This window comes from Chionomys nivalis, chromosome 7 (assembly GCF_950005125.1).
Source record: "Chionomys nivalis chromosome 7, mChiNiv1.1, whole genome shotgun sequence".
Lineage (NCBI taxonomy): Eukaryota > Metazoa > Chordata > Mammalia > Rodentia > Cricetidae > Chionomys > Chionomys nivalis.
This window is the reverse complement of record NC_080092.1, coordinates 43230398-43512827: the sequence shown is the minus strand read 5'-3', so window position 1 is coordinate 43512827 and position 282430 is coordinate 43230398. Positions and strand designations below refer to the sequence as shown.

Genomic DNA, 282430 nt, shown 5'->3' with positions numbered 1-282430 from the left:
ATGTCTGTTATTTGGTAGAAATTTAGGCTGTGCCTGTCATTTTTGTGTCTGCCACTGTTGTGTGCATTCATGGCTGAATTTCTCTGTGGACATCAGGTTTCCTTTCTTTTGGCTGTATACCTAGGAACTGCTTGCCAACCTGTTGATCATGTTTAACTTTTTTTTTTTTTTTTTTGGTTTTTCGAGACAGGGTTTCTCTGTGGCTTTGGTGCCTGTCCTGGAACTAGCTCTGTAGACCAGGCTGGTCTCGAACTCACAGAGATCCGCCTGCCTCTGCCTCCTGAGTGCTGGGATTAAAGGCGTGCTCCACCATCGCCCGGCTTGCATCACTTCTTTAAAAACAACAACAACAAAAAAAAAAAAACAAAACCCACAAAACTCACTTGCAGGCTTGTTAACCCCAGAGACCAGAAGAGGGCATCAGACTCCCTGGAACTAGAGTTAGCAGATGATTGTGAACTGCCATGTAGATGCTGGGAACAAAACCCAGGTCTTCTTGAAGACAGCAAGGCACCAGCTGTTCCATTCTGTATCAGCAATACATGAGGGCTCCAATCTCTCCAAAATTAAACTTTCTTAAAAATCCAGCCATTTTGTGGGTGTGAATGGCCTTTCGCTGTGGTTGTGTTTCTCCAGTGACTAGTACTGTCAGGTAGTGTCTGTGCCAGGCTCTTTGTATCTGCTGCTTAGAGAAATGTCTATTCACACCTTTTGCCAATTTTTAATTGGTTGTTCGGCTTTTGTTATCAAGTTGAATGATACCAGACTCTCACCAAAGAGACAGTGTTTAAATACTGTCTCATCCCGGGAGTTCTTTTTTCTGTCTTGATAAGTGTCCTTTGGTGTACAAAAAGTTTAATTTAATGAAGTCCAGTTTATATTTTCATTTGTTGTTTGGTATTTGATGTAATGTCAAAGAATCTTGTTTTCTTTCATTTCTTGAAGCCACCTTTTAGTTTTCAGATATTCTTAATTCCTTGGTTAAAGTTATCCCCATATGTTTTATTGCTTGAATACTTATACATGCAAGATTGCTTTTTCTCCCTTATTTGTGTGTGTGTGTGTGTGAGAGAGAGAGAGAGAGAGAGAGAGAGAGAGAAAGATGTGCATATGTATATTGTTTCCCCTTTATTTTGTAGATATATGTGATATGTGTATATATGAGAAAGAGAGAGAGAGAGAGAGAGAGAGAGAGAGAGAGAGAGAGAGAGAGAGAGAGCGCATGTTTCTGTGTTCATGTAGAGCCCAAAGGTTAACATTCAAAGTTTTCCTCATTTGCTCTCCATATTATGTATTAAGTTGGGGTATCTCTCACTTGAACCAGAGCTCACCAGTACAGATAGTCTAGCCAGCTAGCTTGGTCCAGGAAATCCCTGTCTTTACCTTCCAATTGCTGGAATTACACATGGGCTGCCACACCCACCTAATGTTTATGTGAGTTCTAGGGACCTGAATTCCAGTTCTCATGTTTGCCACTTACACAGCAAGTGTTTTAACTGCTGAGCCATATCCACAGCCTGGGGTTTGTAATTCAACTTTGGAATAGTCACTGCTCACCATCAGAAGAAGAAACACCAGGCTCTCTGCGTGGATTTATCCCTTTTATTGTCACTTTGATAAAATACATGACAGAGGCAACTTAAGGGTGGGAAGGTTTGGTTTTGGTTTACAGTGTCAGCGAGTTCATTGTACAATGTAGGGAATGCATGGTGGGGTGAGTCTTAATCAGTGGCATCAGGTTGTGACAGTTCGCATAGCTGCAGCCTGGGAAGCAGAAAGTACTAGACTGTAATCAGGGTTGGGTATAGCCCTTACAGGTCTGCTCCTGCTAACATATTTCTTTCAGCCAGGCCTCACTTTCCAAATGTTCCACCAGCTTCAATGTGCCACAGCTAGGGACCAGTCATTCAAACCACAAGCCTATGAGGGACAATTGAGATTTGAACTGGAACCCTGCAGATGGCAGAGTCCTGTGCTAGCTTGGGCTGTGCTTCAGGATTTCTTGGGGTGTTCTGTAACAGAGACGCACCATCTGTTAGAGGTGTTTCAGGACTCCCCTCTGATCCGGATGCCTTTTGTTCTTTCCTTGGCTCACATACCCAACGTAATCCTGGGCAGCAATGGTGCATGGGATGTCCTTGACTTGTTCCTTTTTTTAGGCAATATTAATTGGGCTTCATGCTACCTGGGAATTTTATAGTCCACCATCAATTGAGGGAGTTCCTTTCCCTCCTAAGTATTGGGAATTTTTCATAAAACATTAATTTGTTTTTGTTTTTTAAGACAAGATTTCTCTGTGTATCCCTGGCTGTCCTGGAACTCTTATCTGTAGACCAGGCTGGCTTCAAATTCAGAGATCAACCTGCCTCTGCTTCCTGAGTGCTGGGATTAAAGGTGTGCGCCACCATGACCTGTGACATTAACTACTTAAAACCTTTTAAGTCTTTGTTCTACCTTTGAGCATAGGCACTGAGGTGTGTGTTTCATTCTAACCAGTGCTGATTCCTAAAGAAAAGCCCCCAATCACAGTTGTTGGTGACGTCGGAGGAAGGATTGCCATCATTGTGGTACGTAGTTCTCTTTTATTGTTACCATCGTCACTCTGTTGTCTTACTTGTAATTGTGTGCATAAAGACTATGGGGGCGGTGTGGCCAGGTAAGTATCACGTTGGTTGCTGCTTTGTGCTGTATGTTAATTTGGGCCCCAAACAGAAAAATGGTAATAGTTGAAGGAAAAACACAGGAACCAGGCAGTGGTGCACACCTTTAATCCCACACTCAGGAACCAGGCAGTGGTGGTGCACACCTTTAATCCCACACTCAGGAACCAGGCAGTGGTGCACACCTTTAATCCCACACTCAGGAACCAGGCAGTGGTGGTGCACACCTTTAATCCCACACTCAGGAACCAGGCAGTGGTGCACACCTTTAATCCCACACTCAGGAACCAGGCAGTGGTGCACACCTTTAATCCCACACTCAGGAACCAGGCAGTGGTGCACACCTTTAATCCCACACTCAGGAAGCAAAGGCAAGAGGATCTCTATGAGGCCAGCCTGCTCTACAGAGCAAGTCCCAGGATGAACAGAGCTATACAGAGAAACCTTGTGTTGGAAAACCAAAGGGTGGGGGGGGGTAAATAGACAGTCTGTATAGTTACCTGAATATGGCACAGCTGTTTATTTCCATAATTTGAGAGTTGTTATTTTTATGGGTAAAGTAAGGGACCAAGTTGATTAACATTTTAAACACAGATGGGCAGTAAGGGTTGTAGTTCATTAAGGACTTGGTTTTGATACCTAACCCAAAATTCAAACATTATTTTATACACACATATAAATGGTAGACTGAAGAATGGATCAGACACCTGCAGCTCACTGCTCCCTGAGTAGAGAGTGTGGGACCAGGGGCCAAGAGCATTCCTAGGCTTTTCCTGGTCTCTTCTCTCCCCAGAGCTCCCATTCATGACATTCCTGAACTTTACAGTATATCAAGGGTACTATTCCTAAGTGTGAAAGGCCTGACACTGGGCTGGAGAGGCCGCTCCGTGGTTAGTACACTTGCTCTTCCTACAGGGGACCCGGGTTCATTTCCCAGCACCCACATGGCAGCGCACAGTTGTCTGTAACTCTAGTTCCAGGGGATCCAAAACACACAGGCAAAACACTCATATACATTTTTTTTTTAAAATGGAAGCTTGCGTGTTCCTATAAATAGCGTGTGTGTTCACATGATGACTTGGTCCATCCTGTGGTTGACTATGTGGTTAGTGGTACTTCAGTCTTCGCTGCTGAATGTTGTGCTATGTTACAACACAGCAGATGCATCTGTTCTCTGCATTGAACAGCTTTCTTTTTTTCCTTATGTTTATCTGGGAGTATATGTATGTAGACATATGTGCATGTGAAGGTTAAAGAGCAGTTTGTGGGAGTCACTTATCCCCTGCCACCATATGGGTCTCGAGGATCACACTTGGTGTCAGGCTCGTTTGCAGTTGAGTCACCTGCTGGCCCATCTCCCTGGTTTCCAGACAGTTTTTTCTAATTCCCAATAACATTGCTTTGAGCATCCTTGCATCCATTTCCTGGTGCGTCATCCAAGAGCTTTTAGTGGGGATGACTGGAGTCACTGGGTTTGAAAGTGCTATAACAGGCTCCTACACCCCATCACTGGTGCCTTGTACTTTTTCCTGTTGTTTAGTGGTTTTGTTTGTACCCTTTTCAGGTACATCTCCCATATGTCATCCCAAGGTTGTTTCATGGACACAAAGGTAGTGGTGGAAGGTGCAGATCGAGCATGGCAGCTGTCATAGCAAATCTGTTTTTCTTTTTTCTCTAGTACTAAGGGTTGAACCTATGGCTCTGTTTGTGCTAGACAAATGTCTAGCATTGAACTATATCCCCAGCCCTGTTTATTCTGGAGCAGAGTTGCTGAGGCTGGCCTTGAACTAGTTCTTCATTTCAGTCAGGACTCTGGCTCATAGTCTTCCTGCCTCAGCCTTTCTAGAAGCTGGAATTACAAGTTTGTACTGTAAGCCTCAACTCGCTGTGCTTTTTTAAAGATTTATTATGTATACAGAGTGTTCTGTCTGCATGTGTGCCTACAGACCAGAAGAGGGTGCCAGCTCTTATTATAGATGGTTGTGAGCCACCATGTGGTTGCTGGGAATTGAACTCAGGACCTCTGGAAGAATAGTCAGTGCTCTTAACCTCTGAGCCATCTCTCCAGCCTTGTGCTTTTAAAAAACAAACAAGGACCAGCCGAGGTAGCTCGGCAAGTAAAGCCTGATGGCCTGAGTCCAATCCCTAGAGCATGTGCAGTTGTTGAAAGGCAGAACTGATGACCATAGGTTGTTCTCCAACTTCCACGTGCATGCCATGGCATGTGTACTCATACGTTCACACATGCTCACATGCACACTATCAATAAATGGTTCAAAGTGCTTACCTCATGACATGAACACCATAAAACCAGGTCATACATTTTTAACCTCAGTGCTTCTGTGGGGAGTGGCAGGCAAAGACAGAATTCCCTCCCAGAAGCTCCTGAGTCAGCATATGTACCAACAAATAGAGACCCTGTCTCAGACAAAGTGGAAAGTGGATAACAACAGTACCTGGGGCTTTCACAAGTCCTCTGACTTGCACAAAAGCTGCCGGCATTCAAATACATGGAACATATTCACATATGCACAAACCCCAAATTTAAAAACCGGCACTTTATTTTGAGGTAATTATAGGTTCACAAAAAGAATGAAAACCTGTCCTGTAGGCTCTTGACCATGCTTCCTCCATATGCTGGCTAGTTTTTATGTCCTCTTAACACAGGCTAGAGTCATTTTGGAAGAGGAAACCTCAGCTGAGAAAATGCTTCTACTACACTGGTCTGTGTGCAAGCCTGTGGTGCATTTTCTTAATTGGTGATTTATGGGGGCCGATTGTGGGTAGTTCCATCCCTGTGCTGGTGGTCCTAGGTTCTATAAAAAAGCAGGCTGAGCAAGCAGTAAGCACAGTAAGCAGCACCCCTCCGTGGCCTCTGCACCAGATCCAGCCTCCAAGTTCCTGCCTTGACTCCCTTGCTGATGGACTATGTTGTGAAACTGTAAGCTGAAATAAACCCTTTTCTCCCCTAGTTGCTTTGGTCATGATGTTCATCACAGCAGTAGACACCCTTGCTAAGACTCTGCATCTTGCTCAACAGTGGTTGAGTAATAGGTGCATGCTACGGCATGTGCTCCCACCCAGTGTACACACAAATACAGGAGCAAATCCACAAAAAATGTAATACAAAAGAACTGTTAAGCTAGCTGACATCCATTATACTCTTAAAAAATGTTTTTTCTAAAGACAGGTCTTTCTACATAGTCTTGACTGTCCTGAAACTCACTCTGTAGACCAGACTGGCTTTGAACATATTTTAATCTCTGACCTCTACATATGTGATACGGTACTCATGCACCCATACATATATACAAATAAGTAAATATACTTGAGTTTTTCAGAGAAATTGCTTAGCTGGACACAGTGGTGTGGGCTTGTATGTACTCCCAGCTAAGGTGGGAGAATCACTTGAGCACAGGCCTTTGGAACACCCTGAACCACATAAGACCCCAAGTCAGACAAACCCACCATGTCACGTTTTCCCATACAGAGAGTAAGAAAGTATAAGAAAGTGCTTGGGGAAGCCTTTAAAGTAAGTAGTTCCATTACTCAGAGTTGAAAGCATCCAAAAAAAAGCTTTCCTGTGTATTTCAAAGTCATCCCACAGACCTCCCCACCTCCCAGGGCCTTGAGTGTGCCAGGAGCTCCCTGGCAAGTGGCAGGTGCTGTGGGGGAGGTGACTTGTGTGAGAAGCCTAGAAGGGCTGTGGGGGTGCAGGCGCAGGAACATTCTGTCGAGACTGAACCGTAGGTGCCCTGACTCTTCTTTCTTCTTCCTGCTTGTCCAGCCTGTCTTTACAAGTGTTGATGTGCCTTTTGCTCCATCTTTGATTTGACAGGATGACATCATTGACGATGTGGACAGTTTTCTTGCTGCAGCAGAGACCCTGAAGGAAAGAGGAGCATATAAGATCTTTGTGATGGCAACTCACGGCTTGTTATCCTCTGATGCCCCCCGGCTAATTGAAGAGTCTGCCATTGATGAGGTAGTAGTGCTGGCCGTCACTGGGCCGCCTGGGTACTGACTGCCTGAATCCTTAACAGAGAGAAAAAGTACTAGCTCATTCTCAGTAAGAAGAGAAGATGCAAACCAATAGGGTAGCTTGTGACTTTAATCTCAGCATTGGAGAGGCTGAGACAGGAGGCTTGCCATGAGTTCTATATCAGTCTGGGCTACAGAATGAGATCATGTCTCAAAAAAAAAAAAAAAATTAAAAACGGGGGTTGGGGGGTAGATGAAAAGTTGATTGTGTTTGCATTTTATTTACTGTGGTGCTTTCCCATTTGAATGAGGTATGACCTGATTCAGTTATGACTTACAGTGATGTTTAGAGTGCTCCAGTTGTGTGCTGGGCACGCAGCTGACTTAAGAAGAAACATCCCCTATGAGCTCTTATTGCACATGCCTTCTTAGTTACCGTTGCTTTATTTCTCTGTGGATTTGCCCATGTGCCCATTTCACACTGGTCGTCTGTGACTAGACATAGTGTTTTCAACATGTACTAAGTCTCCATGCCTGAAAAATGCCCTGCAGTGGGCTGTGCTACATGCTATCTCTTCCTAAGTCGTTGGAAGCTTGGTTTGTTTACATCTTTTAGAATTAATCTGTATCTGTTTTGTATGTCGTGCATGTGAATGTGGGTGCTCGTGTAGTCAGAGGACACCTTTCAGGAGTCAGGTCTCCCCACAGTTGGGAAGGAGAGAACAGGAGTTCCCGTTTCTCCACATTTTTCCCAACATTTGTCGGCATCATATGGGCTGAATCTGCACTGATAGGAATGAGATCATCAGATCTTGAAGCTTGAGCAGCTTTGCCCTAATGGAAGCAGGAGCTGTGGGAAAGAGCAGGTCCTGGACACGGTAAACCTCAGACGCTGTGGGGGATGACAGGCCCCCCAGCAGGGTGAACTGCAGATGAAGCCATGACATTGGCTAGATTTGCTCTGTTTTCCAGGTTTGGCTTTGTTCTATTCTGTTCTGTTCTGTTGAAGTACTGGGGCTGAACCCAGACCTTCACACACCAAGCATACACTCTGCCATGAGTCACACCCCAGCCCTGAAGCTGCTTGGCGTCTGATGCTCTGTTTCTTGTGACTCACAGGTGGTGGTCACCAACACCATCCCACATGAAATCCAGAAGCTCCAGTGCCCCAAGATCAAAACCGTGGACATCAGCATGACCCTCTCAGAAGCCATCCGCCGCATTCACAACGGAGAGTCCATGTCCTACCTGTTCAGAAACATAGGCTTGGATGACTGAACATTGCTCCCGTGGCAGAACTCCCACTGGTCACATGGGAAGCCCAGCGTGCATGCTGGGAGGGCCCTTGCCTGGCCAGGTACTCCTTCCCTCTCCTCACATTCTCCTGAGTGATTCCTGTGATGGGACAAGGACCAACTTTTTAATGTCAGTTTAGGTTTTTGTGAGTTTGGGGGTAATTTTTATAACAGAAAGATCTCTTCTGAAATAAAATAAGTTAAAACCTGATGATTTTTAGTGTAACCAAAAAAGATAACACTTGATGAGGTTTTTAAGCTCAGTCTTTTTTTAAAGTTGCTTGATCCAAGTGTTCAAAAAAGTTAAATAAAATGACCTGCTGTCTACTATCTATAGTCAAAAAACTACTGTTGGTTCCAGTGACATTTTTAGAAATGCTTTTATAATGGGCATATAGCATATGTGGCTATTTATTCTCTGCAACAAAGAAAAAATAAAAACCTCATGTTTGTATTTTAAGCCTCTGTATGTGGGCAGTCAGTTTTCTGTATCTGGAATAGACAGCCACTGAAGACCTGAGTCACTCACAGCTTCTGAACTGTGCTCATAGCTCTGTCTGGTGATGCAGTTCTGGCTCTTATAGGTCCTCAGAAGCCTGCAAATTCTTGACACAGAGGTGGGGCTCACAGCTTCATCAATGTAACTCTGTTTTCTAATTCAGAGTCCAGCCAATCCTCAGACCAAGATGTAAAATATTATTTTAAGGTGTGCTACTTTTATTGATGCTCTGGAACATTTGTTTAATAATGCAAAGATGTGTTTGATTAAATAAAATTCACCTGCTGACAGGTAGTAGGTAGGAGCCAGGTGGAAGGGAAGAGGGGCAAGGAGAAGCACCAGGGCTTTTGGACAGACGAGAAGGTGAGGCTATGAGCTCCTTGCAGAATTCCTCAGGCTGCTGCCCTCATGGCCTAACCACTGCTGATAGCCATGGAGCTGCAGTTTATGATTCAGACAGCTGTGGATTAAAAGACAGCAACAAGTTAAAAAAAAAAAAAAGAGGGAGAACAATTGGCACCCAATGTGGGGCACCAAAATGTTGTGTGATGTTTTATTCTTGGCTTTTTTTGGGGGGCACCACCCAGCTCCCAAATAAATCACACACGGAGGCTATTATTAGTAATGCCTGGAGTTGGCTGGGGTTGTTTCTTGCCCACTGTTCTTAAATTATTCCAACTACTTTTTGCCTCTGGGCTTTTTCCTTTTCTTACTTGTGTATCTCATTCTTTCACTCTTCCTCCGTGGCTGGACCCTGACATCCTCCCCCCTTGTTCTCTTGTTGTTCCTCCTCTTCCTTGTTTCTCCTACTCTCTGCCTTCCACCCCTCCTGTCCTTGCTCCTGCCTCACTATTGGCCGTTCAGCTCTTTATTGGACCATCAAGTGTTTTAGACAGGCAAAGAATCCCAGCTTCACAGAGTTAAACAAAAGCAACACATCTTTGCGTCATTAAACAAATGTTCCACAGCATAAACAAAAGTAACACACCTGAAACTAATACTCCCCAACACAAGATTCAGTAACTCATGCTGGGTGAGAGGCTCTGTGGGTGGGGCTTGTCTGTGTCAAGGATTTAGGATTCAAGAGTTTCAAGTTGAGTTTTTTTTTAAAGATTTGTTTTTATTTTTGTATGTATGACTGTTTTACTGCATGTATGTGTGTACACGACATACATGCCTGGTGTAGAGATCCAAAGAGGGCATTGGATCCCCTAAAACTGGAGTTAACAGGTGTTTGTGAGCAGCCAGCACGTGAGTGCTGTCACCCAGCCCTGAAGTTTATAATGCTGTCCATCTTCGTTACAGTGTGGAGCGGGCCTACACCAGAGTGTTGATGCCCATCTCATTTTACTAAGGAAAAACAGGCATCCCATCCCGAGGTTTAAAACCCAGTTTGATAACAATGCTTTTGCCTTTTGATCCGGGAAGGAAGGAGTCCCAGTCTCACAGATAGGAGGCTTGGGGCCTGTCTCCCTGACAGCTACTGGAAGAGCTTTGGGAACACCGTGTCACCACATGAGAGAACTGGTGTGTGGTCGGGAGCTCAGTCCTGGCTCCAACTGTGAATGTCCTCTGTCCTGTGGCTTTTCTCCTGCTCCTTTATAGACAGCAGTGGAGGAAGTAAGTGGCATTTCACTGGGAACAAGGGCAGCGCTTTCTAGTGCTCCTGGGTGTCTAGGTCCCTGCTGGCACTTTGGCCTTCACCTTTGTCCGACAAGGGAGGATGGGTCACTGTGGTTGCTGCTTGAGGGGAGTGTGCTTTCCAGCACTTGCAATGGGCCGCTGTGGCCAATGCAGCGGCTTCCTGGGTTGCTGTGGCCAATGCGGCTTCAGGCCTGGTCCTCTAGGTGTCATCAGCGAGGCAGACATATTTACAGAAGAGAAGCAAGTAAAGGAAGATGAGTAATGGAAGCAGTTGAGGTGGGAGGACCCACAGCTTACACTCTGGTGTAAGCCCGCTCCACTGGGAAAGCCCAGAGCATGAAGAAGCTATCCCAGAGGAGTCAGAATAGGGAGGGTATGCAGGTGCCCATGCTCAGGCATACGTGAAGCCCAGTGCTTACTGCTGCTAGAGCAGACAGGTCCTGGAGGGGCCTGTGTTCATGGTTGGAAAGGGCCATGGTGCTGAGGACCACAGGAGTGCCAGGAAGGAGGACACAACTAGATCAAGCCTCACCCCACTTCTCCCTTCTCAGCAAACCTGCAATGGGTTTGAAATTTCAGAGTTTCCCAGACTTGCTCAGCCAGAGACACCTTAAGCATACTGTAGTCAGAGATGATGTGCACTTGAATCCTAATTCCATAACAAAAAAGACTAGGCTGGGCGTGGTGGCACAGACTTGTCAGCGAGGCACCCAGGAGTTTGAGGCTGGAGTGTTGAGAGTTAAAGGCCAGACCTGCGGAGGATGGTCTGGGAGTGGGAGGTTAGTTTCTAATTTATACTGACCGTAATGCCATCTCTTGACAAATGTGTTTAAAATAAAGTATTTGCAGCATCAAGAACACAAGGTATTACTGAGCGCCATGGGTAAGAGAAAACACCAGTTCAGCCACCACTGTGCAGGAGAGGTCACCGTTTGGCTCGCAGTTTCTTCTTTGCTCCAAGTCCCCACCTCCATGCCCAGTCAAGCTAGTGGGAGGGTGGGACCCCTAAAGAATCCTGAGAATACCTCCATGGGTGGAAAGTAACTCTCCAGTTGGCTGCTGAGGCCAGGAAACAACATAGATTTGTTGACTTCTGTGGGGTGCACTGGGCAGATCCACTCTGTTCAGCTATATTTTTTGTTTCCAAAATGGTTTCCAAGCACCCCACCTTTTCGGCCCATGGCCCAGCCCGCTTGCTGGTGGCCTCAGTGGAGGCTGCAGCCTCATTCCGGGGTACATATCTGTCAGTGGTGTCAGTCCATCCAGGCCCAGATAGTGGTGCCCTGCGCTTCCTCTCTGCCCTGGCTGGACCCTATGGAACCCACCTGGAGCTCTATAGCTGTCAGGGTGAATAAAGGCGTGGCCCGTGGGTAGGGCCTGCTGTTTTGACTTAACACACTGAGCCATCTCTCTCGTCCCTGGTCCTCAGCCTGGGGACCTGTGACCTGTGGTTTTCTAGTTGATTCACTCTGTCTTCTCTGGCCCGCTGCTTCCTGGTTCCTTCCAGTGCTGGGATTTCTCCCTTCATAAAGATAGGACAGTGACTTCCTAGTAGACTTCTCATATCGTGGCTCCAGGCCCAAGTCTGACCAGGAAAAGGCCTCTGGCCTGATTTCTCCCAGCTCTGCCCTTTGTTAGGCTCTGGCTGCCTGCTATTACTCCTGTTACACACTGAGCAACCTGACAGCTCACTGTAGCTCTTCTCAGTGTGAACAAATGCACTCCAGATGATTCATAAGTGGAACCCAGTATGGAAATACCTCCCAGGTTCTACGCGGGTCCTAGTTCGACCCCGCTAGACTCTAGGGCCTAGAGCGTCTCCCCTGCTGCCAGCCCTTTCACCCCCAGGCACCCCTAACCCCCTAATGGCAGTTAAGGATTCCTCTCTGAGGGAGGAGTGAGGCAGTGGTTAAGCCCCCCTTAGGCTCATGGTAGCTGGAAGCTAGTCAGTACAAACGGAACACCCCTTGAATGGACAAGCAGCTCTCCAGCTGGATTCAGAAGCATACGGCAGGTGGTTTCCTTAGTGGGTCGATCCACTATGTGTTTACAGACGACCAGTCCCAGCCAGCAAGATGGCCCAGTGGGTACAGGTGCTTGCTGCTAAAGCTGAGTTTGATCCCTGGCCCCCACGTGACAGAACAAACTTCCACAAATTGTCCTCTAACCTCTGCATTTTGACATGACCTCAGTCTCCGTCCAATTCACACCATGAGATCTGTAAAATACCAACGGCTCTGAATGTTAATTATCCACCACTCACGGTCCGCCAGATAAGTACACCACAGATGCACCTGCTTTGCCCACACATGCGGGAGAGCTGGGAGTGTACCCAGCAGTCCTTCCTGGCCTCGCTGTTTGCTCGTCTGCCTTGATCTGAATCTGAACTTTGTTGAGCAGCCAACTGCCGACTTAGCCTTTGGATGGTAATTCGTATTTATACTTAAATGTTCAGAGAAAAGTTGCTAACTTCTGTGATAAGTGTAATAGAAATTACTAACCTTATTGACCGCCTCCATATGCCAGACGCTAACCTTATCACACTCCCTGTCTGAGGTACAGGGAAGCTGGCGCAGAGGAGTGGAGGGCTTTGACATCCAGCATTAACCCAACACCCGCAGGGCCTACATATGCATGAAAACGGTCCTGAAGCTGTTCTGGTCAGAGCAAGGTGCTGGCAACCCCAGCAACTTAGGCTGTGCCCCCACCTGCAATAGGACAGTTAGAAAAACAGGAGGGAAGATGTTCAACATGGCCACATTGGGAAGAGGAGCCAAGAGGTCCAGTGAGACCCCTCCACCCAGTCCATCTGCAGGCACACACATCTCAGCAGCTCAGGTCCTTCCTCCAAGGTGGCCTGACAAACTGTTAGTCTTTCAAGACAACTTTCCAGCCCAGGCTTCAGCCTTTCCCTTCTCTCGTGGGAGATTCCTGGGAAACTGCAGTTTCTTGGGGGGCCATTGTCTCAATAGTCTGATAGGTATGGGGTGTCTGATGGGTCAGGGAAGCCCCAGAGGCTCCCAAACAATACAAGCTCTTGCTTTCCACCTGAGTTTGATAGTAAGATACTGTTGTGAAGTCACCAACCACACGGCTACAGAACCCAGAAATAGGCTGGCACTGGGCTGGAAGCGCCCTCCCTGCTGGCCTAGCTTTTGTAGCAGCAGAAGGTGCCACCGAGGAAGAGGTAATGGTTCCAGGGGAGGGTGTCCGTCTCCTAAGTGGGTTTCCCACTGGTAAACTGCCCATGTACCGACTGATAGCCTATCACCCCCACTCCTGCAAGCAGGCCCACCTAAATTTAGCGGGACACACAAGACATGGACATTGGAGGGAGGTTTCTTGGGAAGAACGGGAGCTTTAGGGGGAGAGGAGGCAGAGAATGGTGGTAGTGGAGGTGACAGTGACTAGGCACCATACCCATGTGGTGGTGTGAGTGAGAGCGGCCCTCATAGACTCGTGGATCTAAATGCATGGTCCCCAGTTGGTGGAACTGTTCAGGACTGATTAGGACACAGGACGTACCACTTTGTTGGAGGAAGTGTGTCACTGGGGGCACAAAAACCCATGCCAGGCCCTGTTAGTGCCCGTAGCTCAGATGCAAGCTCTCAGCTGCTGGTCCTTCTGTGCCTGATGCTGCATTCCCTGCCATGGTGGTCATGGAGTCTGGAACTGTGAATCCCAAATCAAATGCTTTTTCTTAACAAATCTTTTTTTTTAATAATTTATTTTTATTTTATATGCATTGGGATTTTGTCATGGATGTCCAGTGCCCTGGAACTGGAGTTACAGACAGTTGTGAGCTGCTATGTGGTGCTGGGAATTGAACCTGGGTCCTCTGGAAGAACAGTCAGTGCTCTTAACCACTGGAGTCATCTCTCCAGCCCTTCAAATGCTTTCTTTTATGAGTTGCCTTGGTCATGGTATTTTCATGGCAGTAGAAAACCAAGGCAACATGTATGAAGCAATCAAAAATAAATTCATAGATAATCACTGGTAACTTAATAACCTAAAAGTGTTTGTTAACAGAAATAGTCAGAGCTGGTGAGATGGCTTGGTGGGCAAAAGCACTTGCCAGGTATCTTAGGAGGTTTTCTTTTGCTGTAAAAAGACACCATGACCACAGCAAGTCTTATAAAGGAAAACATTTAACTGGGGGGAACTCATAGTTCAGAGGTTTAGTCCATTATAGACATGGGGAAACATGGTTGCATGCAGGCAGGCATGCTGCAGAAGGAGCGGAGAGTCCTACAGTTTTATCTGCAAGCAACAGGAAGTGGTCTGTCTCACTGAGAGTAGCTTGAGCATATATGAGACTCAAAGTTACCTCCACAATGATATGCTTCCTCCAACAAGACCGTACCTCCTAAAAGTGCCATTCCCTTTGGGGGTCGTTTTCTTTCAAATCACCACACCAGGCAAACCTAATGACCTGGATTTGATTCCTAGAACTCATGCAAAGGTGGAAGGAGATAATCAGCTCCACAGAGTTGTCCTCTGACCTCCCTCCACACCCCATCATATATACATATGCAATAATAATAAATCTTAGCCCAACAAGATTAGCCTGGCCCCTCAGATACAGACCCCACACAGATAGCATGTGACATAAGTAGCAGCCCCTCAGCTGTTATAGGTGACTTCCTGCCAGCCCTCCCCACCACAGTTCCTCCCCTTTCAACTGGACCGATGTATTGAATACACACTCTCCGGCTTTTCCTACCTCCCTGGGAAATTCGCTCAGAGCATGCACATCATCACCAGCCTGCTGTCCTGTATTCCATACAGCACATAACTGAGTCTGTAACACTCTTTTTTTTTTTTTTTTTTTTTTTTTTTTTTTTTGGTTTTTCGAGACAGGGTTTCTCTGTGGCTTTGGAGCCTGTCCTGGAACTAGCTCTTATAGACCAGGCTGGTCTCGAACTCACAGAGATCCGCCTGCCTCTGCCTCCCGAGTGCTGGCTCTTATGTGAAACATCTCCCTGGAAAAAGGGAGTGCTGTCTCCAGACAATCTTTACAGGGTCTCTCTGTGACCCTCGCTGGCCTGGAGCTCGCTTTGTGGACCAGGATAGCCTCAAATTCACACAGATCCTGCCTCTGGCTTCCAGCTCACAAGGGCTGGGATTAAGGCTTGTGCCACCATGCATAAATTCAAAAGTTGTGTTGACATCCTTACTGGGCAGACCTAACAAGCTCGGCTTGGCCACTCATCTCCAGTGTGCTAATTAGGCAGAGAAAGCAGAGAAAGTGGCCACACCGGGAGGAAGGACAAAAGATCTGTGACACTTCCTGGCCCAAGTCCATTTCCCAGAGGGTTTAGGTTTAAAAAGACAGTGAGAGATACGCATAGCTAAATAATCCTGGTCGAGGTGTGGTCGTGTCCATCACCGCCCCATTGTCTGGGCTGTGATGAGCTGTCAGAGTGGTGTGTCTCTCCTCTTCTGTTTGGCACCAGGCTACAGTCTTTACTCAGCATGAGACTCCTTGGGAAATTCCAGGGTGCAGCGTTACAACAGGTCCCTTTGTTCACATCTACACTGAAAGCCCATGATGGTCCACAACAGGCCGTGGAGGAAACCTGGGTGGGCAGACAGTTGGGTCCTTTGCTTTTGGTTTCTGTGTGACCCGCAGTGGGCTCCTTAATGTCTCTGTCTTGGGTAATTGATGCTGTGGTTTGAATGTGAAATGTCCCCGTAGGCTCATGTGATAGCCACCTTGGGAGGCTGTAGAATCTTAAAGAGGTGAGGCCTGGCTAGAGGACACTGCTTGCTGTCTACCAACACAGTGTGACCAGCCTTGGACTGCCAGCCGAAGCTAGAGGTGCCATGCCTCTGCCACCATGAGTCTAACCTGAAATAGGTCCTTCCTCTGAGTTCTTTTTTGTCAGGTGTCTTAATTACAGTTCTGTTGCCGTGAAGAGATACCATGACCACAGCAACTCATAAAGGAAAAACATTTAATTGGGTGGCTTGCGTTTTCAGAGGTTTAGTTCATTATCATCACGGTGTAACATGGTGGCACGTGGGCAGACATGGTGCTGGAGAAGGAGCTGGGAGTCCTACATCTTGCAGGCAACAGGAAGTGGTCTGTGACACTGGGCGAAGCTTAAGCAAAAGAGACCTTAGAGCCCACCCCCATGGTGACACACTTCTTCCAACAAGTCCTACTCTAACCAAACCGCACCTCCTAATAGTGCCACTCCCTATGATGTTATGGGGGTCAGTTACATTCAAACCACCACATCAGGTTTTTTGTTCCAGTGACATCCATCAGAGAGTTGGGAGTGTTGATGTAGACAGTGCCTGAGCGCAGTGAGCACTCAGTATTAGTGATGGTGACCAGGACAACAGGGACCTGAACTGGCCGCTGGGGTTCCTACTGAGCCCATGAAGCTCTGGAGAAGAGGCAGGGATGATGGGGCTGGATTGTTCAGTGGGGTGTTTGAGGGGAACTGTCAAGTGGCTGCCTGGACTTTCGTCCCCAAAAGCTCAGCCTCAGGACTGGCAAACCAGGACTGGGAAGGGAATCCAAGCAAGAAGGGTCACCAAGAGGCTATGGGCCCAGCAGATGAGGGTGATGCACACAGGTGGGCAGTGGCAGCTAGGAAGTGTCACCGTCTGGGTTCATCTCCACCGCCTGTCATCAAGCCCTCACAAGACTCTCCTTGGGCTTCTCAGAAGTTAAAACCAGCCTGAACCTGCTCCCAGAGCAGCTCCCGCATGACTGAGGGTTCCCAGCCAGGCCAAGGCAAAGGCTGCAGTCTCAAAAAGCGCTCAAGCTGTGTTGAAGCATGGAGAGTGGAGACTCTACCCCGTGTCTCCCTTCTCCTGTTGAAGCACGGAGAGTGGAGACTCTCTTTACCCTGTGTCTCCCTTCTCCTGTTGAAGTATGGAGAGTGGAGACTCTTTACCCTGTGTCTCCCTTCTCCTGTTGAAGCATGGAGAGTGGAGACTCTCTTTACCCTGTGTCTCCCTTCTCATACAAGCTTGCTTTGAGTTCTAAACATCTCTGCAGTTCAGATATGTAAGCTTTGTGCATCCTAAGATCTCTCTAACATCTATCTGTTGTCTTCTAACACCTATCATCTGCCTATCTATTAGTTACTAATCTATCCATCTATCCACCTATCATCTCTCATCTACCTATCTATAACCTATTAATTATTAATCTGTCAATATACCATCCATTTTCATCTATCTGTCATCTATCCATTATCAATCATCTGTCTGTCTGTCTATATCCATCTAACATCCACTTGTCTGACAGAATTCATACCAGATGCTGCTCAGGCCAAGCTCACCTGCAGCAGCCTCTTTGTTCTGGAAATGTCAGGCCTCTCCAGAGCCTTCTGTGACTCCCTAGAAGACCCCTCAGGTGCTCTGATTTCTGGGGAGTAACAGGAGCCTGGTCTCACATCACCGGGGGACTTCACAGACCTCAGGTTTCCAGGCTGTAGGATATCGGAGGGCTACAGATGGCAGCCCATCCCTCACACTAGCATAAATAATACTCCTCAACAGGTGTGCCCCCCTCCTCATTTTCCACTTACAGAGTCACTTCTTGGCAATCCAGGGCCTCTCTCTCCCTCCTCTGCCACCCACAAGGGAATCAGAAACAGCCTGACTACATGAAACATCCCCTTCTTGAGACCTGTACTTGTGAGCCTGAAGTCTCCTCAGAGCCCCTGCCACGCAGCTATCACTGGCCTGTATCATTGTGATGTTAATAACACTAATAAATCTCTAACCCACCTCAGTGTCCACCTCAGTGCCTCTGTCTATTGTCATCCACCTCTGCCATTTACTTTTTACCATCCAGAGCCACCATCTTCCATTCTGCTGCATGAAGCCAGCCACCTTGCCTTTCCCCTTCCCCTGCCCAATGTGGCATCCCCAGGCTGGAGGTCCCATTGTGCCCACATCTTGTCTGGGAGACTGTGGAGGGCATTCCCAGAGTTCTGCTGTTGTGTCTGGCCTTGCATTGGTCACTGTGTGACTGTCCCCTGTGGATAGAGGGGGCAGTTGGTAGTGAAATAAACTATAGACCCATAGATGTCGCACGGCACAGCCCTGCACTTAGCTTACCAGCTGTTCAGAGCATATGGGACTCATTAGTGCAGGGTGTCCAGCTCTTTCCTTTACTATCATGGCAGGAAGCGTGGCAGCAAGCAGAACACTCGAGTAGCTAAGAGCTACATTCTGATCCTCAAACAGAGGGAGAAAGACTGGGCCTGGCGTGGGCTTTTGAAACCTCAAAGTCCACCCCCAGTGACACATTTCCTCCAACAAGGTTACACCTCCTAATCGAGCCTTTCAAATAGTGCCTCCCCCTAGTGACTAAGCATCAGATATATAAACTTATGGGGGACATTCTTTTTGTTTGTTTTTTGAGACAGGATTTCTTTGTGTAGCCCTGGCTGTCCTGGAACTCACTTTGTAGACCAGGCTGGCCTTCAATTCACAGAGATCCCCCTGAGTGCTGAGATTAAAGGCATGGGCCACCACCGCCTGACATAGGGGCCATTCTCATTCAAACAACCGCACTCAATAAACCTCGATGTTACCCAGTGGGTCTTCAGACTGCTACATGTTGTACAAGTTCTAATTGGTGTCAATAATAACAACCCGGAGTCAGATATTGGGGTAAATGCTGAACCATTAGAGAGGAAAAGGAGCAAACAGCCAACTCTCACCTTGCTAACTCCTCAGCTGAAGAAGGGCTGAACTCCTGTCTCCTCCTGCCTTATATTCCTCTCTCCACCCAGCCATATTACTTCCAGTCTATCTATAGAGACCTCCAGACCTCTATGGTTAATTAGTGGCTAGCTCCACCCTCTGATCTTCAGACAAGCTTTATTTGTTAGAGTACAAACAAGATACCAGCACAGCTACGAGTGAGTATTTGGTTCCCAGACACTGCTGACAGTCACTTGCAGGCAAGCGTAGTGAGGACAGAGCCCTTTAAGCCTGCTGAAGCCTGTGCTCACTTTCCTGTCTTGCTCTTGTCCCGCACAGAAGAGTTAACCTTTAGTCTCTGCTCAGGGTTGCCAAGTAGCAGGCGGGGTGGGATTGTAGGCCAGTGTGTTCCCGGTGGCGGTCACCTACTCATTAACACTTCTGGAAGGGTACAGTTAAACTCCAAACACTTCACAGAACACGAGCCAGGCTGCTGAATGAAGCGTGAGGCGACTGTGACCTGCTGAGCACTGATGACACTGGCGAAGCGGTGGAGGTCTTGGTGGAGTTACAGCGAACCTAGAACCACCACTGCCAGGATGCAGAGACCCAGGTCTCAGTCTGCAGGAGAACCTAGCTCTGCCCCTTGAATGATGGGGACAGACAACTTAGCCTTCAGTTCTGTTTCCTTGGCTAGACTGGGATATCACCTACCACCTAAGGTGGCTTTCATCATGACATGGGAGCAACTGCAGAATGGCAAGGGGTCCTTGGTATTTGACAGCTATTGGCCCAGGCCGGAGTGGTGGGTAAATGGGTGGCCAAGTGGACAGACAGGTCAGGCCTGTCTTGCTTGCTAGAAAAACAGGAGAAATAATGGCTGCAGGACTTAGGGCCTGGCATTGTCAGGAGCCACCATCTTGAGTTCAGCTCAGACTACTGACTCTAGGGATATAATCTGTCCCTCGGGGAGATGTCCCCAGAGGCAAGGCAGCCACCCCACTGCCCCATGCTTCCTGCATAAATTAAGTCTAGCTAAAGCCAAACCGGGGCATTGGCATTTCCTTCTGAGCCGGTCCACTTTTGTTCTCTCTCAACCCACTCGGCGTTTAAGAAGTTCCTTCCCCTGCCCTCACTTGTCCCAGATCACCCCAGTTTCTGCCCTCTGGGATTCACTTGCCGCTGGGGGGCAAAGAGGCTTATATCTGCACACACCTCTGCACGCGGCCACATCGTGGGCTGGAGATGCCACTTTCTCGCTTGGTTTAATGATCAATTAATTCTGCTCAGAAAGCCCTTCGTGACCTTGCTTCTCTTCAGTCCCTGAGCTCAGAGTGGTATTTGCTGCAGGATGGCAGCTGACAACTCCACCGGGGACTTCCATGCTCCAGGGACCCCGCTGAGTGTCACGGACATCATTGTCATTGCTGTGTATTTTGCCTTGAATGTGGCCGTGGGCATATGGGTAAGAACCTGCAGTAGCCCACTGGGCTCTCGCCGTTGAACTGGGGCCAGCACATCCCTGGGTGTCTGCACGGGTTTTATTTGGTGGCTTGCTGCCTGAGCACTAGAATTGTGAGTCTCTAGCTATGCTCAAAGTCCTGGTGCAGAAGCCAGAGGCAGGAGGGTGTTTGGGGCCTGGAAGCTCCTGAGCTTAGTTTCCCCCCCCCCCCACAATGTGACAGGCAGATGATTCAATCCAGCAACAGATCCACCAACACTGCTATGTCGATGCCAGGCCCTTTCCTGTGCCCCATCCCCACTCCAGCCCCCTGGAAGGCAGAACTTGTGGGTGGATAAGAAGTCAAAGCAAAGGGTTTTAGATTTACCCAGCGGTCCACAGAGTGGGCATGGGCTGTCCCTGGTGTCATCATGGCGCCAGTCTTCAAGGTACTCATAAATGGGAGGGAGTGTAACAAGTCAGCTGTGCCCCAGCTCCCTGTGCCATGGTCAGGGCAATTCCTCGCCTCGGCCTTGGAGCCCTGAGGTTCTCCATAGGAGAATCATTATCCTTTCTTTCCTTCTATGACTCCTGGCCAAGATAAGAGCCTGGGGATGGGAGACTGGTCATGCTCACTCAGTATTGTAGGCTGGTGACAGTGCCTACTCTACAGCGTGACAGCTACCAGTGAGGCCGGTGGAAGACATCACTCCACCGCCACCATTGGAGCTATAGGAGACGCAGTGCCAGCAGGACTACAGTGGTTAGTGATGCTGGACAGTGTTGAGGGCGACAATGGTAGTGATAGCAATGGGGAGGTTTTAAAGGTGGTAATGGTGAGGATAATAATGATGATAATGGTGGTGGTAATGGTTATGGTGGTAATGGTTATGGTAGTAATGGTGATGATAATAATGGTGATGATAATGGTAATGGTGAAGATAATAATGGTGATAATGGTGGTGGTATTGATGGTGGTGGTAATGGTGATGATGATAATAATGGTGGTAATAGTCATGATAATGATGGTGACTGTGATAATGGTTACGGTGGTATAAATACTCCACAGACTTGCCTATAGGTCAGTCTGGTGGTTGCATTTCCTCAATTAAGAGTCTCTCTTCCCAGATATGTGTAGTTGACAAAAACCAACCAGTGCAGTGGTGATGGTGGTTGTGGTGGTGGTGGTGATGGTGATGACAATAATGATGGTAATAAAGATGGTGGTAATGAGGATGGTGGTGGTGATGGTGATGACAATAATGATAATAATGATGATGTAATGGCAATGGTGGTGCTAATAATGGTGGTAATGGTGATGATAATGATGGTGGTAATGATGATGGTGGAGGTAATGATAATGGTGGTAATGGTGATGATAATGATGGTGGTAATGATGATGGTGGCGATAATGATAATGGCGGTAATGGTGATGATAATAATGATGTAATGGTGATGGTGGTGGTAATAATGGTGGTAATGGTGATGATAATGATGGTGGTAATGATGATGGTAGAGGTAATGGTGATGATAATAATATGGTGATGGTGGTAATGATAGTGGTGGTTGTCTTAGTTGGGGTTCCTATTGTTCTGATAAAACACCCTTACCAAAAGCAACGTGAGAGAAAAGGGTTTATTTCATCATATAGCTCTCAAGCCATAACCTAACCCTGAGGGAAGTCAGGGCAGGGACCTGGAGGCAAGAGCTGATGCTGCAGAGACTATGGAGGGTGCTGCTGACTGACTTGATTCCCATGCTTGCTCAGCTTCCTTTCTTATAGATTCCAGGACCACCAGTCCAGGGTGGCCCCACCCACATGGGCTGGGCCCTCCAGCATCAGCCACTAATTAAGAAAATGCTCCACAGGCTCACCTACAGGCCAGTCTAATGGATGCATCTCCTCAGTTGAGATTCCCTCTCCAGATATGGTGTAGCCGACAAAACCAATCAGTGCAATGGTGGTGGTGGTGGTGGTGGTGATGGTGGTGATGGTGGTGGTGGTGATGGTGGTGATAGTGGTGATGGTGATGAAGGTGGTGGTGACGGTGATGGTGGTGGTGAAGGTGGTGGTGATAGTGGTGATGGTAGTGGTGGTTATGGTGGTGGTGGTGATGGTGGTGAAGGTGGTGGTGATGGTGGTGGTAGTGATGGTGGTGATGGTGGCGATGGGGTGGTGGTGATGGTGATGGTGGTGGTGATGGGGTGGTGGTGGTAGAGACAGCACTAACATAATCAATTATATCAAATACTGAACGACAAATGGCTATCGACAGAGCAAGGTTCTTCTCTTACCCAGTTCTGCTCATTTTTGTACTTCTCGGGTCCTGTTTTGGTTTGGTCTTGTTTGGTTTTAATTTTATTTTATTTTATGCATATGGATGTCTTGCTTGCATGTATGTCTGTGCATCATGTGCATGCCTGGTTGGTGCCCATGGAGGCCAGAAGTGAATCAGATCCTCTGAAACTGGAGTTACGGATGGTTGTGACCAATCATGTGGCTGCTGCTCTTCAGGAAGAGCACTCAATGCTCCTAACCACTGAACCATCTCTCCAGCCCCACGGTGCGTGCATGTGTGTGTGTGTGCGTGTGTGTGCTCTTAACCACTGAACCATCTTTCCAGCCCCATAGTGTGTGTGTGTGTGTGCTCCTAACCACTGAACCATCTCTCCAGCCCCACAGTGCGTGCGTGTGTGCATGTGCACACGCATATGTTTGCATGTGTGTGTTTTACAAGGTGCTGTTTTAACAATCCTGCTTATCTCTGGTGCCATTTTTCCGACTGCATGCTCTCACTCTCCCTGTTGCAGTTTGCTAATTGGCACAACTTCCTTATCAGCATTATACCTTCCATGTTGATCTGTAACCTTTGATATTACCAAGGTAACCATCTGGGTGTGCCGCGTCCATATAGACAGGGAACTTATACTCCTATTGTTCCTCTGCCTGAGGTTCCTGGTGTCTCTCCTCCCCTCAGGCCTCCCTATGTCCCCAGATAGGTCCCCAAATGAGGCTAATTAGTAACCTGCCATGCCCCGTAAGTGTTCAAGTGAACCGAAGGGTTGCCGTTCCTTCCCTCCAAATCAAAAGCTAGAAATGATTAAACTCTGCGGTGGGGAGGAGACTGTAGCTCCTAGGAAAGGCTCCTGAAGGAGAGAGCTGGTGTGACTCCAGTGAGCTGGGGAACAGCAAGGAAATCAGCCTCCTTCTGACCAATCAAAGCACGCAGCACCGCCTTCATCTCGCCCTGCCCAGGCCACCTCCAGCCCCAGCGACTACCCTCAGCAGCGTCCTAGCAACAGTGCACAGGACTCTGGGCAGCCAGCCCCTCCTTCAAGCCCACCAGTTCCTGGCATCACCATGGGCTCTGTGCCTGCCACCCAAGCAGAGAGAAATCCACAACGGTGCCCACAGTCTCTGTGCTTAGGCTTGTGGGCCAAGGACTGTAGAGGCTGAGAGGCCTGGGTGAAGGCGTCCAACACTGGTTACAGGGAACAGATTCCCTAGCAGCCTCTTGGATTTGGTTCATGAAGTCCAGTCCCGGCTAATGGGCACACATCTTGGTGCTGTTCTGAGTCACACTTGTGGTCTCTGTCCTTTCTAAAAGCTTCCGGCACTTGTGTGTAGCCGTGCACTGAGCATCACTTAAATGAGTAAAAACGTCAGGCAGGGGAGATGGCCCGATGGTGAAGCAAGTGCTATGTGAGCGTGAGGGTCTGGGTCCAAAATCCCAGGACGCATTTAAGCACGCACCTGTGAGACCAATGCTTCTATGACAAGGAGACGGGAGGCGAGCAGGAGAATTCCAGAAACTCACAGGACAGCTAACTGGTTATGCAATGCTGCACAGCAAGAGACCCTGTCTTAAACAAAGTGGGAGATGAGGATTGACATCAGAGGTTATCCTCTGACCTTCATACATGCACCACGGCACATGCGCACGCACGCACGCACGCACGCACACACAATAATACAAACGAGATGCGTGAGACACTGAATCTCCGGCAGCAGGTCTGGACAGTGAGTTTAGACCAGAGTTCCAAGGGATGATAACTGCATGTAATTCTGATGCTGAAGGTTTGATGACGGGGGAACTGTTAAATAACCGAGTGACAAAGACCATTGTTTTAGAGAACAGTAGTTCCCAGCAGGCCAGACCGACAGGGTTGGAGAGATGGCTCAGTGGTTAGGAGCACTTGATGCTCCTCCAGGGGACCAGGGTTCAATTCCCAGCCACATGGTGCTTCACGAGCATCTGTTCCAGAAGATCGCATACCATCTTCTGGCCGCCAAAGGCTCCAGGTATGCATGGGGTGCACAGACATACATGCAGGCGAAACTCTCATACATATAAAATAAAAATAGAAGTCCTAAAAAAAAAAAAAAGAAAAGAAAAGATGGAATCAGTCACACTACAGTTTGACCTCCTCAGTGTGAGAGTAGCTGCTCCGCCGGACCCTCCAAGACAGCAGGATGGAAGAGGCACCGCTGCCTGCCTGCCTGTGTCAATAGGGATAAACAACACAGTGTCCCCTGCAGCAGAGAGCTAAAGTAAGCCAAGGACCCCATGCCTCTGTTTTTCTGCCCTGCCTCCATTCTCTGCCTCCCGAGGATAGTTACTTTGGAGCTGGCAGGCCACTTAGAATGTTCGTTGCCTTTTTAGCCTGTCTATAAAACCATCCCCTCCTGCTTGACCAATAGAAATGATCATTCTGTCTTAGGAGAGAAATCACAACCAAATTTGAAACAGAAAATAAACCAGGCGCACGATAATTGTGCCTCTTTTGCTGGCTGAATAATATTCCACTGTACGGAACACCTCGTTTTGTTTACTCATCAGTAGGTGGACTTTGAGTTGTTTCCACTTGGGGCTATTTTGAATAATGCTACCAAGAACATTCTATGTGCCTCTGTGTAGACATGGTCTCACTTCTCTGAGGGTCACATGGCATTGCTCTGCTCAGAGTATAGAGGAGCTGCCCCGGGTTCCGGGGGAGGCAGCAGCTTCTGATGTTTGTTGCAGTTTGTTGCAGTTCCTTCCCTTTGCTGTTCTTGCAGTCTGCATGTCGAGCCAGCAGGAACACAGTGAGTGGCTACTTCCTGGCAGGCCGGGACATGGCTTGGTGGCCGGTGAGTTCACCTCTCCTCTGTCCACAGGCAATCTGCATCCCCGAGGTCACTTTCTGTGCCCCCTTCAAGGTCCCTGTTTAAGACCAGCTCAATGGAATAGGCCTGGGCTGGAGGAGACTCCCAAGTCAGCTGTGTAGGGACAAACTGCTCGAAGTTTTCTAAAGGGCTTTGGAGTCTGAAAACTCTATTTCTTAGCCTGTGGGTGCCCCAACTTGCACCCCTAAGCCTGGGTTCTTCATGTGTGAAGAGGGAGTGCCCTCCTTTCCCCCTTGGACTGTCAGGTTGGGGGAGGTATTTCTGGGTCAGGTGGGGCTGAGGTCATGGGCTCACAGTGATCACTTTTCTTCCCTCTGCAGATCGGAGCCTCGCTCTTTGCAAGCAGTGAGGGCTCTGGCCTCTTCATCGGACTGGCAGGCTCAGGTGCTGCTGGTGGCCTGGCTGTGGCCGGTTTCGAATGGAATGTGAGCCTCAGAGGATGGGCACCTCCTGCGGGAGGGTCAGGGCGGAGGACACAGTCACACTGACTGGCCCTTGGATATGGTGGCTCCCAGCAGTGTGGATCAGCCAGGGTCTGCCAGGCTGCAGGACACAGCATGCCAGGACAAATGTAGACACAGACACGTTGGGTGACCCCACTGACCAGAGAGGCCCATAGAAGGGAGAAGTGTCAGCTTCTTATAGCAAAGCAGGAGGGGCTGGGGCAGCCTCAGCACCACCAGGCTCTATCACATCTGACTGTGTGCCAGGGTAGGGCTCTCGGGAGCTGTGCCCACAGCCCTTTCCTGCCTCTGTTCCCACAGGCCACCTATGTGCTTTTGGCGCTGGCATGGGTGTTTGTACCCATCTACATATCTTCAGAGGTGAGTCTTCCTGGGGCCTTGGCAGAGGCTGGACCCTCACCAAGTTAGCAGGGGCTGGACCCTCACCAAGTTAGCAGGGGCAGGCAGGACCTCTGAGACATCATGTCACAGGGCTGGGTTTACTGACATCTCTGTCGAGCAATTACAGCTGGTCCCTTTGGCCCTTACTGTCACACGCAACTGGCCCACCATGGCCAGCACACTGCCTATCGGGGCTGCTGCTCCAGGCAGCCCCTTGGTAATACGTACACCTGTCTGCATTATCTGAGACCCTCCTGTCCCCAGCCTCAGTCCTGAATTCGCTGAGTCTGCAATTCCTTTTCTGGAAGCTTCTGTGCTTTCTAGGTGCAGGGCTTGGCCTGGGGCGGATGCGCCCCGGAATGGAGCTGGTTCTCCCCGATACTCATGTTGTAAGAGAACACTTAGCCCTCATCCCTTCTGCCTACCCAGATTGTCACCTTGCCTGAGTACATCCAGAAGCGCTTCGGTGGCCAGCGCATACGCATGTATCTATCCGTCCTGTCCCTGCTGCTGTCTGTCTTCACCAAGATATCGGTGAGCTGCCCCAGCCTGCTTCTGCATGGGAACATCCAGGGTCTAGGAATGCATGGTGCATGGGAGGAGCCTCAGAGACTAGCTTCTCTGGCAGCCGAGGGCCAGGGAGAGGCAGCATCTCCCAAGTCTGGGACAGCTGCTCCTGATGCCCAGTTAGGGAAGGGTGAGGGATGAGATCTGAGCTATTCAAAGTAAGCCAGGAACTGGGTGGTCGTGGTGCACACCTTTAATCCCAGCACTCGGGAGGCAGAGGGCAGGTGGATCTCTGTGAGTTCGAGGCCAGCTTGGTCTACAGAGCGAGTTCAAGAGCTGTTAGACAGAGAAACCCAGGGGACTGAGCCAGGATTCACCACTAGAGGGAGCCAAAGGCCTCATGGTGCCTGCCAGTTCCAGCTTCTAAGCCTTCTCTTAGGACCTCGCCCTGGAAATAGCGAAAGCAGGAACCCCATTTTCAGTGACAGAATAGGAGGAACTCAGGGCCTGTCTGGGGCAAGCACCTGGTCTTACAGATAGGGAACTTGAGGTTGGAAGGAAGGTCAGTGGTTTTGTGGTAGGCCCATTAACAGTTCCTCAGGATTGCCTTGCTCTAGCAGCTGCAGGCTCCTGAGAGGAGCTTGGACAGGAGTCAGTGACCAGGGAGCTGGCCTAGCCTAGTCTGCTGCCTCCTGTGGGGAGCACAGCCAGTTCTCAGGATCCGGAGAGGTGGATGCTGTTTCCCATGACCTCAGCAACGTCCTGCCACAGTCTTTTCTAGGTGTTCCCAGAGAATCAGGATGGCTTATCTCCTCTCTCTCTCTCTCTCTTTCTCTCTCTCTCTCTCTCTCTCTCTCTCTCTCTCTCTCTCTCTCTCTCTCTCTCTCTCTCTCTCTCTCTCTCTCTCTCTCTCTCTCTCTCTCCTCTCTCTCGGGATTCCTTTGCAATCTGGAGGGACCTGGCCTTGAGTTTGACTGCCCCTCTCCCACTCTTCCTCTTACCCCCACCCCCTTCCTCCCAAAACTCACCTCCTAGAAGTCAGGCAGAAGGCCTGATCCTGGCCTGCCCAGGGCCCACTCTACTGTGTGTGTGTAGTCGGGGGGTGGGGATGGAAGCATACACAAGGCAATCCTGGGGCTCCAGTAAGGAAGAGGTGTGATAGTCAGGGAGGATGCCAAGGAAAGAGATGGTGGCGGGGTCTGAGGCACACTGGCGGACTCTAACAATCATAGAAACAGTCAAGTGTCATGTCACATCTGGTTCTGGGACAGACAGACTGCTCTGGAGGGGACAGGAGACTGTGGCCTTAGGCTGTGGGAGGTCAAAGAGCCCCAAAACTGGCGGGGTATCCACAGCCGCTAACAGGACAGCTCTGCAGAATCACTCAGCTGAGCTGGGGGAGAAGGAAAAGGGAAATGGATGGAATCTTGGGGTGCTTCCTTCCCCATCAAAGGCTTCACACTGGGAGACTCCAAGTGGGCCACTGGGCAAGACTTCAGAGGACAGAAGGAACACGGGAGGGGCCTCAGAGACAAGCTCAGCAGCAGCTGGTGAGTCCTTCAAGGTTGTGGTGACTGGGCCAAGGTCAGCTAATCTCCAGGTTTCTGTCAGAACCACAACAGCCAGGATGTGGCTTCAGACTCTGCCTTGTGGGTGACTCCGAGTTACCACCTGTAAATGGGGAGCAGTCACGTCAAGGCCTTGCCTCAGCACCAGGCCGGACTGCCTGCTGAGGTTGAGGGGAAGCGGGAGGAGGCACTAATTGCTGCGCTTCGTTTGGGAGAGGCTGGGCCCGCCCTGGGTCTTGGCTTCAAGTATGGAGCTATTTGAAGTGCGTGGGCCACAGTAGGCCCAGACACAGAGCCCAGGAACGCCCTGCCTGTCTGTACAGCTTGTCCAGGCAGAGGTCACAGGGCCCTCCCGCTGCTATTGTTCAGACAGGAGCTCCAGCAGGCAGAAGATCTACCATGGCCGGTATGGAAAATCACAGCCGGTGCTCAGAGCCAAGAGTCCAAGCGCAGTTCCATCACTGTGGGGCTCTGGAAAACAGGGGAGAGAAGCATGACACCACACGCCCCTCAATAAAGGCTAACCAGGGCTCACAAGGAGAGCCATCATGGCTCACAAGGAGATCCGTCACACCACATCACCTCTCCCCCCCCCCCCAGCCGCACACCGCACATCAGCCATATTGGCCTCCATGCACTTGCACAAACACCAGGCAAGCCTCTGAGTTTCTGCCTCAGGGCCTCTGCCCTCGCTATGGTCCTCCATCACACGCTCTTCCCTGGGGATGCACGCTGCGCCTTTGCCTCTCTGGACTCGCAAATCTCTCCTCTTTCACCCCGCCCCTGCACGTCTAACCCCTTTATTCTCTCTCCCTCTTTCTTCAGACCTGCAACATTTTCTGGGATTATGAATTAACTGACTTAGAAAGTCATAGCTGAGGGTAGTGACTCATCGCTGTCATCCTAACATCTGAGAGGCTGAGGCAGGAGGATTGCTATGAAGTCAAGGCAAGCCTTGGTTACAGAGTAAGACCCTCTCTCAATAAATCAACCAAGAGAGAGTATATCCTCACCAGGCAGTGGTGGCACATGCATTTAATCTCAGCACTCAGGAGGCAGAAGCAGGCAGATCTTTGTGAGTTTGAGACCATCCTGGTCTATGGAGTGAGCTCCTGGACAGCTGGAACCCTGTCTCAAAATAAATAAATAAGGGAAAAAAGAAAGGAGGGGAGGGAGGGAGGAAGGAAGAAAACAGAAAGGAAGGAAGGAAGGAAGGAAGAAAGAAACAGCCAGAGCCTGGAACAGCCAGAGCCTGGAAGCCCAGCCCCTGCCCAGCAGTTATGGGCACTCTGTTATTCTCCTTGCATAAGGCAAGGACAGGCAAGGCTGCAGGGCTGTCAAGGGGCAGGAAGGGAAAATGGGGTTGGCATTTGGAAAGAGTCCTCAGTGGCAGGGGTACTGAGAGGCAGAGTGTGGCAAAGACAAGCAGGTCCTCTTCTGAGCCACCTCCCCGCCACCTGAGACAGCACCCACAAAATGGGCAAGGCCCTAGATCGGGAACATGAGTGACCCCTGGAGGGGTCCCAGGAATTCTGTGCAGCTCCTCAGAGGAATGAGCACAAGAGAAGTGGGGCGGGATGGCAGGCAGAGGGCACAGACCCTGGTCTCCATCAGCTCCTAGGTCGCAGCAGGAAGGGCCCATTCCCATCGGTGCTGAGTTCAGTACTGATCTCCTTGGGGAACCCCAGAAGCCTGAAGGCCCAGGGTCCTGCAGCTAAAAAGATGGCCTCGTCTTCTTCCTGGGACCATGTGACCTTAAGCAAGGCAACTGCTGTCCAACGTTGGCAACTATCTGTTAGGGGCTTGTGAGCATTATGGGAGCCATGGACTATGTGACACTCAGGATGGTGCCTGGCACACAAACATGTATCCCTTATCAAGGCATGCCAGGCTTTCTGGAACAACAGGGCTTTGAGAACCAGCTGGGTACCAGGGCAGGCAAAGAGCTCTTATAGAGAGCTTGACAGGAGTGGCAGTGCTGCTGAGGAAGAGGTGGGGAGGGGAGGCCTGTGGTGAGGTGAGTGTGGGCCAGTCAGAACCCACTGCAGCAGCAACAGCAACAGCAGCAGCAGCGGCGGCGGAGGCCTGGTTTGTTTCAGGCCTGAGGGTAGTCCTTTCTTTAGGACGAGGAGGCCCAGTGCTGTCCTTTGGGCAGTGTCTCTGGGTTTTGCCATGACAGACAAATTCCTGCACTCTCTTGGCCTCCATATCCCATGTCTTTGGGGAATTAGGTGAGACTCTGTGGGTTCCCCCATATCATCAATAAAAGGCAGCACAAAGGACAGGAAGTCCCAGGGAGGGTCCCCATCTTCTGCACCTTTAATGCCAGGCTAGTGGGCTAAGGTATGGAAGGCTGAGTGTGGCTGGAAACAAGTCTGTTTCACACCTGATGCCCTACTTTAACAGCTAAGGACCACAATGACCCAGGAGAAGGTGACCTGCTCAAAAGGCACAAAAGACTGGGCCACCTAGGACAGCCCCAGGTCCCCACAGCAATTAGCTTCTATTGGTACAAGGTGGAAGCCTAGGCTGGGCAGGAGGTGTTCAGGCAGGCCTCGCCAGTGCAGTCTCTCTTGGGACTGTAGAGCTCTTCCTGGATGATGAGCAGGGCTTTTACCCCATAGCTCTGTGCTGTCGGCCTCCCCAACACTGTTCAGCTGTTCTGGTGGAAGGCAGGGAGGGCACCGTGGATGAGTTGTGGGTCAGATGGACAGCCTAGAAGATGAGAAGCAGAGAGCAGACAGTCCCAGGCCCAGGAAGCTAAAATCCTAGAGGTAGCGTGGTGCTGGGAGTGAGTGCTGGATAACAGCCAGGAAGGGGACTCCTGGAATAGCTGGCTGTCCTGAGGTCTCCTAGCCCCCCTCTTACTCCTGGTGAAGCCTCAGCTGGCAATGCCAGGTGCAGATGCCTAGCAGGAAGCTGGCTTTGAGAAGTCTCCCCCTCCCTGAGCCTCAGCCTCTTCAGCCACACGAAGCAATGTCTTTTGTCCTCAAGCTGGAGGCTGATCTCTGCACTGTCTTTGCCCAGACCAGTCTGCTCCCCCGACACACACGCCCAAAGCCAGGTGCCCAAATGAAGGCTTCAGCAGTCACCTGAAAACACCACATTAGTTTCCAGATGGGGAGATCTCTCAAATGCAGGAAGGAGACAGTAGGGAGAGCTGGGGGGGTGGCATAAGAATAAGAGGCTATGGTGCCAGTGCTGTGTGTAGACGGGTTTGTTACACAGCAGGGCAGAGGTTGAGATGAGAGGCACGGATGGGAGGAGGAGTGCATGGGAAAGGTTTGGGGAGAGATATAGAGAAGGTGTTTTTGCAAGGGGTGTTAAGGAATAGGGTCATTGAATTGAATTCCCCTCCGACATCCTGTACCATCCCTGGGGCCTAGATTCTAGAGTCCAGAGCCGGGCTGGCTGCTCTAACAGCCAGGCCCTGAGGAGCTCAAAGGGTCTGGGGCCCATATCTCCTGGGCCTCAGGAAGGCTGGGCTTTGCACCAACTTGATCCATACAACTGGGGGCTAGGGTGACCCATGGCCTTGCACCTTCTTAGGGACCTATTGGTCCTGAAGGCTGACCTTGAGCTGCCCTCCCATGGCTCACACACAACACAGAAGGGCAGGTTTGGAAACAAAGTGGACAGGGCAGAGCCCATTCTTCTAGTCCTGGTACTCCCACAGTTGGTGGAAGGAAGGGCCTTCCCCAGGCTGCCTGTCCAGCCAAGCCCTGGGACCAGCCTTTGACACACCTGTCTTCAGGCCAGTCCCCCTGAAGAGCAACAGAACTGCCTTCTGCATGACTTCCAGCTACTTCAGAGGCAATTAGTTTGAGTCTCTGGGGGAGTTCCTCTTGGATGCCTCCTTGTCACAGTCCTTTATGGAATTGGGGGGACAAAGCTCTTTCATATCCCCCTGGGTAGCGGCCGAATTCAATGACAACACACTATCTGGTGGGCTCTGGCCACTTTGAATTTTATTGTGACAGTAACATTCGCCATACAACTGAACATGACACACAGCTGTCCACAGCCAGTTCTCTCTCCCACCCTCCAGCTGCCCCACCAGGTGATAAACAGCTTGTGTGGGGTGTCTCTATTCCTCTCCCCTGGGACACCTATACTTAACAATGGCTGAGGCCGAGTAACAACGCCAGTGTCTCTGAGCCCTGTATCTCACTACAATGTCTGACTTGTGCCCAACTCTCTTTCCCCAGATTGACCTGTATGCAGGAGCCCTGTTTGTTCACATCTGCCTGGGCTGGAATTTCTACCTGTCCACCATCCTCACCCTTGCCATCACGGCCGTGTACACCATCGCAGGTACCGTTCCTGAAAGCCCACCAGGAACAAGGAGCCAGGGATACATGCAGGGGAACCTTCCCACAGCATGGGGGGGCCCTGGGAGTGGCCAGTGATGCTGGTCAGACAGACTCTCCTGGCTCAGGGATGGGACACTTATCCAGTAACCTTGTTTCCGGCAGGGGGCCTGGCCACTGTGATATACACAGATGCCCTGCAGACGGTCATCATGGTGGTGGGCGCTATCATTCTGGCAGTCAAAGGTGAGGTCTGGGGGCTGGGCAAGGGTGGGCTGTCCCAGCACCCTGGAGTTCTTTAGGTTAAGCCACAGTGGATCTGCCCTACTACTGGCCTCCTTGGCTGGTAGGCTCTGCTTCCTCCTGCCTATGGGGCGCAGTGGTGAGGCGCTGCCGAGGCTCCCTCAGGGCTAGGCAGGCCTCACAGCAGGCAGCCACGCAGGCATACAATTAGCAGACCACAAAGCAGCTGAGGTGTTTCAGCCAGCGCTTAAAGTCATGTGCAGAGTCCTGGGAGGTGCTGTCTCCCGTCAGACAAAAGCCTGCAGGGAGGGAGGTATGCTGGACAGGTAACACTAGTCTAGAAATAGACAAGTGAGTTCTACTGATCCCCTGGAAGGGAAAGAGCTGGGAGGAAAGATAGGTCCTAAGGTGGGTGGTTTTAAAGGTGAAACCTCAGCTCAGGGTCTGAGACCCTGTGGCAGAGGCTACCCCTGGGCCTCCTCACAGAGATTTCTGGTAAAACAGACCCTGGCCTACCTAGGCTCCTAGCCCCACACTTCGCTGGGAAAGGGAGCCTGGGGCGATGCCAGAAGCTGTCCTACGTCCAGGTATGCTCCTCCCAGGGTAACAGCCTCCATCTCCAGAATCTCCTGCAGGCGAGGGGTCTCATGGCCATGCACAGGCTGGACGAGAGGGCAGTGACTATGGACACTGTTAGGCCAGGGCTTGGCCTTGCACCACCCAACCCTGAGGTAGATAAGACAAGTCCTGGACTCAGAGGAAAGACCCTTGGCCTGAGCCCTACCTGCTAGGCTGACCATGAGGCGCAGAGGAGCCTCTGCCTCCCTTCTCTGTGTCTTGGAAGGAAGGGGCCACATGCCAGCAGCGTCTCAGCTTTGCTGAAGTCATAGCCTACAGAAGCCCAGGTCATGGCTTCAATACCAGATGACTCAAACACCAAGAAAACTTCTTCCACCTCCTCGAAGGGCCAGTCCAAAGACTGGCAGAGAACCCCGGCCTGAGGCCAGCAGTCTTCCGGAGACTAGCCATGACTCCTGCTGGCCAACAGGACACTGTGGGCCCATGTGCAAAATGCTCATGTAATAGTTATATTTTAAATACAAATAAAATACTCTATTTCACCTTTTTTTCTTTTTTTAAACCTCAACCCTTCCTAGAGCAGGCAAGGTGAGGTAGGGACTCCAGTGATGCATGAAGTTATCTGTGAGATGAGGGTAGTAGGAGCCAGGGAGTCAGGGCCACCCAAAACCAACCCATCTGTACCCAACCCTCCAGCTTTCAACCAGATCGGTGGTTACGAGCAGCTGGAGGCAGCATATGCCCAGGCCATCCCCTCCAGGACCATCCCCAACACCACCTGCCACCTGCCGCGAGCAGACGCCATGCACATGTTCCGGGACCCTTCCACAGGAGACCTCCCGTGGACTGGGATGACCTTTGGTCTGACCATCATGGCCACCTGGTACTGGTGCACTGACCAGGTGAGCACCAACATTGCCCATCCCCCACCTGCTACCCTCTGGGGTGGGGTTGGGGTACAGTTCAGCTGCTAGGGTTCCTTATGGTCTCGGGCCCTGCGCTTAGAGTCCGACGGGGCCCACTGGCTGCCACCTGCCCTGGCCTTCAGGTGCTTTGACTGGGACAATTTTGAGTATGGGATTCCAAAGGGACTTGGATGTTCCTCAGTGGCCGTGAGGTCTGCTCGGAGGCGAGTGTTTCGGGTCGGCCTTGGACTCCCAGGATCTGGTAGCATTCGGGGTGCTGGGCCACTCTTGGGCTGCCAGTGGTGGGGGCCTGCTGTGGCTGGGCTTGCTTTCTTGGGAGAGCTCTGGGTGCCATCAGCAGCAGGCCGGTAACGGGGAGGCCCCGGGGTCCTTGAGGCAGTGCCCCCATGTCGGTGGAAGTGCTGGCCCTGGAGAGACAAAGGAGAGTGAGGTCTGGATGACATGGCAGAGGGGCAGAAGGACTCCGGTTGCATAGACCAGGCAGAGCCTGGCCTGCCTTTGCCACTCACCAGAGGGTTAACTACTTTTTCGTGCCTCAGTTTTCTCATCTGTACTATGGATGATTCTTCCCTTTGTGGTTTGTGCCCCCAGACCATCCATCTGCAAATAGGGTTAGATTACGGAGGGAGGGGCCAGAGGGGGTTGGTGGTGACAGTGCCTCCGTGTGAGCCTGCGTTTCTGATGAGAACTGAGGCAATTCTGACCTCTCCTGATTTTGAGCTCTGACGAGCCATTTCACTTCTCTGGACATAGGGACCTGTCCTGAAGGCTGTGGCAGCCATAGAGAAGTGGAGCAGGGGAGGGTCCTGGGATGGGCATAGGTCCACTGACCATTGGTGTCTAGAGTCCCACTCAAACTAAGCCCCCCATAGGATAAGTCAACCAGGCTACGGCTGGCAGCTAGGAGGGCTGTGACCGTTTACACAGAGTATCTTATGCACACACACCTGCCTCCCTGTGGGTCCCTCAGGGCCAGCCCCACTCACGGGCTGAATATCAAGGCCAGACACACCTGATGCACACCAAATGGAGAAACAGTTCACACAGATTTCCAGTGTGGGAACTCACACGGGCAGCCAGGGGACAGAGACACTGGGAGGCTAGGCCTTCGTTTCCCTTTAGTAACCGGTTGCTCTCCAGCAGGGCTGCTCTCCTGTGGGACCCCACATGCCTGAGGTTCCCACCTGGCCTTTACCTCCTGCCCAGGCCTTTCAGGTGGCTTGAAGCAGGCGGTACACTTTTCCTTTGAGGACTGATGGCCAACCCCAGAGGGAGTAGAGAGGCCCCTAATCCCTGCCATCTCTTGTTTCCCCTGACCAGGCAGGCCGGGCCCAGCCATACATCTCTGGGTAGAATGTCATTCGAAAGCATTTCCCATGAAGGCCAATGAGTCAGCATCTATCCTGCCCTCGTGGCTAGATGAGGGCAGATATGGAGCCCAAAAGGCCTAGAGAGGGTCACCAGGGATACAGAGGATGGTTCCTGCTAACCCAAGGTGGTCACATCACCAGTCATGCCTCCCTGGCCTCACCTTGGACTGGGTCTACTCCAGGATGCCAGGCCTTGGTATCCCAGACCCTGGGTCCCAGATGGCCCTCAGTGGCCTTGAGGGTCTGAATGAACTCTATCCTGCATGCTACAGGTCCACCCACAGTAGGTGACCATTTTGTAACCAATAGTGGGCTGGGCGTGGTAGCACACGCCTTTAAACTCACTGCTTGAGAGGCAGAGGCAGGCGGATCTTCTGTGAGTTCAAGGCCAGCCTGGTCTTTGTAGGAGTTCCTGGTCAACTAGGGTGACACAGTGAGACCCTGTCTTAAAAAAAACAGGAAGCAGGGCAATAGCAAATGAAGCACAGGCTCTGCCACACCACTGCCACTGCCCCTCCCAGGCTGTACTGTCCCTCATATGAAGCAGAAGGCTGCACAGAGGGAACACATCCTGCAGTCCTATAATCGCAGGCAGCTCCTGGATTTCTGCACCAGCAGCATCCTCTACCACAGCCATGGCTATGAAAGCAGTTAAGAACTTCAGGAAGTTTCTGGAGGCATCACAATCCCTGACTTCAAACTCTACTACAGAGCTACAGTACTGAAAACAGTCTGGTATTGGCATAAGAACACACAGGAGGACCAATGGAACCGAATAGAAGACCCGCATATCAATCCACACATCTTCCAACACCCGATCTTTGATAAAGAAGCAAAAAATATCAAATGGAAAAAAGAAAGCATATTTAACAAGTGATGCTGGCATAACTGGATATCAACATGTAGAAGAATGAAAATAGACCCATATCTATCACCATGCACAAAACTCAAGTCCAAATGGATCAAAGACCTCAACATAAAGCCAGCCACACTGAACCTCATAGAAGAGAAAGTGGGAAGTACACTTGAGCGCATTGGCACAGAGAATCACTTCCTAAATATAACCCCAGCAGCACAGACACTGAGAGAAACAATTAATAAATGGGACCTCCTGAAACTGAAAAGCTTCTCTAAAGCAAAGGACACAGTCAACAAGACAAAACAACAGCCTACAGAATGGGAAAAGATCCTCACTAACCCCACATCAGACAGAGGTCTGATCTCCAAAATATACAAAGAACTCAAGAAATTGGACACCAAAAGATCACATAATCCAATTTAAAAAAAAATGGAGTACAGACCTAAACAGAGCACTCTCAACAGAGGAATCTAAAATGGTTGACAGACATTTAAGGAAATGTTCAACTTCCTTAGTCATCAGAGAAATGCAAATCAAAACAACTCTGAAATTCCGTCTTATACCTGTCAGTATGGCCAAGATCAAAAACACTGATGGAACTTATGCTGGAGAGGTTGTGGGGAAAAGGGAACACTCCTGCATTGCTGGTGGGAACGCAAGCTGGTACAACCCTTTGGATGTCAGTGTGACGATTTCTCAGAAAATTAGGACCTTCCTCAAGACCCAGTAATACCACTTCTGGGTATATATCCAAAGGATGCTCAATTGTTCCACAAGGACATTTGCTCAACTATGTTCACAGAAGCTTTGTTTGTCATAGCCAGAACCTGGAAACAACCTAAATGCCCCTCAATTGAAGAATGGATAAGGAAAACGTGGTACATTTACACAATGGAGTACTACACAGCAGAAAAAAAATAACATTTTGAATTTTGCAGGAAAATGGATGGAGCTAGAAAACATTATTTTGAGTGAGGTAACCCAGACACAGAAAGACAATTTATCACATGTACTCACTCATAGGTGGTTTTTAAACATAAAGCAAAGAAAGTCAGCCTACAAACCACAATCCCAGAGAACTTAGACAACAATGCAGATGCTAAAAGAGACTTACATAGCTCTAATCTACATGGGAAGTAGAAAGTATAAAAAGACAAGATGTCCTCAGTAAATTGGGAGCATGGGGACCTTGGGGGAGGGTTGAAGGGGGAGGGGAGAGGCAGGGAGGGGAGCAGAGAAAAATGTAGAGCTCAATAAATATCAATAAAAATGTATATAAAAAAAGAACTTCAGGAAGTGCATAGCAGCCCAGGGTCCTAGAGAACCAGGCCCACCAAAGCGACCAGCTTCATCCTCGAAGCCATACTCGGCTAGGAGGCAGTTCCCATGTTCAGAGGTCAGGATGGTGAAGTGGCCAAGCCAGCGATGGGAGTGCAGGCCTCCCCAAAAGGAATGAATAAGCTGGGTAGTGGGGAGCACCCCGGACTGCTCCAATTTCGCGACAGCATCTGTCACAGTGCCAGCTGCTCAGGCTCAAATGTATCCTGCCAATCAAAGAGGAGCACACGCTACAGGCTCAGGGAAATGGGGGCTTCTCTCTCCTGACAGCTGGAATTTCAGGTCAGCGGAGGGCGAGGCTCCGTCAGGGCCTCCCTGAAACACCCCCACTGTACAGATAGGAATCAGGCCTGCAGGGAGACAGTGGGAGAAGAGGGACAGGGCCTGCTGCCCTGCACTGAGGGGTCAGTGTTAGCAGCCACACATGGGAAGGAAGCGAAGATGACAGCTTCTTCCTAGCTGTGAGTCACAGGCGCGGACACCGACAACACAGGAAAAGCACATTTCAGAGTTACACTCGTCCAAGCCTTCGAGCAAGCTGTGCCACCAGAACTCCCGCTCTAAACAATGACCCACACATGCCACAGTGCTGGCCCCACAAGCTGCCCAGAGCCCTGTGAACACTCCCAACCTCCTGCTTTTTCAGATCAAATTCAGATGTGCTCACATATGCCTTCATCCTATTTGGGAGACTGAGCCGGGGGGACTGTTGAGAGTTCAAGGACAGCACAGGCTACGGTGAAGTCCTAGTCATCCTGAGCTAGAGAAGACACTGTCTCAAAAACAGAAGGAAAAGAGGGGGAAAAGTTCTGACGAGCAGCCCACCCCCATTCTGCAGATCCAGAAACTGAGGCCGTCAGGATTTACCTAAGGATTGATCTGGCAACCATCATTACTACTGAGGTGCAAGCTTTCCCTCAGCCTAGGTCTAGGGCTCTGCCCCGTCATGTAGTCAATGCCAATTTCTGCTCCCAGGATTTATGTGAATGTCTGTTGTTTATGAGGGTCCAGGAGGTGGGGGGTCTTGGAGTCCAACACACCTGGGCCCCCTTTGGCTCTGACAGACACCAGGGGACCCATTTTGCCCTGCTGGATGGACAGGGAGACAGGTGAGTGCTCCTGTGCCGACACTCTGGCTGCTCATCTCAGGTGAGTCCAGGGGAAATCACACTGCGTCTACCGGTGTCACCTTACAAGGTCCACCAAGGAGTTGCTGACACAGTATCCCCGAGGCTGAGCCTCATTTCTTCCCCCTGTGCCCCAGGTCATCGTGCAACGGTCCCTGTCTGCCCGGAACCTGAACCATGCCAAAGCAGGCTCCATCCTAGCCAGTTACCTGAAGATGCTGCCCATGGGCCTGATGATCATGCCAGGCATGATCAGCCGAGCACTGTTCCCAGGTAGGATGGGCTCTGCGGCCACACCTTCAGTGGCAGGGCACCCAAGGCTCTAAAGATTTAGTCTACAAAAGCCACTAGGTGACAGAAGAGGGATCTGCTGGTTGCCCAACAAGGAAGAGGGAGGGACTTGTCCTTAGGAGCACAAAATAATCTACAGGAAGGTAGTTTAGATAAAGTCCAGAAGAGGAGTATTTCTGACTGTGTGACCCTGTAAGTATAAAGAAACATCTGTGACCACCCATGAGCCTTGTCTACAAACTAGGGACTGTACCTTCTACCTGGGAGGATGCATCAGACCCTGTGACTCTGAGTATGTGGAAATGTGTGCTTTTTAAAGTTGTTTTGGAGAAGATTCTAGGACTGAGAGAACCCAGCATAATAATGGCCAGCCACACGGCCCTGTGTGCCTCCACTTTTCCCCATTCATCATCTTTCTGTAACAGGGGTGTCATTGGAGCCAGGGACCCAATGGCCCAGGGCATGGGCATTTTGGGATCTTGGGGTGATTGCAGAAGACCTAGGGATGAGGGATCAGACTCACCTGAGCCTGCTTGTCCATAGGGCGCTGTGGTTGCATTCTTGATGTATCTACATCTTCTCTGCCCCGACCCTGGGCCCACAGGGGGCTGCCACTCAGGGGACCACTAAAGGTCCCTCGGGTTACATGAGGAGCACTCAGCTGTCGTCGGGGTGGGTGGCCTGGCCCATTGGCCATCTGCTCTGAGTGACGCCTCTGGAGAGGTACTGACCGCTCCCTCACTTCAAAGTACTCGTCTGACATGGACGAGGCCACTGAGGGCCGCCGGTGGCCAGGGCCAGAGCTGCCTGAGAGACTGTCCTGGTCGCTGAGGGTCACGTAGTCATCATCATCTTCCTCCTCCTCCGCATCCAGCCCATTGGGGAGTCCTGTCTCTAGGCCATCAGGGTCATCCTGGGTCACAGATAACTGTTGCTGTAGTGAGGCCTGGCTCTGGCGGGTTGTCATGGGTAGCCTGGGGTCTATCCCATTTGGGGGTGTCTCCTTTTTTGGGGTTTCTAGGGCCCAGCCAATATCACTACCATCCTGGACAAGAATATTTGCCACAGGAACTGTCCGGGGCTTAGGTACAGGGGCCTGTGGTTCAGGGTTCTCCTGAGGGAAGCCATTCTCAGCTGGGACCACACCCTGGGAGTCCCTGGGTGCTGGGGGAGGACAGGGGTCTGGGCAGGGACGGGCCTCCTGGCTCTGCTTCCATAGCTGGTGCTGGGTGCTGGCATGGGCCGTGTCACGGATCTTGATCCGGTTCATTTGGTTGGGCTGAGGGTTCCAGATGTTGGGATCAATAATGTTGATGTAGCCCAGGATGTCACTGCCAGGCTCTGGGTCCGGCTCCACCCACGTGGGCAAGTACTCAAACATGTTGGCCCTCTCCAGGTTGAGCAGCCCCGGGTGGACAGGTGGTAACAGTTCAGAGAGGTCCCCTGGGCGTTCAGCAACTGTGGGGCCCTGAAGCCCTGGGGACTTTGCAACCTCCTGTTTCTCAGAGGAAGTCTTGGCAATCTCATCCACACTCTTGGCCTTGACCAGTGCATACTTGGGGTTGACAAGCTTCTTGGCCATGGTGCCCGTGGGTACCAAGGGCACCACCGATGGTAGCACAATGGGATCTGGCTCTGGCTCCTTCTCCATGGGTATGTCCTTGAGGCTGACGCCTTGAGACATGAGGTACAGCTCCTGAAACTGCCGGTCAAACATCTCTACCACCTGACCAGACAGCACAGAGATCACATTCCGGTCCGTCCTTGCTGCTGACCATGTGAAGCTACAACATAAAGGCAAGGTAGGAAGTCAGGCACAGAATACACGTGTCTCCATGACGCCCTAGTACCCTGATTTAGTGAGAGTCCCTGGCCCCTGAGACAGGGGACATCTACAGTGTATACTCCAGCTGGGGTCTGTCAGACTGGCCACTGGGCCCTAGCATAACAACCTAAGTGGCACTGGGGTTGGGGCACAGCTGGGGAGCTCAAACCTAAGTCTGGGAGCCTATGTCTAGCTCTTCCCCAGCAAATTCCTGGGACTCGACTGGACTCATGAAGGCAGCATGAGGATGTCCACTGCAGCCTCAAGTAGCAAGAACTACCCAGCACAGTGGCCATCACTGATGTCTTTGCTGTCATCAATCCCAGAGTTACTGTGTCAAATCTGCCCTGCTTCATGATGATGCAGAACTGGCTCTGTCCTTGAAGATAGCTCTCAGAATGACTTCCAAGAGGGCTTGGGCAAATTCACCGTGACCTAGCCCACCCTACCCTTGGGCCAGTGACTGTGTGGGATGGAACAACAGCCTGCTTGGACAAAAGTCTTCCCTGCCTGTCTCTAGAGACTGTGGGTGGACCCAGGCCTGCACACAGCTCAGCAGTTTTGGGAGCAATGAACTGGAATAACCAGCATGTCACATGCAGGGATTAAGGGCAGAAACCAACTGGGATCCGGAGGCAGCTCCTCCCCACGTCCCAGAGGAGAATCACCTGTAGGAGCCACACACAGCCCGATCTCCATCCACAAACATGAACTTCTGGGCCAGGACACCCTTGAACTTGGTGGCTGACCGTGTGAAGAACTCTGTTCCCCCGCTGCTGCGTACCCTGAGATTCTGTTGGGAGACAGGGAGGCAGAATTAGATAACTAGAGGCGCTGCTTTCACAGGTGGAGGCGGCAGAGTGCCCGGAGCCTGGAGACAGTTGTGGGGAGTCAAGACCCGGAGTGAGGCGCAAGGTGTGGAGGGCAGTCTATCTGAACTGCTGGGCCAGGCACGGGCAATGGTGAAGCCGCTGCTGAATGCTGTGGGCCAGCATGTTCTCAGCGTGTCCCTAAGAGCATCCACACAGTAGCATGGGGCAAGATGAGACCTCGGTGGCAAGAACAATCTGGGAAATGCTGTTGTCCAGGGTGCTGTAGGGTCTTGAGTGGGAGGGTTAACTTTTAGAAAGGTCCTATGGACAGCTGGGTGGCGGGTGAGGGAGGGGAGTGGAAGCGGGCAGGGGCCACCCTAAGGACCCTGGGTCTTATACTCTGACACATCCACGGCCTTCTAGAATGACTGACCATGGGCGTCTTCCCCACCCTTGACATTCCATGTCACATCTGCTGGACTCCCTTACAGGCACTCGGAGAAAACTCTCTCTGGAGATGGCACGAGGCCTGGCTCCAGAGATGGTCTCATAAATGGTCATCTTCAGTCCCTATCACATGGCCTGGTTTAGAGCCAGCAGGGGAAGAGCCTGAGAGCCCAAAGGAGTTCACAGAGGCCCAGGGAGGACAGTCCTGACCAAAGAGAAAGTGGAACCAAAACTGCTGGCCTTTCCTTGGTCCTGAATACATAAAGGGCCTTTCTCTCTAGTATAGCATCTCCAGAACCATCCAGGACCTGGGTGCTACAAGAGCCAATGCTGGTACAGGTGGCCAGAGGTGAGGAAAACCTGACTGAAATCTAAGCATAAAGGGACTGCTGAGGCTACGGAGTAGAGCAACACGTAAGGGACCTAGGGCCCATCTGGCCTCCCAGAGCTTTCTGACTGGTCTACTTACATGCCTCCTGTGACGGAAGTCTCACTCCTGTCAGAGCTCTGGATTCAGACAATGGTTGGTGACAAAGTCTTTGTCAGACTCCACCGTGACTCGCCTGTCTGTTGGCTCACCCACTCAGCGGTTCCAGGTTATTAACTGCCCACATGTTCCTTTATTCACCGACCCCTGCTGAGGCCCCCAGTGCCAGACAAAGATGACAGCGACAAGGATGCTACTGTGGAGGTGGCAGTGAGGCAGATGAGTCAAAACAAGCACCTGGAGTGCCCAGAAGCAGAGGAGTGAATGGAGGCAGGGGCTGGGAGGCTCCTGGGAAAGGATGACGTGGGGCAAGGTAGGAGGGCAAGCACACCAGGGGAGGGATGCAGAGGCTGGGCAGTGGAAGAGCAGGCTGTCTGCACAGCTGGACTCGATTCTGGTGAAAGAGGCCCCACCTGCTTCTGCTGTGGGCAGCAGGAGCCGTGTACAGCTAAACCCGAATGGCAATGGGCATACGGAGGCAGAGAACAGGGAGGCTGGGGCATACAAGGGAGGTGGTCTGAGTGAGGGTGCCACCCACGGCAGTCTCCCGTCTAGTGCTTCCTATTCCCAGACTCCCATGGTGGCCCAGAGCACCATCCATAGAAGTCGACAGGGGTGGTCCCTGGGTGGGTCCCTAAATGATGTCCACCCAGCTGTGGGGCGAACAATTGTCGTCTTGTTGGGCCAGACACAGAAGGCAGATAAGCTGTTTGCAGGGCCAAGCTTACTCTGGCCCCGCCTGCCCACAGGCCTGCCCACAGCCAGCTCAGCAGGAAGCTGGCCAGGGCCCAGGACAATTAGTACTCGTGACTTTGTACCTAACACGCTGCACACTCAGGGACCAGAGGTTGGAACAAAGATCTTAGAGGCCTTCCCTGTCACCTGTGCCAACCACAGCCCAGCCCTGTGGCATCCTGTGGTCTCACTGTCCAACACTCTGTGTGCTGGGGCCATGGGCTCCACATAGGCAACCAGCCGGCACACTTCTCTTGCTGGTGTCTCTCTACTCAGAAAGTCATTACCTACATTTTGGGGTAACTCAGCCATGTGAGAGGCAGGCCTGGTTGTGTCACTCACCTGTTGTGTGATTCTAAGCAAGCCTCTGGCCCTCTCTGGGCTACCATTTCCCTGCCCGCATAGTGGAGATTGGCACTGAACCCATCGGCTCATCCACCACTGGGGCTGGGCAGCAGGCAGGGGCTTGCATCAGGCCCCCCGCCCTCTGCCTCCTGTTCCTGGTAGCCTCGCCCCACGGGCCTGGCCCAGATGAGGTAATGTCTCAGGTGTCTGGGCTCGCGTGAGCAGAGGTGGAGGAACCCACAAAGCTGCATTGTCTCAGGTCCTGGGGTGCCCCTAGTTGGGTACGGGCAGGTGGGGTGGAGGGTCCCGAGACTCTTTCAGACCTCCGTAAGGCACAGTGGAGTTGGGTGAAGCAGGGCAGGAGCAGAGATGAGTCAGGTTACTCTGGCCCAAAGTGCTTGTGGAGGACACAGGTTTACTATGTTGGTCTCCATTAAGCTGGCCTGGGCATTCTAGAATTCTAGTCTATGTGACTCCAGACATGGTGCCAGACACTGACTGGGCCTCTCCATGCCTCAGCTCCCTCACCTGCAGCATGCATCTAACTACCAGGGCCACCTGCAGCTTGAGGGCTTAGTGACCTGTAGGGAGTTGTAGAAGGGACTGAGTTCTCACCGGGACACACTGGGGTGCAAACTTGGCAGCAATCTGTGATAGCCTGGACTTTTCAGGGACACCAGAACTGTCAGACCCACTTGGTGGCTAGTCTAGAGGACTCAGCAAGGGAGGCCATGAATCGTCATCTTTCGATAGGATGTAGCAGATCACACTCCAGACCTTGGCAGGGTAAAGGCATCGGTCAGCCATACCTGGACCAGAGGAGGTGCAAGATGAGCTGGGGTGGGAGGCAGAGCTGTAGTTTACCCAGGTACAGACCTCTTATCTTGATCCGTGGACAGACGTGATATTCAACAGGAAGTCCCTTGTGATCTGGGGCTTAGACACATGTGAGCTTACCCAGCTCCAAGCCCTGGTGTTAGTGCTCTTGGTTGGTTCTTCCTCTAGAATGACTGACATGGTGGCTAAGTCACTGTTGGGCTGTGCTAACACTGATGCTTAATAACAGCCCTGCCTCTACCTACTTAGTGCCAACAGTACCTGATTCATGACCAGCCCAGTGAGGTGAGCCCCTTTGCTCAGATGCAAGCACTGGCATATATCCTTACCTGTCGGTGGCCCAGACCCAACCATAGGCGGTAGAACATGAGCTTACTCAAGAAGGGACAGGGGATGGGGTCCAGCCCACCTCCCCCTCTACTTGCCCCAATAATCCCAGCTGGAGCCTGGCAGGACACAGCTTGAGCCTCTCCTGTCCTTCTTTGGCCTTCTGGGCCCAGTCATGTATCCTCGCCATGTGCCTTCCCACGGCTGTCAGATGGCTGGTGTTTCCTCGCTTGTTGGCTGTGCAGTCAGCTCAGGTGGCTGCTGGTTTTTCCAGTTTGCCTGCACAGGTCAAGGAGCTTTCATATTGCTAGGTCTTTCACAGCTCTGGCCTGGCTCCCACTGGCTCATGGGTACCTCTCGGCACTAGGGTCACCCCCATATATAACCTAGTCACTGCCCTTGTCCTGTGACCCTGGGAAGTGATAAGGTCAAAAGGCTGGGTACTATTTTCAAGGCCCATTTCCCATGTGTGATGCAGGGGTTCATTTCCTTACTGCCTACGGGGCCAGCAGACTGTGGTGCCTGGAGCAGCTGGGACCCACACTTTGGAAGAGGCTATGTATGTCAGTCCCCTCCATATGGGGACTGAGAACAGGGTCAGCTGTGGCACTAACAACCACTGGCAAGAGAGGTGGCTCCTACCAGACTACTGTTTTGAGAAAATTAGTGTCGCTTGGCACTCAGAACAGATCTGAGGGGCGTTAGGAGCTTCGTCCCTCACCACACACAGCCAATGGATCCTCCATCTCACTCTGCCCACCACGGTCTCCTGCACTCTGCACAACAGCCTTGCTGGAGGGAAGGCATGAAGATGGGCCCATTTTCCACATGAGCAATGGAGGCCAGAACCAGTAACTACCTGACAGGGCATTTGGGGTCTTCCCAATCTGGTGCCTGATACCCCATGGTCAAAAATGTGACCCCAGCAGGGATACCTATAACTTGGGCCTACTGACTCTGGGGCAGGTTGGAGCAGAGTTGGGACAAGGCAGTGGGTGGCTGAGAGCAGCGTATGGTTTTCCAGTACAGGAAGTGCTACCGAAACAGGCCCATACCTAACCAGCCCACGGCAGGGAAGTTGTCCAGGAAGGCAGACTCTCCACACAGTGACACCTGGCAGGGCTGTGCCCAGAGGAACCTCTGACCACTTACTCAGGGCTATGGTGAGGCTGTTACAGTTGAGATAGGGTTATTGCTTGCCCATGACAATGTCTGCCTCCTAGGATCATGCCCTTTAGACCTGGTCACCTTCCCAGAGAGAAAGCCGAGAGAGTGGGACAGGACAGGCTACTGAATCCAGCAAGCTGCCCTCCTGCCCTGACGGTCCTGGGACAGCTGAAGGCTAATACTGGGATGGAGCAGACACCCATGGACCCTGTCCTGACCCTAGGCTGGCAGCCGCACACTTACGCAGCCTTAGTGTCTCTCAGTTACTCTCCTCTGGGAGCCAAGTCCCACAGTGGTCAGTGAGCAGAGAGTCAGTGTGGGCAGCACCAAAGAATTCTGGGAGACAGGTATGCACTCTCCTTGTCAAGCCAATTCCTTACTGATTTTTAGGCACGAGCCATACCTCCCCCTAGACCTCAGTTTCCCTATCTTTCTTGTGGGAGACTAGTCTGACCAGCTACAAGTGTCTGGGTTCAGATAACCCCATAAAGCCACAGGCAGAGCCTTATAACTATAAGGCCAAGTCCCACTGCTTCCCATGTCCTGAAGTTCAGAAAACACCAGACTGAGGAGCCATCAAGAATTCTCTACTAAGAGCCCTCAGGCACTGTGGAGCCGGGATGCCAAGCAGTCAGCCTGGGTGAGGACACCCCTTGGTACCTACAGGTCCCAACCCATTGTCTGCCTCTATTACCAGAGTGTGGGTCGAGTGGCATACATGCAAAGCACCGCCAGAGTGTGGCAAATGCATGGAGTGGGGACCTTCCTGGAGCTCTGGAGCTGCCACCCGCCCACAGCGCAGCCAAGTCCCAAGTCACCTTTTTCTGAACTTCCACACAATGGCTCTTTCTGGCATGAGCTGTCTGCTACCCCAGAGCCATTTCTAGATGCTAATTACATACCAGGCAGGTGTGAGGCTTGGGGTCAACCTACCTGGAGACCACATGAAGAAGTTCCTAAAATTAGAGACCGGTAGCACAGCAGAGAACTCACACCCACTTAAAAGGCTCTGTAGGGGGCCTTGACAAATGTTGACAAATTACAGGTTCCAAGCCCTGCCACTGTCACCAGCCCTGTGTGATGACCATCTGGAACCTGCATTCCAATCACAGGCCTCCAGCCTGGGGCACCTGGCCTTCATCTCTAGTTTATTGGCAGTGACATCAGGCAGCTGCTTTTACTGCTTCATCTGCAAAATGGGAATGACAGGTCCATGCCACTTGGGTTGTCAACGGGCTTAAATAAGCTAAACTATGGAAAGTGCCAGGACACTCACGCTATGAGAGCACCAGCTGCTGCTGCAGACCTGTCTATACTCGTGGCTCCATGCTGTACATAGGTGCTGCAACAGTCGAGCAAGCCACGAAATGCTAGGGGTCTCCGTGGGAGAGCCTGGCAACACTGATTTATCTACCCGTCAGAACAATGAACTCCTAGAGCTAGCGTGGTAGGCAACAAGATCTCAGACAGCAAAGCGAAGCTGAGAATCCAGGCATTGGCTTTCTCTCTCCCAACTCTGTTCCACTGTGCGTCTTTGCCCCAAAGATCTATTCTACTCTGGTTAGGCATCTCAAGTCCATGCCAGCCCTGACCCAGCACAGAGGTGTCTGAGCCAGATCCTAATGCCAGACAGTGGAACTGATGAGATCAATTTAGGGTTAGCACAGTGAAAGATTTCTTGGGGGGTTAGCGCTCTCAAGGTGAGGTATGAGCTGCCTGTGGAGGCCGTGAGCACACACCTGTCACCAGAGGTATGTAGGCAGACCAGACGGGAGACCTACGTGGAATGGGTAGCACAGGACCTGGCAGGCGCTCTGGCAGCTGGGTGAAGGCAGTAGAGCTGTGTTTATCTTATCTGACTGTTGGAGGTAGTGAATATCTTATCCCTCAGGGCATTCAAGTTGTGTGACCACCTGGCAGAAAGGCGCAGGGCGACTAAACTCTGGTATAAGGCACTGTCTTGTTGGCTGACTGAATGACTTCTGCCCTCGGTTGCACAACCAAGGCAAGACAGCTCACCTTGAGGTGTCCCAGGTGCATGCGGGCCCGCTCACACATGTGCAAGAAGTACTTGACGTTACTCTCATCCACAATGATGTACACAGCCACCTTCCTCTTGAAGCCAGCATCCAGCAGGTCCTTGAAGATATCCACATCAGTGAACATGTCCATGACCACAGCTATCACCTGAGCATGGGAAGAGAGTGTGGTTTACCCGCAGAGCAATGGGAACAACCGCCCTGCTGCTCCCAAGACACACGCCTGTGAAAACCCTGGCTCCAGTACTCCTCAAGGTGGATGGTGCAGGGAGGAGTGCAGACATGTCGGCAGGGTGCAGGAGGGTTGATGACCTAAGAGCAGGGGCAAGGTCTATGTTACAGTTCCACGTGTTCAGACTGGTCCTCCGGGCCTCCTTCATCAACAAGGTTGGGAGTCACTGATTGGTGCTGCCACCAAGCAAGGTCCAGGGAGGCCCTGAGCGTAGCCAGGGTCTCAGCTCAAGAACCTGTATTGGTGCCCTCCTGGGTAAGATTCACAATCAGCTACACATGCCCCTTTCCAATTCCTGGAGACAAACCAGATGTGGCCACAATGGGAAAGAGGTCAGCAGGTGGCATGGCCACTAATTTGAAACCCAATCCCGGGTTGCTGTGAACTTCAGCGGGATGCCTACCTGGATCACTGGATCAGATAGCACCCACATCAGCATGTGCTCTTCTTTTTTTTTAAAAAAAAATATTTATTTATTTATTTATTTATTTATTTATTTATTTATTTATTATATTATGCGTACAGCATTCCTTCCATGTGTGCCCACAAGCCAGAAGGGGGCACCAGGTCTCATTATAGATGGCTGTGAACCACCATGTGGTTGCTGGGAATTGAACTCAGGACCTCTGGAAGAGCAGTCAGTGCTCTTAACCACTGAGCCATCTCTCCAGCCCCAGCATGTGCTCTTCTTGTCACGTGCCAGCACCTACGTCCACTACAAGTGATCTCCACGCTCCTGAACTTGACTAAGGGTGGAACTCCAGAGGTCAAAGCATATCTACACCTGGCCGGCCCAGGCAACCACCTGCCTCAGTTTCCCACGAACCATAGGGCTGGAGCAGAACTCACAGTGCGGACCTGGTCCCCAGTAGAGCACGCTAATAGTTAGACCAGGGATGTTCCCAGCTCAGCTGCCAGCTCCCTGTGCTGCCCCTTCCCTTCTGGCTGACACACCTGGAGAACTGGGACAGAGGGGCTGGAAGCCACACAGAACTATTGGGGGCTAAGCTCATGAGCACAGCCAGCATCTTCCTTCAGTGAGATCAGTACACGCAGGGTGACAAAAGGCCACCTGGAACCTGCTGGGGACACGTCTGCACGCCCACAGTGAGCTCGCTAGGCTAGCCGCTGCAGGCCCATCTGGGCTCCTCCCAAGTCTCTGGCCCTGCTGATGCCTGCTGCTCATCTGGCACAAAAGTCCAAACTCCTCAGCAGGAGGAAGTTCTAGGCCTGCCCTGCAGTGACCTTGCAGAGTGGCCCTAAGTCAAACCCTTAAACAACTCCGGGCTCTTGTTTTCTCATCAGCAAAATAGGCTGCATTCATGAGAAGCAAGCACACTTGGGGCGATGCCTGTCAAAGACCCCAACCCAAGGGGGTCCTCAGGGATGCCCACATGCTGCCTTCTCCCCAGGCAGCCTTGCCTGCGATAGCCCCACTCCAACCTCTCAGGAACAGCAAGGTGAGATACCAGCACATAGCTGGGCAAACTGAGGCCGGTGAAGTCACGAGCCAAGCTGAAGCAGAGTAAATGCTACCCACTCCCAGATGTGCAGGGCTGTTGTCTGACCCTGTGGTCTCCAAGGCCTGAGAGTGCTTATCTGCTCAGAATGAAGGGGAAAAGGAGGCCAAGCCCTAGGGCGATCCCTGGATCTCCAGAGGAGAGCTACTCACCATGTCTTAGGGGCTGTCTAGTGGTAGAGCGGGCACAGGGCTACCCTGGCAGGGTAAGCTAGAGGACAATGTCAGCACTAGATGAGGAAGCACTTTCCTTTGCCGAGTGGGAGAAGTGAGATGAGACAGAGGACCTGAGAGCTTCTGCCCACCATGTGCTTATGTGCTTGCCAAAAGTCAGAGGCTGCTAGAAGAATCGACTCTATATGGCAGTATATATATATATATGGGGGGGGGGGAGGCTGCTGCTGCAGGGACCTCCTTGCCTAAGATCCCAAAGGCTGTAAGCCACTCTACCCATGATGCCCCCTTGGTTAGAGCACTCCTGAGAAGGCAAACAGCTTCATGTACTGCCCTGGAAAGAGGCCTGACCTGGCTGGCACACCGTGCCCTGGAGGTTCTCCAGCCCACTGCACCCCAGATCTGTCACGGCTGGTTTCAAGCTGTGGGCACCACAGCAGATTGAGATGTGCCCCAGCAGGACAGGGGACCTGATCCAGGAATCACAGGTTGCCAAGATGGACTTGTTGGGACCTATGCCCCAAGGTGGATTTCTGACAGGGTCCCATGGCTGGCTGGTCCTCTTTAGGTGTTGGATTCTATGCCTAGGATGGTGAAAGGAAGACTAATTAACTATCAGCTAATGCTGGAAGGGAGGACTGCCTGGTGCTCCTGGGATCTGAGGTGATGCTGGGGGAGGGGAGGACTGCCTGGTGCTCCTGGGATCTGAGGTGATGCTAGAGGGGAGGACTGCCTGGTGCTCCTGGGATCCGAAGTGATGTTGGAAGGGAGGACTGCCTGGTGCTCCTGGGATCCGGACTGTCTGGTGCTCCTGGGATCTGAGGTGATGCTGGAGGGGAGGACTGTCTGGTGTTCCTGGGATCTGAAGTGATGGAAGGGAGGACTGCCTGGTGCTCCTGGGATCTGAACTGATGCTGGAAGGGAGGACTGCCTGGTGCTTCTGGGATCTGAACTGATGCTGGAAGGGAGGACTGCCTGGTGCTCCTGGGATCTGAAGTGATGCTGGAAGGGAGGACTGCCTGGTGCTCCTGAGATCTGAGGTGATGCTGGGGGAGGGGAAGACTGCCTGGTGCTCCTGGGATCTGAGGTGATGCTGAGGGGGGACTTCCTGGTATTCCTGGGATCTGAGGTGATGCTGGGGAGGGGGACTGCCTGGTGTTCCTGGGATCTGAGGTGATGCTGGAAGGGAGGACTGCCTGGTGCTCCTGAGATCTGAGGTGATGCTGGGGGAGGGGAGGACTGCCTGGTATTCCTGGGATCTGAGGTGATGCTGGGGGGAGGGACTTCCTGGTATTCCTGGGATCTGAGGTGATGCTGGGGAGGGGGACTGCCTGGTGTTCCTGGGATCTGAGGTGATGCTGGGGGAGGACCATCTGGTGCTCCTGGGATCTGAGGTGATGCTGGGGGGAGGACTGCCTGGTGTTCCTGGGATCTGAGGTGATGTTGGAGGGGAGGACTGTCTGCTGCTCCTGGGATCTGAGGTGATGTTGGAGGGGAGGACTGTCTGGTGCTCCTGGGATCTGAGGTGATGCTGGAGGGGAGGACTATCTGGTGTTCCTGGGATCTGAGGTGATGTTGGAGGGGAGGACTATCTGGTGTTCCTGGGATCTGAGGTGATGTTGGAGGGGAGGACTGTCTGGTGTTCCTGGGATCTGAGGTGATGCCGGAGGGGAGGGCTGCCTGGTGCTCCTGAGATCTGAGGTGATGCTGGAAACAGGTGCTCACAGTGCTGTTATGTGAGGTAACACTAGGAGAAGGCTTCTTGTCACCGCCCAGAAATCTCACATCTTGGTCTGTCCATGGTCAGGCCACAAAGGTTCCCTGAGAAATCTTGGGACATGTTAGGATATACTGGCTTTGTAGATGGCAACATGGAGGCAGTCAGTGACAGAAGCTGAAACAAGTATGCCCTGCCTTGCACCCCTCCTCCCAGCCTGGGATGTCTGGGGTTCGCAGTTCCTGACACCAGCACCATTACCTCTAGGGTCCTTACAAATGCAGCAACCAGCAGTTTTCCCTCCCATTCACAGGAGAGGACACGGAAGCACTGTGCCTCAAGACCACCTAGTTACCTGTTTGGATGCGTAGCTCATCTGTGACACTGTGAGCTTATCAAGGGTGTCCTGTTCTGACTGGGCAGTTCTCAGGGAGTTTCCATCTATCAGAGAGACAGGCAGTGTGGTCCCAGAGCTTCTGCAGCATCCGAGGCCTGGTACTAGCCATCTCATGTCTTAGGTCCCCCAGTTCCCACATCTATGAAATGGGATGGTGGACCAGCTATCAAAGCCTGTCCTTTCCTTGCTGGCACCTGCCCACAGCCCAGCGGGGTCTGCATGGGCTGGCTGGAGCATCCTGCCAAGTCAACAGGGTCTGTGAAAGGACATTTTGGTAGCTGCTCTTCAAAGAATCTCATAGGCTCCAGCCTCGCCAGGTGCTGACACCAGCCCAGAGCTCCCAATACCCACAGCCGCTTCTTCCAGGCCCCTTGTGTCTCTAAGTCTCACCCAGTAGAGCAGTGTCCTCATGAGACAGTGGATGGACAGGTTTCCCCACAAGTGCCAGAGAGGAAGGGCAGGTGGGGCAACTGGCTGGTCTGAACATAATTGAAAACTACCGGGGTACTGGCCCAGCTTCTGACACACCTCTCCTGAGAATCCTGGTTCCTCTCCCCCAAAACATTCAGCCTTGAGCATTGATACATGCTGTCTCCAAGGCCATTTGCTGATTTTGCCCACATCTGGAGAGCTGTTCAGGGCCCCTCAAGCAGTCAGCTGGCAGTGGGATAGCTCACTCATGGAAGGAAACATCAAGTCTGGGAGGAGCCCCTAAGGGGCAGCTACAGTAATAGATGATCCTCATACAGGACCATGGGAAGCTCCTGTCTCCCAAGCTAGGGCAGAGGTTATCCTGATACATGGGGCCTGTGGACAGGCCACAAAAGGATGCTGCCTAGGTAGTGAGCAAGGAAGTCTTGAACCAAGTACGGACAAACCTCTGCCAAAGAGCCACATGTAAACAGCCTAGCTCCCTGTTCCAGTGCTCGTCAGTATAGCAGGCAAGCAGCACGGATGGCAGCATCTGTATTCCAGAAGTGGTAAAGCTGTCAGGGCTTGGTGTGCTCAGTGGGCCGATGGGCCTGCTTCTATCCTAAAGTCTATTCTGCACCGTTCCTATCAAGGTTTAGGTATGCTGAGGACTGGGTTCCACCCACAGCCTACACCCCACCCCCCAAAAAGTGTCTGATTCTAAGAAACTTCACTGCGTTCTACAGCAAAGCTCTAAAGTACTTTTTAAAAATACACACCAGAGCCTACAACAGAAAATCCACTGTTTCTGATATTCAATAGAGAATTACAATACAGACAAAGAAATGGGAAAACAAGACTCACTGAAGGGGCGGGGTGAGGCAGAGTGACCTTTAATTCCAGCACTCAGGAGGCTGAGGCAGGCAGATCTCTGTAAAGATTGAGAACAGCCTCATCTACAGAGTGAGTTCCAAGACAACCAGAACTATGGAGAGACCCTGCCAAAATAAATAAAGGTACAGAAGAATAAAAAAAAAAAAAAAACCTAACACAAAATGAAAATGTATACTGGGTGGCATGAATAGTAGGTCAGATATCATGGAAGACACAGCAGCACCAAGTACCCCGATGTCACACAGAGAAAGACTGAAGAAACAGCATGCTGTCAGCACCCCTGGCTAGCTTCAAGGACTTTGACAGACAGCTGGAGCCTCAGCTCACTGCAGGGGTGGAGTGGGAGTGGGAGAGCGATGAGAAACACACGTGACCAAATAACTACTCAACTGTACTTCTTCACTTGATAAAAATGGAAGTGCACAGACTCAGTGACGCACACAGAAGAGACGGGAGGAAAACTGCTAAAGCACAGAAAACCAATCACTCAAAACCAGCAAGATGGGAGCTAAAGAAAAGCCAGAAGGAAAACAGATCATTGCATATGGAGGAACTGAGCCAAGCCGACATCCTACCAGTCAGCAAGAAGAGGCAGCGCACGAAGTCTTTTGAGCGCCAAATGAAAACAAACCGTCCAACTAGAAGTAGATGATGAGGGAAAATAACTTTCAAAACCGAAGCTAACATAAGGACGGACGCACAAAGCCTCAAGATTTCGTTCCTGGCAGGCCGTGCACTGCAGCAATCACCCCCCTGTGTAGATAAGAAACTGAGGCTGGGGACTGCAGCCAACTCCATGGTGGGAGCCCAGACGTTCCCTCTCTCCATCAATGAAGAGGATGGAGACGGAAGAACGGTTTTCCTGCCCTATCTTGTGTTCTAGTAGTGCAGCGGAACTCTTCTTGGAGTGGAGAGGTCTGAGCCAAGCCACAGGACGAATAAATAGCAGGTCACCAGCATTCACATGTAGGGAACCAGAGAGTGTTGCACTTCCCAGAGACGCAGTGACAGCCCAGGGTCGCATTCTCCCACTGTCAGAATCATGTATCTTTCCTAGCTCTGACTCCATGCCACCATCTCCCAGAGCCCACCTTATCCTGAAATACACCTGCCTCAACCTGTCCAGTCCTGCCCTGCCCTGCCTTGCCTTCCTGGGTCCTTTCCCACTTCAAGACTCAGTTTCTCTACCTGCTACAGTGCTATGAAGATAGGATGGACCTCCAAGTACCCCCCTCTCCAGACCGGAAGCCAGCTGCTGCTTGGGAACATGCCACCTATTAGAAGGAAGACTCATTAAAACCAATTAGAGGAGGGCTGCGGCCAGCAAGTCACAGACAAGAAGCCATGCTGGTCACTCCACAAGCTCTGTTCAGGGGCTCCCTGCACCCCAGGAAGACCAGGCTTCTCTCCATCCCTGGGGCTCAGTGAGGCTGGAAATAGGGCTGTAGAGCCATGGAGGTGACATTGACAAGACTGCCCTGAGTGGCTCTTGGTGAATATGAAGATAGAGGGAGTGAAGGAAGAGACCTGGCTGCACTGGGCACAGCACGGCACCACCTCCCATGGGACCACAACACGCTGAGGGACAACTCATGCTCTCCTGTGGTCATTTAAACCTCACCTAGACTTTGACAAGCAAGTGTCAGTCTTACTGAGATTGACCCAGGGCAAAAGTGAAGAACTCTCAGGAGTTGCCAGAGACAAGACAGAACTGGGCTTGGACCTGAGCCTGCCTGACACTGAAGCCACTGATGGTCCTCCCCACCATCCCACATGGCATGTACCCTGGAAGGTACCAGCCTATTTGGGGTCTGTCCAGTGGGGTCAGCTGTGAACCCTAGTAGTGGTCAAGTGGCAGGCAATCTAGGGCCTCTCTCAGTTCATGGGGTGACCTTCAGTTTCACCATGGAACCCAGTCCAGGCCCAGCCATACCAAAGACCCAAAGCTCCATTCCACTCTGTGCTTTGGTCTCATCTGTGATGTAAGCAGGCGGCAGGGTCCCATTGGAATAGCAGAAGGGCTCCTTCCGGGCAGAGCACATCTCAACTCTCCATTAAGATGCAGGTACCTGCCGTGGGGTGGGGAGCCTTGGAGAAGTCTGGAGCCAACACCTGGGATTATGCTATCTGATGGCTCCCACCCCAAAAGGTGCGGCCTGGCCCAAGGCGGGAGCTGCCACAGCAGGCAGAAGGCAGCTCCTGGCCCATAGAAGCCTCTGTGTTGGGGGCTATTTTGGTGCAGTCATGTGCCACCGAATAAATAGGACACATCCTGAGGCATACACTGTCAGATGCTGTCTGCAGACGTAGGTATGCTCACAAACTTGGACAGAAGGGCAACACTAGATGGCATTCGTGCCCTTACAATACTGTGGAAGGCACGCAGGCCAACGCTGACTGAACCTTTACGATGTGGTGTGCAGCTAGCCTGTGGTGCTGAGGGATATGGTCTCCAGGGGGGCTGGGCATAGCTGTGGCTCCGCATTTCAGCCTTCCTCTACCTCTGGCAGCCCAGTGTCTAGGGCTCAGGAGCCTGTGAACATGCTTTCACTGCCCCGAGCCAAGCAGCTCGGGAACAGGGCCTACAGCCCAGATCCTCCAGTCCACAGTTCTGAGCCACCAAACCTTGGGTTCCTTCTGGGGACAATGGAGACAACACCTACTTTATGGAGCTGCGGCAAGGACTACACAGAGCAGGTAAAGTGCCTGTCAGCACTTGGCATATAGTTGGTATTTAATAAATGCCTCATTAAGCTGCCTTTATTCTCCTGGAGCCAAAATGCAGGCCAGGACTCCAGAGTGTGAAGGCAGGGACCTGACAGGAAGATGTGAGGTCAATCGGGCATCATGGAACTTGGTTCCACTTTTTTCCTGCTGTGTGGCCCTGGGCAGGAACACAACTTCTCTGGACCTCCACACTTAAGCCCTGGCTGGAAGACATAAATCTGGGCCTAGCTGAGGGCCAGCTCCTACACCTCAGCTTCCTTCTGTGTCCTCCACAGTAACTTGGAAAAGCTCTAACTCACGATGTCCCTGGACTGGTAAGGGGATCTAGGAGTCAGTCCTTGTTGGGGTGGGCGCTGGGATCTACTGGAAAATCCTGAGGCCCAACCCCCCCCCCCAGGCCTCACCCTCTGGAGGCCACACTTGTTCTCATCCCTCCCAGGCGTGATGCTACAGGCCTCTGGTATGCGGTTGGAGCCCAGGGGAGGTTCCTCCCAGCCTAAGGGTGGAAGAGGGGTGAGGGAAGGTAGGCAGGGGCTGCCTCAGAGGGGAGCTCACTGCCAATGGACAGCAGAGCATATAAGCTCACAGACACACAGCCAAAAGAGCATGATGTGGGGGACCCCACTGTTCTCTGTTCCCTGTTCCAGATGAGTTTAGGTCCTGCAGGTGACGGCAGGACTAAGGGGACCCTCCAGTCTTCAATGCCTGTACCCACTTCACAGACAGAGTGATCGGGGGTGAGGGAGGAGCCGGGGCTGGTCCAGTCTCATAGGGAGGCAGCACCAGGGTCTGCTCCCACACTCCAGGCCCTTCCTAGATCAAACCATTTCGGTCTTCAGGGAAGGGAGGATGCAGCAGAGTAATCCTGACAGGAACATGGCCACTCAGGTGGCTGAGGTGGCGTGAGCTGAGTGTGTGCTGTGTCATTTCCTTGCCCCAGGGTCTGTCAGTTGTGCTGACTACTGGCAGGGTGACTCAATGCCAGCAGCCATGCTGCAGAAGTCCCCATGGAAAAGGGCTAGTCAGCATCCCAACCTCCATCCCAACCCTAGGAGGCTGGGGTTTCCCTAGCACTGGCATAGGGTGAAAAGGGGAGGTGGGCAAGAGGTGACTCATGGCAACAGATAAGATAGAAGCATTCCTAGAGGGAGGAGCAAGGAGAGGGCGGGCAAAGCGCTCCGTCAGCACTCACTGGCGTCTGGGCCTGCCCCAGGAGGCTGGGAAGCAGCAGTTAGGAGGTAAAGACTCAGGCCACCTAGGTCAGCTGCCTCTCTCAGGTCCTGCTGGCCACTGTTCTACCAGGCCAGGCTAGGTTCTGGAGTACAACAGGACTAAGTGACCTTGGACAGAGACGCCCAACCAGTCTGGCCTCAGTTTCTACCGTGTGAAAAAAGAGGCAGATAGCACAGCACTACCTGAGATTATAAAGTGCTCACACTCCGCTGAAGCTATTATTACAGCCTCCCCACGTATTGTGTGGGCCACAGAGCAGAGGTGGAGGAACAGGGACGCACACGGGCCCACAAGGGAGAGGCCTGGCTCAAAACTGCACAGCAGGGCTGTGAACAAATCCTTGATCTCTGTAAGATGAGCAAGGCCGCTGTCAATTCTCAGGACCCTCAGGGACTCCTGCTATGGGGAACAGGCTCCAAGTGTAGGGAATTGAGGGCAATGCCTCTCCTTGATAGGCAGTAGGAGGTCACCCACTACAGTGCCACAGAAATGGGGCTCACTAGGATCAATGTCTTCCTGGCTCTCACCCTCGACAGGTGTCAATAACCTTGGAGAAGTGGGACAGGATGAATATGAAGCTATAGGTTTGTAGGGATAGAGACATCTCTGTTGTGGTCACAAGGATGTGGACAGAAAACCCTAAGGGTACAATTTGGCCCCAGGCACCCCTATCTGCCCCTATCACTGGCTGGCTCTATGTCATTCTGTCTGTAAGATTAGAGCCTGTGGCTGTTCCCAGGCCAAGCTGGAAAGGGCAGCTGCCTCCTACCTGCCGTGAGAGCGCTGGCACAGTAGGTCGGGCTCCATTCAGGGTCTTTATTCCTCCTCTCAAGGGACTGGAGTCACAAGTGGGAGTCACCCCAGGCCCTTTTAGGGGCAACAGATTCCCAACTATTGCCAGGTGTCCAGAGGATTATCCAGTCCTTCCTCATTCCCGCCACCCAATACTCCACCATCACAATGGCCAGAGAGGCGGTTTGTGCCTACAGAGTAGAAACCCTCAGCTAGTGGTGCTATGGACAGAGAGCCTCCAGCTGCTGGAAAACAGCCAGACCACCGGCTACTGACCCACTTCTGGTCTCTCTGCCCAGGAGCTCCCCAGGCCCTGTCAGCCAGGACAGTCTCCAGAGTGAGCATCTGGCCTTGTACGCTGACTGCTCCATTCTGGACCAGAACAGTGAAGCGGGTCTGACCCAGCCAGGAACCCTCTCACTGCTACCAGACTTGCTCCAGACAGAACACAGTTTGCAATGCCTTAACCTGTCCAATCAGGCACGCCTCCACTCACAGTCCCCGCCACCCAGTTATGGTTTGGCTGTGTGGTCAAGCCGTGTACACTGTTTCTCAAGATGTGTGTCAGTGTGTCAGTGTGGCGCAGCCACCCATAGCCAGGGCACTGTACAGCCCAGTGGTGTCAGGCAATCCAGATGAGGCCTGAGAAGTCTCCCGATGACACGCCACAACCCAAGCAGACACTGTCACCTCTCCCACAGGTGAGAACTCGTGGAACCCCATTCATTCAGACACCCTGGACTGGACAGCAGCTGCTCCTGCCCCTCGTAAAAGGGCTCAGTGAAGCCGAGCAGCTGGCGGCCAGACACTCAGCACAGCTAGGAGGAAGCAGGCAGATTTTCTCGGGACCCCAGACCAGTCTCTCCCGTAGACCCCTTCTAGCAAGCTCATGTGTGTGTGTGAACTTCTATCTTCTAACAGATCTGAGGCGAGGCAAGGGAGAGTGGGTGAGAGAGAAAGCCCAGAGTCCTCCCACCCCACTCCTGCAATGCATTCGAGGGGTTCAGAAACCCTTCAGCCGGACACAGACGCCCTTTGAGCCCAGTGCCACCTGCTAGAGATGGGCATTCGGCTGCCGCCCGCAGGAAGTGGCAACCAAGAGGTCAGTCAGCGGTCCCCCGAGCCGTCGGGGTTCCCATGCATGCTGGGTGAACCGGGTCCCGCCTTGGCGCCTCACCTTCTGCGCCTGGCTGATCATCTTGCGCACCACTTCCTTGATGTGCGGCTGTCCGTCGATGGGTGGCTGCATGTAGACGCTGGCCCGGGTGACACCCCTGTAGGCGATGGTGTCAGGCCAGCCCAGGTCCAGCTGCGGGATGGAGCGGTCCGACTTCTGGGGCCAGTACTCCAGCGAGGGCTGCGGCTCGGCCGTGGCTGGGGGTCCTCCCGCCGCGCTGGCATCCTCGCTGGCATCCGCGCCGCCGTTGTCCTGGGGCTCGGGGCGGCGGCCCGAGCCCCGCGGGTCCTCGGAGCCCGGGTCGTACACCTCGATGGCCTCCACGATGCGCGCGAGCTCCAGCTCCGACAGAAAGTCGCGGATGTTCTCGCGCTTCAGCACCTCGTAGAAGGCATCGCGACCGCGGGCCACCAGGGCCTCCAGGGCCAGACGCTGCTCCTCGCTGTAGAAGAACTCGGGCTTCGACTCGCTGGAGCGCCAGTTCACGTGGTTGTCGTCCAGACACTGCACCTGGGAGAAGGCCATGACGGCCCTCGCTGTGGGAACGCCGCCCGACGGGCACCGCGCTCTCAAGCTTCACGGCCGCAGCGCCTCTGCGAACCGCACCTGGGGGAACCAGCAGAAGACCGGGGACCGGGTCAGAGGGCGGGTGTGGGCGGGGGAGAGCGGCATGGGCGGGGCGAGGTCGTGGGGGCGGGGCTGGTGGGCGGGGCGTGGGAAGGGAGCCGACTGTCCAGGGCCGAGGTTCGCCTCTTGGGATCCGCCTGAGGTTCGCGGAGCCCTGGGAATAAGCTGGGGCTGCCGAGGAACCCCGCCCCAGTCTGGAGTAAGAGCAGGGGCGCCAAGTCCGATCTGGGCTTCGGGAAGGGAGGCTCGCAAACCCGGAGGCCTGCCCGAAGGAGGGAATCGCTTACCGGGCAGGTGCGCCGTGCAGAGCTGGCGACCCCAGGAACCACAGGCGCTGGTAGTGGCAGCGGGCTGGACGGCCGGTGACTAAGGGCGGTCCCTCCCAGGCCCTCCGCCCTCACCTGGGGTCACGTGCGGCCCTGAGGGCGGGGCCGGAAGCTGATTCATCTCCCACAGACAGAGCAAGGCTGGACAGTTTGCTGCCTCCGGCCGCACAGAAACCTTCCTCCTCCCCCAGTTTTGCTGGCGATCCTGATTCAGCCCTGGCCCAGTTTTGTCTTCTCGCAGGTGGGATGCTCAGCTGTCCAATTGAGGAGAGAGAGTTGGTTCATGGACTGAAACCCCTCTCCCTCCAACTGCTTCCACACTTCTGATGTCCGCAGAGCTGACATACTCACCTGTCATGACCTGGAGCACAGCATGTGCCTAAACCCTGCGGCAGGGAAGGGTGAACAGGACCAGGCTGTGCTCAGACCCAGCTCTTGGCTAAGTGTCCCCCAGCAATGGAGAGCGTTGGGTTCACATCTGAGGGCAGGGTGTCAGGTGCAAATTGGCAAAACTCAATAAACCCTGCAGACAAAAGGCTCCTTCCCTGGAGCTTTTAGCTGCAGGGCACCAGGTCAATCCTGCCTTGTCTTCCCAACCATCCACCAGCTCTTGGCCAGGATGGAGCTGGTTTGAATCCCAATGGACCCTGGACTTGTCTGACTGAGATGTCTCATAGCATCCTTGTACCCCTCCAGACACATCGCCACTGCCCGTTAGCCTGGAAGCCCTCCTTGCCCTGCATCTGCTGCCCCTCAAGTCTAGTTAGTACACAGGGTCTCATCGTTGATCCCCAGACCCAAGCCCTCCACCCCAACCTTTGGGCCCTCATCCATATCAGGACTTATACCTGTGAACACTGGGTTTTGTTGGTTTGGTTTGGTTTGGTTTGGTTGTTTTTCGAGACAGGGTTTCTCTGTGAAGCTTTGGAGCCTGTCCTGGAACTAGCTCTTGTAGACCAGGCTGGCCTCGAACTCACAGAGATCCACCTGTCTCTGCCTCCCAAGTGCTGGGATTAAAGGCGTGCGCCACCACCGCCAGCAGAACATTGTGTTTCCACACCTGCTCCTTTCCATACCTTTCCCCTCTAGCCTACCTGAATCACCCCTCCCCTTCCATTCCCAAGGAGCCGAGAGAGGCAGGGGTGTGCGTCTTGGACTCCCAGCAAAACTGTACTGGTTCTCAGTTTGTCCTCCCGTTCTTACCACTGTAGAGTTCCTGGTTTCGTTGAGGAACCTGGCCTCCAGGCTGGAAGGCTCTTTATCTGCCTCACTCACAGTCAAGTCACAAGAAGTTGTAAAGAGTGAACAGGGAAGTTGTGGGTACCTTTCACCACTTCCCACAGTGGTGTATTATGACATAACTGTCTCAGCCAGAAGAGTCTCTGGTGCATCCACAAAACTGCATCAGATCTCATTAGTACTGTGTGTGCATATGAGTGTGTGTGTGTGTGTTGGGAGGGTATACAGTGTTGTCATATGTATAGATTTGTGTAACAGTCGTTACCATCAAGATGTACAAGGCAGTGCACATTGACAGCCCCAGGACTTGGGATGCTGGGGCAGGAGGATTGCAGGCTTGTGCCAGCCTGGAATAGCAGAACTGTACCAATGCAGAGACCTCACTCATTAGAATTAGGCATCCAGGTTCCCACCCTAACCCTGGCTGCCATGCTCTCTCTCCTGGTCCTGTGAAGATGACAGTGTCATTAGCAAACTTCCAGGGTGCAGCCTAGAGCTCTGGGCCATCTTCTCGCCCCACCAACAAGGCGAACACACGCTCATCCATTTGCGTAATTGTATAGTATTTTGGTGTGGTTATTACTTATTATTTATTTATTTATTTATAATTTATTCATTTTGCAGTGGCAGGGATGGAGCCTAGCCTTTCATGCAAGCACTCTACAGCTCAATAGGCTTTTTTTCTTCTTCTGAGACAGGGTTTCTCTGCAGCCCTAGCTGTCCTGGAACTAGCTCTGTAGAACAGGCTGCCTTGAACTCACAGAGATCCACCTGCCTCTGCCTCCCAAATGCTGAGATTAAAGGTGTGTGCCACCACTGCTTGGCCTCAGTGGTCCTACTATGCTATAAACTGTACTCGTGATGACTTTTGTTGATGTCTCAATTAGGGTTCCTACTGCTCTGATGAAACACCATGACCAACAGCAACATGGGGAGGAAAGGGTTTATTTTCCTTATACTTCCAGGAAGCAGTCCATGCTCCAGGAAAGTCAGGGCAGGAACTCAAGGCAAGAATCTGGAACTGAGCCGGGCGGTGGTGGCGCACGCCTTTAATCCCAGCACTCGGGAGGCAGAGGCAGGCGGATCTCTGTGAGTTCGAGGCCAGCCTGGTCTACAAAGGGAGTTCCAGGACAGGCTCCAAAGCTACGGAGAAACCCTGTCTCGAAAAATCCAAAAAAAAAAAAAAAAAAAAAAAAGAATCTGGAACTGAAGCAGAGGCCGTGGGAAAGTGCTGTGTACTGTCTTGCTCTCCAGGGCTTTCTCAGTCCTGCTCTCTTTCAGAACCCAAGCCCACCAGCCCAGGATGGTACCACCCACACTGACTGAGCCCGCCCTCATCAATCACTATTTAAGAAAATGCCATGCAGGCTTACCTACAGCCTGACCTCCTCACATGGTTCTGACTTAAGTCAAGTTGGCATAAAACTAGCCAGGGCAGCCATTGAACGTCTCAGGTGTTCGTTTGCCGTGTGTATGTTCTCAGTGGGGTTCTGCTCATAGCTTTTCCTATTTCTTGATAGATTCCTCTCTGTTGCTGAGTGTCTAGCACTCTTTATGTACTGTAGATACAGTCTTTGGCATGTGGAGGGTGTGTGGTCTCTTCCAGTCTGCAGTGTGTCTCTCTGTCCTCTTCACAGGTATCACACCGAGCAGAAGTTGTGCGTTTTGATAGTGTCACTTCATCGGTTTTGCCCGTCACGGATCATGCTTTTGGTGTAATATCACTTTTGACCTACTCCCCAAAGCTCAATCACTGGTTAATAGTCCGCATTAAAATCCATGATCCATTTTGAGCTAAGTTTACATAAGGTTTGATGGTTGAGTTGAGGTTAAGTTTTTGTCCTGTACAAGAGGAAACAACCTTAGAGACATTAAAGGATCACTCTGCATCATACAGCAAAGGTCTGGGGAAAACGGTTTCCAACTGGGGCCGACATGCCTGTTTCCAGCACTTACTAGCCAAACAGCCTCTGAGCTGTCTCCCAGAGATGGGCGAATGTGCCCACTGGAATGTCGTGAGGATCTTAACTGCCCTTGAGGCAGTGTGCCTGGCAGCTCCCTTAGGAGAGGGCCATTCAGTTGGTCAACAAACTTGGCCAGTATTTGCCATATGTTGGCTGTGCTAGGCATGACTGAAACCCAGGAGTCTCCCAGGGACCCCACAACCTTGGTGGGGAGCAGGGCTGACAGAAGTTGGAAGGTTATTGGTGCTGAGGAGGATATTGCTACCAGACCTGGGGAAGCCAAACATCCGTGAGATCAGAAGAATGAATTTAAATTCCTTGGGTTTATGAGGAGGGAGGGGCGTTCCAAGGAAAGGGAACAGCAGATACAGAGGCTCAAAGATGCCCACAAAAGCCTGGGTGCCGCCTGCGGGGGAGGGGCGGGGACAGAGGTGTGGGGAATGAAGGTGCCCAAAGGGTCAAGGTTTGGCACAGTGTGAGCCTTGTGAACCTCTGTGGAATATGGGGATGGTGAGCAGGACAGGCCACGGGCAGACTAGTAGATAGAAGAGGCAGTGAGGAGGTGACATCCTGTCACTAGGAACCAGGCTGGACTTGGCACTGACCATGGGGAGGTAGGATGTGAGGTAGAGAGAGGTGGTCCCAGGCTTGGGTATGACACCTGGCTCCGGAAAAGCCAGAGCCAGGTAGGAGCCCCCTGGCCTCTGCTGCTGCCCAACCTCAGGTGTCCAGGGCTGAACTCAGTTTGGGTGGAGTCTGGGTGAGGCACGGTGAATTTGGGGGATCCCCTCACCTGGCTTTAAGAGTCATTATGTGTTGGGATGCTGTCCCTGCCTCCCAGGAGGGTCGGGTCTCCAGTAGCAGAACTGGCAGGGCTGGGCCTAGGATGCAAATCGTCTCTAAGACTCGGGCCCATGAGATCTCACAGCCTGCCAGAGTCCCAGGCTCTGTTCTGGGTTTGTGTGTCTTCCCCAGGACTGTAAACCCCCTGGGAGAGGAGGTGGGAGAAAGTACCTGAACTACGTAGGGCTCTTCCTGGGAACCTTTCTCCCTTCTCTTCCAACGTCTTCCGCCCTCCTCCCTCCTCTCACTTACTCATTCCTTCATTCAGCAAAAGTTCAGACTGTCTCCTCTGGGCCCAGCCCTGGGCTGGGCGATGCCAGGAACTGGGGATGATTCAAACTGGTGTCTGCCCTTGGGGTGCTCCAGAGCTGGTGAGGAAGGTGGCATGGTAAACAAGCCACAGGAACTGATCCTGGACCTCAGGAGTTCTAGGCAGGTGGACAGGTAGGGGCAGTCAGGAACCTCAGAGGAGTAGCAGGGGATAAACAAAGGCAGCCATGGGTGTCAACAGGACAGCAGCACACAAGGGAGGAGGGCCTGTGCCTTCAGAGACATGGAGGCACCAAGTGCTGGGCGTGTGCAAAAAAGCATAAGCAAGGAAGATGGTCCTGGGTGCTGGGGTGTTCGACAGAGGTTATGGGACCAGCCACTTCCCAAAAGGCTGGCCTCCCCTCTCCTGATTCTACTTCCCACCTTCAAGAGGGTGGTCGAGACCACCGATGGGTGGGCAGGTGTAGAAGCGGCAAGCACAGGGTCACAGGTAGGGCACACCGCCAGTAGCCCCTGGCCTGGAGTTGGGAGCAGGAAACAACCAGATGAGGGCCAGTGATGGAGGCAGTGGCAGGGACGATAGCAGGGGCCAGACCCCCAAGGACTAGCTCTGGGAAACTGAGGTGAGGAGTCAGAGGGGCCGCCGCCGAGCAGCTCAGGCTAGTCTGGTGTATGTGTGTATGTGATGCACAGGTATTGTTTTCTCACAGATGATGTGGGCTGTGTGGTACCATCTGAGTGTCTGCGGGCCTGTGGGGCTGAGATTGGCTGCTCCAACATTGCCTACCCAAAGCTGGTCATGGAGCTAATGCCCATAGGTGAGTCCCTCTGTCATATACAGGTGATAGATCCTGGTGACTGAGGATTGGAATTGTGGCTACTGCTCTGTGTGAGTCCCTGTGCCGTCTGAACAGCCAGACAGAAGTGACCGTAAGTAAAACCCAGGCTCCCATATGTCAGATCTTTTTTCTCCCCAGACTGCTCAGCTGGGCTCATCTTCATGTAAAGATGGGGACTCGGGGTTGGAGAGATGTGGTTAAGACCCATTGCAGAGGATCTGGGTTTGGTTTCCAGTACCCATATGGTGGCTCACTTGTAACTCCAATCCCAGTGAATCTGAACTCCTATACTGGCTTCACAGGGCTCCTGCACACACATGTGATACATATAAACTCATGTAAGCAGATACACACACGCATAAATAAATCAATCTAAAAAAAAAAGAGAAAGCCCTAGACAGGTGAGGTGACCTTGCTAAGGCCACAGGCATGCCAGCTTCTACAGGCCTGACCATGTGTGTCACCTCTGGAGACCAAAGGCTATCTACTGCCTTGTCTTCACCTTTTTATCAATACCTTCTCATATGGGGAAACTGAGGCTGAGGATGTCATGCAAACTGAAGTCCACTGCTTACTCCTTTGAGATCAGGAGTCCCTTAGCACCCATATTTGTAAGAATGAGCTCCACCCACAAAAGTACTGTTGCCATGGCACAGAAGAGCCATGGCACAGCTTTTGGCTTTCCCCATAGTCCTTGTGGTAGCCCTGCTATTCTAGTATTAGGTGGTGAGTTCCCCAGCCAGGGAGGCATGCAAGCAACAACAATGGTCCAGGGCTGGGGGAAGTTCCACCCTAAGCCATCTCCAGGAGCCCTGCAACCTAGACTCATCTGGAAGCCGAGGCTCTTCCCTGACTCCTGCCTTCCTTCCCACAGAGCCAAGCCCAGATGTCCACACACCTGGGAACAGACCTTGGCTCTGCTATGTGCCAGTGGGGTTATTTGGAGCACACCACTTACCTGCTTAGAGCCTAGTGCCCTTGTGTGTAAATTGGAGATAATGAGTCTACCCACCCTGAGGGTTGTGGCCAGGATTAAGCCTAATGACAGGACAGAGACAGGGCCTGACCACACCGTGGACTCCCACCTCAGGCTGTGCCTCCCCTTCCATACTGAGCTAAGGACTCAGCCGAGCACTGACAGACACATGTTGGGCCCCCAGCCCTTTCTATGCCTTGAGCTCCGTCTGAGAAATGGGTACAATGAACAACAAGTCAACTACTTTCCAAGCACCAAAGGGGGTAGATAAATATTTGGGGGAACCATGACTTAATTCACATTCCTGAGAAGTAAACAAAGCAGGTCATGGGATGCCTAGAAGTCACGCTACAGAGTTGAGGTCAGGCGTATCAACACCATTCTGGAAGGCAGAGGAGAGGAGTCACAGGAGGTGACCAAACTAAAGCACCACAACACTGAGTCCTTTGGGCCCTTTGGAGCCCCTAACTCCCAAAATGTTGCCTTGCCTGGCCAGGGGCCTTTCACTCACAGAAAATAGGGTGAGTTTCTCATGCCCTCACCTCCACAAAGGCTCTCTCCCAGCGTCAAGAAGGGCTCCACCATGCCTGCTGGGACTTGCTGTGTACAGGAAGTGGCGTGCCAAGGAGTTCCAGAGACTAGGCTGCTGCAAAGGGTCCCATGCTTGCCACCCGTCTCCCCTCCCAATCTCCATCTTTCTGCCGTGGTAACTGAGGCTGTCCTAGGCTCCTCACTCTCAGGCAGTTGGATCGGGGCAGGGAAAGTGCTTTGTCAGCTCGGGCTCCGCAGAAGGTAGACAGCAGGGCTGAAAACAGCCCTGCCATGGGGGTGATTACTCCACAGCAGGGCCACAGGCTGCCCTTTAAGAGTTCCCAGCCGGGCAGGGTCACAGTGGGGGCCCTGTTCTGCCCGCAGGTCTTCGAGGGCTGATGATAGCCGTGATGATGGCTGCGCTCATGTCATCGCTGACCTCCATCTTTAACAGCAGTAGCACGCTCTTCACCATGGACATCTGGAGGCGGTTGCGGCCTGGCGCAGGAGAGCGGGAGCTGCTGCTGGTGGGCCGGTATGGGACGGTTGGGGCATGGTGGGGCTTCTGCAGCCTGGGAAGTCCTCACCAGATTTGGAGTTTGAAGGATGCATAGGAATTTGCTAAGCAGTGAAAGAAGGGAAGTAGCCAGAGTATCTGGGGTACACTTGTCATTCCTGAGCTGACTCCTTCACCTGGAGTCAACTCTGCTTCCCCAACTACACCAAAGATCTTTCTGAGCCTTCTGGTTTGCTCTGGCTACTCTGGGATCCCAGGGCTAATCCTCAAACTGGCCACACCCTGACCACAATGATGCCCCTAGTCTCAGGCTTCCAACACCCTGAGCGGGCTGAGGACGCTGTTTCCTCCAGCTGGCTCTCTTTCCTCCACCCAGCACTCAGCCTCACCTCTGTCCTCTGGGTAGCCCTCCAGATACTCCCCCACAAAGATTGAGCACTCCCCATCGCGCCCCAGACCACTACCAGATCCCTCTCTCCCTGTCGGGCCATAATATGTCAAAATGAGCCTCCCTGCGGGACATTTCCGCCCTGCCTGTGTGCTTGACTGTGAGCCTGGGAGGGACTGGCCATGGCGATGGAGAGTGGTCTCCTCCTCGTGTGCCTGCTCCCTGCTCACTAACAAGGGCTGACTGTAGTCTTCCTCCTGGAGCCTGGGGCAGGGGCTCTCCCAGCACTTGTTCCGGTGATGCAAAGCAGTCAGCTTCTGTGAGAACCCTGTTGGGACATGCCTGGGAGCCGGGGTGTCATGAGCTCATCTGCAGGAAGGGAGCCTTTGGCCTTTCTAGCAGTTCAGGTTCTGACCTATCAGACCTGGTCACATGACACCTGACCACCTGTTTGCTCCTGCCTCTCTGCAGCTGCAGTGTGACCAGAGGCCTGTCTGAGATAGCTTTTTCCTTGAAAGAAGCCCTTCAGACTCCCACCTCCCAGGCCCTGGGTCTGGGCATCTCCAAGCCTAGGACTCCAGTAGCCCTAGCAACCTTGGCCTATGGCCCCCTGGCCTCCCAGAAACAGGCTCTTCCTGGCCTCATTCTAAGTCAGAGAGCTGTCCTAGGCCATCAGGCAAGCTGGGATTGCAGGCGGACAGTGATGCTCAGGACCCTGCCCCCCTCCTTTACTCCCTCACAGCTGCCCCATTCTGTTTCTTCCCTTGGAGTTCTATGTCCAGCTGAGCAATTCGGAGGACTCAGCCCCCCCCCAACACACACACACACACACACACACACGCACACACAAACAACTCACACCATGCCAGACACTCATGAGATTGGCTGTGTGCACACCCCCTGGAGGTTGTTTTAGGAAGAGGCAGCCTCCTCCTCATCCAGGGGCCCGGCTTGAACGGAAGGCCAGCAACCTGAAGATTGAAGTTCAGGAGCTGCTAAGCCCTCCAGCTGGAGGGTGCGGGGCATGTCGGTGGAGACCGCCAGGCTTTGAAGAGGCCGCGCCCAGCTGTGCTCCAGTCTAAGGGTTAATTAGCCTCAATCAAAGCGGCACCTCCTCTTTCTGCCACCCTCTGCCTGGGGCCCGGCCTGAAGCAAAGTGGGAAGGTGGGGAAAGGACCCACCCTTCTGCACACAGCCAGTCAGTCGGTCTTGCACGGCGCCGGCCACCGGCCTCGCCCGCCCACCGTACCCCTGAGTGAGAGGGGAGAGGACTCGACCAGGTGGGATTACAGCCCTGGCATGGTGACTCAGCCTCTGAGTTTCCAGGCTCCCCCCTGAAGCCCCCAGACCCACACTGCCCCTGGGTTCCTTTGGGCGTAGGACGGTGGATCTGTTAGCAAGGCCAGCCCCAAAGCCTGGAGAGTTTCCAGCAAGGCCTTGTGGGAGGAGCAAATCGCCCGCGGGCAGCGGATAGGTGGGAGGCGGGGTGTCACCCGCCGAGTGTTGAGGGTTAAGGGACTAGAGTATGCTGGCTGGGATTGTGCAGTTTCCGCAGGTGTTCTAAATCCCACTAGGCTGGCCCCAGGTATGAGGGCCACCGTGACATTCACCGACCCCCAATGCCTAGCGCGTGCGTGCTTGCAGTTGGGGGGCGCACGGAGAAGGCAAGGGCAGGGTTGAGTAACTGGCCGCATGGGCCACAGGGAGCCACGGCAGGAGATGGAGCAGGAGCGCTTGGTCACTGGTGGCATGCGCTGAAACGGGCAGAGGGAACCAGAGGCAGGTCTTGGGGAGCAAGGGAAGTTCAAAGCTGAGGCAGGGCTGGCTGCCCGCAGGCTGGTCATCGTGGTGCTCATAGGCGTGAGCGTGGCCTGGATCCCAGTCCTGCAGGGCTCCAACAGTGGACAGCTCTTCATCTATATGCAGTCGGTGACCAGCTCGTTGGCGCCCCCTGTCACCGCCATCTTCGTCCTGGGCATCTTCTGGAGGAGGGCCAATGAGCAGGTGGGTAGCCCAGACAGGTCCGGTGGGGTTCCCCTTAAGGGTGCCCCACGAGTCCTTTGAGGTCTTCCTCTGTCTCTCCTTTCCCTAGGGGGCCTTTTGGGGCCTAATGGCCGGGCTGCTGGTGGGTGCCCTGAGGCTGGTCCTGGAATTCCTGTACCCTGAACCCCCCTGCGGCCAGGCAGACTCGGGGCCAGCCCTCCTCCGCAGTGTGCACTACTTGCATTTTGCCATTGCCCTCTTCCTCCTCACCTGCGCTGTCGTGGCTGCTGGAAGCCTACTGAGCCCGCCCCCTCAGCAAAGCCAGGTGAGGCAGTCCTGTTCCCTGACCCCAGTCACCACAGGCCCCATTCCTGACCTGACTGATGGATTCCTGTCTCTGTGCCCCTCTCTGATTCCAGACATTCCCACCTTTGACTCCTAACCCTTCCTGGCCCAGACCTCTGTCTTTGTTTGAAGCTTCTTTCTGTAACTGACCTGCTACTTTCCGGGTCACTCTGTCTTGCCACACCTCTTCCCTGCAGATAGAAAACCTAACCTGGTGGACTCTGGTTCTGGACCCGTCCTTAGGAACCAAAGCAGGTAAGTGGATCCCCCTGGGACTGCTCCTCATCCCACCACCACGCTGGGGCTGGGAGTATGGACACCCAAGTATAGCCTGTATCCCTCACTGACCTGCCTCAACCTCCTGTAGACGACGGCCTGACACCCCAGAAACGCGCCTTCTGGACCCGCGTGTGCAATTTCAATGCCATCTTCCTTATGTGCGTCAACATCTTCTTCTATGCCTACTTTGCCTGATGCTGCCACCCCAGTGGGAATGTGGGCGCTTCAGTCCTCAGGGCCACCCTCCTTCCTAGGCTGGCCATGGAGGCCCAAGGAAACAGAGTGTGTCAACAGCTCTACAGTAGTCAGTACCAAGTGTCTGGCTGAGCCAGAGGAACTGGAGCTCTGAAAATATGGTGGGGAGACCTTTCAAAAACAGTCAGATATGTTGGGGGGCAGGGGACTGAGAGGAGGGAGGGGAAACCATGGTCTGGATGTAAAAACAAAAATAAATACAAAAAAGAGAAGTCAGATATGGGAGATTCTGTTGGATGTCTCCTGGTTCATGTTTTATTTTGAATATGCAGGTATGGGTTGGGAGCATAGGGTATACCAGGCTCAGAGCTTGAAGGGTCTTGGGCCAGCCTGGACTCAGGGAGAACCCCTGCAACCTGGGCTCTTCAAGGGACTAAAGACAACCACAGAGGTGCGCTCTCTCTCTCTCTCCTCCTCCCTCCCCCAAAGCCCACCACCATGCCAGGCCTTGTCAAATCTGACCCAGTTTTCCCAACCTGAAGGTGCTGTGACTCTGGGCAGAGATAGCTCAGGGTCCCTCAGTGGCCAGGCATCACCTCCTTGGACTTCATGTCCACTCGATGCAGGCCGTAGGCTGTCTGTTCCTCCAGAGCAAGCAGAACCCATGCCTCCAGGCTGGGTTCTCTCTGTAGCCAACAGGAGGGGACCCACTGTATGGCATCTGTCCCTAAGGGGCCTCACCTCTATAGAGCTCATCAGGTGCTGGTAGGGTAAGGCCAGGGGCTTCCAAAGTGTTGAAGTGGGAGGAACCCTGCGTCCTCATGGAAGTCCAGGTTGCTCAGGGCTAAGTCACATTCCCTGCAACTTGCACAGTCTGAAGGGTGCTTTTGAAACATGGGCGGCAGGTAACTGCTCAAGGGGAGCACTCTTTGAGCGGGGCCCTAGCCATTAGCAGTCGGTCCTCAAGCCTAGAGAGGCTGGGCCTTGTCAGTGGCGGGTGGCTTCATGAACCTGGCAACCAGCCTGGTGGTGACCAATGTGGGTCCTGGTTAGTGTGAAGAGGCTGTGCCCAGAGCATCGCTCCTTTGGTCTTACGGGGTCACAGGTGTACCGGCTGCACGTAGCTCCGTGGGAAAAAACCCAGACGCCCACCGGCCCGGCCCCGCCACCAGTGCTGGTCCCCACACTCTATGACTTCCACGATGTCACCTCGGCGGAGGCTGAGCTGGGATGAGTCTTGTGCTGAGAAGTCAAACTGGGCCTGGGCAAAGCAAGCCCGGGGCGGCTGTGGAGGAGTAGGCAGAATGATTAGTGGCCTTTGGAAGCAGTGAGCTGTCCTTCCCCTGGAGCCCCATGGAAGACGTGCGCTCCCGCTGGGGAACATGGGACAGGCCCTCTGCCACTCACAGCCCTGCTACATAGTTTGTGGAACTAAGGTCCAACTCTCTCTGGGTCCTGTTACCTACCTCTGGGCCCACAAAAACATGGTAACTGATGCCAGGCATGGAAGTACTCCAAGGCTTGGGAAACACTAAGGAGCAGATTCTGCCACAGCCGCCTCAGGCTTGGAGGAGCAGAAACGCTACCCCTACAATCTGCTCTCAGGTCTGGGTCCTGGGTGTAATGGCTTCGGTTCATCTCTGCCTCCTGGGCCCTACTGTCTTCCCTATTGTTCCTGCTAGGCACCTGCTGTGTCCCAGCTCAGGCCCTCCCCTCCGCCTCTGCTGAGCCTGCAGAACTTCCAAACCTGATAGGATCAGTGGGCTCTGCCCAGGAAGGAAGAAGCTCACCCTGCCCCCCCCCCAATGGTGACCCCAGGCTCTGGCAGAGCCAGTACAGAGGAAAACAGGTCAGATCAGCCCCTCCCTTTCACCAGGCAGAGCTGGCCTAGGTGGTGAGCAGGAGGGGCTGCTGTTTGGACCTTAGCTCACTAGGCCAGGCGGTGGAGCCATGTGGGCACCACTGGGGGGTCTCTGAAGTCACAGTGTGTCTCTCCTGGTAAAGCAAACCCCTAACTCGTCCCATTGAACAAAGGGGAAACCAAGGCCGAGCTAAGGATTGAAATGGCCCCCAGGTCACATAGCAGGATCTCAGAGAAGAGAAAACACAAGGCCTGACTGCGAAGTTGAGCAGCCCTCTCCAAGCCTTGGCAAGAATCATATTCCCCTCCCTCTCTTGGTGCTCAAGTTCAAATGTGCCCAGGTCTTGATTTGTCCTGGCCTCGAAGCAAAACACCGTGCTGCACTAATAACCCAGTTGGCTGGTGTCGTCATCCTAATGAGAGCGAGAGCTGCTCCTGGCTCCTTGATGAAAGGACCGGCTGCTGGAAAATCATTGTTATTGTGAGGACTAGGGCTGGAGGGATCTCTCTACACCCGGGGCCCAGCTAGGCCTTGTCCCTGAGGGGGTCACACTGCCCACATCCTGTCCAAGCTCAGCTCCTCCTTGGGAAGCAGAGAAGGAACCTCTCACTGAGCGGGCTCACTCTTGGCCCCTGTTTCCTTATCTGTGTAACGGGAATGAAGAGGTGGGCATAACGTGGGCACAGAGTACCAGGCTCATCCCAGTGCTCGGGAGGCTGAGGTAGGAGGATCACGGAGACTTCAAGGCCAATCTGTTCTACATAGCACATCTCTGGCCAGCCCGGGATACACAGAAAGATCCTACCTCAAAATAAACAAAAATTCTGCCAAAACCCAAATCGGAATGCACAGCGCAGCTCGGTGGGTGGGACTCAGCAGGTGTCTATACACTCGCTCACTAGCGAGCGCTTATTTTCACCTATTACACACTCTAGACCCTGTGTGGGCAGGGTGAAGTTTCTGCACTGTTCCTACCTTCTCTACAGCCCTTCCTCCTTCCCTGTAGGGACCACACTCATGCCGCTTTGGGGACTTGGGCTTCTGGGGAGGGCAAGGCAGTGCTCCTCAGACTCAGGGTTCCTGGGCCCAGCTTTACCTGGAGCAGTGGCTGCTCATCACACAGGAAGATCTGCCGCCTCTTGGCGATGGTGGTGGTTCTGTAGAAGTCAACCAGCTCGTTGAGGGAGTTGAACTTCTCTTCCCATAGGAAGTACTTCCCGGAGGCCTCTCGAAGCACCTTAAAGTGCTGCACCTGGTCGCCATAACTGTGGGGAAGACCCAGTGCCTCAGACCTAGCCCCGTCTCTGGAGCCAGGCACTGCTCTTGGGGGATCTGAAGTCAAAGGAGGCAAAGATACAGGAAGCCATCCTGGTAGAATATGGAATTCAGGGCATGGGCTCCAGACAATGACACTTCCTTGCTGTGTGGCTTCAGGCAAGCCATTTAACTCCTCTGAACTCCTCAGTTTTCTTATAGGGAAAACACTTCATAGTGTTTTAGGATAAGGAAGCTGAAAAACACCATTGGTGTACTGGCACCATCCCTGGGTACCTCTGGGCACATGTCTTTCATACTTCTTTGGCATCCCCTCAACTTTGACAGTCTCTTTCTTCCCCTTCCCCTCCCAGTCCTCACAGTACTCTGGGGAGTGAGTCCCAAGATCATTCAGACTCTGATCAAACTCTGTGCCTATGAGAGCTACCCAGGCGTTCTGAGTATTCCATGTTCTTTCCCCTCAAGAGCCTTCCATGGCTGCCACTGCCCTCATGATAAACCCAACTCTTCAGATTCAAGAGCTGGCTTCTTGTCTTTGCTAGCTTCTCTGATACCAACGGCCCCTTGCTTTCTAATTCTATGTTCAGCCTTTGAGACCAAGGCCAACCAATTTTACCAAGTCTATCCCAGTCCCACTAAAGCAGGCCATCCTGTTAGGGACTGTGTCCTGGCTGTCGCACACCAGAACAGCCAGGCAGCTTCAGGGCTGCCATTGGGGGTGGGCACGGTGGCAGCTGTTAAATCTGGGTCCCGTTTCCTGTCACAGGTGGCTAATCTTGCCTCCTGACCCTATGCACAGTAGGGAAACTGAGGCCTGAGTGCAGCCGCAGCCTGTCCAGAAATCCACAGAAGGAAGGCTAGGTGGGGCTGCCTCTAGTCACAAATGCTCAGAGGAGCTCTCTGATTGATTATTGGTGGGACAATGGCAGTTGTCACTCCCACCGGGACAATATGTCCCAGATATTATTCCAAATGCGACCTACACCCTGGGCTGCGCCCTCCAGAGAGACCATTCTCCTCCCAAGTCTGTAACCGCACCTTGCCCTCCACTGCTCCTTCTCTCTCCAGCCCCAGGGATGGGCTGAAGGTTTAGGATGAAGACAGCGCTAGGAATCTGGGGACGCTCCCTGCCCAGCCCTGACTAGAGTCTGGAGTGGGCGTCGGCTCACACCTGGAATCCCAGAGTCCAGTGTGAAGCCAGTCTGGACTACGTAAACAATCCTCTCTCTAGGCCTTGGTCTTTCAGGACGAACGTATTTTTGCATTACCATTCACGGTCAAGTCACTGATAAACTGCCCACTTCTGGAGAGCTGACCTCATGCGATTCATCAGGGCCAGGGTTCAACTTGGATCCCAGTATCCTCACCCAGTCTTGTCGCTCACAAAACTCACAAAGGCTTGTATACAGGCACCAGAAACGAGGAGATAGAGCTGCCCTGAATGTCTCCACAGCCCACGACGCCTTCAGCCCTCACCACAGAGCCAGCCTGAGGGCCCCTCACCACAGGCTTTGCTGAGGGCTTTTCCATGGGGGCTGTAGCTACCAGGTGACCTGGCCTCAGATCAGCCCTACCTGCAGTCATGGCACTGCTTATACACCTTTGGAAGGGCCAAATTTCCTCAGAGGAGGCTTCTGCCAGGTCTGCCACAATCCCCACGCCTCAGTGCCTAAGGTGTGGGTGTTGAGGGTGAGCAGGGGATGGTGGGCCCACCTCTCTGGCCTCAGGGGTAGCTGCATGGGGAGGGGTCACTGTGAACAACAGAGTGGCTTGACTTGGCTAGGACAGCAGGGACCCAGCAAGGCAAGATGGAGTGGGACAGGGCAGGCTCCGGACTCATAAGTCCTTGCTCCTCCAAAAGCAGCTGAGAGCCTGAGGCTTGGAGAATTTTGCAGAGGGTTGCTCTTGGATCCCATGGGAGAGCTGGGGGACAGGGCATGGGGCCAGGAGTTCTAGAACTTTCCAACCTGGCAGCTGGGAAATTCTTAGGGCTGGGAAATGTGACAGTCTGGGCTGTATGTGACATGTCTTGTCCTTTCTTCCGCCTGGCCTGCACTGTAGCTTTTCCTGTTTCCCAGCTGAGGAAGGGCCAGGCTGTCTGGAAGGGGGTCAGTCTCTCTACTTCTCCATCCCACACTGCTCCTCAGGACCCCACCCTGCCCCCAAGCCCCAGAGCTGGGTTCTGGACTCCAGGGCTTTGCACTAATCCCTGGCACACTTATTTTTACTTATCTCCACCTCTGTGGAGTTGACTGCCTGTGTCCCTCATTGGGCACCACTCTGACCCTGACCCCAACCCCCAAAGGGACTATGCTGAGCCAGTTCCCCGCATTTGAAAAACTCATGGTCTTAGTCAGGACAGTCTTGCTCATCGAGTTTTTCCTGCCTGGTCGCAGCAACTGCTGCTGAGAGGGGAAGAGAGGTTGGGTGGGCAGGAGCCCACATGCCGCTGTTCCCAGCTGGGGTTCACTTGGGTCAGGTCTGGGCACTCACTGCTCCGTCCACTGGGGAACAAGGGGGAGTGGAGAGTCCTCACTGCAGCACACAGGGAGAAGAGAGCCGGCCTTGAGAGGCCATGCCAGGTCTTTGTTACAGGAAACTGTCTGGCAGGACACTGAGGTCAGTAGCAAGTTCCTCACCCCTCTTTCTTTACCTACACACTGGGATCTACAGCCCTGCCTCGTTTACTCCAGGTGCCATTATTTGCTGATCACGAGCTCTTCATTCTACCAGGACACAGGTATTTGGGGAACACGGAGCTTTGTCCTATTTAGTAGTGGCCTCAGGGACAGGGCCTGGCTCACAGTAGGTACTCAGTGTAGCACCCGTCTGGTGGTGCAGACAAGTGTTCACTAACTCCAAGGCACCCATGGCCAGAAAGGAAGCAAGGCACCTTAACTGGGGACTATCAGCTGTGACAGAAGAGTCTCCAGTGGCCTAGAGAGGAGTACGTGGGGACAGTTAGGCACACAGGGTTCAAGGGGTCAGCTCTCTGAAACCTCTCCAGTCAACTAGCTGTGCTATGGCATTGCACAGCATCTAAGGCCCATGAAGCCACCTGTGACGACAGCTTTATGTGTCTTGGTATGAACTTGTGGGAGATCCATGCCAGGGAGGGCGGACTGTCAGGTTGACTTGGGGTCACAGCTGAGGATATGACCACCAAGAGAGGACCAGAGTCTGCTTGAAATTATACACAAGATCCAGGCAAAGCCAGGGCTCCCAACCGTCCCAACCAGTTGTCTTCTGGGAAGCCCTGGGCAAGGGCAGGGGAGCCAGAAGTGGTCTCCGAGCAGGTGCTCCCCTCCAGTTCCACCTCAGGCAATAGTTACAGAGTGGGTACCCAGAACACAGTTCTGTTTATGCCAATGTCTGCTTTGTGGACGGGGAAGCTGAGGCTCCCAGGATAACTTGTCTGGATTTCAGGGCAAGGAGACGTTGGAGCTGGGACTCACTCCCTTTCAGGGATCCTAACACATTAGTCTGTCTCAGGATCCCTGACCCAGCCTGGGAGGAAATGAGGGTGGAGATGGCCACCTGGTGGTCCAAGCTGGGGAAGCACTGGCCTGGTCCAACATAGGTGCTTGGCTAGGACTCCTTGGGAAGGGGCTGGTGGGGTGTGGGCCAGGGTATTTTTGAGTACCACACATCAGCTCAGCTCCCCTACTTAAAATCTGCCCCAGAACACTGCCATCTGCCCTTCCAGTCAGACATGCTACTATCCAAGCAGCCCTCAACGTACAACCTCTGGATCGCCATACATGCTGTCTCTTGTGCCTGATACCCCCAGCCCCCAGTAGAGCTCCCACACATGCTTAAGGCCTGACTGCTGCCTCTTCCCCTCTTGGAGTATGACCTCTGTGTTTAGACGTCCTCCTGCACCTGCTCATGGTAGAAGTTCTTGGTCTATGTGTATCCCATCATACTCCCTGTCCCACGGTGACCAGTCAGAGCTACCTTCCAAAATCTGTCAAGACAGCCTGGGTCTCTGGGACGCTCAAGAGGAATGTGGTTGGGACCCTCCTGGAGCAGCCAATGGCTGCTGCACAGTTGGGGTGGCTGGAGAAAGTGTGGGGGACCTTCCTGAAATAGCCAGTGGCTGGGGTGGCTGCCAAGCAGCTGCAGGAGACAGGACACGCAATGTGGTCCCAGGGCAGTAGCTCCCCACGGCGGTGGGTCTTGCAGCTCCCACAGGCCATGAGAGCAGAAGGGAGAGACCGTAGTCCACAGGAGCAGAAGGGTCCTATACTGCCCTGGTCCTCGATAGGCCTGTTGTTGAAAGCCGCTGGCCAGAGGTCAAGCATCCTTGAAGAGGCACACATAGGTCACACCTCCCTCTGTCCCTTTAGCACAGTAGCTCATTCCAGGAGCAGCCAGGCAACAAAACAGATCCTGTGGGGCCTGCTGTTCTAAGCCATGCCACCTCTAGGCCTTGACACCACTCTCCTCCCCAGCACACTGTCTGCTGCTGGCTTCCTGCTGCCTCAGCCCGCCAAGTCCTTCCTCCTCACAGCCACCAGGGGGACTTGCTACAGATGGAACTTTTCCTCCTCAGAACCCCCCAGGACTCGGGACTGCTCTGAGAGAAAAGCCCAAGCTGTGTGCTAGGCCCTCTGCCACATGGCCCCCTCTCTTTGAGTGTGTGTCAGGCCTTGTCCCTTGTTTCAGCCGCTCCCACCACTTGGCAACAGGGTTCTTGCACAACCCAGGGCATCCCACAGTGGGTTTTGGCACTGTAGCTCCCCCTGCCTGAAAGCCTCCCCTGGGCACCAGGCAGAAGAGTGCCTCCCGGCTCAGAGACCCCAGCAGGTTTCCCTGGTTAACCTCCCAATGTGTTTGTTTCCTTGTTTCTGTCTCCACCGTGCAGCCCTCATTTTCGTCGTCTCCAGTCTGCTTCCCAGCTTCCAGCCAGCCTGGCGCAACTGAGAAGTCAATAACCTGCCAGAACTGGCGGCCAGGGGCTGACCCCGCAATCCTCAATTCTATTCTGCTATACCAGACTAAAGAGCAACTGTGTTCATCTTTAGTAAGCCTCACAGTTCCCCGTTCAGCAACCTTGCTTGAGCTTCTGTGGTCAGGCCCTATCCTGCGAGGTGTGAGCTCCTCCCTATAGAGTAAACACTACATTCTGCTTTACAGGCTCAGAGAAGTTAGATAACTGGTTCTATGTCACACAGCCACAAAATGACAGTTTCAGAATTAGAAGTTCCTGGCATCAAGGTCAGGAACACTCTCTGGGCACCAGCCCGGGGCACCAATGGACACTGTTCCTCCTCTAACTAAGAAACCGGCTCGGGCAAGAAGTCTGGCTGTCTTGGGCTGCCACTGTGGGTGCGCCCAGTGTGCTTGCAGCACTTCCCTGTGCTTTTCAGGGCTCAGAGGACTTGTTTCTGAGCCCTTTACCCAGCCAGGGGCCCTACCAGGTCTGCTCCACTCCTGCATCTCCCACCCCGGAGCTCACTTCACAGAGACGGAGAACTCGCCAGGGGAGCTCTCGCTCTCCCGGATCAGGAAGGCTCCTAAGTGGTTCCGTTTCATCAGAGTCTCTTCAGCCAGTTGCCGAGAAATCCTGCCCGAGTACCACCTGTGCAGAGAGGGGACAGTGTCAATGCTGGGCAGGACTGGCCTTCTGTCCCTGGCACCATTGTCTTATTTTCCATGTGGGGAAATTGAGAAGCAGGGAAGAAGCAAATCAAGGTTACACACAGCAGAGGCAAAAAACATCCAAGACAGCCGGGCGGTGGTGGCGCACGCCTTTAATCCCAGCACTCGGGAGGCAGAGGCAGGCGGATCTCTGTGAGTTCAAGGCCAGCCTGGTCTACAAGAGCTAGTTCCAGGACAGGAACCAAAAGCTACGGAGAAACCCTGTCTCGAAAAATCAAAAAAACAAAAACAAACAAACAAACAAAAAAAACAAATAAAAAACATCCAAGACAACCTGTCTCTGCTGCTTCTTACCAGGCCAGACAAACCCACACCCAAGACAAACAAGGGCCAGGCTCCAGGGCTCCACCAGCCTGTACACTCCAACCTGACAGTAGAGGAGAATTTCCTTCCCTTTTAAGATTTATTTTTATTATTTTTAAATTACAAACACACACGTATGCATACACACGTACGTACATACATACATACATACATGGGAGGGTGTTGTGCGCGTGAATCCGGAAGAGGGTGTCAGATCCCCTGGAGCTGGTTGTAAGCTGCTACCTGATGCAGGTGCTAGGAACCACACATGGTTTTCCTACAAGAGCAGTATGCACTCTTTTTTGTTTGTTTTGTTCTATTTTGTTTTTCGAGACATTTTCTCTGTGTTGCCCTAGGTCTGTCGAATTCATAGAGACCTGTCTCTGCCTCCCGAGTGCTGGGATTAAAGGCGTGTGCCGCCACTGCCTGACCAGTATGTACTCTTAACCACTGAGCTAGCCTTGATTTTTTTTTTTAACATTAAAATGTGTTTATTTCTGGTGGGTACATATGCAGGAATGTCCGTAGCACATATAGAGGGAGCAGAAGTCCTTTCTCTCCTTCCACCATTTGAGTCCTAGAGACTGAACTCACGTTATCGGGCTTGGCAGCAAGCACCTCTAACCATTGAACCATCTCACTGGCCAAGGACAAACCTTCAAAAGTTAAAAAGTGCAGACCCGTGCTGGGGTATGGGTCAGTGGTGGCATGCTGGCCTGTCACACCCTGAATAAGTACGGATGACATCAGTAGTAGTGTCCTCCCTTTCCTGAGCCCCTCCAGAGTAGGAGTAGCCTTGGTACAGGACTGCAGGAACAGCCTCTCCCGGTGTCCTTCCTATCTGTGGGGCTGGCCAGGTCCTGCAGCAGCCTCGACAGCCTTGCCAGCCAGCCACTCTTCTAGGCTAGTGTGCTGAGATCTAGAGAGGATTCCCTGGAGGTGAGGGGTCCTCAGGAATGGCAGACTGCCTGTCATGCCTGGCAGGAACTCCAAAACCCACACATTAGAACTGGGTCTCTTGGATGACTGTTCTTGGTTGTCAACTTAACTACTAAACCCCCCAAAACAGGGAACACCTGTGAGGGAATTCTGCTTAATTTGAAGTAGAAAGATCTACTTCTGATCCATATGTCTGAGGTAGGAAGACGTGCCTTTAATCCAGATCTTTTAAGCTGGGAAACTCCACCACTAATCTGGGCATGCCTTCTGCTAGAAGCCTATGTAAGGACATGGGAGCAGGAAGCTTTTGCTGTCTGTCTGCTTGCCCTTGCCTTGTTAGCAAGTTCATTCCTTCCTTGGCATTAGAGCCTACGCTGGGATTCCAGCGTATACTGAAGATCAGATGAGACATCCAACTTCGTAGACTGAACAACTACTGGATTCTTGGACTTTCCATCCATAGCCAGCCATTGTTGGATTAACTGGACCACAGCCTGTTCTAATAAAGCATACAGACACGCCTGTGCGCACACACACACACACACACACACACACACACACACACAGAAGAAGGTGGAGGAGAGAGAGAAGGATTCATTCTTTAAGTTCTGTCACTCTAGAGAACCCTGACTAATACGGTCTCCAAGCAGCAGAGGTGGGACCCCTGGGGTGACATGGTCAGAGGGAATGGGTCCAGTGGGCTGTGAGTTATGGAGAGAGGGGGTTACTTGTTTGAAGGACAGGGAACACTCCCCGGAGTTCTCACACTCAGTTCTCATCACTCTGTCTTTGACTACATCATGTTGCTTCTTCTATTGATGTGGAAACTGAAACTCAGGGAGGCCTGGGGTCTCCTGAGAGGTTCCCCGCCCCCACACACCGCTGCTCTCACAGGTTTTCTGTCCCTCTCTGCAGGCTCATGAAGAGCCTCTACCATCTAACTGCAATCCCAGCCTGCCTCTTGCCGGCTAAGTGATGTTGGACAAGCCACCCAATCTCTGTGCCTCTGCTGGTCCGTAAGAGGATGTTAATAGCTCCTCTACAGTTGGGCAGCTGGAGGGACAGCCACCTGGGGGCTTTTCCAGCTGCCACTATGAGAACATGGCTCATTCCCTACCTTCCACACACCCCTGGGTCTGTTTCTGTCTTCCCTGGCAAACTTCTGTTCTAACTTGCAGGCCCAGGGGTTTATCCTTTTCCTGAGAACCTCCCACCCCACCATTCCACAGTCCTCCAACTTCACTGAGAGTAGGGATAGTGCCTCCTGGTCCAGGGGCAGAGGACACCCTGGGGCTCAGGGATAGAGGGGGCTTGGCATAGGCCTTTGAGGATTACAGCCCTCTCTCCCCACCCAAGAGGGAATGTCTCCCAGAGCTGGTTTGGGTAGGGCCTAAGATTACCAAGCTGGGCCAACTACTCAGCAGGGCCCTTAGGATCTGGCTAGCATCTGATCATGATCCTGCTTGGTCTAAGTACAGGTGGCCAGAGCCGCCCTCCAGGCCACCAGGGGTTTGGGTTCCGTGATTCTGAGTACCCTGTTGGCCCCTCCGTCCTCCTGTCCTCCATGACAGCCTGACCCAGGACTTCAGCCCTTGCCATCTCTCTCCTAGCCCAGGGTCAGGGCTTCTCAGCAGTTCAGACTCCACACACAGCCCCCCAACCTTTGCCTTATGCCCTCCCTGAGGCCACACAGATGATCACAGCCTTAGCTCGCGCATGGCCCGGGCTTCGCCTGGCTAGCATCTGAACTACATGCTGTGCTTTTCTCTCTTCATGCTTGTGTTCTCCTTCCCCTGCCTCTGGGTGGGTGGGTGGGTGGGTGGGGGGTGTACCTGGCAGGAAGGCCTGGGACCCAGCAGGGTGGTTGGGGATGAGGACCCCAAACAGGAAGCTGGAGGTGGTAGAGAGGTAGCGGCACGTTTGGAAACAAGCAGAAAAAAGACACAGAGGAAATACCCTTTGAGCCCCACCCTGCACCTCCATCCCTCCCACCCAGACCACAGCATAGCTCCCACCTGTTAATTGAACTCCCCCCTACACACACCGTCTCAGGACCCCATGGCTTCCCACTCCCTTGGCTCAGCACCCCAGGCTCTTCCGGCCAGTCCCCTGTACTGGTTCTACTCATTGCTCTCCTTGGCTCATTCTGGCTTCCTCCCACTTTCTACCTTCCCCTGAAAATGCTTTAAGCCCCCACCTTTGTCTATACAGCCAACTCCCATCCATCCCTCAATGTCTCACTCACTGCCACCCCTTCTGAGAGGTACCCTGATGCTGTCTGCCTTTCCACATATTCTTTCTATGCCCTGTGTCTCCCACTGTTCTGATCCCTCTGTCTCTGTGCCTGGGTCCCTGGAACCAGACCAATGACCCCGATGCCATTTAAGGTATATCCAGCTGGTGGTCAGGGACTTTTTAGTGGCCCAGGCATTCTGAGAGCAATGCTCAATGCCACCTCTTAGGAACCTGACCTAGGTCCCAGGCCTGAGACATCTGGGTCTGACTGTACGCCTAGCCTCCCCAAGTTTCAGACCGATTAGCCAGTGTCCATCTCCTCGGGCTTTGCAGTACCTAGGACCATCCCAAACATCTTGGCTCTGGCAGAACAAAGTGGGGTTGATAGCCTCCAGGTGGATGGTGGCAGTGGGGCCTACTCACGGATGTGGCTTTACACGGATGTAGTTCTTGGGAACAAAACCCTCGGCTCCTCGGAGCTCGGCCTTGTACCAGTTCTGGTCATCTTCCATGTTCAGGATCTGTAGGCAGGAGCAACATGGACGCTTAGCCACCTGCTGAGGTCCTGCTGTCTGCAGCTGTTCCCAGGCCTTTTGGAGGTCAGAGCCCTGGATGAGGCCCTGATGCAGCCCACAGGCCAAGGCAGCCTACAGGCTGATGGATGGTCATCCACAGCAGGCCTGTGCCTCCTGGTGAGGCAGCTGAGCCCATGTAAGTTTGTGGTTATGGCACGGGGCATTGTGGCCTCTGTGCTCTGCCATCCAGACCCCCAGGGTGCCCCAGGGGCCTCAGGGGGTGAGAGTAGGTCTTTTGATTGCAGGAACCCAGAACAGCCAATCACTGACCACTGAGGTGTGACATGAAGTTGGAGACCCCCAGATGAGTCAGTGAGCCCCAACATTGGGTCACATAAATTTCGTGTTTGGGACAACATGAGGGCCAGGAATAGCAGAACAGACGAAAGAGCTGTGTTCTGATGAAGCTAGTTCCCAGGTTCTGGCCCAGATGCTTGGACTCCACAGACACCCTGCAAGCCTGCTGGGCCCTGTCACCCCAGGTGTACTAGGCAGAACTGGACAGAGAATCACTGCGTTAACCACTGAAAGGCAGAAAGTAGCCCTGGGGAGGGGACAGCACACTTCATCCCGTGGGTACACTTGCCCTGTGTCACCCCAATTCTCAAGCAACCAGAAGAAGCTGAACATCACCAAGTACTGTTTCACAGATAGACTCAGAGGAGTGAACTTAACCAGAGCGGCACAGCATAGTTGACCTGGGGTTTTAGAAGTGCTGGTCATGGGGGCCTTGACCCACCACGGGCTTTCATCCCCCTCTCTGCTCCTGCTCTGTACCTGGAGCCACTGCAGAGCCGGCTGCCCCCCTCCCCTCACCACCAGAATAACAGAAACAGGGGACACAGACATATTCCAGTATGATCCACAAGTGAAAAGCACCTGGAAGTCTGGGCTTGTGCCTCAGCTCCAACCTGAGCCCCCTAAGAGGCCCTGGAGCCAGCGCTGAGCTATTTCTTCCTTCCTGGTCTGAACAAGGTCAGCAGCACCAGGCAGATGGAAGCAGGTAGCTGACGCAGGACCACTTTCACTCAAAATGAAACCAAGTTTCCCCAGTGGCCACAGCTTGAGACAGAAGTCCGTGTGCTCTTGAGCTCTGGCTGCTCCTGCTGTCTCTAGAGCTTTGACTTTAGTGTCCTTGTCTATAAAATGGGCACAGCTGTGGCCAACACCATACAATATCCCATCCTGTAGTACCTAAGCAGCCACTGTGCCTGTAACCCCTGCCATGTGCTGTCCTGCTTCTACCCATCTCTTTATAGAGACCCAAGGTGCTTCTGTGCTTACCTTGCTGAATTCTTACTGTTGATGGAGCCCCAGACCTTTGGAGCTTTGGGAACTTCCCCAGGGAACACACTTCAGGGTAGTCCTGCTTCCCAGGTCAGGCACAGATCCTGTCTGTGCCACCTCTGGCCCTATCTGCTGCTGGTCTCCCCACTGTCCCCAGACACAGTCACTGACAGCTCTTGACTGAACACCTACTGGGTGCAGACTGCAGGAGTCCTAGAGATGCAGCCTTAGGAGCCTGTGAACCACGGGCAGTGGTGCTGTGAAGAAGCAAAGAGCCAAGGAAAACAGCAGCCTCATGCTGGGGAGAGAACTGTGGAAGCCATTGTTTGGACAAGGAGCTGCCAAAGGGGTACCCAGAGTGACTCACAAAAGTCTTTCTGGAGATGCCCCAATTTACAAGAAGGAATCAGCTAGTTTTGTGGTCCATGTTTGTCACCCCAGCACTTAGAAGGTTGAGGCAGGAGGATTGTTGAGTTCTAGCCTTGTTTGGGTGACATAGTAAGACACTGTTCATAGTTCTCCATTCTCCAACAGCAAAAAGAAAAAAGACTCAAATCGTGCCACAAGGACATGTGCTCAACTATGTTCATAGCAGCTTTGTTTGTCATAGCCAGAACCTGGGAACAACCTAAATGTCCCTCAACTGAAGAATGGATAAGGAAAATGTGGTACATTTACACAATGGAGTACTACACAGCAGAAAAAATAACGTCTCGAATTTTTTTTTTTTTTTGATTTTCGAGACAGAATTTCTCCGTAGCTTTTGGTTCCTGTCTTGGAACTAGCTCTTGTAGACCAGGCTGGTCTCGAACTCACAGACATCGACCTGCCTCTGCCTCCCGAGTGCTGGGATTAAAGGCATGCGCCGCCACCACCACCTGGCTTAACATCTTGAATTTTTCAGGCAAATGGATGGAGCTAGAAAACATCATTTTGAGTGAGGTAACCCAAACCCAGAAAGACAATTATCACATGTATTCACTCATAAGTGGTTTTTAAATATAAAGCAAAGAAAGCCAGCCTACAAATCACAATTTCAGAGAACCTAGACAACAACAAGGACCCTAAGAGAGACAGACATGGATCTAATCTACATGGGAAGTAGAAAAAGAAAAGACCTCCTGAGTAAATTGGGAGCATGGGGATCTTGGGAGAGGGCTGAAGGGGAGGGGAGAGGTAGGAAGGGGAACAGAGAAAAATGTAGAGCTAAAAAAAACAACAAAATTTAAAAAAATAAAATAAAAAAGGATGGAAGGAAGGAGAGAAAAAAACCAATGGTGAAAAGATAGGGGAATGGTGTCCAAGTAGAGGGAATGGGGAATAGCCAGGGCGACGGCTCTGAGATGGACCCACCTCTGTCTCCTTAAAGGAGGCTGGCATGTCTGGTGTGGGCTGGAGGCAGGACAGCAGCATGTGCTGAAGGGCAGTACATCGGCTCCATGACCAGAGGAGAGGGCTCGGGGGTAGGGAGAGATGCTCAGATTCAGGGTAGGCTGCCAGGGTGCATGGGTGCCATCAGCTTTCCAGGGGATATTAGCCTGGGTCTCTGAGGCAAGCTGATCATGGAGAGACTCCGTATCTGTGTGTGTGTGTGTGTGTGTGTGTGTGTGTGTGAGAGAGAGAGAGAGAGAGAGAGAGAGAGAGAGAGAGAGAGAGAGAATAGTGTCGTGCTCTTCCTCCAGGGAACAGTGGCAGGGTGCTAGCTAGCTACCCTTGCAAGCACCGCCTCGCCTGCCAAAGAGAGCCTTCATCCCTGGTAAGACTCACTCAGGGCCACATACATGTCCTGAGCTGGCCTATGGGCCAGGGGGTTTCCTCCTAGATTTTCTGAGCAGCACCTGCAGAGGAAGTTGTGTTCCCCCTTCAAGCTGGCACGACTTGGCATGACATGGTGACACTCGCCAGAGCCCAACTGGGGAAGGGCTGAACGCCACCAGCACACAGTGTAGAAGCCCTGGCCAGAGAGGAAGTGCCGCTGCAGTACACATGGGTGTAATCTTTTTAAATTCCAAATAGCCAGGGGAGACTACAGCGAGGCGGGGAAGCACTCTGGGGTCAAGTTTAAAGTGATGCCAAAAATGTTAGAATGAAGATACTGAATACTATTTCACACAACTTGTTAACCAGTTGAAATGACGAGGAAATCAAATCTAGATGTGTGGTGGGCAGCACTCACGTAGCGATCCGTAACCACGGCTAGCAGCTGGTGGCTCACTGCAGCAGTGGGGGATGCACCCTCCTATCCTGCGGTTTCCTGCCAGTCTAAAACAGGCCTAAAGCAGAGCCGGGGGAAATCAATACAAAAAGGATTGCAGAACCAGCCTGTGCAAGGACTCTGAAGAGGGACCGAGAGATAGCGTGTTTGCCTCGAACGCACAAAGTCCTGAGCGCCTTCCTAGCGCTGCCCTGGTGGGGTGCATGAGCCTCTATTCCAGCACTGAGGAACTGAGGCAGGAGGATCACTGTAGGATTGAGGCTAGCCTGGGCTACATAGTGAATTCAAACTGCCTGGGCTTCACAGGGAGACCTTGTCTCACAAACAAGAGGGACAGGGAGAGAGCTCAGCAGACAAAAGCACTTGCTGCCAAGCTCGATGACCTAGGTTCGGTCCTTGGGACCCACGCGGTAGCAGGAGAGACCTGGCTTCCCCAAGTTGTTCTCTGAGCTTCACAAGTGCACTGTGGCATCCATGCCCTCACACAGTGTAAATACTACAGTTTTATAAAAAGGAAGAAAACAAGCAAATAAACAAAAAGAATGTGACTCTGGGCTGGAATAGTCCTGACAGTTCTGCACCCTCAGTGATTTCCGGTGCTCTGGGGTGGGGAGGATGGGTTTCCGCCCAATCCCCACCCGACTGGTGCTGAATTCTTACACAGAGTGGTAGGGCTACACCTACCTTCCTGAGGGCTGGGATCACTGGCTGTGCCACCACGCCCACTCAGGATGACTCCTGTGCCTAATTTGTGGTGTGGCCACCACCAGAGCATCAGCTGCCTGGAAGTGGCAACCCTGTCAGATACTGTCTGGTTATAAAGGGACTTTCTGGGCCACACAACAGATTATCTTATTTTTCATTTATTCATTTTGAGACAGGACTTGCAATGCTGTCCAGGTAAACTCCTAGACTCAAGCAATCCTCCTGCTTCAGCACTACAAATGCTGGGGCTACAGGAACATGCCACCAGGCCAAGTGCAAACATTTAAAACTTTTTATGTGTTTCCCAGATGTCTATCAGTCACTTCACCCATCTGCTACCCCACAAGGAAGTACACACCTCTCCACACTCTCAACAACCTTGGAAGTTTTATTTGTTTGTTTGGTGTTCTTCAAAGGGAAGTTTTTAAAGTCCTAGGCATGGTGGTGAACGTGTTCAGCAACATACTCTGGAGGGAGAGGCAGAGGAAGGCAGATCTCTGTGTGTTCCAGGCCAGCCAGGGCTACATAGTGATATTGTCTCAAAATAATAGATTAATTAAAATACAACGAAGTCATGCAGAATGAGCAGCAGACACCAGTCACACAGTGCCTGTCACTGATGCATCTGGGGCGGCCACCTGCTCACTTTGTTTCTCTTGCAAGTTTCTGCTTGTGTCCCTTGTCTGTCTTCCCACTTGTGACAGAATAGTGTAAGTGTGTGTGTGTGTGTGTGTGTGTGTAATAGTATACATATACATCACACACACACACTTTCTAGAGCTCTTTAAAGCTAGGTGTGGTATCAAATGCCTTTAAGCCCAGCAACAGGGAGGAAGAAGCAGTCTGATCCCTGAGTTCAAGGTCAACCTGGTCTACGTAGTAAGTTCCAGAACAGCCTTGCTCCGTAGTGAGACCCTGTCTCACAAACAAAACAAAGCAAGAGCTCTTTTTACATTACTGTCATTTTGGTCTTGAAGTTTGTTCTTAGTCTGAGCTATGGTTGTGTCCCTTCTGTCCCTTCTGCTCACCCAGCAGACCTGGACTCCTCCCCTCCCTCTCACAGTTTTGTCAGACTCTTCAAACAGGTCAAGGTCCTGACTCGGGGTTTTGTCTGACCTGGGCTCTCTTCCCCAGGCTCTTTGCACAGCCAGTTCTTTCAGTGCCCAGGTTTCTACGCCTCTTTTGAAAAGTTGCTCTGTCTTCCCTGCTTACGGCGACTCTCCCAATCCCCAGCCTCAGCCTTTCTGCCTGTGCCCTTACACGAAGCTTGGCTAAATAACCCAGTGCTTGTCAAATGAATCAAGGGGATGCAGCTCCCCAATGTCTGCCGACTACTCATAGCCCCATAAACTTGACATGGGCCTCTTCTGCTTCCCTACCCACCCCCTTACTGAAAGCCGACTGTGCAAGCTGTTCCTGCCTTGGGCTTCCAGGTCCTTATTCTCATGGCTTGGGATGGGTAGCTGGATTCCCCTCCCCCCATTCTTCACCCCCATTTCTCAGTAGACTCTTAGCAATGTGATTCCCTGATCCTCTTGGGAATCTGTGAAGGAGGAGGCTATCAGGCTTCACAGAATTTTCTGGGGACTTCACTGGGCCCTTTGAACCTGGGCTAGAATCTTCTACACAGCATTCCTGTGGGCCAGCTACCTTCCAGCCTCAAGTGTGTGTGAGGATATATCCCGAGCTGGTCTCCAGAGTAGCTGAGGCCTCTGAAGTAAACTAGGATCCACATAGAGTCTCCTAGCCCGGGCCCTTCCCAGGCCAAAGTGGTAAGTGTGCACAGGACCCAGGGCTAACAACTTAGGCAAATACAACATGGTTGAGTGTGCACAGGACCCAGGGCCAACAGCTTAGGCAGATCCAAAGTTGGTTGAGTGTGCACAGGACCCAGGGCCAACAGCTTAGGCAGATCCAAAGTTGGTTGAGTGTGCACAGGACCCAGGGCCAACAGCTTAGGCAGACCCAGGTGCCAGCACCTTGCCTTGAAGAAGGGGACGCCACAAATGTATATGGCTGCTTTAGACCCATAGCAACCTTTGAGCCCAGCTTAGAGCTTCGGACACCCAAGGGACTGAACAAAGGCCCAAGAGTTAAAGCAATAAAAGTTGAGACTCCGCTCTACACTCAGCTCACGCAGATACCTCCCCGCCTCGCTTCGCTGCAGCCAGGCAATGGTCTTCCACACCCAGGAGCTCCTCGCTGAGCATGGGTCCCATGGATGAGCTTCAGAGAAGCTGTCCCCATGCTTGACTCTTGGGGCCAGACTCAGGGTGGTAGCTACCTAGCCCTGTGCCAGTTGCTCCCGTGGGTCACTGGAAGGGCAACGGAGGGCACAGGGGAGGCTATTAGTGTTCCAGTGCCTATGATCTAGCATGGCCACCCCCAGATCTTGACTGTGGCCCCCGGGCTCTTCCATTGCAGCAAATGTCTAAGTAAGGGCACTCTTACTAGACGGTTCACACATCCATCTCTAACAGCGCGGACAGCCACCATTTCGACCCAGAGGAGCCCAGGTGAGAGCAAAGGAAGTATATCATTCTGCTTTCCCTCTCCCCACATTACTGCTGGACACTTAAATCCTAGCTATCTTGGCCCCACTTGGTTAGGATGTTGGCTTATTCTAGACCACCTGTCTCACACACACGGTCTCTGTCTCTCTTTCTCTCTCACACACACCCTCTCTCTCTAACTCTCTTTCTCTCAGTTGTTGTTGTTTTAAAGTACAAAACTGGGGAATTGAACGAACTCCTGCCAGGCACTGTGGCAGCTGCCTCAGACTCTCACAATGACCCCAAAGGGAGGTAATCACTATTCCCATTTCCTAGACAGAGAAACTGAGGGACACAGAGGTGGCTCAGCTGAGCCTGTCCCTCACAGCCCTGACTACCAGCGTTATCCTGGACCCTGATTCCAACCCACCACCCCTGTTAGCCCAATCATCCCGGCTCCAGCTCGGTACCTTGAGCGTGTCCCCCTTGTTGAAGGCCAGCTCGTCACTCTCTGTGGCCTGAAAGCTGTACAGGGCCACGGACTCCATCCCACTGTCCCTGGGCTTCAGCCGAGGACCCAGCAGACACTTCCTGCTTCCCGTGGTTGAGGACCACTTCCTTTGTTTTGAGTGTTTGTTCTTTTGAAGCTGGAGCAGGAAACTGCCCTTGATGGGGGAGAAACAGGAAGCAGAGACATGTCACCCATGTCACAGCTCAGGGAGGGTGTGCTCACATAACCACGTTGACTCTGGGGAATCCCAGTGTCTCCACTTAGGAAGGTACAGAGCCATCTCGTGATTGGCTTCTGTCTCACAGTATCCACTTTTCTTACTTGTCTTATGCAGGGTTTCTATTGCTGTGATGAACACCATGACCAAGAGCAACTTGGGAGGAAAGGGTTTGTTTTGACTTACAGGTTGTAGTCCATCATGGAAGCCAAGGCAGGAACCGAAGCAGACACCATGGAGGAGCACTGCTTACTGACTTCCTTCCCATGGCCTGCTCAGCTTGCTTTCTTATACAATGGGTACCCAAAGCCACCTGCCCAGGGGGTGACACTACCCGCAGTGAACTAGACTCCCCTCACACCAATCACGAATCGAGAAAACGCCCCCCAGACTTGTCTGCAGGGCAGTTTCCCCCGCTGAAGTTGTCTCTTCCCAGATGACCTTGGCTTGTGTCAAGTTGACCAAAAAAAATCTAACTGGGACTCTACTGATACTTCTAGTGATTCCTAAGCACCTGCCGTGTGGACCCCAGCATCCAGCCCATGTTCAAGACCCTCCCAGTCATCTCCTCTCGCCCACTCCACACAGCTCCCACATGAACGCTTACTACCCCCACTGTAAACAAAGAACTGCTTGAGCCACTGCGGTGGACACACCGCCCTCTCCTACCTGCCACCCCTTGTCTTCCCTCTGCTCCAGAAAACTCCTCACCTATCCAAACCTCACTCATGAGTCATTGGATAGCTCCTGTGCTGTGTGTCAATTACAGTCTGAAAGAATACAACTAAATCTCCCTGGTGAGACTGGTAGGGCTGTGAGATTGGTGCAGACAGCATTGTTGCAAGTGTTGGAGGATAGAATCTAACACGGAGAAACACAGCTATGTGTTTGGAACCAGAGTTCTCCACAGGAACCACAGTGAGCCAGTATTCTCAAACACACAAGGACAGGATGAAGAACCCAAGCTATAGAACGGGAACTGGATGGGTCCAAATGAAAACAGATTTTTTTATATGATGTTTTTCCAAAACATGGAGAGATGGCTCAGTAGGTAAGAGGACTGGCTCCTCTTCCAGAGGACCAAGGTTTGATTCCCAGATCGACGTAGCGGCTCACAGCCATCTGTAACTCCAGTTTCAGGTCTGTCACCATCTTCCGGCTTCTGTGAGCACCAAGAACACAAGGGTACACAGGCATATTGCAATCAAAATACGCATAAACACAAAAAATCTTGAAAGGGAAAAGCAGATTTTAAAAAAACCTAGGGTTTCGGTATGTAGTACTGGCTATCTTGGAACCCTCTATGCAGACCACATCCCTCTGCCCCTAGATTGCTGGGATTAAAGCTGTGCTCCATTATGCCCAGTCACGGTCTTATATTTTTAAAAAAACACTTCTAGGGAGCTGGAGAGATGGCTCAATGGTTAAGAGCACTGGGTGCCCTTCCAGAGGACCTGGGTTCAAGTTCCAGCACCTATATGGTAGCTCACAACTGTCTATAACTCCAGTTCTAGTGAATCCAACATCCTTGGCCAGAAATACATGCAAGCAAAACACCAATGCACATAAAATAAAAGTAAGTAGGGCTGGAGAGATGGCTCAGAGGTTAAGAACACTGACTGCTCTTCCTGAGGTCCTGAGTTCAATTCCCAGCAACCACATGGTGGCTCACAGCCATCTGTAATGAGATCTGGTGCCCTCTTCCGGCCTGCAAGCATACATGGAAGGAATGTTGTACACATAATAAATATTTAAAAAAAAATAAAATAAAATAAAAGTAAGTAAATCATTAAGAAAAAGAATACTTCTAAAATTTAGGGTTTTTTCAATCAGAATGCAAACAGCTATGTATCATAGCAGCCTTGTTGAGTAAAACACATTACTGATAATTCTCCCCCTCCCTGGGCTCCACCCTCCCACTCTCCTCCAGTCCCCCCACCCCCGCTTTCTGCTTTCATGTCACTGCGTTCTGTGCACTTACCCACCCCCGTCTTCCTCAGAACCTCTTTTCACTCTCTCTCTGTCTCCTTTCTAGTGTTTTACCCACATTTCCCCTTATTTGCGCATGCGTATACATTACAAACTAGGACCCACATATGAAAAGAACATGGAGCTTTTCCTTCCCGAGCTTGGGCCATCTTATGTAATGTACTGCTGCCCCGCTCCATCCATTTTACTAAAGTTTTCAGTTTTCTCTGCAGCTAAATGGGTCTCCCCTGTATATGCACCGCCGTGTCATGACTTGGGAGTCAGTAGATGGACACCTAGGCTGACGTAGGCGTCAGTAGACAGACGGACACTAGGCTGATGTAGGCGTCAGTAGACGGACATCTAGGCTGACATAGGCGTCAGTAAACGGACGGACACCTAGGCTGACGTAGGCATCAGCAGGAGGACATCTAGACTGATCACGCTTCCTAGCTACTGTGTTGGAGCAACAATGATCACAGATGTGCAAGTGTCTCTGTGGTATGCTACAGTCTTCTGGGTACATACCCTGGAGTGTTAAAAGTTGGGTCATACAATAGTTCTAAACTTATCTATGAAACCTCTATACTGTTTCCCTGGTGGCCACACCAGTTCATACTCCCATGAGCAGAGAATAGGGATCCTCTTCCCCATGTCTGTGCCAACATTTGTTGTCAGGTTCCTTGATGGTGACCGTTAGGGCGAGGTAGTTAGCAAAGAAGTTTTAGTATTCATTTTCCCTGATGTCTAGAGGTGTTAAACAATTTTTGTTTTTGTTGTTTTTTGCTTGTTTGTTTTTTGTTTTTGTTTTGAGGGTCTTACTGTGTAGCTCTGGCTGTCCTGGAACTCACGATATAGACCGGGCCTCGAACTCACAGAGATCCACCCCTCTTTGCCTCCTGAGTCCTGAGATTAAAGGTGTGTGCCACTACGCCCTGCTAAAATCTTTTGTTTATTGATTTTTTTTTTTTAAGCTTTTTCAAGATAGGGTTTTTCTGTGTATCCCTGACTCTCTGGAACTCACTCTGTAGACCAGGCTAGCTTCAAACTTAGAGATGCGCTTGCTTCTAATTTTTAGAAAATGCTTATTGGCTATTTGTGTATCTTCTTTTGAGGAGGTCCACACTGCCTTAGCACATTTGTTCATTCTTAGTTTGGGGTTTTATGGTGTTTAATTTTTGCAGTTCTTTGTGTGATAGGACAGGCTAATAAACATCTTTATGGCAAAGGATGGAAACAACGCCCCCAGTGGCAAGCCAGACAGGACAGACCTCCTTCTAGAGGAAGGCAGTTACCCACCAGGACCACTGCACCCTGGCAGCAGGAGTCACCCTGTTCAGCACTCATTGCTTCTTTCTTTCCTTTTTTCTTTGTTTCATTTTTCAAGACAGCGTTTCTCTGTGTAGCCCTGGCTGTCCTGGAACTCACTCTATAGACCAGGCTAGCCTTGAACACAGTGATTTTCCTGTTTCTGCCTCTGCCTCCCAAGTGCTGGAGCAAAAGTGTATGCTGCTACCACCCTGCTACTTACCAGTTCTTGCTTACATCTAGACCTTCTAGAAGTTTCAGTGCTTCAGGTTTTAAATCAAAGTCTTTGGTGCACTTTAAATTGATCTTGTGTGGGGTGGAATATACGGATCTGATTTCGCTCTTCTGAAGTGGCTGTCTCGTTTTGCCGGCACCATTGGTGGAACACAGCTATTTTGCACGTGGCTTCTGTATTCATGTCTTTGTCTGACTACATAGCTGCAGGAGATAGCTGGAAGGCCACAGATGCAGCCAGTATGAACTGGTGAGCAGGTGGAGGGAGTCTGAGCCGCCCGGCTCGTTCTTATAGCTTATATTCTGAAGGTCTATGGAAATGTGGGAAGATATATGCCAATTTACACTTATCACAAGCACACAAAAAAGGACATATCGAAACAAACAAACAAAAAAATAGTTGATGGGAACAGCATGGAGTGGCGGCCTGCTCTCAAGTGACCCATCTAGGCCTCCTCAGGGTCCCTGCCTCTGCTCTCTGCCCTTGCCCTCCCTGCCACAGACTCAAGGTGACAGGAGTTAAGCTGCTTCTTTTCTTTTTGCTTCAGTCTCAGGCAAGACTTTCGAACCTCAGAGTGGTGTGGCTTGGGGTTGGCACATGCCCACCCCAATCTGATATGGGAAATGCTTCTCCCTTGGAAGTCAGGTGTGGAAGGCTGGAAGCCCCAGGCTGCTGACGGACCCTGGCTAAGTGTCGGCTCTTCACAAAAGGGTGAGCACAACTCAACTCTCTTGAGATGCTGTAGGACCAACCCTGTGATTGGCAAGGCCTAGAATGGGGCAGAGGTCAGGAAGTGGTGAGAGAAGGTGGCAGCTACAGGCCCAAACTCATTCATCAGCTCTGTGTTTCCTACCGTCTGTCTTCCTTTCCCTCCCAAGTCACTCGCTCACACGGTCATCTTGGATTCCTGCAAAAACAGAACTGGTTACTGAACATCCTTATGACAACGGATTGAGACTACCCCCAGCAACCAGGAGCCCTCAGGACAGACACCCCCAACACACCCCAGCGGAGGGCAGTTACCACTATGGGTGACCATCCAATTGAGCAATAAAAATTTCTTGAACTACTTTGCAGAACCAGACTTGAGCTGATGATCAACCAACGCACAGCTTGACCAGGACTGCACAGTTAAACATGGGTCTTGCTTCCTGTCTCCTTGCTTCCTGTTTAGCCCTCCCACACCTCAAGTCAGCCTCCTGAAGACAGACGAGGTCACTGGACTCTATTTCCTCTTTCAAATGTGGTTATAGGGGAAAGTCTCTGATTTCACTGCTGTCCCCTGTTGTTGTATTAGGACAAGGTGGCCAAGCCTGACTTGTTGAGGCTGCCGGGACTTCAGGTTTTGCCCTGAAAATTCTGGTTATGCCTCCCACCAGATATGGTATACTGGGTTGAAGCTGGCCTCCCACAGATGTGATGACCAGGGCCTGAGCATCGGTTCCTTAGAGACAAAAATTTTTAACCTATCCTTCAGAAAATGCCCCAGAATCTACTCCAGGGCATGTTGGCACCACCTTATTGAGAAGGAATACGTGCAGAAGCCAGCTGGTCTAGTCAGTGGCGCTGTGATGTCACAACTCAAAACCTCCTTCCCGGAATATAACAAAAGAGCATGTGACCGTGGGGAGGCCCCCAAACACCTGCACAAGAAAGCCCTAAGACTGCTCTGTGCTTGCCAGGCAACTAACAGGCAAGTCCCCCCCCCCCCGTTTCTTGTAGCACCTCCCCCTGTCCCACCCTGCTCCCCACAACCACCACCGAGAGCTAAGAAATGGAACCAGAACTGCCAGCTTTCTTACTGGAAGCCGTGAAAGAAAGCGCCCGTGACACATGACGTCGTCTAGACAAGGACACAGATGGAGAAGCAGCTGGAAGGTGATGTAACCACAGGGCTGGCTCAGGCCCACATGGCCTCTGGCTGCTGGCTGTCCTTTGCCTCACTTTAGTGACTTTAGCCTTGCAAAACCACCTGCCCACCCACCACACCCTGTGCTAAGCACTCAGGAGGCTGAAGCAAGAGCATCATCACAGTGAGTTCAAGGGGTGTCTGAACTACACAGTGGCTCAGCAAAAAGTAACCAGGCATCGTGGTCCACACCTGTAATTCCAACAGTAGGAGGTAGCAGTTGCAGAAGGAGGAGGAGGAGGAGGAGGAGGAGGAGGAGGAGTTCAAGGTCAGCCTAGGCTATTTGAAACCCTGTCACTAAAAGAACACAGAGTAAAACAAAAAACCCTGCTCCTAACACACATTTTACCCGTGAAGCACCTGGAAAACCCCATTTAAGAATAGAAATGGGGAGCAAACCCCATTGGGGAAAGTCCAACCGATTCTTGGAGTTTCCCCATCTGAAATCATGAATAATCTCCCATTAAAGCTTAGCTATAATTTGAGCTGTCTAGGATCCCAAGAGGCCTCCTGATCCTGGAAAGACTGCCTGCCCCCTTGGGTACAGACCTCATCTTGGTAATAAACTTCCTTTGGATTCCTTACTTTGCTTGTCTCTAAATTTTTTTTTGCTTGAGACAAGAACCCAGACATGTCAGCTGCAGCTACAAGCCAGAGACACACCTCCACAGGGCTACCCTAGTGACCTGAGGGATCTGGTCTGAGGCCTCCCCGCAGGGAGAGCTGGGTTCTGACTGCATAGCAGAACCAGGACCAGATGTGGGAAACAGAGCTGGAGTTTGAGAAAGGGTTTGTTGTTGTTTTTGCGTGTGTGTGTCTGTGTGTGTGTGTGTGTGCATTCATGTGTGAGGGCAAAGATGTGTCACAGGACATGCGGGAAGGTCAGGGGACAGTCTTGGGTGCTCTCCACCTTATCTGGATCCACTGTGTATTTCAGATTGGCCCAACCCATGAACTTCCTGGGCCAATTATCGGTTTCTCGTCTCCATAGGAGTGCCTGATTTACAGACACAAGATGACAGCATGCCCAACTTTCAAACAAAGTCCTGGGATCTGAACTCAGGTCATCGGGCTTGGGAAGCAAGCACTTTTACCACTGAGTCAACTCCTGGCCCAGGAAAAGGATTGTGTTTTGTTTTGTTTTAATTATTTATGTATTCTCTAAGTGCTTGTGTGTGTGTGTGTATGTACATATGAGTGTAGGTGCCCTTGGAGTTAAGAAGAAGGAGTCGGATCTGGAGCAGGAGTTATAGGTGCTAGGAACAGAACTGAGGTTCCCTGCTCTTAATCACTGGGCCATCTCTTTGATCCCCTAAACCCCAAAGGTTTTAAGCATGGCTCCCATAATTTCCTTCCACCTCATACAGCACCATGGGCTACAACAAAGTCTTCAACACATAAGACCTTAGGGGATGCTTCAGGTCTAGTCAGAGCAGCTCCTACTTTGTCCTTGTTGATCAGTGTGCGCTCTTGTGCCAGTACCATGCTGTTTTGATTAGTGTAGTCTTGTAGTTACTTTTAAAAATCAGGAGAATCATATCTTCCTAAATTGCACTTCATTTTCATATTGTGGTGGCTCCTCTGGGCCCTCTGTGCCACCATCGACATCTTCCTGTCTCCATCCCCCCAGCACTGGGAGTGCAAACACACCCTACCCGTGCCCGACTTTTTACATGGATCTTTCTGCTTGTTCTGCAAACACATTACTGACTGACTCTCTCTAGCCTCTAATTCCATCCTCTCGTTAAGTCTTCTTGTCTGTGAGCTGGGATGTTTGCCCAGTTACTCAACCTTCTTGAATTTCAGCACTTTTTGTAGGTTTTGAAGTGTAATTTTATGTTGTATTTGCTAGATGTATTTATTAATCTTTTATTCTCACAATTACAATTAGAATGTTCTCAGTCAGGCACAGCCCTTTAATCCTGGCACTCTGGAGGCAGAGGCAGATGTATCTCTGTGAGTTCAAGGCCAGCCTGGCCTACAAAGAGAGATCCAGGGCAGCTAGAGCTGTTACACAGAGAAGCCCTGTCTCAGACAAAAAATAAACAAGCAAAACACAAAATTGTCTAGCTCTCGACTTCCTGTTCAGGTTACTCACTGCAGGTGTACAAAAATAAAAGTGATTTCTGTGTGTTGGTCTTGCAACCTGTGACATTGCTGAGTGCATCCATTAGTCCCCATATCTGTGTATAATTTCTCGTGATTTTCTAGACACAAGGTAGTAGCATCCATAACTAGACATAATTTTACTTCTTTTTAAATATTAATGCATGAAATTATTTATTTCTCATGTTTAATTTCCATGGCTAGTCCCTCAAGCACAATGCTGAGCTGAAGTGATAAAAAGAGGCTTTGTTCCAGGACTTGGAGGAAAATAACCCATCTTTACGGCACATGGTGTGAACTGTGGACTTTCTGTAGATGTCTATTATCTTGTTGAGGGAATTCACTTCTATTTCTAGTTCTTTGAATGCTTTTAATCATGAAAAAGGTTGTATTTTGTATTTTGCTAAATGACTTTTCTCTTGTGATTAGAGAAATGATTGTTTTGCTTTATAAACATGTTTATCTATTTAGTTATCACATTTATTTATTTATTTTTATGTGTATACACACACACATACACACTCATACCTGCCACAATGTGCTTGTGGAGGTCAGAAGACAACTTCCAGATGTTGGTTCTTTCCCTGTAGGTCCCAGAGGATGCTCTGACCACCAGGCTTTGCAGCAGATGCCTTCACCTGTTGAACTATCCCACCAGCCCTTTATGTCTTTTTAAAACCCTCTCTCACAGAACACAGGCTGCCATAGTTTACAGTGTCTCTGTGACTCAACCAGCCTTCCTTTTTTTATTGTACTGATACAATGTGTTGAATTAATTAATTTTCATATGATGAACCAAACTTTCATTCCTGGGAGAAATCCTACTTGTTGATACTGTCAAAATCTTTTTATGAGTTGCTGGATTTTGTTTTGTATCTTTTGGGTTGAATGCAATACTTAGTCCATTAATATTTAATGTTATGTGATTAGGTGTGGTGCTATACAGCCCTCTGAAGACTGAGGCAGGAGGATCATGAGTACCAGAAGCCTGCACCACAGTATGAGACCCAAACCAAACAACAACAAACACTTAATGATATCATTGATGTAGTTGATTAGTGTCTATAACTTTACCTAGTTTTCAAGATGCCCATATGTTGTCTCTCTACTAATCTTTATGACTTCCTTTTGACTAATGTAAACAATATAAGATTTCAATCCATACACACATGCATACACACGTACACGTGTGTGTGTATGGAAATCAGAAACCAAGCTGGTTCTCTTCTTTGACCATGTGAGTCTCAGGGATCAAACAGGTTTGGCAGCAAGGCACCCCAAGCTAAACCTGCTGAGCTGTCTCACTGGCCTGCTTCTACATATACGTATTTATATATGAGACACAGTCTCTCTATGTAGCGCTGACTGTCCTGAACTCACTATGTAGACCAGGCTGGCCTCAAACTCACAGAGATTCTCCTCCCCTGCCTCCTGAGTGCTGGGATTAAAGGTATTCGCCACCATGCTTGACTTACTTCTAAATCCTAACTTACCTAAATGGGCTTCTGAATTGTTTCTTTGCAACCAGTGATACCTAAAAATATTAATACTCAATAGTACTCCCCTTTCCTTTTTGTGTGTATTGTTGTTTTTACTAACATCACAACCTCAGCAGTACAATGTTGTCACCTTACTGTAGTCGGAGACTGCTCTTTCGTTTCCCAGCTGCCCAGACCCGAATAATCACACAGAAACTATATTAGTTACAACACTGGCCAATAGCTTAGGTGCATTCCTAACTAGCTCTTACATCTTAAATTAACCCATTTCTATTAATCTGTATATCACCATGAGGCTATGGTTTACCAGTATGATTATGGCTTCCTCCTCTTTCAGTAGCTACATGGTGTCTCTTTGACTCCACCTACTCTCTTTCTTTCTCTGTTCTGACTTTCCACTGGCTTTACTCTGCTAAACCATTGGCCCAAACAACTTTATTCATCAACAAATAAAAACAACTCATATACAAAAGGATATCCCACATCATCTCTTCTTTTCTGTCTAAATAAAAAAGTAAGTTTTAACTTTAACATAGTAAAAGTACATATACAAAACAGTTATCAAGCAAGAATTATAGTTATAATATTTAGTCCATTTACATTTGGCAAATTAAGGAAAATACTCTATCATCTATCCTATCTTTGTGAGTCTAAAGTTTTATATATAATTTATCCTTTATCATAACTAAGGAAAACTGCAGCTATCTGTCTTCAACTCTTCAAAGACCACAGAAGGATATAATATTACCTAAGTAAGCAGAGAGTGCATTGTAAGCAACTTCCAGGACTCTAGAATTGACAGAGACATCTAGCTGCCTGGATAGTCACCCAAAGTTCTTCTGTCATGTTGGGGCACCCATCTTCAGCCTACAGGCCCATGGTGTCTAGCAGACTTTTCCATGAAGCAGGAAATTTGAAAGACTGCTTCACCTATATTGGTAGTTTGTCAAACACTTTCTTCCGTGTCCTGCAGAATGTCTGGAAGGCTCTTTCATGAAGTAGGAACCCCAAAGGATTATCTCACCTTTACTCAAGGTCAGCAGTCATTTTTCTGTGGGTCCTGCATCTTCAGTTCATACAGCATACCATCAAGCAGTTCAGCAAGAGCAGTGTCATGTCCAAATGGTTACCCTTGTCACATCGAAGGCAAATTCCTTAACAAGCTTCTTCAGTGACCATCAATCTCTCTGAAATAATTGGTGCTGCCAAAAGCAAATATGTCTCACTGTCAAGAAAAGTCATACTTCTTAAAACCTTTTAAATGCCATATTCTGTAGGTCTTTGAAGTATTGAAGATTATCTATCTAACTGAAATATATCTCTGCATATCTAGAAAACTTTACTAACATGTCTAAAAGTTTGATTATTATAGATGACTATCTATTAATCTGTGTTTCTTAAATTATACATTATATTTTTAAAGGAGCTTAAATAAGAGCAGAAATTTAAATACCTTAAATAAGAATAGAAATACATATACACAGTATAACAAAATTGACCTTAAATTTATATCAATAGACCAAGATCCATACCAATACAAAGTATTCACTTCTAGATCATATCCCCCTTATATGTTTTAGGACTTGACTATGACAATTAATCAATTATAGCAACTCTTTTAAAATGAAAATAAACATTTATAAACAATCATTTTGAGAATTTGGGCATAGTTTTCTTCAAACTGCTTCCTGCTGTTTGCTGGGTGAAGTATTTTTAGGGTTCATGGAGACCTTTTTTGGGGGGGGTCCTGTACCATCAAACCACATTAGCCTGGAAGAAATCCACAGGTTCTCATCTTCTGTGGAAACAAAATCAGAACTCTGCAGTCAAAACATTCAAAGAGGGGCTGGAGAGATGGCTCAGTGGTTAAGAGCATTGCCTGCTCTTCCAAAGGTCCTGAGTTCAATTCCCAGCAACCACATGGTGGCTCACAACCATCTATAAAGAGATCTGGTGCCCTCTTCTGGCCTTCAGGCATATATGCAGACAGAATATTGTATACATAATAAATAAATAAATATTTAAAAAAAAAACATTCAAAGAAAACAAAATAATATACATAATCCAGAGCCTTTGTGGGTTTTCCATCTTTACATGGCTTTTTTACTCTATTATTACTTTTTAATATTATCTTTACTCCTTTAATCTATGTCTATCTGTACTTTTATTTTTTAAAACTATTTACTTCTTTTTAAAACTGTCTGTACTCTTTTTCCTCTCTCTTCCAAGCCTACATACATTTATTAAATACAGTGTAACCCATTTATAGGTTTATTTCTGTCTTAATCTGTCTTTATTGCATATCTGCAATCATTTTTTTGACTAGGAGCACCATTTTTTTTTTTAATGCCAAGCAGGCATGGCTAGGACCAACTCCACGGCCCTGCCTGTTTGCCCCATCTTGTCCAACATGGCAGAGGTATGTTCACCACCTCTGTGAGCCATGCTCACCACCCCAGCTCCAGAGATGCAGGAGGTCTATGTCATCATTAAGCAACCAGCAACTAGTAGCATTCTGCTCACAAACCCCACTTCAGTGCTCAGCCTCCTGAAAGAGTCAGAATTGTTTGTGCTGCCAGCATGAACCAGGAAGACATATCGCAAAGAAGTCCTGCAGTTTTTGCTGCTAATGATGAGTCAGGATGCCTTATCTTAAAGGAGCCATGCCTCTGCTCACTGCCAGCAAACAGACTCTATTTGGAAAAAAATGCAGCTACCAAGATACTGGGCTTGGCTACCATTTTTGTGAGTCTAGAAGCCCCCCTTTTCTTCTTCTTAAGCTTTTTAAAGTCTTATGTAGATCAATGCCCCAAAGAGTGGATGCCATTTTATAGACGGAGACTGCTCTTTTGTTTCCCAGCTGCCTAGACCTGGATAATCACACAGAAACTATATTAATTACAACACTATGTAGCCAGTAGCTTAGGCATATTCCTAGCTAACTCTCACATCTTAAATTAACCCATTCCTATTAATCTGTATCATCATGAGGCTGTGGCTTACCAGTAAGGTTATGGCGTCCTCTTCCTTCAAGAGCTATATGGTGTCTTTTTGACTCCGACTACTTTCTACCTCTGCTCTGATTTCCCACCTGGCTTTTACTCTGCTAAGCCATTGTCCCAAACAGCTTTATTCATCAACAAATAAAAGCAACACATATACAGGACATCCCACATCACCTTACCATTGGTTTTCATTGCCTTCATTCTGTGTGGATGTCCTCCCACCTAACCACTTTGTGCTATTATTGACAAATACATTAGGCTTCCATATGTTTAAGGCCCTACCTTGTGTGTGTGAATATATGTGAAGTGACAATTGTTCCACTCACTGTGTACATCAGTTAGAAGAGGACAGAAGAAAATAAATACCTCTGTCTTAGTTACTGTTATATTGCTGTGATAAAACACCATCACCAAATGTATAAAAGAAAGCATTTAATTTGACCTTATGGTTTTAGTGGGCTAGAGTCCATGATGGCCGAGCAGAAGCATGGCAGCAGGAAGAGCTGAGCGCTCACATTTTGATCCACAAGTCAGAGGCAGAGAGCAAGAGACCAACCTGAAATGACTGCAGTCTTTTGAAACCTCAAAGCCCACCCTTATGTTTGTTTTGTTTTTTCAAGACAGGGTTTCTCTATGTAGTTTTAATGTCTGTACTGGAATTAGCTTTTGTTGATCAGACTGGCCTTGAACTCAAGGGATTCACCTGCCTCTGCCTCTGAGTGCTGGGATTAAAGGCCTGCATCACCACCGCCTGACTAAAGCCCACCCAGGGCCACACCTTGATCCTTCTCAAACAATTCCACCAACTGGGGACCAAGCATTCAAATATATGAGCCCATGAAGGCCATTCTCATTCAAACCATATCAATCATCTTTTATGATCACCCTTACTAGTGTCTTTTAATTTTATCTTTCTCCAACTCTATCACTGTATGTCTACCTGAATTAAAGTTGCTCTCTGGGGTCACTTGCTTCTGTCCTGAAGCACTTCTCCGTTATTCCCCACAGAGCAAATGTACTAGCAACAAATTCTCAATTTCTGCCGTTGTTCATCTGGAAAAGTCTTTATTTCATCTTCTTTTCTGAGAGACAGCTGTGCTGTGTTAGATGTAGGGTTCTCAGCTGTCCTCCACCCCCCTGAGCAAAACACACGGTCTTCCTTGTGTGTGTCTCTTTTTGTTGTTGTTGTTGTTGTTGTTGTTTTCTCAAGACAGGGTCTCTCTGTGTAACAGCCCTGGCTGACCTCAAACTCACAGAAATCGTCCCGCCTCTGCCTTCCAAGTGCTGGAATTAAAGGCTTGCTCCCAAGTGCTGGAATTAAAGACTCTCAGATGTGAGTCTTACCAGGCTCCCTTGTAAACTGGAGGAGTTTCTCATCTCCTCTGACTGTCAGCATTTGTAGTTTGTGTTGTTTTGGGGCTTTGCTGTGATTCCCAGATATAGAAGTTACCGTTTCTCTGATATATTTGGGAAGTTTTTTGTCATATTTCTTGACTATTCCCCCTTCTCCTTTCTCCACCCTTTCATCTGATGGATGATGTCTTTAAGAATGTCCCATATTTGTCTGAAGCTGTTGGTATTTTTTCATTCATTCTTTGTTCTTTTTTTTTTTTCAATACAGAGTTTCTCTGTAGCTTTGGAGCCTGCCCTGGAACTAGCTCTTGTAGACCAAGCTGACCTCGAACTCAGAGGTCCACCTGTCTCTGCCTCCTGAGTGCTGGGATTAAAGGCATGCACCACCCCACCCAGCTCACAGGACTCTGTGTGTGTCTCTCTCTCTCTCCCTCTGACTGCTGTCCACAGAACTCTGTCTCTGTCTCTGTCTCTCTTTCTCTCTCTGTAAAGCTGTCCATAGGACTCTGTGTGTGTGTCTCTCTCTCCCTGTATCTCTCTCTCTCTCTCTCTCTCTCTCTCTCTCTGAAGCTGTCCACAGGACTTTCCCTCTCTCTCTGACTTCTGTCATCCATAGGACTCTCTGTCTTTCTGTCTCTCTGTCTGTCTCTCTCTGTCTCTCTCTCTCTGTAAAGCTGTCCACAGGACTCTCTCTCTCTCTGTCTGTCACTCTCTATCTCTCCCTCTCTGACAGCTGTCCATTGGACTCTCCCTCTCTCTCTGACTGCGTCCATAGGTCTCTCTCTCTCTCTCTGTAAAGCTGTCCATAGGACTCTCTCTCTCTCTCTCTCCTTCTCTCTCTCTCTCTGTGTATCTCTGTAAAGCTGTCCACAGGACTCTGTCTGTCTGTCTCTCCCTCTTTCTCTCTCTGTAAAGCTGTCCATAGGACTCTGTGTCTGTGTGTCTCTCTCTCTTTGTAAAGCTATCCACAGGACTCTGTCTGTCTGTCTGTCTCTCCCTCTCTTTCTCTCTCTGTAAAGCTGTCCATAGGACTCTGTGTCTGTGTGTCTCTCTCTGTGTCTCTCTCTCTCTGTGAAGCTGTCCACAGGACCCGGCACACACCACTGCTCCCGGCTCACCAGCCTATGCTTACTCCACACGCTCTCCCTTCTGCTGGACCAGATCTACTTTCCAGGCATTCAAGCTGCATTTTCCTTCCTGTACTTTTCATCTCCACACTTCCCCTTTGTCTCTTCCACACAAGTTCTTCCCTTTCACTGATATTCTCTATGTGGCATGATGCTATCTTCACGTGTTCCTTAACTTATCTATGCTTTGCTAAAGAACCCTTCAGTTCCGGCAACATGCGCTGGATCGTGGCTGTCCCTGTTCCTGAAAAGTCCAGCATTTGATCGATGTCATGGACAGTTTCCTCTGTCTGCATTTGGGTCATGCTTTCCTGTGCTTTTGTGTGTCTCATAACTTTTTTTTATTAGGAGTAATAATTCTAGGTACTCGTCACTTTCTCCAGGGCTTGTTATACTATTTCTCGTTTGCTTATTTAGTGAGTGGATTATTTGTTCCTCAGCAGGCACAGGCACAACTTCAGGTAGATCCGCAGTGGCCCAGGATAAAGGTGATTTTGGCAGGGTTACCCCGTCTCTTTCCCTGATTTAACAGCCCTCACACAGCAGTTAAGCCCCCAGTAATTGCCATTTCTAGAATTCTCTGAGTCATAAACTACTCTACAGATGAGTCAACTCTGCCCTTCTGAAGGAAGAGTGTGCGGGGTCTCACTTGGTCGATCCTTCTCCTCCTCCTTCCCCTCTCCCACCTCGCCTCCCTTCACATCCCCAGCCCCTTGAATGCAGGCAGTCTTGGACTTAGAATGATTTTTATGGGCTTTTCAACTTTACAGTATGTGAGACAGACATTTGTCTGGTAGAACTCACACTTTGAGTGTGGGCTTTGGATTCTTCCTGGGTTAGAGACCTAATGGCCCAAAGCCCTCTCAGAGCTGCTGGGAGCAGCTCGCAGTCAGCTCCCAGTCAAGGTGAGCCCGCCCACACACATTCTGTTTCGTCAGAATTTGCAAACAGCCAACGCTTCATTACAAACTAGTAGGGGTTAGATGATCTGTCCAACGGTCTGCGAACCTAAGTGTCTGAACATGTTTAAGGAAATTTAGGTAGATTTAATGCTTTTCTCCCTTTTTAAACTTGGGACACCATCATAAGTTGAGAAGCACTTGTAGGTGATTCTTCATTTTCTGTTCATGACGACGATAATTCTCCAGGACTTTAAATGTGTACTTGTTCACATTGGTTTCCCCCAGTTTTGGGGGGAAACGGATCTGCAGAGGTCCTCATGGTGCCCTGCCCAACATGGACCTTGAAAGACTCCGGTTTTAGTCTTTCGTTTGTTTGCTTGTTTACTGTTAGAAACACAGCGTTTCACTTCAAACCTGGCACATAATTCAGTCTTAAGAGCTCTCTGGGCGTGGGGGAGATAGTTCAATAAGTAAATGGCTTGCTATACAAACATGAGAAACTGAGTTCAGAACTCACATAAAAACAGCTGGGCACAGGGGCACACACCCACAATTCCAGTGCCCAGGCGGATCCCTAGGGGCTGTGGGCTAGCTAGTCTAAATGAACTGTTGAGATCAGATTGTGGTACTAGCTAATACTGTCAGCTTGACAGGATGTTGAGTAACTTTGGTGATGGTCTCTGGGCCACTTCAAGGGATTTTCTAGGTTGGGTAGATTGAGGTAGTGGGGGAAAGAGTTGGAAGGATCAAGTCTTTTCTATCAAAGGACTAGTCATGGGAATGGATCCTTCGCAATGTGGCCACGTAATCTCCTCCTCCTTGGAAAACTTTGTTTACACAGAAGTCTTGTGACATGCTCAAAACTCTATGGGTCAGAACAAAGGACCCTTTCCCCCAGTTCCTTCATTTTCTTAGCACCAATTTTATAAAATTAGTCAGTCTTCAAACAACCAGTGGGGAAAAAGACACAGTGCCCTCAAGGACAGAAATCTAGCACATTTCCTGTTCAGTGTGCTTGCTACCCAAACGAAGCGGTGCACGGCTCAGCGCTAGTAAATGCTGCCTCGCTGCCTTACTTTCTCTTTGCCCGTGTGCTGTCTTATGGATGGCGTCCTTGGATTCCAGACTGACTTTTCGACAGATGGGGAAATCCACCATAACTGCTGGACCAAACGCAAGAGAGAGAACTGAGCGCCAGCACCCATGGCTCTCTATTTCCTCACTGCAGATGCCGTGTGACCAGACTGCTGCTCCTGCCACCCAACCTTCCCTGGCACGACGGACACTATCTGCCGGAACTGTGAACCAAAACAAACTCTTCATTACGTTGATCGTATCAGCTATGCTATTGCATCAGCGAGACAAGCAATTATACATCCTACTCCAGACACAAGGGAGAGACATTGAGAAAGCTACCAGGATTTGACCACTAGCCTCCGCATGTATGCTCATGAGTACTTGCGTGCACAAAACATGTATACATACCAACATGCACACACATTAAAAAAAATCTCTGGCCTGCTAAGATGGCTTAGCAGATACAAGCTATGGCAGCACAAGCCTGGTGACCTGAGTTTCATCCTCAGAACCCATAGAGGAAGGAGAGAACCAACTCCTGAAAACTGTAGCGTGGTTAATAAAAACACAGAGACAGATATTGGGGGTTCAACCTGAAGGTCAGAAAAGCAAAATAGCCAGCCACTGACTCTTATCTCTACCTCAGTCTGAAATAGTGATCCTGCCTCCAGGAATCCTCAGGAAGAGACTGTCTGAGAGCTGTCTCCTCCCGTTTTATATTCCTCTCTAGTGCTGGGATTAAAGGTGGGCACCACTAATGTCCGGTTTCTATGGCAAACTAGTGTGGGTACTAGGATTAAAGGTGTGTGTTACCACTGTCTGTGTAATACTGACCAGTGGGGCTGTTTTACTCTCTGATCTTCAGGCAAGCTTTATTTATTAAAATACAAATGAAATATCACTACAATTGTTCTCTGATCTCCATATACACGTTATGACACTCAGGTACCTCCAGTCACACACATGTCATACACACACACACACACAAATGTGTGTGTCTCTCTGTCATCACCCCACCCCCTCTGTCTTTTGTGTGCTTGGGATGAACTGTCCAGAGAGATCCCATGTTTCTGCCAATCTGGATGACAAAAGCCTGTAATGTGACCTCTACGCTGCTCATCATCTAGTCTGGTGACTGCACAGCTTCCAACCTCATGAAGCTGCAGCCTGCTCCCCATAGGGCAGCCCAGCTTCTACTGGGATGGAAGCTGAGCTGGGTGTCCCTGCTCTGACTCCATCCTCATGATGCTCCCCTCTCACCCAGCCCATTCTGACTCAGAGCATCTTGGCTTCCTATGCTCCTGGTGACAACACAGCGGCTCACCATACCACGGAGCTGTGCTCTACAGCTCTGGAGCCCTGGCTGTTTCTCTGGAAAGTCAAGGTGGGGGCAGTGCTGATCTGAGGAGTCCTGTCTCCTCCAGCCTCTAGCCACTCCTGAATTCCTAAGCTCTCCTGTCCCGTGTCAGAGCTCCCTGTGAGGAGTGACACCCAGCACCGGAAGGCAAAGGCTGGGGAGTCTCAGAGGAAGCAGACAGGCTTCTAGCCAGATGGAAGACAAAGGGAGCATGGGAGGAAAAGAGCCCTTCACCTGTGGCTCCTGCCCTCTAAGAGTCAAGAGTTCATCACCACTGAGAAAAATTGCTATGAGGATCGTCCAGAGAAACAACATTCTTTTTATGTAGAGATATTTCAAATAAGTATCTCAAACAGCAATGAATCATGCTTATGTTTTATCACAAAGTATGGTATTTGTGTTAACCTCACTCCTTTCCTGGTTATGAGCCCAAGATGTTTATAAATGAAATTATGAATTCATTTACAGTCAAAACATACATCTTCATCCCTTGAAACAAGTATGGGAAGCATTCCCTCAGTTCTTATGTCCTATGGTCTGATTTTACCAGACTCTGGAAAAACCTAGGATCTCATTTACGAGAGAGAGAGAGAGAGAGAGAGAGAGAGAGAGAGAGAGAGAGGTGGTGGTGCACGCCTTTAATCCCAGCACTCAGGAGGCAGAGTCAGGAAGATCTCTGTGAGTTCGAGGGCAGTCGGGTCTGCAGAGCTAGTTCCAGGCAAGCCTGAGCTATTGATCTTAAATAAAGAAAAATAAAATAAATGATTAGCAGGGCATGAGGGTGCACACCTTTAAATCCAAACACTCAGGGGGCAAAGGCAGGCAGATCCCTGAATTTGAGACCAGCCTGGTCTACAAGTAGAGTTTCAGGACAAACAGGGCTACATAGAGAAACCCTTTCTCGAAAACAAACAATAAACAATAATAAATAAAGAGAAAAGAAATGAGGAAAGCCTTTCAACAGGGCCAGGGGTATAGTTTAGTAGGTACAATGCTTGCCTGGCATGTATAGAGCTCTGGACTCCAGTCCCAGGACCACCTAACTGGGCAAGGTTGTGTATGCCTGTAATCCCAGTACTCGGGAGGCTGGCTTGAATTTTCATGGGCTACATGAAACTCTGTCTCAAAAAAATGAAAGAAAGAAAGAAAGAAAGAAAGAAGAAAGAAAGAAAGAAAGAAAGAAAGAAAGAAAGAAAGAAAGAAAGACAAAGCCGGGCGGTGGTGGCGCACGCCTTTAATCCCAGCACTTGGGAGGCAGAGGCAGGCGGGTCTCTGTGAGTTCGAGACCAGCCTGGTCTACAAGAGCTAGTTCCAGGACAGGCTCCAAAGATACAGAGAAACCCTGTCTCGAAAAAAAAAAAACAAAAAACAAAAAGAAAGAAAAAGAAAGAAGAAAGAAAGAAAGAAAGAAAGAAAGAAAGAAAGAAAGAAAGAAAGACAAAAGGGTTCAACTGAAGAGAGGTTGGGAAAAAAAGAAAGACAAAAGGGAAGGAAAGAAGGAAAAAAGAAAGAAAGAAAGAAAGAAAGAAAGAAAGAAAGAAAGAAAGAAAGAAAGAAAGAAGAACCCGCTAAAGAGTACTAACTTCAGAAGCCCCTAAAATCATACGTGTGGCTACCGTTACGTGGAGTTCTCTCTTGAGGGGCCATACTCACACTTTTAGTGTGCACCCTTAGCGCTCCTGCACTGAGGTAGGAGGCAGACAGGATAGCTAATGCCGGAAGCTCTCCAGTCAGTCAGTCTGGAGTGCAAAGCACTGCTGCAAACAAGAAAGACCCTGGCTCAAAGGAGGCAGAAAGTGAGAATCAACACTTGGTTGTCCTTTGAGCTTCATGCACATTCTGTGGTACACGTGTGTACCACACACACACGCACACATAAATACATACACACACATAAATACAAATACACACACAGATACACACATATACATACACTCACAAATACATATACACACACCACAATACACACACATACTCACAACAACAACACTTCCACCAACAAACCATTTTTTAACAGACTCCAGCTCTGCTTCACCCTGGCTGGGCCTGAAACCCTTTTCTGCTGTGTAGTGAGAACCCAGCTCCCCCAAGGGGAGGCCTCTGACCGGCTGGCTCCCCAGGCTGCTGAGGCACTGTGGAGCTGTGTCTCTGGCTCCTGCTCCAGCTGCTGCTGATGTGTCTAGGTTCTTGTCACCCTCAGCAGGCAAAGGTGCTTACCACCATGTCTGACAACCTGAGTTTGAGCCTAGAACCCATGGGATAAAAAGAACCAACTCTGAAAGTCATTCTCTGGGCCTCCACACAAGCACAAGTACGCCCATGTACATACATGTGAGAAAAAATTCTAAAGGGCTTCTTCAATCCAGTCATCATCTGAAACAGAGAACTCACTGAGACTTTGAGTCGCTGCCTGAGGCTGGAGAAAAGTCTTGGGCGATTGCTCTGCTAGGTCAGGAAGTCAGCTGAGAATCTGGACACACTCCTAGCCTCCAATGTGGTGGTTTGAACCAGGATGACCCCTGTAGGTTCAAATATTTGAACACTTGGGCCCCAGTTCATGGATCTGGAATGTTCGGGTAAGATGTGCCGGGAGAGCACAGGAGCTGGAGTGGTTGATGAAAACAACGATCTACAAATGGTGGTCAGGCCTCCAGTCCCTCCATGCTTGGCATAAGCAAGAGACTAACACTTGAGAAAGTGTCACAGCCCGCTTCCTCTGGTTCCTTCATGTGAGGAGAGTCAAGTGAGGCAGCAGAGCCTCCAGGGTGACTCACGTGGGAGGAGCCCCAGTGAAAGGCTGATCAGAAAGGGCTGTAGCTTTCTTCCTGTCGCTGTGAGAAAATGCCCTGACAAAAAGCAACCTAGGGGAGAAAGGGTTTGTTTCAGTGAAACTCCAGTTTACAGCACATCATTGCATGGATGCCATAGCAACAGGAGCTTGAGATGACTCTCATATCACATCCACTTCAAGAAGAAAGAATTCATTTATGAATGCTTGTTTGCTTGCTTTCTTATGATTGACTTGATTTCTACCTTTTTTCGTTTTCGTTTTTGTTTTTTTGCCTGAGACATGTTTTCTCTCTGTATCTTTGGAGCCTGTCCTGGAACTAGCTCTTGTAGACCAGGCTGCCCTCAAATTCACAGAGATCCACCTGCCTCTGCCTCCCGAGTGCTGGGATTAAAGGTGTGCGTCACCACTGCCTGACTAATTTCTATACTCTTACACAGTTAGAAACTCCCATCTTAGGGAATGGTACCCACCCATGGTGGGCTGGATCTTACATGACCACAGGCCAACCCTATACAGACAATTCCTCACCGAGACTCTCTTCCCAGATAATTTTAAGTTGTGTCCAGTTGACAAAACCCCTCATCCAAGCATCTTCATACACTATGAGATGGAAGTAGGGCACTCAGATTGGCAACACCCCGGGTTCTGAGTCAGAGTTGGGAATGTGTAGGATTTTTCACTCCTCCTAAACAGGAAGTTCCCAGCAGAGGGACCTGGAGAAGAGAAAGACAAAGCAACTGGCTGCTTTCACGCAAAGGACACACAGCTGTGTGGGCACCCGAGTCTTTGACAGCAGGCCCAGTGAAGGACAAAAAGCATGGGCTTTTGTGGGGCCATGAGCCAAGGGCAGCTGTCCTCCGGGTACACCCAGGAAGGCCTGTGCTGTTGCCACTGTCTGTAAGATTGGAGCCAGGAGCCTTAGCTCTAACCAGAATGCTACTCAAGCATCATGGTAGCACACATGGCATTTCTGACAACAAGGAGCTTCCTAGAATCTGGATGCAGAAATGTCCCCAAAGGCCCACCTGCTAAAGGCTTTAACCACAGGGTAGCACTGCTGAGAGGTGACGACATACTTAAAGGAGGGGTCTAAGGGAAAGTTTGGGTCCTGGGGTCTCATGCTGTTGAGAAGGTAATAGGATGCTTGTCTCTTCTTGTTCATTTGCTTTCTGGCCTTGAGGTGAGCAGTGCAGTTTCACCATGAGCTGCCTGCCATTACCATCCGGCCTCTCACCAGCGACATGAGGGCAGTGGGCCCAGCGGAGTATGTGTGGGAACCTCCAAACCAGGAGCTGTTGCTCAAGTTCCTTCCCAGGGGCTGCAAGCTACCTCCACTTCCTTCCAAGGTTCAAGACAAGCAGGATTCACCCAGGGTTCACTCTGGGGAACCAATGGGGTTATTAGACTTCCTTACAGAACAAAAGTGAGGGGTTACCTACCGGGTATGAGTGGTCCTCCCTCACAAGGCCTTTACCCATCAGGATGAGGGCTTCCCCATAGCCACACAGATGGAGCCCCCCTCCCCTAGTTGGGGAACTAACGCCCCATACTGGCTTCTTCAGGGGCACCCATGTGTCTCTGAAATAAGTCTCTGAATCTCCACAACAGCCTTGTACTGTCCGTGTGTACCAAAGCCTTTCTACGCGGGTTGGGCAGAGCAGCAGTCCGAAGTCCTGAGCCACCATCTCCCCGGTGAAGCATTTGGAGTCCATCGTCTTGTGTTTTGAGCTGTGTCAGGTGATCACAGAAGTTCACCACTCAGGAGTCACTAAAGACAATCATAAGTCTGACAGCACGGGAAGATTTTATCCATCAGTATTAATTGTTCCCTTCGCAGACCCACAGCGTGGAAAGCAGGCACTAACTTAGCCCTCCACAACCTTCAGTCTCTCTCTCTCTTTCTCTTTCTCTCTCTCTCTCTCTCTCTCTCTCTCTCTCTGAACCATTTCACTTCCACACCCTGGAGCTCTTCCATGGAACCTCCCTGTATTTCCCCAACCCCGTGAGCTTGGTGGGGCTGGCTAGACAGCTCAGCCCTGCTCAAGACTAATGGCAAATGAGATCTGGCTGTCCTCTCTGCACCTGCTGCTCAGACTGGTTTCTTAGGTCAGAGAGGCTCTGGGTGGCATTGTAGGTATAGATAAGACTGTTGCCTCTCCACCCCACACACCTTGCTGTTGGGAAAGGTCCCGGCTGGGCAAACCATTTCCACCCATAGTATATCCTTTTTCAGGCGAGGAAAGGAGTCTGCTTGGTCTGGAGGGATAACTGCCCACCCCTTGGGCAGCCTTGACCTCCTGCATCTGTGTTGTTTCATCATAGACGAATTCTGTGAATTCCTCTTCTGGCTTTAAAGCCTTCCAGGAGTTGGTTAGCACAGAATCCGATTTTCTGTCATTTTGTTTCCCCCTTAGGAATTAGAGCTTGACACAAATTTTACCACATTTACCTTCAGGTAACAAAGACAGACGTCTTCCTCTGCTCTACATTTCGCTTATCTCTAGGCGGCTCTCACTCTTTACATGCTGGTCTAAGTCCTCCAAAGTCCTCCTTAATCCCCCAAAGCCTTGTCTACTCCACCAAAAGACTCAGCAAAGCTGCGAAAGCCCTGTGACGGTCTCCAGGTCCTTGCTCATCAAGTCTTCCTTGAGTCTCTGGTGAACTCCATCCTCTCGGGCCTTGTGACGCAGGCATCATACGCTTCTTCCTTCATACCTAGTTCCCTCGGCCATGCCTGTCCCTCCTCTGTTGTCCTCCAGCCCCCGATATCTCTGGGAACCTTAGCTGTTGATGACCAAGCATCTCTAATGGCTCCTATGAGCCAGTCTGTCAGGGACTGGTTCCACTTGGACCGCCTCAGGCTGTGCAGCCTGTGTCTCAAAGAGGGATGCTATGTTGTGCCGTGCCCGTTTCTCTGCTTCTGCAACATTCGCGTTGATCCTGTCTGCCCCACATCCCATAGCCTCACAGGCCAGGCCCCGAGAGATTCTCTCATTGCTTGTGTAAAACTCTTCCCTAATTCCAGAAATCCAGCATCGACTATTCTACTACCATGGTCTCTCACACTCGTGACCAGACCACTGAAAAGACCCCTATCTGTGTGCTGCTTCTTGGATTTTCCTTTTCTCTGTATCCAAGGTCAGACTACTCATGGGTATCTTTTGTTCCTTCTAGGTTATCACCCTCACCCTCATCACTACCTGACTCCTCCCATGGGTTCCAGGTTTTGGGGTCCCACAGATGGCTCTATATTACTGCTATAATCTGTGTCCTCTTCCCCTTTAGGGCCCTTAGATGTAAACAAACAAACAAAACAAGAACAACAACAACAAAAAAAAAACCAGGTCAACACCTCCATTTCTCTATATCCAATCTGCCTGCTAAGTGGGAGGCCAGGGCTGAAGCCAGGCAGCCTCATGCCCCTTTTCCCCTGAATTTCCTCCCCTACACCTGCAGTGTTCCCACCCCCAGAGTTGCCACCATATCAGATAGATCTCCTATTACCCACAGTGACTGCAGTGACTGGGCCTCTGCAGTTGCTGGCTGACAGGCAGCAGTCACACTTCTGATTGCCCTGGGGGAAGATCCCACCCAGCTAAGCGTCCAGTGTGTGAAGATTTAGTCCTGAGGAGCTTCCTGCTCCTGAAAAGCAACAAGGGCACAATCCCTGCAAAGGTGTTTGGAAGGCCGACTCTACCCAAGCCAGCAGCTGAACGCGGGAGTGCCCAGTGTTTGTGGTTTGACATGAGGAAGGACACAGGAGTAAATTGGCTGTGGAATCTTCCTCCACAATTTCAGAGCCTCTGTGGCCAAGTGTGTGGCAGGGGAGTCTCTCCACGGAGGCCCTGAGAGGCCATTTCATGAAGTCTGAGACCCCAGGATTGTTGACGATGTCAGAGCCAGGAAACATCTGCCAAGGAGAGTTTCACCCAGGAAGTGAAACCAGCCCAGGAGAAAAAAGGTGTTGTAGGCCGTGAGGCTGTAAGGTGGAGCCTTCTGAGCCCTTGGGCATCGGGCATTTACCGCCAGAAGCTGGTGTTTATCCTCAGCTACTGTCAACAGCTGTGGCTACCCACAGAGCTGCACAAGGCTGGGCCCATTAATTTTCTATCGTGGATGTGGGAGGGGCTCATAAGGTGCCACTCCACTCCTCCTCAAGGATTATATAGGTAGTTAACCGTTGTTGAGAGTTTTTCTTCAATGGTATAGTCGCCCGTAAGTCGCCTACACTCCTGTAAATTAGTCTTTGCCCACGCTACTGAAAGTAGCCCCAGTCAAACTCAACAATTCACCAAGCTACTTGGCTGGAATTGCGTGGGTGGTTGTGTGTCATTTGCCACTGATGTCCTATTTGAGGTGAACAGATTTTGGAGTGAACAGGGTCTCTCTACATAGCCCTGTCTGTCCTGGAACTCAATTTGTAGACCAGGCTGGCCACCTACAGAGATCCACCTGCCTCTGCCTTCCAAGTGCTGGGATTAAGGGCGTGCGCCACCTTGCCCAGCTCTTGTATTATATCTTATAGTTAACCTACTGTCATAGTTCATCGTGGGGGGTACATAGTGCATCCCCTGATATCTTATAGCTAGTTGCTCTTTTATCATAGTTGGCTAGTGGGGTGTGTATCACAGAGGCGACCCTTACACCTTATAGCTAATTAATCTTTCATCATGGTTTATAATGGGGTTCCACACAGCCTCCCTTATATCTTACAGTCAGTTTGCTCTTATCGTACAGCTGGGGACGGCAGATCACGGAGCCTTCCCTTACATCTTGTTCCTGCAGGTGCCCAGGCGATTGAAGCTCATGTCGCACACAAGCGCACCCTCTGCTGGTGGCCAAGCTGACGGCGCTCCTTTGCTGTTTTAACTGTTTCTATTTCCTGTTGGTTACACACTTCTGAGACTGCCATCCTCAAAAGCAGCTCGGTCATAAAGTCCAACAGAAAGCTCGGAAACAGCAAGCCCGTGTTACCAGGACTGGCGCTGAGTACTGAACTCATGGCACCTCTCACCAGAACCCAGAGCTTACATTCACAGACCGCAGTGTGGCCTGTGCTCCCAAAGTGAGAGGCATCTAAATTTGTAAGGACGATGTAAGAAGCCAGTGCTATTATTGAAGTCTCATTGTTTTGTTTGTTTGGTTTTTTCATGGTCACTGACACTAATCTCAATTTGGAACAGTTTAAAAACAAAACAAAGCCCTTCAAGGTATGCTGAGTTTCAGTGTGTCTCGACCATAGAGGGATTCTTTCAAGTCATCCAGTTTGGTTTGCCTGCTTGTTTGAAATAAGGTCCCATTATAACTCAAGCTGACCCCAAACTCAGTGATTCTCCTGGCTCTGCATTTCTAGCGCTGGGATGCGCAGGCTTCTGCTATAACACCCAGCTCCTAAGTGTTAGAAATAATCTCCAAGGCAAACAAAGGAACACATTATAAACAGCAAGAATAGCGTGGCAAGGCAGTTCTTTTCTGCAAAACGAGTGTGTCAGGACCCAAACCAGGGGAGCAACACACAGGGGCCAATGTGGCTCTGCTATGCCTGATGCGGGTGGAGACTGCATCTCATCCAATTGGTGGGAACTCAAGTTCACAATCTGATGCAATTGACTAATCAGTACAAAAGGGAAGTGGAAGGCTCAGGAGATATGAATCTTACCAGGCTAACAACCTGGCATTAAAACAACAACACCCCCAAACAGGCATCTCTCTTTCTGTTGCTGTGACAAAACACTGTGACCAAGCAACCTGTAGAAGGAAGGGTTTATTGGGCTCACAGTTCCAGAGGGCAAGAGTCCACTGCCATCGTGGTAGCAGGCAGGCATGGTGACTGGAGCAAGGACACTAAGACATTCTCACCCAAACCACTGCAGGAACTCACATTTCTGTGGCAAAGCAAAACAAAATCTCAAACCCAGGATTTATTCCCTCTATGTGTGTTATGTGTGTGTGTGTGTGTGTGGGGGGGGTTCATCAATAAAACCAATTCATTTTAACACGTTTATTTTTGAAATGGTGTAGAGTGAATTATGGTTTGAGACTCAGAATGTGAGTGTTATTGTCACACTGGATCCTATAAGCTAAAGAATGCTGGATAGGCAGGTGTGGTGGTGGGTGCTTATAACTGCAGAACTTGGAAGGCCAAGGCAGGGCATCATGATTTTGGACCATCCTGGGCTATATAGTCAGACCTTGTCCAAAAAGAGGGAAGTATTAACTTACATTTCTGTCACCTAAGTGGTGTCAGGTAGTTGGGGTGGCCTCTTTCCCAAGGCTGTGGGTACTTTGCTCCTCTATCCTGGGACCTGATGCTAACAGAGAGATGTACACAGCAGAAGGCAGGGGTGGCCATATGCCCTGGCTCCTCCTTTCTGATCCCTGGCTCCACACTGGAAACCTGGTACTCTTTGGGGTTCAGCTAGAGAAAGGGACGGTTGCAAATTGTACACTAAACACAGCCAGGGATTCAGAGTGGGACCTCAGTGACACTAGAAACAGGGCTAGGCACTGCCCTATGGCTGTATGTGCTGCATAGTTTTATGTCAACTTGATACAAGCTAAAGTCATTTGACAGGATGGAATCTTAATTAAGAAAATGTTTCCATTATATCCAGTTTTAGGCAGCCTGGCAGTGGAGGGGTGGTGGTGCCTGCCTTTAATTCCAACACTCAGGAGGAAGAGGCAGGTGGGTCTCTGTGAGGTCAAGGCCAGCATGGTCTACAGAGTGAGTTCCAGGACAGGCAGCACAGAGATACCGTGTTGCAGAAAAACAAGCAAACAAACAAAAAAACAAAAGGGCTGTAGGCTGTAGGGAATTTTCTTAATTAGTGACCAATGGGGAGGGAACAGTCCATTATGGGTGGTACCATCCCTGGGCTGGTGGTTCTGTAAGAAAGCGAACCGTAGGGCTGGAGAGATGGCTCAGTGGTTAAGAGCATTGCCTGCTCTTCTAAAGGTCCTGAGTTCAATTCCCAGCAACCACATGGTGGCTCAGAACCATCTGTAATGGGATCTGGTGCCTAGAAAGACAGAGTACTCATATACATAAATAAACAAATCTTCAAAAAGAAAGCCATAAAGAGCAAACCGGTAAGCAGCTCTCCTCGGTAGCCACTGCATCTGCTCCTGCCTCCAGGTCCCTTGCCCTGTTTGAGCTCTGTCCTGACCTCCTTTGATGATGAACAGTGCTGTTGAAGTGTAAACCAAGTAAACCCTTTCCTCCCTAACTCCCAACTTGCTTTTTTGTTTTGTTTTTGTTTTTCAAGATGGGGTTTCTCTGTATCTTTGGAACCTGTTCTGGAACTTGCTCTGTAGACTAGGCTGGCCTCAAGCTCACACAGAAATCCACCTGTCTCTGCCTCCCAAGTGCTGGAATTAAAGGCATATGCTACCCCTGTCTGGCTCCCAACTTGCTGTTTGGTTACGGTGTCTCATCACAATAGACCCTGACTAAGGCAGTGTGTTTGTTTGTTATTCTGATGTTTTAACCCTGGTGGAGCAATGTAAAGAGCTAATAGATGATCAAGGTAACAGATGACTTAATAGGAGAATAAAATCCTTTTATCTTACACTAGTCTGCTAGGTTATTCAAATCTGGGCATACAGACCAGCCCAAGTTAAACTGGGGGCTGGGAGTAGACCACCACCATATCCATACTGTTAGCAGCTGAGTGAGAACCATGTTTAAAAAAATCTGGAATACAATCATTTTAAAAGGTATGCAGTGGGCTGGGGAGAGAGCTCAAGCAGTTAATAGCACTTGCTGCTCTTGCAGAGATCTGAGTTGGGCTCCTAGCGCCTGTGTCTGTAGCCTCACAGTCACCTGTAATGCCAGGGGACTCGATGTCTTCCTCTGGCCTCTACAGGCACTTGCCCTCACATGCATACACACACACACACACACACACACACACACACACACTGAAAACAAAATATCTTTAGAAAAATACATTAGCAGGACATGCTGATATATGTCTTTAATTCCAGTACTCTAAAGACAGAGGCAGGCAGATCGCTGAGTTCCTGGCCAGCCTGGTCTATATAGCGAGTAACATGCGAACCAGAGATACATAGTGAGATTCTCTCAAACAAGAACAACAAAAAGAATCATTCCTGAGTGGGTAGGCCATGCCTTGACTGAGGTAGTTTCTGCTCCAGGCCCTACCCTGTGGAGGGTTATCTTCTATTACCAACCCCTCCCCACTGCAGAAGATGAAACAAAATAAGAAAATAAGATTATATTGAATTTGGATTTCAGGCAAACAAGCAGAAGGAATAAAAGGAGATGGAGGAGGCCCAGAACACTGGGCTGAGGAGGCACAGAGCCAGAGGTCTTTGTTGGGGGTGTGACTGACTCTAAGGTGGTGCAGCCCCTTCGGAGGACAGTTTTACAATGCTAGACTGAATGTTTCCGTGTCCTGAGATTAGCGGCTCCCTCTGTTTTTAGAGACAGGGATTTTATGGGGGTCAATTAGGGTAAAACAAAGCCACAGGATCGATGGGATTAGTGCTCTCCTCTCTCCCCTCCCCATCCCTTCTCTGGTGCCTCCCTTCCTCTCCTTTTCCCATGGGAGGGCTGTGGATCAGGCGGTAATCTCTAAGACAAAGCAGGAAACCTGCTTTGCTAGTCCTCTGACATTGGAAAGCAGGTACCCAGAACTGTTGTTTAACTGCTGTTTAACCTGCCCAGTGTGGGGTTTGCTATGGCAGTCCACAAAAGACAGGCAGATCATCGCTAACTAAACACACTCTACCATATGGTTCAGCGAGCTCAGCCCTTGGTATCTGCCCAAATGAGCTGAAATGTATGTCTACACTGAAAATGTATGTCCACACAAGAACCTGCACATGGATGTTTATAGCAGCTAGGTCCACATTTGCCAATCGGAGGAACAACCAAGATGTCCACTAGAAAGAATATAAGGGAAAAAAACACGCAAAACTGGTACATCCAGACAATGGGAATTATTCAGTGCTAACAAGAAATGAGCCAGCATGCCAGGAGGAGACACACATTGCCATGTGAAAGAAGCAGTTCTAGAAGGCTCTATTTCAACAACACATATTCTGAAATATGAAATTACAGAGACAGTAACAAGATCAGTGGTCATCTGATCAGTACACAGCCCACACATGAACATGCATTAAATGTCACGATTCCTCAGACCTCTATGATTGATTTCTGTCTTTCAAATAAAAATAGAAGTATATATATTTTAAAAGATCAGTGGTCACCAGAGGGTAGAGGGAGAGAGGAACAGGCAGAGACGTGAGCCGTAGTAGAATTAATTGCTCTGTGGGCTACTGCAGTGACAGACACCTGTCACTTTGCATCCACAGAATGTACTACAGGAAAGAACCCTAACATAAACCATAATTATATTTAACAATTCCAGATTGTTCCTAAATTCTTTCCCAATGGGAAACATAAACAGAATTACCCTTTCTCCTAAGGTGCCAATGACAAGCTGAGGCACAATGCCATCAAAGTTCATTCTGGGGAACCAATGAGTTTATTGGGCTTCCTTACAGAGCAGAAGTGAGGGGTGATTTAGAGGGTGTGGCTGCTCCTCACCCAACAGGCCACACCCAGAAAGCCTTTACTCAGCAGGGATGAGGACTTCCCTGTAGCTGCATCGATAAGCCCCCTCTCCTAGCGTTTCCCAGCCTGGTATACTCTAGCCCCTCCCTGAAGCAGTGTGCAATTAAGTGCAATCAAGAGTGACATACAACAGGCGGGAGGGAGTGGCTGGCTATCAGGTAAGAGGTTTGTGACTCTTCCCATCCCCCCCATGAGGGGAAGTAATTGGTCTACAAGCCTAGCTGAGATAATCTTTTCCAAAGGGCACAGCTGAATCCCCTAGGATGGTGGTCACTCGTCTTGGAGGACAGTTACTCACAATGCATATAAAAGCATTTAGTGTGGCTCTCTCCACAAGGTGCCACACCAAAGCAGAATAGCTGTGACGACTTGTAGGTGATCTCACAGGCGATCAGGCCAAATGACAGTCTCTCGTGCAAGCCGGGCTCACAAGGCTCCACCTTCCCAGAATTTCAGTTGTTACGCATAATAAGGAAATAACTGGCTGACTGATTTTTTGTGTCTTTTTTCTGTGTATTTTCTAAGAGTTTTAGATTTGGGAGGCGGGGTGGGGACGACACAGAGGCCTTTGCTTACAGACATACAGTAGGGCAGTGGTTCTCAAACTGTGGATTGCAGCCCTTTTTGGGGGGCCACATATCAGATATGCTATATATCAGATATTCACATTACAACTCATAACAGTAGCAAGATTACAGTTATGAAGTAGCAACAAAATAATTTTTTTATGGTTTGGGTCCCCACAACATGAGGAACAGTGTTAAAGGGTCACAGCGTTATGGAAGGTTGAGAACTCCTGCACTAGGGAAACCTGGAATGTTAAGCATACAGGATTGTTCCTTCAGGGGAAGGAATGCAAAACCTGTTTTCCACCCAGAAGGCTGGAGCTGATGTGCTTTCTAGCCTGATGACCTTTGAGCCATCTGTGTGGCTGGAGATTCTCCGGTAACAGACCCTCCCCCACCTCCCCCAGAGCCTTCTCATCAGCTTGTTTTTCTCAGTCACTGTAGAGAACCCATCTTTTTTTTTTTATTTTTTGGTTTTTCGAGACAGGGTTTCTCTGTGGCTTTGGAGCCTGTCCTGGAACTAGCTATTGTAGACCAGGCTGGTCTTGAACTCACAGAGATCCGCCTGCCTCTGCCTCCCAAGTGCTGGGATTTAGAGAACCCATCTTTATGGAAGGTGCCACATCTATTTTATGAAGAGTTTCAATGTAGCCACAGCTGTATGTCTCTTACTTTGTTCCCCAGAGAGATTTACGTTTGCTTGGTTATGCCGATGGGGCTGAGTTAATTGCTCATCCATCGCAAGGATAGTTTTCACCAAATTGTGCTGTTTAAATATGCCTCAAATAAACTTCTGCAGTTTGACCCAACGTTGGCTACTGAGTTGTGTTGTGCTGAATGGCCTTCTTGTCTCCCGCAGCTTGTCACTTTGTCACCATGCAGGTCCCAGAGACCCCGCATGTGTGTATGCATGTGTGTGAAATATGTATGTGTATGAGGATGTACACACCCCCATGTGTGAGCATATGGAAGTCCAGCGTCTTATTTATAACGCTCCGCCTTATTTTTTGAATTAAGGTTTCCCATTGAGCCTGAAGCTCCAGTTTCTGCTAGACTGGCTGTAGCACACATCTGGGTTCTACACCTCTTTGCCTTTCCCAGCGCTAGGGCTACAGATACACACTGCCGCTCCAGGCTTTTTAAAATATATACTTATTTTATTGTATGTGTTCATATGTCCACCAAGTGCGTGCAGGAGCCCATGAAGATCAGAAGGGGCACTGGATCCCCTCAAAATGGGGTTACAGACAGTTGTGAGCTGTCATGTGGGTGCTGGGAACTGAACAGTGTCCTCTAAGAGCAGCCAGAGCGCTTAACTGTCCGGCCATGGCTCAACCCGCTGGGTTTTCACACAGGCGCTTGAGATCCACAGTCCTGTCCTCACACTCGCGCAGCAGCGCATACAAAGTCAATCCTCTCTCCAGTTCTGAGGTTTTGTTGTTGTTGGACATTTCTTTTAGACTCGTTATGGGAGAGGGGGCCCTGCACCTTGCCTGGCAAAACAATAGGGTTGGCCCTGGCAATATGAGTGAGGGGGACCCAGACCTGAAAGCCCAAAAGCAGAAGAACTGGCCCTGCTCCTTGCTGCAGGCTGCATCAGGTGAGCTAGCCAAGGCAGTGCTGGAGGGCTTGCCCAGGATGTGGGAAAGTTAGCAAGCTGACCAACCCAGCTACCACCCAGGCCCAGAACCAGGGCTATGGGGTGTCCCACCCCAACATCCACCTCATCTATGAAATGTTGGAGCATGTGAAGGGGGTGAACCTACAGATCCAAAACAGCAGGGTCTCCATGACACAGGACAACAGGATACCCAAGAAGAGCCCCAGTGAGAGCCATTATTAGAGGCCTTGAGTCAGACCCATGTCTTTTAATGAACACTAAAGATGACTGGACCAGGGATAAACTGTGTGACTCAATGAGCCACACTACAGCCACCACAACACAATTCTTCTTTTTATTTTTGTTTTGTTTTGTTTCTTTGTTTTGTTTGTTTTGGGGGGAGTTACCAGGGCAGAAGGGATGGGGGAGATGAGTGGGATCTGAATGCATGGTGTGAAATCCACAAAGAATCAATAAAAGTTTAAAAAAACAAAAAGGAACAGCGGTGATGTTCCTAGAGAACTAAAGATGCATAGCAACCGTTTCTATGGTTTAGGGAGGGGGGTTGGTCAGCCATTGGAAAGTTCTCAGCTCCGCTAGGGCTTGGGAACCTGAACTTTACTTCACCCTGCAGGTAAAATGGAGTCTGAAATCAAAATGGCAGTACTCGGGCCAAGGTGCTTTTGCCTGCTCCTTCCAGTCAATTTTTTTGTGTGTGAGCGTTTGCCTGCATGCATGGCCTGGAGCCTGAAGAAGGCAGAAGAGGGGACTGGGCCCCTTGGAACTAGAGTTACAGTACAGGTGGTTGTGAGCCACAATGTGCATACAAGAAACTGAATCCAGGTCCCCGTCCCAGATCTTTTGAACCACTGAGCTGTCATTCCAGCCCCTGTTGTCACATAGTTATTTTGTTTTATTTATTTATTTGGTTTTTCGAGACAGGGTTTCTCTGTAGTTTTGGAGTCTGTCCTGGAACTAGCTCTGTAGACCAGGCTGGTCTCAAACTCACAGGGATCCACCTGCCTCTGCCTCCCGAGTGCTAGGATTAAAACATGCACCACCACCACCCGGATCCACATATTTATTTTAAAAGATCAGTTATGTACCCACACACAGACACACACCCATACACACTATGGTGAATTTTTCCCTGACAAGCTAGTGTCCTCTGAGAACCTCAGTTGAGAAGATGCTTCCATCATACTGGCCTAGAGGAAAGTCTAGGGGCAGGGATATTCTTCATTAATGATTGATGTGGGAGGGCGCAAGCTACACCAAGTACCACCCCTGGGCTAGTGGTCATAGCAGCAAAAGAAAGCAGGCTGAGCAAGTCATGGGGAAGAAGCCAGTAAGCAGCTTTCCTCTGTGGCCTCTGCTTCAGTTCCCATCTCCAGATCTCCCCATCCCCCACCACCCCACTACACCCCTCTCCCCACCCCCCATCCCCACCCCCCATCCCCACCCCTGGTGAATGCCTGCCCTGGCTTAAGTCAGTAATGAAGTGTGACATCAAAGTGTAAGCCAAATAAATCCTTTCTTCCCCAAGTTGCTTCTGGCCATGATGTTTAATCATAGCAATAGAAACCAAGTTAAGACATGTATAACTAACCGGGCGGTGGTGGCGCACGCCTTTAATCCCAGCACTCGGGAGGCAGAGGCAGGCAGATCTCTGTGAGTTCGAGGCCAGCCTGGTCTACAAGAGCTAGTTCCAGGGCAGGAACCAAAAGCTACAGAAAAACCCTGTCTCGAAAAATCAAAAAAAAAAAAAAAAGACATATATAACTAAAAATAAAAACAAATGAAAAATAATAAGGTGGAGAGTGACTACGGAAAACACCCAACATTGACCTCTGGCCTCCACATGCACACACACATACACACAAACAAAACTTATTAACCAATTTAATTAAAGTTTTTTTTTAATATTTATTTATTTATTATGTATACAATATTCTGTCTGTGTGTATGTCTGCAAGCCAGAAGAGGGCACCAGACCTCAATCCAGATGGTTGTGAGCCACCATGTGGTTGCCGGGAATTGAACTCAGGACCTTTGGAAGAGCAGGCAACGCTCTTAACTTCTGAGCCATCTCTCCAGCCCCCCAATTTAATTAAAGTTATGTGACACTCCTTACATCCCTGAAATTTTAGGGTAACGATTTATTTATTTATTTGTGCATGTGGGAGTGTACTCCAAGAAAGAGACTGCAGGTGCAGAAGCCAGAGTCCCCTGTAGAGAGTGAGGGCAGATGACCTCTTTCCTCTTACCATTTTATTTCTTCTTGTTTTAGAGACAGGGTCATTCCACGTATATAGAGCAGGACAGCACGTTCATCCTGCCGCAGCCTCTCAAGTGCTCAGATTAAAGGCATGCACCACTCTGCCTGGCTCTTCAATCTTGTCTGTCTGTCTGTCTGCCCATCCATCCATCCATCCATCCATCCATCCATCCATCCATCCATCCATCGTGTGTGTGTGTGTGTGTGTGCGCGCGCGCGCCCGCGCGTGCATTTGTGTGTGTATATATGGTCAGAAGAAATCCTGGAGTCCTTTTTCTCCTTCTACAGTATGGATCCTGCGAATCAAGCTTAGCACATCGCGCTTGGAGGTAAGCGGCTATCAAGCCATCTCTCCATGCTGGCTTCTTTTGCTAAAAGCACTTAAATCCCAGTACTTAAGAGGCAGAGGCAAGCGGATCTCTGGTCTACAAATTGAGCTCCAGGACAGAAAGGGCTGTTTACACAGAGAAACCCTATTTCCAAAAGCAAAAAGAAAAAGTTCTAGGAATGGAACCCAAAGCTGTACAAACGTTAAGGAAGTTTGAACACCGCGCTTTTCCTTTGTTTTTCCTTTTCTTTCTGCCCAACTCTCTTTCTAATCTGTTCATCCTCATAATTACATTACCCTCTAGCACACGCTGAATAAAAATTCTTTAAGTTCCTTTCACTAGGTAAAGAGTCAAATCTCTTCACAGGCACAAGAACAAAGCTTGCTAGGTTGCGCTGTACTTAGTCCACATAGGACTGTTTGACCCGGTGGGAGTGCGGTGGGAAGCCACAAGCTTATGGGATCCAGGGTCCAGCGCTTTCTCAGCGACAAACAGCACCATCGCCCTTCTGCCCTCTTGCGGTAGGCACCATAGGCATTCCAGACTTCCCTCCTGCAGCAGCTCCAGATGTTCTGGCCACCAAGACTCAGCCCAATGCAGTCACTTAGCCACCCAAGCCGGGTTTCCTCAGATGCAGAAACCAGAAAATATGGGCATGGCTGCCGATAGCCGGGGTGCGTATGTGCGCGCGGGTGTGTGTGTTTGCAGCTTCCCAGCCCACAGACACCCAGCCTCCAGGCTCCCCAGTTTCTCCCGCAGGCCCAGCCTACCTCACGTCAGTCCCCAAGCTCCGCGGACCAAGCTCCCCCCGCAGAACCAGATTCCAGTTTTCTGCACCCAGCTCCCCAAACTCCAAACCCAGCTTCCCAGTCCCACAGGTGGCCATCACTTCCAGTTTCTCTGCCCCCTAGATCCCTAGTTCCTGACTCCCCAACTCCCTAGCTCCTATCCCCGATGCATTTCACCACCGCAGCTCCCTAGCCCGCTTCGTCTAGCAATCCCCCCAACCCCAGCCGGCAGGGCGCGGTCGCGAGGGAAGTGGGACAGGCACGGCCAGCTGGGGGCGCTTCTGTCTTGCGGTTCCTGCAGCTCAGGAATTTTCCACCCCCGGAACTCCTAAATTGTTCTACCATTAGCTGATTTAAAAAAAAAAAGAGAGAGAGAGAGAGAGAGGAGAGAGAGAGAGAGAGAGAGAGAGAGAGAGAGAGAGAGAGAGAGAGAGAGAGAGAGAGAGAGAGAGAGAGACTGTCTGATGGGTCAAGTTCACTTAGGTAACAATACAAAAATACTGCTAATCAAGAATGGTAATGCTAAAGGAGACTGGCCGCCGAGCCCAGGAAGTTTGCTCTCTTCCTAAGCTTTGGTTTGGGGGTCAAGCCTCTGTCACTGAACTGCACCTAACCAACGATGGAAGTTTTCCGAGACTTAAATTCTGATTCAGATGCACAAGAAGATACGCAACGACTCCATAGTGAGACCCTGTTTCAAACAAAGCAAACAAAAGGGACACAGATAAATGTAACACAATGTCGCAGAACATTTTCCTTTCTTTTACAATAGTTTGTTGTTCCTCATTGAGAAGTACACAGAAGCATGGTGGTTTGGTGCCTTTAATTCCATCACTGGGAAAATAGAGGCCTCTCTCTCTCTCTCTCTCTGAGTTTAAGACCAATCAGAGCTATATAATGAGACCCTGCCTCCCCACAAAAGGCACAACAAAAAGAAAGCACGGAAATACACGGTGGGGTTGAGGCTGTGTGGGACTCCTGTTTTCTACTTCTGAGCATGTTTAGATGTTGCTAATTAGATAGAAGTTAGCGTTTATCCTGGCGTGGAAGCACACACTTGTACCCTGTAACCCTCGCCCAGGTGGCCATGCTGAGAAGACTGGTGCAGGCTCAAGGCCAGCCTGGGCTGCACACCGAGTCTCTGTATCCAGTCCATTGATTTTAGAGTTCACATAAGAAGGCACAATCTGTAGGAGACAAGGCAGCACTTGGGAGAGAATTAAAGTTGTCCTCACATCATGATGTAACTGGCAGACGGGACAAGGGTGAAGGAGGAGTTGCCCGGCTAGCATGAGCATGTGCTTGTACACATGGGATCCTTGGCTTCACGCCCCCCGGTTGCCCAGTGGCCCCCCAAAAGGGAACTGCTTTCTCATTACAATCAAGTCACTACCAAGATGGCCACCGTCAGCACCCCTTTTCCATCTGCATGTGCACACGCGTGTGTGTACACACACCCCATTCACGCATTAATAAATGTGTTAGTGTTTGGTCACTGCGTCAAAATAACCTGAGAAAATTCAACTTGCAAAGAGGAAAGGTTGACTTTGGCTCACAGTTTCCGAGGGCCTGTGGTGGCAGAGTACATCACAGCCAGAGGAGGCTAAAACTGCTTGTCCCATGGCATCCAGGAAGCAAAGACACAGAGAGGGACTGAGGTTCCAATAGTCCCTTTAAGGTGGTGTCCCCAATGTCCTAACTTTCTTCTAATGGGCCCATTTCCCAAAGGTTCTAAACCTCCCGATAGCACTATAGTCTGGAAACCTTCCACTCATGGGCTTTGGGGAGACATTCCAGGTCCAGAGTCCACAGAAAGTGAAACTAACTATATATCCCCTAAAATTCCTGCTGACCGTACTTGAGGCTGTTTAGACCAATAGGGACCTGTAAAAGCCTCAGGGGAGTCAGGCAATGGCAGCAGACACTCATATTCCCAGCGATTGGTCAGTAGAGGTGGGGTGGGGTAGGGTGTGTGTGTGTGTGTGCGTGTGTGTGTGTGTGTGTGTGTGTGTGTGTGTGTATTTCATCCTGGGCCACATGGATATAGTGAGAACAGCCTGGGATAAGCCTGTAATAACAAACAAACAACAGAACATTCACAAGCAAAACCCTCAAGATAGTCAGTGGCTCCTGGAAAAAACATGTGCCACACTGGGAGGAACACGGCTAAGATGCAAGGCAGAAACACCCCTGTGGGGACCAAGGCTCTCAGTTCACAGCCCCAGCCGAGCTTCCAGCCAGCAGCTGACAAATGTTCCTCGCCCACTCCCACCTCGGAAGCACAGGAACCCAATTAAACTTATTTTCAGACAAACAATGGATAGTTTTTAATGTAAGTATGTGCCAAATTTCTGGAATGTTCCTGCTCATTAAAACAAAACAAAGCAAAAAAAAATGAATTTCACTGTTTTCTAACTTAACCGAGTACCCTATCTTGCTTTGCAGCCTTCAGCAAAGAGTTTCCTCTGGCTGCAGAGTACTCAGCCCAGGTGGAAGGCAAAGGCCAGGGCTGCTCAGTCACTCCTGTGCTAGGGAGCAGTCCTGAGTGCTGTCCAGTGCCAGGCTGACAGCAGGGACTAGTCCCACTTCAGTGTCCATCTCTCTCCTTCCTTCTTTCCTTCCCTCTCTCTGTCCCTCCCTCCCTCCATCTATCCCTTCCTCCCTCCCTCCCTCCTTCCCTCCTTCATTCCTTCTGGTCTTCACTGACTTCCTAGGGCTACTTCCCCAAGAAACTCCTTGCACCCAAATTCTCATTCAAAAAGAACCCACTTTGAGAGGAGGAAGTAACCTTAGAAGCGGCAGTCAGGGCTCAGGTTCACTGAGCATTTTCTTTTTTTTTCTTTTTTTTTTCTTTTTTTTTTCTTTTTTCTTTTTTTTTTTTTTTTTTTTTTTTTGATTTTTCGAGACAGGGTTTCTCCCTAGCTTTTGGTTCCTGTCCTGGAACTAGATCTTGTAGACCAGGCTGGCCTCGAACTCACAGAGATCTGCCTGTCTCTGCCTCCCGAGTGCTGGGATTAAAGGCGTGCGCCGCCACCACCGCCCAGCCACTGAGCATTTTCTATACACATGTTTGGGGTGTAGTAACTTACTCCTTTCCAGCACCTTCTGCAGAATCATTCAACCCACTTTCCCTGAGAAGAAACTGAAGCAGAGGCCAAATGACTCAACTTTTGCAGGATCCACAGCCAAGAGGAGGCAGGAGAGAGGAGGACAGGTCAGAGGTCCTGCTTCTCTTTGGGGCATCATTGTCTGAATCATGCATCAGTTCGGAGCTATTATCCACAGTGGGGAACATTCTAGCACAGCCCTTGATGCCTACGCCCACATGGGGCGGCTGTGAGCCCACAGAGTAGATTTCCCTCACCTCTGCCAAACAATTTGCCAAGTAGTTGCATAAGACAAGCAATTTTTTTTCAGCTTTTACTTTATTTTTGTGGCACATCCTGAATACCTGTAAGCTTTTTGGGGGGTAGGGGCAGATTCTGACTACAAAGCCCAGGCTGTCGTAGGAGTGCTGGGTTACAGGAATGCCCCATTGAGCCTGGCCGCAGGTGCCTAGAAACTATTTCCATCGCAGTGGTGTAGACTGTCTTTCCCACAGCCTTCTGTTCTGACCTCACCTTCTTGGCAACTTGTCTTGTTATGTATTCTTCAGGTTGTAGTCTTTTGCTTAAAGAAGGGCCTTGTTGCCAAGGGTGGTGCCACAGGCCTGTAATCCCAGCACCGAGGGAAGCTAAGGCAAGAGGCTGTTTGGGCAACATAGCAAGGCCCTTTTTTAAGAAAAGCAACAAAATGAAAAAAAAAAAAAAAGACCTTGTATAGTTAAGAAGCTTCAGGCTAGGTGAACCCCCCACCCCCCGATAAACCTCTAAAGTGGCTGGTGGTTGACTGTGACTGTGACCTTGTCCTGAGCAAAGCTGGGGTTCACAGCAAAGTTCCTGCCACGCCCCTGCAGGAACAACTGGAAGTGGCAGGTTCCTGGCCCCTCTCAGTGGGCTGCCAGACACACAGGTGGGGAAGTTTCGGGCCCTGAGGGAAAGGGTTTTTACTCCCTTTGAGAGCCACCGTGGAGTTTTGTGTAATAAGCCTACTGAGCAACGGGTGAGTGGAAAACAGGAGCTTGTTTCTTTCAGATGGCAAGGGCAGGAGTAGAGTGGGAGACAGCCGTCCGAGGAGGATGGTTTAGAAGGAATCTCAGCAATTCTGTTGAAGGCCTCGAGACTGGAGCCACCCCAGAGTTAGCATGGACAGGCAACAAGCCTGAGAGTGCCGGGGTCACCCAGACCTCCAAAGCCAGAGGAAGGAGGCTGATGTCCTTACCTCTCCAGAGAGCGCCCGCAGCCCCATCCCAACCCCAGAACTTGCCCAGGACCACCAACTGATGCTATGCATTTGCTTAGCTGGCAGCCTCTGAGTCAGATAAATCGTTCCAGCTGCTACCTAGCTCATAGCTGTCACACAGGAGTTGTGGGACAAATATCTCCCACTTACAGAAGTGGCAATGGGCTCAGAAAGAGAACACAACTTTCCTGGGGTCCCAAGAAAGAGAAGACGGGGATCGGGCAGGGCAATTAAGGGCTGCCAGACTGAACCCCAAAGAGGATGTTGCAGGTGAGAGATGGGCACAGAGTGAGGAGATTGCACACACAGAGGCTGCATGGGGCTCTGTCCGAGGAAAGGCCGGCTTCCCCTTCAGGTGAGTTTAAACTATACTCTGAGAACCCTGAGGTAGGTGACACTTGAGAAGGGGACAGGGTGGGGACAGCGAATACAGAGACCACAAGATGTCCACAGGACTTAGGCAGTGGATTACAGGCCTGTTACTTTAAGACCAGACAGGCCTCCCTCCCACCCCTTTCTGGTCTGTCCCTTGAGACAAAGCCAGCTGCTGCTCTGGTCCTAAGAATGTAAGAGGAATTTGTTAGTGAATGTGTTTCATCATCTACTGACCACCGCCCACCCAACAGTCACCTGGAATCTAGTTGAACTTGGAAAAAGTCAACTTTTTAAATTCCTGTTGCTTTTAAAATTCCTCTGACTACATCAACATACACCTCCATTTACGGTTATTGATCACCCATAATGTCAGCTACAGCACCCTGGAGCATTTCATTGCTGTGTAATATTTTGATAAAGCTGAGACAAAAGCCAACCAAACAACCAAAAACCCCAAAATGAAACAAGAACAACAAAAACAAACAAACAAAAAACAGGCTAAAATAAACTTTGATTAGCCATTTTGTTAAAATAAATTTTGATGTTTGTCCTTGTAATTGTTATGAAGAACAAACCAATAGCTTCATTGGTTTAAGTAGAAGTTTGTCATCAATGTATTGAACTTAGACCTTAGAAAGTTTACTATCATATATACAAAATCTCATCTTTTACATACTTTATATAACTTGTTCAGGTCTTTGTAACCTGCTTAAGTTTTCCATCTTCTTTTCTGTTGTGGAAAAACATCTACTCATCTTAGTATTCACAAAGAAGTCCTTTTTTACTAAAAAAAAAAAAATTCCCATTTTTCTTACTTACAGGGCATGGGTGAGGGGTTACTGAAGAAGTGTGGGTGACCTTAAAGTAGCAAGTCTTCTCCAGTTTGGATGATGCCTTCCCTCTAGCTGCTTAGGTGGCCTTCCCTTTTCCTAGTCTTTCCCAGCCTGGGGGCCATGTGCACTTACGGCAGAATTGCATACAACTGATTGGGAAGAGAGGCTGGACACACACACCAGTAAGTATCCTTACTCTGTCCTTTTATACAACCAACAAACCCAGCAGACACAGCTGGTCTAATGAAGATAGTGGTTGTTTGGCTTAAAGGATAGTTTTCTTCGATACCACATTAATAAAAGAAGACCAGGGTCGGAGAGATGGCCCAGTGGTTAAGAGCACTGGCTGCTCTCTCAAAGAACCTGGATTCAATTCCCAGTACATATGTGACACCTCAAAACTGTCTGTAGCTCTAGTTCCAGGGGATCCGACACTCCGACACTCTTACATAGACATACATACATGTAGACAAAACACCAATGCACATAAAATAAAAAATAAATAAAAGAAAGCTAAATCCAAGTACAAACATAAGATAATGTCTCAAATTAGTATTACCTATGCACATACTTAAACTTTGGAACTATTTATTTATTTATTTATTATGTATACAGTATTCTCAGTACTCTGCCTGCAGGCCAGAAGAGGGCACCGGATCTCATTACAGATGGTTGTGAGCCACTATGTGGTTGCTGGGAATTGAACTCAGGACCTTTGGAAGAGCAGGTGGTGCTCTTAACCATTGAGTCATCTCTCTAGCCCTAAACCTTGGAACTTTGTGTCAAGGAAAAACAGAAGGCAGTCAAAATCTTTTGGGGGGATGGGTTACTGGAGAAGATGCTCCGTGGTTAAGAGTGGTGCATATTACTCTTGCAGAGGACCTGACAGTCCATATCTGATGGTTTACAATGGCCTGTAAGTCCAGCTCCAGATGATCTGACACCTCTTGTGGATTCTGAAGGCACCTGTACTCACACATGCATACCCCCCACACAAACCACACATATACACATAATTTAAAATAGATCTTTCTAAAGTTTTTTCCCCTTTGTACAGTTCAGAGAATGATCTGCTGCAGCTGCGCTTTTGATTTCGAGTGACTAGAGGTAGCTCATAGGAAAGAAAGGAAACACCAGCATACAGTAGGACCATCGGGGTTGGTGTTAAAAGATCCAGCAGAGCTCAACTGAGAAAGCCCTGCTAAAACCATGATGTCGGAGTTAACTGTTGAGATAGTTTTAGGCAGAGGACCCTCTCTATCCTCTCAATGGACTGGCAACAGTCTTTCGTATCGTCACTAGCAGCAGCAACAACTTGCTACCTGCAATCTAAAGAATATGAAACACAGAACACAATAGCATCCAAAAGAACCTGGGGAGGATAGCATCTATCTATATCACTATAACTGGTAAGTGGTACCCAGGGCTCAGTGTGGCAGGAACAAAAGCGGACAAGACTGGAGCAAAGGAGTGTCAAGAAGGGAGAAGATATTCTATCTCGATTAGAGAAAAAAATGATCTCGGAGACCCTGAGCAGAGAGAGAGAGAGAGAGAGAGAGAGAGAGAGAGAGAGCGCTGACCTTAGGACCCAGTGGAGCCTGCATCTCCAGCCTCCCACACAGCACACAGGCAGCCGGATTCCTCTTTGCCTCTGGCTGTTGTAGCTGCCTACTGGCAGCAACTTGTCTAGCACTTGGCTGCTGCAGCTGTGTGACTGGGCCATGGAAACCTGACTGGGAGTGACGGAGAGTAGCAAAGACAGACACAAGTAGGGTAAAGCCGGGTTGAATACTCAGTGAATTTGTTGTATAATATCGTAAACCAGGAGGCAGGTTACTAATCTCAGTAGGGTGTCTCTGTAGGGGAGCAACTTGGGCTGTGGTGTAATAATGCAGGCCTCTGAAAGAGGGAAGCTAACTAAGGTCAACACTTTGTGCAAAGCTGGGTGGTGGTGGCTCACGCCTTTAATCCCAGCACTTGGGAGGCAGAAGCAAGCAGATCTCTGTGATTTTGAGGCCAGCCTGGTCTACAAGATCTAGTTTCAGGACAGGCACCAAACCTTGTCTCAAAAAAAGCCGAAAATAAATAATAAATAAATAAATAAATCAGATTCAATGCAATGCCCAGCCAAATTCTTCAGAGACCTCGAAAGAACTGTACTCAACAACGGAAAAGCAAAAAACCCAGGATAGCCAAAACAATCCTGTACAATAAAAGAACTTCTGGAGGCATCACAATCCCTGACTTCAAACTCTACTACAGAGCTACAGTACTGAAAACAGCCTGGTATTGGCATAAGAACAGACAGAAGGACCAATGGAACCGAATAGAAGACCCGGATATCAATCCACACATTTTCACCTGATCTTTGATAAAGAAGCAAAAACTATCAAATGGAAAAAAGAAAGCATATTTAACAAGTGGTGCTGGCATAACTGGATATCAACATGTAGAAGAATGAAAATAGACCCATATCTATCACCATGCACAAAACTCAAGTCCAAATGGATCAAAGACCTCAACATAAAGCCAGCCACACTGAACCTTATAGAAGAGAAAGTGGGCATTGGCACAGGGAATCACTTCCTAAATATGACCCCAGCAGCACAAACACTGAGAGAAACAATTAGTAAATGGGACCTTCTGAAACTGAAAAGCTTCTCTAAAACAAAGGACATGGTCAACAAGACAAAACGACAGCCTACAGAATGAGAAAAAGATCTTCACTAACCCCACATCAGACCTCTGTCCTCTCTAAAATATACAAAGAACTCAAGAAATTGAACATCCACCGGGCGGTGGTGGCGCACGCCTTTAATCCCAGCACTTGGGAGGCAGAGGCAGGCGGATCTCTGTGAGTTCGAGACCAGCCTGGTATACAAGAGCTAGTTCCAGGACAGGCTCCAAAAACCACAGAGAAACCCTGTCTTGAAAAACCAAAAAAAAAAAAAAAAAAAAAAAAAAAGAAAGAAATTGAACACCAAAAGATCACATAATCCAATAAAAAAAAATAGAGTAAAGACCTCAACAGAGAAATCGAAAATGGCTGAAAGACACTTAAGGAAATGTTCAACATCCTTAGTCATCAGAGAAATGCAAATCAAAACAACGCTGAAATTCCATCTTACACCTGAAAGAATGGCTAAGATCAAAAACACTGATGGAACTTATGCTGGAGAGGTTGTGGGGAAAAGGGAACACTTCTGCATTGCTGGTGGGAATGCAAGCTGGGACAACCCCTTTGGATGTCAGTGTGGCAATTTCTCAGAAAATTAGGACCTTCCTCAAGACCCAGTGATACCACTTCTGGGTATATATCCAAAGGATGCTCAATCGTGCCACAAGGACATGTACTCAACTATGTTCATAGCAGCTTTGTTTGTCAAAGCCAGAACCTGGAAACAACCTGAATGCCCCTCGACCGAAGAATGGATAAGAAAAATGTGGTACACTTACACAATGGAGTACTACACAGCAGAAAAAAATAACGACAGCTTGAATTTTGCAGGAAAATGGATGGAGCTAGAAAACATTATTTTGAGTGAGGTAACCCACACACAGAAAGACAATTATCACATGTATTCATTCATAGGTGATTTTTAAACATAAAGCAAAGAAAGCCAGCCTACAAACCACAATCCCAGAGAACTTAGACAATAATGCGAACACTAAGAGAATCTACATGGGAAGTAAAAAGTATAAAAAGACAAGATCTCCTGAGTAAATTGGGAGCATGGGAACCTTAGGGGAGGGTTGAAGGGAGGAGGGGACGGGGCAGAGAAGGGAGCAGAGAAAAATGTAGAACTCAATAAATATCAATAAAAAAAAAACCACTAAAAAAAAACTTCGTGCAAGAGCTGTTTTAGCTAAAGGTCAACTTTAGTCAACATCCATACTGCACAGAGGAAGGCCTTGCCCTTCTTCCGACCCCGACACAAGGAAAGCCTTGCCATTTCTGTGAGTGCCAGACATTGGCATTCTTACTTGTTTGTTTTTTGTCTTTTCAAGACAGGGTTTCTCTGTGTATCTTTGGCTGTCATGGAACTTGCTCTGTGGCCCAGGCCAGCCTCAAACTCACAGAGATCTGCTCCTGAGTGCTGGAATCAAAGGTGTGTGCCACCTGCCTGGTTTGACATTGGCACTCTTGATGTGGTTGTGTTCATGCAAACAGTACACATCCATGGGGCTGGAGAGATGGCTTAGCAGACAACAGGGTTCAATTCCCAATACCCACATGGCAGTTCACAAACATCTTTAGCTCCAGGATCCAATAGCCTCATACAGACATACATGCAGGCTAAACACCAATGCACATAAAATAAAAATAAATAAATAATTTAATTTTGGGTTGCTCTAGCCCTAAAAAAATATTTTAAAAAATCACTCAGGCCTGTTTTCCATACCTGGTAATCTATCCTTTGGGCCTCGGTTAAGGTCTGTGCTTTCACAGATCTGTGCCTACCCCGGCTCACTGTAAGTTCACACAAACTCCCCAGGTCTCACTATCTCACAGTGTTAACTCCCACTGACACTTTGTAGCCCCCACTCCCACTAGTAGTTGGCTAGTGTTGGGTGCACATGGCTGGGAAAACTCTTTACTCCACACTAGAAGTCAATAAATATATCATATAAAACAAAGTGTCAAAAGTAAAAAAAAAAAAAAAAAAGCCAGTGGAGATCTGATATTACTTACCTCTTAGTCTGGTATAGAAAATACATCAAGTTGCTGGGTGGTAGTGCACACCTTTAATCCCAGGGAGGCAGATCTCTGTGAGTTTAAGGCCAGGCTGGTCTACAGAGCAAGTACACAAAGGAACCCTGCCTAGAAAGAAAAACAAAACAAAACAAAACAAATAAATAAAACCAAAAAAAGAAAAGAAAAGAAAAGAAAAGAAAAGAAAAAAGGCATCAAGTTGGTTACTAGGCAACATAGCCCATGTTGGAGTTTCCTCTGGTCTCCCATTTCCATGATGCTATTAGACATCCTGGAAAGTGAAAACTCAGAAGAGGGTTAAGGTATGTAACTGAATGCCAGTGTGCAGGAAATTCTGGGGCTATGGGAGCTCGATGGTACTGGGAAGTGTTATGAGTCTTGCAGTTTTGATATCGTGAACCATGGTGGTAAAGTCACAAGGCCGTCAATGTCTTCATGATGTCATTGCAAACAAAATGGCAATAAACACATAATAACTTTTTTGCTTATTGTGAGCTCAGCACAACAATAAAACGAGGCCATCCCCTAACAGAGCACAGGTCCATGTGGGATCCACACATCATAGAGATTAAATGCAGACAATGACTCTATGGTTTTTTTTAAGATTTATTTATTTATTTATTTATTTATTTATTTATTATGTATACAGCATTCTGCCTCCATGTATGCCCGCACTCCAGAAGAGGGCGCCAGATCTCATTACAGATGGTTGTGAGCCACCATGTGGTTGCTGGGAATCGAACTCAGGACCTCTGGAAGAACAGCCAGTGCTCTTAACCACTGAGCCATCTCTCCAGCCCCTCCCCCCCATGTTTTTCAAACAAGCATTCATACTAGATTAGCGTGACTCTAACAAAAGAAATTACTCTTGCATATGCAGGAATAGGAAAGTCAAGAAACAGAGGAAGGAATTCCATAGTCTCAAACTGAGGAGGTAGAGAGTCCATATGTCTGTCTTATCATGGTTGAAATGGGGAGCAGCTGTCATGTCATCTGAAGCTTGTTGAAGGTCTACCCTGGGCTCCTCAGAACAAACTCTTGGTGGGAACAAAGGGATGGGGAGGTGTGCCAACCTCCCGTAGGTGGTGCTGTTACTCTGAGAGCATAGCTTGGATGGGGGTCAGGTTGATTTGTGATCCTCTATGTTGGCTGGATTTTTTTTATTTACAAGAGTTCTAAATTTTATTTTATACAGTATTATATAACTTTAATTTTCATACATTTCAGGAGAATTGGAAATGCCACTAACCAATCTAAGCTTACCAAGGCAACATTCTCCAATTAGTTCACTATGTGCAGGATTTCAGACATTTCCATTTTCTGCTGTGTGCAAAATGTAAGTAAAGACAAGCAATTGCTTTTTTATTTTATTTTGGTTTTTGTTTCTCCAGACAGGTTTCTCTGTGTAGTCCTTGGAACTCAATCTGTAGACCAGACTGGTCTCAGCTTACAGAGATCTGCCTGTCTCTGCCTCCCAAGTTCTGGAATTAAAGGTGTGACCACCACTGCCCAGCTCAAGATAAGCAGTTTTTAATGAAATCTCTCCATTTAAAGCCACTTCCAAGATGCTGTTATGAAAAGATATGACAGTGTATGTGTATTATAAGCAGCTGGGGCAACGATATGAATATATATGCACACATCTGTTTTTTCCCACAGAATATTGTTAGATGATGACCTAAGAAACACATGAGACTGACTTTGCCTAGAAGGAAACTAGGCAATATGATAGGAGATTTTTCAGAATATAATCTTTTATAATATTTTTCAGAATTTTAAATGTTAATGTATTACTATTAAAAGTAAATAACCTGAAAGTTTAAATCCTGTGTTGGCTGGATTTTTAAGTTCCTTAGAAACCAATTTGTTGGGCGGTGGTGGCACACGCCTTTAATCCCAGCACTTGGGAGGCAGAGGCAGAGAGATCTCTGTGAGTTCGAGGCCAACCTGGTCTACAAGAGCTTGTTCCAGGACAGCTAGGGCTGTTAAGTAGAGAAACTCTGTCTCATAAAACAAAAAAAAATTAAATTGTTGCCAGGCGGTGGTGGCGCACGCCTTTAATCCCAGCACTCGGGAGGCAGAGGCAGGCAGATCTCTGTGAGTTCGAGGCCACCCTGGTCTACAAAGGGAGTTCCAGGACAGGCTCCAAAGCTACAGAGAAACCCTGTCTCAGAAAACAAAACAAAACAAAAAAAAATTAAATTGTTAAAATATTTAACTCCAGTTTAAAACCTTAGTAGCTTTGTGTGGCACTTTTATCTCATTAGTAAGGGAAGACCTGGGACCACATGGTCTGAGGCAGTACTGGACTGACACATATTCTGTGTCTGTCTGCTCTCCTCCTTCCCCAAATCTGATCCAAAGTCTCCCACTTCCTCAGAGGGAGAAGACATAGAGTTAAACTTATGTTTGGGATGTCTCTTTAGAATTGTTCACTATGGGGCTGGAGAGATGGCTCAGAGGTTAAGAGCAATGGCTGCTCTTCCAGAGGTCCTGAGTTCAATTCCCAGCAACCACATGGTGGCTCGCAACCATCTGTAATGAGATCTGGCGCCCTCTTCTGGCCTGCAGCACACATGCAGACAGAACGCTGTACACATAATTAATAAATTATGGGGGCAGAGGCAGGGGTATCTCTGCGAATTCAAAGCTACACGTCATAGCAAGTCCCAGACCAGCCAGGACCATATAATGAGACCTGTCATTTTTTTCTCGTTAGTCTTACTTTATGTGTATGAGTATTTGTCTGCATGTATATTTGTGCATCATGTATATTCCAGGTATGGCATCCTGTGGGACTGGAGTTAGAGAAGGTTGTGAGGCCCCATTCATGTTGTGTGATGTTTTGATTGTTTTATGACAAAGTTTGCTTCAAGTCAGAGGGCAGAACTAGAAACTAGCTGACTACAGAGATTTGGGGGACTGTAGAAGGGAGGACACAGGCATAACCCACAGCATTTATTTTCTAACTTTGCCAAATACAAATGGACTAAGTACTGTAACTGTAATTCTTACTTAATAGCTGTTTTGTCATCTATAATCTTACTATATTTGAGTTAAAAACTTTCCTTTTTAGTTAAGACAAAAGGGGGGAATACTGTGAATATGCTCATTGTTGGTTTTTTTTTTTTTTTTTTTTTTTGGTTTTTCGAGACAAGGTTTCTCTGTGGTTTTTGGAGCCTGTCCTGGAACTAGCTCTTGTAGACCAGGCTGATCTCGAACTCACAGAGACCCGCCTGCCTCTGCCTCCTGAATATGCTCATTGTTAATAAAACACTGATTGGCTGATAGCCAGGCAAAAAGTCTAGGTGGGGTGATCAGACTGAGGATGCTGGGGTGGGGTGATCAGACCGAGGATGCTGGGGTGGGGTGATCAGACTGAGGATGCTGGGGTGGGGGTGATCAGACTGAGGATGCTGGGGTGGGGTGATCAGACCGAGGATGCTGGGGTGGGGGTGATCAGACTGAGGATGCTGGGGTGGGGTGATCAGACCGAGGATGCTGGGGTGGGGGTGATCAGACTGAGGATGCTGGGGTGGGGGTGATCAGACTGAGGATGCTGGGGTGGGGTGATCAGACTGAGGATGCTGGGGTGGGGTGATCAGACTGAGGATGCTGGGGTGGGGTGATCAGACTGAGGATGCTGGGGTGGGGTGATCAGACTGAGGATGCTGGGGTGGGGTGATCAGACTGAGGGTGCTGGGGAAAGAAGGATGGAGTCAGGGGGGATGCCAGCCAGCCTGTCAGGGGAACAAGATACCCTAGAGGACAGGTAAAGCCATGAATCATGTAGCAAAACTTAGATTAATAAAAATGGGTTAATTTAAATGCACCAGCTAGTTAGTAATAAGCCTGAGCTAATGGCCAAACATTTATAAATAATACTAAGTTTCTGTGTGGTAATTCAAAAGCAGCTGCAGGGACAGGAAAACTCCACCTACACATGTGAGTACTGGGATTCAAAACCATGTCATCTGGAAGAACAGCAGTGAGTGCTCTTAGCCTCTGAACCATCTCTCCAGCCCCACCCTGCCAATTTTTTTTTTTTTTTTTAAGGAGAAGAGGTTTATTTTAGCTACAGTTTTAGGGCAGAGAGTGTGGTATAACAGGGCTATTCATCCAATGGCAGACAGGTTGAGGGGCCCTAAGACATGAACCCGAAGACATCCCTCCTCCAAACACAGCACACTTTCATTGTTCTACTTTCTCCTATGAGGTCTATTTAAAAAAAATCCATCAATAGATAGCCAGAGTCTTCACATCTACAAATGCCTTCACAGGCCCGTGAACAAATGTGCTAATTTCTTAAGTATCTCTGTCTAGTCAAACTGGTACTCACTATCACACCCAAACTGGAGGTCATCATAGGCCAACACTACCAGACCTTTTCTTGGTCTAAAGTTGATGTTCTTATGAGTCTCAGTCTATAATAAGGGAAACTGAGGCTCAGAGAAAGGCCAGTGCTTGCCACAGGGAGCAGGGCAAGAGCCCAGGTCTATCAGAGGCCAAAGTAGTGTGTAAAAGTTTTCTCTAAGATTGAAACATTCCATCCTGCCGGGAAGCTCTTTAAGTTGGAAGACGAACTACTCAAATGCTTTGGGAAGTTCCTGAAACTGATCGGATTCTTTAAACCTCCCCTCCTTGCCAGAGTGGCAGTAAACACTTGAGAGTTCTCCTCGGGAGCAAAGCTGGGCTAAGATCCAGACCAGATCGGCTGAAAGAGGTATAGACCACGGTTCCTTGGAAAAGACTCTTTTCAGCTGGTTGAGCTACCTACAGGCTGTGAGTTGTCACTGGCAAGAGTTGGCCTTGGCAGTGAAGCTGTCTTTGATTTATTTCTGCTTCTGGAAGTAACTCTTCACCCGTATTCCTGTAAGTAACCCCAATAAAACTGATTGGTTCCTCTGGGCAGTGGTGGTACAGGCCTTTAATCCCAGCACTCAGGAGGCAGAGGCAGGCGGATCTCTGAGTTTGAGGCCACTCTGGTCTACAAAGTGAGTTCCAGGGTGGCCAGGGCTACACAAAGAAACCCTGTCTTGAAAATCAAACAAATAAAAACCCTCACTGTGTTAGGGTCCTAGAGAAGCCCCCAAGAAAAGATCAACAGTCATGTATACAATAAACAAGAGTGCTTTATTAATATTAAAATAACTGTCAACATGTTGGGGTGGCAGATGGCAACCCCAAGAAAAGCCCACAAGCTCCTTTTAAACCGGGTTAGGGGAATTCCAGGGAGGAGAGATTAGTCTGGGGACTGATTGGTGACTTTAAACAAACCATTTATGGGCTGCTCTAGGATTGGTTGGTTAGGGGCTTGACAGGGTTTCTCTGTGGTTTTGGAGCCTGTCCTGGAACTAGCTCTGTAGACCAGGCTGGTGTCGAACTCACAGAGATCCGCCTGCCTCTGCCTCCCAAGTGCTGGGATTAAAGGCGTGCACCACCACCGCCCGGCGGGGCTTTTCAACTAAGGGTGGAAGGAGCTATGTTTAGCTCTTAAGCTTGCACGAGGTTGTAGGGCGCCCTCTGATTGGTTGATTGGTTGCCCAGGCTTTCCCAGGAACAGCTTGCACAGCTCCAGGTGGTTCCAGTAAACTCAAACTAAGGCCCGGTCGCTGGCAGAGGCTACTAGAAGCCTGTCATGGCTCTGGTCTGGCTCCCCAGCTCTCTCAGTTGTTTCCCCAAATCAGACTTTGGTGGTATCCAAACTTTGGCTGCTACATATTCTCTGTATGGGGTGAGTAGATGTGTGTGTTTCATCTTCTCAGGAAAAGTTTTTGTCACACAACAAAAGCCCTAAGGACATCAGTAGGTCACTGGTAAGATGGCCTGAGTTTTGGAAAAGGCTGAGAGATCAGGCAGATGCTGATCACTGAGCCACTTCTCCCTGGACCCTAGGGTGCCCTTATAAGAAAGGCAAGTAGGGGGCCGGAGAGATGGCTCAGAGGTTAAGAGCACTTCCAGAGGTCCTGAGTTCAATTCCCGGCGGCCACATGGTGGCTCACAACCATCTGTAAGTGAGATCTGGCGCTCTCTTCTGGCCTACGGGGATACATGCAGACAGAACACTGAATACATAATAAATAAAGCTTAAATAAAAAAACGCAAGTAGGCATTCACTGGATGGTGTGCATAATATGGAGTGCTGTGAATACATCTTCCCATTTTCCATAGTGCACTACTCTGTGCCGCCCTTAGCCATCCAACTGACTTTGGTCAATGAATGGTAACAGCTGTAATAAAGCTACAGGCTCCAGTATGCTGACTTGGCAGGTGCCCAGAAGGATGTCCCTCTGCCCAGCCATCAGCCCTTTATCCAGGCCTTAGAGTAAGATACATGGGACATCCACACCCCTCCATGCGGTCTGTGTTGAAGCCCTCCTGAAATAGAGGTACCCAGTCACACCAGCCAAGCCAGTGACTCTCAGTTGCCCTACAGAGAGAATTAATAACTTGTAAGTTTTTTTTTTTTTTTTTCCGGGAGGGTGGGTCCTGTTTCATAGCAACATGGTAGCCGTGTTGGATGCAAACTCCATATCATTTGAGCTCTTTTGGTTTTTCCTTATTTTTTAGCCAGCATCTTGCCTGGTCTAGAACGTACTGTGTAGTCCAGACTGGCCTCAGACACATAACAATCCTTCTGCTTGGTCCTTGTCCTCTTAAGTGCTAGTATTACAGGCATGTCTGACCATGGCTGCACTCTTGAGCTCTTAGGTCTTGAAACCATGCTTATTGTAACCTTGAGTTTTACTCTTTTTTTTTCTTTTTCCTTTGCTCTGTTTCCTTCCCTTCTGTTTTTTTTTTGTTTTTTTTTTAAATATTCATTTATTTATTATGTATACAATATTCTGTCTGTGTGTCTGCAGCCAGAAGAGGGCATCAGATCTCATTTCAGATGGTTGTGAGCCACCATGTGGTTGCTGGGAATTGAACTCAGGACCTTTGGAAGAACAGGCAGTGCTCTTAACTTCTGAGCCATCTCTCCAGCCCCTTCCCTTCTGTTTTTTAAGACAAGCTATGATGGTTTGAATGAGGATGGCTTCCATTGACGCATAGACTTGAATACTTCATCCCCAGTTGGTGGCACTGTTAGGATAGGATTAGAAGTGCAGAAAAAGGCCCCAGGGAAAGAACAGCCTGCCCTGGACTTGACCCCAAGCCCAAAACCAGGGTCAAAGGGAAAACACCCTGTCCCAAGCTTGACCTGGATCTCCTACAACTTGGAAATCCCCTTTCTGTGACTCAGTGTTATTAGCCAATCAATAATTCCAACCCCCAACCATGCAGGAATTTTCCACTAGCTCACTGCACATGCTCCAAAAAACCTATAAAAGCCCTTCCCTCCACCCGCCCCTCTGCTGTCTCTTCCCATTCAGAGGTAGCTGCCATTCTGTTCTCTCCAATAAATCTCTCTTGTGAGGTTTGTTCTGTGATGTGACTTTGTGGTATTCCTTGGCTCCTGACTGCCAAGATGACCTTGTGCTGGGAAAACCCTCACAAGGAGGTGGAGTCTTGATGGAGAAGGTACGTCACTGGGGGTGGACTTTGAGGTTTCAGTCCCAGTTAGTGCTCCCTCCTCATGCTTGTGGATCAAAATGTACGATCTCAGCTGTTCCTGCCATCATGCCTTTGCCGACCAAAGCCCACCATGGACTCTAAACCCTTTGAAACTGTAATCCCAATTAAATGTTTTCTCTTTTTTCTTTTCTTTGGTTTGTTTTTGTGTTTTGTTTTTTGAGGCAGGGTTTCTCTATATAGCCCTGGCCTGGCTATCCTGGAACTCTTTCTGTAGACAAGGCTGGCCTCAAACTCAGAGATCTACCTGCCTTTGCCTCCTGAGTGCTAGGAGTAAAGGCATGCACTCATATTGCCTGGCAAATATTTTCTTTTTATGTTGTCTTGAGCAAGGTGTTTTGCCACAATAGAAAGATAAGATGGGCTGAGCAGTGGTGGCACATGCCTTTGTTTCCAGAACTTGGGAGACAGAGATAGGTGGATCTCTGTGAGTTCGAAGCCAGCCTGGTCTACAGAGGGAGTTCCAACACAGGCACCAAAGCTACAGAGAAACCTGGTCTCGAAAAACAAAACAAAAAACAAAACAAAACAACAAAACAAAATACAAGAACAACAACAACAAAAAAAAAAGAGAGAGAGAAAAGAAAAGAAAGACAAAGAAAAAAGTAAGGTGGAAGTTGGGACTAGGAAGTGGCTTATTGCTATGTTAGACCTGCCCATGAGGTTTTTTTGAGGATGTGGAAGGATTTGGAACTTTAGACTCGAATGTGGTTGAATGTTATAAGCAGGGTTTAATGGACCATCCTACTAGGAACTTGGAAAACTGCTAAGAGCAACATGAACTGTGGAGTTCAAAGAGCTTCAGAGGGGAACACTATCAGCAAACTGGCTAGAGACCGTCCTTGTGATATTTGGGCAAAGAATGTGGCTGTCTTCTGCTCCTGTCCTAAGAATTAGCCTGAGACTAAATTGAAAAGTAATATGCCAATTTCCTGAGTGGGGGAGATTTTAAGACAGCCTAATGTTAACTCTGTTGTATGGTTATTAGTAACCACTCATATGCAGGTCTACAATGAAAAAGAAGCAGGGAAGGGATGAGAGCCCAGCTATGTTCCTGGAAAGGTTGATGGGGGCTTTCAAATAATACTTGCCCTATGACCCGGCATCTGGGGAAGCACAGCAGGCCATTATCTTAGCCTATGTCAATCAAGCAGCACCAAATAGTAAGAAAAAATTACAGTCTTTAGAAAAACTAGGAGAGCTGGGCGATGGTGGCGCACACCTTTAATCCCAGCACTCGGGAGGCAGAGGCAGGCGGATCTCTGTGAGTTCAAGACCAGCCTGGTCTACAGAGCTAGTTCCAGGACAGGCTCCAAAGCCACAGAGGAACCCTGTCTCAAAAAACCAAAAAAAAACAAAAAACAAAAAACAAAACAAAAAAAAGACTAGGAGAGAGGGGCCTAAGAGACTTAGTAGCAGTGGCGGAAAAGGTTCACAATAAGAGAGAAACAGAGGACCAGAAAGAAGAGAGAAGGGAAAGAGAACATCGAGAAAGGGAGGAGAAGAGAGACAAAAGACAAGAGAGGAACCTAACCAAAATATTGGATAGGCAGCGAGCTCAAATGGAAAAAGTACTCCTCGCCGCCGAGGCGGGAGGATAGGAGGGAGGCCAAGATTCCGGTCTAAGTTAGGAAAGAATCAGTGCAGGTATTGTAAGGAAGAAGGACATTGGGCCAAAGAGTGCCCCAAAATAAGAAACAAAGGAGAAGCATCGACAGGATTGGGAAAAAAGTCAACTCCCATCCTTGCTGTCTTGGAAGAAGACAGTGATTAGGGGAGACGGGGCTCAGCCCTCCTCCCCAAGCCTAGGGTAACCCTAAGAGTGGAAAGGAAACCTATCCAATTCATGGTGGACACAGGGGCAGAAAGTTCAGTACTTTTGACACCCGAGGGACCCCTGTCGGGGAAACAGACCTGGGTGCAAGGTGTGACAGACACCAAACCCTATAAATGGACTACCTGAAGAACAGTGGACTTGGGAGTGGGATGGGTAAACCACTCACTCTTAGTCCTTCCTGAACGTTCATATCCCTTGGTGGGGCATGACCTGCTCACCAAAATGAGAGCACAGATCTATTTTACCAATGCAGGCGCCCACATCAAACACCCAGATGGAAAGACCATTGGAGTGTTTTTAACAGTGCTTTTGGAGGAGGAGTACCGCCTCCACAAACAGAAATCTACCCCCAGCCCAGAGCCAGGGCGAATGGGGTTGGCCAAACTTCGGCCTCCAGTATATGTGGAATTGAAGGCTAATGTAGATCCTGTGAAAGTTCTCCAGTACCCCGTGACTCTGGAGGCCAAAAAGGGAGTTACTCCCCACATAAGATGGCTTCTACGAGAGGGGATTTTGCGGCCCATTCAGTCTGCATGGAACATGCCCCTCCTGCCGGTTAAGAAACCACACACCAACGATTATTGGCCTGTTTAGGACCTCAGAGAAGTCAACAAAAGGGTAATGGATATCCATCCCACCCTAACCCTTATACCTTGCTGAGCATGCTCCCCTACCCGAAAAGGGGTAGTATACAGTTCTTGATTTAAAAGATGCTTTCTTTAGTCTCCTGCTTGCCCCGGGGTATTTTGCCTTTGAATGGCATGATCTGGACATTGGAGTAAGTGGACAGCTGACCTGGACAAGGCTGACACAAGGATTCAAGAACTCTCCCACCATATTTGATGAAGCTCTTCATGAGAGTTTGAGTGAGTACTGATCTCTACACCCTCATGTCTCCCTTTTATAATATGTAGATGACATTAATAGCCACCAGGTCAGCAGAAGAATGCCTGAGTGGAACCAAAGACCTTTTAACAGTTCTGGGAACATTAGGCTATAGGTATCAGCAAAGAAGGCCCAGATCTGCAGGAAACAGGTGACTTACCTCAGATATATACTAAAGGAAGGTAAGAGAATACTCCTGTTCTCATCACCCCGCCTCTACTTCCTGTCTGGTTGACCTACCTATACTTCCTGCCTGGCCAATCAGCGTTTATTTAAAACATGATTGACAGAATACAGACAATTCTCCTGCACCAGCCAGAGAGTATGAGGGCCAAAGATTTTAAGCCACACAACACTGGCAGCCACAGAATCATTGGCTGGGAACAGTTGTACATGCTGCCTACCAAGCTGAGCTTTGAATCTCTTAACGGCCAGGATAGAGGAAGATGAGCCAGCTGCTCATGTGCTGGGAGCAGGAGGACCACGTAGGCTTTGTCCCGCAGGCCCCTTCACACTGATGTGTCCTAGCATGCACATCTCCACTTTCCTCTTCCCCAGCAGACCACCTCCCTGGCTGTTCCATCCCCAGCACCTTGCCTCAGCTGCCATTGTCATAGGAGCATCCATTCATTCTGCATCACCGTTAGGCGAATGAATGAGGACATGAATTAACAGATGGACAGATGACTCAATGAATTTAAAAGTAAATGAATTGGCAAGGAGAATGGGACTGGGCATGGCTCGGTGGTGGAGCAGGTGCTCTCCTTGCATAAAGGCCCTGGTTCTGCCCTAGTACCTCAAAGCAACAACACAAAGGAAAAAGAAAGGAAAAAAAATCAAATTCTCAGCATGTGCTGGGCCCTAATAGACTGTAGATACGGTCCCTGCTTAGGAGAAACGTGACTTTAACAGAGAAGGGAGATCCATACCTGGCCAGTCATGGCCAAGATAATCAGTGCTCTGAAAAGTCCCGAAGGATGGGGCTGCAGAGATGGCTCAGCAGTTAAGAGCACTGACCGCTCTTCCAGAGGACCTGGGTTTGATCCCTAACACCTACATGGCCATGGCAGCTAACAACCATCTGTAGCTTCAGATAATCTGATGCCCTCTTCTGGCCACTGTGGACACTACATGCATGTGGTGCACAGGCAAGCATGCTCTCCAACACCCATACATACACATAAAATAATTTTTTAAAAAATTCAAAAGGCCAAAAAGAGAGACCTAAGGGGTCTTCTAGTACAAGAGGCCAGGGGAAGATTCTTGGAGGTTAAAATAAATGGGCAGCAAAGGGATTAGCAGGGGTTAAGACCACTGACTGCTCTTCCAGAGGACCCAGAGTTTCATTTCCAGCACCCACAAGGTGGCTCATTACCTTTTGTAACTCAAGTCTGAAGAGATTCAATGCCTTCTTCTGGTGTCTTCCAGAACCAGGCACCCACGTGTAGGCAAAACTCAACGACAGATAGATGATAGATAGATAGATAGATAGATAGATAGATAGATAGATAGATAGACAGACAGATGATAGATATAGAGATATGGTAAACAGGACCAGCAGCAGCAACAACAACAAAGACTTGGGAGGCACACTCCATAGCACTCAACTAGCTCTGAGGCGTGGAGCATAAGGAATGGTACACAAACGAAATCCTGAATTTGTCTCGCAGAGCTTGGTTCATATTCACTAATTACACTCTGCAAGGTTCTCCATTAGAGGCCTATGCGCTGGGAACAGCCTGACTACAGTGACCTCCACAGACAGGCAAAGGAACAGTATCTGTGTACAGATAAAGAATAATCTCAAGACATTTGGTCAGGTGTTCTAATTGGGATGGGGGGCAAGCACGGGGTAATGTATAAGGCATGATCTTAATTCAGTAGAAACAGGAACGCTGGCGGTGCAGCTAAGTGGCAGAGTGCTTGCTTAGTGTGTGTAGACCCCTGCACATGTTCCTCAGCCCTGCAAAAATAAATACTAAACAATAAGAAGAAGCGATAGAAAATTGTCTATATTAATGAACCCATGCATGTACAAAGAATGTCCTCCAAGGGACCGAAGAGATGGCTCAGCAGTTAGGAGTACACCAGCATTGGGTGGCTTACAACAGCCCGCAGCTCCAGTGTCATGGGATCCAGTGTACTTCTAGCCTCCCGAGGCACCTGCATACATGCGGTGCATAAACAGACGCTCGCACATTCACAGAAAACATACCAGTAGAAAAGCTAGACGTAGTGGCGCACACCTTAATCCCAGCATTTAGGGGGCAGAGGCAGACGGGTCTCTGTGGATTTTGCAGTGGAGTTAACAGGAGGCGGTCATAGGATTAGGTTACCAGGAAAGAGGGCCAGGCGTGAGGGAAGGGTCAGGGCTTCCCTTCCCTAAGAGCAACTAAAACAATTGCAGAGGTGTTGCTCAAGCAGAGAGGGAAGGGCAGGAAGGAGATGGTGGAGCAGCAGGTACCAGGGCTTGAAGGGAGGGAGGCTGCCATATGTATAGTTGTTGATCCATGGCAGCCCCGGCATGCCCGCAAGACGGTCTGTGGAGCGCTTTGCCTGGGAGAGGCAGCAGCGGAAGTCCCTGTGGGCGGGTGGGGCTGTGGTAGCCCTGATGTGGTTTCTGTAGGGCTCCTGTGGTTCTAATCTGGGCGCTGAGCCTGCCTTCTGTGGCTTCTGCACCCACATAGTGCTCACTAGCCCGTGTGCTGCTTCCTGTGGGTAGTCTGGGGCTGAGAGCCCCAGTGACACCCTTCTCTTTGCGGAGATCCCGCCCTTCGTCTCCTGTGAGGGTAGGACTGGCATTCTGCTTTATTGAGGACGAAATATGGTTCAGAGAGGGACGGTGACTGCTCCAGGGTCACACAGTTAGTGGGACTGGGTCTGCCCAATGCTTGGAGATGCCTGGATTGGGCAGTAACACTCGGTGTTTTCTTCATTCATTCATTCACCATGAGAAGTTCACTTATCCAGGTACATTGACCCAAAGACTTCCAGCCAGGAGATGGGGGCTTTATTAAGAAGCTGGCTGGAGTCCCCTGCTCCAGAATTTGACCATGCTTTCCTCAGGGCTCCCACATCAAAGAGTGACCTTTAGCTCAGGCCGCCATCATTCTGATGCCCTCACAAAGCTGAGTACCAGTTGCCTGCAGTTTGTTCAAGACTATCCTGCATGCTCCGTTGCGGACACCTCCCCTTTTCTGTCCCATCTGAGTTCTTTCTGAGATCATATCCAGGGGTTGGCCCTGAGGCCATTGTTCTAAGGCAGGCTCCCAAGGGCACCCAGTGAAGACTGCCATCCATTCAGCCAGGCCTCTGCTGGCTGGGCTGCTGCCCTGAGCCTGGCCCTGGGAGGCCCTGGGAGCAGAAGTCCTAGGCTGCTTTAGCCCGCAGACAGCTTTGCTGGTGGAGGAGGCAGGAGGGGCAGGAACTTGCCACCCAGTGTGGTCGATGTGGGGTCAGAGCACCTGGTGGCAGAAACAAAGAAGAATCTTGGTGTTCATAAAGGAACGCATAAACAAAGTAGCTTGGCCAGGAAACTTCTTTCTGTGTAAAAGGGAGGACCAGAATTCCAGCAGTGACAGCAAGCACAAGGAGAAGAGGAGCACTTGTTTTTGTTGTTTTGTTTTGTTGTTGTTTGTTTGTTGCTAATGAAGGTGGTGACTATATCTTTTTATCAGCGGAGGGGGAGGGTCCTACCTCACAGTCTTTGAGGACTGGCTAGTTTAAAAAGAGCCAGCGCAAAGGAAATGAAGGAAAGGGGGAAAGGGTCTTTGCTACAGACCATCAAGTTTCAGGAATGCAGAAGGGCCTTTACTTCAACAAAAATTTTACCAGGTGGGGGAGACTAAAAGATTTCTTTTTTTTTTTTTTTTATATATATATATATTTTAATATTTATTTATTATGTATACAATATTCTGTGTGTATGTCTGCAGTCCAGAAGAGGGCACCAGACCTCATTACAGATGGCTGTGAGCCACCATGTGGTTGCCGGGAATTGAACTCAGGACCTTTGGAAGAGCAGGTGATGCTCTTAACCACTGAGCCATCTCTCCAGCCCAGACTAAAAGATTTCTATAAAAGTTTTACCGGGTGGGGACATTGATGGCGTGTTGGCCCTTAGTGGGCTAGGCACCTTTGACAGTACAACAAACAGGCATTTCTCACACTGAAATCTGGTTCCTTTGGGGAGACGTGGCACTTCTTTGACTTTGAGGACCTAGCAGGCATTTCCCAGCAGGATGGTAGCGAGGATAAGGTCTCACCTTTGGCATACAGAATGGCCTGCGGAGACCTGGGGTGGAAACAAGGAAGGACTGGTGGGTGGTGGCCCTAGAGATGTGGGTGGGATCACATGCACTGACCTTGAACTTGAGGTGAGGGTAGGGTGACTCTCAGTGTTGTGTAGCCACTGAACCTTTTTGAGCAAGGACAGGATTTGATCTGAGGGAACATGCTTTCTCTGGGAAGGCGTAGAGGCTTAATAGTTTCCCTTCCCTCGATAGAGTCCCCAGAAAATGAGGTTGGCCCACCCTGGACAGCTAGAACAGTAGCCTTGTTGGCATGGAGCGTGTGTGCCCTCCCTAGGTGTCCACAACCTAAAGACCTCTACAAACAGAGACACTGAGGGACTGCAGAAGTCAGTCAAGGCCTTGACACAGCTGGCAGGTAAAGCACTGGGGTCAGAGGCTGGGTGTCTTTAGTTTCGAGTCTCCAAATTGCTCTTCAGAACAGGCCTCAGAATCTGCTTTTGCTAAGAAATGCTGGCTTCTTACTTGGGCCCCCAGGGTACCAAAAACATGGGAGGCAAGTCTGGGTCTCCATCCTTGCTTCAGTCTCCTTTACTTGAACTCAGACTTCCCCTTGACCCTGCATAGGTGTGCTCACCACTAATGGATGCCTCTCTGACCTGTCTTCACGTCCAGGCTGAAAGCAGGAGATAAGTCATTGCCATAAGTTGACGCTCCCTTGGGATTCCAAAAACAGCAGGGTGTCTCAGGACAGACTGTCCTCCGGATGAGGACAGTGACCTAGGATAGAGAGACTTTACCCTGGAGATCACCCTGAACTGGGTTAGTCCCATCCTTGGAAGACTAACAGACTAACAGTTTACTGGATCACCTTGCAGGACCACAGCTGTGATGGTCAACCAGGCCACACCGTTAGCAGGCTGTTTAATTATGTACACCTTTGCCCTTCCAGTTCCTCCTCTGCTTTAACACAAGTCACTACCCTGAAGATGAACTTAGGAAGGGCCCCTTTTTCTGTTCCTATTCCCAACATGTCTCTTTAACTGGTGTATTGGCACAGAGAGCCAAGCCCAGCCTGTTGGAGCTACCCAAGCCCAGGATTTTGCCTGAACACTGCGGTTGTACCCTGGCCTGGACCTGCTCCTTAGAATCTAGGGTGCTCCAAGTAACACCTCTCTTCCCTAACACAGCCAGGGTTTGAGGCAGAGAACACCCCAAATCATAGCTAGGGATAAGGCCAAGTATGTGGTTTCTCTGAGGGATTAAGAGCTGTCCTTCTGGGTCAGGCTGGAAGATGAAAAGGAATTCTGATTGTGCCCCACACCTGTGACACGCCTCTATATTCTGCTTCCTATTGGTATAGCAGGACACTGAGAACATAGATGTAGCTACAATTCTGGGGCTGGGAAGTTCATGGTCACAGTGCCTTGTACTGCTTTAACCAGTGCTAAGAGGTAGAAGACCAGGGTCTAAGGTAGAAGAGGCAAAGTGAGTGCTGCCTCACTCACTGTATGACAATCCCCCCTCCCCTTCTCTTCTCCCTCTCCTTCCTCTCTCTCCCCTCTACTGTTGAGGGAGGTTCTATGACTCCCAGAGGATTAACCCCATCCCCTGATAGGCACTGTCCCCCTTTGTAACCATCTTAGAAACCTTACCCCTGACGGGACCCATGGAAGTCAGATTTCAGAGCGGTTCACACAGGTGGGTAGCCTTGTGTGAACTGGGTCCATCCTAATCTTCACCTCTCTGGGCCGATTCGAAGATCAAGCAAAGCTGACGACAGAGTTCTCAGCATTTTTGGCACAAGGTCTGAGGAATGAGGAGGCTGTGAAGGGAAACACCGTCTCTAGGTTTCTCTCTCCAGTTTATTGGCTGTCTTGTGACCTTAGGTGAGTGATGTCACTTTCCCATGACTCTGTTTTCTCCTTTGTTGCTCCAAAGCATGATGGCATTGTCAGGTCCAAAAGAGGCTAACTATGGTTGGTGCCTGTTAGCACACTAAGTGTCTGCAGGACTCCAGGCTCTCTCGGTACTTGTGGCTCCCCTTGGCTCCTTACCCTAATCTTCTTTAACTCAGGGCTTCCCTTCTCCCAGCTTCCTATCCCTATAGAGCCCTGCCGTTTTTGGCCGTGCACTCTCTTTGGCCCCTCTCTCTCTGCTCTCTCTTTCATTTTCCTCTCGCTCTCCCCCTCCTCTCTCATGGTCCAGTTCAGTCTACTGGTCGTGTTTGGTCTACTACTTTCTCTCCCTGCTCTGGACTCTTTCAGATGCCTCTGGCTGTACTCTCCCTCCTGGCTACAATAAAACCCTTCCCCTCAACCATACCTTGGAGCAGTCATGTCCTCACTCTGTACAGACATGGGAGTGCTAAGGAGCAGAGCCCCTGTAGTGGCCTCTGGGTGGACAATGTTGGCAGTCCTGGTTGTCACGCTGTGACTCTATGTGAGAGAGTGGGATCCCTCCCTTTTCACCATCCTTGGGTCACTCCATAAGGCTGGTAGTTTACACCTCCATGTCACTGGTGCACAGGGGTTTGCAGACTTCCTCTGGGTACAGGGTGTGGTAGGGGTGGTGTGGAAACTGGAGCCCTAGCCAGACTGACTCAGACTGTGTGGCTGTGACTCAGGTTTTCAAGAACATGGTGTGTGGGGTGAGCTGAGGGGAAGTTCTGGCTCTCTGTTTCTCAGAAATAGAAGTCAGATCTGCATCCCTCATGGCTGGGGGCCAGGACTGGCAGAGTGAGAAGTTGGATGTGGCCGATTCCACAAAGCCCAGGGGAACTACTCTCCACATAGGCGGCTGGATTTCTGCCTGGGCTTTTAACCATGGTTTCACCATATCCTGACTAAGTATCCATGATCTGGTTCTAGAGACACTGTCTGTCTTAATTAGGGATCACTGCCTGTCTTAGGGTTTCTATTGCTGTGAAGAGACACTGTGACCATGGCAATTCTTACAAAGGAAAACACTTAACTGAGGCTAACTTACAGTTCAGCAATGAAGTTCATTATCTTCATGGCAGGTGGCATGCAGGCAGACATGGTGCTGGAGAAGCTGAGAGTTCTCCATCTTGATCTGCAGGCAACAGGAAGTAAACTGAGTGCCACACTATGTGTAGCTTGAGCATAGAAGACCTCAGAGCCTACCCCCACAGTGACATATTTCCTCCAACAAAGCAACACCTAATAGTGCCACTCCCTATGGGAGCCATTTTCTTTCACACTACCACATTGCCCTAAGCTACCTGGACTATACCTGAGCTTAGAGACTAAGCTGGTCAGGTCTGGTTAGTCCTTAGATGTAAGGGTCAGCGTATGACATGTTGCCATGGATAACGGAGGCTGGTTAGGCCAGGGGACTATTTTAGTGAATCTGTTTCCTAAGGTTGGCCTGAAGGGAATGGGGACTGGGCATCAGGAATCTGAGGGAAGGACAGCAGGAACAGCAAAGGACAACAGGGGGAGATTCATCTATAAAGCAGAGGAGTATGGGGAGAGTGAAGCTTTTTTGCTGTAAAACAGGTGGTGGGAATTTTTTTAAAAAAAGATGTATTTGGAGCTGGAGAGATAGCTCAGCAGTTAAGAACACTTGCTGCTCTTGAAGAGGACCCGGGTTCTCACAAACATCCTTAATTCCAGTTCAGGGGATTTGATGACCTCTTCTGATCCTTTAGACACAGCATATTGGAGCTGGAGAGCTGGCTCAATGGTTAAAAGTACTGGCTGTTCTTCCAGAAGTCCTGTGTTCAGTTCCCAGCAACCACATGGAAAAACCTTGTCTCAAAACAACAACTACAAAAAGATACTGAGCATACATATGTTAAATATACATGCATAGAGTCAAAACACCCACACATATAACTTAAAATCAATACGTCTAATAATTTTTTTGAAATTAAGAAATATGTGTTTATTTTTATTGGCATGTGGGTGTTGGAGCCTAGAAAAGGGAGTCATACCTCTGGAGCTAGAGTTATGGGTGGCTGTGACTGCCAGACGTGGGGACTGAAGACGAAATCCTCAGGTCTTCTGCAGGAATAGCGGAGCTGAAGCTCTAGCACCTGTTGCTGGTTTTCAGACAGGCTCTTGCTACTCCACTGGTGTTGTGCAACAGTTTACTTCAAGACTGAAATAGTGGTGGAGTGCTGGGAAGCGGCAGCGGTGACCACAGCAGGAGAAGCAGCACTACAGCCGCCTGCAGCCCCAACCTGGGAGGAAGATGCTAATTAAAGTGAAGACGCTGACTGGAAAGGAGATTGAGATCAACATTGAACCCACAGACAAGGTGGAGCGAATCAAGGATCGTGTGGAAGAGAAAGAGGGCATCCCCCTACAACAGCAGAGGCTCATCTACAGTGGCAAACAAATGAATGATGAGAAGACAGCAGCTGATTACAAGATCCTAGGTGGTTCAGTCCTCCACCTGGTGTTGGCTCTTAGAGGAGGAGGTGGTCTTGGGCAGTGATGAACCTCGGTTCCATTTTACCTCCTTGCGCTGTCGCTCATAATGAAGCATCACATATCCTCTCACGCTCTGGGACACCAGAACTTCTGCCCCCTCCCTTGGATGCCCAGTCTTGTGTGTCTACTGGTGGGAGAATGTGAGGACACCAGGGTGCAGTGCTCCTGGCCCAAATGACCATTACTGGCTGTTGGGTTTTAGTTTGCAGTCCTGTGTGCTTCCCTCTCTAATGGCTATAACCTTGGTTGTCAATAAAATATTTCCTGGCAAAAAAAAAAAAAAAAAAAAAAGACTGAAATAGTGTGTTCTGCAGGGAAGCTCTTTCAATAGAAAGGTAAACACCTCAGATCCCTTCCCGAAGTCCCTGTAACTGAGCAGATTCACTAGGCTTCTCCCTGCCAGAGTAAATAATAAAAGCCAAGTCCCTCAGAAACAAGACAAGCTGCAAAGAAGACTTAACAGACTCAACTCTTAGCTGTGAAGATTCTCAGTCTAACAAAACTGTTAAAAAAAAAGGGGGGGGGCAAGAGACCAACTGAGGCATCTGGAAAGGACACTCTCCTGCCTGCTGAGCTGTCTCCAGGCAGAATGGACCTGTCCAGGTTCCCAGATTTGTGAGCTGTCACCATGCCAGAGTGGACCTCGGTAATGCAGTTGTCTTTGAGTAAGCAACCCCAATAAATCTCACTGGTTCTCCAAATTGGACCTTGGTGGTATTTCTGCTTTGGTTCGTGTGGGTTCCTTTTCTGGAGTGAGTAGATAGGTGTGTGTGCCACATTTCCCCAGGGAAAGTTTTGTCACACAACAGTCACCACGATGAAACTCATTGGTCCGCTGAGTTGGATTTTGTAATTGTCCGTACTTTGGTCAGTTGTGATTCCTATCTGAAGTGAGTAGATGAGTGTGTTGCATCTTTCTAGGAAGTGGTTTTTTGTTTTTTGGGTTTGTTTTTTTTTTTTTGGTTTTTCGAGACAGGGTTTCTCTGTAGCTTTGGTGCCCGTCCCAGAACTAGCTCTTGTAGACCAGGCGTGCCTCGAACTCACAGAGATCCGCCTGCCTCTGCCTCCCGAGTGCTGGGATTAAAGGCGTGCGCCACCACCACCCGACATCCTAGGAAGTTTTGACAAACAACGGTAGGCTAGGCTCCTCCTCCTCCCTCAGCCTCTTAAGCACTAGGAATATGGGTACATACAACCCTATCTAGCCCCAGGCCGTGGATTCCATACTGCCCTGGCCCTTGTGGAGTAGGCTGTGTAGAGCCATTTCCAGTACGTGGTTTGAGCGTCTCAGCGCCACCACCCCTATCCACGCATGCGCAGACCTGCTTCCGTTTCTGGGAAAGAGCCAAAGGCTTTCTCTCAGTTCACACACGAGCGTAAATGCATCATGAGCTTCGCTTTCCTTACTATGGTTGTAGGCTCTGTCTCCAACTGACGGGATCACAGGAACGCAAGCCGCCATTCTCTCCCCAACCTACCACCAGCCTGGCATCTCACAAAGAACTCAGTTTCTATGTCTCACTAGACAGGAGATGTAGCCCCGGTCTCCCTACATCCAGACACAACGTATGGACGGACCAGCTCCATGGGGGCATCTAGTCTCTCCTTTCTTGGCCCAACAAACACAAACACTCAGGAACTGCTGCGTTTGACCCAACAAACATACCCAGGAGTTGCTGCCTACGACCAGGACTTCACAGAAGTCAGAACCACAAGTAAACAAGAACTGTCCCACAGATTACAACTTAAACAGGATGTCACCATCTGGAGAACTCATGTAAGCAGGATGAACATCCAGAAAAGGCCCCCAGTGACTCCTGACTCCCCCAACCCTGTTGGCCTTGGCCAGCCCAAACATGAGAAGGGTATGCTCAGGGTGATCGTACACATATGTGGTTGGAAATGGCGGGGCAGATATTTCAGGGACCAAAGATGCTTAAGAAACAGTGGTGTGAGACACCTGCAGAACAGGGCCAGCGGATGAGCCAGAAGGCAGTTCTGTCCCACGCTAGAGCTCTGTTTCCCCATCTGTGCAATGGGTAACCACAGAGATGTGAAAGCAGGGCTGGGTGGGAGCTGAGAGGTGCCAGCTGGTTAACCTGTCCTGCCTTTGTCTGGTATGTGTGTGGGAGGCCGCCCAGATGGAGAGAATGGGGGTGCAACTTGTCGTGTTTCTGATCAGAGCCTCTCAGCCAAGCACATTTATGAAAATTATTAGTGATCATTGCTGTATATTTTCAATTTACATTTCTTTTTTTTTTTTTTTTTAAGAAATGGGGTACATAGCCAAAGATGACCTTGAACTCGGATTCCTGTTTTCCCTGCTTCACCTCCCTCACCCACCCCCATCATTTTTTGGCGGGGACAGGGTCTCTCTAGTTCTGGCTGTCCTGACTCTCCCTATGTAGAGAGCTTCTGGGGTGCTGGGATTAGAGGTGCCTCCTCCTGTCCCTTCCCACCTGACTCACTTTCCCCGCCCCCATAAGAGACAGGGTTACAGGTATATGCCACCACTCCAGATCTTCAATTCGAATTTCGTTTGGAGAGAAGAGATGAAGAGGGAAGGAAGGGGGAAGAACAGAAAAAAACTGAGAATTGAGAGAGAGGCAAAAGAAAAACAATTGGGAGAGAGGTGGGGCTGTAGCTTGGCTACAGTGTGCTTCCCAGCATGCATGGTGCCTTGGGTTTCATCTCCTGTGCTTCATAAGCTGCTCCTGAATCTGTAATAGCAGCACTGGAGGCAGAGGCAAGCAGATCTCTGTGAGTCTGAGGCCAGCTTGGCTTACATAGTGAGAACTTGTCTCAAAAAGGCAAAAGTGGATTAAACAAACAAAGAGCCATCAAGCCCAAGGACTCTAGTTTAATCTCTGGCACCCATGTGGTAGATAGAACCTTGTCCGCTCACTTTCAGTCTAGTACCCGGGCATGGGTACACACACACACACACACACACACACACACGTGCACGAGGGACGTGCACGGGGATATTTCTGTGTGTGGCTAAGTTTGCATTTTCCTACTCTACTGGCCCTGGTCTTCTGTCCTCTTTCTGGATTGTTACATCTTGACTTTTCAGTAGCTCTGACCTTGCCACTCTCCTTCCTGAGGGCCCAGGGACACCTTCAGCCTTAGTACTGCACAGTGGCAGTGAGGGCAAAGGCAGCAGAAGAGCTGCCCTGCAGGTTTCCAGATCACCTGCTGATGCTGAGCTCATGGCCTGGCTCTGAGCTGCTTCCTATGCATAGTGTCTAGCCTGGGCAGTTCTCTGCTACTCTGAGTTAGCGGTTTATCCATCACTCAGCAGAGGCAAGAGGCAGTTCAAAGCTCAGAATGTCAGCACTGCTGTGACTGGGCCTCCTAGGCGCCAGAAACTGTGTTTTCATGGAACCAGGATTGTTTCTAGATAGGGACAGTTTCCAGTCAAGAAGGCTGGATAGATGGAATAGTTTCTCCAGCCTACTCCATAGCTTTTACTTTTCCCGCTGCTTGGTCTGTGTGAGAACATTTTGGGCAAGGCTTGGTCTCGGGGTGGTGGTGGTGGCTTCTCATGCTTTTCTGGGGAATCAGGGTTATGGGGCTAGTCTCAAAGCAGCCCTGCATAGTTGGGACAGCCCCAAAGGACATACCACATTTCCTTGTACACACAGCAATTCAGGTCTTAGGTAATAGGACTCTCCTGTCCAACAGGTGATGCAAATAAAACAGGGGTCTTCTATCAGTTTTACGGCTGATTAAAATGAGGCTCAGAAAATTGAGGAAGAATTGTGAAAGCATTCTGACCTGACCGCTCACAGAACCCTGGCAGAAATCTCAGGACAGCAACATTGTGGCTGTTAGCTCTATTGAACAGGATGGAAAGGATAGGCCCCGCGGAAGGCAACCTAGCTGTTTAGAGGCAGAGCTAGGATTTGGACCACGGCATCGGAGAAGATCACACGTCCAGAGAGCTCATCTCAGTCTTGATTTGGACATTTTGTTCCAAATGATCAGCTGATGCTGGCATAGACTGTGATGCAGGCCAGGAGCCATCAGACTACTGGGGACAGTTCCCAGCTTGGTGGCAAGTCTTTTCTCTCTACAATGTCTTCTGAATACAAACAGGAAGTGATTTGTTACTGCATATAAAACATAGTTGGAAGGACCAGGGGTAAAAACTAACTAGATTTAAGCATGAACTCAATGAGTATCCCGAGCTGATTCAGTCTCCAGAAGGCAGGGAGCAGAGGGTTAGTGCAGCTCACCGGTGGTCTTTCATGAATGGTGTAAATGAGCCAGGGCGCTGGGAGAGCTGCTTCTTATTTCTGTGCATGATTAAATCACAGTTGGAGAAGGAAGATGTCAAGCAAAGTTCTTTGGTCTGGAGGAACAGAAATTGATTTTAGTTAACCAATGGGAGAGAGGATTATGTACTATGCAAGACACGCCCCTGTCCAAACAGTGTATCTGATCCTCAGAGTCCACCTGTTTGGGGCTGCACATGCTCCTCTAACAACAGTATAGGAGAGAGAGAGGAAGAGAGGAGTCTGCAGAAAGAAATGGAACACACAAGGGAAGTGGCCGTCGCGGGAGCTTGAGCCTCGGATCCCGGACCCCCGGGCCATGCCGTCCGAGAAGACCTTCAAGCAGCTTCGAACAAAGAGTGGAAGATGTCCGGCTCATCCGGGAGCAGCACCCCAGCAAGATCCCGGTGATAATAGAGCGATATAAGGGTGAGAAGCAACTGCCCGTCCTGGACAAAACCAAGTTCCTTGTACCCGGTCACGTGAACATGAGCGAGCTCATCAAGATAATGAGGAGGCACTTACAGCTCAACGCCAATCAAGCTTTCTTCCTCCTGGTGAACGGGCACAGCATGGTGAGCGTGTCCACGCCCATCTCTGAAGTGTACGAGAGCGAGAAAGATGAAGACGGCTTTCTGTACATGGTGTATGCCTCCCAGGAGACATTTGGAACAGCACTGGCTGTGTAAGACCAGAACTATGCCTAATGTTTGTTAAGCCCTTACCAAGGAAAAAAGGGACGTTACCAGCGGATGCTAGTACACTCACCACTCACAGATCAGAACGTAGGCGCCCACCTAGGGTGCTAGGGTGTTAGGAACAATTTGTCAGCCAGAAACTGAGCTCCATGCAAGCGCATTCAGCTTGGAAACCCACCTAAACTAGGCTCTCTTGTTTCTCTTTTTTTTTTTTTTTTTTTTTTTTTTTTTTGGTTTTTCGAGACAGGGTTTCTCTGTAGCTTTGGTGCCTGTCCCAGAACTAGCTCTTGTAGACCAGGCTGGCCTCGAACTCCCAGAGATCCACCTGCCTCTGCCTCCCGAGTGCTGGGATTAAAGGCGTGCGCCACCACCGCCCGGCAACTAGGCTCTCTTGTGTTCAAACTTTAGAAGTTTAAAAATAAAATACTTTGCATCCAAAAAAAAAAAAAAAGAAAAGAAAAAAGAAATGGAACAGCTCAGAGAATCTCAGGCAAGACTGGGGAAGATCACCACCCCTGACTGCACCAGTACCTCGGAAGTGAGACTTGACAGGCAGATTTTTTTTTTTGCTTGTTTATTTTGCAACAGGGTCTCTCTGTTGTTTAGTGCTATCCTGACGCTCACTTATGTAGACTAGACTATACTTAGGCTTCCAGAGATCCACATGCTTCTGCCTCTCACTTTTGGTTGGCAAGTATATTCTTGATACAATGGATAGATGTCACATTAACCCGGTGGAGGACACCCATGTGGGTAGGAGGTTGTCTGAGAGCACACAGGCCGTCTGTCTGTCTGTAGCTGGTGGTTGGCACAAATCCTACCTTTGAGCCTGAGAACTCAATGTAAGTTCTCACCTAGCAGAATCCTAGAGATGACTATGGAATGGCTCCTCTCTCCTCCCCAGCAGGAGTTTCCAGGCTCTTGACTGCTCATCCAAAGAATCGAAAATAGATCATCCAAAGATCTACAAAAGAAGCAAGATCAGAAATAATCGCACAGATTGAAAGAGGACTGTACTGACCAGACTGGTGGTGGGCCTCATGAGTGTAGTCAGTGAGTGTGCTCAAGGGGCTTCCTCTTACGGAGTTCAAGAGAAGGAGGAGTAAGGTGGCCAAAGACTGTAGTCTGTGTCTCTCTTTTCTTTGCTGTTCCTACTGAGTATGTTCCTTTCCATGATGCACCTGATTTTAATCATATGTGTGCCCAATTATGAATATGCTTAAAATGGTAATGGGTTAAAAAAAAACTTAAAAGCCCTTGCAGTACATACATCACAACCAGTTCAGGCCCAATAGGTCTTTCTATGTTTTGTACTGGATACATTGGGGGCATATTTGAGTAGGAACTGTCTAAGTTTGACTGTTGTTAGGGTGGAAAGACTTAGACTATTATTTAGAGCAGAGTTTCTCAACATGTGAACCGAGACCCCTTTTGGGGTGAATGACCTTTTCGTAGGGTCACCTAAGATCATTGGAGAACACAGATATTTTTTATTATGCCTTTCATTTGAACTAAAGATCTCCAGACAGTGGACAGAATCTCTGCTCAGATCAAGATAGGCTTGTCTTCCTACAGATTTCTTAGCCCACAGGATCTTCTGGAGCCTGGCAGGCCCTGCTTTAAACAGCAAAAGAAAAATACGACCCTCAGTGATCATGGAAGACCCTGAGTAGTAGCTCTAGGTGCCAACCAAGTAAGTTCTCTGTCGTTTTTTAATCAATTAACTCAAGTAAAATCCTTCTCCAAGATCTCTGATGCAGTTTGACAGCTGAGACTTTTTGTCAGTTTAAAAGAACAAACCTCATCAAACAAATTTCAGTGAAATACAAATATAAGTCATTGGCCGGGCGGTGGTGGCGCACGCCTTTAATCCCTCTATAACCCACTAAACAAATACCCACTTTCTCTGCATGGCGTGCCTAATAGGTTTCTGTCTATCATCTGCTGTGTGGCTCCCTGCCTAGGACCAACTACCTTCGAGGCCCGTGGTGGTCTCGTGCCCGCTGCCCACTGCCACCACTTGGGGACCTGTGGCATTTTAGTTTTACCATAACAGGTGGTATTACTATTTTTTTTGTTGTTTATTTATTTATTTTTTTTTGGTTTTTTGAGACAGGGTTTCTCTGTGGTTTTGGAGCCTGTCCTGGAACTAGCTCTTGTAGACCAGGGTGGTCTCAAACTCACAGAGATCTGCCTGCCTCTGCCTCCCAAGTGCTGAGATTAAAGGCGTGCGCCACCAATGCCCGGCCTTTTTTTTTTTTAATTAATTAATTAATTTTTATTTATTTATTTATTTATTTATTTATTTTTGGTATTACTATTTTTTTTAATTCAAAGGTAAGTAGCCTACCAAGAACCAGAATTTCATAAATCTCCCCTACATTATTAAACTTTTATGCAAAGGTATGTAAATCTGTTAGCATCCCTTATCTTGTAAAATTTGTATGCAAAGCTCCCACCCCATTCCAGGAGCTTTATGACCCCTTTCTTCCTTCTTGCGTTCCCTTTGTTCTTTTTTTTTTTTTAATATTTATTTATTTATTTTGTATACAATATTCTGTCTGTATGTATGCCTGCAGGCCAGAAGAGGGCACCAGACCTCATTACAGATGGTTGTAAGCCACCATGTGGTTGCTGGGAATTGAACTCAGAACCTTTGGAAGAGCAGGCAATGCTCTTAACTGCTGAGCCATCTCTCCAGCCCCTCCCTTTGTTCTTTTAAAATTTGTCAGTCTGAAACACCGTGATATTAGGCACCAGCCAATGGGGGGAAAGTCACAGTAATGTTGAATGAAAATTAAAGCCTGATTTGAGCCGGGCGGTGGTGGCGCACGCCTTTAATCCCAGCACTTGGGAGGCAGAGGCAGGCGGATCTCTGTGAGTTCGAGACCAGCCTGGTCTACAAGAGCTAGTTCCAGGACAGGCTCCAAAACCACAGAGAAACCCTGTCTCGAAAAAAACCACAAAAAAAAAAAAAAAAAAAAAAACCACACACACACAAAAAAAAAGCCTGATTTGGTTTGTCACATTCCTCTTTTAAAAGGGAAATTGGAGCATTAGGCTGAGAAATAAAAACAGAGCAAAACAAAACAAAGACAGTACAGACAGGGAACATTCCCCTCACTGAAAAAAATTATGCAGTGGTAATGCATGATCTTAAAATTCTAGCACACAGGAGGCAGAGACAGGTGGATCTCTGTGAGTTCAAGGCCAGCTAGTTCTAGGACAGGTGCCGAAACTATGGAGAAACCTTGTCTCAAAACAAAAAACCAGGATAACGGCTGGGAACATTTGTCTAGATCTACAAGAGTCTGGGCTCAATCACCAGCATTCCCCAATGTCCAAAAATCAGACAATGATTTAGACAGCAATGTCCTCTATGCCTGGGTATGTATCCGTAGAGATGTTATACTTCATTGTGAGACAGGATAGAAAGACAAGAGAAATGAGCCCCTCATTCAAAAATCAGGCTAGTTGCTAAGCATGGTGGCAAGGCTTTTAATCTCAGTACTTGGGATGCATAGGCAGAAGCAGGCAGATCTCCAAGTTTGAGGTCAGCCTGGTCTATATAGCTGAATGAAAAATTAAATAAAAGGAGGAGAACATAACTACTCCTGAAGTGTGGAGATTTTTATTGTAGATATAAGGAGAAAGCAGGCAGAGGGCAGAGTCCAGGCTGAACATGGTTGGCAGACTAAACCAGACCAGGAGAGGAGAGATGGGGAGGAGGAGCAAGGGAGGAGCTGTGGATCAATGGAGGTGGCCAAGGCCAAAAGGCCAAGAGACCACAGTAAAAATGGCCTCATCATATAGGAATCAAGCTAGTAGGGAGGAGGTAGGAGCGGAAGCCCAGCCCCTGGGAGGGAGAGGCTAGGGTAGGGGGCGGGGTGAGAAGTGCTGAGTGACGCTGGGGAAAGTGGCCAGCATCAGATTTGATATGTTAATAGGCAACTCAGCCATTTGTCCTGGGTCTCTGAGACCTAATATGATGGTTCCAGGCCAGCCAAGGATGATGTAATGACAGCCTTCTCAAAACAAGACACTCCTTAACAAACTCTGCTTCACATTGACCCCCTCTGGGTTCAGAGTTAACAGTGATGGAGGGGCTCTCTTCTGTCACCTAGAGCAACTGGAGACATTTCTTTATCCCCTGTCCCCCACCCCAACTCTGTATTGCTGTGTGTAGCCCTAACTGTCCTGGAACTCTGTAGACCAGGCTGGTATCAAATATACAGAGATCCTTTTGTCTCTGCCATCTGAGTGCTGGGATTAAAGGCGTGCATCACTACTGCCCGGCTTGTTTTGATTTTTTTTCAAGACAGGGTTTCTCTGTGTAGCCGTGGTTGTCCTGGAACTTATTCTGTAGATCAGGCTGGATCAAAGGGGTATTCCACCACTGCCCAGCCAGTTGGAATTTATTAAAGAAGATATATATATATATATGTGTGTATATATATATATATATTTTCCACACACACATATCTATACATTTATGTGTGTATATACACACACACACATGTATACATAAGCTCGGCTGTCTTAGAATTAGCTCTGTAGACCAGGCTGGCCTTGAACTCACAAGAGATCCACTGTCTCTGCCTCCTGAGTGCGGGATCAAAGGTATGAGCTACCACCTAGCTTCTTAAAAGCGATTTAAAAAAGATTTATTTTTAATTACATGTGTGTATGTGTATAAAGTGATATTTCATCTGTATTTTAATAAATTAAGATTGCCTGAAGGTCAGAGATTAAAACAGCTGCACTAATCAGTCTTATAGACCAGACAGTGACACACTAGTTTGTTATAGAAACCAGATGGTAGGGGTGCCCACCTTTAATCCCAGCCCTAGAGAGGAATATAAAATGGGAGGAGACAGCTCTCAAACAGTCTCATTCTGAGATTCCTGGAGGCAGTATTGCCATTTGAACCCCAATTTCTATTTCTGGGCTTTTTATTAATTGTGCTATATGTGTGCATGTGAGTGAAGGCGTCTGCAAAGGCCAGAGGTGTATGACCCCCCCAGAGCTGGAGTTATAGGTGGTCGTTTATGTCTGATGTGCATTCTTAACCACTAATCCAGCTTTTCGCCCTCTGAAAGAGATTTTAATTCAGTTTTTAAATATGTGGTTAAAAGAAAAAGACACTTGGGGAGGACACAAGACATGCCTGACAGACAGCTTAGATTTGGGCTTCTGTAGGATGTGAGGAGATTGCTTTTTACAATAGTCTTATTTCCCTTTTAGTCTGTTTTGAAGCATTTGTCTTCAAAAGTCACTAAGGACATGGTGGTGGCACACACCTTTAATTTCAGTCCTCGGGAGGCAGAAGCAGGCAGATCTCTGTGAGTTCGAGGCCAGCCTGATCTACAAAGTGAGTTCCAGGACAGCCAAGGCTGTCACACAGAGAATTCCAGTCTCAAGAAACAAAAGCAAAGCAAAGCAAAACAAAAGTCGCTAAGGAATCTGAATGAAATCCTGGGGTGGTTCCTGAGGAGTATCAGTAGGATTATAATTGATAAGATAAATTCTAGATCACTGTGAGGCAGGAAGTTAGGTCATCTTCATTGTAAACAACATCAGGGAGAAGTACGTCCCTAGGCGTTCTTGAATTCTTTCCTTCCTGCTCTCATCCTTCCTTCCTGCCTGCCTACCTGCCTTCCAATCTTACGAGATCTCACGTTGTGTAGCCCTGATAGCCTGGAACTCACTACCTAGACTAGGCTGACATCAAACTCACAGAGATCCGCCTGCCTCTGCCTTCTGAGTGCTGGGATTAAAGGCGTGTGCCACCACCCCGGGGTCGTATTTGACATTTGTATTGAAAATTTTTTTATATAAAATAAATATTTTACCCTATGTAGTGAACCTTTACAGCAAATAAATTATTCTTCATTATGGTGGAAATCTTGGTTTCAGCTGGCAAAAGGTCTCCTCCACACTCTGGAGTGAGGCTCTTCCCCGTATTCTCAGGACTTTCCTTTTCTCTCAAGTCTCAGCTTCACCTCTGAAGAGAATCTTTTAGAATCTTTTTTGTTTTGTTTTGTTTTTTGGAGACAGAACGCTGGGTTTACAAGGCGAATTCCGCCATCGCTCAGCCCCTGAAGAGAATCTTAAGGTTGTTTCAGACTGAGTGTGGCGCTGTCTCCACCCTTGCCCCGCTGTCTCTGTCAGTCTGGAGTTGTGAAAGGGAAGAACGTCGTTTTAATGAAGACTTTTTTGTCTTCTTAGCTCCATTCTCCATAATGTTGTTGGGATTCGGGAAGTGACACCCCGAAGTGTGGCATTTGACATGCCCAGTGCTTTGAACTGAAGGACATAGAAAGGTGTCACGGCAAGGTATCTTTCTGATCCTTTCCTAGCCTTCTTTCTCCTACTTCCTGTCATCCTCCCAGGCAAGTCATAAAAACTAGAATTCCTCTCCATTAAAGCCAGCCATAAATCCTAGACAAACTTCCTCTGACAGTTGACCAGAGAGAATGTCTCTGACCTAGCCTGCAGGTCATGAGACCTTGCATTCAGAAGAGGCTCTGCAAGTTATCTAGAAAGGCGTGTGAACGAGCGGTTAAGAATCTGAATAGAGCCGGGCGGTGGTGGCGCAGGCCTTTAATCCCAGCACTCAAGAGGCAGAGGCAGGTGGATCTCTGTGGGTTCAAGGCCAACCTGAGAGCTAGTTCCAGGAGAGGCTCCAAAGCTACACTGAGAAACCCCGTCAGGGATAAATCGGAACAGGCAAGCCTCTCTGGGCTTCCTTCTTAGAGCCACCCCCTTATGTCTAATTACAGCTCTCCATGGCTGCTCATTCTTCGTCAAATGAAAACTTATAAAGCATACAGGCAGACAGTTCTCTCTGGGTTCTTTGAGTCTTCACTGCTGAAGGGAGCCTGCCACATAAACGATCAAACAAGCTTTATCCACCCCCCCACCTTGTTAACTGGTCTTTTGTTACAGGACAGTTTGCAGTTACCTTGTGATAGGGAGGGGAGGGATCACAAACACATCTTTCCCTACCGGATGGACCAGTTCAAAGTGGAACTAGTTCTCACGGCAAAGCAGGTACATAATACATGATTCACTTATCAATCAATCCAGGGAGATACATAGCAGTAGATTATGGGGAGGGGCTTCCAGCATCTAGAACTTTCTCAAGTTGGACTTTCAAGAGAAGAAAAAAGTGACAATGTGAGCTTGCAAATGTTTTGGGGTAGCCCCAGCTTTATTATATTTTGGGCAGAGAAAAGGACTCTAGATTCTCTGCCCCCCCCCCTTTTTTGAGACAGGGTTTCTCTGTGTATCCCCAGCTGGAACTTATTTCGTAGACCAGGCTGACCTCAAATTCAGGGATCATTCTGCCTCTGCCTCCCTCCCAAATCCTGGGATTAAAAGTATCTGCCACCACTGCCTGGTGATTCCCTGCTTTTGACATGTGAATTCTTTTTCTTTTTAATTTCCATGCAGAGTCTTTAATAGCGAAAATGAATTTATTGATCAGAGGAGTACAAGGACCTGTGAACTGTCCTTCAGCGATCAAAGGCAGAATGAGATTCCTGGGCACAGACTGGCAACAGAAGTAGTGCCCTAGTTGGGCAGTGGTGGCGCACACCCTTAATCCCCAGTGTTGGAGGCCAGCCTGACCTCAGAGCGAGTTCCAGGACAACTGGGGCTACATAGAGAAACCCTGTCTCAAAAAGTAAAACAAAAAAGTAGTGCTTCAAACTTTAAAAAAAAAAAAAAAAAAAAATGGCGGACTCTCCGAAGCCAAACTTAAAAAAAAAAAAAAAAAAAAAAAAAAAGTAGTGCTCTCTGCCCTCCTCTTGAGGCCTGATCCATATCCTAGACCCTGTTGTGAGGGCTCTCTGCTTTGAGGTCTAACCTCCAGTTCTGGCTCTTCTGGAGAACATCCCTCAGGGAAGGCAGGGCCCAGTTTGTCTCCTTGTGTGAGGGGCCCTGCTCTGCGGCCTGTATTTGTGTGCAGCTCATAGCTTGGCAGGCAGCTTTCCTTACCGAGTGGAAGAAGTGCTTCACATGGCCTTGTTGGGTGCGTAAGAGCCGGACTGCAGGCCTGCAATTGGGGTTGCCAAATCGCAGGGTTCTGGTGAGGCGCGGGTGGCTCGGGCTGTAGATTCCACTTGTTTAGATTGTTCAGTTACTTGGGCCGCCTACTACAAGTTCTGGACTCAATATTTTTATTGAAATATAATGCACACATGGAGAAACACACAAACCTGAAGTATGCATAAGTGGATCCTCATGAAGTGAACACATTTGCAGCTAAATAAATCAACCCTGTCAGGCGCCTGGCCTCTTTCCGGTCGTTGCTTCACACAATATTTTTCATGAGCAAGTGGAAAGACTAAGAGGTCGTGGTTCTGAGAAGGCTGGGAGCGTGTTCTGGGCTTGCCTGACTAAAGGGGGGAATGTGGATTGAGGGTTATAGTGTGTATGCCTTGGGGAATTGTTGAGGTTGGGGGATGCCTAGGGTTTTGATTTAGGGCTGCATAAATTTGCTTGGGTTTGTGTGATAGCAGGAGCTATTTAGAGGAGGCCTTAGGGGCATGTTGTGGGCGGGGCGGATAGGATCAAGGCGGGACCTAGGGTCTAGGAAGGGCGGAGCCAGTGGATACGGGGCGGGGCTTAGGCGCTCGGAGGGGAGGGGCTTGCGCGCGCGCGCTCGCCGCCGGCGCGCCCCCTCTCGGCCGCCATGTTGGCTGGCGTGTGGGTGTCAAACGCTGCACGGGCTCGGGTCGCTCCCGCCTCTCCAGCGTTGCCGGCGGCTGCAGCCTTGCACTGGCGCGGGCCGGGAACGGAGGTGAGCCGAGACGCGCGGGACTTGGGGCGGGGGTAGCTCGGGAGCCGGGGTGGGGCGGGGCGCGGACCTTCCTTCTCTCCAGTGCGTGGACGCCCCTAGAGCACCGGCTTCCCCGTCGCTGGCCGGGGCGTGCACCGTGGGGCCAGCCGGACCCCACCCGGCTGGACGACTGGCCCAGGCTCCGCCCCACCTGAGCCCGCTCTGGGCTGGGAGGACGCCCGCCTCCCTCCCGGCTGGGGCGCCTGTCCTTGCCTCACACCTCAGCTCCGTAGCCTTCAGTTTGGAGCAACCCCGCCCCTCCCCGGAGTGTGCGCTTCCCCGGCTCTCCCCTCGCCCCGGGTCGGAGCCGGATGGCCTCCTTCAGGGGGTCCGGGGAGGGGTTCCCCTTACCCACGTCCTTCTTGCCTCGGGGAACTGGGTTCCCCTACCCGGCCCCCACTCCACAGCACAGCGGGGACGGGGGCGGCGGAGCCAGGCTCCAGCTGCCTTTTGTTCCGCGTGGGATGGTAGAGACCCGGCGGCCCTGTTGGGCGAGTCGGGGTGGGCGAACCGCGCGTGGAGCCGGCCTCTTCCGGGAGACCCCCGTTCTCCGGTGTGCCGGCTCCCTCGGAGCGCGAGCCGAGCGCGTTGGGAGAGGCAGGCCATTCCTGGAGGAGTCCGGGCCAACAGGTTTTTTTGTTTGCAACCTGAAGTTGGCCCAATGGCTTTGCAGGGGAGCCGGCCGCCAGGGCTCCCTAGAAATCCCGGCCGGTTTCAGTCCGTTCCTCGGTCTCGGGCCTCAGTCCCTCCAGCGGCCTCTTCACTTTAGTACTGCCTTGGGATGCGTTTGAAGTCTTGTGTTTCAGAAAGGACGGGGTTTAGCCATTCTTGGGATTTTTGACAAGGGGAACTGAGGCCCAAAGATGCTTTTGCCCAAGGTCATCCAGTCAGAGGGTGTCAGTGTCACAGCTGGAAGCCCCATCTCCAGGGCACTCCACAGCACTTATGGATTTCTTTAAAGGTGTGCCAAGGATTCCTCCAAATTGCTTGCCTGCTATTTTTAACATTGACACAAGAAAATGGGTAGGGAAAGGTGAAAAAGACACGTGAATCCTTCATTTGCACACCCCAGAAAATAACCTGTGAAAGAAGGGACCGAAATGATTGAATAAGGTGAATTTCTATGATCGACGTCCCCCTTACATTACGTAATTTAATGAAGACTTAGCGGGAACTTTGCGGTCTTGTAACTCTAGATAGACAGCGATAGCGGTAGATACTGGCTCCACACCGCAGTGATCGGCTGTGCGTTGGTAATTAAGCTTTCCATCTATATTTCGTTGGTAATGAAGCTCTCATCTGTATTTAAATGAGCATGGGAGGAACTGCAGTTTGCTTCTGAAGGGTGTTGTTACTAATGACCGTGTTGGAAGCACCTGTAGGTCTCAGCTTTGATTTTAAGTATGTTTGCTTTTGTTCTGTTTTGCGACAGGGTCTATTCCCGTCTGGTGGTCCAGTCTGGCCTTGAGTGCACAGTGACCCGCCTGCCTCTGTCCCCTGGGTGGAGGGATTAAAGGTGTGGGCCGCGGCATTCAGGGTGCTTTTGTGTTTTTAGAGTTTGTTTTCCTAGTTTTAAAGTTAGGCTAATTATCTGTGACTGTCTGCCTGGGCTCTTGTTTTGTAAACATTAGTTGCAAAGTCCGGTGGTATCAGGAGCAACTTTGTGGGGTGTTTGGATTTCCAAACCCTGAGATGGAAGGATTGGGGGCTCTGCTGAGATTGCTCTTCCCTGAAGGGTGTGTGGTGCCAGACATCTGAGTTACCAAGAAATGTGAAACTTAAAAAAAAAAAAAATTGTGTGTGTGTGTGGGGGGGGGGTTGTGCACCTGTACCTGTAGGTACCCCTTGAGTGCAGAAGAGGGTGTCTGATCCCCTGGAGCTGGAGTTGCATTTGGTTGTGAGCTGCATCTGCGGTTCTTTGAATGAACTGTATGTGCTCTTAACCGTTGAGCATTCTCTCCAGCCCATGTATTTGAAACTTCGAAGTGACTGTAGCTGGCATGGTGTTTATAGTCTTGAAAAGCGGCCCATCCTTTATAGAAACCCTCTTTTGAAATATGGCTGCCTGTTATGTAATCTTTCATGATGAGGAGTGGATTTCCCAAGAGTGGAGATGCTGATAAGAGTCCTGTGAAAGTAGTTGAAAAGTTTTGGAGAAACTTTTATTGGCTTGTTTTTCTGGAAATGAGAGGAACTTCGTTTTTAATTTCATTAGTAGTGGTAATTTCAGTTTGTTGTGGACTAGAACATGGGAAGAATGAATTTCATTCAATTGCACACTGATTGCAGAGCTTCCTTTTTTGTTGATAGGGTGTGATTGACTGGTTTGAGCCCCTAGTGACCCTGAGTGCTGAATTCAGAGGATTTTTTTTCCCCCAGAGAGCCTCATTGTGTTATCTAGGTTGGCATGGAATTTGATTGATTCTCCTGCCTCACCCTCTCCAGGACTGAGGTACCATGCATGGCCCTTGGTCTGCTGGTATTTGTATTTAAGAAAACTTAATGTCAAGCCTTGGCCAGCTACCTGGGCCCTTCTTCTACTTTCCCAGCCTCCCCACCACACACAGTCTGTTACTCTGGCCATTTTGAGACTGTGACATCTTTGAGGCCAGTGGTTGCCTTGTCTTTCTTTACTTTTCTAAGGCCTAGTTCAGCCTGTGACATACAATAGTGTTCAGTAAAGGTCTGTAATAAGTAGTCCTTTGGCCAGGCCAGGACAAAGTCTTTGATTCTGTACCATAGGCTCCACTGTTTAACTTTGCTCTGGCATAAACCACTACTGTTGGCCCAGCTGTATCGTGAAATTACTGTTCAGCTGGTTTCTTTTTTCTTTTCCTTTTTCTCCTGCAGTGTTGGAAATTGAACTAAAGGCCTCACACATGCTAGGCAAAGCAGTCTACCATGGAGTTATATTCCCAATCCTTCACCTGAAGTCAGGCAGTGGATGTGTAGCTTTGGCTGGTCTGGAATGTAATATATAGACCAGTTGGCTTGATACTGGGATTAAAGGCATTTTTCACCATGACCAGCTAGCTTTCTTAGTTAAAAAAGAGATTTATATCATTGTTTATTATTTTATTACTTGTGTGTGTTTCTATGTGCATATGGGTGCAGTGCTCTCAGACTAGAGGGGGTGTGGGATACTCAGCTATGAGCTTCTGACATGGGTACTGATCTTGGATTCTCAGAAAGAACAGCACATGCTCTTAATTTAGTCATCTCTTCAACCCCAAGACTTATTTTCTTCCTTTTTTAGGGGGGAGTGGGCTTGGTCTCTCTGTGTAGCCTGTACTGTCCTGTAGATCAGGCTGGCCTCGAACTCACAGATCCACCTGCCTCTGCCTCCCAAGTACTGAAATTAAAGATGTGTGTACCATGCCTGGCTTAGAATTTTCTTTTTTAATTTGTTTATAGTGCCTAAAAATCGAAATTTAGGAAAACAAGTATAAAAAACCAAACATAGACGGTTAAGTGTGTATTCAGCCAGTTTATCTGGAGGTGTGTTTATCATACCTGATCTCATTCTGATGATTAAGAAAGTTCAGGTCTTAAATCTTGGAAGCTCAGCCTGGCAGTGGTGGCGTACACCTTTAATCCCAGCACTTGGGAGGCAGAAGCAGGTGTATCTCTGTGAATTGGAGGGCAGCCTCTACAGAGTGAGTTCTAGGACAGTCATGACTGTTACACTGAGAAACCCTGTCTCAAACCCCCCCCCCAAAAAGAAAAACCCCAAACCTAACAACTCGAAGCTCTTTCAGCAGCCTTTTTTTTTTTTTTTTTTTTTGGTTTTTTTCGAGACAGGGTTTCTCTGTGGTTTTGGAGCCTGTCCTGGAACTAGCTCTTGTAGACCAGGCTGGCCTCGAACTCACAGAGATCCGCCTGCCTCTGCCTCCCAAGTACTGGGATTAAAGGCGTGCGCCACCACCGCCCGGCTTTCAGCAGCCTTTAAAACAACCACTTTCATCAGAGTGTAGGACTGGGATTAACAGCCCTGTGTTGGTGGAAACACTGAGATCTACTAGGTTAAGCTCAGGACTCAGCTGGTATTCATGCTGGTTTGTTTGTGAGTCCCAGTCCTGGGTTCCATTTGCTCTAACTACTCTAGTAAAAAGTCCCATAGAGGAGGAATTCCTTGAAAGGCTGGGAATTGTGGATGAGTTAAAGTTCCTGGCTTTCCTTCTCCCAACCTTAGGATCTGTGGAAGTACTGTGATTTGAATGTCAGTATTTGAATGGGCTATATATGGTAGGTGTTTTATTTTATCTTATTTTTTTTGAAGCATGCTTCTTTGAGCCAGAGTGCACTGGATTCTTCTGGTGACTCTCCCAGCACCGTTGGGTCCTGGGTTCAGAAAAGAAACCGTTTCCTGGTTCCTCTCCCTATGAGCCTAGCCCAGGCAGTGTGCATTTAAGGGTGTTCTAGATAGAGAAAGAACGGGTAACTCAAGCTCTCTCTCTGTTCAAAGCAGTGCAAGGAGTTAGTTGGTCCTTAGGGACTCTGGCTTTTGGTCATGTAACTCAGCTGACAAATGGAATTGGGAGAAACAAGCTTTTCCTGAGGGATGACTGGCCATCTAGGGCTAATGCGTGATGTGAATTTAAAAGCATTTATAATTAATCACTTCTGAATGCAGGCTGCACCCTTCCTCTGCTCTCACCCTTCTTTGGTAATGTCATTGTCACATTGCTCTTATAGTGCCTCAGAGAACCTAATGGCATACTTTGGCTGCCATAGCCTCGTGGCAGATTGCTTTGAAGTTGGGCATGGGGTCAAGTGGGCCTCCTCGCTGGGTGGGGTGGGACCCGTCCAGGCCGGTCCATCATTGAGCTTTGATTTGCTCTACCTCTAAAATGAGACCGACAAGGACTACTTCATGGAAAAGACACTCATCAACTCTCTTAATTTGCTGTGCATCTGGATTCCCTAGAGGCTTGGTTTCAGCTGGTTGCCAGGCTCCACCCCAGAGTTTCCAATTCAGTAGATAAAGCCTGGTAACTCTTTCTTTGTTTTTTGTTTTTCCCCCTCTTTTTGATAGGGTCTTGTGTAGCCTAGGGTGGCTTAAATTTACTGTGTAATTAAAAATTATTTTGAATTTATTTCTCCTTCTGCTCTTTAAATGCTGGAATTAGAGGCGTGTGCTATCATGCTCCATTTCATGTGGTGCTAGGAATGGAACCCAGCAGGGCTTTGAGTATGCTAAATGAAACACTATATCAATGAACTGCATTATACATAGCCTTGAGAAATGTACATTCAAGTTTTTTTTTTTTAAAGTGAGTTTTATTAATTTTGTTGTACCTTTTGAGATAGGGTCTCACCATGTAGTCCTGACTGGCTTGGAACTAGTCTGGCCTCTGACTTAGATCCACCTGCCTCTGCCTCCTGAGTGGGTTACCATGCTCAGCTATTATTATTTTCTTAAAAGCAAGTGTGTTTGTGTAATTATAAATATATATACATATATATACACATTTTAATTTATAATTGTTTTGTGTCTTGTGTTTGTGTGTGTACTATGTAGGTGACCACAGTAGCCAGAAGAGGGCATTGAATCCCATGGAGTGGGAGTTATAGGTGGTTATGTAAAGTGGTATAATATTTGTATTTTAATAAATCTTGCCTGAAGACCAGAGGCAAAGCTAAAGCCAGTAGAGGTCAGTTAATGGTGATACACACCTTTAATCCCAGGATTTGGGAGGTACGCAGATGGAACTCTGTGAGTTCAAGGACACCCTGGGCTATACTGATCAGTGCAGAAACAAATCCAGGTGGTGATAGCCTACAACTTTAATCCCAGCACTGGGGAGTCACACAACTTTAATCCCAGCACTGGGGAGTCACACAACTTTAATCCCAGCACTGGGGAGTCACACAACTTTAATCCCAGTACTGGATGGAATATAGATGGGAGGAGAGAGAGGCTGTTTAGTTTACAGTTGCCCAGTCTTGATAGAGGTAAGACTTTTCTAGAGACTTGGCTGCTTTGCTTTGCTGGTTTTCGGGTTGAACCCCCAAGTCCTGTCTCTGGGTTTTATTATTTGTGCTACAGTTAAGAGCTATCAAACGTGGGATCCAAACTCTCAGATCCTTTGGGAGAGCATCAGGTGGTACTCTTATCTGCTAAGCCGTCTCTTCAGTCCCTATCTATTGTGTGTCTGTCTGTCTGTGTGCACACACAGTGGTGTGTGTATGTGTGTAGATCAGAGGACAACTTGTGGGAGTCAATTTTCTTCTACCATGTGGGATCCAGGGCTACAACTCAGGTTGTTAGGCTTGGTGGCAAGTGTTTTTACCTCCTGAGTCAGCTGAGAGAATGTGCATTTTTAACCAGTGTCTGTATGCTACTGATGCTGTCAGTATGGGAACTAGTCTTTGGAATCCTGGCCTGAGGACGGAGAGAGAAGGCCTGTGAGGTGTCTAGCACCAATTGGTCATGCAGAAGAAACGCAAAATGTTTCTAAATATTGCTATGAAGATGGTGGCGTGGTATTTGGAAAGGAATTTGGGTTCTCTGAGCACTGTTCTTGTTTTTTTCCTGGTCATGATTTAGACTATGGTCACAGGCATTTTCCATATGTGAGTTAGTTGGATCATTTTCTTTAAAAAGACCGTTATGTGAGATGGCAGTGACCTTCAGGATGGCAGTAAATTCTAGATCCTGTTGGAAAAGCAGGTTCATCATCCCTACTCGTCTGGCATGGTGCTGTTTAGGTCTTACAGGGGTTGTTGGTCTTCTGGGCAGAGCCCCTTAGGGCCATTAGTCATCAGTTGTGGTGTTAATGAAAGTCACTTATCCATTCAGATTGGTGTTTAGAGTTTGAGAAAAAGGTTTTTCCTCTTACCACCATGTCTCTTGCTTTTGAAAAAAACCTAAGACTCAGAAGGGTTTGGCAGCCTGTACCACTTCTCAGTGAGTGGTATTTTATGTTGTGTATGTGGAGTGTGTGTTGTCTAGGATGTTTTGAGGGGTGCTGTGGTGAATGCATGTGGTGTCTGTTGGGAGTGCATATAGAGGCCTTTTCAGGTGTCTGTTGTGCTACACCTTGTCTTGGGAAGGGATCTTTTAATTGAACAGGCAACTTGTCATTTTGGCTGGGCTGGCTGGCCAGTGAATTCTTGGAATCTCCTTTCTTCTCCCATCAATGCTGGGTTACAGGCATGTGCTATGCTTAGCTTTTTTTCCCCTTGGTTTTTTAAGGCAGGGCTTTTTTTTTTTTTTTCTTGGTTTTTCAAGGCAGGACTTTTTTTTGTAGTTTTGGATCCTGTCCTGGAACTAGCTCTTGTAGACCAGGCTGGCCTTGAACTCACAGAGATCCACCTGCCTCTGCCTCCCGAGTGCTGGGATTAAAGGCGTGCGCCACCACCGCCCGGCTTGTAACTCCTTTTCTAGGGGAATCTGACATCCTCACACATACATTCTTTTAAATGTAGGCAAAACACCAATGCACTTAAAATAAAAATAAATTATTAAAAGAATCTAAACCAGGTGGTGGTGGTCTTTAATCCCATGCTTTTCATCTCAGCACTCGGAGGCAGAGGCAGGCCAATCTCTGTCAGTACAAGTTAAGCCTGGTCTACAGAGCAAGTTCCAGGACAGCTAGGGCTGTTACACAGAGAAACCCTCTCTCACAAAACAAAACAAAACAAAACAAAAAAACAAAAAACAAGTAGAATAAAAAATATAGAAGAATTAGAGAGAAGGTAGGGTTAAGCTGCTGGGCCTTGGAGAACAAGGAACATTATAAAGCAAACAGGAAGGCATTTCACATTGGGGCAACAGGGTTGGATTCCTGAGGTGGGCTTAGGTGTGGTGCCCTGTGTATGCATCTTTGTTGTGTGCTCTGTTGCATCTGTGTTGCTGGGGAGGGCACTTTGTGACTGAAGAGTTTGGATTTGAAGTCCCAGGAGCTCTTATTCCTGGTACACCTACAAGTCATGAAGTCTGGAAAGGTATTTTTTTTGTTTTTAATGTATCTGATGGGACTTTTTCCCAGGCCAATCAGGGAGGGACCAGTGATTTTAACAAGTGCTCAGACAATTCTAATTGTGTGGATAGAGCGTATCAGGCTCTGGAAGATTCCAGGAAATGGGAGTTAGAGAGAAGAGCAAGCCTAGGTTAAAGGAGGTGTGAGTAGCAAGCCCTGAACTCTCTTAGTCACTGGGAGTGGGCTACAGAGAAATGGTGGGGCAAATGGAGAAAGAAGCGGGTAGTTTATCAAAGGGTAAAGAAAGTAAGTGCTGGTGAAGGGAGAGGTTGTGATCTGTTGGGTAACCCTTTCCACCTGAGCCCCAGGCAAGGAGCAGGTAGAGCTGGTTCTTATCTCTCCATCAAGGGTTCCTTCTCATACTCCAGATTGTTTTAATGATTTCAGCAGGCAGTATTTGCAAAATTTATTTATTTTGTATTAGGGATGTTTTGCCTGCTTCTATATTATATACCTTGTGCTTGCCTGGTGCTGTTGGAGGCCAGAAGAGGGCGTCAGATCCCTGGAGCTGTCATCTGGGTGGTGGGAATTGAACCTGGGTACCCTGGAAGGGCAACCAGTTCTCTTAACCACTGATCCACCTCTCCAGGCCCAATATTTGCATTTTTTAAGTAAAGTCTTATTATATATAGCTTAGATTGACCTAAAACTTGAGAACTTGTGATCCTCTTGCCTCAGTCTTGAAAGTGCAGGATTTAAAGGTGTGTGCTATCGTGCTCAGCAAATTATATGTATTTTTTAAAATTTGTGTGCATTGGTGTGTTTACCTGCATGTATGACTGTATGAGAGTGCCAAGTACCCTAGAACTGGAGTTACAGATAGTTGTGAGCTGCTGTGTGGGTGCTGGGAACTGAACCCAAGTTCTCTGGAAGAGTGGCCAGTGCTATCTCTCCAGCCATCAAATCATATATTTTTAAAAGTAAGTTTGTTCAAGACGGTTGTACTGAAGAGTTTCAAGCTTTGATATTTAATGTTACTAGTCACAAATAACAGGTAAGGTTTTTACCTAATGTATTTAATGCATGTCATATCTTACAGTGTTTGGACAAAAAGATAGTTCAATTTTTGCCCTATTTGATGCTTATTACACACATGTACTATGTTTCCTGCTGGGATTCATGTGTGAGTGAATAAAATTTAAGTCCCTGCCTGCATGTCTTTGGGTCTGTAGATGTTGACTCTTTTATTTTATTTTATTTATTTTTTATTTATTTATTTTTTTAGATGTTGACTTTTTTTTTTTTTAAAGATTTATTTATTATGTACACAGTGTTCAGACTCCATGTATGACTGCAGGCCAGAAGAGGGCAGAGGGCACCAGATCTCATTACAGATGGTTGTGAGCCACCATGTGGTTGCTGGGAATTGAACTCAGGACCTCCTGAAGAGCAGCCAGTGCTCTTAACCTCTGAGCCATCTCTCCAGCCCCTAGATGTTGACTCTTGATAGAGTGGGAAATAATGTCGGCCCTGGGTATGTCAGCAGGTAGGTAGAAAAGTAAAAAGTGTTGTTAGGCATTGGTGGAATCCAGGGTCAGAGAAAGCATCATAGGAAACAAGCCATCTGGAAGTTGAATCTTGAAAGTATGGAGTTAATGGGGATAGAGGGAAGGAGCAGAGCCAATGGTGCTGTGTTGTGCAAGGGCTGGAGAGGAAAAGGAAGACCTAGGCCAGGTCTGGCAGAAACTGGGTAAGATTGGACTGGTGTGTTTTTCAGTCTTCTGGTGTTGTGAGTGGTCAGTGTTGTAGGTTCTCCAGCCCTTCCTTACCTGAACAGCTCTCTCTGCCAAAAGCAACAGAACTTACCTGAAATGGGTTGCTGTGTTAAGTAAGATCAGCCAAAATGCCATCTTTCTACAGGTGCTGGGCACCTAGTAACAGGGCTCGAGGGTTTGAGGCTTCTCCTAGAGCACTTGACAGGAGCACTCTTTTTAGTGGCAGTGAGAAGGGTGAGGCTGAAAGAGTTCTTGTCCTACCCTGTTTCCCAGGCCAAAATGATAGCTTCTCATGTGCGGGCTGACATGACATGAATAGTCCTTTGGAACCAGAATGCCCATACTTAGAACAGTTGTGTTTTCTAGAAATCCCTGGAGAATTTTATGGCTATGTGGTGAAGATAAGAAACTTTCTGGTATGCTTGAGACAAGTGTCCCCCAGAAACACTGTCCCAGACTGGGTACAGGGTATCAGGGAGATGAGATGATCCTGGCTTGAAGTTTTTGGTATGGATAAGGGGAAAGCTGTTGGGGAGGATTGAACCGCAGGGTGATCTGGCATGGTTCTATGTGTGGTGTTTCTTTTGGGTGCTGCTTCAGTTTGCTGCTTGTCCTGGGGGTTCAGGCCAAAGTGTTGGTCCTGATGTGGATTGAGGAAGCCACTTTTACCTTTACTGGCTTTTAGATCTTCCATATTTCTTTGCTCATGGCTCTATCTCAACCAGCTGTGATTGTTCTGAGCATCTCACAGCATCAGTGTGACATTGCCTCACCTGCCTCCCACCTCCTCTCAAGAACCTGTGACCCACTGGGTGCTTCAGTGCCTTCCCTATGTATAGAGTTAGGGGAGAATGCTGCCTCTTTGCACTGTAATCTAGCATGTTCACAGGTTCTTAGACTAGGCTGTGGATATCTTTGGGATTGGCCTTTGGGAGGCCATTAGTTGTCCACTATAGTTGCCAACATCAAAATCAGATCCTGTGCAGCTTTCCACACTTGCAGCTTCATGGACAAATCAGAACACTTAGCAGTTGGAGGCTGCACTGTTGCTTGGCAACAATGGGTCAGAGCCAGTGTGGGCGCCATCTCTAGATGGGGCTTGTGAGTGCCAGTTCTCTATAGGCCCCAGCTCTCCCATGGTGCCCACTCATTTTCTTTCTCTGCTTGTTCTCCCACTCTGGGAACACAAGGACTTACCAGGTCCAGTTTTGACAGTTCTCTGGGGTGGCTGAGCTTGTCACCACCTCCTTGTTTTAGTTCATTTAGCACTTTACCTCATTTCCTGTCCCTAGACTCTTTTTTTTTTTTTTTTTTTTTGGTTTTTCGAGACAGGGTTTCTCTGTGGTTTTGGAGCCTGTCCTGGAACTAGCTCTGTAGACCAGGTTGGTCTCGAACTCACAGAGTCCCTAGACTCTTGTCCCAAAGTTCTCTCCTTCTGTTTCTACCTGGCACCCATTGTTCCACGTCCTCCTGACCCAAAGCCCTGTGTCCTGTACTGTTTCTGATGCTATTCTAGGTGATACTGTTTGTGCTGTGACTCTTTGTTTCCCATTCCCCCTTTTTTGGCACCTAACTATAGTCTAGTATATTCTGGTACCTCTCTCTGGGTTTTCGTTCTTGGAGTTCATGAAAAGCGAGTTCTTACAAGGTACTTCTGGAGCCATTTCCATCAAAAGTCAAAAAATACACAAGCCTGTGGTCAGACATCTTGGTGCCAAGTACTCTTCTAGATACAGGGAATGTGACAGTAAACTGGTAGACTGCCTTCCTTGTAAAGACTAGCTCTAAAGAGGAAGGAAGAGAACCAAGAGAACCGGCAATAACAGTATCAGGGTGCTCCTGCATGTGGGGGTGGAGTCTGTTTCCTTTAGTCTCCAGGCTGGAGGTCTCATCTGCTTACATTGTTTTTGAAGGGCTGTTTCTGGAGCTCTTGTTAAAAGCATTTCCGGCAAAGATCCCCTTGTGTCCAGACATTGCCTGAACCTAGTTGATAACTGAAATTTCAACAGGCCTCTAAGAGGGTTTGAGCTAGCTACTTCCTTGTACTCCTGCTTGGCAGTGTGAACTGGGACCCTGATTTTCTTCTGAAGGGCCTCCTATAGAGGGACATACGTTAAGTAACTCTAAACTCCTGGCTCAGGGTGGGGACATTTGACAAGAGCCCTTGGCATTTGACAGCTAAGGGCACTTGATGCTTTTATCTATTTAGAATATGATACAGAAACTTCATTACAAATTTGGCTTCATTATGGAGGATTCAGTTAAATGAAAACAGCATAATTTAGTGAAACTCATCAGCTTCAGCATTTTAAATCTAGATTTCTCTGGTGGATTATTCTAAAGCAAACCCCAAACTTTATTGCTAATGGCTTAGATTTTTTTTTTTTTTTTTTTTTTTTTTGGTTTTTTGAGACAGGGTTTCTCTGTGGCTTTGGAGCCTGTCCTGGAACTAGCTCTTGTAGACCAGGATGGTCTCGAACTCACAGAGATTCGCCTGCCTCTGCCTCCCAAGTGCTGGGATTAAAGGCGTGCGCCACCACCGCCCGGCTAGATTTATATTTTTAATGGATTTGAACTTTCCACAAAAAAGTGAAAACTGACCACTGTCCTTTTTATTTGAGACAGGTCTTATTTTGTAACCCAGGCTTGCTTGTGACTCAGTGATTCTCCAAACTCTCAGCTTGGACTGGGTTTATAAGTGTGAACAACCATACCCAGCTTCTATTATGGGCCCATTTAATTCTTATCCCTCTCCCAGGGTGTCCTGTGTAGCCCTGGCTGTCCTGGAACTTGTTCTGTAGATCAGGCTGATCTTGAACTTAGAGATTCACCTACCTCGGTCTCCCAAGTTCTGTGCTACCAATGCTGGGCTGCGAATTCTTATTTATCCATTTATTTTGTTTTGTTTCTCTATGTAGTCCTAGCTATCTTATAACTCAATATGTATATATCAGATTGACCTCGAATTCATAGAGATTCACCTTTTTTGGTGTCCGTAGTCCTGAGATTAAAGGCATATATGCTCATGGCCAGCTCTATTTATTATTACTATTATAGATTTTATTTTATTTTATTGTGTGTATGAGTATTTTGCTTGAATATATGTCTGTGCATTACAGTGCCCCTGGAAGCCAGAAGAGGGTGTCTTCAGTCCCAGACAGTTGTGAGCTGGCTGAACCTGGGTCCTCTGGAAGAAAATCTAGTGCTCTTAGCTACTAAGCCATTACTCTAGCCACTTTTTTTTTTTTTAATTTAATTTTGAGACAGGGTCTTACTATGGTAGCTCTGGCTGGCCCAGAACTCAAATTCATTGACTTGCCTCTGCGTCTTGGTGGCAAATGGCTTTAATTCCAGCACCCAGGAATCAGAGGTAGGCAGATCTGAGAGTTCAGGGCTAGCCTGGTGTACATAGTGAGTCCAGTTCTAGAGAGCCTAGGCTCTGTAGAGAGACCCTATCTCAAAATAACCATAAATAAATAAATAAAACATGATTTTAGTAAGTTATATGCCACCATGCCTATCTAATGCCGCATGATTGATTGATTGATTGATTGATTGATTGATTGATTGAGTAGAATTTCTTTGTGTAACTCTGGCATTGCTGGTGCTTACTTCTTAGACCAGGCTGGCCTCAAACTCAGAGATCCTTGCTATGATGAAAGGCGTATGCCACCATACCTGGCTCTAATGAAGATTTTTTATATGCTCCATGTTTAAAGCTGACTTTTCCAGTTGTGAAATAATGACTATACAAAAATACTGATTTGGGTTGAATTTTGTTATCACTTCTGTTAAGGCAAAACATTAATAAGAGTTGCTATTTTAATTTTGTTACTAAAAATTATTCATAAAATTTATAAAATTTACCATTATAACCATGTTAGACTTGGGGTAGAGGCTTGCCTGCATAATCACTGATCTGTTTTTTAACTCTGGTTTGCCTGATTCAGACATTCCCTGTGCCCAGCATCTTTTATCATGTGGCTTTCTGGTTGGCTTCTTTCCAGGTTTTTTTTCATGTTGTAGCATGGATCAGTACTTTATTCCTTATTATTATTGAGTAATCTATGGGTAGATGACAGCTTGTTTACCTTCATTTGAGGTTTTAATTTTGGCTATTGTAAATAGTTGCTATTTTAATTTAAGTACATGTTGCTTAATCTGAAATGTGGTGACAGGATACATGGATCAAGAAGGAAGTGTTACTTGAGAGGATAGGGACTGGTTTGTTTCTGTTTGTTTTTAACACACACACATTTTGAAGGAACTTACTCTGAAGTGCAGTATGCATAATAAAAGTGCATGGCAGTGCATGGGGGCTCAGGCCTCTTTGGGCTGCTCTTTGTTAGCTAGGAACTGCTGAGGATACTGCTCCCCTGTGAAAGCCTCCCCTTTTTGCTCAAGCCACAGCTGTTGGGTTAGGATGAGTACAGGACCTTCTCAGTCCTGGGGTGGAGGACATGCTCAGTAGTCTGAGACTTTGCTTTGCTCTTGTGTTTTTGGGGGACAGGCTTGTGTTTTCATTAGACCACATGATGGAAAGGTTTGCATTCTTAGGTACCAAGGCGGTGCAATCACAAAGATTTGAGTTCAGGCCAGGGTGGGGTGGGGGGAGCGCATGCCTTTAATCCCAGCACTCAGGAGGTAGAGGTAGGCAGATTTCTGTGAGTTTGGGGTCAGCCTGGTCTACAAGAGCTAGTTCAGGACAGGTTCCACAGCTATAGATAAGCCCTGTCTCGAAAAAACAAAAAACAAAGACATGAATTCAGATCACCAGCATCTAGGGAAAGGCTGGGTATGGCAACAGGTGCCTATAACCTGGCATTGGGTACATAGACACAGGTGGATCCTGGGGACTCCCCGGCCAGCCGATCTAGCCAAAACAGTGAGTTCTGGGTTCACTGAGAGACTGTTTCAAAAAAGCAAAAAAGGTGATAGACACCTGACATCAACCTTTGGACTCCACCCATACCTGACATTCCCAACTGTGACTACTGTTAACTGAGTTCTGGCTTATCCTGTAGTCTGTTTATTACCACCACCCTCCCACTCTCTCCTACCCTTGGGGTCCTGGTGGCTCACTGTCTGTGAGGAGACCTGCATTGCTTTTCTTTTTTCTAGGAGAGCTGGTGAATGCTCCATCACTCCCTTGTTGTGGAGTTAGCAAGCCCTGAGAGGCTTGGGGCAGACAGGAGAAAGTCTTTGTGAGACACAGAGGACTTGGCAGCCACCTTGAAGTATTGTGGTAGAAGGAATGAGCAGCAGTTTGGGGTACTGTGGTACTGTGCTAGCTGTAGGTGTAGAGGAAGAGCAGCAGGGTGGGAAGAGTAAGGCAGGATTGCAGAAGCAAACCATTGGCATCGCTACAAGCTTGTTGGAGGCTTCCAGAATGTGGTACACTGCTCTTTGGGCAAGGTTACTGAATAGTCACTGGGCCTCATTTTTTCTGTCTCCATGGTATAAAGGAAAGGGTTACTTGCCACATACCACCTAGTGCATCCAGAGACTTTCCAGTCCCAAGTAAGAGCAGCATTGGATCAGAAATATCTTCTTTGGGTATGCGCTCTCCCTTTGGTCAGTGGGATTGGCTTGATGACAGAGATTGATCCTTTTTACTCCATCTATTACATTTTTTTTTTTTTTTTAAACAGGAGTCCCCAGAAGAAAACAGGCCTGTTGCTTAGGAAATGTGTTTGCCTGAGGCCAACTGTGGTGCAAGCAGGGAGCTGGAGCAGGCTCTGGGCCAACCAGGCCTCTCCATAACATTCTGTGCTGTGCCTAGTCATTTCCTTTTGGGAACCTTGGCACTCATTCTCATGTGGATAGATCTGAGTTGTGTGAATTCCTGTGAATAGCCTTTGTGGTGGGAAAATCCTGGATTTATCTAATGCAGTGGTGCTGGTCCCAGTGTAGAGATGCTGATCTTCCCCAAGACTGACCACAAGGAAGGTGGCAGGCACCTGTGGACCATGTGTCCATCAAAAAGTACATTGACTATTTAAAAAACTCTTTTGTTAGACATACAAAAGCTATCATAAAAGATTTATAGATGTTTATTTAGAAAAAAGAAAACCAACCAGTTTAGAGCTCAAAAAAGGGGAAATAAATATCCCCCTTAGCTGGAAAGCTCAGTCTGTGGTTACTCTCTGACCACTGAGGCCCTCGGAAACAGTTTGGAATAGCTTGGCTGAGGTTTTCTCTTTCTGTTGGGTGATGTGGAAGTATGGTTTTGATGTGGCTGATGGTGACTGAGAACAGTGGCTTGATGATGTGCTATCCTGTGAGCCTTAGGCTACTTAGCTGTGTGCAGTAATCAAGGGGAAAGCTAAGGGCTGCCTGGGGTGAGACACTTAGATAAGCACTGGGTGTAGCAGCCCCTCCCCATCTGCTCAAAGGAAGGATAAGCTGGTTGTCCTTGCTCCTATCTGTTCCTTGTGTGTTGTGTCTAAGCGTCTACAGAGGTGTGGAGAGGGAGGCATCCTCAGTTTAGTCCAGGCCTGATAGTGATAGATAGGAATTGAAGTCTGGTGTAACCTTGTACTGGTGCACAGACCTGCTTAGGATGTGCACTGCATAGAGTTTGTACGTGGGGCTACAGGTAGGTCTATAGGGAAGGCCTAGGCTATAGTGGACTGTGGAGAAGCCACTGAATGTGAAGCTGGGAGGACTTGAAGGGGACCCTCAGTAAGAAAGGGACAGACTTAGGAAGACCTGGGTTCCTTGCCCTAGCTGGTCATTGTTGGTGCCTAGCTTCCTCCTCATAACAGGGTGCAGAGATTACAGTGGGGTCTGGGCTGGCATCTAGTTTTTTTTTTGTTTTTTTTTTTTTTTTTTTGGTTTTTCGAGACAGGGTTTCTCTGTGGTTTTGGAGCCTGTCCTGGAACTAGCTCTTGTAGACCAGGCTGGTCTCGAACTCACAGAGATCCGCCTGCCTCAGCCTCCCGAGTGCTGGGATTAAAGGCATGTGCCACCACCGCCCGGCATCTAGGTTTTTGGTTAAAGATTTTGATATGACTCTGGCTTTCCTTTTTTAAATTAAAAAAAAAAATGAAGTCGGGTGGTGGTGGTGGTGCAGGCCTTTAATCTCAGCACTCAGGAAGCAGAGGCAGGTAGATCTCTGAGTTCACGGCCAGCCTGGTCTACAGAGCAAGTTCCAGGACAGCCAGGACTACACAGAGAAACCCTGTCTTGAAAAACAAACAAACAAAGGATAGGACTTTTAATTTTTTTTAATGAAATGTTCAGTTCTAAAATGAAAGGTTATTAAAATACATCAGGAGGCTGGTGAGATAGCATTTAAGTGGTCCTCTGACTTCTACATATGCACTGTGGCATGTGTGCCCGCCAAATAAGTAAATAAATGTCATTTTAAAAAAGTATACTTTAGAAAATAGATTATTTATTTATTTATTTATTTATTTATTTTTGGTTTTTCGAGACAGGGTTTCTCTGTGGTTTTGGAGCCTGTCCTGGAACTAGCTCTTGTAGACCAGGCTGGTCTCGAACTCACAGAGATCGCCTCCCTCTGCCTCCCGAGTGCTGGGATTAAAGATGTGCGCCACCACCGCCCCGACCTTTAGAAAATATTTCCCTGGGGCTGGGGAGACAGCTCAGAGGTTAAGAGCCATGGCTGCTCTTCTAGAGGTCCTGAGTTCAATTCCCAGCAACCACATGGTGATTCACAACCATCTATAATGAGATCTGGTGTCTTCTTCTGGTGTGCAGGCACATGGAGGAGGAACCTTGTATACATAATAAATAAATATTTAAAAAAAAAAAAAAAAAGCCGGGGGCTGGAGAGATGGTTCAGTGGTTAAGAGCATTGCCTGCTCTTCCAAAGGTCCTGAGTTCAATTCCCGGCAACCACATGGTGGCTCACAACCATCTGTAAAGAGGTCTGGTGCCCTCTTCTGGCCTGCAGACATGCACACAGACAGAATATTGTATTCATAATAAATTAAAAAAAAAAAAAAAAAAGCCGGGTGGTGGTGGTGCACTCCTTTAATCCCAGCACCCGGGAGACAGAGGCAGGTGGATCTTTGAGTTTGAGGCCTGTCTGGTCTACAAAGCAAGTTTCAGAACAGCCAGAGCTAAACAGTGAAACCCTGTCTTGATAAACCAAAGGGAAAGGGGGAGAATTTCCTTTCAGTCCTGATCACCTGTGTTCTGCCTGCCATTTTCCTTGGTAAACTACTTGGTAGTATAGTACCCTTCCAGTAGTGTTCATGTAAATATAACATGGTTGTGTGGGTTTTTTCTTTCTTCTTTATTTTTGGGACAGAGCTCACTGAGTAGCACTGGTTGCCTCCGCTTGCCTCTCTGCCTCCTGAATGTTGGGATTAAAAATATGTTCACTTGCACACGCCTTTAATCCCAGCACTTGGGAGGCAGAGGCAGGCGGATCTCTGTGAGTTCGAGACCAGCCTGGTCTACAAGAGCTAGTTCCAGGACAGGCTCCAAAACCACAGAGAAACCCTGTCTCGAAAAACAAACAAACAAACAACAAAAAAAAATATGTTCACTAAACCCAGCTCTTTTCCTCCTTTTTATTGGATAAAGATAGCATATTGTCTGTAAATCTCAACATTCTCATTTTCTCTCTCTCCATTTTGAATTTTTTTTGGGGGGGGGGACAGAGTCTCACTACGTAGCCCTGGATAGCCTGGAACTCACAGAGATGAGATAGAATCAAGAGTGTGCAAAGTTGTGTGTGTTTGTGTACGCGTGTGCGTGCGTGCTCATGTGTGTGCATGCTTGCATATTCGCACACTCCTGGGGATTTGCTGATGTGCTTGCTCATGTACTTAGGGAGGCTAGAGGTCAGCATCTGGTGTCTTTCTCTTACTTTCTGCCTTATTTATTTAATTATTATTATTATTACATTTATTGATTGTATCTTCTATGGAGGTCAGGAGACAACTTGGGAGTTGCTTCTTTTTTTGTACTGTGGGTTCTAGGGATTTAACTAAAAAATCAAGCCTGGTGGCAGGCATCTTTACCTAGAGACTTTCGACAGATTACCCAGTTTTTCTCCCTAGTGTCCACATTGCCTTCCCACCAGCAATGTAGCTGTTATTTCCCCCACAGCCTTGCCAGCCTCAGGTGTAGTCTCATGTTTAGATTCCTGCCAACCTAGCAAGTGTAAACAGTATCCCAATATAGTTTAATTTGCATTTTTATGAAATTGAGCTTATCATACTATCTCGTGTTGAAGGACTGTGTATATATTTTTAATTTTTAAAGATTTATTTTTTTCTTTTTGTTCTTTTTGGAGGCAGGGTCTCACTATGTAGTACGGGCTGCCCTGGAACTCACTGTATAAACCAGACTGGCTCAAACTCAACAAAAGTTTGTTTGCCTCTGTTTCCCAAGTGCTGGGATTAAAGGAGTGAGCCTCTATGTCTGGTTAAGATTTATTTTTTTATTGTGTACATATGTGTGTCTGGAGTCCAGAAGAGGCCGTTGGGCATTGGAGTTCCTTGGTGCTAGAGTTAAACGTGGTTGTGGGTCACCCGATGTGAGTGTAGGGAATTGAATATTGGTCCTTTGGAAGAAAAACCAGTGTTCTTACTGCTGAACCATCTCTCCAGACTCTTGGGTTTCTGATCCTAACACTTCCACCATACCCAGTTTTATGCTTTGTGCATGCTAGGTAATATTACCAATTAAGCCATTTCTCCAGCCCTTTAGTTTTTCTATTTGTGGATCATAGGCTGGTTGTGTTATGAGTTACAGAACTTGATCAGAACCGAACTGGAGTTGAGGTCTGGTGGTCCCATATATGACTTATTAGTGAGCACAATGCCTCCCTCATCAGCACTGGCTCCATTTAGTTCATGAAGTGCTTCCCCAGCAGAGTCTCAGACCCAGTGCTTGGGCCTACTTAAGTCAGCTCTGGGCACATAGTGCTTAGCACTCAGGTAGGTAGTAGACACTGACCTAACTAAGTACATGTGAACAGCAGGAGAGGAGCTGTGGCTTTGCTGTAGGCTCTTGAGGTCTTGGATTCTCTTGGGAGGCATATGAAGACGTTTCAAGACAACACAGTTCTCATGGTCTTGTTCTCCCCAGCACAGCTCAAAGGAGAGAGGAGCTGGAGTGAGAGAGGCCAGTGTGCAGCCACCCACATTTTGTGGACAAATCAGCTGTTCTTTGTTGGCCTCGCTGCTGGAGTTTCTAAAGCAGAGTGGTTTAGGTCTGGGCACAGGAAGAAGCCACTGGGCATGTAGATCTGTGTAACTTGCAGTTGTCAGTGCTGGAAATGCACCCTTAGATTATTATTTTTCCAAGCAAAGTGGGACAGTGACAGTGTAAACACTGAATAAAAACATTTGGCCAATGAATATAAAACCAAAAGGAAAATAACAACTTTGATTTCCTTTTGATACTTTGTTTTGACATTTGGCAGCATACTTCTAATCTTTTAAGAATTACAAAAAAATATGGTATGCAAACTTCTGTTTGTTGATGCTTGTTAAATTTAGTGTGAAGTAGACTAAAAAACTTCTCCTGTTCCATGTTAGCCTGCTGTTTTGCTTTTCTTCTGGAGGGGTATGGTGAAGGGATAGAAGAGGCCAATCAGAATCCTTCAGGGTGCTGGGGATTCCTATAACAGAAGCAAGTGCTGTTAGCCTTTCTCTCCATAACTCCCAAGCCCTAACTTTACTGATGCTTGAGGACTGGTCCCATTTTATAAATTAATTTCCTGGTGGTGACTAGTGGTGGGTAGATGGTAATCTTGAGTTGTTTTAAAGCTGTAACAATATCTGTATATCATGGTAGGCTTTTTTGTTTTGTTTTTGAGACAAGATCTGTATATCTGAGACTAAATTGGCCTGGAGTTTACTATGTAGAGCAGACTGGCCTTACACTTATGACATTACTACATAAACCTCCTGAGTGATGGATTATAGATGTACAGACACCCAGTTTTTTTGTTTTTGTTCTTGATAGGCACGTTTTATACTCAGGGTGAGCTCTTAATGGGCCTTGCTTTGGAAATTTGGTGAGGGTATGAAGGGTTAGTGAGCTCATAGTAGGGAGGATGGGAAGAATGTGAGTAGGTAGACTGGATCCATGACCGTGAGGTGTCACCCATTCTTGTAGTAGATGTATACCAGGCACTTGCCCAGGCTTGGTTTGAATCATTGTGGAGATTGTCCCCTAACAGTCTCAGTTCTGGAGTTGCAGGAGGAAAGAGGGAGGGTGCAGACAGTGCTGGAAGTCTAGGCAAGTTCCTGGATCCTTGGCTGAGGTCTTAGCTTAGCCAGGTAGTAGATGCCAGGCAGGGAATCCCTGGTAGCATTGGGACTGTCAGTTCTGCTGTGGGATGGATGTGCAGTTGCATGTGTACAGAGCACCTGCACTGTTCTTGGGGGTCCTTAGTAGAAGGCAGATCTTCTCCATGTCTTGCTGTATGTAAACAAAGTGTGTCTCTCTGCACCCTGTTTCCTGGTGCCTTTCTCTCTCTCTGTCCTGCCTTGTTCCTCCCGGGTGAACATGTTAGCCCCCAGGCTCCTCCCTTGCCTCTGCCTCTCCCAGTACCAATTGCCGCTTGCTATCTTTGTTTTCAGGCCTGTCATTCCTAGTGAGTGATGTGGAAACTATGCTTCTGCTGCTTCCTCCGAGGCCTCTCCATCTTTATTTGCTGTTAGGAGCCTTTGACCTTACCACGTATGGTTTATTAGAAGTCTTTCCTCACCATTTTGATGGTTTCCCTGCCTTTTCTCACTTCTTGCCCCACCCAGCTCTTCTCATTGTGGCATTCAAGTGGTGTTCTCCTGTCTTCATTCTTCCCACTTGGCCTCTGTCTATACTCCCTGATGAAAATTTCAGAAATACCATTCTGACTAAACCAAACAAACCCAGCTTTAGTACCGTTGTCTTTGGCAGTATTTCCTAAAATACTTTCAGTGTTACGCAGTTCAGTGGTAGTTTTAATAATTCTTTATCTTAAAAATACACCCGTACTTGGGTTCCTCAGAGGTAAATAGTAAATATAGGGACTAAGCAGTGCTACCCTTTATAGTATATCCAGAAGGGAAAAAATATAGGTAGATGTTCATAGCAGCATTGTTCATAGTAGCCCCAAATGTTGATCAGCTGGTGAATAGATAAAGAAAATGTGGTACATCCGTGTAACAGCGAGTCATTAAGTCGTAAAATAGAATGGTTAACTGATGCAGCATGGATGTGTCTTTACTTTTTGGGGGATGAGGTATCTGTAGTCTTGACTGTCCTGGAACTTGTGGTATAGATCAGGCTGTCCTTGAATTCACAGAGATCCTTTTGCCTCTGTCTCCCAAGTGCTGAGATTAAAGGTGTGTGTTACCACACCTGACTACATGAGTCTTGAAAATAGAATGCTGAATAAAAAAAAAACAGACATACAAGGCCATATATTGTCTAATTTCATTTATATCTATGAAATAACCATAAACAAGCAAATACATAGAGACAGGAAATAAATTGTAGTTGCTAGGTACTCTGGAGGGAGCAGAGAGCAACAACAAGTAGTGAATCCAGGAGATTTGAGGAAGAAGAAAATGATCTGAAATTAGGTAGTGTTGCTTTCACTAATTATAAATAATCTAGAAACAAAACTGAGTTTGTGCTTTAGGGTGGTGAGTTTTCTGCTGTGTGAGTCATATCAATAAAAACACTACCTTTCCGTACCATAGTGATGATAACTGATTTCATTTATGTTGTTACTCAAAATGGACATCTTAAAGCAAGTTATTTAGTAAAGAAAATCACAGCTAGAGAGATGGCTCGGTGGTTAAGAGTACTTGCTGCAGACGACCTGGCTTCAGTTCCTAGCTTCCACATGGCAGCACAGACCTGTCTGTAACTTTAGTTTCAGATTACCTGATATCCTTTCTAACCTCAGAGCAGTAAGTATTTGTGTGGTATAGGTATGTACATGTAGGCAAACATGTCTACATATAAAAAAAAATCTTTTACAAAAGTCAAATATTAAGCAGTAATAGGTTTTCATTTCTAAGAGGGCCCAATGTGGGTAAGACTCACTGTTAGCAATTGGCACTATTAGGGGAGGAAATGACAAGTGTCTTGAAGGTGAATAGCAGGCTGGTAAACCCGTACTGGCTAGCCTGCTTGGTGGGGGTGCTGGGGGCTTGTTTTGTGGCATGCTAGTTTGCTGGCTTCCTCCACCACCATCTCCATGCCTTGCTAATGATCCCTTCTTTTTCCATGAGACTTGGCTCAGTCTCCTTTCTCCTGGTCAGGGCCACAAGCTGGTACTTGAAGCCCTGCCTGCTTGTCTGCTCACCATTTGTCTGGAGTACTCACTTAAGTGTGTTGTCTTGTGTGGGGATGCTGCCCTCAACCCAGAAAAAAGGCGTATCTTACATGTTCTGAAATCCCTTGTATTTAGTGGCCTTGCCTTCCACTGTGGAAGGTGTCTGTCATTTACTATCAACTGAAAGTAGTTTAAAATACAGTGCAAAAAGCACTTTGACCTTAGGATTGAACAGTTCTGGGAACGTGCCTCTGTAACGTTCAGCATAGATGTGCCTTGAGATACATGTATGCTACAGTGCTGTGCTGACAGCAGAGACAGAAGTGGAGTGTGTACACCGCTGCTGCATGATGTTAGACTCACAAATTGCTTGAAGGTGGTTGAGCTGTACCTTGTATGGAATGATGGGATGAAGTTTGGACACAAATAAGTGGTTGTTTAGGCTTGCAGTGTCATGTATAGTTGTTGTTATAATAAAACCAAAGAGGGACTAGACATATCCACGGTGGGGGCTGCCCACATATATAGTCCAAACTACTGAAGAATCTAGCTTGAGCACAGACATTTGAGATTAGTCTCTGTGACAAAGTACACCCTACCCTTTCCCTCCCAAGATAGGGTTTCTCTGTGTAGCTTGGTTGTGCTGGAACTCACTCTGTAGATCAGACTGACCTCGGATTTACAGAGATTAAAGGCGTGGGCCACCACCACTGAGCTCTTTTTTTTTTTTTTAAAAAAAAAAAAAGCATATTTATCAAGATAATTCAGCCAGTAAAGGCTGCATAACAAGCCTGATAATCTGGAGGCCATGTAATGGTAGAAGGAAAGAAACAACTCCAAAAAGTTGTCCTTTGACCTCCATGTGTGCCTTGCATGTGTGCCTGTACACTCATGCATACAAATAATAAAGTAAGTAAGTAAAGCAAGGGACTGAAGACCCAGACCCCAAGCTGTTTGCTTCAAGGTGGAGAATTGGGTAGGGAAGCAGGTCTTTCTTTGATCTATCCTTCAGCCCTTGTGGGCCATGGTGCCCCAGGGCTCACTTGCTTTGTGTTGTACACCTGGTTTGCCCATAATCTCTTGTTCATACCCAGCATACCTAATAGAACATTATGTAATCAAAAAAGCAGCAAGAAGACATAGGTGTTTGTTCTCTCCTTTCCTGGGTCTACCAGTGCTGATATTTGAGAGTAAGGAAGGCAGACCGTGTATGATGTCACAAACCTCTAATTCCAGCACTCAGAAGGCAGAGGCAGATCTCTTCTGTTTGAGGCCAGCCTGTTCTACATAGTAAGACCCTGTCTCTAGAAGAATAAAAAGAAAAAAAATTAAGGGCCGATGAGATGGCTAAGCAAGTAAGATGCATTTGTCCCCAACTCTGACAGTCTGAAATCTTGGAACTAGTTGGTGGAAGGAGAGAGAGCTGACACTTAAAGTTGTCCTTTGGCTTAGACACAGACACATACGCACGCACGCCAACACATCAGTCAGTGCTGAACAGCAATAGACTACCAGGAAGGGAAGTTTACCTTCCAGTATCTGGAAGCTTCCTGTTTTTCTGTAATGTTTAGATGACAAAGTGCTGTGGACCAGCTCAGCTGGGGCACTGGAACTGACGGAACAGGGTCTCAGGAGTAAGTGGGTAAGGAGTCAGCGAATGACATACACAGGACTCAAAGAAATTGCATCTGAATGCGTCTTTATTAGGCATGAGGCTCATCCTTTATACAGAAATGATTGCTTAACAGCATGTATTATTTTTTCATGTGATACAGATTATTCTTAGAATCATTATATCAGATACATGAGAAAAGATTTTTATCAGACAGATGTCCCTGGTCTGAGTCTGTGGTTGGTCATGCTAGACATGGCTTGGCATTAGTTTTGATATAAATCTTTATCTAGGCTATGAGTTTATGGCATTTTGAGCTAAGGGCAAGTAGTTGTGGTTAACAGTCACACAGTCTCCAGTCTTTTTATATTTCAGCAATTTATGCAGAAGGACTTCTTTTCTTCTCCATATTTCTAACTCCTTTTTAAACCTTCCCCAAAACCAATCTCGAAGTTACAGGCATTTCTCTTCTCTATCCTTATCCCATTTTTGTTGAATCAGTCTTAATTGCTTAATTAAGTTTGCCTTTTTTCTTCATTTACTAAACACCAGATTAAACCTGGAAACCTTTTTGCCTTCAATGTTATCCCATCTTCTTCCATTAGCATCATATATTTCTGTGTATGGCAATGTCTCATCAGTCGACTCTGGAAACTTAAACATACTATCTTCCCTTCCAGAAGAAACCAGACTATATTCATTAGAACATAAGCAGGTAATGCCAAAAGTGCAAGGGCTCCAGTGTAGGAAGCACGGCATTTTCCTTGAAGCTTGTGCCACAGCCTACATGAGAGATCATGCAGACTCCGCAGGAGGTGGCATGACAACAAAGGCTACTTTATAGGAGCCATGTGTACTTCTCAGGTCCTCACCGTCCAGGTGAGTGCTTTAGGGGAAGATAATCAGAACAGCCAAAGAATCGTTTCCTAAGGATGTAAGTTTAGGGGGAAAATTTTTATGTATTTTTAAACCATGATCTCAGTAGATAGCATCCTGACCTCAGACTCAGGATGTTCTTGGCCAGGTTGGTGCTGCCATGGCTGTCCTGGAAAAAAAGAAAACATTTTTGGTTGTGTTTAGAGTGTGTGGTGGTCTGAGACCCAGCTGTGTTGTAGTCTGACCTGATGTGCTTCAGAGGAAGGTGTTCTCTGAATAGGGGCAGAGCTTTTCCAGTGCTGACTGCACTGGATGGATCTGGGAATTCCTGGTCCTAATCCGGTCTAGCCAGGAAACAGTTGCTTACCAGCCAGCCTCCAAAACACCCAGACAGGACTGTCTTTCCTGTCCTTCAGTTCAGAGTTAACCAGGAGAAAGTTCTAAGACTATTGATTGGTGGGTTTGTCTAAAGCAGTAAAAAAAGATGAGACTAGAAAGCCAGGCGTGGGGGACGGGGGGGGAGGCAGAGGCAGGTGGATCTCTTGAGTTCGAAGTCAGCCTGGTCTACAGAATTGGGTCTACAGAGTTCTAGGACATCCAGGGCTACACAGAGGAATGCTGTCTTAGAAGAGAGAGGTGGGGAGGGAGGGAGGACCAGAAACCTGAGATTGGAGATTTTATGCTGGTCCTGTCACTGGTGGCAGTATAGTTTGGGGCTAATTATTTTCCTTTCCTTTCCTTTCCTTTCCTTTCCTTTCCTTTCCTTTCCTTTCCATTCCTTTCCTTTCCTTTCCTTTCCTTTCCTTTCCTTTCCTTTCCTTTCCTTTCCTTTCCTTTCCTTTTCCTTTTCCTTTTCCTTTCCTTTTCCTTTCCTTTTCTAACTTATTTATTATGTATGCAGTATTTTGTCTGCATGTATGCCTACCTACCAGAAGAGGGCACCAGATCTCATAGATGGTTGTGAGCCACCATGTGGTTGCTGGGAATTGAACTCAGGACCTCTGGACGAGCAGCCAGTGCTCTTAACCTCTGAGCCATCTCTCCAGCCCCTATTTACCCTTTTTATGAGTTGACTTCCTCTCCATTTTTCATGGAGATGAGATAATTCCCTCATACAGGATTATGAAGATTAAAGGGTAGATACCTACAGTGCCTTGGAACAGCTCCTGGTGGGTAGTAAGTGCTCATAGCTTCTGCTTAGTCCTTCTGCTTTCTAGAACTCTTCTAGTTTTGTTGACTGCCCCTTTAGAGAGCAGTCAGGATGAAGAGAGTGTTCCAGACTGGGTCTGGGAAGAAATATTTCCAGATTGCCTCCTTCTTCCTTCGAGGGAGAAATTTCCAGGTCTGCCAAGTGTCCTCAGGATCTGCTGAATACCTCCTTGTGACACACGTGTCTATGGCCCACGGGAGGGAAGAGTTCTTTGGATACTTGTCATTTGCTAGCTGCATTCAGCAGCAACTGGTATTGCTTTTGTTAGCTAGAGAAGCTAGGAACTTCATTGCCCTTAGGCCACATAGCAAGAAGTAGATTCTATTGTGGGAGGAAAAACTGTCTGGCTGAGCCAGTGTATGTTGCCCAGACTGACCAGCCAGCAGGACTGCCGCGGGTAGGCTAGGAAGGTACAGAGTGACTCCAGGTCCAGATCCTGAGACAGGGTGTAGCAGGTGTTTGACTTTGAGCATCGCAGCAGTTCAGAGGGGCCAAACTGAGTGAGGGAGAAGCAGAAGGTGGGAGCACTGTGTCAGTGCCAACTCGGGGTACCTGAGTCTGCAGAGTACTGTAGACTCTAGACTTTCTTTTGGCGTCTTTGTTGGTCACTAACTGAGATTGAGGTACCAGGTGTTGTACTAGAAGGCACTGAGAGACAGTGTTGTAGAGACAGGTGGGGCTCTGTCATCACTCTGGTTAGAGGAGGGGATGGGGTCAGCAGTCTGGGAACAAGACAATGGCAAGTGATGCTGAGTCTGTGGTGCATACCTTGAGTCAGGCAGATCTTGAGTTTGAGGACAACCTGGCCTACAAATTGAATTCCAGGACAACCAGGGTTACAGAGAAACCCTGTCTCAAAACCAAAGAGAGGGTTAGTGTGTGTGTGTGTGTGTGTGTGTGTGTGTGTGTAGGGGGGATGTCACATTGAAGAGAAGTTTTTTTGTTTGTTTTTTTTTTTTTTTTTTTTTTTTTTTTTTGGTTTTTCGAGACAGGGTTTCTCTGTGGCTTTGGAGCCTGTCCTGGAACTAGCTCTTGTAGACCAGGCTGGTCTCGAACTCACAGAGATTCGCCTGTCTCTGCCTCCCAAGTGCTGGGATTAAAGGCGTGCGCCACCACCGCCCGGCTTGAGAAGTTTTTTGAGGGAGCCCTATTCAGCTAACATTTAAATGATAGGGAGTGAGACCAGTGGGAACTGAGAAGGATGAAGATGGTTGAGGAAACAGTTAATGGAGCCTGCCTAGCAGGGAGGTTTCTCTGGATGACAGGGTATTGTTTAGTGATTGAGGAAAGGGCTGGAAGAAGAGTGTTACAGGTAGCACCAGAAGAGCCACCTGCAGACCTGACATTCCCCAGAGCGCTTTGTTTTGAATGGCTTCTTGAGGTCTTTTAAGCTTGGTAAGGAGAGTCCCCGCCCTGTCTCTGCCTCTTGCTCAAAGTACTGCTGAAGTGGGGCACATAGCCAACTGCAGGCTTGGGATGCCAGCCACCAGTGCCAGCAGCCTGTAGAAGTAACTCCCTTGGCACCCACAGGAATCCATCCCTTTCTCACAGCATTCTGGGCAGAGGCTAAGCTGACCCCAAGAAGTACTAGTTTCAGGATTGCAGGGAGCCAAGCACTCATTTTCCTTAATTGGGCAGACACCCACTACCTTTGGGAAAGGTGTGAAATCACTGAGAGGCCAGAAGCCACTGTGACATGTGGCTGAGGGTTCTACTTCTTACCCATACTGCTTCCTCCTCCTGGCTCCTCAGGAGATGCCGACAGCTAAAGACTAGCACCAACCAGTCACCAACAAGGTCTAAATTAAGCACAAAAGCATGGGAACTTAAGACTTTCCCAGGCTGCTCTGCATTTTCTCAAGCGTCTTGACTTAGCAATTGTGGAAGTATGAATATTGGCCATCTACAGCCTTACCCGTAGGTGAAGAGGCTGTCCAGGTGTGTATGGTTTGGGCAGTTGTCCCTGGTCCATAACATGCTACAAATGGAGAGTTTGTGATTATATTCTTGGAGGAATTCCATCCTGCCTCTTTGTCTGTCCCTCTTCCTCCCCCCGCATAGGGTTTCTCTGTGTAGCCTTGCCTGTCCTGGAATCTACTTGTTAGACTAGGCTGGCCTGGAAGAGTGAGGTTTTGAGCTTTGTGCTTATAGAAGGCAGAAATCCACTCTTTGCCCCACAGGGAGCCTCTGGACCAACAGAAAGATCCATTGCCTCGCCAAAGGTTTAGCAGAGAGCATCTGGTCTAATCCCATTGTTTTAGGGTCAAGAACTATTGGGCCTTAGCCTTCTTGGAGCTGCTGGGCCAGTGCAGCCTTTAGTCGTGGTCTCTTGTTTCCCACCTTCTTCTCCTGGCTCTCCATCACGCCATCTGGCATGCCTTTTTACATGATTTTAATAACACTGCCCATGATTTGGTTATTTGCAAAACTACTCTTGAATCTAGGGAGGTAGATAGGCCTGAGATAAAAGAATTTGTTTCTTGTTGAGGCTTGTTTATGGGGCCCTTTTGTGCAGGGGTCAGGGTGTTTTATCCTTTACTCCAGTGGGAGGCACAGCTCATCATATTCATCCTCTGGATCAACAGCAACAACTCCAGCCAGGTCTCTGGACCCAGTTCATGATTGTGTAAGTTCTGTCCACTAAGCTCTCTTCCTAAAGGCTAAACAGAGCCTGCTATTGAAGAGAAAAAAAAAAGCCTTCATGTATATGTTTGTTTTGGATTTCTGTTTTTTGAAGAGTTATGGACATGGAAATCACAGGAGGCAGTGTGGTGCCTGTCTGCTCTTTTTGTTAGATCCTCAGGGATGCTGTCTGGTTCTTGTGGGAGGACCTCCTGCCTGCCTGAAGTATGATGCTGAGCCACATGGGGCTTGGGTCTTCCTGCTCAGTCAGCCCTCCGTGTTGGTGTAGGTGGACTGATACCCTTTGGTTCTATGAAGGGAAATTTAGAACGCTGCCCCACCATCGACCAGCCCAGACATATCTGTCCTCCCCCTGGACCTTTTAAATTTAGGAATGTAAAGGTTTCCTGAAGCCCACCTTCATACCATGGATGTAACATTTGACCTTTTTAACAAGGAAATTACTAGAATGAAGGTGGGTAGGTTCTTTTAGGGAAGAGGATATTTCTTTGGGGCTGAATTCCACTGTTTTTTCGTGTTGTGAGAGGAATAAAGAACTTTCCCTTTTTTACTTGTTTCTTCTGTGTGAGCAGCAGTTTATGAGGCTTTAAGTTAAAGCTAGCCTGGCTGAGGCAGAGCCACAATAGCTCTTTCTCTTCAGACTAAAATGATCACTGTTGAAAAGAATGTGGCACTGTCCATATTGTTCTGACTGGGCTGTTGTCCTCTGGAGGGCTTGCTTGGCTCCGTCACATGAGCTGTGTGGTCTCAGCACCCTCCTTGTAGGGACACCATGGTACTTGTCTCTGAAGAAGACATAGGTTTTTCCTCTTATGGACTTCCTGTACAGGAGATAGCCAGTTAATTAAGGATCACCAGTTACACCTCTTTCCTGTTTCTGTACTCACATGGCCATCGGCACACTGTCTTCCCTTCAGTGTGCCTTCTGCTCCCCAGCTTCTGCTTTAAGATTTTGAATAGGTTTCCAGGAACTTCTGGAAAATAGGCTATGTGGACCACATTGCCATGATACTGGTGGAAATGTAGGCATACCCACTTCACAGGCTGTCAGATGCTTTTAGAGAGATGAAGTATGTGTAAAGTCACAGAAGGCTGCTAAGCCCCAGTTTGAATTTTCATCTGAGGCAAGGATTCTCAATCTAGAAATGAGATTGTGCCTGGATTGCCAGGGTCATTGTGGAATGTGTGCCTGCTAGGTTTGGGGAGGGAGTGTTGACAGATAGGTGTTAAGTGTGTCCCTCAGTAGGTATGGGTTCTTGATAATAGTAACCCACAGAGCTGCTTTGGTGTCAACTGATGGTAGAGAGTCTCGGGACTGTTTTTATCTATTTATTTAATGTTATGCGTGTTTTGCCTGCATGCACGTATGGCGTCCATGGAGGCCAGAGGGGATATGTAAGTCCCTAGAATTGGAGCTACACACAGGTGGTTTTGGGCTACCTTATGTGTGCTGGGGCTCTGGAACAGCTAGCATTCTTAACTGCTAAGCCATCACTCCAGCCCCTATTTTTGACAGGTCCCTTGCTAGAGCTAAGCAGTTCTAGGTTGGAAGGCGTTTCCTTACCCAGCTGCACAAATATGCACGTTTTTTTGTTTGTTTGTGTTTTTTTTTTTTTTTTTTTTTTTTTTTTTAGTTTTCGAGACAGGGTTTCTCTGTAGCTTTTGGTTCCTGGAACTAGCTTTTGTAGACCAGTCTGACCTCAAACTCACAGATCTGCTTGCCTCTGCCTCCTGAGTGCTGGGATTAAAGGCGTGCACCACCACTGCCCGGCTCAATATGCACGTTTTTATGGGATTATTTTTGCTTCCAGATACATCATTCTAACCTTGGAGTTTTTAATTCAGTTTTTTTTTTTTAAACTCCCACTGTCACTTGAATTCTGACTAGTTTTCAAACACGTCAGACTCTGCCTTCCCAGTCTTCACAGATGTGATATAGTGATTATTTTGTTTCCTGTCAGGCCATTTGCAAGAGTAGGTAGCCCCCACTTTTGTTGGCTGTGCTGCATTCTTGGGGAGTACCAAGTTCTCTTGATGTCAGCCCGGGATTAGGGGCTGAGAGTCCAGCGTGGCTCTAAGTGAGGCTTCTATTTGCGGCCTCACTCAGGCTTTCCCTTTGTGTGTTCTCAGGTTTGCTTACAGTGTGCCCCACTGTAGAGTACAAAGTACTTCTGGTGCAGCTGAGCAGTCAGGGCACTGCAGACCCAGGGATTCACATGACGTCTTGACTTGTGCCCTCCTTTCCTTAAAGAATAATGACATTTGTTTAAGCCTCTAAAATTTGCTTTCCTTTGATTTGACACATACAAGAAACAAACAAAAAAAGTGCTTTTGCGAATTTCTTAGATATTGACTCAGTATTTAAAAAATAAAGAACAGCAATGCCTCCTTGTTTTCTCTTGTGTCTTCTGTCTTTGATAGCCTCTGGTTCTGGCCTTGTCATGGCTTCCAGACGTTTAGTACCATTCTTGGTTTTCTACTAGTTTGAAGTCCTATTCAGAGATCTCTAGGTAGTTCATTCTGGTTTCCAGTGCTCTGATTGGCCCCACCTCTGTCCCTGTCCTCCTTCTGTCTACTTCCCAAAGAAGACTGATTGATAACTTTCCAAGGTAGTTGGGGATGCTTGCTTCACATGTAAAGCTTGCATATTTCAGTTCCAGGCTAGAAAGTATTAATCAGCCAAGTGTGATAGCATATGTAATTTGGGAGGCTGAGGCAGGGGAATTGTGAACTTGAGAACAATTTGGACTTAACAAGATTGCCTGTCAGGGGAATTGTGAACTTGAGAACAATTTGGACTTAACAAGATTGCCTGTCTGTGTAGAAAAGGGTATACGTACCCTTCTGTTACTTACAAGATAGTGCTGGAGCCTTTAAAACTCCCATAGTCTGAACGCTTTTTTTTCCCTTTTTGTTTTCCTTCCTCAAATAGTTTAAATCTTATTATGTAGCCAAGGCTGGTCTCAGACACTCAGATCTCTGCTTCTTAGCTTCCTTAGTAACTTCAGTTCCATTTTTCCCCATGCCCCCATTTCTTTCTTTGTATTGAATGAGAGATAGAACCCAGGGTGGGTTAAATAACCTGTGCCACTGAACTTTAGCCTCAGGCCTGACGTTCGTACTGTTTATGGTATGACTCTCCAGAACAGTTGGTGAGTTCAGCTTTATTGTGGGTTGGAATTTTATCCATTTGGTTTGGTTATAACTGGTTATTTCACATGCTTGAGAAACTTCTTTAAAGATTTATTTGTTACTTAATGTTTTTTGAAATAGGGTCTCACTATTCAGCTCTGACTGTCCTGGGAGTCACTCTGTAGACCAAACTGGCTTCTAGCTCAAAAATTTGCCTGCCTCTGCCTCCCCAAGTGCTGGTTTTAAAGGTGTAAGCTGCTGCCACCTAACTTAAAGATTTACTTTTATTTTTTATTGTTTTGCCCATGTGTGTGTGTATGTTTGTATGTATGGGGACACACACACACACGTCTGGTACCTACAGAGACTAGAAGAGGCCTTCAGGTTCCCTGGGTTGTCATGTGGATCCTGGAAATTAAACCTGGTTCTCTAAGATAGGCTAGGCATGTTTGCTGGGTCCCAAATCGAGTGGCACACCTCAGAGTTCCGGACATTAAGTATATCTGAACAGGACTACTGACTTTGACACAGCTGGTTAAGCTGAGAAATGCTCATTGAAAATCAGGGGTTTCTTTTTTCCTTTTGTGAGGATTATCCTTCTTTTGCAATTTTTCACATTGTGAGTGAAAGACCTAATTAAATCAAATGTACAGTCACTCTGATTTTATAGTCACAGAGATTTTATCTGTCTTCTGATAAATTTTAGTGATTCATGTGAATTGACCAGATGGTAGAGAGGCAGAACATGCCAGCTGTCAGAAAAAGCCTGTGCTGTGGCCTCAGGCAGAGACAGACTCCTCAGCATATTTGAGTGAGCAGAGAAGGCACCTGAAGCTTTGAGTTGTTTTCTTCTTACTCCATGTTGCTGTATGCTCTGTGTCTCCTTTTCGTTTGCCTATTTTTGATGTACCCATTGCCTGCTTGAGTCTTGGAGAAGGAAGCTAGGAATGTCTGGTGTTTCTCTGACAGAAACACCACAGCAATCCAGGGAGAGGAAGGTCCATGCAGATGCCAGGCTCTGGGCTGCATGAGGATGTGTAGGGAGGAAGGTCCTAGTCTGTTGCAGTAGGCAGCCAACTGTAAGTCTCTATAGTGCGTGTTTTACATCTGTAATGGCAAGAACCATCTCTTAGACAACAGGCCACAGGGACTGAGCAACTGTAGCGGGCTGGTTAGAGCCCTTGCTTCCCCTTCAGTTTTCAGTTGTCCTGGGAATCTTCTGGGTTTAGGTTTCTAACAGCCTTAGCTGTCCTGGAACTAGCTCCTATAGACCAGACTGACCTCAAACTCAGAGATCCACCTGCCTTTGCCTCCTGAATGCTGGGATTAAAGGGGGTTTGGGTTTTTTTTTATTTTTATTTTTTAAATCTCACTAATGAGGAAACTATCTCCTGCTTAGTTGTGACCTTGAGGACAGGAATACTGTTTCTAAGTGGTATCATTCATTGTTTATTCCATGTTGGGTGCTAGATGCTGGGTAGTCACTGGGAATGGAATAGACTGTGGTCAATGTATTCTAGGACCAGTGCCTCATGCTGGAGTTGTGGACCTTGCTCTAGCTCTTTCTTGTCTGGAAGAGGAAAGGAGATGAATGTGGTTGGAGCCTGTGACTTTAGCTCTGGGTCTCTGCTTCTCCTCTGAGATGAGGGGTTAGGCTTGACCCTGATCGCGTGCTTGGCTCCTGAAAGCTGGGGTAGGTGGGTGATGTTAGGCAGTGGTGTTGTAGGTCGTTAGCTTTGCTCTGAAGAGCCGTCGGTACTTCATTAATTCGCACTTAGGGTCACAGAGAAATGGTTAAGGAGAATTTTTCAGGCAGTTAGGGGCTTGTGAACCAAAACCCAATTTTAAAGGCATGGACAGGCACTTTAGTCTTAAGATATTCTTGAAATGAAACTTTCTTGCCCCCACATGTAAAAAACTCTCAGGACTGGATGACAGTGCATCTCAGTGGTGAGTTGCGTGTAGCCCAGAGTTCAGTATCCAGCACCAAAGGACATACATCTTCCTCAATACCCTGAGTTTTCTACATTTGGCTTTTGGTTGGTAGTGAACATATAGTCTGCAAAGTAACACTCCACTGAAAGCCTTAAGAGATGGAACAATGAGCCGGGCGGTGGTGGCGCACGCCTTTAATCCCAGCACTCGGGAGGCAGAGGCAGGTGGATCTCTGTGAGTTCGAGACCAGCCTGGTCTACAAGAGCTAGTTCCAGGACAGGCTCCAAAGCCACAGAGAAACCCTGTCTTGAAAAACCAAAAAAAAAAAAAGAGAGAGAGAGAGAGAGAGAGAGAGAGAGAGAGAGAGAGAGAGAGAGAGATGGAACAATGTCACCATGTTTGTTTAAGGTTTAAACTTGAGTTTAAGGTTTATTTAGCATGTGTCATTTAGCTTCGAAAGGAGGATGGATGCATTGCATCCATGGAACTAGGGTGTGTGTTCTCATACATCTTGTGTTGGGCTCTCATCACCAGTGTTCTTATCAAAGCATCGTGTTTCCTTTTTCTTTCTAGGGCATGGCTTGCAGCTTCTGGGACCTGAGGATTTGGAGGAGGAAATGACTGTTGAACATCTTTCTGTTCCCCCTGCATTACGCCACTGAAGCTCTTCCTAGAGTGCAGACTCAGGGGAAAGAAAAGTTTCTCTTGAAGGGCTTTACATTTCTGACAAAAGATAAAAATGACAACTTCATCTATCAGACGGCAGATGAAAAACATTGTGAACAATTACTCAGAGGCTGAAATCAAAGTTCGGGAAGCCACCTCCAATGACCCGTGGGGCCCATCTAGCTCTCTGATGACTGAGATTGCTGACCTGACCTACAATGTAGTGGCTTTTTCAGAGATCATGAGCATGGTTTGGAAGCGACTTAATGACCATGGGAAGAACTGGCGGCATGTGTACAAGGCCCTGACACTGCTGGACTACCTTATCAAAACTGGTTCTGAGCGGGTAGCCCAGCAGTGCCGTGAGAACATCTTTGCCATTCAGACTCTGAAGGACTTCCAGTACATTGACCGTGATGGCAAAGATCAGGGTATCAATGTGCGAGAGAAATCAAAGCAGCTGGTTGCTCTCCTCAAAGATGAGGAGCGATTGAAGACTGAGAGGATCCAGGCTCTCAAAACCAAAGAGCGCATGGCTCAGGTGGCCACTGGCGTGGGCAGCAACCAGATTACCTTCGGCCGTGGCTCCAGCCAGCCCAACCTTTCTACTAGCTACTCGGAGCAGGAGTATGGCAAGGCTGGGGGCTCACCGGCCTCCTACCATGGCTGTGAGTAACTAAAGTACCCCACCTTTGCTCAAGTTCTGAGTGTAGGTGCTGGTGTTGAGAAAGTAGTGGCTGTCACAAGGTTCCATTCTGTCCTCAGTTTTCAGCTTCTGACCACCCAGGTGACAGTTTCTTTGATCTAGATTGAGTTAGTCACAAAGGGGCTTTTTTGGTCCCCAGGCTGCTCTGTGGGTCTTAGGCAAAGTTGTGCCCATGCTTCTTAGGTTCTTGGGAGAAAGTGGGCTCTATGGACAGCCTCACCAGACTTTTTTTTTGGTCTAAGAATGTCTGTCCTCAAAGCAGTTGTCCTGCCCTGACCTGTAGGGAGCCAAATACCTGGTAGCCAGGAGGAAACAAGCTTGCGCTTCTGGATCTTAGACTCAGTGTCTTTTCACTGAGTTGCAGGTCTCTGAAATGGCTTGGTGTTTACCATTATGGTTCATTATTTCAGAGTGTTGAGGATGGATGTCTCTGTTTCACCTATAGAGGAACACTCCATAGCTCAGCATCAGCAAGACATCCTCACGTGTGGAAAAGAGTCTGGAATTTGATTTGGTTGCGTGGCTGGGTCTGCACTGCACAGGACTGATGTATGTTCTGATTGTATGTGATGGATCACTTTGGATCTTTGTCCTACATTCAGAAGAGGTTTCAGGGAGAGGAAATGGTGTTTGGTTTCTGATCCAGCTGGAACTCCTGGGCTCTGCCAGGAAGTGATCCAAGGCACAATGTTTATCCTCTGTTCTTAGGGCTGGTCAGCCACTGAGGACCCTGAACTCGAGAGAAAGGTGGCTCAGGTAGTCCTTGTATGCATAAGCTTTATCTTCTGGCAGCAGAAACAGGTTTCCAAAACAATACCTTTGGGATTAGTATATAATGTCAGCATAACAGAACCTTTTTTGTTTTTGTTTTCTGAGAGTGGGTTTCCCTATGTAGTCAGGCTGACTGCAAACTTGCTGTCTTCCTTCTGCAACCTCCAGAGTGCTGGGTGACAGGTATGTGTTATGTGCATGACTTCTATGGCAGAACACTTTTCGTTCTTAATAGTTTTGCTACTTGCCAGCACTTCCTACTTTTGTATATTAGATTTCAGTCTGATTTTGGACCACTGTTAAAATTTTGAGAAATGTATTATTTGAGAGATTTGCATATCAAAGTCAAGCTTCCTGCCTCTAGGAATTCTAAGTTATTAGATTGGCAGGTTAGCATTTTCTTGTTGTATTTATGGTTATTGTATTTTTTTTTTGAGTTTGAGTTGCTTTCCCTAAGTAATGATGACTTATGAGATCACTTATACCCAAAGATAACCTTAAATCTTCTGAAATCTCCCTAGATTAAGTTCCATCCCAAAGTAAATAAATAACTAAATTTAAAAAGATCAGCCTATTAGAGAAGAATTGTTTTATTTTCCTCAAGAACCTTCCTGTGGAAGATACAAAGTGACTAGAACCACCATAGTTGATGAACAGGTTAGAACAAGGTATAGGAACAAGATGGGAGTGTGGGAGCCTGGTTGCTTCATCAGGTTCTTCTTATGCCCTGCCTGAGCTCCTTAGCCATAGACCTTGCCTGGCTTCTAAGGTTCTGATGCTCTAGCTCTGAATGCTCCTATTTTCTCGACTTTGCTCCTGAGCTGCAATCCAGGGATAGAAGGTGGCAACAGGCTCTTCATTACTTCCAAGCACAGGGAACTGACTGCATGGATAAGGCAGGACCCTGGGTGGCCTTGGCCTATGTCCCCTGTGTGCTGTTGCACAGCTTCTAATGGTGTGTCTCTTTTTGTGTATGTGTGTGTGTGTCCCTGCCCAACAGCACCAGAGGCCTCGCTGTGCCCCCAGCACCGCACAGGGGCCATGCTGGGTCAGAGTGAGGAGCTGCAGCCACTGAGCCAGCGCCACCCCTGCCTGCCGCACCTGGGGCTAGCCTCCCGTCCAAATGGCGACTGGGCCCAGCCCTGCCTCACTTGTGACCGCGCAGCCCGAGGTGGGACAGCGGTTTGCTTTTCTTCCTAGAAATGCCATGCAGCTTGCTGAGGGTGGGACTTGTCGTGCCAGTACAGCCAACTCTCTACCTGTCTCCTGCTGGACCTCCTGTCTAGCTGCTAGTGCCTGGACGCCTTTCTGCCTCTCTTTCCTGGAGCTTGCTGCCCTGTCCTCCCCTACTCACAGTCATATTCCACTTGCTTGAAGGGGAGCTGCTTAGTGGGTAGGCGTGGGCAATGGCCCTATCTTCCCATATCCCTTGTTCTACAGAGGGTGATCTGCTGCCTGCCAGGCCACTGGTGGCAGTAGACCCAGGTGCTTGGCTTTTTGAGATAGAAATGTGTGCTTTCAGTTTCTGAAAGCTAATAGCTGACCCTCGGTGACCACTGGAAGCCATCATTCCCAGTGTAGAAGTAGACATCTTGTAGAGCATCCAGTGGGATTATTTTTGCTTTCCAGTGGACTGTTACCATTGCTGAAATCCCCATTGCCACAATAAACAGAGAGTTAGCTGTACTGTCAATTCTAGGTCACTGTTTTGAAGAGACTGAATTCAATGGGTAACTAAAAATGGGGCTTCTCTTTTGCCTAATTAATAATGCATCCTGGTCAGAGCTACACTGTTGCAGGTTAAACTGAAACAGATTTTCATTGTCTCTCACAAGAAAATGCTCTCAGTCTAATCTCCCTTTGGTCATAAATGGGTTCCCCACTTGAGAAGAAAGCTTTCTCTTCTACTCTTGCCCAAGGGGCACCAACAGCAAGCCTTTGTGCAATGTCCCTGATAAGGTGGCTAGCCTCTATTCAGCCCTGGAGACAGTTCCTGTTCATTCATGCCTCATTAATATTACAGCTTGTTTAACTTGGGTATTTGTGTGATCACTATATTTAGTTCTGGAATATTTTCCATTGTTTCCTGTCTTCTAAGAGTTTGTATGGGGTGGTGGCTTTTTCTGACATTTGAAGAAGTAAGGAGAACCAGCTTTGTACAGTAACTGATGCCAAGGTCAGAAACTTGTTTGGGGGGTTCCAATGACATGGAAGTTGCATACTTGTTTCTTTGCCATCACTCACTTAGGATCTGTTCTGGCAGGTCCTCCTAGAGCTCCACAGAGCTTCCTCTCCTTTTCCTCTGCCCTAGACTGGGACTCAGGTGAGTGTCTGTGAGGGGTTGCACGTAGGGCCCTAAACCCTGCCCTGCAAAGCTGTGCTGATCCACAGTAGGCAGCACAATGGTGCTTGAGGTTAGCTTCTTTTCACAAGCCTATTGTTTTTGATTCCCCTTCTACTCACTGCCATCAAATTTGTAGATAAGACCTTAGAAATCTCTCAAGTTCTGTTCTTTATCTCATCCATGACTTGTGTTCAGTGCTAGCTTCTGTTTGATTTCCTTGACCTCAACCTCTTTATTTCCACCCACCCTTCATATTTATAAACTCTGGTTCTGGGTCCCATAAGTACTGATTCCTTGCAGGATCTTTTCTGATCGTCCCTGACCTTTTGACATTCTTGAGAGGTCCTGGGAGAGTCTAGATGGAGCAAAATGAGTTGACCTGGAGGGATTGTAGGACAGGGCCTTCCTAACTTCAGACAGAAATTCTCAATACTGTCACTGTGCTGACCTTGTCGTAGGTCACATACTTAGCCCAGTGGACTGGCATCTGTATGGAAAAGGCTTTTAGCTTTTGCACAATGAGGAAGGGATCAGTGGTCGGGCCCCTAACCCGAGACATTTGAAAAGGGTTGGGAGAATTCTGCTGGCTGGAGGTAGGCAGATCCTTTCAGGAACATTTCTGCTTTACTAGGCCGGAGATGCTGGGACTGGTAGAGATGAGCCAAGAAGACTAATTGGAGGCCTGAATCACACTGAGGTGGAAAGGAGACAAGCGCAGCTTTGAGGCCTCAGTATCTAGGAAGCGGGGAATAGGATTACGGGTATAGCAGTGCAAGAGTGGGTGGATTACTGGACGGAGAGGCAGTTGGTTCTGTCTGAGCTAGTGCTTCTGCCTGCGCACTATTAGCTTTCCTTGATGCTCATATTCATAAAAAGGCTGTTCCTCAACTAAGGCTGGGCCTCTGCCCGTCTCTGTTGACCACCTTCATCTGCCCAGGTATACAGTTGGTGCTCGAGACTGCTGTGATGTCAACAGAAGCCGAGTAGTCCAGAGGAGTCTCTCAGGCTCAGAAGGTTGGAATTTGCTCCAGATCATAGAGGTGACAGCCATCTTGGATTGGAGTGCAGATGTGAGAAGCCCGCTTGTTGGCCTACCTGAGGCCCTGATCACTGTGTATTGTGGGACTTGCCAAGCTACAACTGTGAAGAGATTGAGCAGGTTGTTGGGGAGTGATGAGAATCTGCATCAATGGGGTGGCCAAGGGGCATGGAAGAAAGAATGAATCCTTTATTGAAGGCCAAGGCCTGGAGAAGGAAGATGGCTGTCGTCTGATCTGATAGTGTCAGCTTAAGGTTAGCCAGTGTTCCTCCTGCCTCCTGTCTCTCCTTCTTGTTCTGGCGCCCAGTCCACTGGTGTCACGGGTTACTTTGCTGATCGCCTGAATCAGCCTCTGGAGCCAGAGCTGCTGCTGAATCCCAATAAAAGCCAGGAAGCAGTTTGTTGGTGCTTGGTTTCTTGAGGAAAGTTGAACTACCAGAGTTCCTGTTCTTTAAAAGGAAGGAAGGGAGGAAGGAGAGGAAAGCAGATGAGGAGGTTGCTGCCTTAGAGTGCTTTGTAGTGTTGATGGTGGGCTTTGTCCTGGCTGGGTGCTGTTACTCCTTATCTCAAAATGACAAGATACCCCTCCTGTCTAGAAGAGGCCTTTAGCACCCCAATTGTGACTTCCTAGGGAAGTTCCAAGGAAATGTCAGGGATTCTTGAGCTTCAGCGATCTGTGCAGACTGCCCTTCTATACCCTGGCAGGCTTACCAGGTGATTATGTCCTTTTCATGTTTTTGCTGGGCTTGTTTCACAGAGGATTTGAGTTGGTTTACAAAACACATACAATGCCACAGGATTAGCCAGATTCTAGAAGGCAGTAAGACAAAGGGAAAACAAGAGCGAGACATACACAGTTCTAGAGACGGGTCCGAATTTCCCTTTGAATGGCCTAGCCTCTGACACCAAATTGGGCAATTTCTCTTTGGTTTCTGAACAAGGGTCAAGGATCCAAAGGAGGTTAAAAAGAAAGCCAGGTGCTTACTGTGCCTATGCGGGTAGGAGGGCAGGGGTTGGGAGTAAGCTGCCCCAGACGCTGCACCACCCAGTGAGAATGACATTCTATAGCTGCCTGTGGCTGTCACCACACAGTTCTGCCAACCCTGGCAAATTGCAGACTGTCTTTTCACTCTCTGGTGGCCTAGCAGGAGTGCAAAGGGAGTCCACAGTCTTTTGAGGTCAGTATGGCCGTTGAGTTTTCCCCACAGCAGATTTTGGATGTGCGTGTGTGTGGGGTGTATGTAAGTCAGGTGGTTAAGGAGACTGGTCAGATCCATTCAGTCAGATACTTCTTGAATGTAAGTAGACCTTAGTTGTTTTTTGGTTTTAATTGGGATATTAGGGGCAGGAAGACCAGGGGTTCAAGGCCATTTTTGGCCACATAGCTAGGTAGAGGTCATCCTGAGCTACGTGAGACCCTGTCTCAAAACCCAAACTCACAAAGGTTGAGTTATGAAGCAGTGTGACTTGTGTTGCTTTTCTTTTCTCTCTTCTCCCTGTTTTTTAAAATGGCTTTTCCCAGCTTTTAAAATGGCTATGCGAAAACTTTGATTTTAACATAGTTTTCCCTTTCCTTTTTGTTTCAGTAGTAAGTTATAAATACTTATTCTACTTTTCAAAGTTCATCAAAAAACTTCCAAAATAGTTCATCTTCATTCTTCAGGGATTATTCATGAACAGGATAGGTCATTATGTTGTATCTTAAATCCCAGTGCTCTCTTGTACTTCTTGTGGGCCTCAAAAGCCCATAGTGTTCTTCTTTTTCAGTGCTGCAGGTATTGTCGCCTCTGGACAGACACAGTAGGGTCTCAGCAGCTTCTTCCTCTGAGTCTCAGGATGGGCAGGACTTGTGGTCCCTATAACCCACATGTGTACAGTGAAAGCAGTAATTGGTGCATGGGCCAAGCTCCCATTAGCTAACCTGAGCTGTCCACACCCACTTCCACAGTCATTCTCCATCTATTTTGTAATCACACACACACTCTTTCCGTCAGAGTTCCCCCATATCCTCTTACATTCCCTTCTACCAAGTCCCCTCTTCTTCCCAACTCTACAGGTCCTACTTCTTGGAGGTGGGACATGACACATTGGGTGATTTTAGTTAGAGCTGTCTGAATGAGCGTGATCTTTTTTAAAAATGTGTGTGCTTTAAATATTTTATACACGTATGTGTATATCTGAGTATATGTATTTGCACCACATTCATGACTGGTGTCAGTATAGGTTAGAAGAGGCATAGTTGGTTGTGAGTCATCACATGGGTGCTGGGAATCAAACCTAGGTCCTGGAAGAGCTGCCTGTGTTTTTAACTGGTGCACTATTTCTTTAGCCCCCAACCCCTACCCCTTTATAAACAGGGTCTCATGTAGCTCAGACAGGCCTCAAACTGAGTGTGTAGTCGAGGGTAACTTTGAACTTCTGATCCTCCTGCCTCTACTCAAGTGCTATAGTCATGCGCCTAGTTTTTGTGGTGACAGGGTTCAAACTGTGAGTTTACTTCACGCCAGGTAAGCTCCCTACCAAACCGAACCCATGTCCAGGAACTTTAAATGTCCCCAATCGTCCCAAAGCCTGGCCCATAATTGACCACACCTCAAGACAGAAACCCTGTCAGTGGTGTGTGTGGATGCTGCCAGGCTACAAAGCAGCTCTGGGCTGGATTTCATGTCTCACTTCACTTGGCTGTATATTTTTTCCCCTGATGGCCTGTGTCGGGGCCATTTGGAGAGTTAGAGACAGCAGGTGGACAGATGTCAAAGCTGTAGACACAAGACTGACTTTGTCTGCCTAAGGATTCCTATTTTAAGCTGGTATGGTAGCATACACCTCTTTTTTTTTTTTTTTTTTTTTTTGGTTTTTCGAGACAGGGTTTCTCTAGCTTTGGAGCCTGTCCTGGAACTCCCTTTGTAGACCAGGCTGGCCTCGAACTCACAGAGATCCGCCTGCCTCTGCCTCCCGAGTGCTGGGATTAAAGGCGTGCGCCACCACCGCCCGGCTTAGTATACACCTTTGATTCCAGTACTTGGGAGGCAGAAGCAGGCACAGGTGGATCTCTCTGAGTTCTGGGACAGCCAAGACTACATAGAGAGTCCTGTCTCAAAACAAAACAAGAAAAGATTCCTCCTGTTTTAGTCACTGTTCCCACCAGGCTAGTTCAGCTATTTTCAGTGACAGGGGGCTGTACCTGAGGGCATTTTGGGAGCCACCAGGTTGTGAAACTCTATCATGACTGGCAGCAAACAGGTCTTTGAACAGAACTGAAGATCAGGGTCCACATCCACCAAGGACAGCCAGCCTGACCATGTGAACAGACCTGAATTCCATCACAGCATTGTGTACTATACGGATAATAGAGAATTATGGACTAACTGTTCATGAGCACATGCCTCGTTTAGAGCGTTTGTTCGTCTGTTCTGTTTTTGTTGTGTTGAAACAGAACAGGCCATACTGACCTGTAACTGAAGCGTAGTCGAGGCTGTCCTTCAGCTGCTCTTCTGCCTCACCCTCCCCACTACCCCACTACTCCCGGTGTTGAGATTATCGGCATGTGATACTATGCAGCACTTCATCTACTCAGTTTTGTTTTTATTGAGACGGGTCTCCAGCAGCCCAGACTGGCGTCTAACTTAAGATGTCGCCATTGCAGGTCTTGGATTCCCAGGGCTTAGAGTACAGGTATATCACCATAGCTGGCTTCATCTGGAGCTCAAGTTGGGAAGAATTCCATGGCTTCCTGTGGGGACCAATTTTCAGAGGCCAGAAAAGAACCTTTGAGTGTTCTGCTGTCCATCACTCTCCAGGTGTCTCCTCTCGAGACAGGTGTCTCATTGAGTCTGAAACTGTGCTGGCAGCCAGCCAGTCAGTGATCCTCTCTCCTCTGCCTCCCCACCTCCAGTGTGGGTTTACCTGAGAGTACAACTACACCATCTCCGTATGCGAATAATGAGGACTTGAACTCAGATCCTCATGTGTGCTCAGCAAGCATTCTTGAGTTCACTGAGCCCATGTCCTAATTCTCAGGGACAGACTTTGAGGGAAGTGTCTACTTTTCTTTGGGTCTCTGTAAGTTGTGAGCCTTCAGATGCTCCGAGTAGGGCCAGGTTAGTTGGTCAGAAGGGCCCATTCAGGCCTGGCTCACAGGAACATCTGTGTTCCCTGTCATGCGCCTGGGCACAAAAGTCTCTTTGTGGGGTTGAGATGCCATCACGAGGCCAGCGTGTCTCTGCTAGAATCGTTTCTCTAAGTAAGCCAAGGCTTGCTGTGCATACTCAGCTGATTGTGCGGATGGATGGTGGCTGTGACTTCTGCCACCTGTGGAACTGAGAGCTGTGCATCCATTTATGAAACCACAGTATCCTTTAATACCCCCTGTCTTGGCGTTCCACAGTGATGTCAAAAGGCGTATCTGTAGTGCTGGCTTTGCACCTTTCTCACTGCCTTGGTAGTGGTCACAGTGGTATGTTCTGTTTGCATTTGAAGCCAGTCTGACCTTAAAGTTGTGTCCAGCAGTCCTGAAAACCTGAGATGCCTCTTTGCTGCGTACAGCAAGTCTGCCTGGAACCCCAACCACTTTTTCCTGTCCCGGTGGATCTCCTGTGACTTGATGGTGCAGGATAAGGCTCATTTTCTGAGCACTCCATGCCAATGTGTCCTTCGTGTTTATTCCTCCGGATTCCCATTTGGTTGTAAACAGGAAATCGGTGCTGTCTCTGATCTCAGCAGGGTTTGTGACCCCCCCCTCCCACTTCACAGTAGGCTCCTGTTATAGCAGTTTGTACAAAGAAGCCACACCAAGTGGGCAGGAATCCCCCAGGTCTGCCCTGCAGAGAGCTTTCCTCTCTGTCTCACTGCCTTTGTTCCCTCCAGGCTGGGTTGGGCAGTAGAGACCTGAGTGTTCTGATTGGTTGATACTAGTGAGGTTGGAAACAAATCAACCAAAAGTGTACTTTTAAAAAGTATATTATTAAATCTCATCATGAAAATGGATTTGGAATTGTTTCATTACCATACACTTGTATTTCTAAAGAGATCCTGTGAAAAGTATAATTGGGATAATGTGTTAGGATGGGACTAGGAAGGACTTTGTCATTACAACTTTTGTTTTGCCTACTCAAGACAGGAGATGTGAGCCAATTGTTTGCTTATAGCACCAGCAACACCACCACCGCAATAAATGATTCCAAATTAAGTCTTCTAATCTGCTGTGGCCTGGACCTGACTGACCATCTAGAAACCATCTTTGTCAAGAGTTATTTCTGATCTCTTAACTTCTGCCAAGAGGCAACTCCTAGGAACCAAGTTTAGGCTAAACATGTAGAAGCAATGTTGCGGTCAGCAGTCTCAGTAGTTACCTTTGCTAGAGTGTGTGAAAGAAGGGAACTATTTATTTTGGGTTTTTTTGACACAGGGTTTCTCTGTAACAGCCTTAGCTGCAAGAAGAAAGTTATTAGTACAGATTAGAACATTTAAGACAGTTGCCCCAAACTATGAAATTGACTTGTTCATCTTTCTGTGTACCAACCCACCTATCTCCATCCATACATATAGCCACTCACTGAATAAATGGTTATTGACCTGAGGGTGAGGACAGACTACTCTGTGGGTCTCAGTGCAGAAGCTATGTAGTTGGCAAGCAGAAGAGGAGAGTGTGCTGAGCTACACAGAAACCCAGAGAAGAGCTAAGCCAGGAACCATCAGATGCAGTGTCTCCCTTAGTAGGTAGGCCTCCATCTGTAGATTTTATGGAAGTTGGGAGGGTGTGCAGTGTGCAAAGGAGGAGCACAGTGTGCAGAGTAGTATACTCTGCAGAGGGTGCGCATTTAGGCTCATGCTCTCTCATACTCAGGTACATCTAATCCTGTTGCATTTCAACTGCTGATGTGAAAATCCTTGGGTTAGTATGAATGTAGACTTCGTGGTTTGGGATCTGTTATCTCACCTAGACTCCGCCATCTCACCCCTTCAATAAAAATAGTCTTTACAGGAGTCCCTTGTCAGTGTTAACTAGCTAGCTACTTGAACAAAACACATCTGTGAACAGTATTACACAAGTACTCAAGGTCTATACAGAACTGTGTGGGCTCCATTTTCTTTTTTTTTTTTTTTTTTTTTTTGGTTTTTCGAGACAGGGTTTCTCTGTGGTTTTGGAGCCTGTCCTGGAACTAGCTCTTGTAGACCAGGCTGGTCTCGAACTCACAGAGATCCGCCTGCCTCTGCCTCCCAAGTGCTGGGATTAAAGGTGTGCGCCACCACCGCCCAGCAGGGCTCCATTTTCTTAAGCATGCTTTCCATATGGTGTTTTGATTGGAGCCGTTGGTCCCTGGGCTCTTTTATACGATTGAAGACTGTTCCAGAACTCTTGTCTCAGGTCTCTGTTTTATTTGGTTCACTTCTCTGGAGCAGAGATCTGCTGTGAAGACTGAGAGATTTGATCCTTCTGAGGCATGACCTACAACCAAGGTTTCATGTGTCTTCTGTGGGCATGCAGCCATGTTTGACTGGCACTTGATTTTAATTCTGAAATACCTTTAGCTAGATTCTATCTGAAATGCCTGTAGCTCTTCCTGGGCTAGGTGGGTTTGAGATGAGAATGGAATATTGTCTTGTGTTAGGATGAGGTGGACAGACTTGTCTTTTCATGTGGTGACTTGCCCCCTTACCCAACAGCTACTTCCCCACGAGTGTCTTCAGAGCTGGAGCAGGCCCGGCCACAGACGAGTGGAGAAGAGGAGCTGCAGCTGCAGCTGGCACTTGCCATGAGCAGAGAGGTGGCAGAACAGGTCAGTGCTTGTCTGGTCATGCCCATGGGGTCCTCACCCTGGTGTTCCTGGGGGGAGGAGTATGGCTCCCAGAGAGGATGACACACACAGCCCTGTCTTTAAGGCACTTACTTGATGAGTTCAGTCTGTGGCCACAGTGTATTCTCATCTCCTAGACCAGGCAGAGCTGTATCTAGGAAAGGTTTTCATGGAAGTCAGTGTCCAGAGAAGCATCTAACCCTGAGTGCCTCCTGGAAGTTCCAGTGGAGACTTACCATCCAGTGACTCCTGAGGGAGCTCTGTGCTTCCTTGAGGTGCCAGCATACAATGGGCAGGGCAGGCCTGGGTCAGGGGCAGGGGGTAGGTGGGGTGGACCTGGTCCCTGCCAAGGCAGAATACCCTGTGGCAGATGTGTGGGAGAAGGCTAGAAGAAGGCTTGAAGGGAAGCTCCAGGAAAGAGTGCATGCGGGCATGGTAGAAGCAGCATAGATTTTTTTTTAAATAGTGTGTGGTGTCAGATGGAACCCAAACCCTTTGTAAGGAAGTGCTCTAATATTGAGCCTGTGTGTGCTTTTGTTCCCCTCTATACCTTGTTTTTAATAAGCATGCATTATTTTAAAATGGAGTAGCGAAAGGGGCAATTCAAACACCTTTAGACAGTGTCCCTTTGCTTTCAGTCATCAGAAAGCGTGCAGACAGCCAGAGGCAGCAAGGTACACCCCTCGTATGGAGAGAAGAATGTTGGGTGTTAAATGTGAACACAGAGAGGTTTGGCCGGCATAGTTGGTATGTCTGTAACAGCAACAATGGGCAGCTTTGGTCATGGCCTCTGCCCCCTGTAGAGAACCTGTAGCCGATAATTAAATCTGCCCTCTGCCTGCGTGGAAGCTCATGGCATCAGGGGATCAAGGTGCCTAGGAGGTCTCACTGCAAGTTTCTGGGATGGGTGGATGGCTTTGCTTTAGCTTTTTAAGCTAAAACCTAAGAGTATATTTTACTCACTTAAATGTTAGGGCAGGTCTGTCTTTTTGCAAGTGACTTTGCCTTAAATATTAGGATGAATTGTTTCTACTAGAAACAATACAGCTGGTCAGTTGTTCAGGGAGTGTCCACTGTGGGGATTGGAATGATGTGTGATTTTTATCTTTCCTGGTTGTCAGATTTGTGTTTTGTAAGGATTCACTGCTTTTACTTTTGTGGATGAATGGTTTGCCTGCATGCATGTATGTGCATCACATGCGTGTCTGTTGGGTCCCTTGGAACTGGAGTTAAAGATGGTTGTGAGCCACCATGTGGGTGCTGAATATTGATCCTGGGTCCTCTGTAGGAGCAAGTGCTCTTAATTGTTGAGCCATCTCTCCAGCCCCTAGAAAAAATTTTAGATAAAGTATTTTGTTTCCCCATTTTGATGGTGCCTGAGTGTTGCTGGTATGACCTCAGGCAGCCTCTGAAGGAGGAACCTCTGGGAATGGAAAGCCATTGTTTCCAGCTGAACTATATTCTCCCTTGAAATGCCACATGATGCAGGGCCTTTCCTGTTGCTGGCCAGTGTGGCCCTGTGCCCTGCTGTGTTGCTGTCAACATTACCCTCAGCCTCAAGCTCCATTGTCCCACTCCAGGAAGAACGCCTCAGGCGGGGTGATGACCTCAGATTGCAGATGGCTCTGGAAGAAAGCCGGAGAGACACAGTTAAAGTTCCAAAAAAGAAAGAGATGAAAGCTTGCTGCAAGGTAAATATATGAAGTTGTTCTAGGGTGATTGTTTCAGGTACCTCTGGACATACAGTAGGTGGGACATGTGGTAGGATGCCAACCTTGACTGTGAACCCGTGGTGTGGTGAACACCAGTGAGAACACAGTTAAAACACACAGCAACCAAGAGAAGACATTTGATGCCACCTGTTAAATAAATGAGAATGGCCGCAGCGGTATGTGTCTCACAGTGGCACTTGGGGACAATCCTTTGCCCAGAGTTTCACCCCCCTGCCCCATCCTCCAACACCTCTACTTTTGCTAGGCTGTGACACCAGAATGTGGCTCTCTTTTGACAAACTTACTACTGTCCAGTCAGAGAGATTGTCCTCAGACCATGATTCTCGTGGCTTCAACTAGCTGTGATGCCACAAGGTCCTAATGACAATGTTGTGGAAACAGGAAGGGTAGGAAGCTGGGGTGGGGAGCGGGTGCCCTCCCTCGGGATGGGCACTGAGTGCTAGTGGTCAGGAAACCAAGGCAGGTGAAAAGGGATGATTATGGGTGATCACAGTCTGGACCATCACCAGCATTATCCTAAGAGAGTTTGGGAACTCTGAGAGCTCTTAAAACTTGTGGGCATATGGCGAACAATAAGTACCTTGGTGTTTGGATCCCTGGCTTCCCTGGGAAGCAGGAACTCTAGTGGAGCCTTGGGGGTTGGAGCAGCTCAGTTTCCAAGTCCTTCAGGACTTCCGCCCAGAAGGCCTGTGTTGTAGTAAGAACTAATATTTATGCTTAGTATGTGAATATTTGCTATGACTGTAACCAAGTGAAACCATTCCTTCTGTTTGTCTTCACAGCCGAGCTCCCACTCACAGCAGACTACTTTGTTGGATTTAATGGATGCTCTCCCCAGCTCATGCCCTGTTACCCAGAAAACTGAACCCTGGGGCCCAGTGGCCTCTGCTAACCAAACCAACCCCTGGAGTGGAACAGCAGCTCCTGCGAACATTTCCGAACCCTGGCCATCATTTGGTAAATAGCTTGTTGTTGGTTTCCTAGGCTTGCCTGCTTGATGGAGAGGTGCTCTCAGTTGTGCTCGCTCTTTCTCTCCCTCCCTCCCTCCCTCCCTCCCTCCCTCCCTCCCTCCCTCCGTCCTTTTCCCTCCCTCCCTCCTTCATTCCTCTCCCTCTCTCTTCTCTGGCTGGGTTCCTGTGGGAGTTCAGGTTGGTCTGATTCTCAGCAGTGACACTGAGCAGAAGCTCATCCTCCTGGGGACAGAGAAGCAGTGTTCATTTGCTGTTTTGACTGATTTTCTGCTTTGGGAGAAGGAAAGCTGGCTTCCTTACTGCCTCATCCTGGCACCAGAAATGACTTGTCCCTGCTCTAGGGCATACTTCAGTTCTTAGACTTGCACCGAGCTCAGCTCAAGTAGTTATAATACACACATAGAGAGGAACCTAAAGTGAGCTGGAAATGAGATATGCTTACCAGCGTCACTAACGAAATTTTGCTTATTAGGAAATGTGAGAGAATTTGTAGTCAGGTTAGAAACAAAAGCATGGCAGAATTGATTTACTACGGTGACATTCCTGGCACATGAAGCTTCTTAATTGCTGGTAGGGAGCTTGACCTTTTAGTCTTTATGCTTCTGGCCTGGTTCTCTGAGCCCTGTTGGACATGCCTGTGATATATATATTTTGTGGCATCTTGTCTGTTCTCTTGTAGTTTTTGTTTCCGTAAACTGGACCTTCTTTTGTACTCAGCTCAGTTTTCAGGATGTTTGTTGAAGTATACCAAGTCCCAAGCTTTGTCCTGCCATGTAAAGACCATGGGACACACAGTTAATAAATGGTTTCTGTCCTTGGCAGGATAGAGATAGCTGGTAACAGTGCTGTGTGACCCAGGCTTTGGTGAGGGCCTGTGAGGTCACAGCATGAGGTGAGCATCTTAGGTGGTTGCCACCAAGAGCACAGTGTTCTGTAGAAGAAGAGTGTCCTATGTCAGAAGGCATCGGAGTCCTGCAGTGGGAATGAATCCAGACACAGGTTTGTGCATTGTGATATGGGCAGCTGGTAAGAAAAGAAGGTGAAAAGGCAGGAGTGCTTGTTTTTGGTCCGATGGTGGAGAGATCTGACACTTAAAAAAGGAATCCCACACTAGCTCAGAACTAAGGAATAGACAGGCACTTCTTAAAGGGTAAAAACTTACAAATCAGGATTCTCTGCTTGAACGATGAAGGAAGATGTGATCCAAAACAAAACCGAACCCAAGAAATGGGGCCCAGCAGGCACAGAGAGAGAGGGGTTGCCACATCCCGGTAAATAGTCTGTCAGGCCACGCCCCAGTAGGCGGGTAGTTACTAGTTGTAAATCATTCTGTAGCACCTCCCCTCTTTATTTAAATAAGAGAGTTCTAAACCCACTACAAAATTATATACAATAAGAACAGATACCTTTTTAAACTAGCTTAAGTCTTTTTTAAATAACTTGGCCAAGTCATGAGAGGAAAGTAACTACATTTATCTAGTCTTTAAACCCATTGAAGATCCAAGAAGGGAAATAATGTTACCTGAATAATTAGGAAGTGCAATCAAACAACTTCCAAAACATGCAATAAATTACAGAGACAACTGGCCTCCTGGGCAATCACCCAAAGTCACGTTTACAACATTGAAGCAACCAACTTTGATTAAGGCCTAGAATAACTGACAGATTATTTTTAAAGGCAAGAAAATTTTCAAAACCGTCTTACCCTGTCTTGGCAAGATTTGACAGTCCTGCTTATCCATTTTCGGATACTATGTATTTTGTCAGTGGTTGAGGTATGGGTAGTTCTTGCCCAAAGACCGGTTTAGCCAAGAAGAAAACAAGCTCCCAGTGGAGTGTCTTTGGTGCTCAACATTCTCTCAGGAATAGAGTGGTGCTGCCAGGAGCGATTGTGTCTCACTGCCCCTGTCGGTGTGCTTGTCATTCTCACAGGGCCCTTCCTGATGTACATTTGCATTGTGTGTAGTTTCTGGCCATTGCGAATTTAATTTTTCTACTAATGTTTAAATATTGTTGAGAGTTAAAACAATTCTGAACATAGGTGCTGCTCACAGATGTCTGAGGACTGAACCCTTGACGTTCCTCTGTGTGCTTGTTCACTCTCTTCATAATAGTATTTCATGAACTTTATTTCTGAGTTTTGCTTATTGGTAAATGTGAGAGAAATTTTAGTCACATTTGAAACGTGAACATGACAGATTTGGTTTACTCTAGGTGACATTCTGGCACATGCAGTTTATTGGACTGGAGGAATACACAGCCCCCCCCCTCCCCCAAAACCCAGAAAGGTTGTTCCTCTACCCAGGGTCACAGAGCTTTCTGGAAAGTTGTAGAGCCTGGTAAGTTCCAGAAAGTGCATCTTTCCAGTTGTTGATAAAATCTTAGCTATTCACTTCCTTTCTCCACTGACATTGTTTAACCTAAGTGAGGTCACATTATATATAGTTACACACAGGCACAAACAATTTTCCAGCTTGTGCTGTGTATGTGCCCAGCTACTATTAGAAATCAACTCACGTGATACTCATGGACCCTGTGTGGCTGTGCTACTACCTCAGCAGCTTTGTGTCCTGCGAAGGAGCTTTTGGAAAATGATGTGACTGGGTGGTGCTTTTTCAAGACAGGGTTTCTCTGTAGTTTTGGAGCCTGTCCTTGAACTAGCTCTTGTAGACCAGTGCTGGGATTAAAGGCGTGCGCCACCACCGCCTGGCTTCAACGCCAGCTCTTGAGGGGCAGAGGCAGACAGACCTCTGTGAGTTCAGGGCCAGTCTGGTCTACGGGTGAGTTCCAGAACAGGTGCCAGAAGTTTCACAGAGAAACCCTGTCTTGAAAAAAACAAACAAAAAAGATAAAAAGAAAGAAAAGTTTCTTTAGAACCTTTCCCCAGCTATCTGACCCAGTCAGGTGCTTTGCTTCTTATACCTTTGAACTGACTCCAGAGCAGGCATGTGGCACATAGGGCTTTATTGCTTAGCCTCTGCTAAAACCCAAGTGTAGAGCTACTCTCAGTCCCGGGGTACTCATAATTATTAAAGCCTCTTCCCACAGCATGGAGCTGCTCTCTGCATGAAAGGAATGCTATTCTGAAAGCCACCATTTGTAGTGGTTCCGTTATTACCAGCTCTTTCCAAACAGCACTGGGGACTGCTGAGCCAAGTGGCCTTGGGAGGAAATGCTAAGAGCCCAGAGGAGGGAAGTTGGAGCCTGCCAGGTCAGCGGGGGCACTTCCTCCGCTGTTCTAGACACACAAAGCTGCCACCTGGTCTGAAGAGGCCTCACAGCCTGGCAATTCAGAAGTCCTTGGCTGACTTGTCCCCCTTACTGTCTACCCACCCATCCAAGCCAAGGCCAGAACTAAGCCTAACTTCCGCCTGGCAGTAGCAGGTGTGCTCTGGCTTCTTGATGACCCCTGTATGACTGTGACTGCCGGCTGTACACATGAATATTCATCTAGCCACTGAACTCCCGTGAATGGATCTACAGAGGAAGCGGAAACTGCTGTCTTTCTGAACTTGGTTCTATTCTCCTTTCTTACTCATTTGAGCTTTAAATGAGCCTTTATTTATGGGTGTGTGACATGGCAGGATCTACTGATGCCAGGCCCAGATGGTATAGAAGGGCCTTGTAATGGCCTCACTGCCCTAACTATCCCCAGAGGAGCCCTAGCCTCCCTGAGGGCAGCTGGGCTAGCTCCATATCTGTTTTCCTGTGGAACAAGGGTTAAGGGGTAAGTGGGGCCCTGAAATTGCACAGCGATTGAAGCAATCTGTACCGACTACAGGACTGCCTACTTGTGTCTATGGTGCCTACTCCTTTGGCACTAAATTCAGCCCTTGAGCTTGCAGAGTCCCAGATACATATACCTAGGACCCCGGTATCCCTTGCAGAATGGAAACTCAACTGCTCATTTGGGCTCAGCAGTCTGTCCCTAATGGTCTATGTTATCTGGAATTGGCAAGGGTTTGAGCTGGGCATGCTTTTCATTCCCTGCCCAGAACTCTGAGTTTGATTACTTTGTCTCTGCTGGCTGTGCATGTTCATGCTGGTGGCTCAGGAGAGCATAGCAGTGTTTTAGGGTTGCAAAACCCAGGATGTCCAGGCTGGTGCAGGGGTAGCCAGGGAAAGCTTGGCTTAGATGTGAGGTGTAGGCAGCCTGACCCTGCACACACCTAATGGTCTTTGTATTGTGCCTTACTCTGCCTGAGAAACTCCTTCTCTTCCAAAGATTTATTTCATTTTTGTTTGTGTATGCTACAAGTGTAGGGGTTCTGATAGAAGCCAGAAGAAAGCATTGGCTCCCCTAGAGTTGGAAGTACAGGTTGTTGTGAGCCACCTGATGTGGGTTCTGGGAGCTAAACTCTGTCATCTGAAAGAACATCAAGCATCCCTAACCACTGAGCTAGCACTCTGGCCCCACTCTTGTTTCTTCTTAAAGACATAGCTTGGATGTCTCTATCAGAAGCGTGGTGTTGTTCTCAGTACCCCCTCTTGCCCCCTGTTCTGGCTCTTGACTGCCTATTGTCATCAAGTTGGTACAATGACTTGTTTCTCCTTACAGACAGGAACCATCCTGGGCCTTGACTGGAGGAATGCTGAGCGAATTGTTAGGATAGAGGAATGCACTATGCAGGACGCCTTGGCTGTGTGCCCAAGCTAGGTGGCTCTTGTATGAGAGGGGCTTGGACAGGGCTCTGAGTGCATCAGGAGCTCAGATTTGCATGCATCCTGGCTTGCTATTTGTCTCACAAGGGACCTATTAGATGTCTGTACTGGATCTTCCCCAGAATCTGTGTGCTTAGGGAGATAGTGTGACAAAGTTCCCCAGGGCCTTTCTAGAGATAGGTGGACAGCCATGGTCACATACCCTGCCTCCCAAGTGCCCCACTGAGTTCAAGCCCTTGGGATGCTCCTTGTGTGGACTCAGTGCAGCAATGAGAGTGGCTCTTCATGGCTGTACTTGTAGCCCTTGGTCTTCTTGTTCCCTCTAGTCTTGGATTAGCCACAGTGTCAGGATGGTCGATAATGGGAAGCAGCTCCAGCCCTGCCTGTGGAGACAGAGCACATGCACTTACCCAGAGGCATTCACCTCATTTATAAACAAGGCCAGTGTATGAGCGCCTGGTAATGGACTTCCAGCAGGTTTGGTGGGGAGCTATATGCTGGGATGGTATTAAAGCGACGGGATGGGAACTGTGCGGTATTGTCTGAGGCGGTTAGGATTTGAATTAGCAGGTAGCTTCAGAAAGTGAGAACCTGATGGCTGCCTTTATGCCGGTGTGACCTGCTGGCTCAAGAAGTGTCATAATCATACTCAGACCTGTTTTGATGATATGTTTCTACCTGTGGCCTACCTCCATTGCCAGGAGCTCAAGACTCAGAGGCTCCCTAGAAGGCTCACTGCGTGTTCTGTCCCACAGTCTGGATATGAATAAGCTCACTCTGAAGCTCCCGCATGACTTACTTAGCCCATGAGGATTCTCCCTGATGGTCAGGCGGTATCTGACTAAGGGAGTGGGTGAGGGGAAAACTTCCATGGATCATTAAGGTTTTCTTTGTGGGAGAAAAGGGCAGTGGGGGTTGGAAATGATAGGGTGTGTCTCCGTATTTAGGCAGATAGAGCAGCAGTCTCTGAGAGGCTCAGATGCTCAGCATGGTCAGGGACTACAGGACCATGAGGTCTCCTCGGCCTATGTCCCTCAGTTGCAGCTAGCTGAGAGGTGTGGGCCTTGCAATGAGCATTCCTTATATGGTCCTGTAAGCAGGGAGGGAACAGGAAAGCTTGTTATGTCCCTAGGGCTTCCATGACATTAGTCCTGGGATTTCTGTGTCACACCACAGCTTTTCTGGCTTTCTTCCCAGCCTTCTCCCCAGCAAACCATTTTTACCATGTCGCTCTCCAGTCAGGACAGAGCCATAACCTAATCTTGGGGAAGCAAAGTAAGGGCTTAGTCCCTGCAGTGTGAGTCCAACTGAGGCCAGGTTCACAATCCTGGCAAAGCATCATACAGGCAGAAGAGGACCTGGAAGTGTAGCTCCAGACCCATAGAGAAAGGACAGAGGTTTTGGAAGCCTGATGATTCTGGGGCAGCAGCAACAAAAGTGGAAACGTCCAAGTAGGAGTTGGCAGGCCATAAGGACAGGAAAAATGTCATTCGGGAGTGCTTTTTGGGGGTGGGTTTGGTTTTGAAGCATGGTTTTCTCTGTGTAGTCTTGACAGTCCTGGACTCACAGAGATCCATCCGCATGCCTCTGCCTCCTGAGTGTTGGAATTAAAGGCGTGCCACCACCGACTAGCTTAGAAGTGTTTCTTGATAATGGGTGTCAGCTCACAGCTTTTGGGTATATCACTGCAGCAAGCCTGGGGAGAAGTAAAGGCTACATTCACTCCTACCTCTCCATCCTGGGGCACTATACTAGCCAGATAGCCTAGTCAGACCAGAAGTTAGAGAGCCATGAAGATAGTGCCTCTAATATCATAGTAGGCCCTAAGTTTATCAAACCCTTTATTTTAGACCTTTGCAGACATAAAGCCATGTGGTAGAAAGACCAATGGTGGGGTCATCTTTAATACCTGTGGAATAGACTACCTCACAGGAGTGGTGGGATAGACCTGAGGAGAAGGGCACAAGGGGGCTTGGTAAATGGTCTAAAAGAAGGTAAATGGAGGATTCCAGAGTGACTAGGGCATAGAACAGGAAGGGCAGAAGACAGGTTCAGTGGGGCCTGAGACAGAAGGCGGGAAGTTTCTCTGTGTCTGAGGAGCCTAGGAATCAATGTGGCCAGGCTAGGCATGGAGGCTGTGTGGATGTCTGTAGCTTACATTTCTTTGGGGCTTATGAAGAGTTCATGTCTGAAGATGATGACCAAGAGAAAGTCAGTGTTGAGGTCTAGGAAGCAGGAGGATTGCTAGCGCACCTTGTCCAGGTAGCCCGTGTGAGCAAAGGAAGACTGTGTCCAGGCAAGGAGCTGGACAGTGACGGTGATGAGCACAGTGGAACAAGCTTCAGTGAGCGTGCAGAAATCCTTGTTAGACCTAAACATCATCGCTAGAAAGTTTCCTGAGGATAATTGTGGAAACAAGATGTTTGAAATTCAGAAGCAACTCCCAAATCCACAAAAGTCTAGAAATTTATATTCAGTGGAGTACACTTCAAACGGGGAGGGGAAGGGCTACATCTTGTGGCAGAGCATGGTGAGAACTGCCAGGGTTTTATAGGTAAATTCTAATAGCACTCAAAAACAGTTCTTTTTATCCAGAGTCCTTCAAAGAACAGAAAATAAGAATTTCTACTCAGTTTCCAGAGACTGAGGTAACCTTGACACCAAATCAGAGAGTACAGTGTGGGTTCAACTATTTTAGGCCAGGGCCACTTATGAATATGGATGTATTAGAAAGAAATGTAAACCAGCAAAGTGTTTTAAAGGATAGAGTATGTTATGGAAATTCCTCGGTGAGAACCAACTCCTTAGAAGCTGGCCCTACTAAAGTGTAAAGCAAATGTACAATTATTTCTATAGAAGCAGAGATGGCTTTTCTTCTAAGTATTTTTTGCAGTCTTAGAATAATGGGGAAATGCCTTATAACGCTTGTGGCTTCTAAATGGAGGCAGTCTGGGGCTGGGGAAATAGATGCCTTGGTAAAGTATCTGCTGGTCAGTTTTGGGACAAGCCTCCCACACATGCTTACTTAAAGCCAGGCATAGTGGTTCATGTCTGTAACCCAGCCTCAGCGGAGCAGGGAGGTAGAGGTCCTCCTTGGAGCTGTCTCAGTGAGAGACCCTGTCTCAAAAATAAGGTGAAGAGCAATTGAAGAAGAAAGCAGATGTCAGACTCAAATAAATAAGCAAGCAAACAGCTTTAAATGGAGGGATGCCTCTAAGCTAACTAAATACTTAGATGTCAGAAATTTGTTTTTGTGAGGTCAGGTGCAAGACAAGATGCCAGTAACCTGTCCCACTACATTGTGAGTGGTTCTAGCCAGTGCCATGGGGTGACAGAAAAATGCTGAAGACATTAACATTTTACAGATACTTAAAACTTTTACAGATAAATTGGATTAAGAATTAATAGAACCATCAGAATCAGTTTTTTCCTTTCATTTTTTCTTTCTCTTTCTTTTTGTTCTTTTGAGGCATGGTCTCTCCCTACATAGCTCTGATTTTCCTACAACTCATTATATAGCTCCTTGAACTCACAGAGATTCGTCTGCCTTTCATGTGTTGGGATTAAAGATGTGTATCAATGTGCTAGCTAAGAATCAATACTTTCAATGCCTTCTATTTACTACAATTTAGGATTCAACAAGATTGCTAGATACAGGCATAGTATACAAAGTTTAAAAAGGAAAAACATTCCCAGCATTGATACTAAATTCCTTAGTGTAAATCACACAGTGTTATGTAAATTCTAAATAAAAATGATTGAATTTTCATTTTGATTTGGAAAACTCCCTATTACTGTGATGATTCTTCCCAAATTAATTAGGAATTCAATGCAGGTTTGGTCAGAGTTCCACCACACTTTGTTTTTGTTTGCTTTGGGACAGGGGTTTGTTATATCCCAGGTTGGCTTCAAACTTGTGGTCTTCCTGCCTCTACCCAGCTCTGAGAGTTGAAGAATGTGTACACAGATTCCTGGATATCTCTCTCTCTCTCTCTCTCTCTCTCTCTCTCTCTCTCTCTCTCTCTCTCTCTCTCTCTCTCAACATAACTAAATAATTTATGATCAGTATGGAAAAGCAAGAGCCAGGGACAGCCAGACTCATACTGGGATTTGCCATACCGCTTAGGAAGAATCATCATTCTCAGTACTTAGAGTAGAAACTAGAGGATCAGAAATTATAGGCCAATCAGGGTGGTGGTGCACGCCTTTAATCCCACCACTTGGGAGGCAGAGGCAGAGTTCCAGGCTAGCCTGGTCTTCAGGGGTGAATTCCAGGGCAGCCAGAGCTACACCAAGAAACCCTATCTCTATACCACCCCCCCCCCCCAAAAAAAAAAAAACAGTCTTGTTGGCATGGTGTAGCACCCTCTGGGTAGCTGCCTCAGTTGTCAGGGCACAGACTTGTATGCCACTGTATGTTCTGTCCTCACCTCATTTGTCTAGAACTTTCTGAAGTTACTTGTGAGTTTTTATTTTTTTCTGGGTTGAGGAAGTTTATTTGGCCTACAGTTCGAGGTTACAGTTTATTATTGCAATGTGTACCATTTTTGCGTATATGCCTGAGGAGGCAAGAGGATGTCAAATTCTCTGGAATTGGATTTATAGACTAATGGGAGCATGCTGTTGTGAGTGCTGGGAACCAAACCCTGGTTCTCAGCAAAAGCAGTGGAAACTCCTTAACACTCTCTATCTGCTGTTTGAATTTTGACTCTGACTTCTGCAGGTACTAAGCCAGCCGCCTCTGTGGACCCATGGGGAGTGCCTACCACAGTCAGCACACAGTCTGTCCCTAAGAACCCAGACCCCTGGGCAGCCTCACAGCAGCCTGCCTCCAGTGCTGGGAAAACAGCAGATGCCTGGGGACCTGCCAAGCCTGGCTCTGCCTCAGGTGATCACTTTGCTCAGCCTGGAATCTGCAGCTCCACCACTTCTCCCTCCCCCTGGTACACTGGCAGTAGCTAGCTGACTGACCATTTCTGTTCCCACTGGGCCCCAAACAAGGACTCTGGCCTTCTCCTTGGGCTGCAGGCTGGTCTTGCATCTCCCTTGGGATACTTCCCACAGACTTTATCCCAGTGTCCAGGACCTACCACACCCTGGCCCTTATTACATTTGTCATAGGATGGTGGAGTGGAAGCAGTGGTAGGTACTCATATTCCCTGATCCCACCTGTTGCTTCCCAGTCCAAGTGACTGATGGCTTGACCCCGAGTTTACACTGTGATTTGGGGTGGGTTCTTGGGAGGAGCCGCTATGGCCTGTGTTGACTCACTATCCCCATGCAAATTGGGTACCTGTTGTGCTGGGGAGTGGAAAGAGATTCCCTCAATCACCAGCTTATATGTCCCCTCAGGGTCCTTTGAACTCTTCAATAATTTCAATGGTACAGCTAAAGATGACTTTTCTGAATTTGACAACCTTCGAACTTCAAAAAAGCCAGGTATGTTAAAGATGGTTTCTATATAGCATTTTGTGCATTTGACCACGTGGCTGATTTGAGAAGGAACAAGCTTTTTAACTTTGTGTGTGTGTGTGTGTGTGTGTCTGTCTGTCTGTCTGTCTGTCTCTGTCTGTCTGTTTTTGGGAGGTGGTTCTTTTTCTGTCATCTCAGTATGAGCTTCCAGCAAATTCTGCTCTTTCTGCCCCCTGTCTGCTGTTGCAATGCTGGGTTTATAGACGTGAGCCCTCATCTGGCTTTTTTATGTGGATTCTTAGGATTGAACTCAGAGCTTCAGGCTTATGCAGCAAATGCTTTTACCTGTGGAGATATCTCACCAGCTCTATAGTTTGCTTGCACTTTATTTTCAAGAATTCAGAAAGGAAGAAAATGATTATAAACAAGTGTGTTTGTGCTTTGCCATCAGCCTTTTTTTTTTTGGATTTTTCGAGACAGGGTTTCTCTGTAGCTTTTGGTTCCTGTCCTGGAACTAGCTCTTGTAGACCAGGCTGGCCTCGAACTCACAGAGATCCGCCTGCCTCTGCCTCCCCGAGTGCTGGAATTAAAGGCTAAAGGCGTGCGCTACCACCGCCCGGCAGCCTTATTTTTTTTTTGAGGATTGTACTATGAATACTTGTATGAATCTTGCTTTTCCACTTACCATTTTTAAGGTACACTTATTTATTTGTTTGTTTGTTTGTTTAGTAGTTTTTGTGTGTGTACACACTGTTTACAGTAGTACACCTGTGGGGGTGAGAAGATAGCTTGCTTTATCCTTGTCTTGCAGCTGAATCAGGGGCCTCAGTACCACCCCAGGACAGCAGAACCACAAGTCCTGACCTCTTTGAGTCTCAACCCCTGACTTCTGCCTCCAGCAAGCCTAGCAGTGCCCGGAAAACACCTGAGTCCTTCCTGGGCCCTAATGCAGCCCTGGTGAACCTGGACTCCCTGGTGACCAAACCTGCACCACCAGTCCAGTCCCTCAATCCGTTTCTGGCACCAGGTAAGCATGTGCTGGGCTTCATCAACTGCTGTACTGTCTAAGATTGGCCTCTGCCTTTTTTTCCCTCTCAGGGACTGATGACCTGTGGCTGGGAAGGGTTGGAGCCCTCAGGAACTTCACACTGCTGTTTGTTTCTAGGCCTGGTGGGGTGGGTGTAGATGCTACTGTTGAAAGAGGGGTAAGTTAGGGAGTGAATCGACCTCTTCCTGTAGGAGAGCACTATGAAGAAGCTGTCTGAAAACTGCATCTGCAGGGATACTCTTATTAGTGCTAGCTTTAGATCTAGCGGAAGCTGGTTGCTGTGCTGTGGCTATCCCTTGTATAGGAAAAGCAGCACCTTAGCGATTTAGCATGTGCTACTACTCCTCAAGGCGGAAGGGCTTTTGCCATAGTGCCTAGCACAGCATTCTGCACAGCATGTTCCAGGTTCTGCACTGCCAGAGGACAGACCCAGCCACTTGACCCAGTACTTGTGGTTCCCATGGCCTGGCCCTGGGCTCCGATCTCTAACCTTCTAGCCCATTTCTACCCTCTTCAGTTCCCATGTGCATTACACTCTCAGCTATATGGAGCTAAATAACAATCCTCAAGGTTTTAGCAGTCCCCTCCTTACCTCCAGGCTACGACATTTCCCACTCAACCCTGCTTGTACATCCCCTCATCTGAACTCTTCATCTAGCATGTCCTCCTACCCTTGCTCTGCATAGCCTTCACCTCTTCGACCTCCCAAGAGGAGAAATGGGTCTCCAATAGTGTCAACGTTGACCTTGCCCTATGTCTCGGGGATTAGAGAATTTTAGTTCTCTGTCCCTACAGCTCCCAGCAGAGGAGTGTGATCTCTAGAAGTTGAGGTTTGGGGCCTCTGGGCAGATACAGGATCTGTGGAATTTCTAGGTTGCACCCCACCTTTAGGGTCCTAATGGATGAAGGCATGGTATCTAGAGAAAAGTTGCCCTGTGGGTGGAGCTGAACAGGACCAGAGCCCTCAGGTCATCTGGCCCGTTCCTGTTCCAGAGACTCTTGTCCCCGGTGCGGTGGACCTTGCCTACAAACCTATGATGGCCATGGCCAAATGGAGGAATTTTTGTAGAAGTATTGGACTCAGGTCATTCCGGGCTATATGGGTAGACCTGACTCTGCCACTCCTGAGCAAGGGCTGCAGATCACCCTTGTCTTTTGTGACCCTGGTAGAAGTACACCCGTTAGAGGACGGCAACTTTCTCTTGTGATGGTGACTCGTGCTGCCCCTTCATGAGCAGGCCATGTTGGTGAGTGGAGCTTAACAAGCTCAGAGACTTACTGACAGCAGTGTCATGTGTCCTGGAAAGACCCACCAGGTATTTCACTGACAGAAGAGCCTTTTGGTTGAGGGAAGTTTAGAGAAGCTGGGTAAGACTCAGTAGCAGGCCCTTCTCAGGCCTTCATGGTGCCAAAGTGTACATCCCAGGATGCTGCATGGCCTTTCTCAGGCACCTGTAGTCACAACTGGCAGACAGAATGAGGGAGCTGGGCAGCTGACCACAGCCTGGGTACTCACCCTTCAGAGGAACTAGAATACTCAAGCCTGTGTGCTCTTGGCTCTGCCTTGTTTACTCTGTGGCCCTGGACACGTCCCATACTCCTCACAGCTATAGTCTTCTTGGCCTCAGCAGTCTGGAGATGTTTGCCAATGCTGATGTCTCCCCTCCAGTTCAGTGTTGAAGTGCCGTGTGTGTGTGTGTGTGTGTGTGTGTGTGTGTGTGTGTGAGAGAGAGAGAGAGAGAGAGAGAGAGAGAGAGAGAGAGAGAGAGAAAGAGAGAGAGAGACACAGAAACAGAGAGAGATAGAGACAGAGACAGAGAGACCGACCTGTCCTGAGGGGATAGTGCCTTCCAGTGACTCACTTGTGTTCTCCTTGCTCTTTTATCAGGTGCTGCCACCCCAACCCCTGTCAACCCCTTCCAGGTCAACCAGCCCCAGCCGTTGACACTGAATCAGCTTCGGGGGAGCCCTGTCCTTGGGAGCAGTGCATCCTTTGGGTCTGGTCCAGGGATGGAACCTGTGGCTCCTGTGACCTCAGTAGCCCCACACTCAACATTGGGGGCCAGTGGCTCTTCGTTAACACCACTAGGCCCTACAGCAATGAACATGGTAGGCAGTGTGGGCATTCCCCCATCAGCAACTCAGGCCACGGGCACAACCAACCCTTTCCTTCTCTAGTGCCCAGGCTGGTATTTGCCTGAGTGAACACCCAGAGTGCCGAGCCCAAGGAGGTCAAGTGGGAACTCACTCTGATTTGTGTAATGGTCGAGAATGTGGTGGTAGGGGTGTTAGAGCTTCAGGTCCAGCTTCCTGGTGAAAGGGTGGTTATTATAGTCCAGACTTTCAGGCTGGAGTACGGGTGGGATGGCCTCCCTGTCCTAGCTGGGCCCCTGTCTGTGTCTCTTCCTAAGTGCTCAGCTCTGACTGTGCTCCACTGAGGTCTTGAACAAAGAGGTGTTATCAGTGTTGCCCAAGATTCTGGGATGCTGTCTAGCCCAGGACTTGGGACAGTTACATTGTGTGCCCCACCCCAGCACACCTCAGGGTGTGGACAAGGTGAAGCTCTGGCCCCACTCCCCACTGACTGTTGGAAAGTGGTTCTGCATATTTTACTTTTCCTTAGACTCGTGGGAGTCTGAGATAAACACTAGTGTGGGGCTTTAAGCTGACCAGAGCACAGCCCTGCCCCGTGGCTCTGTGCTTGTGCACGTTTGCACATTTTGTTGAGTACAGTTTCCTATTTCAGTTTGCAGAATTATCTAATAGTCTTTTTTTGGCTAATATTTTTATAATGTGGTTCTTATTTAACTGTCTAGTTTTGATAGAATTGACCAAGTCTGGCTGAATTAAGGTCTTGGCACGTATTATTTTAGTGGTCTAATTTCTCTTATTTATGGTTTTAACTGTAAGAAAACTTTAAAAGAAGAGATATTTGGATGACAAAAATATGCCTTATGGAAAACTAAGCAAATTCTTTATAGGAAAAAAATTGAGAATTTGATTACACAGAAAGAATTTTATTAAAACAAAACAAAAACTTCCAACCATAACAAAAACCTGCAGCCTCCAGTTGCCTTTTTCCTTTTTTCAGCTCTTTTGATGAATTACCAAATCAGTTGATCCTTCAGCCTTTTGCCTAGATCCTGAGAGGCTTTTTTGCTACTAGTATATTGACATCTTAATGTTAAAGGAAAAACAAACACGCATGATTGTGACTTGCCAGTTTTTATCGACTACTTCCTTTCTTTGTACCTGGCGCACAGGGATTGCCAGGAACTTCCGTTTACTGCACACCAGAAGTGTGGCTGGGGCCCCATCGTCATGCTCAGGTTAATGAGACTGTGTGAAAATGGGGGGGCTGTGCACTTCTGGGCTCATAGGTCACCCGAGTTAGGACAGGGACTGACTCTGATGTGTGCTGCCAGCTCCACTCAGACTGTTGACCAGGAAGTGATCATACCTTATGTTGGAGATGAAAAAGAATGTTCACATGGCGTCCATTTTTAACAGACGCGCACTGATACTATATTCTCTGCCGACCTCCTGTTTCCTCACTCACTTACTGCTAAGGAAAGTATTAAATCCTGAATTAGAGACCACAGACTTGCTTTTCCTCAGAGAAAGGATTGCTCCTTCTTGGTCCTGGCAGTTTGTGTGGCTGGCCTTTCTGCCCTGTCTCACTATATGAAGTTCTTACTTCAAGGACACCCAACCCCATGCCAGCCCCTCTGCATCCAGGGAAAGTTTTGGTCCTCAGCATCTATATGGTTGACTGAGTGGTTCCTGCTTGAGGAGGACTGCACTCAAGCCCCTCCTGAGTCTGAGAGCCCACATGCTGCTCCTAGGCCCCGCAGACCAAGGTCCCTTCCTAATTACACGCTCCTCCCAGGGCTAGAGGCCTACGGGTGGGCTTGGGCTCTGCTGTTGAGGAAGACTGAAGACTGGGCTCCTGCTTGGGACAGGGGGACAGGGCAGTGTTTCAGATGGCACTTCCTTCGGATTGGATATGCCAGGTCCAGATCTGCCTGCTGAGGGCCGGTGATTCTGCTGCAGAAGATGAGAGTCCTTCTGACTGAGGCCCCACCCCAATAGCCACTCGGTTCCCTCCTCCCACAGGATATCCAGCGCATGTCCCTGTTACCCACTGCACTGATCATGAAGCCACTGGCCACTGCCATGTGTGTTGCACACGTGCCACCATGCCCTTCCTGACGGACACCCTAGGGAAGATATCCAGCTGTTCCTCAGACCCAGGGCTGGTGGTTGGTTTTGGATTCGTGTTGACTGTTGATACTTATTTACTGTATAAATATAATTTATCATTTGTATCATGATGTGGTTTCTGGCTGTGTCCTTTTCCTATCTTGTCTTTACCCATCGAATGTGACAAGATGGCAGAACTGGCTAGGGACGCAGCTTGGGCTGCAGTCAGGCCACCACCCTTACCTAGTGCCTGAGCCTCAGGTCGGCTATTGGTGGACATTGCTATGGCCTGTCCGAAGGCTGCGCTGGGCAAACATTGGCCCAAGTCCATTGCCCAGGTGGCTTTCAGTTCTGAGGCCAGCTCTCCGTGTGCTTCAGTGGTTTCCCAGTCACTCCTGTTGAAACACCATGACCAAAAAGCAACTCGGGGCTTGAAAGGGCTTATTTGGTTTATGCTTCCATATTAAATTAAATAAATAAATAAAAAGGAAAGGAAAGGACGTGATTATTCATAACTAGGTATGGTGGAGGAGAAAGTTTATTATAGATATGTGGGGGAGCATGGGCAGAGGCAGGGACATCTAGGAGAGTCCAGAGTGGACATGACCAGGGAAGGAATGGGAGAGAGAGGATCTAGTCAGGAGGCCAAAGGTACAAGAGGAGGAGGGTAACCACAATGTCTGGATTATTTGGACAAGAGCCTCTGGGGGAAAGGCAGCCCACCCCTGGGCTGGAGACTTCAGGGTAGAAGGTGGGGTATTCTATAGTCCACACCCTGTAACTGATAGAGACTGAGGGATGCTGGGAGAACCTGGCAGCCAGGTCTGCTTTGATATGTTAAATAGGCACCTCCACCTTTTCTCCTGGGTTTGAAACTAAGCACACATCGCTTACTGTTGATCAGGCCCACCCCCACCGCCAGGGTCTCTTTTTGTAGCCCTGGCCATCCTGCAACTCTGTAGACCAAATTGACCTCAAAGCAGACCTGCCTGCTTCTGCCTTCCAGGTGTTGGGCCCAGCGTTCACAATTCATTATTAAAGGGAGTCCCAGTAGGAACCAGGAGGCAGGAGCTACTGCAGAGGTCATAGAGGAGCATTGTTTACCGGCTCACTTAGCCTGCTGGCTTACAGAGCCCAGGACTAGGAACCCAAGGATGGTACCGCCCATAGTGAGCTGGGCCCTCCCTCATCTGTCACTAATTAAGAAAATGTCCTACAGCCCTGCCCACAGCCTGAACTTATGAAGACACTCCCCACCCCACCCCCGTTGAGGCCTCCTCACAAGTCTCATGTCAGATCGACACAAAACCAGCCAGCATGCTTTATTTCACATCTCTCCAGAAATGCTGTGTCATAGGAGCTTCCATCTGCCAGTGTCCCGCATAGTAGGAAACAGGCTTGGTTATTGTTAGAGCTGGTCCTGTTTTACCTCTCAGAACAAGAGGTTGTGTAGGCCCTTTGTGTGTTCGGCCAAGAATCTAGGGTTTATGGGGCCAGAGTCTTCTCCATTAAGTCAGGCTTCCTGCACAGGGTGAGGGACGCTGCTGTTAATGAGTAGTGTGGGAGGAGCTGAAGACAGCACTAGGGCCCCAGGAGGCCATCCAGCACAGGAGGGGCCTAGAATGGCCCCTCTTCTGAGCAGCTAGGAGCCAGCTTTCTGCTGCCAGCTGGGACTTGTTCTGGGTCCTGCGGTGGTACACTGGCTGGTTTCCCGTCAACTTAGACACAAGCTTGAGAGTCACTGGGAGAGCAGGGAGCTTCAACTGAGAAAATGCCTCCATAGGACTGGGCGTTAGGTAGGCCTGTAGGGGCATTTTTTTGTTTGCTAATCGGGTGAGGGCCACCTTTGGGTAGTGCCATCCCTGTCCCTGGGCTGGTGGTCCTGGGTGCTATAATAAAGCAGGCTGAGCAAGCCAGTAAGCAGTACCCCTCTATGACTTTTGCTCCCAGGTTCCTGCCCAGACTTCTTTCAGTGATGGACTGTGATATAGAATTCTAAGCTTTGTTTTTGTCAGTTCCATGGACACATACTGCTTCTCACCCCACAGCCACCCCCACCTCTGAAACAGGGCTTCTCTGTGTGACAGCCCTGAGAGTCCTGAACTCAGTCTGTAGACCAGGCTGACCTTGAATTCAAATCTGCCTCTGCCTCTTAAGTGCTGGCATTAAAGGTGAGTGCATCACAGCCAGCTTTTCATTTGTTCTTTGCTACATGACTAGGATTTTATGGTTTGATTTTCAGTTTTTTGAGTTTAGAGTTCTCTTACTAAATTTTTTTTAAAAATTGTGTATGAGTATTTTTGAATGTGTGTCTACGCTATGTACATTGTGCTACCCTTGGAGGCCAGAAGATGGTGTTAGATCACCGCAGACTGCAGTTGCTGACAGCTGTGAGCCACCAGGAATGAAATCCTGATCCTCTAGAAGAGCAGCCGGTGCTCTCTGCTGAGCTGTCTCCCCAGCCCTTTCCTAATTTTATGATGCTAACTTTTTAGTTTTCTTTGTTCCTGTTCATTTCTGCATTTGCACACTGGCCTGTGCTTCCCCAAATGTTGCTTTTCTGGGACATCCTCCCCTCCTCCCACAGAGCTGTTGGTTCAGCCACAGACCCTCCCGTGAGCTGTCCGTGCTGTGTGTTCTCTCCTACCACCCTGGTGGTAGTGTGTACCAGACAGTCATTTCTAGTTTTTAATCACAGCATAAACTCATTCCTTGTAACAGTTTCTGGGTCAAGTGTGTATGCAGGAATAAATTCCCTGCATCCATAATAAAATCCCCCCCTCAAATGCCCAGCAGGGATGTCCTTGCAGCACCCCTTCTGACTAGAACCTAACATCAGATGGTTCTCTCATCACGCTTCCTTCAGCGTGGGCCTCTAAGGGCTTCATGGACAAGAGCAAGGGCCACTCTGGGGGCTTCCCAGTGGGACACAAGAAGCCTAGGAGATGTAGTCTACTAGTTTGACCATGAGAAAGTGAAGTCTGTGAACACAACTGTGTGACAGTGGAGAGTAAACCTGGGTTTTGTATATCTTAAGAGTCACATGTCACTGGGTGGAGATGGTGCACACTTTGAATTTTAGCACAAGGGAGACAGAGGAAGGCCTTGAGTTCAAGGCCAGCCTAATCTACAGAGCAAGCAAGTTCCAGGTCAGCCAAAGCTACACAAAGAAACACTGTCACTGTCAGGGGAAAACGAAACAAAAACAACAGAAAAAAAACATACGAAAAGGTCTCGTGCCTGGCACCCACCTACATTTTAGACACTCTAGCCATTGACCTCCAAAGTCTTCCACTGCATGGTCTCTCATCTTGACTGGCAGGCACGCCAGAGACTCTGAAGTGAAGGTACCTTTCTGTGCCTTGATTGGGGTTGGAGTGTGCATTCATTGAAACCGATCATACAGCACAGATGTGTGTGAATCTTGTTGGATGTAAACGTTCACTTGAATAACTAGTACAGAACTCTGTCTAATAATATGCATGCTGCAACCCACAGCCTGTGATCTGCTAAGCACAGGTGAACTGGAGAGGACAGATGGACCAATGGAAAATGCAAGTACAGTCTCTGTTCTTTGGTGTCCTGGGTGGCTAGAACCCTACCAGGGCACCAAAATGTGAGAACACTCGAATGCTCTGTATAAATGGTGTAATATTTGCATAGTGCTTACTCCATGAAGATGTGGTGACTCCTGTAGATGGCTGGTAATACCAAACACAATGAAAATGATAACAATTGCTATGATCAAGGGGTGGGAACGAGAAGAGTCTGCACATTTCTGTAAATGTTTGGTTTGTGGCCCTGGAACCTTGGTTAGCAATCCTGGGGAGGCTAACTCCTCACTCCAGCATGGCATCGCGTCCTTCTGGGGCATGTCCTGGAGGCTGAGCCCCAGGCCTGAGGTGCTAATGAAGAAAGCAAGAAATTCAGGCCCCAGAATTTCTGAAAAAATGTGAAACTTTATTATAGAAAACTATCTTCAACTCTCCAACTTCCCAGTCAGGCTGCTTGAGTCCTTGATTATCTGTGGGCTATGGGGTCCCAGGGCCACAGTGGTGGACAGAAAGGCTGATGCTTTCATTGTGGGTTGCCCTGTGGCAGGCTGGGACCCAGGACTCCTTGTGTGTCCACAGGCCCAGTGTCATAGCCCAGCTTCTTCATGTCCTTGGTTACCACATTGAAGAGGAGGGTGACAAATCCCTGAGAGCGGACACGAGTCACTGGAGACATGAGGTGAGCATTAGCTGGGTTTGTCGGGGATGGACATAGCAAACTACCTGCTGAAGCCCTTGTATAGGAGGTATTCTAGAAAATTCTTTGGGTGGCTGGTATATTACCAGGTTCCAGTTGTCTGACAGCTCCCTGGCCTTCACCCATCACCTCATCCCTTCAGCTAGGCTTGGGAACATCAGTTTTACCTTCTCGGCCTTCACCCTGGGCCACCACCTTGGGGTCTGTGTACTCTGGCCGCCGTCCCATGAACCAGCTGAGGACATAGGAAAACACCAGTGAGGAACACTTGGAACTTGCTGGCCTCAGACACAGGAGTGCTCCTGGCATCCTCTAAGTGTAGGACAACCTTTTGCCTATCTGGAGGTCAGGTGGGGTGCCAGGAGATGTCCCCTGTTTGGGTCTATGGCAGTGCTTCTGCCAGGTGCTCCAGGAAGTATCCAGCCCACCCAGGCAAGTCTTGTGGGTTTGCATCACCAAGCACAACCTGATCCCATGGGCACCCCCCAAAAAAGCAGATGGGTCAGGAGAGGAAAAGCAGGATGACAGTGTGACCCTTAGCCTCCTCGGGAGAGAACCCAATCTCAAGAAGTGCCAGACTCAGCTCCCCAAACTGCCTCATATGGAATTCAGAACAAGTCCCACCCTGTCACTGAACCTGTTTGTCTACGGTAAGAGATGATCACACCAACCTCATGGGACAATAGAAGCGAAGGCACCCTGTCAGCTACCACAGAACGTTACCCTTGGGAGGATCTGGGTCACAAGTCACCTGACATTTAAAGTCCCAGATAGCTAGGGGTACCATTTAGCCCCTCAGGCTCTGGCTGGCAAACTCAAAAGCAGTTTCTACAAATGCCCAGTAACCCACATAGGCCACAATCTCACTGCACCCTGACTTCAGATCTTGGGCCCCACTCAGGCCTTTGAGACACATCGACAGGATGTACAGGCCCAGCAATTTGCTGGGAACCATAGGCTTGGGGCAGACAGGATTAGCCGAAGCACAGCAACCAGAACCAACTCAGACTTTGTGGGACCACTCCACCAGCATTCCTGTTTGCCTGTGGAGGTAGGGTTCTGTCTTCCCTGGGCACTTTGCAGAGGCTTGAAAGGTAACCATGACTACACATCCACCACCCATAACTATGCTGAGGGCATGGCTGTATCCCTGGGCTCCCAGGCTAGACCTCAGCAGCCCTATTGGACTGCTAGGCAGGGCAGGAGGTCCTGAGGGAACAACAGTATGCACTGCTGTTGAGATAACCTAAGGGGGCGCAGGGTCCTGAAGTTATGCATTCCAGAAGACACTGGCCGTATGCGTGTGTATATACACCTCCTCCTGCTTTCCCATCAGGGCAAAGCTCTAACTATTCACCTCAGTACTGAGGAGTCTCAGAATCCCTGGCAATAAAGGCACATCTCACCCTCACTGGGTCCCAGTTCTCTTCTAATCTACATTTGGTTTTCTCATCTGAGAAGAGGCAGACTGTTCAGGGAGAATATTCCAGGCAAGGGCTGAGGCAGAGCAGAACCTAGTGGGCTCAAAAAAAAAAAAAAAAAAAAAAAAAAAAAAAAAAAAAAAAAAAATCCAAGGCCAGGCAAATGGGAAGCAAGAAAGAGACTGCTGGCATCCTGGCTCAAGTGACTCCTCAATGAAGAGGGTGTGCCAAGGCAGCTTCCAGCAGTGACACCACCCTACTGGCTTTGCAAAGACTGGGATGGAGGGAGGGGCTGCAGTGGCTGAGTAACAGCTCTAAGGCTACTAGGCAGGGACTGAAGACATTGGGAAGGCAGCCTTCTTTGTGAGGAGGGTCTACATGGGAGTTATTAAGATTGCTGCAAGGTGAGGATTATCCTGGGTTATCCAGGCAGGCATAGGCAAGGTGCTGTCAGTCGGTCCTCCTACAGCCCAGAACCCTTTTTTCAGCCCCCTCAAAACAGGTACAGGCCTCTTCTCCAGGGCTATAGGACTCTGGCCAGATCCCTCTCTCTGCCTGAAACTAGCTTATAAGAGGCTGCATACTGGCTGCTGCCTGGGAACCCAGTGGCCCTTCACTTGCCTTTCATCCTCGTCAGCCTAACAGGGAGCAGAGGTGACAGGCAGCTAGCTGGGCTAGCAGGCCCTTCAAACCCCTACTTGGATGTGGCAAAGGCCTTCCCTCTGGGCCATCTCTAAGGCTCTTGTTCTGTTCTCTGGGACCTTCTTGATGCTGTATCCTGGCTCCTCCATGAACCCCCACTCCCCACCCCCAAGCCCTCACACTTGCTGGCAGTAGCAACTTTCTGGCTGCTCCTAACTCTTCAGTTTTCCTAAGGGACTGCAAAAGCTCTCAGGGCCCTGGGTATGGAGCATGGTTCCTGGATTCTTCATGGCTGCTGCTTGACTCTACTCTTGTTCCTACCTAAAGTAGCTTTCCCAGGGGTACCCATGACAAGTTTGCCTCATGCTGCTACAGCAGCCTGACAAACATGTCCACATGACAAAGACAGACGGCACACAAGAGTCTCATAGCCTTAAGCTGCCAGAAAGTGGTCAAGGAAGCCCAAGGATTTGGCAGTGTCCCTGCCTACATTCCTGTTTCCATCTGTCTCTAGGTGCTGCCTGTGAAGACCTGGGAGGGTTCCAGGTCCTGGGAGGGTGGAAGGTGCTGGCCAGTTCGTTACCCATTAGCTCGAGAGGAGCGAGGCTGCAAGTGGAAGACCCACCTTGTGAACTTCTGCAGAGTAGACGTAGACTCCGGCACAAACATGGGGATGGTCCTCTTGTGCCTGAAACAGATGTTTTCACACAGATGTGCTGAGGAACAGTCCTAGCCCTGTGGAAACCTTCACAGGCCAGGGTGCAAGCCTGTACAGATGAAGGGGTGCGGAGGCACACAGGACCTGTTCTTTCACCCACCTCCATTCCTCTCCAGTAGCACAGGCATCCCACCCGCGTGTGTCTCTTTCCAGGTGTAGATTATACCCAGGCTGCTTGGGCCCCTGAATATATCTTGCCCAAATCCAAGGAAGGGGCAGTGACCAGAAAGCCTGCTGTCTAAAAGTGCTGTCCCCAAGGTTTGCCTGCCCAGTAAGGGGCAGACTGGGCACCTACCGTCCAGGAGAGAAGGGTACATGCACCACTCCGTAGCCTCGGACCACATCGTTCCCAAACACGTCTGGTCCATACACACTGAGCACGATCTGTGGCCCTTGGGAAGGACAAGGTTGGCATGTGGGGAGACAAGGGTGGGGCTCAGCACATAATGTGCCTGGCTGAGGTCTGGAGCAGGGACTCAGGATGCTGGCCAAGGCCCTGGGAATCCTGTCCACACCCAGGGCTTCTGTCCTCCTGCTACTTTCTGGGCTTCTGCTGGTGCCCTGGAAGCACTCTCCATACCTCTGTTCATAGCTGGGGAGAGCCAAGACATTGGGTAGACAGGAAGTCCTTTGGAGGCTCTGGGCCAATCCTGGGCCCTGCTTTCTTCCTTTCTGATGGACATAGTCTTCCCAAACTATGACACTCTGTGGGAGGGGCTTATTCTGAAAGTTCTGAGAGCCTTCCAGGCATTTCTCCTTAACATACTGATATTTACATATGCTTCCTCATCACCCGCAGCCAGGGCAGCCAGGCCTCCTCCTCTAGGTGTCTGACCTCTAGGCAGAGCAGATTGCTGCAACTCCAGATGACAGGGGAGGCCTGGAAGCTGGCTCTGTGGTTACTGCTGAATGGCCTCAGACAGGTTTCCCAGCTTTTTTGTCCTCAGCTTTCTTGTGTCTAAAAGCTTTGGAATAGTATCAGACATGAGGTGCTCAGTAAAGGTTAACGAAATCTGTGTCCTTCCCTCTACTACTCTGCCACCAAAAGTAAAATGGGAGTTACTCGGTTCGTATATAGTGATTTATCTCTTCTCAACACCAAATACCTGATCACCACTGTACCACAGTCAGCTGTGAGGAGTTGAGGGCCCACGGGCTGCTGCTCCTTGGAGAACTGCTGCAGTGAGTCAGATCACTCACATACAGGCTCTTGATACACTCGTGTACCCACCCGTGAGCACACTGCTGGGTGTGTGCTCAGGCAGGTCCTGTTCACTTTCACGGGTTCACATTACACTGCTCTCCAGGGGAGCTTCCCCCAGCGGTGTTCTCTGAGCTGCCGCCACTACACGCTTGCCAGCCTTGGCAGATCAGCATTACCCTGGCCTGCTCAGCCTCCACGGCTTTGCTAGCTTGGCAAGGGCTCAGATTAGAAGGGTGGCTGTGGGATGAGGGGGAGGCTCAGAAGAGTGTCCCATGTCACCAGCACAGGGCGAGCAGGTACTGGAGCTGACTGGAGCACTAGGCAATGGGAGGTTGAGCAACTTGAGGTCAGACCCTCCAGCTAGGTGGCAGCACCATACACCAGGCTCTGTGTGCAAATGGCAGTCCACAAAACAGGCGGATGCTGAGCACATCAAGGGCTGGGGCACAAACCAAGCCATTGGCAGTGGCCACCTGAAGGAGGGGAGTGGTGGGCGGTACAGCAGAGGCCCCGCCCCTCCCATCAGGGCCCACAGACTCACAGCCATAGGGGTTGGTACTTTTAAAGGTGACATCGATAGGGAAGTTCCACACCAGCGCTTGCCGTACATCTTGGCTCTTGGATGCTATCTGTGAGATCCCCTCCTCCAGGCCCTGTATAAACAGTGACAGAGACAGCTGGTCTCAGTTCCAGGTACTCATGCCCCTTCCACTTATGTAGGAAGGCCATTTCATTTTTTTCTGCATGGCTTGTTCCCACCTTTCTTTAAGATAGTTACCCCAAAGTGCCTTGGTCTAGAGTCTGTCCTCCCTGCTATCTGTATGTTCTAGCTCCCGAGGCACTGTCCTCTTCCTCCTCTTCACCCTCTTCATCTCTGACTAACAAATTAGAGTGTGTCCTACTTATTGTATTGGTTTCCTCTACAATGGGAACATCTGGCAGGCACTGGTCACTCCCAGAGGACTTGGTAATAATTACTAAAAACTGTTGGGCCCACGAGATGACTTGGTGGGCAAAAGCATGTGCTGTGCAAGCCCGACAGCCTGAGTGAGTTCCATCCCAGAACCATGGAAAACAAACAGATAAACAGCCGTGGTGTGGCGGTGTGAGGTGTGACGGGAATAGCAGGAGAACAGCCCTGGTGTGAGAGCAGCTGGAGACGAGGGAATAGCAGGAGAAGCTCTTGGAGTACAAAACACAGCATCAAGAAACAAGAGTCTCTGCCTTAAAACAAGGTGGGAGATGAGAACCAGCTCCAGAAAAGCTGTCCTCTGTTGCCAACGTGTGTGCTGTAGCACGTGTGTGCATGTGCTTGTACACACAAAATCATTTTTAAAATTCATTTTATAGCCAGGAGGTGGTTTTGCACACCTTTAATCCCAGAACTAAGGAGGCAACGACCGAAGGATCTCTGTGGGTTTGAGGCCAGCCTGGTCTATTAGCGAGTTCCAGGACAGTCAGGGCTACACAAAGAAACCCTGTTTCGAAAACCTCTCCCCCAAAATTTCATTTTACTGAGTTTTGCCTGTTTGCATGTCTGTGTACTATTTATATGCCTGGTGTCTATGGAGGCCAGAAGAAGGCATCAGATCTCCTGGGATTAGAGTTAAAGATTATTGTGAGCCATGTGGGTGCTGGATATCAATTTGGGGTCCTCTGCAAGAATATGCACTCAACTTCTCAGTCATCTCTCTAGCTCACAACCACCTAAGCTCCAGCTCCCGGGGATCTGACCTCTGACCTTCCCAACCACCTGCATTTACACCCATACACATATACATTTAAAATCAAATCTCTAATAAATACTGAAGCATCTTTTAAAAAATATAAGTCCCATTAGAGAAAAGGAAATCAAACAAAAAAGTATTAACATGTCTGTGGTACAAATGAAGAAGCCCAGGCTCAAAGAAGTTGGGCTTCCACATTTTTTTTTATTTTCCCATTTGTTTGGGTCTTATATATATAGCCCGGGTTAACCTTGAAATTCCAGAGATGCTCCTGCCCCAGCCTCTGTGCTGGACTGCAGGCACACAAACCATGTTTGGCTAGCTTCCGCTTTTGAAGCTACTGTGAGGGTTCATGAACACTGTGCGAGCAGAAAAGCATAGCGTGGCAGTGGTCTGCACACAGCCCCTTCCTGTGGTGAAAGACTGCCCTCAAACCCCTGAGATTCTTCAATCTGCTGTCTGAGGAGGGGCCAGCATTGGAGGGGGAGGGGTTACTGGCTGATGGTGTTCACAGCCACTGGCAGGCAGTGTTTCAGGGTCTGGCAGCTTATGCTGCCATTTGTCCCTCTTGGCTGCCACCAGCAGACTCCAAGAATTGTATCAGCGAACCTAGCAGTGGCTGTATTCTGTAAACTAGCTTTGCCAGGAGCAAACTCATGCTTGGGTCCTCTCTGACCTGAGTGTCTACCTCTTGGGTCTGGGATAGAAGGGCATGGCAGATACTTCAGGAATCACTAAAGCTCCAAGGAGGGGAGGCCCATGAGTTCGTCTTACCGCTGTGGGGGCCCAGTCCTGGCCGTACACAAAGCAGTACTTGCAGTAGAGGTCGTCATACTCTGGAAACTGAGAGAAAAGCACGCAGGATTCTGTTTAGGGAACCAAACTGAGCCCACACATTAGCCAGGCAGGTGCAGTAGGCACCTGAGGTGGAGGGGGTGGCGTTCAGCAGGGCAGGGGACAGAAATGAGGAAGTCATTAGTCCCAGACTGGCCCCTTGCCCATGCTTCAGAATTCACGCTCAGGGAGTCCGTTCTTCACTCCTTATCTGGCTAATGATCATTGCTTGGCTCCCTTTGCCTTCTGCATGTCTGCATCCAGGTACCCAATGCCTATGTCTGCTAACTCTGTCTGACTGAGGAAAGAACAGGTTTTATGCCTCTGTGTGTCTCCAGTGCTGGGCACAAATTAGATCTACAGGAACCATACTGATGTGAAACCCGGGAAGCTACAGTTCTATGGCTAGAACTGAAGGCCTGGGAGAAGGGAGGACCCAGAGCAGAAGACGGAGAGAGGAGGCTAGAGTACTCAGCCCAGCTGGGCAGCCTTCCATTGGATAGAATAAAACGGGAGGTCGCAGGAAAGCAGGAAAACCTACTGAACCTCGGACCTGGCAGAACGTCAATCACCTAGTCAAACCTCAGAATAAGTGGGAATAATGAGCATTTTCAACACGCAACCCATAAGAATAATGTAGCCAAGTCCTGAGAGTCAGATGTAGATCCGAATCTCACTTGGCCACTGCCTACTGGTAAGTTTTCCTAGCTGTTAAGAGCGTCAGCGAAGCCCTCACTCCCATTAGCCCCAGCCCATCACTCAACCAAGTAGACAGGATCCAAGCTGGAGGCCATAGAGTGATTTTGGTACCAGCTCAAGGTCTCGAGGGTTGGGCCCAGAAATCTGGCGCCAATGTTTTCAAACGCTGGTTCTCCATTTCAACTAATTGAGAGGATGAGAGAAATGACTTGGCTCTCTAGGAAATGAGGGAAGAATCCGGGGAGGAGAACGGGCCGGCCCCAGGCAGGGTGCACGGCAGCTCACCTGGGCACTCTCCACCTGCCCGTTGACCATCAGCAGGAAGACGCTGGGACTCGCAGCAGCCATCGCACCGCTGGGCCGGGAGACCTGCACAGGCCGCGCGCAGTTGCCAGGAGGCTCCTGGGTTGCCTTGGAAACAGATGGCAAGCCATCTGGGACAAATTTCTCAGCAGCGGCGTTTGTCCAAGAATTAGAGTACGCAGGCGCAGTGAAATTGACGGCCATGGGGACCATCTTCCTTTGCGTCGCGTGAAACTAACCTCCAAGGCCGGGTCCTGGGACCCGCAGGGACTGTGACTCCACTAGCTTGGTCGTGCTTGAAGCTCGCAGGCTGGAGAGCTGGGTGATGAGAAGCAGCTGCGGGACTCAGGCCCGCGGAAAGTCACGTGCTAGAGTTACCTCTGGCCAGAAGGTGGCGCTGTGGCCGCACGTAGAGTGGCCCCGCAGGCATAGCCTAGCGCCCCGCCCCAGGTGAAGGGTGTGCCCTTCAGGCCTTTGAAGCTCTCGTCCTCCTAACCCTGAGAATCCTCCTGTCCAAGCCCCCGCTCCTGCATGTGAAGCTGGGGCCCACAGAAAGGCAGCAGTCCACGTACCAGTCACCCGTTTTTGGAGAATCACTAGCAGTCGGGGATGTTAGAGCTCCGTCCCAGGCCACCAGTAGACACAGCTGTCATCACTTGGCTCCAACCGTACTTATTCTCATCATTGTCTCATCCAAGGAGGCTTAATGCGAGCCTAGACTTTGCCTCTAGATTCCGTGTGTAAACACTTGGGAACTACTTTTTGAATGACTAATTGAATACATCTCCGTTTTCTGGTGGGAGAGGGTAATTTGGCCACATTCATTGCAGTAGTTTAGGCTTTACATGCAGAACTTTAAAAGTAACAATTAGAGACCCCATCAGGTATTGGAGAGCCTGGAAACAATGAAGGCAGAGAGGTGTACACTACAGGGAACTCAGTCCGCAGCGTGGAGTCCAGGCCATCACACAAGCTGCCAGCGTGGGAGGCTCTCGGGGGTTCCCACAGCCACAGAAGAGGGAAGGTGTGTGGTCACAGCTTCCCGGGTGGACTAGTGTAGAAAAATCTTTAGCATAGAGTCAAGTCACATAAGCAGAGCCTCTAAGTGGCTCTCCCCTTGCTGGTGGCTGCCACCTGCTGGTCTCAACTGGAAGAATTGGACAGTCACAGGCTATTGACTGAGCCTTGATCACAAGAGAAGGGGACACTCTCAACCCCCAAATTATTAATTAGATAAGGCTTTTGCATCCCAAATCAATGGGATGAGGAATTTGAGAAGGGGCTGTGCTGCCTAGTTTCATGTCAACTTTGCACAAGTTATAGTCGGCCGAGTGGAGTGAACCTCGATTGAGAAAATGCCTCCTTAAGATCTGTGTGCAAACCTTTTTCTTTATTTCCTTTTCTTAATTAGTAGGGTAAAATGGCCAGCCAAAGAAACCCACACTGGCTCTGACACCAGAGGCAGCCAAAGAAACCCACCCTGGCTCTGAAATCAGAGCCAGTGCAAGAAACACACTCTGGTTCTGAGACCTGAGCCAGTGAAAAACATACTTTAGCTCTGAAACATGCCCTGCCTCTGAAACCAGTGCTAAGGAAACACTTTGTCCCCAGAATCAGAGTCAGTGAAAGAAACATGCCCTGGCCCCAAAACTAGAGCCAAAAAGGCCAGTAAAAGAAACACAATTTGGCTCTGAAATCAGCCATCTCTGCCCCTGACCAACTAAACTAACCAATCCCTGAGTAGGGGAAAACTAGCCAATCCCTCGTCCCCCTGGGAAAACTCCATCCCCTAAGAAGCCCTTTATAAGCCCTGCTCCTGTTCAGTTTGGGGCTGCTCTTCTTCCACCCTGGTAGAGGTAGCCACTCTCCTGGACTCTTCCCTCCCAATAAATCTCTTGAGCATGATTTGCATGAAGACTTTCTTTTTCTGGAGCAGAGCCAGACTGTAACACTTTTGCTAGGGAAGCCTCCCCACAGCAGGGCTGAGTTGTTGCAACTTTGCTGGGGGAAGTCAGAAGCAGAATTGAGTGGAGAAGCAGGACCGTAACACTTTGGCTGGGAAGCCTTCCCCTAGCAGAGCAAAGTTGTTACACTCTGAAGCACCAGGGCCAAGTTGTAACAACTTCAATCGGAAGCTCCCTCCTGTCAGAGCAGAGCTGTCATTTTGGGCAAGCCTTCCCTAGAGCAGGGCTCTAAGCTGCTCAGCTTACTGTGGTCTGTGCTATTTCCTGGCTCCTGACTGCCAGAACACTTCCCCTCGAGCTGTAACACTCAGTATTCCTGGGCTCTGAACTGCCAGGACCTTCTGAGCTGTGATGCCTCCAGGGAGAGCCCAGCCCACAGTGGGTGTGGCCACCTGGGCTGGTGGTCCTGGGTTCTATGAGAAACCAGGTTGAGCAACCCATGGGGAGCAAGCCAGTAAGCAGCTCTCCTCTATGGACTCTGCAGCACCTCCTGCTTCCAGATTCTGCTGTCTAAGTTCCTGCCCTGACATCTTTGATTATGAGTCATGGTATGAAGTGTAAGCCCAATAAACCCTTTCTTTCTTGGCTTGTTTGCTCACAGTGTTTCATCACAGCAATAGAAACCTTAACTAAGACATGTTAGTTCCAGGATAACAGGGTGTTACTGTGACAGACATGACCGTGTTTTGGGGAGAATTGTGGAAGGACTTTGGAACTTTGGGCTAGAAAAGCCATTGAGAGTCGAGAGGTCAGTGGGCTGTTCTGTAGGAATTTGGTGGTGATAAGAATGTTGAGAGCACAGGGCAGTGGTAGTGCATGCATTTAGTCCCAGCATTTAGGAGGCAGAGGCAGGTGGATCTGAGTTGGAGGCCAGCCTGGTCTACAGAGTTGAGTTCCAGGACAGTCAGGGAAGCCCTGATGCCATCCTCACGAAATGATGAAGTTGGAGGCCTCCACTGATAGGGCCACCCATTGGTAACTTCCAGCCCCAATGCTGTGGCTGCATTAAACTCTGATCTTTATAAAGTGCCAGTCTTGGAGCTGGAGAGATGGCTCAGTAGTTAAGAGCATTGGCTGCTCTTCCCAAGGACTTGGGTTGAATTCCCAGCAACCAGATGGCAGCTCACAACTGCAACTCCAGTGTCAGGGGATCTGACACCCTCACACAGACATACATACATGCAAATCAGCAATCAATGTATATAAAGTAAATGGATAAATCTTTAAAATAATAAAGCGCCAGTCTCAGGGCTACATACAGAACACCAGGCGAGGTGATGATGCGTGTCCTTAGCTGCCACCAGGTCTTCAGTGGCTCTCACTGAGCTCAGTGCTAGAAACGAGATGAATCCTCCAGCTGCGTCCTCATCCATCTGGCCATAAGATTACCCCATCCACCCAGGCAACTGGAAGCTGGGGGCAGCCACTTCTTACACTGCTGCTCTTGAACCAAAATATTCTCCACTGCTGGCCTCAGGACTAACTCCTATCCTGCAGGAGGGCTGAAGGTGACTCTAAGAATAAAGCCCCATCAAGCCACATTGCCCTTGGTGCAGGCCCTGAGCAGCAACCCCAGAGCCCCCACCCACCGCCTCCCACCAAGCTGGCCATGGGGTCCACCAGGAATTCCACTCCTTTGTTTGTGAGTCACCCACTCAGTGTCTGTTCTTGGCTGCTTCCTGGTAGGTCCTGATCGGGCTTTCTGGCTACAGAGGAAGGAGACCTTGTTTGTGGCACGCTCCTTGGTGAGATGGAAATAAACATCTGTCCACCCAGACAGTGCAGCTGTTCTTCCCAGGCCAACCTTGGCAAATACCTTGGGCTTATGGGGGCGGGGGGGGTGTTAATGGGTACCTACAGGAGTGTGGGTGACCCCAAAACAGCTGGGCCACAGCTCATCATGAACCTTGTCGAAGATGCATTAGAGGGTTCGATTTTTAACTAATCTTCGACTTCCTATATACTCCCACATCCCTCAAGATAACTTGTAGCGAGGGGTGGGGCAGGAGAAAGGGAAAACTGGAATCACACAGTGATTCTCTTCCCTTACTCCTTTTATTGGGACTTTCAACAGCTCTATTGTTGTTACTGCTATTGTTGCTATTTCGACGCCATGACTACTGGGCCAAGGTTATGTCAACTCCAGGCGAGGATGGGATGGTCATGTTGTTATAGTACAGGAGAACGAAGTCACACTACAGCAGGCCATGCGGCATGATTCTGAGATCTGCTCAGAGCACCCAAGAAGGCATTTGCCCATGTGACGACAGAGGTGGCTCTCCTCTCCTTGCGCCCATATTTTGCAGGAGTGTGAACGTGGTGGCTAGGATGCAGCAGCCATGTGTTCAGACAGGCAAAACGGGGGGTGGGGGGTGACAGCAAAGTGGGAAGAGAGCCTTAGTCCCTGACAAGCTCTATTAAGTGCATGTTTGAACACCCATGGAAGCAAGAAGAGGGTGTCAGGTCCCCTGGAGCTGGAGTTACAGGCAGCTGTGAGCTGGGAACAGAGCTCCAGTCCTCTGAAAGAGCAGCAAATGCTCTTAACTGCTATATCATTTCTTGTATCCCCCTGCGAAGATCTTATTTGAATACTGTGTTTTGGTTTCTGAGCATTTGGTTTTAAGGTATCCACTTTTATTCCAGTCATTCTATTTATGTTTTTGTTTTGTTTTCTGGAGTTTGGTTTGCTAATTTCATTTTTGACTTATTGTGCAGTTACTTGTTTTAGCTACTTTCTTTGTTGCTACAACCAAAGTCCTGAAGCAAAGCAATTTCAAGGATTTACTCCATCACAGTAGCAGGTCCCTGGTCGGGGCTGGAAGCAGCTAGTCACACTGTATCCATAGGCAGGAAGCAGAGAATGATGAACATGCAGAATCAGCAAACTTTCTCCTTTACGTGCAGTCCAGCTGGGACCCACACCCAGGGAACGATGCTGCCTTTTGGGGGGTGAATTTTCCCTCTTCAGTGAATCTAATCTAGACAATCCTTCATAGGTGGTCAGAGGCTAATTTAATCTAGATAATCCCTTAGTGTGATTGGAGGCCGTCTCCTAGGTGATTGTAGGTCCTGTCAGTTGACAATCAACATTACCCATCGCACTTAGCACGCCAGCTTACGGTGTGTGTGTAAGTGTAAACCTGTTAAGGATGACTTTGACCACTAGTCCCTCTTTTTAAAAACAGGTTTAAAAGTTATTTTCTTAGTCAAGCCTAGATAAGGTTTAACTCAAGAAACAAAGTCATTTTAAAATCTGTTTGATCTGCTTAAATGCCTACAGAGCCAACTTATAGCTTACAGATGATCCCTGTGTATTTATTTCATCATAAATATAATTTAGATTTAGTTCCTCTTTGACAACGCATTTGGAACAACCATTTATCTCTGAGGTTTCAGCTTTTCTGTAAAGGTAAGCAGGCAAGGGAGCTCAAAGAAAGGAAGACAGACAAACTGAAGACACACATGACAACCCTGTATCCTGGCATTTGGTAAGCCCGGGTGGAAACAACGTTTCTTTTCTTCTTTTCTTCTTTTTTTTTTTATTTTTGAGATGGGTTTCTCTGTAGTTTTTGGTGCCTGTCCTGGAACTAGCTCTCGTAGACCAGGCTGGCCTCGAACTCACAGAGATCTGCCTGCCTCTGCCTCCCAAGTGCTGGGAATAAAGGCGTGCGCCACTACCGCCCAGCCGGAAAACAACATTTCTAAGTGCGCGTTACAGAATACTTAAATCTTTAATAAATGATTCAGATTTGTGGGTAAGAAAAAGATGTCTCCCATGACTTGTACTGTCTTATGAAAATAGAGCTCAATGGCCCCTGGTGCCTTGTCTTAAATGGCCAGTCTCAGGAAGGACAGTGTTGTCAATCCTATCCTTAAGATTGGAGCTACCCCCTTGAACTCTACTCAAGAGACTCTTCACAATGGCCCAGAAGACAAGTGTCTGGTTCCCTTTCTACTGTTGTGATAAAAAAAAAAATGGCCAACACAAGTTATAAAAGAAAGCATTAATTTGTAGATCATGATTGCAGAGTTAGAGTCCTGACCAGGAATCCCAGTGGGTAGCATGGTGCAGGATGTAGGCATGGTGCTGGGAGCAGCAGCTGAGAGCTCACATCTCGAGCCACAAGCAAAGGCAGAGAGACAGACAGACAGACAGACAGACAGACCTGGGAAAGGCATGGACTTTAAAAATTCAAAGCCCACGCCACACCTCCTCTAACAAGGCCACACCTCCAGATTCCTCCTAAACAGCCCACCAACTTAGGGACTAAGAGTTCGAATATATGAGCCTATAAGAGTTATTCTCATTAAGCCATCATAATTCCAACTTTAACTCTAAAAGGTCCCCATTCTCCTGGTGGGAGGGGTGATTCATATTCCCTCCACTGCCCTCTAAAATTCATGTACTGTGTTTCTGTCCACAGTGTCTACTCTTTATTTTAAGACTTTACATTAATTCTGTTTGAGAAACACTTTCATTCCTGTGTCAGGGCGTGCTCTAGGGGTGACACACTGACAGAATGGCAGTCCATGGGAAGAACAGCAATCTCCAGGGTTGCAGGCTATCTCCCACTGGGAGCCGCTGCAGGCAAGTGTCCAGTCAGGAAGCACTATGGTCTCAAGTATCAGGAGAGCTGGCAGGACAAGGCGGGAGTAGATTGGATTCACTACCAGAGAGACAGCAAGCAGCCTTGAAGCCTCCACCACGAAGTGTATTGCTCATGGTCACCCCGTGGGTTCCTCTTGCTGAGAATGTATCTCGGAGAACATTTCTGTCACCTAACTAGGAACTTCAACACTCCCCAGGTACGTTTTCCATGGTGCCGCTCTCTGAACTTGCACTTTCCTACCCCTGTCCGCACCCCCACTGGGGAGGACCTGTCACTGAGCCCTCCTGCTCCATTGCCTCCAGCCTCTCCTTACCACCTGCACCACAAGCTGTTTGCTGGCCAGAATCATATTTCAGAACCACAGCTCAAAAGAGCCATTTTCCTACACAGACTTCCCAGTGACTTTCTGCAGCCTAATCTGGGGATTCTGAGCTAAATGCCCCAGTGGCCAAGGAGGAAATGTAGCCAAGAGAGGTGAGCTTTGTATATTGCTATTTGGTTTTTTGTTTTTTTTTTTTGTTTTGTTTTGTTTTTGTTTTTTTTTTTTTTGGTTTTTTGAGACAGGGTTTCTCTGTAGCTTTGGTACCTGTCCTGGAACTAGCTCTTGTAGACCAGGCTGGCCTCAAACTCACAGAGATCCGCCTGCCTCTGCCTCCCGAGTGCTGGGATTAAAGGCGTGCGCCACCACCGCCCGGCTATTGCTACATTTATAATCTTCATTGCCCACTCCCAATATGCTTGGGCTGACTTTTGTTTTGAAACCATAATCCTCTCAGCCAGTTCCTTTTCCTGGCTTTTATAAGATGCCGAACATAGAGGTTTAAGCACCAAAGTGACACCATTCACTGAGCCTGGGTTAGGAGGTGTGGGTGGTGGAGGCAGTGGTGAACTGAAGAAACCACATCCATCAGTGTGGGGGTTCCAGCCCATGGCGGCTGTGTGGAATGCTGGCCTGACAGTGACAGATCAGACTGAAGGAAACTCCCCATCTGAAACACAGGCAAATCATTTTCAACGGAAACCACGGCCTGGGTTTACTCTCCCACAGTGACGTCTGTGCCAGGAGGGCTCCCGAGGCTGACCATCTGGCGCTCTCTAGTCCTCTCAAGAGCTCCAGTCCTCTCAGCACTGCCGCTTCAGGGCGCCTCTCCCACAGATCTGTGTGGGGTGCACAGGGACCATCTGCTCAGCAGATCACTGCAGCACTGCTCGAACAGAAGGACATTGCAACCAAAGTCAAACTGTAGGGTCTCCACTAAGCATGCTGAATTAGAGATAAAATCTACACCGGCCCCCTAAAGTAACCCATCTGCAAACCTTCCTTCCCAGATCCTGGGCAACCCTGAACGGTGATTCTGTGGATTTGCCTACTCTGGAGATGCTGTGAAATGGAGACACGTAGCCAAGTCGTGGTGGTGCACACCTTTAATCCCAGAGTTCAAGATCAGCCTGGTCTAGAGTGAGTTCCGGGACAGCCAGGGCTACATAGAGAAGCCTTGCATAGGAAAAAAAAAAAAGTCATGTACCTGCCCTTTTCCACTTAGCACCATGTTTTAAAGGTCTGTCCACAGTGTATTATGTATCAATATGCCAATTATTTTACTTAGTTTATTATTTTTGAGGCAGGGTCTCACCTAGCTTGGAACTCACTCTGTTGATCAGACTGACCTCAAACTCACAGAGACCCATATCTACCTCTGCTCCCCAAGTTGGGATTAAAGGCATGTGCCACTATATTCAGCTTTAAAAATATTTCTACATATTTTTTCTTATTCTTTTTTCTTTTTGTCTGCTCATCAGTTGATTGACATTTGAGTTTCCAATTTTTTGGTATTGTGAATGAATATTCATAAGACCTGTGTGCTGGTTTCTGCACAGACACAGGCCTTCAGTTCTAGGTATATAGAGAGCAGAGCTGCTGGGATTCTGCTTAGGGCTCTGTCTGACTTATATTGCACATGCTTCAGAGGCAGGAAAGGTTGTCTACCTCATCACCTAGAAAAAGGCCACCAAAGAACCTCAGGGACAGCATGCCCATTTTTCACAAATACAATTTACTAATTAATGATCTATGAAAATCTTTTAAAAGCTTTTGCTCTGTCAAGAAAATCAGAAGTAAATTTATAGCTAGCATCTATGATTACATGTCTACACCTCTTAGATGTGTATTTGTCCTGGGGCTTACCCAACATACCTAACTATAGTTTTTTTCTATTGCTATTTATTTTTCTCATATGTGTGTGCATACCAATGCATGTATATGCAGAGGCCAGAGGTTGACACTGGGTGCATTCCTCTATCGCTTGCCACCTAATTTCTGAACCAGGGCCTCTTCCTGAACCCGAAGCTCACCAGTTTGGCTACACTGTGCAGAGAGCCTCTGGTCGCCCCTAGTACTGAGCATTATGCCAGGGCAGCTGTGCTGGGCTTGTTGTATGGGTGCTGAGGATCAGAACACAAGCACTTTACCGACGGAACCATCTCTCCAGCTCCCTCCTCAACATGTATGGGAGTTGTAAAACATAATATAATCACTACTTTTATATTTTGAGGTACATGTCGTAATGAAGCTCTTGAACTCCCTAAGTATGGACAATCAGTTAACAACAGCCATAGATCCCCACATCTGTCCTAGAAACGGAAGGGGCTTATTAACTGTTTTGAGACAGAGGTTCACGGTGTAAGCCATGGCTGACCTGGAAAACTCAGTTATAGACCAGGCTAGTCCTGAACTCGAGATTTCGCCAGCCTCTACCTTTTCCAGTGCTGGGACTAAGGGTGTGAGCCACAAAGCTTAGCTTTAAAAATAAAATAAAAGGAACAATGGGTGTATTAAGTTTATGAAAATGTACTGAAACTTTCTGCATGTATTTTAGTGCAAAGTACAAAAGGCGGGACAACAGACAGCTGTGTATGCTGACCAAAATTCATTTCTGGTCGGGACCCAACCTTCAGCTTTTAGTTGAGAACGGCGTAATAAATGTCAAGCGGGCACTCACACTTTACTGAGTTTCATCCCAGTTTTTCCCTCCACATTTTTCTGGTCTCTTTGGGAAACCCTGACCTCTTTGGAGTGGGCCCCACTAGAACTGCCTACCGGGAACGTTTCCAACTCTCGGTTAACAGCGCTCACTTTGGCCTTCTCCGGATAACCGTAGCGGGATGGCGTGGAAATAAACAATGGGGTACTGGTTCTGTCGCGGTCCAGAGGGCGTGTGCATCCAGGCCAGGGACTGGGGCCCGGGTCAGCGACGCTCTAGAACACGGAGGATTTGGGTCTCTGCGGTCACTACTTGGGGACCAGATGGCCAGAACTTCCGGCGCCAGAAAAGTGCAATGCAAATCCCCTAGGAGATGAGGCTAACAAGGAAGAGGAGCCCAAAGGAAAGGTTGGGGGGGTGCGGAGCCTGTTGCCTAGGTAACAGCCCCCCCCATCGTATCTCCGCCCCTTCGGGCGTGTGGAGACTGTATGCCCTGACGTGCAGGCGAACCTGGTGGGGCTTTGCCCTCCCTTCTCCCAGCGCCTGAGGCTGCTGGCACGCATGCGTCAGAGCGTTGCGGGGCTGCGCGCGCACCCCCGAGGTGCGCGCATTACCCCTTGGGCGTCTCCCGCCGCGAGCTGGACAGCTGGGAACGCGCGCGCGTGCGCGCGTGCGTGCAAGACAAGGGCGCGGCTTCCTCGTCCGGTGAATTCTGATTGGATAGAGTAAAATAAAGGGGTGGGATCTCCGTGGGGACCGCTCAACGATTGGTCAGCGACTGGAAGAGCGTGGTCCTGGGGCGGCCGGCGAGGTGGTCTGGCTCGACAAGCGCGAGGCTGAGGTGGTGGCTGCGGTCCTTGATTAGTGAGCGAGTCCAGGGGAACACTCGTCGCTTGGTTGGCAGGACCCGGGAACCCTCAGTCTCCGTGGAGGCGTGGCGGCGAGGTCCCGGCAGGTCGGTGAGTGCGGTCCCGGGAGCCCCAGGGCCCCGCCCCTCCCTTTCTTCCGGGGCCGCGCCGCGCCCCCTTGAGCCCCTACTCCCGGGCCACTGGGTTCGCCGCGCCAGCCGCCCCCTCTCGCCTGCTGCGCAGGTCCTGCCTTCTGGCCCACAGAGGGGAAACTGAGGCCCTCGGGGCGGTCTTCTCACCCGCGACTCCACTCACACCATGGCTGAACCGCTGAAGGAAGAGGATGGCGAAGACGGCTCTGGGGAGCCCCCTGGGCGGGTGAAGGCAGAGCCCGTCCACTCTACGGCCTCTGTCGTGGCCAAGAACCTGGCCCTGCTCAAAGCCCGCTCCTTCGACGTGACCTTTGACGTGGGGGATGAGTACGAGATCATCGAGACCATAGGCAATGGGGCCTATGGGGTGGTGTCCTCCGCGCGCCGCCGCCTCACGGGTGAGCTGGCTTCCTGAGGCCCAGCATGTGTGGACTGCTTTCCAGAGGCGGTGAGGAACCCGCACGGTCCCGGGAGGATCAGCTGCGCCGGGGATTCTGGTTCCACTCGCCACTTACTGACTAGGTGCCAACTCCCCGTTAGGTACCCTTCTCAGGAACCCCGCATCGCCCAGTCAGCATCGTTCTCCTTAGGAAAATGAGATCCCTGTAAGCCAGAATAGAGAGGTGCCCCTTGGTGTCCAGAAAGCTATCTTTGAGAGCCAGAAATTGGCATAGTGGCTTGGTTGAGGAACGGGGAAGATCTGGGATGGAGAGAATATGGTGAGGCGGGAAAGTGAGCTCAGGTAGTACAGTCAAGAGCACACTAACTAGTTGTGTCTCCTTAGTGTGTGAGCTATTAGTACCTGCCTCCTGCGTAGCTGTGGCGTTAAAATTTGATATTACACGTATAGTAGAGACGTACCTGTAGTTCTTTGGGTTCTAGAAGGGCAGTGTCGGAAAGGGCCTGCAGCTGCTGCAGGGTATCCCCTGGTATATATGTGCCTTTTCCCTGCTCTTCAGGCCAGCAGGTGGCCATCAAGAAGATACCCAATGCTTTTGACGTGGTGACCAATGCCAAACGGACCCTCAGGGAACTGAAGATCCTCAAACACTTCAAGCACGACAATATCATCGCCATCAAGGACATCCTGAGGCCAACTGTGCCCTATGGAGAGTTTAAATCTGTGTAAGGAGTGGGATAGGAGAGGGAGACTCTGTTGGGACCAGGTTAGAAGTCTGGAAGGGCCACTGAACCTAATGTGAGACAGGCTGGGAGGAGTCCCACGATCCAGGACCTGTGTTCCTGTGGGACATTGGTAGGGACAAGTCTTGTTTCTCAAGAAGAGTGCAAGGGCTGGGGATATAGCTCAGTAGGAGACTGATGAGCATCTTTGAGGGTTTAGGTTGACTATTCTGTACTGGGGAAAAAAGAGAGAGGATCTATATTTCTTTATTTGGGCATGCCAGCTTTGGCTGTATTATAAGTTCAAGGCTAGCCTGGACTACATGAGACCCTATCTCAAATGACAACGCAAACCCAAACAACAACAGGAGAGCGAGAGAAACAGAACAGGTCCAAATTTCATAAGGTAGCTGACACAGGACCTTGTAGTGTCATGACACCTTCCTGTTCTGATGGCAGACAACTAATTGATAACAAACAATAGAAAATTGACAGACTTTGACGATTTCATCACAGCTTTTCCAGTAACTGCTGGCAAACAATAGAGTCTGCTCCGAAATGAACTGTCCTGGCCAAGCCTGGTATAATCAAACACCTTTTTAAAAGAAACCTAACGGGGAAATTAGGTCTATGGAGAAAATGATCTGGCAAAAACTAGTGGAAAAGTTGGGGCTAGAGCATTGGCTCAGTGGTTAAGAGCAGTTGCTGCTCTTGCAGAGGACCCGGGATCAGTTCCCAGTGTCTGCATGGAGGCTCACAGACATTTGTAACTCCAGTTCCAGGGACTCAGACTCCCTCTTCTGGCCTCTGTGGGCATCGGGCGCTTATGTAGTACACATGTATATTTGCAGAGAAACATACACATGAAACTTTTAAAATCTTTTCTAAAAAGCTGTAGAAAAGTCTGGAACCTGATGCCATTCTTTCATACCATGCTGCTCATCCTTTGGGGTTTCAGCGTAAGGCCATAATCTCTAGAACTGGGAGGGCAGGTGAGGATGGGGCTTGTCTGTAGTATGAAGAGGCCAGTTCACACCTGTCTCGCCATTTCCAGCTATGTGGTACTGGACCTCATGGAGAGCGACCTTCACCAGATTATCCACTCCTCACAGCCACTCACACTGGAGCACGTGCGCTACTTCTTGTATCAGCTGCTTCGGGGCCTCAAGTACATGCACTCTGCCCAAGTCATCCACCGTGACCTTAAACCCTCCAATCTTCTGGTGAATGAGAACTGTGAGCTCAAGATTGGTGACTTTGGAATGGCCCGTGGCCTGTGTACCTCCCCTGCCGAACATCAGTACTTCATGACCGAGTATGTGGCCACTCGCTGGTACCGTGCCCCTGAACTCATGCTTTCCCTGCATGAGTACACACAGGCTATTGACCTCTGGTCTGTGGGCTGCATCTTTGGGGAGATGCTGGCTCGGCGACAGCTCTTCCCGGGCAAAAACTATGTGCACCAGTTACAGCTGATCATGATGGTGTTGGGAACCCCATCGCCAGCTGTGATTCAGGCTGTGGGGGCTGAAAGGGTGCGGGCCTATATCCAGAGCCTGCCACCACGGCAGCCTGTGCCCTGGGAGACGGTATACCCAGGTGCTGACCGCCAGGCCCTCTCATTGCTGGGCCGCATGTTGCGATTTGAACCCAGTGCCCGGATCTCAGCTGCTGCTGCCCTTCGTCACCCCTTCCTGGCTAAGTACCATGACCCTGATGATGAGCCTGATTGTGCCCCACCTTTTGACTTTGCTTTTGACCGTGAAGCCCTTACCAGGGAGCGCATTAAGGAGGCCATTGTGGCTGAGATTGAGGACTTCCATGCTCGACGGGAGGGCATCCGCCAACAAATCCGTTTCCAGCCTTCTCTGCAGCCTGTGGCTAGTGAACCTGTGTGTCCAGATGTTGAGATGCCCAGTCCCTGGGCTCCAAGTGGAGACTGTGCCATGGAGTCACCTCCTCCGGCACCACCACCATGCTCTGGCCCTGCGCCTGACACTGTTGATCTGACTCTGCAGCCTGCACCCCCAGCCAGCGAGCTTGCCCCACCAAAAAGAGAGGGTGCCATCTCTGACAATACCAAAGCAGCCCTCAAAGCTGCCCTGCTCAAGTCCCTGAGGAGCCGGCTCAGAGGTACTTCGTGGGTCTAGCAGCTGGCTGGGGAGTGGAGTGGTAGACAAGGACTGTTGGACAGGATGGTAAGCTCTTACCTTTCCCTTGTCCGACTGCCCTGCAGATGGCCCCAGTGCACCCTTGGAGGCACCTGAACCTCGAAAGCCTGTGACAGCTCAGGAACGCCAGCGAGAGAGAGAAGAGAAGCGTAGGCGGCGGCAAGAGAGAGCCAAGGAGCGGGAGAAGCGACGACAAGAGCGGGAACGCAAGGAAAGGGGGGCTGGTGTCTTGGGGGGCCCCTCTACTGACCCTCTGGCTGGACTGGTGCTTAGTGACAATGACCGAAGCCTGCTAGAGCGGTGGACTCGCATGGCTCAGCCTCCTGCCCCCGCCCCAGCTCCAGCCCCAGTCCCAGCGTCCCCTGCCAAATCCACGAATCCTCCCACTGGCCCTGTATCCCAGTCCACTGGTCCTCCTCTACAGCCTGCAGGCTCTATTCCTGGTCCTGCCTCCCAGCCCGTTTGCCCACCCCCTGGCCACGCTCCCCAGCCTTCTGGCCCTCCTGGACCTGTCCCTGCTCCACTCCAAACTGCTCCTTCCACTAGCCTTCTAACCTCTCAGTCACTTGTGCCAACTGGTGGGTTGCCTGGCTCCAATGCCCCAGAAGTTCTGCCTTACTTCCCATCTGGCCCGCCACCTCCAGATCCTGGGGGAGCCCCTCAGCCTTCTACATCAGAGTCACCTGATGTCAACCTGGTGACCCAGCAACTATCCAAGTCTCAGGTGAGAAGAGAGACAAAGACCCAGGATACCTTGATCTGGGTCCTGGCAGGTGGGTTTGGGTTGTCCATGTTGGGTGAAATGATGCAGCAGGGGTGGCCTCACCTGGAGCCTGCCCATTGCTCATGAAGAGGCTGTGGGAGGTAGACTTTGCTTGGAAAGTGTCTAGCTTGGAGACAGCTCCCATTCCCTTGCACTAGTACTTGATTTCGAGATAGCATTCTTGTTCTAGAATATCTGGTTAGAGTGGTTAGTAATAGCAAACTGCCCTGCTGACCTTAATTTGTCCTTCCTGGCACCTGTGTTATAATCTGTTATTGTCCCTGCAGGTGGAGGACCCCCTGCCTCCTGTGTTCTCAGGCACTCCAAAGGGCAGTGGGGCTGGCTATGGTGTTGGCTTTGACCTGGAGGAATTCTTAAACCAATCGTTCGATATGGGTGTGGCTGATGGGCCACAGGATGGGTAAGATGGTTGGGTTGAGCTCCTGGAACGGGGCTATGGCAGGGTCCTTGGATGCTTGCCCAGCTGGCTCTGGCTGAGAGCACCCATCCCAATCCCTTTTCCTTGTAGCCAGGCAGACTCGGCTTCACTCTCAGCCTCCCTCCTTGCTGACTGGCTTGAGGGCCACGGCATGAACCCTGCTGACATCGAGTCTCTGCAGCGAGAGATCCAGATGGATTCCCCAATGCTGCTGGCCGACCTGCCTGACCTCCAGGAGCCCTGAAACCCACAGCTTGTGCCTTGCTGCCAGGAGAGACCCAGCTTCAAGGTCCAGGGATGCAATCCAGAGGCCTGCAGCCTTGGCACTGGCAGGTGAGGCTCAGCCTGAATTACTCTGCTGGTTCATCTCAGACCCACCTTTCAGCCTTAAGCAGCCATCTGAGCCACCACCGAGCCATAACAGGATTGGGAGACTCTACTCCCCCCTGAGCGGTCTTCTTCAGTATTGTATTTTTATTGTTGTAATATGCATTTGTTTTGCCATCAAAATAAGGTCTGTGAAATACAAGGTTTCCTTTAACCTGACTGTGTGTCATTTCTGGAGTTGGGGTAAGAACACCAGCAGTAGATATATAAAGAAGAGCCAGGTGCCCATATTATTTGGGCTCAAGTAAATGTTTGTCCACAAAGCCAGTCCATCAGATCCTGAAGGTTTATTGAGACCTCCACTTCCCTCCCACTCCCAGTCCCACAGATTGTTCTTTGCCGCCTTTCATGACAATTGCTGGGCAAACGGGACCTAGTTAACATGCCATCTTGCCAGTGGCTACTTGAGGGTTGGTGAGTTGTTGCTGTGGTGAATATTGTTTTGGCATCGAACTTTGAAGAACTAGGAAGCAAGTAGGGTTGGGCTCCATGGTGCTCACTATAAGGGAGTAAGTTGGAGAGAGGAGACCGAGAGTGGGAAGTGTGGTGGTGGAGCACTGGCTGGTGAGTGCCATAGGTGCTGCGTTACTCTGTCTAGAGTAGCCCCAAACAGGTGGGTCTGCGGTAAGGAGACAGCCTGAGTGCGAAGGAGTGTGCCCGCTGCCAGCCAGCAGGTAGCTTATGGCTTTCAGCTGTCTGGAAGGAGTAGGAGCAAGTTGGAGTTTTTGTAGAATTCTGCTAGACCAGGTTGGAATGGCTGGGCCATAGAAAGGCCTGCTGACAGCCTAGCCTTAGAACGGCAAGCAGGGCCTGACTTAGGAATGGTTACCCCAGACATGGGACAGGGATTTGCCGGGGCATTGCTGGTGCTCAGAAAGCAGCAGAAGCGGTGTCTTATGGGTACAGCATGGAGACTTGGGGCTTCCAGGGGAGAGATAGGGCCTGCCTGGGCCAGCCCCTCAGGCCCGACGAATTTTCATCTCCGTGCGCTTGAGGGAGTAGTAGAAGCCTTTCCACTGGGCCCAGTTGATGCCATTGGCGTAAGAGAGGTGGGAGCCACCCAGGTAGAAACCGTTGAGGTTGGCAAAATGGCAGCTTCTGAACCAGAAGGCCCCTGAGGAGAGGGCTGCACAGTTCTGCACGAAGAGGTCCTGGTCTCGGTCGAAGGTGGAGAACTTCTGGCCACTGTGGTAGGACAGGGAGTCACCTGGCAGGAGGGAGAGAGAGCTGAGGCCAGGAGCAGAGCCTGTGCTGGCAGGCTGTGAGTGACAGCAGGTGATGAATGACACTGAGGGACAGCATCATGTGGCATCCTGCTGGGATGGAGGCACCCTCCCTGAGCCACAAAGAGAAACAGCTGTTCTGCAGAGCCACCTGGAGCAGGGCCAGGGCGGCCGGCGTTCCCTAGGGCTGTGGTTCAGGTGGCTGGAGTTGGTCTGGAGAGAGCCCAGAAGGGTTGAAGAAGGGGCATTGAGGAGTCAATGGGGCAGGGCCAATCCTATGTTAATTGCTCCCCCTCCCACTGCCCCTGAAGAAGCTGATAGGGGTACCTGCCCCGCCATCCTCAAAGCCAGCCACGTAGAGGGAATAGCCATCCTCCTCAGCACTGACTGCGTTGGGGGAGATGGAGAAGTCAATATACTTGGCATAGGCTGTGTTGTTCTCAAAATCTTCCAAGTCCACCCTCAGCTCATACTTCTGCTTCAGTGTCAGGAGGTGCAGGTTCTGCAGCCCTAGGGAAGGGGAGCGGCTGGTCAGCAAAGACTTGGCTGAGGGGCAGCCCCTACCCCATGGCCCCACCTTACCCAGCCAGTACTCCCCGTCAGCACGGCCAAAGCCCAGCTTGTAGTCGTTCCAGCCCCGGAAGAAACTCACTGAGCCGTTGAATCTTTTCTGGAAAACCTAGAAGCAAGAGGGCAAGGGACTGGATGATGGAGATTCAGTACTCCGAGGGACTCTGCCTTGTCCTGCCCTGCCCTGCCCTGCCAACAGGCCTGGCACTGCTGAGCCAGTTTATTAAGGACTTGTGTGAGTATTGGGGAGCTGCTGAAACAAAACACATTGGCTCCTGGCCTCTCCCTGACCATCTGCTGCTGAAAGGGGGTCCCTCTCTGGTCTCTTGTCCACTGAGAGACAGGAAGGGGAAAAGATTAAGGGGAGTTGGGGGCCAGGGACAGCTTAGTGGCAAAACACCAAACTAGCATATAGGCCTTGGATTCCATCCCAGCATTGCGTGGTAAAAAGGGAGCAGGGGGATCTAGAATACCTGGCTGTGAGCTCTGGCACTGTGTGGCCCAAGCCAAGCAATGCTACTTCTCTAGGTCTGCAGCTCCTCATTTGGGAAAGGCACCTACCTAACAGGACCACTGTGAGTACAGCATGCATTAACCCTCAAGCGTGGAAGTGTTAGCAGCCCTGCATCCAGTCCCCATAAAGATGAGGAGGCCAGTTTGCAGAGGTGATGGTCAGAATCATGCCGCTGCCTGAATCACGTCTGGCTAGGGCCCCTTTGCCTACTTACCGTCCACTTGCCACCCTCAGTTGTCATGTCACAAAAGACAGGCACTGGCACACTGGGGCCAGAGGGATAGATGAGGTACACACCATCTGCCTGGTAGCCCTGAGCGTAGATATCATCACAGTCCAGGGGCTGCGGAAGGCAGGCCTTCTCCAGAGCTGAGAGGGACAGTGTGGGGACAGCAAGGAGAAAGACAGACATAAAGGACACCTCAGGGCCCCTGTTTTTCTCCAGGGCTAAGGGACCTTGCCATGAGAAATCAAGATTTCTCTCGGGGCCACTGCCAATTTGTAGAGGAGGGAACAGTCCTGCAGAGCCTGGCTCACAATGGCTCGCATGAATGGGTCTACTCACCATCTCCCCGGATCCCGGAGGCCTGAGGGGCACAGGGAGGTGTAGAGAGCAGCAGCAGCAGCAGAGGCAGAGCTGGGAGAGCCTGGTGGTGGGAGACAGCTGAGTGTAGCCCCCAGCATGGGTCAGACCCCTCCCAGCCCCCCACCTCCTGCCCCTGCTGAAACCATGCTGTCTGTCTACTTTTTCCTTCTCTGCTCTCTGGGAAATGCTCGGTATCCCCAGAGCTTAAGTTTCGAGAGATCCCTGCTATGCTTCTCTGCCTACTATCTGGCAAGTGGCTTGTCTCCACAAATGGTCCTGATCCCCCAGACCAGTACCTTCATGCTGTCAGCTCAGTTCAGAGAGGCAGGCTGTCTGGGGCCCCAGACTGCAACCGCCCACAGTTATGTGTTGGGTCTGAGCCCACAGACCCAGCCCCGCCCCTGGAACTGCAGAATGCCCCCCCCATCCCAATAGCCAGCCCCTAGCATCAGCTTACACTGTCAGGGGCCAGGGGACCACCTGGGTCTCATTAGGCCTGTCAGGGAAGCAGTGTGGACCAGACATTAACTCCTTAACAGCTGTGATTGCTCTCTAGACCCCATTCTGCCTCCCTCCCTGCTGGACTTGTGGGCCCCTTAGCAAGCCCAGCTGGCCTCTGCCCACCCCCTGCTTCCTGACAGGCCCTCTGCAAATGTCTGCTTCTCTCCCATTCCTGTCTAGTCTGTTTAAGCAGTCATTTGGGGGTGGTGAGGGGTCAAGGTGTCCTTGGGCCGGAGAGAGTGGGGTCCCTACTTGGGAAGGCTAGGTAGGGTAGGCAGCCCCAAAGCTCCTGATGTGGGAGCTGCCTGGCCTGGTAGGAGACACGACTAGCAGGGGCCAGCAGGGGCCAGCAGGGGCCAGGCAGTCTTTTGGCAAGCCTGGGACATTTCTGAGCCATGAGCACAAAGCTGCAGGCGGCCAGCAGTTCTGTCTGCCTCAACTGGAGCCAGGGCTCTCTCCAACTCCTTTCTGGCCCCCTCCCCTGCTGGGTGTCTATACTCCCACCCTCCCCTCTCCCACAGTTCCCTGGCCCATCTGGATTGCTTTTGTTTCTTCTCGTTCTGCCCCTCCTCCCTTCCAAGACCATCTGTTCTTGGGGCTGCCCGCTCAACCAGTTTCTTCTTTTCTGTCCTTCCTGAGCCCATGCCCCCAACATGCCTGGTTTCTGTGTTCCTCTTGCCATCCTTACCACGCAGCCTCTCCTATTTGTTTTTCTCTCCTTCCATCCTCAGCATGCTGTACAGAGTTGTCCCAGGTGCCTGGTCTGTGTTCCCGTTTAGCCCTCCATTGCCTCAAGGCTGAGGCCAGCATTTCCCCCTGGGACGTGAAAAGAACTATCAATCTGTCCCAGCCTCCCTTCAAGACCTTGCTGCTTGGGACTCCAGCTATGTCTGGCTAGCAGACTTCTGGCTAGCAGGTTCCTGGCCCTCTGCCTGCGTTGCTCCTTTTGGCGCCCGCCAGTCTTTCTTCTTGCCATGAGTGTTAGTGGGTGACATCCATGTCTCCCATTTCTGCACACTCAGCACCCAGCACAAAGCCCATGCATGTATAGTTACAAAGGACATGGGTTTTGAGCACCTATGTGTTATACAATATGTTGGCTGTCAGGGATGCAAAATCAGCCTCTGGAATGGCCAACATGTTTTGGACAATGAACCAGAAACGAAACTGATGCCTCAAAAGCTCACAAATTAGACAGGCGAGCATGTGAGATGTCCAGGGCAAACAGATAGCTCTGACTTAGATCCTGTCCTGGACCCAGAAAGAGTCCCGAGGGGCCTGCTTGACATGGTGTGTGGCTGCTAGCTGGAGATCTCTCTCTATGTAGTTGTGTTGAGCCCTGGGGCTTCCAGAGCTAGCTGCCAGTGTTGAAACTCACATGCCACCATCTGGGAAGTTGGGATGACTTGGGAAGATTCCTCTGTGCCTCAGTTTCTTCCTCCACGGAATGAAGACGATCATATCTACTCCTTGGAGGCTTAAGGGTTCAAGTACCACAAAGCGAATTCCAGGAACAGTGCCCACACCTACTTGTCAAGTGCAGACGTCTTAACCCAATTACACTCAAGTTTATTTGAGTGATTATAAACAAAACAGAGCAAAGCAACACGAAAGTGATTTGTGAACGGGACAGTCCAAGGCCAAGGCCGACTCAGACAACTCCCAGGAATAACAGGCTCTGACAGCTCTTATAGCAAACAAGTGTGTGCAGACTGCCTAATTGGTTACAGCTTAGCCGGGTAATTGGTTTCCAAGCCGCCTGCCATTAACTGAAGTCAGGTTCAGAGCAGGAGCTGAAGCTGACGCGGTGGCCTCCCATGAAGACTATCTGGTGCGCTGTAGTAGTGAGTTAGCCCAGATTAGCTCATCGTCATCATAAACATCATGATCGTTCTCAGATGAGTGGGTCGCACTCAACAGTTTTCACCCTTGTCTGTGGAAGACAGCATCGGCCACTCCGTGCTAGTCATTCTTAGGTTAGTCCAGATTCTTAGCTGGCTCACCGTCCAATCTCCCTTGTGGCTGGGTGAGGTCACATGCCTGAATTTTGGCCAATAAGATGCAAAAGGAAGATAAGTGGCTTCTCTGAAGGTGGATGGCTGATGGCTGGAGATCTGGCTGCTGCCTCAGACATGAGACTAGGGCCTCATGACCAGTGAGGCGGGGCAATAGAAGCATAGTCTATTGTGGAGTGGGTGGAGGCCAGGCCTGCACTGCCCTACCCTAATCCTTATGTGGAAGAGAAATGTTCATCTGGTTTAAGACTCTGGATTGTTCCTGTAAGACAACTGTATCTAATCCTAATCTCTAGCAATACTAGCACAAAGATACAAGAAGAAAATAATGGTGTGTGTGTGGGAGAAAGTCATCATGACAAAAAAAAGCATGTCCGAAGTTAAGTAAGAGCGACTTTTGAGACTATAATGTAGGAGCAGAAACAAGGAAAATTTCATCTTTTTATGAAATCTGTAGATTTTTTTTGAAGATAATGTGTACTTGCGGTATCCAGGCTGGCTCTCTGCTGGCAGGTGTCCTTCACACAAATGCTGAGGATTAGCTTCAGGCATTAGTTTAGTGCCTCGGAAAGAATTTTGGAAGCATATAGGAGGAGTCGGAACCCTTCCTCTGAAGATACTGTCTGAAGAGTTACCAGCCACTGGCAGGCTCCACACGTCACAGGAGATGCCCAAGCCCTTGCCCACATGTGCAGCACTAAATGGACTCAGTGATTACTAATGACAGCTTAAAGAAAAAGATGACATGAAGTTGGGAGACAGACGGGGCACACGGGGTAGAGCAGAAGTGAGGAAGAGTGGGTGGGCACGATCAATACATGTATGAATGTATGAAACTTTCAACTAGTAAAACATTTTAAATAAAAACATGAATGGAACCAGGTGTGATGGTCCAGGCCTTTAATCCCAGTACTCGGGAAGCAGAGGCACACAGATCTTTGTGAGTTTGAGGCCAGCCTGGTCTACAAGGCGAGTTCCAGGACAGCTAGGGCTACACAGAGAAACCCAGTCTCAAAAAACCAAAAATGAAAAACAAACAAAACACTAAATGGAACTGGAGAGATAACTCAGCAGTTAAGAGTCCTGGCTGCTCTTACATAGGACCCAGGTTCAACTCCCTGCACCTATATGTCTGTAACTCCTGTTCCAGGGATTCTGATGCTCTCTCTCTGGCCTCCTTGGGCACCAGGCACACACAATGGAACACAGACATACATGCAGGCAAAACACCCACATATATCAAAATAATAAAAATAAAGGAGTTAACGACTACACCTCTCAATTAAAAGCAAAACAAAAAAAATGTCCAAAAAATTATTCCAGCTGGGTGGTGGTGGCACACGCTTTTAATCCCAGCACTTGGGAGGCAGAGGCAACTTTGTGAGTTCGAGACCAGGCTGGTCTACAAGAGCTAGTTCCAGGACAGGCTCCAAAGCTACAGAGAAACCCTGTCTTGAAAAAAAAAATTACTCCAGCTTATCGAAGGTTGCGTAATGAGTGGACATCATTGTGTTGCCTGCTTAGTGTGTGCTCTAGTTAGGTTACTATTGCGTGAGGAAATGCCCTGACCAATACAAAATTATAACAGAAAACATTTAATTGGGGACTTGTTTACAGTTTCAGAAGGCATCTTAGTTAGGTTTTCTATTGCTGTGCCAAAACACCACAACAGAAAAACGAGTTGGAAAGGAAAGGGTTTATTTGGCTTACACTTCCAGATGAAAGTCCATCATTGGTGGAAGTCAAGCAGGGATGGAACCTGGAGGCAGGAGTTGGTGCAGAGGCATGGAGGGGAGCTGCTTTTTGGCTTGCTTCTTCTGGCTTGCTCAGCCTGCTTTCTTACAGAACCCAGGACCACCAGCCCGGGGATGGCACCACCCACAGTTGGCTGGGCCCTCCCGCATTGATCACTAATTGAGAAAATGCCTTACAGCTGGATGTCATGGAAACCTTTTCTGAATTGAGACTCCTTCCTGTCTGAAGACTCTAGCTTGTGTCAGATTGACACACAAAATCAGCCAGAACGACTGGCCCCTTGTCAGCCTGACACACATATCACTGTTAAGTCACAATCCTTCCTTTCTTATTCATCCCCAGGATCTCACATGGAAAACATACATAACTTTAAGAGCTCACAGTCTTTAAAAATTCAAACATTAGAATCTCAGTCCCTTTAAAATAGACAATCTCTTACAATCCAAACAAAGTCTTTTAAATTTAAAGGCTCCAGTAAGCTGCTTTCTTACTTCAAGAAGGAAAAATCAGGGCACAGTCACAACCAAATCAAAGCAAAACCAAATTCCAACTGTCCAATGGCTGGGATCCACTCATGATCTTCTGGGCTCCTCCAAAGGGCTTGGGTCACTTCTTTGGCTCTGCCCTCTGCCGCACACACAGCTTGTCATCTAGACTCCAGCTGGCTCCACTCCACTGTTGCTGCTGGTGGTGGTCACCCAATGGTACTGGCATCTCCAAAATGCTGGGTTTTTCTGCTGCACTGGGCTGCACTTTCACCAATAGCCTCTCCTAGGACCCTTGTAGTGCCAAGCCTCAACTCCTTTGCATGACCCCTTCAGTCCTGGGCCTTCAGCTGCTACCAAGGCTGCACCTTCACCAATGGCCTCACCTGGCCTCTCACAGTGCCAAGCCTCATGCCTTCAAAACCAGTGCCACTCGGGTAACTCTTGCACATTACCAGGTCCAGTTGCTGGCACAGGCACAACCTCAACCACCTCTGGAACACAGCTGCTCTGTGCTCCAGGAAATACGTCCCTGAAGGTTTCACCTCAGTGATGCTGGTGGACTCTTAATCACCGCCAATTTCTCGGCTCCAGCGACCATCAAGCATCCCAGCAAAGCAAAGTTTCGTTTTAGTAGGTTCTGGTGTCTTGTTAATCACCGCTGATTCTTCAGCTGACCAGAACCACAGGATCTTAATTCAAAATAGCAAATGGTCCTGGAAATCTTTAAACTTCCTTCTGAAACGTCACAAGCCATGCTCCATTCTCCACACCGCTCTCAACATCATTATCTTCCAAGTTCCCAGAGACCATTCCAAAGATCTCTCCACACCCAGTGGCTATTCTAGCCCACAAAGTTCAAGAGTTCTTCCACAAACATCCCCAAAACATAGTCAGGTCTGTCACCGTGTCAGCAATACCCCACTATGCTTGTACCAGATCATAGTCCTCCCTTGGAGGACGTCAGAACAGGAACTCAAGCAAGGCTGGAACCAGGAGGCAGGAGCTGATGCAGAGGTCATGGAGGACTGCTGATTATTGGTTTGCTCAGTTTGCATTCTTATAGAGCTCAGGACACCAGCCTAGGTATGGTACCACCACATACCGTGCCTTATAGCTGGATCTCATGGAAACACTTCCTGAACTGAGGGTCCTTCCTCTCTGATGACTCTAGCTTATGTCAAGCTGACACACAAAACCAGCCAGTACAGAAGGTTAGTCCATGTCCATCACAATGGAGACTATGGCAGCAGGCAGGCATGGCAATGAAGTAGTGGCTGAGAGCTTACATCCTGATCTTCAGGCAGGAGACAGACTGAGAAAGAGAGGACAGGGGCTGGCATGGGCATTTGAAACCTCAAAGCCCACCCTAATAACACACCTGCTCCAACAAGGCCACACTTCCTAGTCCTTCCTAAACAGTTCACCAACTTGGTACCAAACATTCAAATATATGAGCCAGTGGGGGCCCTTTTCATTCAAACCACCGCAACACGGCAGGCCTATTCGCTCCTAACTAGGTTGGATGCTGACTTACCCCGGCATCCTTGTAATTCCATACAGGCACAGGCCATCAGTGTAACGGAAGTGTGATGTCCTGGAGGACATCACTTTGGGGGAAAATGACTTGAAAAGCAGAAGTGTTTTCATTTTGTGCAACACCCCATGTTGCCAATTCTTCCTCTTATCTCTGAGCTTCGGAGTCCTTTCCCGAAAGTCCTTGCCTATACTTTAAAGTGTTTTCTCCTAGTACCTTCAGTCTGGACTTTACATTAAGGCCTTTGCTGTATTTTGCATTGACTTTCATACAGAATGGAGGAGGACTATGGCTTCCTTCTTCTCACATGGGTAGCCAGTCTTCCCAGCACAATATATTGCAAAGCATCTTTGTCAGAACTTAAGTGGCTGTAGCTGTGCAGGTTTATTTCAGGGTCCACTGCTTTATTCCCTTAGTCTGCATGCCGGATTTTTGCTGGTGTACGTTGCTTTTCTTACTGTGGCTCTAGTATACTTTGAAATCAATTATTTTGATACTTCCAGTATTGTTCTTTTTGCTGAGGGTTGCTTTTGTTTTTTGGGGTCATTTGTTTCCTTTATATGATTTTAGGATTGTTTCTTCTATTTCTATAAAGAATATAATTGGAATTTTGGTGGGGGCTATATTGATTCTATAGATTCCTTTCCTTGATATTGCCATTTAGACAATATTACTTCTGCTGGTCCACGAGTTTGAGAGCTTTTTCCAGTTCTGAATGTCTTCTATTTCGTAAGTGTTTTTAAGTTTTTGTTGTAGAATTATTTCACCTATTTAGTTAGGTTTACTTTTAAGATCTTTTAAAGATTATTGTGAATAGAATTATTTTTCTGTTGTCTCTCTCAGCATATTTTTTATTTATTTTTTTTATTTTTTGGTGTGTGTGTGTTTGTGCGTGCATTTGCCTGTGCTTGTGATATGGAGGCAGGGGTCCTCTAAAGTCTTCCTCCATCTCTCCCCATCTGTCTCTGCCCCTTCTGTGACACCTCTTTTTTTTTTTTTTTTTTTTTTTTTTTTGGTTTTTCGAGACAGGGTTTCTCTGTGGTTTTGGAGCCTGTCCTGGAACTAGCTCTTGTAGACCAGGCTGGTCTCGAACTCACAGAGATCCGCCTGCCTCTGCCTCCCAAGTGCTGGGATTAAAGGCGTGCGCCACCACTGCCCGCCTTGCATGTGGTTACAGATGCATGTCACCACACCCAGCTACTGCACAGATGCTGGGGACCTGAGCTCAGGTCCTCATGCTTGTGCAGCAGGGACTTTACCCACTGAGCCGTCTCCCCAGTCCAAGATACACACACACACTGATTTTTGTGTAACCTGCTACTTTGCTGAAATGTAGATAAATGGACAAATGGAATGAGCAGACAGTTCCCTAGTGATAAAGTACAATACCCAGAAACTATATGAAAAGATACTCTTAGATACTGTCTCATCCCAACCTGAATGGCCGCCCTTAAAAACAAAGCAATCAAGCAAGCAAGCAAAAACCAACAAAAACAATAACAAATGTTGGTGAGGATTCTGGGCAAAAGGGAACAGTATGGCCACTATGGAAATCAGCATGGAGGTTCCTGAAGAAACTAAAGTCAAAATCACCATACAGTCCAGCTACGCTGCTTCTGGGAATACTCCCAAAGGGACCACTTCCACACACTACGGAAATACCTGCAGGTCCATGTTTATTCCTGCTTTGCTCGCAGTATCCAAGATGAGCACTCTGGCTCAGCATCCTCCCATAGATGAATGGATAAAGAGAATGTGTTTCATATCCAAACAATGGAGTGTTGTTCGGGCATTAAATAGGACAGAGTTATGTCATTTGCCAGAAAATGGATGAAAGATAATCATATTAAACAAAATAAGTCAGAATCGAGAAGGCAATTATCGCGTGTTTTCTCTCCTGTGTAGAACCTAGACCGTATACCATGGAAGTGTTTGGGAAGAGGAGGGGACTAGCAGAAGAGGGGAAGGAAGATGGAGCGGGAACAGAGGTGAGCACAGTCCATGGAGCACAATGAACACTCACAGAACTTTGAAAGTTAAAAGGAGAGGCAGCTGGACGGGTGAATCCATCCTTAGGGGGTGGGGCCGCCTGCTGTTTGGGGGTCTAGCACTCTGGCTGGTGCTGGCCTTGCAGCGCAGTGCTAGGTCACCCTGGCTGGAGGACTACAGAACCCGACTTTGTTCTCAGTCCTCTTGACAGCTTTACTCTGTTCGTTATTTTTTTTTTTTTGTGAAAGACCCCCAACTCATACGTATGCAGACATTTTGAAGAAAGCTCCTGGGTCTCAAACCTGAGTGTCTTTGAGTGTCCCAAGAATGCTCTACTGCTGAGGGAAGGCCTCAGCTCTGAGTAGCTTTTTTTTCTTTTGAGATAGGGTCTCACTATGTAGTTCTTGATGTCCTAGAACTTGCTTTGTAGACCAAGCTGGTCTTGAACTCACAGAGATTCACTTGCCCCTCTCTCCTGAGTGCTGAGATTAAAGGTATGCACTACCATGGCCAGCTTCTGAGAAGGTTTTTTAAATTAAAAAAATATTTTTAATTATTATTAAAATTATTATTGCTGGGCATGGCGGCACACGTCTTTAATCCCAGCACTTGAGAGGCAGAAGCAGGCAGATCTCTGTGAGTTTGAGACCAGCCTGGTCTACAGAGTGAGTTCCAGGAAAACCAGGGCTGTTACACAGAGAAACCCTGTCTAGAAAAACAAAAGCAAAAATTGTTATTTTATTTTATGTTAATGGGTGTTTTGCTTGCATGCATGCCATGCATCTTGTGTGTGTGATGCCCACAGAGGCCGGAAGACTGTTTAGTAGAACAGTAACAGGGCCCTTGCACCCGGCATTTACTCTGGCATGATGGCCACTTAGGCCTTGGAATTATCTCATAGACACCAGTGATTGTTAGCTGAGATTTATGAGGTTGCTCTTTCTTGGGAATTTTAGGACCTTATTAGCATAACCTCAGTCATATGACTTTCATGGCAATTCTTATAAAGATGATGTTTACTTAATAATGGTTTCTTAAGACAACTCCTCCTTCAGATAAGAGACTTCAGGAACTGATTTGCTGAATGGCCTCTGGTACATCAAGGAACAGAGCTTCTGCAGAATTCCTGGTCACTCAGTCCACAAAGGCTGATTCCCCCTGCTGCTTTTACTAAGCCTGAATTACGTTTTGAAGTGGTCCTCTTTCAACTGACCCACACGAAACAGAACACAGACAGTGTTGGGTGTTATGGGTGGTTGTGAGCAGTCATGTGGGTTCTGGGAATTGAACCTAGGTCTTCCAGGAGAACAGCCAGTGCTCTTAACTGCTGAGTCATCTCTCCAGCTGCAGAAAGTTTTTGTATCAGCATTCCTATCAGGTTTAAACCGGAATTTTATTTTCTTACAGGTAGCAGGCCCCCATTCTGACTCTTTTGTAAGTCTTTGCTGGGACTTAGGACCTGCTGGGAGGAGCTGAGGCCACTCCAGATCTGGGAAGCCCCCAGACATCTTAACTGCCCGTGTGCCTTGATTTATGGCTTCACCCTCTGGATAGAAGCCTCACTGGGATTTAGAGGAAAGCAGGAGAATGACTTGAGGACAGTCTTCTGCTGGGGTCCCTACAAGCTGATGTAGGCTGTGACAGAGTGGGCATCCACTTCCTCCCTGGGTCACAAGTGTAATAGAATGGTGTCTCTATCCTGGGGACATGGGTCCTTCCATTAAATGCTGCTCACCTTGTTCTGATTTGGGAGCCGAGGGGTCCTGGACTGATACTGGGATGGTGAGTCCCGATACGGGCACACATTTGGAGGACAAGAGAACTCCAGGCATGCAAAACTGCCCACGAATGTCCTCTGAAGAATTTGCTAGTTGTACCATAATGATGCTATGCCCTGATGGATTAAGTAAATTCTGAGGACTCCCTGCTTTCCTGCAAACCATTTTGATGGTATCTTTTCTAAGCAGGATGTTTCCTGTGGTCCTGTGTCAGCTGCTGCCTGTCTTCCCTGGTCCATGCATGCTCCATCCTGCTCTATATACAGGTGCTGGGATGTATAGAGGGAATAGCTGGTCCCGGTGGCCGACAGAGGGTACTGGCAGAGATGGAGGAGAGGTGGTGTGGGTGATTTCCCCCCGGCTCCTGACCTCTCAGACACAGCACTGTGAGCAATAGGTGTGCCCTTCCCCCATACTGCCTCTTGGTTACAGCTCCGTCATGACTCCAGTAACCCTGTGTCCTTCCCCAACTCCAGCAACCTGTACCTGAAGGGACTCTAGCCAGCCCAAGCATGTTAAACATGGATCCAGCAGGCCTTGCCCTTTCCCTTATTCCCTCTGCCTTGCTAAAAACTGTTAGATGACATTCCTAAAGCTGGTCACCAAGGTCTACTCCCTTATTTAGCCCCTTCCTCCTCAAGCTGACTACCAAGGTCTAGCTATCAAAGTATTAAAGTCCAACAGTCCGAAGCCCCCTTTTGGTTACCCTGACTAATATAGCATCTCATCCTAACATGGGGTTTCCCGTTGTACCCGTATATCCTGCCATGTTCCTATAGGTCACATCTGTCTCCTCTCCATCCAGAGGCAGCTCTTTGTTCTCCACTCCAAATTTCCTCCCTCCTCTCCCTTGTCCTCTCCTTCTTTATCTCTTACTCCCCATCCTTTGTCCCTCTGGGGCAAATGAATCTCATTTGTGCTGTGAACTTGGTCTTGGGGTGTCTTGTGCCAAGTACCAGTCCCTTAAATATCAATAATGGCTTTCAACTGTACTAGACCCAGGATGGCATAATATCTATGCTGGTTTCCTTAACGCACGTCAACAGTGCCTTTATAAAATTCTCTTTTAAAAAGTATAACCAAGGCACAGCCCCTTTAATCCCAGCACTTAGGAGGCAGGGGCAGGGGCAGGTGGATCTCTAAATTTGGAGTCAGGTAGTATTAAAACTAAAACCCTGTCTCAAAAAAAGAAAGAAAGAAAGAAAGAAAGAAAGAAAGAAAGAAAGAAAGATAGAAAGAAAGAAAGAAGAAAACATAAAACCCAAATCATGGTCAAACAACATGAAAATGAGGCCTTTCTGCCACCCATGTCAATTTCTGTCATTTAGTTTGAGATCTTCCTGTTTCTAGGTATAAGAAGCCCTCTCTGGTTGAAGTCTGAACATTTAATGTTATGCTGTAAGGAAATGCATTTTATTTAAACCCATTTTAGCTGGCTTCCTCTGATGTCCTTGTCACCGAGGAAGGGGGTGGCACTGCTTTCCTTCTGCCAGACAAGGGTAGAAATCCATGCTCCTCATTCTGCTGGATTCCTGCTGGGTTTGACTGGTGGGTAAAGGGCACATTTTACATGAATGGCAGCAGGGGAAGGAACTGATGGTCATTGGGCAGCTACCTGCTTAGCTTCACTGACACCCCAAATGGGGCATGTTTGAAAGTCCTTGTCCCTGCCCATTGAGGGGTGTGGTTGGATGGGGCGATGGGCCTCTCTGTGACAGGTACCATTAAGAGGTTTCTGCTTGCCAAACCTCCCCAGCTAGAGAGAAACAGTTTTCTCCCATTTGCAGGGTGTCTTCTGATGGTCTGTCTCATTGTTGAGCTTTTGATTCCAAAGGAATGAGTCCATCACGGTCGGGAGGCATGGGAGCCGCCCGGCATGTTGCCCAGAGCAGAGCTCATATCCTCAATTGCGGACATAAAACAGAGAAAGTGGAATGGAAGCGGGGAGGGAGTATAAGCATTCAACGCCCACATCACCCACCCCATCCAGGCCCCCACTCTCAAGGGTCCCACTTCTTCCCCAAACAGCACCACCAACTGGGGACTAAGTGTTAGGACACCTGTCTGAATGTGCTAACAGACATACTCTTCTCCAGTATCTGGCCTGGAAGTGCATCATGCCCACCCTAGGACTCTGAACTTCCTGGCCCTCTTTCTCTCTTCCTTTGGAGTCTTTATATGTTTGTTTTACACATGATGTCCAAGGTCATCATTGTTGTGTGTATATCTATGGTATTCTACTGTGTGTATAGTGTTTTCATTTTTGTGTGTGTGCCTGTTATTATGTGTGTAGTACATTGTGTGTACAAGTAATATATTGAGTTAGTGTATTTTTACGTGGTATGATGCAGATATGGTGTATGTGTGTATGGTATATGTTGTGTGTTGTGTGGGCATGGCATATTGTGTGTGGTATGTGGCCAGCAAGCTGAGACGGGGTTATCGGCATGTGCAGCCATGACTAAGGTTTTGCATGGGTGCTGGGAATTTGAACTCAGGTCCTCATGCTTGCAGAGCAAATGCTCTTTCCCAGGTGTAATTAGCTCATGGAATAAGGAAATCCATCGTTCTACCTTCCCGCATGTGCCAGCCCTTTAAGCAATCACGAAATGGCGTGACTTACACACAGTGCTGTGCACCAGGCCTTCCATACGTGTATACCTGGGAATCACTCCCAGAGAAAACTCCACCAGGCTCCCTGTTCCAGAAGAGATGCATTTTCATTTTCATTTCTAAAAAAATCCAGCTGGCTGCAAATAGGTTGGTGAATGGCTGGGGAGGAAGTGGTGGCCAGGGCTGTCAGGTTCCCTTTTCCGGTCCCCAGGGAGAGTGGCCTAGACCCTGTGGGTCACATCCGAATTCGCACAGGCATCTTCGCTTCTGTGCTCTTCCTCTGTGGCCCGGTGCCGTCAGTCAGCTGCAGTGGACTGGCTGGGCCAGATGCAGGTAGGGAAGCCCCACTCTGCCATCAGCCCCGTTGCTGGAAGCAGAAGCACATTCGAAGCCTTTTGACATCCCCCTTCCTGACCTCTGGAGTCAGGAGTTCATTTCTAGTTGCCCAACCTCATTTTACAACGACTCCACATTAGCTTCATCAACAAGCGTGCTGCGGTATGGATTGAGGCAATTGCTGGGCCTGTTTCACGGTGCCTTGTCATGGACTAGGAGGCCATGGAGGAGTAGAGCGATTGGCTGGGGGGGTCAGAGAAACAGGAAGAAGAAACATTACACGTGATCACAGAAGGGAGGGAGACCCGAGGAGAGAGGGAGAGCAGGATGGAGGAAGGGGGGAATGCAGGCGATCCAGTGCATTAGAGGTCAGGTGGGTGTTGGCTGGGAGTGATAGGCATTGCCTCAGTTCCCCCCTGTAAAATGGAGCCAATATCCCCACCTTTGGAGGAGTTGGGTGGGTGTTAGAGATTCTTGTCTGGAGGATTCAGCATATTAGGAGGAGTCCCGTGAATATACAGGACAGTTAACAACTATAGAAACTGAGTTCCTTGTCTCCCTAAGCCTGTTCCTCAAGGCTCTACTTTTTTTTTTTTTTGGTTTTTCGAGACAGGGTTTCTCTGTGGCTTTGGAGCCTATCCTGGAACTAGCTCTGTAGACCAGGCTGGTCTCGAACTCACAGAGATCCGCCTGCCTCTGCCTCCCAAGTGCTGGGATTAAAGGCGTGCGCCACCATCGTCCAGCAAGGCTCTACTTCTTAAGGGCTCAGCTTTTCCCTTGACAAGAGGAAGGAGTGTGGGAGGACCTGGGGAGGGGTCTGAGAGTCAAGGCCAGGCCTGCGCTGGTGCTGGGGAGGTCTGGGCACAGGGAGGTGGGAGGACCACATTTGCCCTCCAGGCTGTGAAGAGCAGCTTTTTGAGTCCTGGCTGTGCTCAATTCTCTGCAGTCCTGAGATGGCTGTTTTACTCTAAGGAAACAGCTTGAGCCAGGGAAGTGGCTCCACCCAGTGAGGTGTCAGAACGGTATCTGAACAGAGGCCAGTCTAGTGCCAATGCCTGGTGCTGCCAGAAACCCACACGTCCTGCTGGTCTGACTTGTGTAGGAGAGCACAGGCCAGCTGGTCAAAGGAGGGCCGTGCACAGAGTTCTGGAGCACAGCCAGCTCCCAGCTCTGTTCCTGTCTGTTTGGACCTCAGACCGGCTGTATCCAGTCCCCTCTCACTCCTGAAGGGGTCTCAGGGGCCTGGGTCCAGCTGGGAAGTGTAGGGTTGTTGCAGTCCAGGGACCAGAAGGCCGCGTTTCTCAACTTCCTGCCTGTTTGGACTTTTCCCAACAGAGTGATGTGGGCAGTATGGCAGTTGGCATGGGGCTGGTACTGTGGAAGGGAGCCATCTGGAGCCCAGCATCCTTTAGCTCGGGGGTCGAGACGGTCTGTGAGGACAGGCTGACTGCCAGCAGCAGGAACCCCGCCCCATCCCCACTCTCCTTGGTGGACCAGTATGAAGATCTAAAAGGATGCTTAATTCATCTTCTGGCTTCTCCACTGTCACCGCCTTCTTCCTTCCCTGCTGTCTCCAATACCATTTAGTGCCCATCCCACTCAGCCTCTGCTTCCCTGCCCCACACTGGGCTTCTGGACTCAACAGCCATCTATGGAGGTGGTAGAGCATGTCTGAATTTTGTCTTCCCTGCTTTCTTAAAACTTTGGCAAATGTTTATTGGGTCCCCCGAGTCTGACTGTTTTTTATTTTTTTTCCAAACACAGAAACAGAATGTCCAAATTCTGTTTTTTTTTAAAGAAAACAAACTATCTTTTTTATTATTATTATTATACATACCAATACAAGTTCCCACAGGTTCTTTGCATTCCCTCCATTTACACCTCCCCCCCCATACCCCATCCACTCCTCAGAGAGGGTAAGGCACATTGTTTTGGGGAAGGTCCAAGGTCCTCCCTATTATATCTAGGCTGAGCAAGGTATCCATCTAAAGAAAATAGGTTCCCAAAAAGCCAGTACAAGCAGTAGGGATAAATCTGGTGCCACTGCCCAGTGGCCCCTCAGTCTGCCCCAGCCATGCAACTGTCAACCACATTCAGAGGGACTAGTTTGGTCCTATGCTTGTTCCTTCCCAGTCCGGCTGGTGTTGGTGAGCTCCATTAGCTCAGGTAGACTGTTTCAGTGGGTGTAGAGCCTGACTGTTATATCTGCCAAAAGTTCCACATGGGGCAGGGAAGATGGTTCAGTAGTCATGAGCACTGGCTCTTCTTTCAGAAGACAGCACCCCCATCAGGCAGCTTACCTGTAACTCCAGCTCTGGGGGACATAGCACACTAGTCCAGCTTCGACAAGCATCTGTGAACATGTGGTACACATTCACACAGCATGTGTGTAAGTTTTTGGTTGCATGTGAAGTCCCACATAAGAAACTGCAGGCATGGAGGCACGTGCTGGTACCAGCTCTAGGGAGGAGGGGGATCACTCAACTCGGGAGTGAGAGGCCAACCTGGGCAGCTTCGGGAGCTCCTCTGACAGTACCTTTTCTTGGTTGCGGCACAATACCTGACAAATCAACTTAAGGGACTGAAAGTCTGTTTTGGTTTGTGGGTGAAGGGGGTACATCCATCTTGACAGGGAAGGCATGGCGGCTCTGTGTTCTCCCTCAGCGGACTAGGAAACAGCAATGCTAAGACCTGTATGGCTTTGAGGTTGATCTGACTGGGATGAAGGGAATGGAGAATCACAGACGCCGGTGCAGAAAAGCTGGGGTTGGGTGGACCGTATGCTCTGATGTGTGGATTAGATGAGGGGACCAAGGCAAAAACACATACAGCGAGGAGCATGTGAAGACCCTGCAGCAGGATGACCATCACAAACCACGGAAAGAACACAAAATGCGGAAGAAACTAAGAATGCCTGCATTTGGATCTCTTATTGAAGACAGCCCATGCTGCTGTGTTGTAGCAGCCTGATCAGACCTAGACAGCTCCTGTCCTAAGGCAATTATAAGTTTTCATTGCCAATAAAGTCTTTGTTGCTTAGGACATGTATTTGAAACTTAAACATGTTTATTAGCGTCTCTGTTGGTAAGATGTTTCATTACCTGTTAGAACGACTTATAGGAGGAAGGTCCACACTTTCAGAGGGAGACTGGCTCCATGTCTCCATGGCCTTGATGAGGCAGGCCAACAGGAAGGGGCTGGAGCAGGTTACAGCTCCTAAGGCCCCACCAGTGACCCACTTCCTCCAGCGTGGCCTGGCCTTCGGCAGTTCTAAAACATTCCACCAATGGAGTAAATCTCTGATGAGGTCAGGGCCTTTGTGTCTCTGCAAGCACCCTCGCACATGCCCAGAGCTGTGCTTTACAAATCTAGACATCTCTTGGTCCAGTCAAGCTTTGAAATCAGCCCAAGTCCTCCATATCTATAACCCTGTTTTGGCATGATTCCAAACGTTTCTCAACTTGGAAGGATGGCTTCCATTCCTCTTCCGTGTCTGCCCTTTCCAACACAGATCCTCTGTGAGTGCTGTTATCTCCAGGGCCTTCGCTGACCAGAGACTAGAGTGTCAGCTGGTGTCTGAGGCCTGAGCCGGTCTTAAGGGGAGCTGCTCACATATTCACTCTGTGTGATACGGCAATAGCTCTCACTTCTGTGTTTTGTTTTATTTTCCAGACCGGGTTTCTCTGCAGCCCTAGCTGTCCTGGAACTTGCTCTGTAGACCAGGCTGGCCTTGAACTCACAGAGATCCGCCTGCCTCTGCCTCCTGAGTGCTGAGATTAAAGGCATGCGCCACCACCGCCCTTTACTTCTAACCAAGACAAGCCTCTGAGGGGTCCACCAACCAACAATAGCTCTGCCCAATTATCTATAGGTTTATGGTATCTGCTTATTTATAAGTAGACGTTTGGGAGGCTCTACCTTTTCCTTTTAATAAAAAAAAAATAGCTAAAATTCTGCTTTTGATTAGCATTGTGGACAGAAAATCTTAAAGTGCCAGAACAATCTAGAAATGCTGAATGAAACAGAAGAACCACCTTTACCATTAGTGGCTGACCACTGGAGCCCTGGCTCGAGAACGTGGCTCTGTACCCTCACGGGTGCATCATGAGAAGGGGAATCCAAAACGGGAGGCGTCCCTCCAAGCAGCTGACCGTGGGCACTCTGTGACAGTCAAGAGCACAAACCGAGGTCACATTCTCTTCTGCTAGAGCAGCGTGGGGACTTGCGCTTGTTTGTACCAGGTCTCTATTTCTGTGGCTCCCTGGGCTGGACTCTCACCTTTCTCTAGTCAGCTCTGAATTCTGGAGCAAGGCTCAGTGTCTTGCGTCTGAACGAGGGGTTTCCTGGGCTCCTCGGCACGGGCCTTTGCTGGCAAACTCCCTTGCACAGGGCCTTTGAATTCCTGGGGCGGGTCATCAGAAGATCCAGTTACAACACATTTAGTTTAAAGACAGAATTCG

General features: G+C 48.9%; 9 protein-coding genes and 1 pseudogene across 24 annotated transcripts in view; 6 read left to right on the top strand and 4 right to left on the bottom strand.

The window, feature by feature from the left end:
• The window catches only part of Prpsap2 (phosphoribosyl pyrophosphate synthetase associated protein 2), a 38689-nt gene extending 30299 nt beyond the window's left edge, over window positions 1-8390 (top strand). For all 5 annotated transcript variants that reach the window (XM_057775387.1, XM_057775384.1, XM_057775385.1 and 2 more), the window contains 3 exons: window positions 2497-2567; window positions 6499-6645; window positions 7761-8390. In XM_057775387.1, coding sequence (XP_057631370.1) covers window positions 2497-2567; window positions 6499-6645; window positions 7761-7919 — 377 coding nt within the window. In that variant the 3' untranslated portion in view covers window positions 7920-8390. The remainder of the gene's footprint in view (window positions 1-2496; window positions 2568-6498; window positions 6646-7760) is intronic.
• An 11716-nt stretch (window positions 8391-20106) lies between these two features.
• Slc5a10 (solute carrier family 5 member 10) lies at window positions 20107-70942 on the top strand. 2 transcript variants are annotated; one of them, XM_057774581.1, is made up of 15 exons: window positions 20107-20220; window positions 25256-25327; window positions 25684-25788; window positions 26128-26187; window positions 26638-26742; window positions 32492-32597; window positions 32759-32839; window positions 34112-34317; window positions 39173-39308; window positions 65600-65707; window positions 67620-67770; window positions 69976-70144; window positions 70233-70448; window positions 70666-70723; window positions 70836-70942. In XM_057774581.1, exons 1-15 carry the CDS (start codon window positions 20107-20109, stop codon window positions 70940-70942), a joined length of 1794 nt encoding a protein of 597 aa, XP_057630564.1. The 2 variants fall into 2 exon arrangements, with proteins under 2 accessions (XP_057630564.1, XP_057630565.1); XM_057774582.1 differs by lacking the exon at window positions 32759-32839.
• Fam83g (family with sequence similarity 83 member G) lies at window positions 34342-60658 on the bottom strand. The gene is made up of 6 exons (XM_057774580.1): window positions 60535-60658; window positions 59621-60226; window positions 48328-48495; window positions 41820-41944; window positions 39850-41110; window positions 34342-34748 (listed from the first exon to the last, which is right to left on the bottom strand). Exons 2-6 carry the CDS (start codon window positions 60143-60145, stop codon window positions 34386-34388), a joined length of 2442 nt encoding a protein of 813 aa, XP_057630563.1. The 5' UTR covers window positions 60146-60226; window positions 60535-60658; the 3' UTR covers window positions 34342-34385.
• Window positions 70943-71238: 296 nt separating the features above from the next.
• LOC130877928 (GRB2-related adapter protein) lies at window positions 71239-91131 on the bottom strand. The gene is made up of 5 exons (XM_057775597.1): window positions 90965-91131; window positions 83644-83741; window positions 79541-79663; window positions 73901-74069; window positions 71239-72227 (listed from the first exon to the last, which is right to left on the bottom strand). The coding sequence occupies exons 1-5, from the start codon at window positions 91040-91042 to the stop codon at window positions 72042-72044; spliced, it is 654 nt and encodes a 217-aa protein (XP_057631580.1). The 5' UTR covers window positions 91043-91131; the 3' UTR covers window positions 71239-72041.
• Window positions 91132-155965: 64834 nt separating this feature from the next.
• Window positions 155966-156547, top strand: LOC130878430 (NEDD8-like). Its single transcript, XM_057776398.1, has one exon. It carries the CDS (start codon window positions 156047-156049, stop codon window positions 156290-156292), a length of 246 nt encoding a protein of 81 aa, XP_057632381.1. The 5' UTR covers window positions 155966-156046; the 3' UTR covers window positions 156293-156547.
• A 4292-nt stretch (window positions 156548-160839) lies between these two features.
• LOC130878379 (microtubule-associated proteins 1A/1B light chain 3B-like) lies at window positions 160840-161358 on the top strand (annotated as a pseudogene).
• An 8597-nt stretch (window positions 161359-169955) lies between these two features.
• Window positions 169956-234963, top strand: Epn2 (epsin 2). Of its 6 annotated transcripts, XM_057774312.1 has the most exons (12): window positions 169956-170072; window positions 205054-205814; window positions 207624-207794; window positions 208887-208946; window positions 216673-216785; window positions 217442-217477; window positions 218384-218494; window positions 219319-219493; window positions 228893-229057; window positions 229522-229608; window positions 230393-230608; window positions 232518-234963. In XM_057774312.1, the coding sequence occupies exons 2-12, from the start codon at window positions 205220-205222 to the stop codon at window positions 232805-232807; spliced, it is 2019 nt and encodes a 672-aa protein (XP_057630295.1). In that variant the 5' UTR covers window positions 169956-170072; window positions 205054-205219; the 3' UTR covers window positions 232808-234963. The 6 variants fall into 6 exon arrangements, with proteins under 6 accessions (XP_057630295.1, XP_057630298.1, XP_057630297.1 ...); XM_057774315.1 differs by lacking the exon at window positions 208887-208946; XM_057774314.1 differs by lacking the exon at window positions 217442-217477.
• A 3814-nt stretch (window positions 234964-238777) lies between these two features.
• Window positions 238778-246956, bottom strand: B9d1 (B9 domain containing 1). The gene is made up of 7 exons (XM_057775884.1): window positions 246614-246956; window positions 245570-245638; window positions 243610-243721; window positions 242160-242256; window positions 241772-241834; window positions 239251-239318; window positions 238778-239052 (listed from the first exon to the last, which is right to left on the bottom strand). The coding sequence occupies exons 1-7, from the start codon at window positions 246842-246844 to the stop codon at window positions 238910-238912; spliced, it is 783 nt and encodes a 260-aa protein (XP_057631867.1). The 5' UTR covers window positions 246845-246956; the 3' UTR covers window positions 238778-238909.
• Window positions 246957-256976: 10020 nt separating this feature from the next.
• On the top strand, window positions 256977-262202 carry Mapk7 (mitogen-activated protein kinase 7). 5 transcript variants are annotated; one of them, XM_057775198.1, is made up of 7 exons: window positions 256977-257141; window positions 257278-257584; window positions 258146-258311; window positions 259363-260441; window positions 260545-261203; window positions 261530-261663; window positions 261772-262202. In XM_057775198.1, exons 2-7 carry the CDS (start codon window positions 257353-257355, stop codon window positions 261923-261925), a joined length of 2424 nt encoding a protein of 807 aa, XP_057631181.1. In that variant the 5' UTR covers window positions 256977-257141; window positions 257278-257352; the 3' UTR covers window positions 261926-262202. The 5 variants fall into 5 exon arrangements, with proteins under 5 accessions (XP_057631181.1, XP_057631178.1, XP_057631179.1 ...); XM_057775195.1 differs by having other exon boundaries at window positions 256977-257145; XM_057775196.1 differs by having other exon boundaries at window positions 256977-257584.
• A 10-nt stretch (window positions 262203-262212) lies between these two features.
• Window positions 262213-265322, bottom strand: Mfap4 (microfibril associated protein 4). Of its 2 annotated transcripts, XM_057775202.1 has the most exons (6): window positions 265258-265322; window positions 264941-265022; window positions 264590-264744; window positions 263874-263970; window positions 263619-263801; window positions 262213-263275 (listed from the first exon to the last, which is right to left on the bottom strand). In XM_057775202.1, the coding sequence occupies exons 1-6, from the start codon at window positions 265261-265263 to the stop codon at window positions 263028-263030; spliced, it is 771 nt and encodes a 256-aa protein (XP_057631185.1). In that variant the 5' UTR covers window positions 265264-265322; the 3' UTR covers window positions 262213-263027. The 2 variants fall into 2 exon arrangements, with proteins under 2 accessions (XP_057631185.1, XP_057631184.1); XM_057775201.1 differs by having other exon boundaries at window positions 263619-263970.
• Window positions 265323-282430: the final 17108 nt, after the last annotated feature.

Excerpts from the sequence above, each read along its gene's own strand:
- Slc5a10 (XM_057774581.1), top strand. The coding sequence starts at position 20,107 with ATGGCAGCTGACAACTCCACCGGGGACTTCCATGCTCCAGGGACCCCG. Across the intron at positions 26,743-32,491 it reads CTGTCTTCACCAAGATATCG|ATTGACCTGTATGCAGGAGC; the intron begins GTGAGCTGCCCC and ends CTCTTTCCCCAG. Across the intron at positions 32,598-32,758 it reads GGCCGTGTACACCATCGCAG|GGGGCCTGGCCACTGTGATA; the intron begins GTACCGTTCCTG and ends TGTTTCCGGCAG.
- Fam83g (XM_057774580.1), bottom strand. The coding sequence starts at position 60,145 with ATGGCCTTCTCCCAGGTGCAGTGTCTGGACGACAACCACGTGAACTGG. Across the intron at positions 48,496-59,620 it reads TGATCAGCCAGGCGCAGAAG|GTGATAGCTGTGGTCATGGA; the intron begins GTGAGGCGCCAA and ends TCCCATGCTCAG. Across the intron at positions 34,749-39,849 it reads CTATGGACAAGCAGGCTCAG|GGCCAGCACTTCCACCGACA; the intron begins GTGAGTCTGATC and ends TTGTCTCTCCAG.
- LOC130877928 (XM_057775597.1), bottom strand. The coding sequence starts at position 91,042 with ATGGAGTCCGTGGCCCTGTACAGCTTTCAGGCCACAGAGAGTGACGAG. Across the intron at positions 79,664-83,643 it reads ATCCGTGTAAAGCCACATCC|GTGGTACTCGGGCAGGATTT; the intron begins GTGAGTAGGCCC and ends CTCTCTGCACAG. Across the intron at positions 74,070-79,540 it reads GAGTTCTCCGTCTCTGTGAA|TTATGGCGACCAGGTGCAGC; the intron begins GTGAGCTCCGGG and ends TCTTCCCCACAG.
- LOC130878430 (XM_057776398.1), top strand. The coding sequence starts at position 156,047 with ATGCTAATTAAAGTGAAGACGCTGACTGGAAAGGAGATTGAGATCAAC.
- Epn2 (XM_057774312.1), top strand. The coding sequence starts at position 205,220 with ATGACAACTTCATCTATCAGACGGCAGATGAAAAACATTGTGAACAAT. Across the intron at positions 208,947-216,672 it reads TGCCCTAGACTGGGACTCAG|CTACTTCCCCACGAGTGTCT; the intron begins GTGAGTGTCTGT and ends CTTACCCAACAG. Across the intron at positions 229,609-230,392 it reads TCGAACTTCAAAAAAGCCAG|CTGAATCAGGGGCCTCAGTA; the intron begins GTATGTTAAAGA and ends CTTGTCTTGCAG.
- B9d1 (XM_057775884.1), bottom strand. The coding sequence starts at position 246,844 with ATGGTCCCCATGGCCGTCAATTTCACTGCGCCTGCGTACTCTAATTCT. Across the intron at positions 243,722-245,569 it reads AGGACTGGGCCCCCACAGCG|GGCCTGGAGGAGGGGATCTC; the intron begins GTAAGACGAACT and ends CTGTTTATACAG. Across the intron at positions 241,835-242,159 it reads GTACCCTTCTCTCCTGGACG|GCACAAGAGGACCATCCCCA; the intron begins GTAGGTGCCCAG and ends CATCTGTTTCAG.
- Mapk7 (XM_057775198.1), top strand. The coding sequence starts at position 257,353 with ATGGCTGAACCGCTGAAGGAAGAGGATGGCGAAGACGGCTCTGGGGAG. Across the intron at positions 258,312-259,362 it reads TATGGAGAGTTTAAATCTGT|CTATGTGGTACTGGACCTCA; the intron begins GTAAGGAGTGGG and ends CGCCATTTCCAG. Across the intron at positions 261,664-261,771 it reads GCTGATGGGCCACAGGATGG|CCAGGCAGACTCGGCTTCAC; the intron begins GTAAGATGGTTG and ends TTTTCCTTGTAG.
- Mfap4 (XM_057775201.1), bottom strand. Across the intron at positions 264,745-264,940 it reads CTCCGGGATCCGGGGAGATG|CTCTGGAGAAGGCCTGCCTT; the intron begins GTGAGTAGACCC and ends TGTCCCTCTCAG. Across the intron at positions 263,971-264,589 it reads CTGAGGGTGGCAAGTGGACG|GTTTTCCAGAAAAGATTCAA; the intron begins GTAAGTAGGCAA and ends TCTTGCTTCTAG.